Below are 257,084 nucleotides of genomic sequence, written 5' to 3'. Positions count from 1 at the left end.
AAAAAAACCCTTTGACAAATCACCGACATCCGACACCGCGTTTTTTATGAATTGTTTTTTTTTTATCGATCATCCACGTGGAAATACAGTAACATCTCGTGACGACTTTAACAATATTTTTTTTCGCTCGTAAGCAGAGAAATTATAATATTTCTCTGGTTTTAAATGCGAATCGTCGTAATTCAAAACATTGTTGTAATTCAAAATATCAACGATGATCTAATTTTAGCTCAATTTCGCTCTTTAGCTTGATTTTGATATTTAATTTCAATTTTAAAATTTAATTTTTATTTCAATATTATGTACGCTACTGCTGGTTAAAAAGTTAGCCCAAAATCGTCGTTGGTTTAGTCCGTAAGCACCATGAGACAACGCACTGCGCGACAGTCGCATGACGTAGAGCGACACCTTGCGTCAACGACACCTTGACTTTTCGACCAACTTTGACGCGAGGTGTCGTTTGCGACGTGACGCAAGTGTCGTTGAGTGGGGGTTGCCTTGCGACAATTATTATCATTCTTCATATCGTGACTTTGAAATAATATGTAGCCATAATTCTTCCTCGATCTTGCTCCGAGGCACCGAACGAACGATTGACAAAATTTACTGCGTAGTGTCGCATCGCTGTCGTTCAAGTGCGGTTTACCTAATGTTGTAGCACACTGTTGTGAAGTGTCGGATCGTTCGGTTGTCGTATAGTGCGGTCAGACCTTTAATGACCCAATAAATGCTGTGAAGCGACTTTGACTTTTCATTTGGATCCTCCACCCACTCCTACGGCGTAGGGGTGGGTGGCCTACGCAACAATATTTTGGGGTGAAAACACTCAATGGTATGGGACGTCATGTGTCCTTGTCTTCCCGCTGTGCACGTACAGAATGAATATGTTTGGGAGGTCGCACATGTATGCATATCCATATGGAACCGACAAGTTTCTCCTACATTCCTTCAAATATGGGATTCACCGTTATCGATCACTGTCAAGCAAGGATAAAATATCACCGAAAACATTCCAGGGGGTGATTTTTGGGACTGTATACCATGACTATGTGCTAGGGGTGCTGCGTTTTTTCGCATGTTTGAAAGTATCTAAAAAAAAAGCACGTACCACGTCCCTCTCAGTGTGTTTTCGCCCTTAGAATAAGGGCGAAATCACACTGCGGCACGTCGTGTGCTTGGCACCCCGCTGTGGGGGGTCTCCTACATTTCTTCAAGTATGGGATACATCGTTATCGATCACTGTCGAGCAAGGATACAATATTACCGAAAACACTCCAGAGGGTTGAATTTGGGACGGTGTGTGCTGGGCGTTTCATGAATATGTGTAAGACATTCCACATTTGTTTCGCATGTTTAAAACTATCTAAAAAAAACATGTGCCACGTTCATCGCTGTGTTTTCGCCCTAATTCGAATATAATAAAATCGTTCAAGAATAGATTCTTAAAACCATATAATTCACGGAGTTTCTTAATAAATAATACGCATAAAGGTCTATTCGTACTATCCAGCACTGCAAGGCAACAAACAGTCTGGCACAGCAGTGCAACAAAAAACTACTTTTATGCATATTATACAGCAGCGCACGTTCAGATAAGTTTTGGCCTAGTGCTAGGCAAAATTGGCTTACATACATATATAAAGTACAGAACGTGACGATACGGTGCAATATTGGTTGCGTCGTATCATAGGATCAATATTGCCACAATGTGACGTTTTAGAAAATATTCATATGCGCATGTACACTTTCATTAGTACGCGTGCACTCGCTTCTATGACGTCACGTCGTACGTTAATATTTCCACAATGGCTAAAGAAAACCAATGTTGCTTGATATGTTACGGTAACATGTACTGCTGTATAATATGAATAGATTTTGTCTACGCAATACTACGTGGAATACTTTTTGTACTGCTGTTTACGTGCAGTTGCCGGTCGTGCTGTGCTAGTACATATAAATAGACCTTTAACGTGAAAACCTGTTGTCTGCATTTGAAATGACTAGAGGTAGGATAGTCACAGTGCTATCCATTGTTCTGCAAACCTTTAACAATGCATTTACAACCTTTGAACAATACACGGCCCCCTCAGGCTCCGGTGACTAGAAATGACATACACAAATTAAAAAACAAAATAAAAATTAATACTTTGGATTTCCTGTGCCACCTTTCCCATCATTAACCGTAATAATCGCGAGAACTAAGAACATTTGTCCTAAGCAAAGGAAATTTGTAAGATTTATCTCAAATTAACGGTTTTCCCACGAAACTAGTTTAATTTCATACGGTTTTATTTGCACCTCTAAAATCTTTTTTACTTTATTATGTTTACGTTCGACTTTATTTTGTTTTATTATATATCTATTTGCTCAGTGACTTTGTATTCAATACGCAAGTGATAATTTTACTGGAAAATATTTGATTTTTACAAGGCTATTCTATGTTTTATTACTGAAATATCAATATCTAATTAATGTCCATTTCTAAACCAAAAATAATATAAAATGACTGAAAAACCAATACTGTTTTCAAAACTACAAAGTAGAATGCTTTTAACAAAGCATTCTACTTTGTAGTTTTATACAAAGTTTCGTTCTAGTAAAATTGATGTATATAAGACGCAGACACCAAGAGGAATGGGGCACGTGTTTTTCGTTTAGATAGATAATAACCACCTGGAATGTTTTCGGTGATATTTTATACCTGTATTGACATAGATTTGACAGTGATCGATAACGGTGATGTAGGAAAAGTAGGAGAAACTTCGAGATCGTAGGAATTAACAAAGACCTGAAGAAACGCCCTTCCCAACTGGAAACCACGAGCATGTACATGGCGTACGATTCAGTGTGTTTGCGGCTTAAATGTACTCACTTTATATGACATTAACCATTATTGGTCACTAATACAGTTCCAGTGTATACGTATTTGTTTCCTATGCATTTAAATCAGTGGCGGCTCGTCCTAATGGGCTGCCGGGCTGCAGCCCCTCCTATAAAATTCTAAGATATATGTTTAATAATACATTTAATATTTTATTTATTAATGATATTTTTTTTATTAGTTGGATGGACGAACTATTGGGGCCTTCGACAGAGTAAATATTACTTACAATATCACCCATATCCAAAAGGGTGATATTGTAAGTAATGTTGACCGTTTCGAAGACCCCACTAACTTGTATGGTGACAGATGAATTAAAATGTTGCTGTACTGGCTGTAAAGTGTTACAGCGCCGCGCTGAACGCTGCGCAGCCCGGAGTTTCGGAACGAGAAAGAGAAAGAGCTATTTGCAACTGCAGATAGCTCTTTCTCTTTCACTCACTCTGCCGTTTTGGGCTGGACAGTCGGCAGCCTTCGCCTGTTAAACGACATTCATCTGTCAGTTTGTTTAAGATTTCGCGCGCTTGATCTTACATTTGATTAGTTGAATCGCACGATCACAGCTTTATTCGTTTTCGTTACTCTTAATTGGTTGTGTACGAGCCCTCATCCAATCTTCGGTGAGTCGTTTTCATTTTGATAACAGCAAACTTTTTTCAAATCTGTTTAACTTTTTCTCGTAATTTTTATTTAAATATATTAAGATTTTTTTCTTTTAAAAATGGAAGAACAAAATAATTCAGTAAAATATTTACAAAATTTGCACTTTTCGCGACTAGAACTTACCGAAAAAGTCGCTATAAAAGCATTAGGCTGCCTCACGCCCAATTTAATTATTTCACAGTAGATCTTTTAGTTACTCGCGAAAATTTAATCCAGACATTTATAAAAAAATACAATTGGTTAACGAGATGTACAGAAAAAAACGCGTTATTTTGTTATCCGTGTCTTTTGTTTGGAGGCGAGTCGCCAGGCGAAGCATCTTGGACGAAAACAGGAGTTATTGACTTAAAACATTTAAACCATAAATTTAAAAACACGAGGGAAGTGTCGAACACTTAAAAAATGTGTGTAATCTCACGATTTTGGGAAGCTTGTCGGCGGGAAATAGATAAGCATAACGAAAACGTCAAAAAAAATCGGGATGTTTTATTTAAAATTATTGATTGCGTTAAATTTTGCGGTAAATTTGAAATGCCAATGAGGGGACACGATGAAACAGATAATTCAAAAAATCCAGGAGTTTTTCGGGGGCTTCTAGAATATTCACAAAATTTCGACGATTCTTTAAAAAAACATTTTCAAACTTCTGCGGTTTTTAAAGGGACATCAAAAACTATTCAAAATGAACTTTTAGATTGTATTTTGAACGTGTGTAGGGAAAAAATAAGTGCTGAAATAAAAAAAGCAACTTATCTAGCTGTTAATGTTTTTCGTTACGAATTAGGGGGTTAAGTTTTTGAAAGGTTTTGGGGTTTTTTTAATCCGCGTCGCGAAACCAGCAAGAACGAATTTTTTTTAGCAATCTTACTGGAGTACCAGCGTATTTTTCGAAATCTTCATCGCGTTTGGACGCACCCCTTTAATGGGTGGTGAATTTTGCTAGTTTTTTTTTCAATAATACTTATATCCACATGTACATAAGTGGTCGTACGCCAAAAATTGTGCTTATTTTGTCCTGTTATGACATGATAGAATAATTATGGTGACATTTTTTAGACATCTTTTCAGTGCAGCCCCGCCACTAAAAATTATCACGAGCCGCCACTGATTTAAATCCTTATAAATAGAATGCTTAAAATTGCCTTAGTGAGGTAAAATCAGTGTATGTATGAATTTCTAAAAACTTGTCAATGTACAAACACCCAGAATTTTTTTTTACATTTCTCTGCCAATACCATATTCCCAATGAATTGATTTCGAATTAATTTATATTTTTGAGTAGTACGGGCCTCCAGTGGATGTATATACATACATGTATCAAATAACTATGTATGTATGTATTACATATACGCGAGGTGAAAAAACAGACATGTTTTTGGGAAGAACAGATGAGCTCAATTCAAATTAAGTATAAAAATGAAATAAAGAAATATTTTTCAATTTTTTTTATTTTTTATTGTCATTCAATAGAATGAAATTGCAACAATTGTTTTTATTAACTTTCCAGGATAGGAAGGCTATTTTTTCTTTCGACATATTCGACCTTCAATGCAGATAATATTAATTCGATCGTTTAACAAATTGTAAACATTACAATGCTCGAAACGATCCTTATCCTTAAGGTATTTATTATCATTAATTTATACACAATTTTAATATTATTATCGTTAATTTATTACAATCGTACGCGTGCTTGCATTATTAGATTAGATTCGGTCGTTTTCCATATACGTATATCACAATTTACTGTAAAATCTGATTGGTTTAGCAAACTACATCTTTCAGCTTCTTAATATCCTCGAGCTCTGGCGTGAGCTGCGAAATGATCAGCTTTAGCAATAGCAACTTCAGGGGTATCCAACAAGAATTGACCGTCTGGTGTTAGAGCTACGGGGGCTGCTGTCGGTGCGTATCTGTAACTGAGGAGTTTGTATGATGGAGAAGAGTAGACGTAGCTGTAATTTGGAGCCACTGTGCGGTATACTGGTGCGCTGTATACTAATCTACCATAATTGTATGATTTTACTGAAGAAGTGGCTTTAGCTGCTTCGGCAGCATGTGCTTGCAGATGAGCGGCGCGAGCTGCGGCTACCTCAGCTGTATCTTGAATATATTGACCAGCATGAGCTGCAGAAGCGTATCTCGAAGCAGCTCCAGACCAACTGGATTGTGAGTTTGCCATGATAGAAGCCCGAGTAGCCAAGTGCTCAGCACGTGCTTGTTGGACTTCAAATGTGTCTTCGACGTAGCCATCAGCACCTATGTGAATGTCAGCTTCGGGTCCGACCCATTTTGGTTGAGCGTAAGCAATAGCTGATCCGGTATAAGCCACAGCTGGTCCAGTATATGCTACAGCTGGAGAAGTGTAAGCGACGTAAGAAGCAGCCGTTGAAGGAATACCATAAGCTACCACACCACCTTGGCTCGACTCGGATGCAGATTTGGCAACTTCAGCCAAATGAGCTGATTTAGCTTGAGCTACCTCAGGTGTGTCCAAAACGAATCCGTCACTCGAAACTTTAATATCGGCCGGTGCGTCGTCGACTTTGTATTGAATCAAAGGAGCTTGTTGAGCTACAATAGACACGGAATCACCTTGTTGAAATGAAGAATCATTGCTTTCATCGTAGGATTCGGTGTCGTCTCCTGCAGCAGCAGCTCTGGCAGCATCGCTATTGTATTGAGCGAAATGTTCGGCTTTAGCTTGAGCCACTTCGGGTGTATCCAAAACGTGTCCGTCAGCTGAAAGTTGGATGTTGGCGATTTCTACGGCTTTTGGTACGACGACTGGTGCGGCTTGGACGTAGTTGTATGCGGCATAACTAGGAGCAGAGTAGGCAATAGACTGTGATGCTTTAGCTGATTCAGCTGCAAAACGAGCTAAATGATCAGCTTTGGCTTGGGCTACTTCAGGGGTGTCCAAGACGTGTCCGTCAGAAGATACTTGAATATTGGCGATCTCCACAGCTTTGGCAACTGGAGTTACGTAATGAGCGGCGACGATTGGGGCTGAATTGTAAGACACATAGTTGGGAGCTGAGTAAGAGAAAGATTGGGATGATTTGGCCGATTCAGCTGCGAAACGAGCAAAGTGATCAGCTTTGGCTTGAGCTACTTCAGGTGTGTCCAAGACGTGTCCATCAGAAGAAACTTGAATGTTGGCGATTTCCACAGCCTTAGCAACTGGAGTTACGTAATGAGCGGCGACGATTGGGGCTGCATTGTAAGACACGTAGTTGGGAGCCGAGTAAGAGAAAGATTGGGATGATTTGGCCGATTCAGCTGCGAAACGAGCTAAATGATCAGCTCTGGCTTGAGCTACTTCAGGTGTGTCCAAAACATGACCGTCGCTAGACAATTGGATATTAGCAGGTTGGAAGTTGATTTGACTCTTGGCTGCGATCACTGGAGCAGCAACTTCTACAGAGTCAGCATCTTCGATGATGATACCTTCGGATTCGTCGTTTCCGGAAGCAGCAGCCCTAGCAGATTCTTGGGCTACTGTTGCCAAATGCTCAGCGCGAGCCTTCGCTACTTCTTCGGTGTCCAACACAAAACCATCAGAAGACAACTGAAATGAAATTTAATTGATTAATTTCTTCCCACTATATCAGGAATAATGAATATGGCGATTAAATTAATACCTGAATGTTTGCTGGTTCTACATTTTTGTAGGCGATTGGAACTGCTCCATAGGAATATCTTACACTGGGTCCAACAACCACCTAAAATTAGAATGTTTAGTTTAAGATTTGTCCGGAATCGCACATTTCTAAACATATTTAAGCAAATACCTTGGAAAACACCTTCAAGTGTATTTTGATTACTATCTCGCACACCTTTTGAAGGTTTTCGAGGTAATATTAAATCGCCTATTAAATTGTCAAGTTTTAACAAGTAGTAAAACGACAATCAACTTGATATGCAAACGATTACCAATCATACTTGAGTAATGTTTCAAAAAGAAAATGTGTTTAATTCACTTGATCAAAATCCCACATACTTAATAGAGCTATGATTGAATCCATGATGAAAGAAATAATGTTTTAAACTTCTTTTTATTGCTGAATACACTGGAATTGGAATCAAATATGCAATGATACAAAATGCGGAAGTTATGATTCATTAGCTGTCCATTCTTTATCATGAAATACAACAAGATCAAGTTGCCTCAAAATATCTAAATATAAGTGTGTGTTTTTGATTATAATTACAAGTCTGTAATTGTTTGTGCAATCGGTGATTTAATAACTGTCTGGTTTCAAAGGTAAGTTACTTTTTTCATAATAATACGCGGAAATGCAATTTAGTAATTGCACCTCTGCAATTTGAAATGCGATGTCTACGAATTCAATTTGCATTGATGGATTGATGGATTTCACACAATGCATTGGTAATTTGAGTAGGTACACATTACTCATAGTTTAATACCGAGAAGATATGCAGATAATCACACTGGATGTAATATGTTAAATTTATTTTCATTTAATCTGGTGTTGCAACGCATATTTTTCACTAGTAGTGGGCTGGTTGAATTTGAATTGTAAATCGAAGACGCAAAACGCAAAACTAGACGCCCAACTGCATAGGTCATGACGATTATTATTGCACAAATTACGCATAGAATGTTTGTTAAGATGACATGAAAGTGTTGCTTGCAAGTTTGTAGCGATCGAATTTTACAGATCATCGGCTATTGAGGTGTGGTTTTAACAGCGGTTTTCCTCTAATACGAAAATCATTGATTCCGTGCGTGCAGAACACGTCAATTTACATAACAAACACATTACATTAATCATCAGTTAGATTTTAGCGTGCGATGATTCATTTTTGTCTTAATAAATACACGATACGCCCAAACGTCTTGTTTATGACAACAGGTAAAATAATCGTATTAAGCACACGACCGTGACGTGACTGATGTAATTATATTTCATGATCAGGTTACAACACCAATAACAGACGCTAATGTACCAGAAACTCTGATGCATTTTATGACCCGCAAACTGAGTTGCCAAAAAAACGAACTAAGACAGACAGCAAAAATTGTTATTAACAAATCAATGTCGGAATCTGGTCAAAACCAGGGTCCGATAACATAAATATGATAGCTCAGACGAAAATCTGGAGATGCCCAAAACTTGATCTATTCAGATTATTTATTTATTTATTTATTTAATAGTTTTGGACCATTGTGGCATTACAGGAAGAACCTAATGCGCCACAATGGCCTACATTTGAAAAATATATAAAAACATGATATAAAAACAAGTAAACTGTAAATAAAGGAAAAAAGCAAAAGCAGAAAACATGGTAAAATAAAATTACAAAAAAAGTAACAAAAGGAAAATAATACATCATTCAGAGAGAAAAAAAAAATAACAAAAGTGTAAAAATTAAAAATAAAATCCATAAATCCCATTCTTTGTTTACACTGATCAAAATTAAAATAGTATATAAAAATGTACAAAAGAGAAAGAAAAAATAAAATAAAATAAAACAAAATATGAATAAAAAATAAAATCACAGCGAGGCCCAAATGGAAGAGAGTAGATTAAGATTCCACTCATTCATTACATTCAAATTAAGAAAGTAATGATGAGCGCAGGTTACCAGATAAATATGTTAAGATAATATCCGACAATCTACGCTCCCCAAGGTGGAAAATATCACATTCAGGGACAGCAGCAACGATTTCATTGAGAAGTCGAATAGCTCTTGGAATAGGAGCCATTCGAAAAAGAACTGTGCGAGCAGCAGGTACAACCATTAAATGATGATGTCTACCACGCACATAATTATTAGGGACATAAAGTCCCAACTGTTCCAGCAACAACGGGCATGACGTATTACCACGCAATAGCTGGAGAACGAAACGAATTAACGAGAAGTTTCTCCGAAGTTCAAGGGAATTATACCCAAGCATGCCCAAAAGGAAAGGAGTAGGATAGAGATATGGGTAGTACCCATACTCTTTCTTATAAAGAAAACGAAGAAATGCTTTTTGCACTTTTTCTATAATAAGAGAGTAGTTTGCTTCGTGCGGATTCCACACAATTGCATTATACTCTAGCTTACTTCTAACAAGCGAGTTGAAAAGCAAGCGAGAAGACAAGGGGTTGGAGAATAATCTAGCATATCTCAAGACAAATCCAAGTCGACGAAAGGAAACGTCAGCGATTGTCTTGATGTGGTTGTGAAAGGTGAATTGAGGATCAAAAGTGATACCCAAGTCGACCATTGATTCCACGCGCTTCAACAATACGGATCCAATGGAATATCCGTGACAATAGAGCGAATTCGCACGTCCATAACTCATAATAGCACATTTACTAGTATTCAGTTCAAGCCCTAAACTGGAACTGAACTCTAAAACAGCGTTAATATCAGCTTGAAGGAGAGAGGCTTGCCTCTCATCCTTAACAGCAAAGAATAGTTTAACGTCGTCAGCAAACAAGAGACATGAAGCATTGCGTAGTACTTTTGGGAGGTTATTAATGACTATTGTAAATAGTAAAGGGCCTAAGGTGGACCCCTGAGTTACACCAGATCGCGTAAAAAATGAAGGAGATTCATAAATACCATATCTAACAAATCTTTTGCTTCCTATCACTAAGATAAGAAGCAAAGAGTTTAAGAAGACGTGGAGAAAAGCCCACTTCAGCTAATCTGATCATAAGAGCAATGTATGTACCTTAAGGGCGAAAACACATTCAAATGAACGGCACGGCACGTCTTCTTGGCTTCCGATCGAGAAAGGACGTTCCCAGTTCATTGTTAATTCGTACGATCTTATTATTTCGACAAGTTTCTCCTACATTTCTTCAAATATGGGATTAGCCGTTATCAATCACTGTCAAGCTTATATCAATACAAGGAAAAAACACTCCAGAGGGTGATTTTTGGACTGCGTGCCTCAGTTTGTTTTGCATGCTAAAGAGTATGTAAAAAAAAAACACGTGCCACGTGCCTCTCTGTGTGATTTCTCCCTAAGAAAGTTTCCGAAAAAAGATTCTATCCGAATCATCGGGGGTTAAAAGACTTGCAATATAGCCCAGAAGGGGTAGAAGATACAGATGAGGTCATCATGTGAAAATCTGAAGCTAAAATCAGCAGAAGATTCAATTTCATTAATATTAGTGTAACTAGCGGATTTTTTTTTCGATATACCATTGCGACAAAAACAATTGGATTTTTATGCCAAAGTTAAGTAGATAAAAAAGGTTCGCATTTATATGTACTAATGAAACTGACTCAAGCTTTGGAAACCCTAAAATTAATTTATAATACACCCATATATACTAACTTGAAAAAACTGCATGCCATATATAATATTCCGTTTGTTACAGACATTATTAACAAACTAACCAGTAGATTCTATGACAGAATCACTAATAACCATACTAACAGACTTGTGAAGAGTCTCGGTGATTATAACAAAATGTCTATACCCTTCAGGTATAAACACAGATTACCTAAACACAATCTGCTTTAGGTCATCGACTTTAGACAGTCTTCAATTAATATTATGTATTAGATGTATTATGAGTATTTATAAGAATTGTAAATAGGTTTTTGAGGTTTTCCTATTATGCTGTACATTAATATTGGAATAATATAATACTATGATTACTAACCAAATTAAATTAAATTGTAAAATAGAAAATGATCAGTAGATCGGTAGCTATTAAAATAGATATAAGATGTATTGTGAACATAATTTCGTATTAATTAAAAGCATTTAAAAATCAAATCAAGCTACAGAAAACCTTAATACAACACGTGAAGTTGTAGAATCTTAGATTGAAAGTTTTCAACCCCAAATTGTAATACAAATATGTATACAATATACCCAATGATTTTGATCAATTTTAGGTCCAATCGCATTGAGATCACACTCATCGATGTACTCTCGTATCAAAGATCATTACTAATGATATAGTATATGAAGCGTCCTTGTCGCATAGCACACACCCTGTTGTCAATTATACCGCGTTTATTAAAAGAAATAACAGACATTATCCAAAGACCGGTTTTTTTTTTCACCGATGAATCCGATGTTGGACCAAAAACCGGTCCGATGTTCTGATTAAGTCACACTGCAGCCTTGAATTGTTTTTTCCTCCACCCTTGATATTGATTTAAATGCGTACTGATGATGATGTGCTTAGCACATGAAAAAAATTGGAATATATCAAAATCGACATTCTTGCACACAATAGTATTTTATTCAAATTACATCGGATTCCTATTATTGAGCATAGATTAAAAATATCCTTGAATGACATCATAGGAAGACTGACTTTCGACTGTTAAATGATTTGAGTATACTTACGGATGCTGAATGAGCCACGGGAAGAGCAGGTATAGCTTGCACATATCTCGCTTGATGGACCAACGAATGGACTACAGGGGTTTGGTAAGAGTAGCTGAAGCTTCCACCATCTTGGATGAAATTACCATGGCCGATGGATGGCTTTGCTATGGTTGCTCCCAAAACCGACACTAAAACAATCTGAAAATTGATAAATCTAATGTCAAAAGTGAATCAAATTGAATCAACTGCACTTTAAATTCTATTTTTATTTGCATTGTACAGTACATAGATATATCAGAGTGAGCAATAGGACTAGTTTTTTGCTCCACATTATCGACTTTTAAATTAACCTTTAGCGAAGTTGGGTGTGATTGATATATACAGCGTATATACATATAATATGTTAATAAATAAAATCAATATTGGACATAATACATCATATATAGGACTTTTATCTTGTGAAAGCAAGCGTTTGGCGAAAATAAAAAAGTATGTATTCGCATACGCACCCATGTGAAAATGGCCTTACGCTTGTTACATCTATGAATGTATTACATGAATGAAAATGAATGTTGTTTTTCATTAATTATAGACGGAAAAATTATTTATATAACTTACTCGTGAGAAATTCGCGTTACTCGTTTATTGTTGGATAGAAAACGGCGAATACAATATTATGGCAATTTTTATATGAAAAGTCTCACTAAGTCAGATTAAATAGGAATTTTTTTTATAGAAGACTTCATTTTCATGCTGGGCGTTTTGTTTATTTAGTAAATATTCTAAAATGAATTTCTTGTAATAATTGTATGAACTTCGAAAATTGTAACAAATAGTGGTGTATAAGAAAAATGATTTTCCCCAAATAAGCAGAAGATTTTAGTAGTATTCATAATTTGATACTCCCATATCGAGAGCTTTAAAAACGAATATATATTTTTGTATTGTTGATTTATTTTTGAATATTCTTATTAATATGTAAATTTAATTGATAGTAAAAATTATTTATTTTGAATTTTTCTAAAAGGAAATTTACTAAATATTTAATGGATTTTTAAAATTTTTGCATATTGTCATGAATTCATTTTAAAATGGATTAAATATTTACTAAAAAGTAAAAACTTACATTTTTTAGTATCAAAATTTAACGATTAATGATTTCAAATATCTTACTTATTATTGAACTTTATACAATGATATTTTAGTAATTATTTTATAATTTGAGCTCGAAGTCCAAAAATTCCATCAAAAATAAATAATGATTTAAAATATCACCATTTGGTAATATAGTATTTTTAACACAATAGAATAATAGGAAAATATATTAAATTACCAATTTTTTATAATAAATGTATTAAGAAACATATTGAATGTTATTATGAATTCATTTTAAAATAGAAAAAATATTAAAAAATAAAAGAGCCTTTCATTATTAACGATTTGAAATATCTTACTTATTATTGAACTTTATTCAATGTTACTTTAGCTATTAATTTATAATTAAGAGCTAAAAGTCCACAAATTCTATCAAAAATAAATAATGATTTAAAATATCACCATTTGGTAATATAGTATTTTTAACACAATAGAATAATAGGAAAACGTATTAAATTACCAATTTTTAATAATAAATGTATTAAGAAACATATTGAATATTATTATGAATTCATTTTAAAATAGAAAAAATATTAAAAAATAAAAAAACCTTTCATAATTAACGATTTGAAATATCTTACTTATTATTGAACTTTATTCAATGTTACTTTAGCTATTAATTTATAATTTGAGCTAAAAGTCCACAAAATTCATCAAAAATAAATAATGATTTAAAATATCAGCTTTTGGTAATATAGTATTTTTAGCACAATATAATAATAGGAAAATATATTAAATTGGCAATTTTAAATAATAAATATATAAAGTAAAATTTGTACTTTATTATATTATATGTACATATGTATGTATAATATTAATATATTATACACAAAAATAAGTGTTTAAATATTTGTGTAGTTTTTAAATATTTCACGAATAAACTTTTGAAAATTTAAAATATAACAATGGAAAATTGTGAAGAATTTTCTTTTGATCAATTTGAATTTTCTTTTGAATGATTTCCAATATAAAGTCAATAATTCAAACGCAATTATGTTATGAAAAATTCGGTATATGCAAGAAAAACTTTCCAAAAGAAAATGAAAGATAGTCTTTCTTCACAAGAAGCAACAGAATTTTCCGAAGAAGTAGTGAAAACTCTCACCATAAACTTCATCGTGAAAGAGATCTCAACCCGAGCTACTGGTGTAGGCGGTCTACCAGAACTCTCCGGGGATGATCCTCGCGAGACTGATGATCAGCGCTGATCACAGATGTTTATATATGCAGGGCCGTCCTCCGCCAACACCACCGGCCAAACGACAATGATCTTCAGTCGCTGAACAAATATTCTTCATTTTTTTCCGCAGAAAACTACTAGCAAGCAGGTGGTGTCAAGCTGGTGCCATTGGGTATATATCCCGAAGCTTCACTGCACCGTATAATCAACGTTTATAAAAACGAGCCTGTTCACACGTTGTATTAAAACCCAGGGCTATATTTGAGGACGATTAACATTACTTAAAAACGTCTGATGTGATCACACACGCTGTTTTATCGATAATAAGACTATTATGCTTGGTACTTTATTTTCACCTGTTTGGAATACAGACTTTCAGTATAATAAATGAGGATTATGGAATTGTTTGCTTTTTCATCCCACCTCTTCCTTTTAATCGCCTGAGTTGGGTTTTTGAATATTTACTGTGGTGAATCATGGTCGTTAAGGTTTCGCAAGCAAATTTTGTTTGTTAGCGTTTTTGACAGTTTTTAAGTAGGAGTCTTGAGTTTTACGCATTAATTTTATGTCCGTTGTTAAAATTATGTAACGATAAAATCATTTGTTCAAAGGGAAAAAATACAAGGCTAATTGTGGTATGGATAATATAAGATTTTTTTACTAAATATTGTGTATAAGATTTCAATTCAACTTCAGTATTAAATAACAGGTTACTCTTTTCTGAAATTGGTTTCTAGATTTAGAAATAAATTCATTGATTTCTCACGAAACTAAGGCAAATAAAAATGTATCTAACAATGTGAATTGGTGGTAATTTTATATGAAAATGACGATAAAGAAAGCATTAGAACATGATTCAATATAATAAACATGTGAAGAATTGATCAATTGCATTAGTCGGAATACGATTATGACTAGAGGTAGGACCGGAAGCGTGCCGTTTATTGTTCAATTGTTGTAAATGCTTTGTAAAAAAGGTTCGGCAAACCTTTAGCAATGCATTTACAACATTTGAACAATAAACGGCCCCCTCAGGGTCCGGGCTTTAATTATGACAAATTGTCAATATTGTAGCGTGGGAAAGAAGAGCCACACCGGTTAATTGCATTCGGGTATAATATGCCGCCTAAAAGTGCATTTGGAAGTGGACAAAGGAGACCCTCGGATTAGGCCGAGTGGCATCTCCCGCAAGTTCCCAGAATCCGTACAAAAGCGTGAGACTGTGCGTGCCTGAGACCATGAGATCATACGTGCCTAAACAATAGATAAACAAACGTATTGAGGAAGCTGTGGTGAGGAACCTGTCCTTTAAAAGGAGGTACTTAGGCCTTGTCAGATTATTCTGGAACGAGCGCTGGCTGCGCGTGAACCTCCTTAAGCCCTGACTGCACTATGCGACAACTGAACGATCCGACAGTTCACAACAGTACGCGACCAAATATTGTTTGTATGATGGTGCGTACGCACCAAGCCAACGAACGGCCCACAGGCCAACTTTTAAAACCAGTAGCGTACAAAATATCGAAATAAAAATTAAATTTAAAAATTGAAATAAAATATCAAAATTAAAACTATTATTATTATATTAAAATTAAATTCAAGTATCAAAATAAAATTATAATCATTATATTAAAATTAAAATTAAATATTGAAAGTTAAAACAGAACATGCACAATTTAAATAAATTTTCGAGATTGACCTAAAATTAGATCATCAACAATCACATACAGGTAATCCTCGACTTTTGTTTGTCGAAGATGTTTTGACTTACGAAGATACGCACTAAGATCGAAAAAAATCAAAGAATTATTATTTTTACTTCCCCGTAATGCGCAGTTACTGAGAATATATCATGTATTAGTATGGGTGATCCAACGATTTTTGCTAACCCGGGGTGTTGTCGGTCACATCAAACGGATTTTTTTTTTCTTCAATTGTTTCTCTCGTCGAAATAAATCAAGTAATTAAATCACTTCAGAGGTAAAATTTATCGGATAATGTGTGATTATTAATTTTATTTCGACGAAAGAAAAAAAACCCTTTGACAAATCACCGACATCCGACACCGCGTTTTTTATGAATTGTTTTTTTTTTATCGATCATCCACGTGGAAATACAGTAACATCTCGTGACGACTTTAACAATATTTTTTTTCGCTCGTAAGCAGAGAAATTATAATATTTCTCTGGTTTTAAATGCGAATCGTCGTAATTCAAAACATTGTTGTAATTCAAAATATCAACGATGATCTAATTTTAGCTCAATTTCGCTCTTTAGCTTGATTTTGATATTTAATTTCAATTTTAAAATTTAATTTTTATTTCAATATTATGTACGCTACTGCTGGTTAAAAAGTTAGCCCAAAATCGTCGTTGGTTTAGTCCGTAAGCACCATGAGACAACGCACTGCGCGACAGTCGCATGACGTAGAGCGACACCTTGCGTCAACGACACCTTGACTTTTCGACCAACTTTGACGCGAGGTGTCGTTTGCGACGTGACGCAAGTGTCGTTGAGTGGGGGTTGCCTTGCGACAATTATTATCATTCTTCATATCGTGACTTTGAAATAATATGTAGCCATAATTCTTCCTCGATCTTGCTCCGAGGCACCGAACGAACGATTGACAAAATTTACTGCGTAGTGTCGCATCGCTGTCGTTCAAGTGCGGTTTACCTAATGTTGTAGCACACTGTTGTGAAGTGTCGGATCGTTCGGTTGTCGTATAGTGCGGTCAGACCTTTAATGACCCAATAAATGCTGTGAAGCGACTTTGACTTTTCATTTGGATCCTCCACCCACTCCTACGGCGTAGGGGTGGGTGGCCTACGCAACAATATTTTGGGGTGAAAACACTCAATGGTATGGGACGTCATGTGTCCTTGTCTTCCCGCTGTGCACGTACAGAATGAATATGTTTGGGAGGTCGCACATGTATGCATATCCATATGGAACCGACAAGTTTCTCCTACATTCCTTCAAATATGGGATTCACCGTTATCGATCACTGTCAAGCAAGGATAAAATATCACCGAAAACATTCCAGGGGGTGATTTTTGGGACTGTATACCATGACTATGTGCTAGGGGTGCTGCGTTTTTTCGCATGTTTGAAAGTATCTAAAAAAAAAGCACGTACCACGTCCCTCTCAGTGTGTTTTCGCCCTTAGAATAAGGGCGAAATCACACTGCGGCACGTCGTGTGCTTGGCACCCCGCTGTGGGGGGTCTCCTACATTTCTTCAAGTATGGGATACATCGTTATCGATCACTGTCGAGCAAGGATACAATATTACCGAAAACACTCCAGAGGGTTGAATTTGGGACGGTGTGTGCTGGGCGTTTCATGAATATGTGTAAGACATTCCACATTTGTTTCGCATGTTTAAAACTATCTAAAAAAAACATGTGCCACGTTCATCGCTGTGTTTTCGCCCTAATTCGAATATAATAAAATCGTTCAAGAATAGATTCTTAAAACCATATAATTCACGGAGTTTCTTAATAAATAATACGCATAAAGGTCTATTCGTACTATCCAGCACTGCAAGGCAACAAACAGTCTGGCACAGCAGTGCAACAAAAAACTACTTTTATGCATATTATACAGCAGCGCACGTTCAGATAAGTTTTGGCCTAGTGCTAGGCAAAATTGGCTTACATACATATATAAAGTACAGAACGTGACGATACGGTGCAATATTGGTTGCGTCGTATCATAGGATCAATATTGCCACAATGTGACGTTTTAGAAAATATTCATATGCGCATGTACACTTTCATTAGTACGCGTGCACTCGCTTCTATGACGTCACGTCGTACGTTAATATTTCCACAATGGCTAAAGAAAACCAATGTTGCTTGATATGTTACGGTAACATGTACTGCTGTATAATATGAATAGATTTTGTCTACGCAATACTACGTGGAATACTTTTTGTACTGCTGTTTACGTGCAGTTGCCGGTCGTGCTGTGCTAGTACATATAAATAGACCTTTAACGTGAAAACCTGTTGTCTGCATTTGAAATGACTAGAGGTAGGATAGTCACAGTGCTATCCATTGTTCTGCAAACCTTTAACAATGCATTTACAACCTTTGAACAATACACGGCCCCCTCAGGCTCCGGTGACTAGAAATGACATACACAAATTAAAAAACAAAATAAAAATTAATACTTTGGATTTCCTGTGCCACCTTTCCCATCATTAACCGTAATAATCGCGAGAACTAAGAACATTTGTCCTAAGCAAAGGAAATTTGTAAGATTTATCTCAAATTAACGGTTTTCCCACGAAACTAGTTTAATTTCATACGGTTTTATTTGCACCTCTAAAATCTTTTTTACTTTATTATGTTTACGTTCGACTTTATTTTGTTTTATTATATATCTATTTGCTCAGTGACTTTGTATTCAATACGCAAGTGATAATTTTACTGGAAAATATTTGATTTTTACAAGGCTATTCTATGTTTTATTACTGAAATATCAATATCTAATTAATGTCCATTTCTAAACCAAAAATAATATAAAATGACTGAAAAACCAATACTGTTTTCAAAACTACAAAGTAGAATGCTTTTAACAAAGCATTCTACTTTGTAGTTTTATACAAAGTTTCGTTCTAGTAAAATTGATGTATATAAGACGCAGACACCAAGAGGAATGGGGCACGTGTTTTTCGTTTAGATAGATAATAACCACCTGGAATGTTTTCGGTGATATTTTATACCTGTATTGACATAGATTTGACAGTGATCGATAACGGTGATGTAGGAAAAGTAGGAGAAACTTCGAGATCGTAGGAATTAACAAAGACCTGAAGAAACGCCCTTCCCAACTGGAAACCACGAGCATGTACATGGCGTACGATTCAGTGTGTTTGCGGCTTAAATGTACTCACTTTATATGACATTAACCATTATTGGTCACTAATACAGTTCCAGTGTATACGTATTTGTTTCCTATGCATTTAAATCAGTGGCGGCTCGTCCTAATGGGCTGCCGGGCTGCAGCCCCTCCTATAAAATTCTAAGATATATGTTTAATAATACATTTAATATTTTATTTATTAATGATATTTTTTTTATTAGTTGGATGGACGAACTATTGGGGCCTTCGACAGAGTAAATATTACTTACAATATCACCCATATCCAAAAGGGTGATATTGTAAGTAATGTTGACCGTTTCGAAGACCCCACTAACTTGTATGGTGACAGATGAATTAAAATGTTGCTGTACTGGCTGTAAAGTGTTACAGCGCCGCGCTGAACGCTGCGCAGCCCGGAGTTTCGGAACGAGAAAGAGAAAGAGCTATTTGCAACTGCAGATAGCTCTTTCTCTTTCACTCACTCTGCCGTTTTGGGCTGGACAGTCGGCAGCCTTCGCCTGTTAAACGACATTCATCTGTCAGTTTGTTTAAGATTTCGCGCGCTTGATCTTACATTTGATTAGTTGAATCGCACGATCACAGCTTTATTCGTTTTCGTTACTCTTAATTGGTTGTGTACGAGCCCTCATCCAATCTTCGGTGAGTCGTTTTCATTTTGATAACAGCAAACTTTTTTCAAATCTGTTTAACTTTTTCTCGTAATTTTTATTTAAATATATTAAGATTTTTTTCTTTTAAAAATGGAAGAACAAAATAATTCAGTAAAATATTTACAAAATTTGCACTTTTCGCGACTAGAACTTACCGAAAAAGTCGCTATAAAAGCATTAGGCTGCCTCACGCCCAATTTAATTATTTCACAGTAGATCTTTTAGTTACTCGCGAAAATTTAATCCAGACATTTATAAAAAAATACAATTGGTTAACGAGATGTACAGAAAAAAACGCGTTATTTTGTTATCCGTGTCTTTTGTTTGGAGGCGAGTCGCCAGGCGAAGCATCTTGGACGAAAACAGGAGTTATTGACTTAAAACATTTAAACCATAAATTTAAAAACACGAGGGAAGTGTCGAACACTTAAAAAATGTGTGTAATCTCACGATTTTGGGAAGCTTGTCGGCGGGAAATAGATAAGCATAACGAAAACGTCAAAAAAAATCGGGATGTTTTATTTAAAATTATTGATTGCGTTAAATTTTGCGGTAAATTTGAAATGCCAATGAGGGGACACGATGAAACAGATAATTCAAAAAATCCAGGAGTTTTTCGGGGGCTTCTAGAATATTCACAAAATTTCGACGATTCTTTAAAAAAACATTTTCAAACTTCTGCGGTTTTTAAAGGGACATCAAAAACTATTCAAAATGAACTTTTAGATTGTATTTTGAACGTGTGTAGGGAAAAAATAAGTGCTGAAATAAAAAAAGCAACTTATCTAGCTGTTAATGTTTTTCGTTACGAATTAGGGGGTTAAGTTTTTGAAAGGTTTTGGGGTTTTTTTAATCCGCGTCGCGAAACCAGCAAGAACGAATTTTTTTTAGCAATCTTACTGGAGTACCAGCGTATTTTTCGAAATCTTCATCGCGTTTGGACGCACCCCTTTAATGGGTGGTGAATTTTGCTAGTTTTTTTTTCAATAATACTTATATCCACATGTACATAAGTGGTCGTACGCCAAAAATTGTGCTTATTTTGTCCTGTTATGACATGATAGAATAATTATGGTGACATTTTTTAGACATCTTTTCAGTGCAGCCCCGCCACTAAAAATTATCACGAGCCGCCACTGATTTAAATCCTTATAAATAGAATGCTTAAAATTGCCTTAGTGAGGTAAAATCAGTGTATGTATGAATTTCTAAAAACTTGTCAATGTACAAACACCCAGAATTTTTTTTTACATTTCTCTGCCAATACCATATTCCCAATGAATTGATTTCGAATTAATTTATATTTTTGAGTAGTACGGGCCTCCAGTGGATGTATATACATACATGTATCAAATAACTATGTATGTATGTATTACATATACGCGAGGTGAAAAAACAGACATGTTTTTGGGAAGAACAGATGAGCTCAATTCAAATTAAGTATAAAAATGAAATAAAGAAATATTTTTCAATTTTTTTTATTTTTTATTGTCATTCAATAGAATGAAATTGCAACAATTGTTTTTATTAACTTTCCAGGATAGGAAGGCTATTTTTTCTTTCGACATATTCGACCTTCAATGCAGATAATATTAATTCGATCGTTTAACAAATTGTAAACATTACAATGCTCGAAACGATCCTTATCCTTAAGGTATTTATTATCATTAATTTATACACAATTTTAATATTATTATCGTTAATTTATTACAATCGTACGCGTGCTTGCATTATTAGATTAGATTCGGTCGTTTTCCATATACGTATATCACAATTTACTGTAAAATCTGATTGGTTTAGCAAACTACATCTTTCAGCTTCTTAATATCCTCGAGCTCTGGCGTGAGCTGCGAAATGATCAGCTTTAGCAATAGCAACTTCAGGGGTATCCAACAAGAATTGACCGTCTGGTGTTAGAGCTACGGGGGCTGCTGTCGGTGCGTATCTGTAACTGAGGAGTTTGTATGATGGAGAAGAGTAGACGTAGCTGTAATTTGGAGCCACTGTGCGGTATACTGGTGCGCTGTATACTAATCTACCATAATTGTATGATTTTACTGAAGAAGTGGCTTTAGCTGCTTCGGCAGCATGTGCTTGCAGATGAGCGGCGCGAGCTGCGGCTACCTCAGCTGTATCTTGAATATATTGACCAGCATGAGCTGCAGAAGCGTATCTCGAAGCAGCTCCAGACCAACTGGATTGTGAGTTTGCCATGATAGAAGCCCGAGTAGCCAAGTGCTCAGCACGTGCTTGTTGGACTTCAAATGTGTCTTCGACGTAGCCATCAGCACCTATGTGAATGTCAGCTTCGGGTCCGACCCATTTTGGTTGAGCGTAAGCAATAGCTGATCCGGTATAAGCCACAGCTGGTCCAGTATATGCTACAGCTGGAGAAGTGTAAGCGACGTAAGAAGCAGCCGTTGAAGGAATACCATAAGCTACCACACCACCTTGGCTCGACTCGGATGCAGATTTGGCAACTTCAGCCAAATGAGCTGATTTAGCTTGAGCTACCTCAGGTGTGTCCAAAACGAATCCGTCACTCGAAACTTTAATATCGGCCGGTGCGTCGTCGACTTTGTATTGAATCAAAGGAGCTTGTTGAGCTACAATAGACACGGAATCACCTTGTTGAAATGAAGAATCATTGCTTTCATCGTAGGATTCGGTGTCGTCTCCTGCAGCAGCAGCTCTGGCAGCATCGCTATTGTATTGAGCGAAATGTTCGGCTTTAGCTTGAGCCACTTCGGGTGTATCCAAAACGTGTCCGTCAGCTGAAAGTTGGATGTTGGCGATTTCTACGGCTTTTGGTACGACGACTGGTGCGGCTTGGACGTAGTTGTATGCGGCATAACTAGGAGCAGAGTAGGCAATAGACTGTGATGCTTTAGCTGATTCAGCTGCAAAACGAGCTAAATGATCAGCTTTGGCTTGGGCTACTTCAGGGGTGTCCAAGACGTGTCCGTCAGAAGATACTTGAATATTGGCGATCTCCACAGCTTTGGCAACTGGAGTTACGTAATGAGCGGCGACGATTGGGGCTGAATTGTAAGACACATAGTTGGGAGCTGAGTAAGAGAAAGATTGGGATGATTTGGCCGATTCAGCTGCGAAACGAGCAAAGTGATCAGCTTTGGCTTGAGCTACTTCAGGTGTGTCCAAGACGTGTCCATCAGAAGAAACTTGAATGTTGGCGATTTCCACAGCCTTAGCAACTGGAGTTACGTAATGAGCGGCGACGATTGGGGCTGCATTGTAAGACACGTAGTTGGGAGCCGAGTAAGAGAAAGATTGGGATGATTTGGCCGATTCAGCTGCGAAACGAGCTAAATGATCAGCTCTGGCTTGAGCTACTTCAGGTGTGTCCAAAACATGACCGTCGCTAGACAATTGGATATTAGCAGGTTGGAAGTTGATTTGACTCTTGGCTGCGATCACTGGAGCAGCAACTTCTACAGAGTCAGCATCTTCGATGATGATACCTTCGGATTCGTCGTTTCCGGAAGCAGCAGCCCTAGCAGATTCTTGGGCTACTGTTGCCAAATGCTCAGCGCGAGCCTTCGCTACTTCTTCGGTGTCCAACACAAAACCATCAGAAGACAACTGAAATGAAATTTAATTGATTAATTTCTTCCCACTATATCAGGAATAATGAATATGGCGATTAAATTAATACCTGAATGTTTGCTGGTTCTACATTTTTGTAGGCGATTGGAACTGCTCCATAGGAATATCTTACACTGGGTCCAACAACCACCTAAAATTAGAATGTTTAGTTTAAGATTTGTCCGGAATCGCACATTTCTAAACATATTTAAGCAAATACCTTGGAAAACACCTTCAAGTGTATTTTGATTACTATCTCGCACACCTTTTGAAGGTTTTCGAGGTAATATTAAATCGCCTATTAAATTGTCAAGTTTTAACAAGTAGTAAAACGACAATCAACTTGATATGCAAACGATTACCAATCATACTTGAGTAATGTTTCAAAAAGAAAATGTGTTTAATTCACTTGATCAAAATCCCACATACTTAATAGAGCTATGATTGAATCCATGATGAAAGAAATAATGTTTTAAACTTCTTTTTATTGCTGAATACACTGGAATTGGAATCAAATATGCAATGATACAAAATGCGGAAGTTATGATTCATTAGCTGTCCATTCTTTATCATGAAATACAACAAGATCAAGTTGCCTCAAAATATCTAAATATAAGTGTGTGTTTTTGATTATAATTACAAGTCTGTAATTGTTTGTGCAATCGGTGATTTAATAACTGTCTGGTTTCAAAGGTAAGTTACTTTTTTCATAATAATACGCGGAAATGCAATTTAGTAATTGCACCTCTGCAATTTGAAATGCGATGTCTACGAATTCAATTTGCATTGATGGATTGATGGATTTCACACAATGCATTGGTAATTTGAGTAGGTACACATTACTCATAGTTTAATACCGAGAAGATATGCAGATAATCACACTGGATGTAATATGTTAAATTTATTTTCATTTAATCTGGTGTTGCAACGCATATTTTTCACTAGTAGTGGGCTGGTTGAATTTGAATTGTAAATCGAAGACGCAAAACGCAAAACTAGACGCCCAACTGCATAGGTCATGACGATTATTATTGCACAAATTACGCATAGAATGTTTGTTAAGATGACATGAAAGTGTTGCTTGCAAGTTTGTAGCGATCGAATTTTACAGATCATCGGCTATTGAGGTGTGGTTTTAACAGCGGTTTTCCTCTAATACGAAAATCATTGATTCCGTGCGTGCAGAACACGTCAATTTACATAACAAACACATTACATTAATCATCAGTTAGATTTTAGCGTGCGATGATTCATTTTTGTCTTAATAAATACACGATACGCCCAAACGTCTTGTTTATGACAACAGGTAAAATAATCGTATTAAGCACACGACCGTGACGTGACTGATGTAATTATATTTCATGATCAGGTTACAACACCAATAACAGACGCTAATGTACCAGAAACTCTGATGCATTTTATGACCCGCAAACTGAGTTGCCAAAAAAACGAACTAAGACAGACAGCAAAAATTGTTATTAACAAATCAATGTCGGAATCTGGTCAAAACCAGGGTCCGATAACATAAATATGATAGCTCAGACGAAAATCTGGAGATGCCCAAAACTTGATCTATTCAGATTATTTATTTATTTATTTATTTAATAGTTTTGGACCATTGTGGCATTACAGGAAGAACCTAATGCGCCACAATGGCCTACATTTGAAAAATATATAAAAACATGATATAAAAACAAGTAAACTGTAAATAAAGGAAAAAAGCAAAAGCAGAAAACATGGTAAAATAAAATTACAAAAAAAGTAACAAAAGGAAAATAATACATCATTCAGAGAGAAAAAAAAAATAACAAAAGTGTAAAAATTAAAAATAAAATCCATAAATCCCATTCTTTGTTTACACTGATCAAAATTAAAATAGTATATAAAAATGTACAAAAGAGAAAGAAAAAATAAAATAAAATAAAACAAAATATGAATAAAAAATAAAATCACAGCGAGGCCCAAATGGAAGAGAGTAGATTAAGATTCCACTCATTCATTACATTCAAATTAAGAAAGTAATGATGAGCGCAGGTTACCAGATAAATATGTTAAGATAATATCCGACAATCTACGCTCCCCAAGGTGGAAAATATCACATTCAGGGACAGCAGCAACGATTTCATTGAGAAGTCGAATAGCTCTTGGAATAGGAGCCATTCGAAAAAGAACTGTGCGAGCAGCAGGTACAACCATTAAATGATGATGTCTACCACGCACATAATTATTAGGGACATAAAGTCCCAACTGTTCCAGCAACAACGGGCATGACGTATTACCACGCAATAGCTGGAGAACGAAACGAATTAACGAGAAGTTTCTCCGAAGTTCAAGGGAATTATACCCAAGCATGCCCAAAAGGAAAGGAGTAGGATAGAGATATGGGTAGTACCCATACTCTTTCTTATAAAGAAAACGAAGAAATGCTTTTTGCACTTTTTCTATAATAAGAGAGTAGTTTGCTTCGTGCGGATTCCACACAATTGCATTATACTCTAGCTTACTTCTAACAAGCGAGTTGAAAAGCAAGCGAGAAGACAAGGGGTTGGAGAATAATCTAGCATATCTCAAGACAAATCCAAGTCGACGAAAGGAAACGTCAGCGATTGTCTTGATGTGGTTGTGAAAGGTGAATTGAGGATCAAAAGTGATACCCAAGTCGACCATTGATTCCACGCGCTTCAACAATACGGATCCAATGGAATATCCGTGACAATAGAGCGAATTCGCACGTCCATAACTCATAATAGCACATTTACTAGTATTCAGTTCAAGCCCTAAACTGGAACTGAACTCTAAAACAGCGTTAATATCAGCTTGAAGGAGAGAGGCTTGCCTCTCATCCTTAACAGCAAAGAATAGTTTAACGTCGTCAGCAAACAAGAGACATGAAGCATTGCGTAGTACTTTTGGGAGGTTATTAATGACTATTGTAAATAGTAAAGGGCCTAAGGTGGACCCCTGAGTTACACCAGATCGCGTAAAAAATGAAGGAGATTCATAAATACCATATCTAACAAATCTTTTGCTTCCTATCACTAAGATAAGAAGCAAAGAGTTTAAGAAGACGTGGAGAAAAGCCCACTTCAGCTAATCTGATCATAAGAGCAATGTATGTACCTTAAGGGCGAAAACACATTCAAATGAACGGCACGGCACGTCTTCTTGGCTTCCGATCGAGAAAGGACGTTCCCAGTTCATTGTTAATTCGTACGATCTTATTATTTCGACAAGTTTCTCCTACATTTCTTCAAATATGGGATTAGCCGTTATCAATCACTGTCAAGCTTATATCAATACAAGGAAAAAACACTCCAGAGGGTGATTTTTGGACTGCGTGCCTCAGTTTGTTTTGCATGCTAAAGAGTATGTAAAAAAAAAACACGTGCCACGTGCCTCTCTGTGTGATTTCTCCCTAAGAAAGTTTCCGAAAAAAGATTCTATCCGAATCATCGGGGGTTAAAAGACTTGCAATATAGCCCAGAAGGGGTAGAAGATACAGATGAGGTCATCATGTGAAAATCTGAAGCTAAAATCAGCAGAAGATTCAATTTCATTAATATTAGTGTAACTAGCGGATTTTTTTTTCGATATACCATTGCGACAAAAACAATTGGATTTTTATGCCAAAGTTAAGTAGATAAAAAAGGTTCGCATTTATATGTACTAATGAAACTGACTCAAGCTTTGGAAACCCTAAAATTAATTTATAATACACCCATATATACTAACTTGAAAAAACTGCATGCCATATATAATATTCCGTTTGTTACAGACATTATTAACAAACTAACCAGTAGATTCTATGACAGAATCACTAATAACCATACTAACAGACTTGTGAAGAGTCTCGGTGATTATAACAAAATGTCTATACCCTTCAGGTATAAACACAGATTACCTAAACACAATCTGCTTTAGGTCATCGACTTTAGACAGTCTTCAATTAATATTATGTATTAGATGTATTATGAGTATTTATAAGAATTGTAAATAGGTTTTTGAGGTTTTCCTATTATGCTGTACATTAATATTGGAATAATATAATACTATGATTACTAACCAAATTAAATTAAATTGTAAAATAGAAAATGATCAGTAGATCGGTAGCTATTAAAATAGATATAAGATGTATTGTGAACATAATTTCGTATTAATTAAAAGCATTTAAAAATCAAATCAAGCTACAGAAAACCTTAATACAACACGTGAAGTTGTAGAATCTTAGATTGAAAGTTTTCAACCCCAAATTGTAATACAAATATGTATACAATATACCCAATGATTTTGATCAATTTTAGGTCCAATCGCATTGAGATCACACTCATCGATGTACTCTCGTATCAAAGATCATTACTAATGATATAGTATATGAAGCGTCCTTGTCGCATAGCACACACCCTGTTGTCAATTATACCGCGTTTATTAAAAGAAATAACAGACATTATCCAAAGACCGGTTTTTTTTTTCACCGATGAATCCGATGTTGGACCAAAAACCGGTCCGATGTTCTGATTAAGTCACACTGCAGCCTTGAATTGTTTTTTCCTCCACCCTTGATATTGATTTAAATGCGTACTGATGATGATGTGCTTAGCACATGAAAAAAATTGGAATATATCAAAATCGACATTCTTGCACACAATAGTATTTTATTCAAATTACATCGGATTCCTATTATTGAGCATAGATTAAAAATATCCTTGAATGACATCATAGGAAGACTGACTTTCGACTGTTAAATGATTTGAGTATACTTACGGATGCTGAATGAGCCACGGGAAGAGCAGGTATAGCTTGCACATATCTCGCTTGATGGACCAACGAATGGACTACAGGGGTTTGGTAAGAGTAGCTGAAGCTTCCACCATCTTGGATGAAATTACCATGGCCGATGGATGGCTTTGCTATGGTTGCTCCCAAAACCGACACTAAAACAATCTGAAAATTGATAAATCTAATGTCAAAAGTGAATCAAATTGAATCAACTGCACTTTAAATTCTATTTTTATTTGCATTGTACAGTACATAGATATATCAGAGTGAGCAATAGGACTAGTTTTTTGCTCCACATTATCGACTTTTAAATTAACCTTTAGCGAAGTTGGGTGTGATTGATATATACAGCGTATATACATATAATATGTTAATAAATAAAATCAATATTGGACATAATACATCATATATAGGACTTTTATCTTGTGAAAGCAAGCGTTTGGCGAAAATAAAAAAGTATGTATTCGCATACGCACCCATGTGAAAATGGCCTTACGCTTGTTACATCTATGAATGTATTACATGAATGAAAATGAATGTTGTTTTTCATTAATTATAGACGGAAAAATTATTTATATAACTTACTCGTGAGAAATTCGCGTTACTCGTTTATTGTTGGATAGAAAACGGCGAATACAATATTATGGCAATTTTTATATGAAAAGTCTCACTAAGTCAGATTAAATAGGAATTTTTTTTATAGAAGACTTCATTTTCATGCTGGGCGTTTTGTTTATTTAGTAAATATTCTAAAATGAATTTCTTGTAATAATTGTATGAACTTCGAAAATTGTAACAAATAGTGGTGTATAAGAAAAATGATTTTCCCCAAATAAGCAGAAGATTTTAGTAGTATTCATAATTTGATACTCCCATATCGAGAGCTTTAAAAACGAATATATATTTTTGTATTGTTGATTTATTTTTGAATATTCTTATTAATATGTAAATTTAATTGATAGTAAAAATTATTTATTTTGAATTTTTCTAAAAGGAAATTTACTAAATATTTAATGGATTTTTAAAATTTTTGCATATTGTCATGAATTCATTTTAAAATGGATTAAATATTTACTAAAAAGTAAAAACTTACATTTTTTAGTATCAAAATTTAACGATTAATGATTTCAAATATCTTACTTATTATTGAACTTTATACAATGATATTTTAGTAATTATTTTATAATTTGAGCTCGAAGTCCAAAAATTCCATCAAAAATAAATAATGATTTAAAATATCACCATTTGGTAATATAGTATTTTTAACACAATAGAATAATAGGAAAATATATTAAATTACCAATTTTTTATAATAAATGTATTAAGAAACATATTGAATGTTATTATGAATTCATTTTAAAATAGAAAAAATATTAAAAAATAAAAGAGCCTTTCATTATTAACGATTTGAAATATCTTACTTATTATTGAACTTTATTCAATGTTACTTTAGCTATTAATTTATAATTAAGAGCTAAAAGTCCACAAATTCTATCAAAAATAAATAATGATTTAAAATATCACCATTTGGTAATATAGTATTTTTAACACAATAGAATAATAGGAAAACGTATTAAATTACCAATTTTTAATAATAAATGTATTAAGAAACATATTGAATATTATTATGAATTCATTTTAAAATAGAAAAAATATTAAAAAATAAAAAAACCTTTCATAATTAACGATTTGAAATATCTTACTTATTATTGAACTTTATTCAATGTTACTTTAGCTATTAATTTATAATTTGAGCTAAAAGTCCACAAAATTCATCAAAAATAAATAATGATTTAAAATATCAGCTTTTGGTAATATAGTATTTTTAGCACAATATAATAATAGGAAAATATATTAAATTGGCAATTTTAAATAATAAATATATAAAGTAAAATTTGTACTTTATTATATTATATGTACATATGTATGTATAATATTAATATATTATACACAAAAATAAGTGTTTAAATATTTGTGTAGTTTTTAAATATTTCACGAATAAACTTTTGAAAATTTAAAATATAACAATGGAAAATTGTGAAGAATTTTCTTTTGATCAATTTGAATTTTCTTTTGAATGATTTCCAATATAAAGTCAATAATTCAAACGCAATTATGTTATGAAAAATTCGGTATATGCAAGAAAAACTTTCCAAAAGAAAATGAAAGATAGTCTTTCTTCACAAGAAGCAACAGAATTTTCCGAAGAAGTAGTGAAAACTCTCACCATAAACTTCATCGTGAAAGAGATCTCAACCCGAGCTACTGGTGTAGGCGGTCTACCAGAACTCTCCGGGGATGATCCTCGCGAGACTGATGATCAGCGCTGATCACAGATGTTTATATATGCAGGGCCGTCCTCCGCCAACACCACCGGCCAAACGACAATGATCTTCAGTCGCTGAACAAATATTCTTCATTTTTTTCCGCAGAAAACTACTAGCAAGCAGGTGGTGTCAAGCTGGTGCCATTGGGTATATATCCCGAAGCTTCACTGCACCGTATAATCAACGTTTATAAAAACGAGCCTGTTCACACGTTGTATTAAAACCCAGGGCTATATTTGAGGACGATTAACATTACTTAAAAACGTCTGATGTGATCACACACGCTGTTTTATCGATAATAAGACTATTATGCTCGTGAAAATTACTACGTCCAATTGGGTAACTGATTCGTTGAAATTAATGCATTATAGGTATACAATTTTATCTTTGAAAAATTTAGTCTCACTATCGACTATTATTTGTTAGAGCTTTGTTTCACGTAGTATATATCTTTGATATATTTGACCTAATTTCTAATTTTCTCGTAAATCTTGCCGAATCTTGTTACATCCCCTAATTTTCGTCTAAAAATCAGAATTGAAAGGACTCGATCTTGTGAAAACTCATTTAAGTGGTTGAATTTCCTTCATATATAATTACATCAGCTTTTTCTGCCAAGAAAAAAGCCTGAAACATGAAACTACTTACATACATATTTTGGAAATAAATCATCCTCTCCTTTCATCATCTCTTTACTGAGCAAAGTTAGATCTTTCCGATATTAATAATTATATATACGAGTAATATATTAGAGAAAATCTACTACTGAAAACAGGTAATGTTAGATAAATGATCATTTCCTATCAACTTCTATGTAAAACGAAACTCGATATATTTGCACCTAAGAGAATATTACGTCAAAATCAATTTACAATGCTTTTCAGTTCCGTAGAAAGAACTAATAACTAGCCTATTAGTCGAACAGTAGTCGTACAATAAACTTAGCCACTGATATAGTGCGAAAACACACAGAGTGGTACGCGGTACGTCTTTTCTTTTAACTATTTATAACTTGCGAAAAAAATGCAGCACCCCTATCCCATATATGTACATTGATCGATAACCCATATTTGAAGAAATGTAGGACAAATTTATCTGATCTCGGTTGCATATGGATGTGCATACACGTGCGAGCTCCCAAATCTGCACTCTGCACGTGCAACTGCACCCGAATTCGGTTTGGGAAACCCTACTGTGAAACGGTCACAGCAACCAGTGGGACTCGAACGCGTGACCACTATTGTCAATGCATTATATGCTAGCCACTAGTTTATTCTGCTAGTTGTCTGTATATTTATTTATTATTATTAAATAGCAAATTGCTAATGAATTATTTCACAATAAAAAAAATTAAACTAAAACTAACAACTACATATTATATAACAATATAACGAAACTATAATTAGTAACCATAAAATAAAATAATATAATTCCAAACATAGCATTTTATTAAAATTACATATATAATTGCATCATCTTCCACAGAGGTATTCATTAACACCCCTCAAGAAAGCACCAATATTACTAGCACCTGTAATGCTCTCAGGAAAGCACCAATATTACTAGCACCTGTAATGCTCTCAGGAAAGGCATATTGAATATTTGAAAACCTCTGTGGAAAATGCAATTTTTGCTTTTTTAACTCTACCTAATTTATTCATATTTCTGGTTTTATAATTATGTATATATCTCTATTCCTAACTATATGATTATTAAAATATTTGGGTAATAGATTCTTATCTAGCTTATATATAAATTTAAAATGCTTAATTCAAGACTATTTCTAATATCCAACCATTTCAATTCATCTAACAGACTTCTAACATTCTTACGTTTCCTTACATTCAAAATTGCACGCATTGCTCTATTCTGCAATTTATCTATCAATTGCCTCTGTCGCTGTATTTTAATGACTCAAAATATAATTAAATAACTGCATATATAATCAAAATACTTGTATGTAATAATTAGCTTTAACGAAGTTTAGTTTATTTATCAATATGAAATATGAATCACATTTGACAAAAGATTTGCAGGTGCGAAGTTGAGAGATTTGTACTCCATAGGATCTATCAAAAACTCTAGTTATGATTTTGATTTTTAAATGCTTTTTATTATTACGAAATTATGTTCACAATACATCTTATATCTATTTTAATAGCTACTGATCTACTGATCATTTTCTATTTTACAATTTTATTTTATTTGGTCAGTAATCATAGTATCATATTATTCTAATGTTAATGTACAGCATAATAGGAAAAAGAGCTCAAAAACCTATTTACAATTCTTATAAATTCTCATAATACATCTAAGACATAATATTAATTAAAGACTGTCTAAAGTCGATGACCTAAAGCAGATTGTGTTTAGGTAATCTGTGTGTATACCTGAAGGGGATAGACATTTTGTTGTAATCACCGAGACTCTTCACAAGTGTGTTAGTACAATTACTCTAGTTACGATTTAAACAAAGCTTTACATACGTATATAAGTCAACGGTCTCCGTTGTGCTCACTTAATTTGTGCGAGCAGGATACAACAGGAACAAGAGGAACAGGCTTTTCCTCCCGTATTAAGGTGCGCGCGTAGAATACGGGAGGAAGAGCCTGTTCCTCTTGTTCCTGTTGTATCCTGCTCGCGCAAATTAAGTGAGTATGTACCGTTTACCATGCACCCTTTTTTTTGATCTTTCGATTTTCGATCTTTGCCTTCCGATATTTGCGTTTTCGGTAATTTCACATTCCGGCCCGTGAGGTAGACCCATAAGTCAATAGCCATTGTAATTATGTATATCTCTATTCCTAACTATATGATTATTAAAATATTTGGGTAATAGATTCTTATCTAGCTTACATATATACAAATTTTAAAGTGCTTAATATATATGTACATACATATGTTGAAAAGTAAAACGCTTTAATTGAATTTGCTATCCAATGAATTACATTTACGTTTCTTTTTTATTATTATTTATATTATATATAAATGATATTGTTAAGGTAATTAAGATGTGTAAAATACATTTGTTTGCAGATGATACATTGATATATATAATTGGAAAGAATGTTGATGTAATGTCTGAGATTTTAAATATAGAATTAAATTATGTGAATGACTGGTTGTGTGAAAATAAATTAAAGTTGAATGTGAATAAAACAAAAATGATGTGGTTGAATGGTAAAAATAAAAATATATTGAATGAAATTAGAATTGATGATAAGTTAATTGAAAAAGTTGAAAATATAAAATACTTAGGTGTATTCATAGATTCAGGACTAAATTTTAAAATGCACGCTGACTATATAATTAAAAAAATGGCTAGAAAAGTTGGTGTATTTTATTAGATTAAGAAATATTTTAAGTAAAAAAAGTAAAATTTTAGTGTTTAATTCAATTGTCTTGTGTGGTTTATTGTGCTCACATGTGGTTTATTGTGCCACTGTGCTTAATTTGTTTAGTGGCCAAGATTTAGAAAAAATGCAAAAAATACAGAATAAAGCTATGAGAGCTATTTTGAATGTGAGTAGAATTAAGAGTATTGGAAGTATGTTAGATGAATTAGGATGGATGAGTATTAGAATTAGTCTAAATATTAGTACATTGTCTTTTGTTTATAAGTTAGATCATAAGATATTACCTAAGTATTTTGATGATTATATAATAAGGAATAGAGATAAACATAGTTTTTATACTAGAAATAAGGACAAACTAGTTGTAAGTAGAGTAAGAAAGAATAAGACGGCTGGGGGTGTTTTTCACAGGGGTGTGCTCATGTATAATGCCCTCCCTGAGTGCGTCAGGTCTGCTAAAAACATGGATGCATTCCTGCGAGGTGCGAAGAGACACCTCTGTGAGGGACAGTACATATAAGTTAATTATAAATTTTAGAGTATAATAATTAAGATGTATTTTTAAATTAGCTTGATAGCTAAAATATATATAAATAAAATAATAACTGTTTTACCGACCCCCATACCAATAAAAACTTTAATTAATTCGGATTTAAGATCGATTTCAACACTTTATCAACAGGCAGAGTAATAATGTGTGTAATTTACTTTTCAGACACATCCAGCTCGTCGATCTCCATTAATTAGTGCACCGTGGTGCAGGCCGCAAAATGGAGTTGAACGCACGTGCAAGGACGCGGAGGCTGTACTCGTTCTTCCGTTGGCATTTATTTGCTGAGGAGGTGGCTCTGCCAGACCCAAGGAAAACCCACACGCACCTATTAGACCTCAGGTTAATTAGAGCCTTAGTGTATGTACATATGTATGTCGTACATCCTATAAATCATGGATCAATCATCCGGGAACTTTTCATTTTCCACTCTCCCTTTCTCTTTCTCTTTTGGATCTTTTTAGTTTTTTCAGTTGCTGTCGTTGGTTTCAAATGTTGGGTTTAAGATTTGTTTTGTTTTGGGCTTGTTCATATTTGTCGTAAATATCCCATTCACGCCTTGCGTAGCACGCGCCTACTATCTCATAAAGGGCAACCTTACGTGGTTCGCGATTTACTTACATATGTTAAACTATATATATATGTATATACAATATATTGTATTTTTGTATGTACGTAGTATACTAGCTGTACGTTAAGACTACACCCATTCGAGTACAGTCAATCTATGCAAAAGCAAATCTTTTTAGATCAAGTCAGCAATTCAACGTCATTGAAAGCTTCCAGAAACGATGTTTCAATATTCAATACGTTTTGTTTTATTTAATTATAACACTGTTCGACACGAAAAATGGTTCAGAGATGAGACATGACTTTTCTTATAGATCTACATATGCCCAGTAAACACGAATCTGATAATAAAAAATGGTGATTGGCTCGAGATTCGGAGATATGTGTTTTTTAAATCGCGCGGTTTTTCTATATTTGGTCGATGTCTCAAAATCTGTCAATTTCCTGTTCAAAATGAATATTGGAATCTATAGTCGGGTATTTTATCTTTCATTTGTAGTACTTTTCAGCTTTCAAATCTCTCTAAGTAGTCGTTCAGTTCAAATCAAAAGTTAAAAGTACGTATTTTCACTTGGGATTTTTTCCCACTGTTAATACTAATTTTTATTGAGTATTTTTTATTGAAACATGTTTATTAGGATAGTGTTCTGGCCACACTATTTTTTGTTTTCGTTTAAAAGGGTTAATTGGAAGTGTGCTGAATTTTAAATCGGTAAAATTGCGAGCTAAAAGCTCGTACTAGTATTTACTCGTATTTACACGAATCTGAATTGAATTAATATGGATAGTATTTTAAATTGTCTTTATATGAGAATTAAATAAAATTCCAGTTAGAAAAATCATATTTTGACTATTCTTGTGGATTAATAACAAAAATTCTATTGATAACTTGTTTTACCTCGATAAAATAAACCAATTTTTGTTATTTATCCACAAGAATAGTCGAAATATTATCGACTGTACATATTGACGTCGACTATGTGAAAAAAAACCTCTTAATAGTAATATTCGTAATTACGATTTTACCGACGCGAAAGTTTGAAGCGCCATTGTGTAGTCAAGGAAATGTGTTCGTTGGTAACCACGTTATCAGTTGGTTTATGACGACACGGCATAGAAGAGACGTTAGTTGAGTTAGTTAGCTCCAACCATCACTTGAAACGGGAACGGGAACGGGAATTGCATGCCTTATTCTGGCATTGCAACACATGCCGGGTTCAGTTAGTAATTATTATAAAACAAAATAAAAATACAAAAAAACGTTTTTTAAAAACATACCTCTTGTATAATTTGTATATAAAATTATTATTTTGAATAAAAACACCATTTTTTTTTTACCACCGCCATCTATGTATAAAATTTATGACTACCAACTGTCACCGAGATTAAAAATCTTCGGTCCCGAAATGCTTCCTATACGATATTTTATCTCTATCGTAATGGCGGAGGCTCCATTTGCTTATGTATATTGATGACCAAAATGAGCAATATGGCAAAGTATGAAAACGATCGGATAAGAGGCAAACTTTTTCCTGAATTGTAATCGTAAGTGAAACGTAAAGGAGGTATGTAAAAAGGGGGTTGGGTGCATCCGCTCTAAAATCGCCAGATAAACGAACGACAGATTAACAGAACGGCAGCTTTAAACGTAATTCTCGTTTTCTCGAATGATAGATTGCACATCAGATGACGAGTAACCTTTCAATATGCACAGATGCAATTATTAAAATGGTGATTATTAAAATTGAGTTGGATCTTTCAGGCGAGTTTAATAAGGCAAGATTCGGAACTTATCGAATCTTGCCTTATTAAACTCGCCTGAAAGATCCAACTCAATTTTAATAATTATCATTTTAATAATTGCATCTGTGCACATTGAAAGGTTACCCGTCATCTGATGTGCAATCTATCATTCGAGAAGACGAGAATTGCATTCAAAGCAGCCGTCCTTTAATCTGTCGTTCAATTTGTCTGGCGATTTTAGAGCGGATCCGTAAAAAGGAGGTATGTAAAAAATTGCAGTGCACTTTCTCTTGGCTGGATCGCCCCAAAAAAACCCTGTGTGCACCCATGGATGTATCAAACTTTAATTTCATATAACGGTATATAAAATACATACATGGAAATTAAAAACATTTCAACACTGTCATAATGCATTTAAAACCAATAAATTAAAAAGTTCAAACAACCTTCGCAATACCGCACCATACAAATGTATACAAAGCGGCAGTCAATTTAAAATGACACATTGCATTTAATTTGGCGAATAACATTTAGAGAAGTCGGGCGTTTCCCGTTGACGCTCGCGCTATCTCACCATGAAATTGTTATTCGAATTCCAAACGCGTAAATTCAAAAACTGGATCAACCAGTGGCATTTGCCGGACAAAATTAACGGCCCAAATGGCAGTCGAGCCGCCATTGTTAATGTCCGACGAAAGAATAGGCATTTTCCGATGACGGCAAGGTCGCAGAATGCACTCGAGACCTCTTTTTGCATTTTTATCCCCACCGAAGTACCAAACAAGTACTTAAGCATCCAACTATAGAAAGTCTGAAATGGCAGTCAGTAATAAAATATTTAGGAGTAACGTTCGATAAAAGAATGAAATGGCACCTCACATTGAGGAAGTGAAATGCAAGGCGATGCGGAGTATATCCTCAATATATCCAATATTTAATTGCCATAGTTCTTTATCAACTCAAAATAAAATAAAATTATATCGCGCGCTCATATTACCATTATTAACCTATGCTTCACCTGTATGGAATAACGCCTCGAATACTAACCTTTCCAAGCTCCAAGTAATACAAAATAAATCCCTAAAAATAATTTATAATACACCCATATATACAAAATTGAAAAAACTGCATGCCATATATAATATTCCGTTTGTTACAGACATTACTAACAAACTAACCAGTAGATTCTATGACAGAATCACTAATAACCATACTAACATACTTGGGAAGAGTATCGGTGATTACAACAAAATGTCTATACCCTTCAGGTATAACACACAGATTACCTAAACACAATCTGCTTTAGGTCATCCACTTTAGTGAGTCTTTAATTAATATTATGTATTAGATGTATTATGAGCATTTATAAGGATTTTAAATACGTTTTTGAGCTCTTTTTCCTATTATGCTGTAGATTAACATTAGAATAATATAATACTATGATTACTAACCAAATTAAATTAAATTGTAAAACAGAAAATAATCAGTAGATCTATTAAAATATATATAAGATGTATTGTGAACATAATTTCGTAATAATACAAAGCATTTAAAAATCAAAATCAAAGCACCCAACTATCGGATAGGACGCCGATATCGGATATCCCATCCGATTAAATTTTAGATCAACCCAACTGAAATCAGAAAGATATACCCTAGGTACATATTATACATATGTAGTATTTATTTTTGAATTACCTTGTAATTATACAGTATCGGGTTTTTTGTACTCGAGTTTTACCTTTGTGGTGCATCGACGTGTCTGCAACTCGTTCGTTAACGACATCAATCAGCTAGTGTCGGTATTGCCCTTTATACCTGGTGCAAAATTAATGCGTGTGGAAATAGTTTGGCGCCTTTTTTGCAATGTCGTTAATTATCCGCACTGTAATTTTCTTATTCATTAATTTTATTATCTGTCAATATTTCGAATTGTACAAATGCAAAATATTCAAATTTAGAATTAGAAGATGTCAATGGAGGAAGGAGCAAAACCACCCACTTTACCCATTGACTGGTTTAAAGGGTGTTTTTTTTAGAGGTTTAGAACTTTAAAATGAAATAAACGCATACAAATCGCTGTGATATTGAAATATAATATGCCATTAGTGCTTAAATATGATATATATCAGTGGCGTGCGCTGAAATTCTCTCTCTTTTTGTCGTACAGCCTTACTCAATGTGCACGGACAGGATACAAGAGGAACTGCCTGTTCCTTTTGTATCCTGCTGAATTTCGGCGTACGCCACTGGTATATATGTATATATAAATACCCCCCCGACACATACCACCGGCCCAAAGCCCCCTGGACATTGGATACAAATTGTTTAAAAATACTAATAAATAATTAATAATTAAAATAAAGTAATAAATAAGAATAAATTGAGTGTTAAATACAATATTTAATTTCAATTTATTGTAGTAAATAGAATAAAATATCAATTTAAAAGACCTTTAGTCACTAGTTAGCGTTTGCGTTCTGTGCTATTTACTGTGTAAATTTTAATAAAAGTATATATTATTGTTATATTATTATTATTATTATATTTTAAATATTTTTATACTATCCATGATGGAATTTGTAAAATTGAGAAAAAGAAAAATAAATTAAAAAACAATTGATTTTGGAGTTTTGTATATTTTAAATTATTATTATCGATTACTGATTTTTTATTATTGATTATTGATTATTTATAAAGAATCTGATATATATATTAATATCTGTATTGCTGAATCTGTATTTTTCTGGCTGAAATAAATTAGCATTGATAACGACTTGTTATTTACACGGAGGGTTAATGTCCAGATGGTTTTTGACCGGGGGTATGTGTTCGAGGGATATGTGTCCAGGAGGTAAAAGTGTCCTAGAACCCTTAAATATATCTGGAAGTCCAATTTCGATCACTTTTCCGGGCATCTGGGGCCGTATATTGGCAATAACGCGGCGAAGGCTTCCAAGTCGTCTATCGTCTCTGGTTTATCGGCGTAGACTATCCTCTAAGGTGTTAAAACATACGATCTTGGAGACCAATTCGAGACCGTAAAATGCACAGTAAGTTTCACGAACTGAACCACGATTTTCGAAATAAATTTGCACAACTTGCCTGTGAAATTGGCTGTCACCAGAAAAAGTGTTGAGAATTCAAAAAACAAACCTCTAAAATAACCTTTACATAGTTGGTTATTTTTCTACATTTTGATATCCTAAATAATTCTGTATTGATTGTGCTAAATTCTATATTTTGATTAACTTTATTACTAGTTTGTAGTGTTATGCTTAGGACTGGAATACTATACTAGAATAATATTAAAGAATGATACGTAAGAGAATCTCAATCAAAAATCATGGTTTACTGAATATATTAATATGTTCACAGTTTTTATTTTCAAATAAATTTAGTTTGTCATCAAAAATTGAGTTTATGATACCCGTATGATAATATTATTTAGATGTAAACAATAATTATGATTCAATTTATCAACATAACTTTCCGTACGCTCAGTATAGAATAATTTATTTAAAAGAGTATACATATGTACATACATATAATAAATAATGCAACACGCCATTCGTTCAAAAAATGAAGTCAGCGTATTAATTTATTAAATGAAAAATGGGTCAATAAGTACTCGCTTGGTAAAAAATGGACATCTGTTCATTTTATATGCGAAGTTTTTGGTACACAACATATGTTGAGTAAATGTAAATGTATAAACGTAAAATATATTTTTAAAAATGGTACTTTTTCAGTCATTTCACTTTTGAGAGCTAGAAGTATGTAGACTTAAAGTATAGTCATATTTTTAATTATATTCTAGAATAAGATTTTCACCGCTGATTACGAATTTAATTCATATATCAATTCCTTTCAAAAACCACCCGATGTTATATCAACGGGAACAACACTAGTATCTACATCTAATATATAATTTCAAAAGAGACTTTGTATGCAACTATGTAAGGTTTGGGTGGGAGCGTTGAAAACAAATCAAAGTTTCTATGACGATGATATCGATGTTGTTGAATATTATATTTTTTTCGACTCAAAGAAATTTAATAAAAAAACAAATTAATGTTTACTATTACATTAGCCATGTTTAAGCTGTTTATATTACAAATACCGAGTGAATCCGGGTAAAACCACAACAATATTATAATTATAATTATTTAAAGAAAACACTTTTCAAATAAAAATATACATATTTTTCGCCTATAAAGAAAATCCAGCAAACTTTCCTCTATTAATATACATATATGTAAGTACTATGTACATATTTCCAGCAGCATAGCCCGGTTGTTAAGCTTCTGCCTAACACAGAGAGGCACCGGGTTCGATCCCATGAGCTGACCTCGATTGAAAATAATTTTTCTGAGTATATCTGTAGGGCTGCTGGACAGACCTGGATATTTGTGACTCCAGGTCGATCGTTTCCTATCAAAGTTTGCCAATTTTCTCTAATTTCATTGCTGAAACGATTCCCGATTAAAAATAGGCTAAAATCCTTCCTACCTACTATGTCACCACTATTTGAGTATGATTAATGTACAATAAAATGTATGTTCAACTCATAAGTTTTCAGTGTCTCATTATTAGAGGTAGGATAGTCACAGTGCTATCCATTGTTCGGCAAACCTTTAACAATGCATTTACAACCTTTGAACAATACACGGCCCCCTCAGGCTCCGGTGACTACTCATTATTCAGCGACTTGTATAATAAAAAAATGCAGTATTGTTTGTAATTGGCCAAGAAGGCGCATTGGGGTTTATCTGTAAGGCCTTTCTGCTATAAAATGTAATAAAAATAAAATAAAAATAAAATGTATTGAATACCCTAAGGGCGCAGACACACAGAGCAGTACACGGTATGTGTTTTTTATATAGTCTTGCACATGTAAAAAAAAATCTAGCACGCCTGATCTATGTATGCTAAGGCACCCAAGTCAAAACCCACCAGTTAGAGTGATTTCGGTGATATATGACGTATATTTGACACTAATCGATAACTGTGATTCTCATATTTGAAGAAATATAGGAGAAAGTTGTCGAAATAATAAGATCGTAGGAATAAACAATAGTTTAATAGTTTAATAGTTAATAGTTTTGGACCATTGTGGCATTACAGGAAGAACCTAATGCGCCACAATGGCCTACATTTAAAAAATATATAAAAACATGATATAAAAACAAGTAAACTGTAAATAAAGGAAAAAAGCAAAAGCAGAAAACATGGTAAAATAAAATAAAAAAAATAAAAAAAAAGTAACAAAAGGAAAATAATACATCATTCAGAAAGAAAAAAAATATAACAAAAGTGTAAAAATTAAAAATAAAATCCATATATCCCATTCTTTGTTTACACTGAACAAAATTAAAATAGTATATAAAAATATATAAAGGAGAAAGAAAAAGTAAAATAAAATAAAACAAAATATAAATAAAAATAAAATCACAGCGAGGCCCAGATGGAAGAGAGTAGATTAAGATTCCACTCATTCATCACATTCAAATTAAGAAAGTAATGATGAGCGCAGGTTACCAGATAAATATGTTAAAATAATATCCGATAATCTACGCTCCCCAAGGTGGAAAATATCACATTCAGGGACAGCAGCAACGATTTCATTGAGAAGTCAAATAGCTCTTGGAATAGGAGCCATTCGAAAAAGAACTGTGCGAGCAGGAGGTACAACCATCAAATGATGATGTCTACCACGCACATAATTATTAGGGACATAAAGTCCCAACTGTTCCAGCAACAACGGGCATGACGTATTACCACGCAATAGCTGGAGAACGAAACGAATTAACGAGAAGTTTCTCCGAAGTTCAAGGGAATTATACCCAAGCATGCCCAAAAGGAAAGGAGTAGGATAGATATATGGGTAGTACCCATACTCTTTCTTATAAAGAAAACGAAGAAATGCTTTTTGCACTTTTTCTATAATAAGAGAGTAATGATATGATGAGGATAATGATATGAGGATAAGCCCATCACAGCTGGAGTCTACCTAGACATGGCGTGCCGTACGATTCAGCGTGTCTTTGCCTTTGCTTACCTAATCCCCTTATATCCTGCTCGCGCACACGTAAGTAAGGTTGTGCTACAAAATTAGAGAGATTTCCACGGCACACCACTGATATGCACATACATACATATATTTGAATATGTACGTGAATATACAATATATGTAGATTTAATCCTATGCATGTAGTGTCTCAGATCTACATTTTGATTACCCAAATTTAGACACTTGAGGTCGACTTGTAGCTACAAAATTGAAGCACCGCTAAATTCCGACCCGGAAAAACTATGGCGATTTTTCAAAATCGGTAGCTCGAATCCTTGAGAAAACACGCATCCGAAACATGCTCCAATATTGCAAGAATTTCGAAGCGAACTACATACATGCATATTTAAACCAATTCGCGATTAGCATTTAAAGAGCGTCCATAAATATAATTGCAATATAAAATCTTGTATGCCTATCGGTTGATATTTATAACCTAGATACGAACTCTCGCATCTCTGCGATATCCCACAGAGCATTGCAAAAGGGCGAAACAAAGATTTAAGCGCGAAATTAATTTTAATCTCGAGCATAATGAATTACAGAGTAGCATCGAGTGTTTAAACTTGCTTGGTGCACGTTTAAAGGATACCCCACAGTGATTGTACATATGTAAATTGAGTTTCTTGACAATAATGAATAGGGTAACTACTGTAGAAACTAACGACCGAATATATTTGTCAATTATTTTTTGTCGAATACTGGACTTATGATTTTGACGAAATTTCGCGTATCCCCTAATTTTTACCTAAAATTCTAATGACTTCATAGGTCTTGACTTTCTTGACATGAATTTCCCGATTCAACCCCTATGTAAATCAGCGCACCGTTATCTAGCTGTAAGAAACCAATTATTCAACTAATTAACCGATTATTACCAACCTCGTATAAATACCAGCCGTTTGGCTTAGTGATAGCGTATATATTTAGCATCACTGAGGTCATAGGTTCGTGTCCTCGCCACTGCTGGTTAGATTTGGGGGTTTTGTGACTCCAAATGAAACGGTTCCTGAAAATTGGTATTAAAAAAAAATCTAATCCTGTTGTCACAAAAAATCTGCCTGTGTATAATTTGTATTAATTATACACAGTAATCTGAAATCCATAGATGTCACTATGATTATTATTTCTGATTAATTGTTATATTCTATATATATTCTGATTGTATATGTATGTATTACTGTATTTCTGATTTCTGATTGTTTATGTATTTCATTAACGTACACCCGTCGCATTGGAGCAAATCTGTAATGGCGAGTGTGTATTGATTTGTGACAATAAAATAAAATAAATAAAATAAAATACATACACAATGTATTACATATGTATATAAATATATATTTCTTTAAGTTACTGGTTGGTTTGGTAAGTGATCATCAAATTCTTGCAGAATCAATTTTTAATGTTCAAAGCCAACTCAGGTACATTAGATGCCGCAATTTGTTATCTTTTCCTGTGGCACGTACCAGGAGCGTCGTTTCAGCTTTTCCCAGGGGGGGGGGCAAAATTTCATTTTCATCATTATAATTTTTTTTAATATTTATTTTTATTAATAAAATTAATAGTTAAATGATTTTAAAGGATAAACGACTTTAACAAATATCTTTCAAAGCAAGAGGGGGTAGGTGCCCCCCCCCCCTCAACGACTTCCCTGGCACATACCAATTCGATGGTTTCGTCGCCTGTTGCAAGGGGTATCAAATTATTCAACCAGATTTCTGTATACTAGGTTTTTTTTAATCTAAAATATGCTTATCCGGTAGAGGTATTGCATATTTCGTTTTTTTTTTATTATGTGTTATTTGTCTTATTATTAAAATAAATACATATGTATATTTGTCAATATTATCTCGAAGACTAGACCAACAATTTTGACGAAAATTTTCGTACCTCCCTTATTTATATGAATACGATTAAGGAATTGATTAGTGAGTGAAGCTCAGTCTTTGTGTAATGCTTTCAACTGAGTGGATCAATCCCTGGCCCGATGTTGGTGGTCAGACCTTGGATATGTGACTCCAGGTTGATCGTTTCCTATCAGAGTTTGCCAATTTATCTGATTTCGTTGAGGTTCCAGAATGCTGAAATATCGTGCCGTGAATACTGAAGAAGACACATATGTACGCATGCGAAGACACATAAGTAGACGGCTGGGCAAGTGTGCGGGGATGGAATTTGAAGGGGCAATGCGAATTGAACTCAAGGGCTAAAACCATTAGCGACAATAGCCTCGGGTGTGGTTCATGTATCGATTATTTTCCAAACCCCAAGTTAAAATAACAACGGGTACAATGCTATATAGCAAATATGTTACAAAAAGCTCAATATTTGAACTTATCCGTATATTTCTAAACCCAGAGTAATGAAATTAATTACTGGGGGACAATACTGTTTTTTCACTAAACTGATATTCATTGATACATGTTTTCTTAAGTCGATTCGAAACATAAATCTTCCTTAGTAGGATTTATTAATTGAATTTAAGGACAAGTAAAAAAAACCTTTCGGTATGTGAGTCCTCTTGCGTCGAACCTGTTTATAGTGTACAGTGAAATAAAAAAAAAAAAAGGAAACAAACCAGTCAACTACTTTTAATTGTATTCAGTACAACAATGCTCGTCTCATTTAAACACGCACGAAAAACTTTTTTTAGTCTTATAAAATCGTGCTTTCTAGCATGATATACATACATATGTATAATACATGTATATATGTAAATCAGATGCTGGTTAAAATGCGGATTGAAACTCATATCAAACTGCTCAAGTCCATTTTTATTTTGCAAAAGAATTATTTTTTAATGGACGCGTACTTGATTTCGAGTGTACATATGTTGTTGATTCACCATGAACTGTCATGTAGTCATGTAGTTAAAATAGTGGGTCTTGGAAAGGGTTTTTTACAACTGTCTCCACATGGACTTCTGGAGAGGAAACAATGCAAAGAATGCTTTGGCGGAGAGGCTGAATATTTAAAGGTACCAATTAAAGCCAGCAGAATAAACTAGTGGTTAGCATCAGTGGCGGCTCGTGAGAATTCATAGGGGGGGCTGCAGAGATTAATCGGGCTCTAGTAGCTCGTTGACCATACCGGTGATCAAATGCAAACAAAAATAGCATGCGTATGTACTATACTGGGAGGTCTGCAGCCCTGCAGCCCATGTGGACGGCAAAAATAGTGTTGCGTTGGGGTGGGTGGAGGATCCAAGTAAAAGGCCTTAGTCGTTTCACAGCATTTGTTGATGATTAAGTAGATACACGCACTGGCAGTGATCAGTCCAGAATGACATGATATCGCCTACGTACCGCCTTATAAAGGGTAGATCTCTCAGGACGTCTAATCTGTTTACCTATTGTATAGTCACGTATTCGGATATGTATTCCCACGACAATAGGTCTCCCCGTACCGATTCTGAGAAAGGACTAATAACGGTCATTGTTTAGCCTAAATGCACTTAGAGTCCAGATATAATCCTGGAAGTAAGTGCAAGCACTTAGTTAATCCGTTAACAGATATCCGTTGGTCCTAAGTGCAAGCACTTAGTTAATCCGTTAACAGATAACCCTTGAACGGTCACATAGTCTCTGGGATTCTATTCGCTTAATCCGCGGCGTACGTAACAATAGCATGCATTTGTATTATACTGGGAGATCTGCATATATATAATAGATGAGCCGCCACTAGTTAGCATATAATGCTTTGAACAGAGTGGTCACGGGTTCAAATCCCACTGGTTTCTGCTGGGCAGATCTTGGATTTGTGACTCCAGGTCGATTTTTTCGTATTAGAGTTTGCCAATTTATTTGATTTTCATTGGAACGGTTCCAAAATATTGGCATTCGTAACAATTTTCCAGCAATCTCGAATTACGCTGAATTCTATAAAATGCTGCAAATTTACAAATTTGACCATAACTGTCTCTGAGAATGTTAATTGATGGAACTACTTAAACATTTTTTTTTTATTACATTTTATACTAGGAAGACCTTACAGGTAAACCCCAATGCGTCATCCTGACCAATTACAAACACTGCAGCATTTTTATTACAAAAGTCGCTGAATTACGAGACACTGAAAACTCGCAAATTAACGAGACATCTATGAATTGTACATAAATTTTATTGTACATTAATTATACTCAAATAGTAGTGACATAGTTGGTGGGGTGGTTTTTAGCCAATTTAATCGGGAACCGTTTCAACAATGAAATCAGAAAAATTGGCAAACTCTGATATAAATCGACCTGGTGTCACAAATATCCAAGTCTGAACAGCAGCACTACAGATATTCTCATAAAATTATTTTCAATCGATTTCAGCTCATGGGATCGAACCCGGCACCTTTCGGTGCTGTGCAGAAGCTTAACAACCGAGCTATGCTGCTGGCTAATATTTTGACCAGTTGGAATGTAATTCACCATATGAATCGATTTACGTGGGTTTGATGGAATATATTACAACAGTCAAAATATATTATTACAACTGAAAATACACTTCAAATATAGGTTTTATCCTAAAATTCACCTTTATGTACATACATATATGTTTAAGTGGTTCGGTGATTATTCCGCACAAAGCGATTAACAGTAGTTAGTACCAGGTTAGAAGGTATATATTCCAACTAGTCAAAATTTGAAGATACACTAAAACGGTAAACGGATTATTTCGCACATAGAGATCGCGCACACGGCAAACATTGTCAAGAAAATTGCGAATACGGAATATCTGGCACTCAAGCTCTCGTTAGTATGATAGTTCATGCGGGTAACTCTCGATGTATGGAATTTTCGGCTGCCAGATGTTCCGTGAGTGATGTTTGCGAGATGGCCTTGTGCGGAATAATCACCGAACCACTTAAGCATATACATACAATTGATTTTTGGGATAAAAATTATATTTTTAGGATCTAATCCTCATCTCCACCACCATATACTAGTTGCTAGCAAATAAAATATATATTATATGTATGTAGGAACAAGTATCGAATTTCGAATACAACTCAGTGAAATATATGTCGACAGGATTCGAACATTAAAAATGCACTAAATCTGCAACTGCAAATGAGTGCACGGCTATTTTAGTGTTTCGCCTTTGCGAAATTTATTGGAGCGGTTCGCTGTTAATATTTTTATTTATTTATTATTACAAATTGACATTATTATTGTGCTAAATGCGGACGATCTTGAGAGGCGAACGCGTTGGCGCTTTACATTTATTTATTATATATGTATATATGTTATTTTTAATAATGTACATTTTGCGTATAAATTTACATACGAAACACATACACACTAAATTGTAACACATTTATCTATTAACGTAGACGTATCGAACACATAAATTAAAACGTCTCTTGAGGTATCTTTTTTTGCGTTTTAGAATTTGTCCGCCAATTTACTGACGAGACCGGTCTGTATATAATTATAATGTTTATATTTTACTGTTATAATAATCGCACTAATGCGCAGAGTGCATTCGTATGATACGAATTGCACAACTTGAATGATACCTACATATTTATTTATTTTATTCTAAACAGACCATTTCGGCATAACAGGAATTCCTAAAGCGCCACAATGGTCAAAAAATATAACACAAAAAAAACAAAATAACAATTAAACATAAATTAATACATAACGAAAATAATATACTCATCAATTATACATAAAAAAATACATTTGAACATAAACATAAATACATCCATACATAAACATAAAAAATAGCATTTAATAATAACAGATTAAGTAAAAAATATAGCATGAGGAATGCCTTGCACCTACAGCCAGTTCCAATAAATATGTAAGAAACAACTACAAATACAAAACATCCCTGTAAGACCCAAATGGAAGAGAGTTAATCAAAATTTCACTCATAAATCACAATCAATCATGAAAACAATGATGAGCGCAGACTACCAGATAAATGGGTTAGAGTAATTTCCGACAATTTACGCTCACTAAGGTGGAAAATATCACATTCAGTCTCGGCAGCAACGATTTCATTAAGAAGTCGAATAGCTCTTGGAATAGGAGCCATTCGAAAAAGGACTGTGCGGGCAGGAGGTACAGCTGGCAAATGATGATGTCTACCACGCACATAGTGATTAGGGACATAAAGTCCCAACTGCTCCAGCAATAACGGGTATGACGTATTACCACGTAAGAGCAGGAGAATGAAACGAATTAATGAGAAGTTTCTCCGAAGTTCAAGGGAATTATACCCAAGCATGCCCAAAAGGAAAGGAGTGGGGTAGAGATATGGGTAATAACCATATTCTTTCCTATATAGGAAACGAAGAAATGCTTTTTGCACTTTCTCAATCATCAGAGAGTAATTTGCTTCATGCGGATTCCACACAATCGCATTATACTCTAGCTATTTATAAATATTTTACTGTCTTAGGTTGTGCTTTGATGAAAACATCATCATCGAGATTATACAAAAAAATTATTAAAATAAAGATATTTATTTTATTAAAGTAATAACTAGCTAACTATGTATTCAAATGCAACTGTGCATAATGCATTCAATATTACGCCACAAAGAAAAGCGTTAAAATATATTTTATAAATTTCAGCCAGCAGCGTTGATTGGTTGTTTGCGTTAATGCTAACCACCGAAAGGTTGCCGGGTTCTATCCCGTGGGTTGACCTCAATCGAAAATAATTTATTCCGAGTATTATCTGTAAAGCTGCTGGTCAGACTTGGCTATTTGTGACTCCAACTTGATCGTTTCCTATCAGAGTTTGCCAATTTTTAGAAATGGTTCCACATCAATTGGAAAAAACCATACTATTTACCTGATTTCAAAAATTATCATCTATAAAATTTATATACATACATATGTAAGTACAAGTTTTATATCACAGATATCATTATGGGGCAAACCGATAACGACATCATGAAAAATACAAAATTGGGTCCATCGGCAATGCCGCCTTTCCCAAAGTATAAATAAACATTTCTCACAAAATATTGATGAAAACGAAAAGTTTAAAAGCCACAGTGTAAAAGTTGCACGACAAAATGTCTCTATGGTAAAAAATATAGAGTGAAAAAAGAAAAAGTTATAGAAGTTTAAATAATTAAAATCTGACATAGCGAGAGGGTGGCGAAAAGTGAAAAAACATTTCGAGAACCTTAATCCACACATTTCAAGAGGACATAGTTTTAGACATGAATTCTGATTTAATTTTAATTTTTATGAGTAATGTGAAATTGTTATTGACAGTGAAATTATAATGTCTATAATTTCACTGGCTCAAGCAGTGAGTACGGATGTAACAATATAATTACTAATTCACTTCTAAGTGTCAGTGATTTTTAACATTCGAACTCTAATGCACTATGCAATAGTGCACGTCGTACTACCAACCCTAACTTAACCTAACCTAATCTAACCTTAAATGAGTGTTGGCTGCTAAGATATTATGATGTGCTTGCTTCCGAAATCGAAACATATAGTGGACCATGAGAAGAGTGGGAATGGACAGGAGCGGGGTTGTGGAGAGGGCTTGTGAGGCATCGGAGTAGGGATGGAGAGGAATGGGGTTGTGACGTGGGGTGGTGCGATTCGTGTCGGCGACGCACTCACAATTATCTTAAAATAATAGCATTTGACTGTCATCCAACTGTCAAAAATTATAATTTCACTAATTAGCGCCAGTGAATATGCAATTTCCGTAGGAAAAATATAACTATACCCAGTGAAAATGTAATAAGATATGACTCCACTGAAAAGTCTGTGTAATTATAATTTCAGTGTGAAAATTTTTCACAAAAAATGTGAAAAATTGTCCAATTTTAACTTTTTTCCCAGTTTTAGCACCAAGTGATCAGTGGGTTCGATCCGCCATACTGCTGGTTAGATTTGGGGGTATTTGTGACTCCAAATCGATCGTTTCTTATCAGAGTTTGCCAATTTTATCTGATCATTGTTGAAACGGTTCCTCTAAATTGGCAAACAATTATCTTTGATGTTGTCACAAATCTTCTGCATTTATTGTGTGTATAATTTGTAAAAAATATGTACAAAATATAAATGCATAGATGTCTCAATGGATTAATTCTGTAATTAATTATTTAATTAATTGTTATTTCGTGTTCTTCAGCTTCTGGAAATACAGTGATTTATGTAATAATAAAATCCTGCATTGTTTATAATTAATTGTCCAGGAAAGCGCATTGGGGTATTCCTGTCAAGCCTTCTTGGTATATATGTATATATATATGATATATGTATATGTAAAAATAAAAATAAAAAAAAATTACACGATAATGACATTTCTTTATACGCGGATTACGAAAAATATCATCATTATTTTTAATGTTGAAACGGACATAAAAGTCAAAGAAAAATAAACGAGGTCGAAATACATAGCAAGGAAGACCACATTGGACGCATTTTAATTTAATATACATAAAATTCGCATGCCATAAAATAAAATTACTTTACAGAAACAACTACATATGTGCCTACATATTTAAACTTCAACATTTCACTTATGCGAGCCGCTTATATATCTATAATTATTATTATATATCGATCCATATGAACGTTGACGCGATTTGCTGTTGTGGAATCAATTTTCCAATAAAAATATACTGTCACTTCCACAGTTAGTAGGTCTTAACTTGGAACTTGGAACTCCAGAGTTACCACACTACTTCCGGTTGGAAAATCATGAATAAAATATAAGCTATTACAAAATAAGTAATGCATACATCATAAATTAAAAGCTCTATAATTACAGGTACATATCAGTAAATGAAGATATTATAAAACCATGTATTATATTAATGGCCGGTCTCGTTTATTTGCATAGCAAGTGCTTTTATGCGCCTCCATCAGTATCAAAGTGCACAAAAAAAAGACCACTTGTCATTTCATAGTAGTTTCATATTGGCGTATGTCAAAATTGAAAATATAAGGAACGATTCAAAAATCAAGTAAAAAAAATGGTTTAAACCAGTTCTAGAAATTGTACTAGGATCCATTGTGCACGAATAGGTCAAATTTGTTGTTCAAATTTTCATTATGTAATATTTGATTGAAAAAACTTATGTATGTAGTGTTTTTATATTGCACGAACATATCCACATTGTTGGAAATTGTTTTTACATCCAATTTGTAAATTTGGTCATTATGTGAAATGGGCAAAAAATTCTTAGTTCGTGAAAAGTGCAAGCCTACTTCTTTATTCATGAAACTGGCAAAATTATGCTTCAATTACACATACGTATATGAAATTGTTTTGTTTATTTTATGATTTTAGCAAAGTAAAAATCATCGCCTAAACATCGTCTATGTTCTTATTTCATACAATCGGAAAATATTTTGCAAATTAAAAAAAATGGAATAGATTTTATATACTCAAACGCCATTAAAAAAAAGTATACTATAATTAATCACATTAGCCGATTTCTATTAAGCACTCATTCCGATTATAAGATTTGAATGGTTTTTTTTTTATTATTTATTTATTTATTTTTTCATAGAATATGAACACTCGCCTTTTACTGATCGCTCTAAAGTGACGAGTGCACTTAAACAGATACAATACAATCAATCAATATACATAAGCATTTTTATACAATGCGAATTCATACAAACATCCCCAGTGACATCTATGGAAAATTTTTTGCAGCATTTAACAATCAAATTGGCGAACCTCAAAACGTTGAATAACTTGAGATTAGCAAGAGAAATAGGAAAGGAGATGCCAATTTTACAGGAATCGTTTCAATGAAAATCAGAAAAACTCTGATAAGAAACGATCGACCTGGAGTGACAAACCAAGGTCTGGCCAGCTGTGGGACTCTAGTGGGACTCAAACCCGTGACTACTCTGCTCGAAAGCATAATATGCTAACCACTAGTCCACGCCACTGGTTTTGAGTCAGTGATAGCAAAACATTAATAGATAGGGGAAGGAGAGGAAACGATCTATTAAAACATCTAGCAAATATCAAGAATATACATATATTTAAAGACCATATTTGTAATCCGTGGGTCTAAATCAATACATATGTATGTACATATGCAGTTGGGACTGTATGTCCTTAGTAATTATGTGCGTTGTAGATATCATCATTTGATAGTTGTACCTCCCGCCCGCACAGTACTTTATCGGATGGCTCCTATTTCAAGAGCTATCAGACTTCTTAATGAAATCGTTGCTACCGCGCCGGAATTTGATATTTTCTACCCCAGTGAGCGTATGTTATCAGAGATTATTTTAACCTATTTGTCTGATAGCCTGCGCTCATCATTATTTTCATAACTGGTTGTGATATCAGAGTGAATTTTGATCTACTCTCTTCTCTTTGGGCCTCATGGGGATGTTTTGTATTCACGGCTGGTTCTTGTATATACAATTATATTGATGCAAGACATTCCCAATTTTAACTACATATAAACATTTCCCGTTCCCGTTCCCGTTCCCATTTCTAGTGATGGTTGAAGCTCAACGACACGCCGTGTCGTCATAAACCAACTGGTAACGCGGTTACCAACAAACACATTTCCTTGACTACACAATGGCGCTTCATACTTTCGCGTCGGTAAAATCGTAATTACGAATATTATTATTAAGAGGTGTTTTTTTTTCACAGTAAGCTTCCCGGATATGCATACAACAAATCCTAAAAGCTCCATCGTAATCGGTTCAGTGGTTTAGGAGCCTATACGAGACAGACAGACATTCAATTTTATATATATGTAGATATGTATAAACATGTATTTTATTTCTGTATTATTCATATACTTTTTGTATATTCTCTGCTATATTTTAGATCATGGCATGGCGTATTAGGAATTTCATTGATACCACGATGGTATAAGCCTTAAATAAATATATACATATATAAACAAGTGTATAAAAAAACCCGTGAAAATTTCTCGTCCATAAGTATATATATATATATAATTTATAGGTATATATGTATGTATGTATTTGGAAAATTCACCTGTGTCTCGGTTCATCTAAATTTAACTCATGAGAACTCGCTCGCTCGAAACAGGATTCGATCGTCGAAGATAAGCGAAACAAAATTTCCCAATCCAGATCCAATAAATAAACATTCGCTCTGTCATGAAATGTGAACTGTGTGTACATGATACCGGTACGTGATTTTTTTCACTTAATTTTGTCATTGGAAATAAATCACTCGCCGTACGAGTGTTAGACAAAAGACGGTGGGCGACAAAATATGACCTAATAAATTTGTCATCCACAATTAATAATAAATAATCGCGTTTTTTCCCGTATTATTTGGTCGTTGACGACCTCGCGTGTCAGTTCCTCGTTTTCATTATATGTACATGTATAATGTGACAGTAGTCGACTCACCGGTCATGTCATTCTGCTAGTTGCTCCATTAAAATGATCAAATTTCGGTACTACGCTATCTTTGGCACGGAAAATTGATTAAAAACTGAAAATATGTGGATGTGCTCAACTGTGTGAGATATGAGACGTGAAGGCTTAGGGCCGGGCCGCACCGTGCGACTTGTGAGCGACTTGGTTAAGGGCGACCAGACTAATGCGTGCAGGTAGATGGCACATGCTACACCCGTCAACTTGTTTGTCGCACACATTTCCATACATTTTTTCGTGTCGCGCAACTAGTCGGCCGACAAAGTTGCACGGTGCGGCCCGGCCCTTACCCCTACTCCACGAAAAAGATGCGCATGCTAGGATCGTGTGCTGATTATCACTTTGCGCACCATTTCCAAAGAGTGGGGGTAGGCCTTCGTAAGTTGAATGATCTATCGGAGTTTGTATGTACTTACGATAGCTGTCACGACCCAATCCAAGCAGTTTTTCGTTAAATTCCAAATACTTTTACGAAGTGTTACATTAAATTACGAATACGGTTTATTAAGTAGATATAGATAAACATGTGTGTACATAAAGGGAAACATTCAATAAACGACAAAATATTTGAGCACCAACCGTCGTATGACGGGCTAACCACAAATATTGTAAAAATTGTACCGATCAGCAACCGCTGGCCCAAATTTATTTTTACAAACGACCACTTTTGATTAAAAGCCACATTGCACTTTTTATGCGATAATTTGCAAGTCGCATACTTGACGTGTGACTAATCGGAAACCGCATAATTTAAAACGCATTAAGCTGGGCGCCTTTAAACATATAACCTTTCCTCGGATGGTTAATCATAATCGTACTATTAATAAGATTTGTACCGCTGAATTGGATTTTCATTAAGGCTCCCACACACGATGAGACATGATAAGGCAGCGGAAGCTCATTAGGGCAATCTGCTTTTTGGGCTTTATGGCTATTGTTAACTTTGTAGAAAAACTTTTTTTTGTTCTCTTGAATTCAGCACTGTTGGAACGTGTATTGTTATTTGCCTTTGCCCTTATGACCATTCTCCCTCTAATCATGATCGTGATATTAATCTCAACTAGTATGTGACCGTTTCAATAACATGTGTCAAATATCAGCTTGCATTGTCATTGCATAATTGATTCAGATTTCAGATAAATGTATAACCACTTGTATCGATACATGCAGTGGGGTAGGGCTAAAGAAAGAAGTGCCGGAGCGCCGAACTGATATATCCCTCCCCCTCCCCCGTCAAAATATTTCGAATTGGCCAATACCCACATCTACATACATATACCAAGTATATACCAAGTATATGTATATACATATACCAAGTATATGTATATATCATACATATACCAAGTATATGTATGTAGATGTGGGTTGGAGAGGACGAGAAGCACAGTGTAATTTTGGCGAGGTTGTTTATTTAATATTGTAAATTGTACATGTAAATTGAGCGAAGTAGTGTAAAGCGAGTCTCTGGAGCTATCTGGATCGAGATAGGAACTCTGCTGAACGAGGGAAACATCTGGTGCATAGGGGTTGTCGTGACACGTACAAGGGTCGTCTTATACTACTGGATACATACCGACGAGAGGGGGGGGGGGAGCCGGGGTAAAGTTCCAGGACCCTGACTACCGAAGGGGCCCAGTTTCAGAAATCATACCTGTTTTATCATACTTTCTTATTCAATTATTTAAAAAAACAGAAACCAACGTATACGTATTTTTCTGATAGTTCTGATAGATCTTTCGCATATTAAAAATGTTTGTAAATTTTTTAGTTTGTCATGGGGCTCGAAATTAATTTTTCCCAGGGCCCGGGATTCCTTTCGGCGCCCCTAGTTACTGGTCCCAAATATAGTAGAGCACTTTAATTTCGTTCCTCTAAATACCGACAACTATTGAATTATAGTCGATATTTTTAGTCGATACCCTTCCATTGGAAATGAGATATAAACAAGAGTTAAATCAAAACTAAATGTGGGAATAATCGTCTATACTCTCCTACCAAAAAAGTATTAGTTTTTTTTTTAATTTGGAGCTATCACCAGACATTATATATATGTATATATATATATATATATATATATATATATATATATATATATATATATATATATATATATATATATATATATATATATATATATATATATATATATATATATATATATATATATATATATATATATATATATATATACATATATAATAGCGCTATTGATCTATAGTCAGAGATAGTTGGGAGCCATTAATCTATATCAGTGGTTCTTAACCGGGAGTGCGAGAAGGCATATCAGGGGGTGCGGAAGGCAATTCTAACAATATAAATTCAGTTTTGTGATATTTGACAACTATTTTAATATTCGATGACATCGGCTAATTTTTTTCGTGACGCTTGGGTAGCTATAAGTAAAATAATATAATTTATGACAGGATATCGCCTCAAGCTCTCTCCTCATTTCTCGCAAATAACAACGACAGTTTTCTCAGAATTTGCACACCGTCGTCTCCACTGGTATACTGTTTACAATTGTTTTTGCGACAGTAGTAGATATCAAAAAACTATAGATTGATAGATAGATTTTATTTATTTTTTATTATACAACATCAATTAATCAAGCACACTCGTCTAACAGATTGCTCCAAAGCGACAAGTGTGCTAAAAAGATTAAGAAAGGGTACATGAAATACAACTAAAATAAACAAATTAGATATACAAATATACAAATTAAATAAAGAAAAGATAATTAAATAAAATATGACATAGAAAAAAAAAGAATTCTTAATAAATTCATAATTACATAAACTAACTCAACCTTTCTAAATGCTCGCGACTTCCGTAACTTAGGAAGTGGTGCAGAGAATGAAGAGAGATGTGACAAATGTCAATGGCACCATCCAGTGAATTTAAGAAACGGAGACCACGAGGAATGGGAGAATAACTAAAAGCCATAGTTATAGCCAGAGGAGTGTGAAAAAGAGGACGATGGCGGGTCTATGTATATCACACTCTCCGGAGCATGAAGGCCCAACTCAGCCAGGATAGACGGACAGGAGATATAGCCTCTAAATATGGAAAACAAGAACTTGATGAGGGCAACACTCCTCCTGTGATCATGAGAAGTGTAGCCGACCATACCCATGATGAATTGTGAAGGAAATAAGTATGGGTAAATCCCATATTGCTCCTTATAAAGCAGTCTGAGAAATCGTCTTTGGATAAGTTCAAGTTTCATAGATAGAGATTTAGTGTAAGGATTCCAGATCATAGAGGCGTATTCCAGGATACTCCTAACTAGAGCATTGTACAGCAATCTCAAAACAGCGGGATTATGGTAGTGTCGAGAATTACGAAAGACAAACCCAAGCATTCGTGAGGCAGAGCAACACACAGAGTCGATATGATCAGATAAATTTAGTTCACTCTGGAATGCAACCCCAAGATCAACAGTAGAATCGATCCAGTTCAATAAAGAGCTACCAACAAGATATGGAAAGGTACGATCGGGGGTGGATCTGGATCTGGGGTAACACATAACCTTGCATAGATAGATAGCAAAAACCTTCTTGAGACTAGCATGTGTACACACACGAAAGTTCGATTGCAAACGTTATCTACCATTTTAAAACAGAAACAAACACATACTCAATTGTTCAATGATCAAAGTCCGAATAGGATATAATGATCATACAAACTTAAGAATTTTTCTCGCAAAACTTTGAAGTACATATTATTATTAATTTATACGTTCTTTCTAATTATTATTCACCGTAGTAAACCCTGCCATGTCAAAAAAAAGCCAATGGAAAGACGATTATGTTGGTTACGGATTCACTTGTACAGCGGAAAAATATGGTACACAACGACCTCAATGCATCTTATGTTCCAAGATGTTTTCAAAATCCAATCTTAAACCATCAAAGTTAGAACATTTCAACAATGTGCATGGTGGTGAAGGTGCAGGTCTGAACATCTCGAAGTCAAAGAAGGCTCGATTTGATGCCGGTGGTACAATCACAAAATTATGTGGCGCAACAATACAAAAGCCCTTGTTATAAGTGTCCTATCATAAGAAAAAAAATTCGGGTGTGACCAACCCATGACTTTATCTATGTATATGAGGAATATAAGAAGGTTACAAAACAAAATTCGATATTGAACTAATAACTATGATAGCGATACAAATTGAGCGCAAATATATGGAAACTTGCACAAGACAAAAGTTCTACTTCCGGTTGTCGGATTTTGTTCAAATTTTTTTTATTATTTAAAATCAGTATAATTATTATATACATTAAATATCAAGAGGATAAAAATAATTTAAAAGGTCAAAATAAAATAATGAAATATTGTTTTAAAAAAAAAATACTACTTCTGGTTTACGAATTCTGACCAAAACGTTATCAAATAAATTTTCAGCTTAATACGTTCAGGGGTGTGGACAGGATCCAGGCGACAAAATTTTTGACCTTTCTAAGAGGAGAAAATCCCACTTCCGGTTCATTAAATTTGGTGATTTTATTTTTTATTTTTACTTAAAATCACTATCTTTATTATACATAATAAATAGCACGACGCTTAAAATAATTTAAAAGGTCAAAATAAAATAATAAAATATTGTTTAAAAAAAAAATACTACTTCCGGTTTACGAATTCTGACCAAAACGTTACCAAATCTAAGTTAGTACATAAAGAATACAAATATAATTTTTCAGCTTAATACGTTTAGGGCTGTGGACAGGATCCAGGTGACAACATTTTTGACCTTTCTAAGAGGAGAAAATCCCACTTACGGTTTATTAAATTTAGTGATTTTTTTTTATTTTCATCACATTAATACAAAAATTATACTTGAATTTTTTTAAGTTTAAGGGGTCCAAAAAAATAGTGGAAGTTAAATCGAACAAAAGTAAACTGCCACTTCCGGTTGAGGTATGCTTACCAAATTTTATTCATAACTTTCTATTACGCTTAAACTTTTAGATATAAAATTTCAGTTCAATAAACCAAAAGGTTTCTGAGAAAAACATAAAAAACCTCGATTCTCTAGAGTAAAACTACTACTTCCGGTTCAGATAAAAATATTTAAAAAATATAAGGTTATAGATATTATTATTTCTATTACATGTAAAAAAAAATAATCCGATTCAGTTAGCGGTTTGAATCAACTTAAAAATTTGAAAAAAATTTTCGTCATGTCTATAAGAATTTCAGTGCTCGATACCAAGTTTTGGTTTGATAGGACTAAACGGTGTTCAAAAAATCCATAAAATACACAGACACACACACACATTTTTTCTAGATCATGAAAACGTGATCAGTAATCGATTCTGAGTTCGAATCAGTCAAAATCTCGAGTTCGAATTTTCGCATGATCACAAAACTTCATCTATTGTTACTATGTATATAGATAAAGTTCACTGAAAAGGTTAAGAACCACTGATCTATAGTCTTTCAGTCGTCATTCACCATCTTACAGACATTTTGCCCGATGGCAAAAACCAACCCGACCCTGGCCTTCCGGGTGACCAACCAACTGTTCGTCACAGTTGAACAGTAATCCACGGCCTGAACAAGTTTGCGTCTTGTGAGGGCTTCGTCTCATCGCTGCTCTTTGGAAAAGTCGATGAACGCTAGAAGGTTTTTGTCTGCTTTTTTTATCCCCAGTTTCGGCCAAAGAGCGCTAGTACATAGTTTTTGCAAAGGCCACATCTGAATTCGCAGGGCGGGTACGTCGTTTTTACTCGATTCTGCTCAGACAAAACTCGCTCGGACGCCATAGATGGTCAATAACAATCAAGATCGATTTAATATGTATAACACAAATTCAACACGTACAATTTTCTCACATGGGTCGACCTTGACTCGCCAAGAATCCAAGGCAAGTTATTTTTTCCATGATATGTTAGATATATCGAACTAGTTTAACCCGACCCAAAGTCCAATTCTCGATACTACCTGTATTATATTTTAAAAATCACATTGAATCGTAGGATTCGGAATATTAAAATATGGATCAATTTACATTTTCTCGGTCATCAATCAAAGAGAGAAACGCGAAGGTTATCTCAGAGTGAATTTGTAATAGTGTTATTTGGAGCAAAAAAGTTAAATGTGTGGTTGAAAAACCGGTATTATAAGGACAATGCCGTTGAATATACCTAATATTAAATTTAGTTCTAAAAACATCTCAGATTCATCGCAATATAAATTAGAATTGGGGTTTTTAACCCTACGATCAACAGATGAAACTTCAAGGACGCCTTGAACAAAAAATATATAATGTTTTATTTTGAAAAAAATATCCATATATCCCACCATTAAAAAGATCAGACGGCAACATTTTGAATACAAAATTAAAAATTACAATAAAATAATTTAAAAACATTTTTTATTACTACTATGTATTTGGTAATTGGATTATTAGTCACATTGCGATCGCCAAAGAGACAATTTTTGCCATGAAAATCGCGAATACGGAATATTTGGCACTTGTGTCAAATAAATCCACCAAACATCTATAAAATCGCCGCTTTTTTACACCCACGAAGAGCTTTTAGCGTGCTTATTTAACGGTCGATTTTTAAAAAAATACGCGCACAGTTGCATAGAAAATATCTTTCTCATGCCGATGATGATTTTTTTTTTTAAATTGGTCCAATTTCGGAGGAGAAAATTGGAGAGTACGAAACCTCGATTTTGTCGATTTAAAATATGTACGTATTATCTGGTCGAAGCGCAACTGTCGCATTTACTCAATATATACATATATTGATATATATTGTCGCATTCACTCAAAATATACATTCACTCAATATATATGTATATCGAAGAAAGGAACGGCAACAAAATTAAGGTTTCGGGTGTACAGCCCTCTTAAAGACAAACGGAACGTGTGAAATAAAACGCACAAAAACATACCAATAATATTTATTAGGCATCGTAAAATGTCCAGCATTGAAATTTTCTTTAAAAATACACTTAATTGTTAACAGAAACGTTTGATAACAACTTCGTTAACTAAATATAAACACACAATCAAAAAATCAACGTCATAAATGTAATAAAAAATAAATAAATTTAAATTAATATTACAGTACTGTGCTTTTAATGTACGTACATAGAATGAAATTTCAAAACTGGACTCTAAAACCGACCATTGCAATTTTTTCCTAGAGAAGTGTGAAACTACGTTCATTGTTAAGACACTTGATGGGTCATCCAAGGCCATAGTAACTCCATTGGATCTATCATAATACATAGTGTAAATTAAATAAACAAATCAAACAGACAAGAGGTATCAGCGTAAGAGAGAGAGAGAGAAATCGATTCGAGGAATCCCCGTTGCATTTAAACCGGCGGTTCACATTCATTACATGATTTGACATAGAATTTTCCAATTGAGAAGTCGTCAAAGTTGTGAAAATTAATGTTAAGAACAGGCAGATTAAATATGTGTTGCAACATTACCTACAATACCTACAAATGAAGTGCAAAACGAAAAAATAAAATGTATACGATAACCTCAAATTAATCCTATGCACATTTTGAATTTATACCACAGCCTATGTTAGTGGAAAAAATATTTTCTTATACACTGATAATAAATAAGTTTACTTAAAAGCATTAATAACATTTGAAATAACTATATAAATACATATAATACTACAACAATAATTATAACTAAACATACATTTTCCTGAATACATACATAATAAGAAACATCAATCTATAATATTAAATATTTAATACACTGCTTTTGCTCTCACGGTCATACGACAAGATTTGACGATAAACATTGTATAGCTTCTATGTATGTGACCTTATAAATATTCAAATACATTATAAGAACACTTAGGCTCCGATGAAATTAAAGGCTAACAGCAATTCTACCACGAATAATAGTATACTACAATTACGGAAACAATAAACAGAAAAATTTATAAGCTTAACGTTTCAACGTGTTTATTTGTCATAAGCTCTTTATTAGTGTTCGATATGTGTCTATATTAAAATGACAGTAATGCAAGCTTTATATATGTATGTATAATATTTGGCAAAAATAAACGCAACAGACCACATTTTGTTAAGTTTTAACAAATAAAATAACGTTCAAATTTTCATTAAAACTTACTGTATAAATAATCATTTAAACATTCAACAATTTTAATACTAATTTTATTTAAACAATCATAATATTGAAAATTTTATTTAGATTGAAATTTCTCGATACGTGCCAGATTGTATACTTTCTTATTCATTTATATATATTATTTTTTTAATAAAAAATAGTATCCGTCGATAGACTTTTAAGATCTTTTGCCATCTTACGACTACATACATATATATATATACATATATATATATATATATATATATATATATATATATATATATATATATATATATATATATATATATATATCTGTATTTTCTGAAATTATCTTACACATATAAAATGTCTCATATAAAAATATATAATACATAGTGTGAAACAATGTGTGTTGTGGAAATGTTGAAAAGTTGATCGTACAAAATATAAAATGTGGGTCTACGTTGCCGAGACAGAATGTTAAATTACAGAAAACACAAATATCGGAAGGCAAAGATCGAAAATCAAAAGATCTTAAGTCGAAAGATCAAAAAAAAATGGTGCATGGTAAACGGTACATAGTCACTTAATTTGCGCGAGCAGGATACAACAGGAACAAGAGGAACATGCTTTTCCTCAATAGACGGTATTCTGCGCGCGCACATTAATACGGGAGGAAAATCCTGTTCCTCTTATTCCTGTTGTATTCTGCGCGCGCACATTAATACGGGAGGAAAAGCCTGTTTCTCTTGTTCCTGCTGTATCTTGCTCGCGCAAATTAAGTGAGTATGTACCGTTTACCATGCACCATTTTTTTTTGATCTTTCGACTTAAGATCTTTCGATTTTCGATCTTTGCCTTCCGATATTTGCGTTTTCTGTAATTTAACATTCTGTCTCGTCACGGAGACCGATAAAATGTTTTAGAAACGTTAAATTATGATCAATTGCACAGTCAAATAACATAATTTAACAAATGACTATATATGTATAATCAATAGGAACAAAAAAAACTATTTAATCAATGAAAATTTAAACATTTTAAGAGTAAGGTGTCCGTGGATTCACGTTGATCATTTCAGTAGTGCTAAAAAACATTGAAAAATAAATATTTTTGTTAATTTAAAATATTTTTAAAGATATTAACAACATTGTCTTACCTCTTACTGCATTTTACATGAATGATAAGAAGCACAATTCCAAGAATTAAGCAAATGCAACCGACAACGATGTAAGCAATACCCAAGAAAGGATTTTTCCCACCGAGTAATGATGTAGTAGATATTATCATGGATTTTGTACCGGCAAAGGCCGTTACCGAATACGCTAAAAATTCAAACACGCATTAGTCTCCATATCAGTAATACGAGTAATAAATAATTACAGATAAGATTCACTCACAATACTTGACTTTAAGGCTATAGTCTCCAAACATTAATCCGTGGGCGAATCTCGAAGCAGCGTGATTTACACGTCGGTACAATTTTCTGAAGGTCGGCAGAGCAGCAGTTCTCATCCACACGATCAGATCCTCATTCTGAGATATATTAAAATGCGACAGTGAACAAATATTCGTATGAAAAGTTTCAATGCAAAAAGAATCGTACCTGAAAACCGTTGTTTTCTTCATCGTCAGGGTCCAATTGCCAAATGTACTTCTTCCACGACGTCGGTTTGCTGAAGTTTTTAAATGCTTAAAAATAAAATCGATTCAGTCAATCAACAAATAACAATTCTAACTCAATTCAAAGCATATTTCGATACCTTCTGTGAGATTTCCGGGTGGATTTTTGAATTTGAAATGCTTATCGGACGGCCAAGCAATTCCCGTTCGCAGCAATGGCACATTTACATTCAGCTTGTGGGAATATATTTCTAGCTCATCTGCAAAAACGAGCAATTTAACCAAAACACACTACATAAATTACAATACGAAAATATTACAGGTCCAAACCACTGAAGAGAGAATTGGCTATAGCACCACATGGAGCTATAGGCTTTCTTTCACTGGTAGTATTATTGGAGTCGTAAGCGAAAGGCTCACAATCGCTGGATGGAGTAAGAGACAGTTGTCCCAGCAATTGACTATCATCCCTGAAGCAAAACAATACAATCTATATTTAACTCTTTGCCCGTGGCAATAAATATAGCGAACAAGCCCTGTACGCGGCACCTTTTTCGCGAATTTGGCAATCGAGTTTTCGACCTTAAATACAGATTTTAATTAATTAATTAATTTTAAGTAACCAAAGATGTTAATTAACACATAAAGTATCATTTTAAACAATAAAATACATAATATATCTCGTAGTTTAGGCTTAATTGTCAAATAATCATTCTTCATACAATTGAGACGTATCGTCGCCATTGTTCAACAGACGTGACGTCACATAAACGAGGTTTCACTATGGTTCCACAAAAAACTAATTTTGACTGGTATATATTCATTTTAAGCAAATTGAATAGATGGCATTCAACTCTCAGTAATATATTCAACCAATTTTGAACCTTAAAACAGTTGAAATAGGCGCATATAAGGCTCAAAATCCCGTGCAAAGTTCAGAAATTCTATGGAAGACAGCCGCGCTACAGACTTGTCGCCCAAACCTTCCATAGAAGACGGCCGCGGGCAAACGGTTAAACATGCTCAAAATGTATTAAAAATCAATAGCAGATCATTTGCAATACCTCGACTTGACATAACGTCGATGGTTTTGGTAATAGTTAGAGAGCCCGTAGTAAATATACACGTCTCCTTTGAAGTCTTCAGACAAATTGAAATTTATAGTGCAATAGCAGTCAGCATTGGGAGTTTTCGTGATGATATCGGCGCACAATTCTTCCGTGTTGTCTTTTTTACAATATGTGTAATCAATGACATGCTCTTTCACCTGAAATTAAAACGTAATGTAGTCATATATGTGTGTCGATTTTATAATACATATGTATATGTATTGTATAAGTGCGCACCTCATCAGAGAAATACAACAAGCCAATTCCTACCGGAATGAAGGCTATGCCGATGATGAAAAACGTAGGCAAAACAGTGCCTGCAGTCAAAATCGGCTGCCATGCAGGTAAACGCTGTTGTTTAAAAGCGGAATCTAAAAATCAATAAATATATATGTATGTATATAAAAGGTCAATGTTATAAATTTTTAATAAATAGAAAAGCTTACGATAATGGTTACCGATACTCTACAGATACTAACTGGACTGAGGATGTAATATACTGTTACGTACACCGCCGAGTAAGTGCAATCGGATTAGGCCGAGTAACATCCCAGAGACTGTGTGACCGTTATAATTGGTTTCAAGGATTATCTCCAGACTAAGTGCAAGTAGGCTAAACAATGGCCACCGAATTGGTCCCTTCTCAGAAGTGACCGATAGCGTGGGAATACATATCCGGGTACATGCCTAAACAATAGGGAAGTAACCGGACGTCGAAGATGCCCTGAGCGACCTATCCATTATAAGGCGGTACTTTGGCGATATCAAGACATTCTGGACGGAGCACTGCCAGTGCGTGTATCTCCTTAATCACCAATAAATGCTGTGAAACGACTTTGGCCTTTTACTTGGATCCCCCACCCACCCCCACGCAACAATACTATAGGAAACGGAATATGTGAGTGAGAAGTATGACAAGATATATAGAGAGAGTGAAGGGATTGAAATGGCAACGTAACTAGAAGAATGGACGAAAGATTGACAAAAAAAGTGTTAAAATGCTACCCGAGAGAATGTAAAAGGATGAAATGTGATGCTGTAAAGAAGATTGGAGGAAATTAGAAAAATGTCCAGGGTGAGATAGATGAGAGTTGCGGAAAGGAGAAACGAATGGAAGGGTGTTGGAGAAGCCTCCATTCAGCGGTGGATGATGAATGGCTGTAAGTAGTCAACATTAGCGAGTTCGATCCCGTGCCAATCTTTAATACTGCTGTTTAGACTTGGATATTTGTGACTCCAAGTCGATCGTTTCCTATCAGAGTTTGCCGATTTATCCGATTTTCATTGAAACGGTTCCTCAAATTGGCAAAAAAATCATCCTACAAATATTTTAATATGATTTATGTACAGTATGTAAAAATTTATGTACAAGTCTTAATCCGTAGATGTTTCAATGGATTAATTGTTAATTTCAGCCTCTCGAAATACAGTGATATATATATAATAATGCTGCAATGTTTGTAATTAAATGTCTAGGAAGGCGCATTGAGGACTACCTGTCAGGCCTTCCTGGTATATATCTATGTATGTAAAAATTATGATGGTGGTGATGAGACATAAATGGAAATATAAATATGTCGGCAACCTTTTCTAATCTCTAGAGCGTTATCAATTTATCTGCTCAACCGGGTTGCTGGTGAAATTGACTGGTTTAATGAAAGCTGCGCTGAACTGGTTGAGTGGTTGTGGAGCAACGCTCGTTGTTGATTTTATCAAATATTTAATATATTCGAGTTTTTTTGTCTGTTTGTATACAAGATAATCTGTCATGTGATACATCATTGAAACTTCATCCACATATACATATATTATATATAAAAGATATATTACAAACTTTTAAATTTGCTCAAAATCTGATTAATATGAGCTTTTCAAATAAAGTGAAATTTAAGTGCCCGAACAAAGGATACGCTGGAGTTCTCACTGACCTGGGCGGGTGCATGCGTAAACATTGGAGTCGCCACGGTAGACTTTTAAGTGCCTTAACCTGGGTTCGGTAAGTCAATCTCAGGGGTTCGGTGGAGGTCAAGACACATACCCGAATCATATGATTCGGGTGCCAATTAAGAAGGGTTCGGTGAATGCGCATATGAAACTGGTAAGGGTCAGTACCTCCAACAAGGTTAAGAACCACTGGCCTAGACAATGGACACATTAATGGATCAGAGAAGCTAGATATGTTGTGCAACTTGTCCTATATAAGGAGGTACACACGGTATATCAGATTATTCTGGAGTGAGCGGTGGATCCATGTGGACCTCTTGAATCGTTGAATAAGTACTGTGAAACGACCTTTCAACTGGATCGTGAACCCACCCCTACGCTACAGTATTTACAGTTAACCGTATAGGGAACTCGAAATGTTTTATGAAATGTGAGTCCATGTATACCTGATGGCCTTTTGGATTTGAGGGTCGAATCGACCGCGTCGCCCGGAGACGACATCTCCAGCTGTTGCTCCGTCGCTACAGGATATCGGAGCACCGCAGACCACACTGGTCAACTGGTCGACTGGTCAGCTGGTCAGCTGGTCAGCTGGTCGATAAGTCAACGGGTCGATTTGATCTCAGAGTGACAGCAATTCGATCGGGCTGCACCCACTTCTGACATTCGCACTTGACAGCTCATGCAATACACGCTTGCCAACCTATTATTTACAATACCGATTTCAGGTAAGGGAAGTTATAATATGGGGTTCGGTGATTACTGGTCACAAAGTCACTAAAATCTCTATAACGGAACATCTGGCAGCCGAAAAGTCCATCGTACTAACGATAACTATCATACTAAAGAGAACTAGAGTGCCAAATTTATTTATTTATTTATTTTATTTTTACATATATACCAGGAAGGCCTTACAGGTAAATCCCAATGCGCCTTCCTGGCCAATTACAAATACAAATACAGCATTTTTATTATAAGTCGTTGAATTGCGAGACACTGAAAAAACTCGCAAATTAACGAGACATCTATGAATTGTACATAAATTTTTATTGTACATCAATCAAATTTTTCAAATAGTGGTGACATAGTAGGTAGGAAGGATTTTTAGCCAATTTTTTTTCCGGGAACCGTTTCAACAATGAAATCAGAGAAAATTGGCAAACTCTGATAGGAAACGATCAACCTGGAGTCACAAATCCAGGTCTGACCAACAGCATACTCTGAAAAATTAATTTTCATTCAGGGATAGAACCCGGCACCTTCTTGACGGTAAGCAGAAGCTTAACGTCCAAGCTATGCTGCTGGCTAAATATTGTGTATTCGCGATTTTCATGGCAAAATTTGCCTTTGTGACCACCGCAATGTGACGAATAATCCAATTACCATAATGTGGATTGGGGAAATATTACGGTATATTATAAGTCAATAAATAATAATACTATTACAGTTGTAGGCATAAAGTACAACTTAAATGATCTCATCAGGTCACTGCGACACATATCCAGGAAAGTCATTAACGCATGGCACACGCTCGCCTCGTAAAAAGGTCGACACGTGTCTTGGAAACAAAGGAAGAACACACTGAACCCATAAAAACCACGAACTACGTCCAGGCGTATGAACCCATAGAACCACGCTCGCAGCATAACTAGGTCCGCGCGAGTACCAAGAACAAAAGATGTGCACACGACACACTTCAACCCGAAACGTTTATAAAGCAACCTCCACCGGCAGAGTGAGCCTCTGGAGTTCATACAGATCATTTCTCCGAAGAAACCTCTTCGTACATACAATAACCATTGTACCAATTGAACGAAAATAAACGATCCTCTTTCAAACTCAACTGAATTCCCATAGGCCGGGAAACGGTCGAAGCCTATCACTCGTCCTATAACCTGGTGACCACCGACCACCTGTCCTATACAGTAGTAAGAAATATTATAATACTACAGTCGCTGCCACTTAGATTTAAAAATTAAAACTTATTGAGAATAGAAGAAGTCGGGTTTATAGACGAGGTGGATCCGCTAGGCTCGGTTGCCACTGGGAGCTAACCCGCTCATTGCCGTGATTCTCTGCTTTGTGCGAGTACTCGACTATTGCCGTGCCGTGAATAAACTCAACTTTTACCAGATGAAATGCTTCGACATATACTGCCTGGTTCGCATATAATTTCGGACGGTTGGGCAGCGTACGGAAATATTCCACATATTGCGAATGGAATATACATGCATTTGTAGGAATATAGCACGACTTGTGCTATTACGAATCAAAACCAGTGATCTCATCATCGATCCTGTACAAACATGCATAACTCAAGGGCAACGTCCCTTCGACCATTCCAGAAGAAAGAGTTCATCGCTCGGTCGTAAAACGAACGAAACCCAACAGTGATGTCATCGGGCAACCGCAACACATGCCTGAAAGACATAACACGTGGTAACGTAACTTAAATGAACGACGTCCTGGCGCTGACCCCACAGCTATAAAGCATGCGCCTCCAAAATAGGTCAATACGTGTCCTGGAAACGAAAACAAAGCATCAAGTTGAGTCCTCATGCTTTGCTATGAGGTAGTTACGCCATTGGTTCTCCTCAGTCAGTCAAGGGTTCCTATTCAAACCACGAGTCGATCGGTCAGCGACACACACAACCACGAGACTGTCGAGTTACCTATTATCGATTATCTTCGCACAGCACATCACACATACAATATATACTTCCTTTATCTACAACTGGCACGCAGTTTCCACACATACCAATCTCTATAAGGCTTACCTCCTTTCCTAGATGTGATAGGTAATTTGGGCTCGGTGATTATTCCGCAAAAAGCGATCTCGCGCACGTCACTAAAATATCGATCACGAACCATCTGGCACCCAAAAACTTCATCAATCGAAAGGAACCCATGCCGAATATTGGACTAACGAGATCTCGAGTGCCAGATATTCCATATTCGCGATTTTTGGGGCAATTCCAATTTGCGCAATATTCCGTTTACCAGGTAATTTGGGGTTTGGTGCAAACGATCGACAAGCGCCAGACAGACTGAACCACAGATTAACTGGATGGCTGCTTTAAACGCAATTCTCGACTTCACGAATGATAGATTGCACATCAGATGACGAGTAACCTTTCGATGTGCACAGATGCAATTATTAAAATGGTAATTATTAAAATTGATTTGGATCTTTCTGGCGAGTTTAATAAGGCAAAATTCGGAACTTAAGTATCAGAAGCACAGAACGTATACAGGGTAGGTATGTCGGGACTTCGGGTAGATTTCGCTTAGTGTAAGTGCGAGCAGTGCGCACGCATAAGGTACACGTGTCGTTAATCTGTGGTTCAGTCTGTCTGGCGCTTGTCGATCGTTTGCACCGCATAGGTAATTTGACATGCTTAAAAATCGATAAACGAAATTTAATTTGATTTGTGAGATATTCAATACATTCAAGATTAATATCTCCAGATACATACATACATATGTATGTATGTTCATTAAACAAAAAAATACACGATTTTTTGGAAAAGAGGTTTAGGCTTTCGAGGCTTTTAAGTTTTTCAGATAGAGGTCTGACCGCACTATGCGTCTGCGACACGAACGGCAGCGTGCGGCCAAATATTGTTTGTATGAAATTGTATGAGATATAACGCACTATGCGTCACGCGACAGAGTTGCCTTTTGTATCAACTTTGCCGTGTTGTGTCGTGCTGCAGCAGTCGACGGCCGTATAGTGCGGTCAGACCTTAACACTACAATTTAAGTTATTGGTCATTTGAATTTTTAAGTTAAAAATATAAAAAAAAGTTTGTGGCGTTACTGAGAACCTTTTGTTCCCTTGATGGTGATTTTATATACTGCTAATTGATAGTAATATATTATTTTTCCGTTGATTATTGTCAGTGTATTATTTTAACTTAAGTGACCAATAACTTCAGTATTTCTCCTATTCAGTCTAGATATGAAAAGTATGTCAAGGCCACGATTTCAGCCAATATCGTACCGTATATATATTTTTCTTGGTCAGATTTGACCAGAAATGAACCAGAAATGTTTCAAAATTGTATATTTAAATAAAGCCTTCGTAATAAAAAAACATGATGCATTATTTAAAAGCGAATTTATTCATTAAAATAGAAAAACAGTACAAAAAAATAAATATTTAACATTCCAATATCACATAGGGGAAATATTGAATTATTTTTATATAATATCAATAAGCTAACGAATATGAAAGTAATTATGTCTAGATATTTTATTATTAACCCATTGACACATTTTTGAATAAAAAATAAAAAAAAACATAAATCAGCTGAATATATCAGAATTACAAATACGAAACGAAAAACTGCATAAATACAAAATGGCCAATACATAAACACATCATTAATTGCATATTCGCAAACTTTCCAATATTTAAAAGCAATTTAAAGCGCAGACTCAATACACATGTCTTCACTCAGAATCAATACACGTCTACGCAGACTCAATGTCTTTTGAATTATGTATATACGGAGTACGGAGAGATTATATAAAATGAGGGATCTTATAAACTAAAGAAAAAAATAAAATAAAGCGTACATTTTTCAAATACACGAATATAATGACATATACTTTATAAGTGATTAAATGCGAACAAACATATTAACGGTGAATCAGCGTCGAGTTTGATATGATCGTAGTTGCAAGAAGATATGGCACTGAACTTTTACATATGTATATATATATTAATTTCTTTTAAACGAAAGGCTGAGAAAACTATCGCTTAAAGCATATTCAATCAGATCTTTTTAATACTCTATTACTTTTTCCACACCACTGGACTAAAGCAGAAAATTTATATGCACCATTTTCGTCAGACGTTACGCCGCTGAAGCACAGTTGAATGTGCAGTGAAAACAATAAATATTGATAAGTGTATTTTAAATTATAAATTTATTTTTAAATCGAATTTAAAATACATATAATACATGAATATATATATAAATAATAATAGTTTTCACACAAAATATGTACATACGTATATGTAGACTCATTCAATTTTATATTTGTTTTGGTTTAATTTAGAAAATCAGTTCGGTGAAAATGTGAATTACAAAGAAATAAAACAAAATATATATTTAATTCAATTTCATTCACATACAAATGCACTATAGAAGTTTTAGCTTCCGATGGTTTGAGAATTATGCCACGTGTGTGGTTCATAATCTCCATTGCGTCTTCATATATGAAATGAAGTATGTATAATTTTGTCAAAAATAATTAAATAAATATTGTGTAATCACTATTGTGATTTTTTTTTAAGCTTAAACAACAATGTAATAAAAGCTTTTGAAAGTATATTTGGACCCAGCGAGGATTAGGGCGAAATCACACAGAGAAGAACGGCACGTCGCGTGCTTGGCTCCCTGCTGTGGGGGGGTTCTCCTACATTTCTTCAAATATGGGATACACCGTTAATATACACCAAGGATAAATGCAAGGATACAATTTTACTGAAAAGGCTCTAGGAGGTGGTTTTGGGATGGTCTGTGCTGTGCTTGCCACATTTTTTTCGCATGTTTAATCGTTTGCCCGCGGCCGCCTTCTATGGAAGCTTTGGGCGACAAGTCTGTAGTGCGGCTGTCTTCCATAGAATTTCTGAACTTTGCACGGGATTTTGAGCCTTATATGCGCCTATTTCAACTGTTTTAAAGTTCAAAATTCGTTGAATATATTACTGAGAGTTGAATGCCATCTATTCAATTTGCTTAAAATGAATATATACCAGTCAAAAATTAGTTTTTTGTGGAACCATACTGAAACCTCGTTTATGTGACGTCACGTCTTCATACAATTATCAAGAATGATTATTTGACAATTAATCCAAAACTACGAGATATATTATGTATTTAATTGTTTAAAATAAAACGCGTACAGGGCTTGTTCGCTATATTTATTACCGTGGGCAAAAGGTTAAGTGTCTAAAGAAAAAACCATGTGCCATGTTCCTTGCTGTGTGTTTTCACCCTTATTCGATGTGTATATGTAATACAAATCGGCCAATCCTCAAAGTCTTATTTTTATATAATACATAAAGGAAAACAAAGATGGCTATATATTGTATATAGTTGCGGTTCATATATAAAAAGAATAGAGTAAACGTCAAATCGGTCTCAAATTTATTCGGATGCAGTCAACGCAATAACGGTAAAGTTGACATCAGTCGGATCTCTCTCCATAAACTCTTTGCAAACCCTAATCGAATCGTCGAGCACGGTGTCGGGCGAGCTGACACCGTGGTTGACGGGAAACCCTTTGCGTCCGTCCAACTCGTACAGGTGTCCGTCTTTGTGCACGAACGCCACGAAATGGTGGTAGACTGGATCGTCGGCGTTCGGCAATGCCGATTGACCTTCGATGGCCAGCTCTAGATGCGTGGAAACGACCCCGGCGCAATTCTCCAACAAGGATCCGCGGGCCACGGCATCCAGACCTTCGGCGTCTTGCAGGAACTTGCTCAGCCAACAACCATCTTGCAGTTGGATTTTGTCAGCGTTGTTCGCTATGCAGTGCAATAGGGCTACGGTGCCGCACGCATTATGAACCTGGAAAATAAAAATTCGAAATTTATATCAGTTCAAGTTTAAATCTAAATAATTCAAATTAAAAGAATAATGTTAGTGAGTGTGAACTCGACGGCAATATTGACATTGTATGACTTTGTCGTGTTTACGAGATAGGTACAAAAATAAATGGTGACTGTTCCTGTTGACTGAGAATAATTATTTGTTCTTTGAATGTCGGTTATGTTATAGATTTTCCCACTTGACAGTTTTTTGCCTTGAAATTTTGACCATAGAGATTATATAATCAGTTTGAACAGAGTGGTCAGGGGTTCAAATCCCATTGGTTTCTGCTGATATGTTACTCCAGATCGATCGTTTCCTATCAGGGTGTGCCAATTTATCTGATTTTCATTGAAACAGTTCCAACTAATTGGCAACATTACCCATTTTCTCGCAAAATCTCGAGTTTTCAGCAATCTCAAATTTCGCTGAATTGTATAAAATGCTGCAAATTTACAAATTTGACCATAGATGTCTGTGTGGATTGATATGTATTTATGTAATTTGTATAATACGAATAATATTTGTATCAAATGTACAATGTTTCTGGCCAGGAAGGCGCATTGGGGATATCTGTTAGGCTTTTTGGTATAAATTAACCCTTTGCACGCGGCCGTCTTCTATGGAAGCTTTGCGCGACAAGTATGTAGCGCGGCTGTCTTCCATAGAATTTATGAACTTTGCACGGGATTTTGAGCCTTATATGCGCCTATTTCAACTGTTTTAAGGTTCAAAATTGGTTGAATATATTACTGAGATTTGAATGCCATCTATTCAATTTGCTTAAAATGAATATGTACCAGTCAAAATTAGTTTTTTGTGGAACCATACTGAAACCTCATTATGTGACGTCACGTCTGTTGAACAATGGCGACGATACGTCTCAATTGTATGAAGAATGATTATTTGACAATTAAGCCAAAACTGCGAGATATATTATGTATTTTATTGTTTAAAATAATACTTTATGTGTTAATTAACATATTTGGTTACTTGAGTAAATATTAAAATCTGTATTTAAGGTCGAAAACTCGATTGCCAAATTGGTGAAAAAGGTGCCGCGTACAGGGCTTGTTCGCTATATTTATTGCCGTGGGCAAAGGGTTAAAAGATAAAATAAAATAAAACATTTTCTCTTATTTTATATTACTTATTTAGTATATCGAATCGAAAATAAATCAGATAAATAAATAAAATAAAACGAATAAATAAACAGAAAATAAATCAAATGAGAATTGTTATATGTTAGTAAAATAAGACGTTACATTTTTCAGTGATTTTTTTTCCTCGGTTGAGGGTTGAAATGAAGCCTGCTAAATATGTTGAGTACCATTATTCTATAAAAATGAGATTTTATTTTTCGAATACTTAATTATTTATTTTATCTTCAACAATCATACATACATACATACATCAAACAAACAATCATACATAGAGGGGAAAATAGAAGTCAAATAGTGACTCGGGAGAAAGAAGCTCGCTTGGCTCCGGAACATCAGGTCATGGATGGGATTCGGACTCGAAAAATTGAATCGGCTTGCCAATGACTGGGAGGAATTCGCATGGGTATAAATGATGTCTGCCCATGGTAGTCGCCTATGTCCGAACATGGATTCGGCATTAGAAGAAGAAGAACTATTCTTCATGTTATTTAGCTTGGCAAATAATGAAATTTGGATCTCAATTCCTGTCGGTTGATAGTCTTTGTTTTAAGACGAAGATATCATTTTTTCTCCAAATGTATTGGAGAAACTATACATATATATGAGAGGAGAAACTAAAGGTTATCCTTTAGTTTCATATAATATTTTAGAGGTAAAACCAAAGCAAGTTCCTATGTGTATGTACGTATTACCTTTAAAAAGTTTTAACTTCAAAAATTGTTACACTTATTGTAAAAAAAAAACTGCTGCAAGGTTTTCTAAGAAAAAAAAAATTGCTGAGCACTTCTGAAATAGGATACTACCAGTGGCGGCTCGTGGGAATTCATAGGAGGGGGGAGACTGCAGACATTAATAAGGCTGCAGTAGTTCGTTGACCATACCGGCGATCAAATGCAAACAAAAATAGCATACATTTGTACCAAACTGAGAGGGCTACAAACCCGCAGCCCATGTAGACGAGCCGCCACTGGATACTACTCTGTTAGCTTTGAATCGTACGTATTTCATAAATTGTGTAACAAATTATTGAAAATAATCTTAATTTCCAAAATAAATGGTTGCAAAAACCGACATTTTGTTCGCTAAAATTCAAAATGGACGCCAAAAATACGCATTAGCCTTAATTACTCAACATAATGCCAGAGTAATCGAATTCGAAAAATTTTCTTGGCGATCAATTGCAGCAACAATCAGCTTCAGACATAAGATGAAGATGAAATTTGTGACGAAGATGAAACATTTGAGATTATTTAATATATGGCTGGCGGAAAATTTGTAGCCGGGCGCGCGCGCAGAAAGGTTTGCCAACCACGAAAAAAAAAATTGACAAACGAAAATCGAACCATAAACCAAAGTTACTTTGTGCAACTTTGGTATTGTCGAAGCGTCGAAAAGAGAGACGACTTGTAGAATGAGTCGGCAGAATTTGGGGTGGTTGAAGGAATGAGGAATGAGGGATGAGGGATGGGGATGATAGCGTACCGTCTGCCTCATGTGGAAGACGTTGGGAGACACGTGCTGGGGATGGTCTTTGATGCGCTGGCTCTCCTGGCGTTTGTGGGTTTCGTAGCGCTCGGAGCAGGGGAAGAGCAGCAGCAGCGCGAGGACGGGCCGCGGCACCCACTCCAGAGGCTCCCCTTCCAGCCCCAACACGTCCACCGCTCGGCAGCCGCCCGCCACCCCTCCGCGCTCCAAGTACTTGTTCAGCACCTCCGGGTTCGCCTCCAGGGGCACCCACCCGCTGCTTCCCCCGCTTCCCCCGCTCATCTCTATCTCTTTTCTCTTTTCTCTTTCTACAACACTCGAACTCGAACTCGAACTCTCACTCGAACTCTCACTCTCACTCGACTGTCACCCGCCGACTCGCCCTCCAATATAACCTGCACTGGCAGACTGTGCCGGCCGGCAGCTGTCGTTCATCGATTCCGGCTCTTCGTCTTGTCCCTCTATCTGCCGTCACATGTGATATATACAATACACCTGTAAGCTTTCGTTTCCAACGATTTTCAAACGAAACGAGTGAAGGATACGATCGTTTCAATTTTTAAATCGGGTCTTTTGGAAATAAATCTTTTTCAATTTGGAGTTTGTCAGTCAACTCTTTGACAAAGGGGTATTGTCTGTTATTTTATTAGATTTAACGTTTAATGTAAGCATAATGTAAGCAATTCCAAATCGTATTTTACAAGTTTATTGAATGTGAAAGAAAATCAAAACAAACTAAATATTTTTGATCGATGTTTAGAGAAATTTGAACGAAAATTTAATGAAAACGTTACTGGATTGAGGTGACCATTTTTTTAAATTAAAAATTGGTCGAATTTTTGGGTGTGACCAGTTTTTTCATGACTAATTTTCAGGTGTGACCAGTTTTAGTGTGACGGGTGATCACGTGTGACCGATCTAGAGCGACCAATCCTGTGAATGGCTCACATATGACTAGTAAGTAAGTCAGTGGCGGCTTGTGCCAATTTTTAGTGGAGGGGCTGCACTGAAAAAACTTCATCAAAAAAATCTTAATTAATATATTTAAATAAAAATTACGAGAAAAAGTTAAACAGGAGTAAAAAAATAGGCTTTCAGAAGAATACAAGAGTTTGTTGTTATCAAAATAAAAACGACTCACTGGAGATTTGATGAAGGCTCGTACACAAACAATTAAGAGTAACGAAAACGTATAAAAGAAACGAATAAAGCTGTGATTGTGCGAGCCAACGAATCAACTGAAAGAATAAACGCGCAAAATCTTAAACAAAGTGACGGATGAATCGCGACAGTGCTGCCGATATGGCTTTTTCCGTGGCCAGGTCTGAAATAAACTCAGCCCAGAGGCAACGAACTGGCAGAGTGAGTGAAAGAGAAAGAGCTATCTGCAGTTGCAAATAGCTCTTTCTCTTTCTCGTTCCGAAACTCCGGGCTGCGTGGGTTTCAGGGCGGCGCTGTAACACTTCACAGCCAGTACAGCAACATTTTAATTCATCTGTCATCATACCAGTTAGTGGTGTCTTCGAGACAGTCAACATTACTTACAATATCACCCTTTTGGATACGGGTGATATTATAAGTAATATTTACTCTGTCGTAGGCCCCCAATAGTTCGTCCGTCCAACTAATAAAAATAATATCATTAATAAATAAAATATTTAATGTATTATTATACATATATTTTAGAATTTTATAGGAGAGGCTGCAGCCCGGCAGCCCATTAAGACGAGCCGCCACTGCTAGTAGTACGTTTACCGATTCTTTAGTCTTCGTTTCAAATAATTTAAGAATTCAGAAATATGTTTTTGGAAAAAAATCCTGGTTTTGAATTTTAAAATAATGGTCACCTCAATCCAGTAACGTTTTCATTAAATTTGCGTTCAAATTTCTCTAAACATCGATCAAAAATATTTAGTTTGTTTTGATTTTCTTTCACATTCAATAAAATTTTTGTCACAGAGTAAGACCAAAGTAAAGAGCAGGCATAATACTACAATTAAAATAAATAAGTGAAAGTCTATATTAAAATAAAATATATACATATTCCATAAATAAATTAATAATATTAACAGCTTACGTCAGCGTTACCCAACCTTTTTTGACTCGCGTACCACTTGGTAGTACATAGCGCTAAATTGTACCACCATATAAAAATAATTGCATTTCATGAAATTTTTTTTGCAAGTGTAATTATTATATATAGTATTTACATGGCAAGGAATGTGAAGACAGGATACACGCAATATGTAGATCTGTTTTGGTAAGAATTTTTTTTGTGGATTTGAGGAAAACGTATCGATTGCCAGATTTTCGATCATCGACTGTACATATTGACGTCAACGATGACTAATTAAGATAATTTTTATTAATTATTAGTTGTTTTACCCAGCTTCGCTCAGTATTTGTAATATAAACAGCTTTTACATGGCGAATCTAATAGTAAATATTCACTTGTTTTTTATTAAATTTATTTTAATCGAAAAAAATATAAAATTCAACCAATTGAATTGTCGTCATGGAAATTTTATTTTGTTTTCGAAGTTCCCAAACAAAGATACAAACTTACAAAGTCTCTTTCGAAATTATATATTAGATATAAAAAAATATTTATATTTTTATGATTGTAAATCATTCTTTCCTGCGGTAATTGGACTATTCGTCACATTGGGGTGGTCACAAAGACAATTATTGCCATGAAAATCGCGAATACACAATATTTGGCACTCAAGTTCTCGTTACTATGATAGTTATCGTTAGTATGATGGACTTTTCGGCTGCCAGATGTTCCGTTATAGAGATTTTAGTGATTTTGTGACGAGTAATTTGTGACCAGTAATCACCGAACCCTTTCCTGCACCAACCATCAACCACGTACCACCAAGTGGTACGCGTACCACAGGTTGGGAAACGCTGGCTTACGTATTTGGTATTCAAATTTCATTAATGTAAATATTTCAAAATATGAAACAAGAACTCCAAACTAACAAAAAATAAAAGTCAAATTCTACCGGCCGCTAAACGCACGAGCAATGTCGTATTACTTGACCAAAATGCAATGCGAAACTGAAACGAAGTGTAATTGGCCATCGCGGGTTGAGTGGGGAGTGAATGCGATAGCAGATACATTTTACGTAAGTCTGACGCTAGATCGTTTCGGTTATGGGAAGTGAAACCGTTTTATATTCAGGTGTTCGATAGAGTGTAGCCAAAGTGTATTTTTATCCACCGAAATGCAGCAGTATGGAAGAAGGGCGAGTTGCAGAGCGCGTTGCGAAGGCGACGGGCGCTGTCAGTTTGCGAGATGAAGAGGGCTCCTGCCGGCGGGGAGGGGAAGGGGGGGCTCGATCTGTTCTGACAGCGACAACATCCACACCCACGGCCACTGCCACGGGCTGTGCTGGGATCTGAAGAGTGGAAGTCAGGAAGTGCGGAAGAGCAGGAGAGCGGAAGAGCGGAAGAGACGCTGTCGAGAGGATGTCGGAGCGCAGCGGCAGCTTCGGCAGCGCAGGCGGCTCCGGCGGCTCAGCCACTCCTCAGCCGATAGTCAAGATCGGGCATTACACGCTGGGAGCCACCCTCGGCACGGGCACCTTCGGCAAGGTGAAGATCGGCGAGCACCAGCTCACCAAGCACAAGGTCGCCGTCAAGATCCTCAACCGACAGAAGATCAAGTCGCTCGACGTCGTCGGCAAGATCCGCCGCGAGATCCAAAACCTGAAGCTGTTCAGACACCCGCACATCATCAAGCTGTACCAGGTCATATCCACGCCCACCGACATATTCATGATCATGGAGTACGTGAGCGGCGGCGAGCTCTTCGACTACATCGTCAAGCACGGCAAGCTGCTCGAGCACGAGGCCCGACGCTTCTTCCAACAGATCATATCCGGCGTGGACTACTGCCACCGGCACATGATCGTGCACAGGGATCTCAAGCCCGAGAACCTGCTGCTCGATCACAACATGCACGTCAAGATTGCCGACTTCGGACTCTCCAACATGATGATGGACGGCGAGTTTTTGAGGACCTCTTGCGGATCGCCCAACTATGCCGCTCCCGAGGTATACTTTCAATCAAATAATTGACTTATATACAACGATTATGGTAAGACATATTATGTCTTACTGTAATCGTTGATTCATGATTATTATATAATGCTAGATGTTTAGTCCACAATACAACCACAAATTAGTGCTAAAACATAAAACCTATTTTGAAAATTATGATGAAATTTTAATTAAAACTTCTATTATGAAATTATAAACTCTCCATTATCATCATATATATATATATATATATATATATATATATATAATATCTCGTGCGGATCGAACACAGGGCCGACACATTTCTTTTAATTATTTTTTATTTAAAAACTTAACACCCATGCGATAAATAAATATGGTTGTCCAAAATAAAAATTATTTTATATGATTTTTTAAATACGTACAAAATTTCAATATAATTTTTTTTTATTACAATGCTTTTATATATGTTTCACTTCGCTAATGGTTCAGGTAATATTCTTACATTCTTCCGGTCGGTTTGAAACTTTGCCATTTTGCGCGGTTTGGTCACGGATAGAAATTTAAATCGCTTCCGATAGTTCGATGGTGAAAAATAATCGTAATAAACAGGTTTAAAAATGCAAAAATTTTGGAGACGATGGCGTTTAGTGGTCAGTAGCCTTATATGTTAGACTTTCCGCCACCCACTCGTTTTGTCAAATTTTAACGTACACACTATATCTTATAAAATTTGCATTGGGGCGAAATCACATGGGAAGGAAAGCGGCACATGGTTTTTTTTATTACATACCTCCTTTTAGCTTCACTTACGATTACAATTCAGTAAAAAATTTACCTCTTATCCAACCGTTTTCATACTATGCCATATTGCTCATTTTGGTCATCAATATACATAAGTAAATGTATCCTCCGTCATTACGATGGGGGGAAAAAAATCGTTTTAGACACGTATGAAATTTTAATTTCTGAAAAGTGCCTGACGTTTATCCAATTTTTAGTTTTAAACATAGATGGCGGTAGTAAAATAAATATACAAAATAATAATTTTATATACAAATTATAGAAGAGGTATGTTTTTAAAAAACTTTTTATACAAACGTGTATTATATGGTTTTAAGAATCTATTCTTGAGCGATTTTATTATATTTGAATTAGGGCGAAAACACAGCGATGAATGTTTTTTTGAGATAGTTTTAAAAAATGTGACATGCCTTGCACATATTCATGGCACGGCTAGCACACACCGTCCCAAAATTACCCCCTAGAGTGTTTTCAGTAAAATTTTATCCTTGCTTGATAATGGTGTATCCCATATTTGAAGAAATGTACAACCAAGTGCACGACGTGCCATCCTTCTCTGTGTGATTTCGCCCCTTATAGGCTCTCATTATCTCTCATATATATATATATATATATATATATATATATATATATATATATATATATATATATATATATATATATATATATATATATATATATATATATATATATATATATATATATATATATATATATATATATATATATATATATATATATATATATATATATATATATATATATATTTTTACTTCACTAATAGATGATTATGTTTTAGGTCATATCTGGAAAACTATATGCAGGTCCTGAAGTTGATATCTGGTCTTGCGGAGTCATTCTGTACGCGCTCTTGTGCGGGACGCTGCCGTTCGACGACGAACACGTCCCGACACTGTTTAGGAAAATAAAATCGGGAGTGTTTCCGATACCGGAATACTTGAACAAGAGCGTGGTCGGCATGCTCTGTCAGATGCTGCAGGTCGATCCGATGAAGCGGGCGTCGATCGAAGATATAAAGAAACACGAATGGTTCCAGAAAGACCTGTCCGAGTACCTCTTCCCGTCTCCGATTGAACAGGTGAATAGCAAAATTCGCATGGGTATAGACTGATTTAATTGCATCAATGAATAATGTTGTAGTTCCCGTTACAGGACAGTAGTATAATCGATACTAGTGCCATCCTAGAAGTTTGCGATAAGTTCGGCGTCAAGGAGAATGAAGTGCACTACTCGCTGCTGAGCGGAGATCCTCACGATCAGCTGGCCATAGCGTACCATTTGATCATCGATAATAAGAGGATCGCCGACGAAGCCGCCAAAGCCGAGTTGAAAGACTTCTACGGAGCTGGTGGATATCTCATCTCTATATGTTGTATAGGGTATTGTGTTAAATTTTTTGCTGTACGTTTCTTGTGTGTACTTTGCAGCGAGTCCACCTGCCGTTAGTTACAGTCCGATGGAAGCTGGACAGAAACCTCACCCGGAAAGAATTGCACCGCTTCGGGAGAAAGCGCCTCAAGGTCAACAGGTCACTCAAGGGGAAAAAACTCAAAAAGGCACTCCTGTCAAGAGGTTGTTATCTTTTATTACGTAGCTAATTATAAATGTGTGAAAGCTTTTTGAATGTGCTAAGCGAGCAGTTAGTGGAAGTGTCTAGTGTGTATGAGCAGAGTGTTTGTGTATTATCTAGTGTATATAGGGCACTTGCCCTTTGGACAGATTACACTGTTCGACACGAAAAATGGTTCGGAGACGAGATATGACTTTTATTATAGATCTATGCCCAGTAAACACGAATCTGGTAATAAAAAATGTCGATTTGCTCGAGATTCGGAGATATATGTGTTTTTTAAATCATGCGATTTTTCTATATCTTGGTGTTGTTCGGTCGATGTCTCAAAATCTGTCAATTTCCTGTCCAAAATGAATATTGTAATCTATAGTCGGGTATTTTATATTTCATTTGTAGTACTTTTCAGCTTTCAAATCTCTCTAAGTAGTCGTCCAGTACAAATCAAAAGTCAAAAGTACGTGTTTTCACTTGGGATTTTTTCCCACTGTTAATACTATTTTATATTGAGTATTTTCTATTGAAACATGTTTATTGGGATAGTGTTCTGGCCACACTATTTTTTGTTTTCGTTTAAAAGGGTTAATTGGAAGTGTGTTGAATTTTAAATCGGTAAAATTGCGAGATAAAAGCTCGTAGTAGTATTTACTCGTATTTACACGAATCTGAATTGAATTAATAGGGATAATATATTAAATTGTCTTTATATGAGAATTAAATAAAATTCCACTTAGAAAAATCATATTTCGACTATTCTTGTGGATTAATAACAATATTCATTTTGAACAGGAAGTTGACAGATTTTGAGACATCGGCCGTACAACACCAAGATATAGAAAAATCTCCGAATGTATCTCCGAATCTCGAACCAATCAACATTTTTTATTACCAGATTCGTGTTCACTGGGCGTAGATCTATAAGAAAAGTCATATCTCGTCTCTGAACTAAAAGAAAAGTCGTCATTTGTCGAACAGTGTTATTCTGTACATGATTTTTGCGAACACTGATCATTCCAGACAAATATTTTTAATATTATATTAAAAAAATATACCGTATATATGAGGGATTCGATTGTTCAACCTCCGAGTTTTATTTTATTTCAAAGAACATGTACACTCGCCTTTACAGATCGCTCCTAAGTGACGAGTACACTTAAACAGATACAATACAATCAATCACTCAATATACATAAGCATTTTATACAATGCGAATTCATACAAAGATCCACAGTGACATCTATGGAGAAATTTTTGCAGCATTTTATAATCAAATTGGCGAAATTCAAGACGCTGAATAATTTGAGATTAGCAAGAGAGATAGGAAAGGAAAATGCCAATTTTACAGGAACCGTTTCAATGAAAATCAGAAAAATTGACAAACTCTGATAAGAAACGATCGACCTGTAGTCACAAACCAAAGTCTAGCCAGCAGCGTTACTCTATTGGGACTTTAACCCGTGACCACTCTGCTCGAAAGCATAATATGCTAACCATTTGTCCACGCTGCTGGTTAGCATAGTTAATCAGTTATTAACACGATGGCGGCCGCTGACTCATATTTGTATCATGTTGGGTGCACAACGCTTAGTGGCCGCTGGTACATATGTATGCGACTGCGCGAACTGTTTCAGTCCTCTGATATATTTTTGTATCACGTTTGCGTCAATCGTTTGTGGCCGATGATACAATTTTGTATCACGTTTTCGTTTGATGAAAACGCGATACAAATATATATCAGCGGACAGAAAAATATATTCGCGCAGTCGTGAATCATATATGTATCAGCGGCCAGTAAGCGTTGTGCACCCAACATGATACAAATATGAGTCAGCAGCCGCCATAGTGCTAAGGGAATAATCAGTATCCGCAAAAATCATGTATGGAGAGGTCGCATCCGCGAAAATCTTTCTGCAAAGCTTGGAAACATCCTGTATGAAAAAATCCGAGTACCACCAGCAATATAGTTCAGTGGTTAGCGAGCGTAGAGGGATCATAGGTTCATTCCCTGGCCCGGTGTCGCTGGCCTAGAATGACCTTAGAAGTATGTCACTCCAGGTCGATCGGTTTCTATCAGAGTTTGCCGATTTATCTGATTTCATTGTTGAAACGGTTCCAGCAAATTGACAACCTATCCCTGTATATCGTAAATTCCATTTTCTAGCTTCTCTGACTACTCTGTAAAAATTTGCTATGTATCGAGAGTATATGCTAATAATTTTCAATTTGATTTTAAATATTGCTTCCCTAGTTAATAATAAGCTTATTAGTAGAGACGCGTATTTTGGGCATCTATTTTTGTCAATTTTTGCATTTTAGCGTTTTAGAGCATTAAAAATGTTCAATTTTAGCATCTATTTTTATGAAGAGTTTAATTTTAAACAATAAAAAATTTCGATGAATTTTAATAAAATTTATATACATATATACAATTTAAAGACATTTAAAAAATAATAGAAAAATTCAAAAATGTTTTGGAATTAAAATTTCAATGAAAAAAACATGAATATAAAAATACAAAGACAACAAAATATGAATATAAAAATATAATACCAATTAAAATTTATTAAAACTCAACATGGAGCATATTTCTAGATTATTTTTTGAGATTTATGCAACGATCGGTAACAATTATATTGTATTTAGTAAAATACCTTTCAGCATCCACACTTTTGTCTACTATTTACAGTAGTAGACAAAAGCCGTTGCTTGGTTTCGACATGAAAAACACCGTCTATGGTAAACTGCAAGCTCTGTTTTATCCCCTCAATTTTGTACTGTTTTATTCCCCACATAATAAATGGGCAAAGGGATAGCAAGACCCTTCTAAATTGTCTATTAATTATATAAATTTTATGCAAATTTCACTTTTGTTTGTTATTTTAGCATCTATTCGCATATTTTACGAATTTAGCTTCCATTCCGAATTGTAGCATCAATTAAGCATTAATAGCAAAATGCCCAAAATACGTGTCTCTACTTATTAGTGTCATAATCGAGCGAAAGATTCGCTTCAATGGTTTCTTATTTTGAATAATTTTTACCTTTCAGGGCAAAATGGCACTTAGGTATTAGATCGCAAAGCAAACCCAATGACATAATGCTTGAAGTTTATCGCGCTATGAAGGCTTTGGATTATGAGTGGAAAGTAATCAATCCATACCACGTCAGGTACGTCGAAGTTTTATATGTATTTCCTTGTATCATCATCATCATTTACAGCCATTCGCCATCCACTGCTGGATGAAGGCCTCTCCAACACGCTTCCACTCGTCTCTGTTTTGCGCAACATTCATCCATCTCACTCCACACATTTTCCTAATTTCGTTCACCCATCTTCCTTGCGGTCTTCCTTTTACCCTTTTGCATTCTCTCGGGTACCATTCAAGCACTTCTTTTGTCCACCTTTCGTCCATCCTCCTAGCTACGTGACCCGCCCATTGCCATTTCTCATCCACGTGTTCCGCATTCTGTCTTTCCTCGTTATGCCAAGCATACAGCGTTCCATGCTTCTTTGAGTGCATTGGATTTTATGTAGCATCTTGGCGTTCAGTGTCCAAGTTTCACATCCATACGTCATCACTGGCAAAACGCATTGATCAAAGATCTTTGTCTTCAGGCAGAGTGGCATTTTTGATTTAAAAACAGCATTCATGCGTCCAAATGCACTCCATCCTAATTTCATACGTCTCTTTATCTCTTCATCTTTACTACCACTCATGTCAATTATTTGACCTAAATATAAATAATTATTTACTACTTCTACTGGTTTCTCATCTAATGGGATGCTATCAGGCATGCAATAACTATTGAACATTAGTTTGGTCTTATCTACGTTAATTTTTAATCCTACTTTTCTACTTTCCCTGTCCAGCTGTGTTAGTCTATTAAGTAGGTCAGCTGAATCACGAGCTATTAAAACTATATCGTCTGCGAACCGAAGGTGACTCAAGAAGCGACCGTTGATGCTTACTCCGGCTGTGTCCCAATCCAAGTTCCTGAAAACTCCCTCAAGCGCCGCATTGAATAACTTGTGCGAGATTGTATCTCCTTGTCTTACTCCTTTTCCTATGCTAAATCTATCTGTACCTGAAAAAATTTTAACCGAAGCTGTGGCATTCTTATATATTGCAGCTAACAGCCCCACATAAATGAAATTGCTCTATTTTTTTTGTTTGCATTTCAATTTCAGAGTCAGAGACAAGAATAAATTCACCGATAAATTTGTCAAAATGTCGTTGCAACTGTATCAAGTGGATTACAAGTCGTATTTGCTCGACTTTAAATCGCTGACGGACGAAGAGTCGGAGGTGAGCAACGAGGATATGAGTCCCAGTCCAGCCGTCCCGCCCATCAATGACGTGTCCATTACGGAAACCAACGGACACCACACCATGGAATTCTTTGAAATGTGTGCCGCACTTATTATACAATTAGCGAGATAATTCTTTCTCCGCCCCCCCCCCCTCCTACTCCCCACCAGTGATTTTCTTGGAATTAAATAGTATTGAAAAAATATTAGTTCTACGATAATTTTATTTGAATTTTGTACAATGCTTATATTGCTCACACACGTGTTACGTATTAATCTTTGCATTATTCAAATTTAATAATAAGAGTTCGTTTGATGTTTTTTTTTTTTAATTATTGTTTAATTTAAATGTGTTTTTTTTTTATTCGATTGATGTTTGTGCCTTAAATTTTTACATTGATTCATATGTATGGTTTAGTTATGAAATCGATAATATAATTATAGTGTAATAGGAAGCAATCGTAAAACTTAAAGATTGCATTTTAGTGCGTATGAAATGTGATGTGAATTTATATATATGCCGAGTATTTTTTAGACGATTTTAATAAGCATCCGCCGTAAATTTTAATATTTATAGCACAAATTATATACGCCGCTTCAAATTCTAAATGCAGGAATTTTAAACGCGCTTTATTATATTATATAGTATAATATATTATACGAGCGCGGCGAATTCGATCGAAACATTCCAATTTATATAAAGCCTGCTTGTACTGATCGATAGTGCTCTGATTAGCATTATTTTACATCAAAATAATTATTATATTATTATCAAAGGCCACATTTTTCGCTACGTATATACATATTCAATCGATTTTAAGAATTATACGAACAAAAAAAATGTATAAATAATTAACCAATGAAATGTGAAGCAATTATAAGTATTACAATACGTATGTATATTGACGACGATGTATAGAAGTGTTCAAAATTAATCAATTGTTTGATGATTTTAAGGTATTTGTTATGTTTTTTTAGTTTATGATTGATTTCAAGGTGACGTATATTTATATTGTATTTAATTGAATATGATAATGACGTGTCACTTTAATTATTTGTACATATTTGAAGTGTATGTTACGCGATTAAAAATGATGTTTGAAAAATGATTGATGTTTATCTGTAGGCGCAAACCTTGTAATACATTGTGTTCCTCGAGATAAAAACAAGATTAGAAAAACAGAAACGATCACGTTTATGTACAATTATAACACATATACAAATATATATAAATACAACTGATGAATCATTCGTACAGTGGCGGCCAAAATAAAGCGACTTCTTGATGGGCCGACTCCGGCAACCAACTCTTATACTCTTCCAACAGATCTGCGGGAAAAAATACACATTAGAAAAATAAGTTGATGGTAAGTAAGTGATTTACATAAAGCAGGAAACATATGTACAACTAGGATCTTTCTTCCACTCGTCTAACAGTTGGCTTTTGCTGCAGACTTGTCTGAATACGAGCCCTCTGTACAGCGTCTCCGTCCTCGGCTGCAGCTTGGCCCAGCTCTTGATCATGGTGGTTGCCGGCGACAGTAAAGATTTAGTATAGTTCTTCAACTTCGCAATGACTTTTCCGTCCAAGAAGTACACGGCGAACCATCGATACACATCAGGATTCTTCGGAAAGTCGATTTCGACGATCGGCAGCAGCCAACCGCATCTTCCGAACGTTGCATTCACATGACACATCATCTTATCCTTGTTCTGATCATACCTCGGAGACGGATCAGCCAATGGATCTCCTATTGAAATACAACAATTTGTATTACCAAAATATACTTACTCTGAATATATACAATATAAAAAAATTTTGTATACCTAAATTACACAATTTAGGCACGTAAAGTGGAAGCCATTCCGGTTCTATCGCTGTAATTCCTCTCATAATCATTTTAACATCTTCACCTTCTCCGGCTTCATATATTTCTTGGTATACAACCCATTCCGGCAGTTGCTTTCTTAGTGCAGAAGCGGAATGGATGAAAATAGGCTCCTCCATTTCAGCACATCGGTATGCATATTTGTATTTTATTTTGTCTTGATCTGATATAATGTTTAAATTAAAATTAATATATACATACATATGTTACAGTCGAAGTGTATTTTCAGTTGAAATATATTCCAACTGGCGTTTTAGGTCATTCATATTCGAATACAATTCAACTAGTGAATCTCTACAACCACAAATACACTTTCAACAATGTGCGTCAGTTGTAATATAACAGTTGAGTTTTAACAGCTCTGATGTTTTTACGAATGCTTTAGAATTCAATAATGCATTAATATTTGCTAGGTATAACGAGTACCGTATTACGGTAACTCTAAGAATGTGTTCTAAACAAGAATGAGTGACGTATTCACGAAAACCTAACCTTTCCATCTCACCTGGTATCAACTTTCAGGTGTAGTATATTTTGACCAGTTGGAAAGTAATTCGCCATATGATTCAACTTATGTGAGTTAGACAGAATATATTCCAACTAGTCAAAATATATTAAAACCGAAAATACATATCAACTATAAAAGTAATTGGTATCAGGTTAGATGGAATATATGTATTCCGACTAGTCAAAATATATTACAAATGGAAGATACACTTCAACTGTAACCGATACATACTATGATCATTTTTACTACAAACATACTTTGTTTAAATTCATCCATGGAAATCTTCTTGGCGACACAATCGCCCAATCCGGTGAGTAGTATTTGTCGAAGAAGTTTAGCGAGTGGTCCCGGAGGCTTAGCTGGTGCTGGCAGCACCGATCCTCCCGATAATTGCCCTCGTAGCAGACGAATCTCTCGAAGCGCTCGCCATCGAACTCCTTGCGAAACGCACCAAGTCTCCATATCTTGGCCGGAGAGTGCAGCGTGTTCTAAAACCAAACACACGTGAAATGGAACTGTCGACGTATAATAATTTAATATAAATATCAGTACACTTTACCGGCAGCTCCTACGATGTTCAGTAGAGCGCCGGGATCGCCTAATAGCAGATCTTCACCGACAGCCATCCATTTCTTTTTCTTTGAAGTCAAAACCTTAACAGTAATAATAAACTTAGCATAATCTTCCATATCTAGATCGATCGTTATATATGTACTGTACTCACTTCTTGTACGCTAAGAGCTGCTACTATGCATATCATATATTCAAATAGATTATGCTGATGACTTAACGCCAACATTTTGCCGTAGCGTGGTAAGACAGGATAGTCTGCTATTGCTCGACCCAATGGTGTGACTTTTAAAAGCTGTAAATTAATTCAAAAGTCATTCAAGTTACATTTGTGCATATATTCAGTAAAACTGGTGGCCATCATGATAGGGAGATAAAACCAGACCTGTGTTAAGATGAAAACATGCTAAATCATTAACAGTTTAAACGATGCCTATAATTTAACCAACAATCTGCTGGAAGTTTGATTCTAATTTAACATGATTTTTATAAACCAAGTAATGGTAAGAACACACTCAAAAGTGCGGCACGGGACGCATAGGTGATCTCCAGCTGTGAGAGGTGTATCTTCACGATTATTTCGATAAGTTTTTCCTACATTTTTTTAAATATATAGGAATCACTATGGATACATGGATAAAATATCACCGAAAATACTCCAGTGGTGAGGTTTGCGAAGGAACGCGACGGTACAGATTTGGCCTACCAGCGTTTTTTTTTTGCGAGTGCAAAACTATTTAACAAAAAATGTGCCACGTATCTTTCTGTTCGTCTTTACTTAAGGCAAACCTACTCTATTAGTTGTTGGTTTACAAAATAGTATAAATACAACAATCTCCACGATGGACTTTAATAGGAAATTTGAAACAACCTTAGTAACAAAAGGTTAATGTATTTTACAATTTAAGTAGGTTTTTATACTATTGTAGGAATACATTGTATCAGCTGCACACTCAGACGAGTGACCTCTAGACACACACAGCCCTGCACTTGCAGGAAAACAAGCTTCACACGACTGCCAGACAACAACTTCTAGACACGCGTTAAGAGATCTAGAACGCGCGAAAGTATAAGAATAATATCACGCAGCTGCCCAGCGAACGACCCCTAGGCACTCACCCCATCGCGCGACCTCCGAACAATGACAGCATACAGCCATCTATCGAACTAAATAATGTATATAAATCAGCGCACTAGCCCCGGACGCCAGTGAGCTTCTGGAGTTCAGCCGGCCCCCTCCTCCGAAGTCGAGCTACTAGCTCCATAAAACTATACCGTATACTAAACAATAAACTTCCAGACCCAAACGAGTTTCCATAAGCCAGGACACTGGTCAACACACCTTCCTGCCTAAACTATCATGATGGCTTCACCTTATTCGTAAATTTAGAATAATGTAATCATTTAGAATTTAAACGATTCCTCTTGAAATGATATTATGCAATAGTACACGTACCTCAATTCGTGTATTATTTTTCTTATTATTTGGATTGGATACTTTTTCTAATGCTCCTAATATTTCCAACCTGGCTTCAGCCATTTTCAATTGAATGATATCCGGAGCCGACGGAAACGGAAAATTCACAACCTGAAATGTAAAACTGTATAGATTCGATCTTATATTCCGGGTTATTTAATTGAAATGACGAATACACACCTTATCGATGCCCATACACTTCATTTGCAGTATGAGATCGTCGACGGGTCTCGTTCTGATCTCCGGCTCCTTGTCTTTGGGCATGTCGTGTTGAAACACGGCACTCGAGTACAGTCTGTAACAGTGACCCGGAGCGATACGACCGGCTCGACCGGCCCTTTGTTGGGCACTCGCTTGAGACACCCACACTATTCGCATCGCACTAGCCCCGGTCACCCTTTCGTATACTCTTACTTTTTGTTTTCCGGAGTCGACAACGTATTTGACATTGGGAATAGTCAGTGAGGTTTCCGCCACGTTCGTCGCAACTACACACAATCTACAATCTTCTGGTGGGGTTTCGAAGACTTTGGCTTGCTCAGCCGGAGGCAGCATTGAATACAACGGAAGCACCCATAGAGGTCCAATATTGCCACTAGAAGATATTCCTGATGCTAGTGCCTCCCATTCTAGAAAGTAATTGGTTGTTTAGAATTTCAAATGCGATTTACATACATACAATATGGAAGAGTGAAGGCTAGCAAATAGAAAAACTAATATTTGTATCTACTTGACTAAGAAATGTGAGATTCACAGTTCTATTATCAAAAAAAGGACAGGTGCTGACCTAAAAAAATTTATTTTAGATCTTGATATGTCAGATTTAATCCAAGAAGGGAAAATGAGATATTTATTTATTTATTTTATTTTATTTATTTTATTTTACGGTCAAGAAAAAATTGACCATTTTACATGTTGGAAATAGAGAAAGAAAAAGAAAAAAAAAATTAAATGAAATATAAAAGAAAAATACACATACATTCATATACTACAAAATAAATTACATTATATTAAAAAAATGTTTAAATAAAATAGATTTCATGTTATATTTACTAACAATGAATAAATCGACCATGGACAATTCGTTTCCAACTCTGTGCAGTCTCAACATAGCTGAGTTCAATGAGTAATTAGTGGTAAACCTGGGCATATCAAAAAGATGGTTACATCTAATTGATCTACCCGGCACATGGAAGCACACTAAACTCACCAAGTCAGAGCATTTAATAGTGCCATTAAGAAGACCACACAGAACTGAAATATCGTTAATTTTCCTTCTGTCATATAATTTTAGCAAATTAAGTTTCCTATAAATAATAACGTTACTGACATAATGATTATGACTTTTAAAAAATTTAAATTTGATGAATCTAATGAACTTTATTTGCACTGACTCTATTATGTTAATTTGTTTCATTAGATAAGGAGACCAAATGGTAGAATTGTACTCTAATTGGTTTCTAACCAGAGTGGTGTATAAAATTTTAATCGTATTTACATTTTTGAAGTGAGTACTATTTCTTATTAAGAAACCAAGTGTTTTGGTGGCATTTTTTGTGATAAAATTTATATGAGAATTAAAAGTTAATTTGTCGTCAAAAATAACTCCTAGATCTTTAATTAGCGATGATGATGGTAATGATTCATTATTTATATGATAATTATAAATAATTTTGTTATTTGACCTACTGAACCTGACAACAGAACACTTCTTAATGTTTAAATATAATTTATTAAAATAACACCAATCGTTTAATGAGTTTATATTAGTTTGTAAAGTAGCACAATCGTTAGTGTCTTTTATACATTTAAATATTTTTAAATCGTCTGCAAATAAGAGCACTTTAACATCATTAAATATATTTATAATATCATTTATAAAAATATTGAATAGGACTGGTCCCATGTGAGATCCTTGGGGAACGCCACTAGTTGGATTAAAGGAGTAAGATTTAGAATGGCCGATTTTAACTAATAATGATCTATTGGACAAATAGCTCCGAAACCAGTTTAGTAATACACCGCTGATTCCGATACTGTTTAGTTTATATAATAAGATCTCAATATCAACTTTGTCAAATGCTTTACTGAAATCAGTGTAAATTGAGTCAACTTGCAATTTAACAGATAAGGCACTAGAAATAAAATTTTCATATAATAATAAATTGGATAAGGTAGATCTACCAGAAGTAAAACCATGTTGTTGTGGAATAATAATGTTATTAATGAAAGGAATAAATTCGTCTAATACTAAACTTTCAAAAAGTTTTGGAATAGTTGATAGTTGACAGATGGCTCTATAGTTCATTACATTATGTTTATCCCCATTTTTATGGAGAGGCATTAAATAGCCAGACTTCCAAGAATTGGGAAATATACCAGTGGAAATAGATTGATTAAAGAGATTAAAAAGAGGATAATTTAATACATTGGCACAATTCTTGATAAAAATTGGGGGTATGTTGTCAGGACCCGCAGATTTAGATATATCTAAGGCATTTATTTTGTTAATCAATTTTTGAATAGATATATTTATAGAATGTAAAGGTGAAATCAGGACATTATTATTTACAATGCTATAATTAGAATTATTGTTGTTGTTTTTGACATAGATCGATTTGAAAAAATCAGCAAAAAGATTGACTGAATCATTAGTATTGTCAACAAATTTACCGTTAAGTTGAATGTTTTCTGGTATATATGTTTTATTGTTGTTTATTTCTTTAGTAAATGACCAAAAATATTTGGAATTTGAATCAATGAATGATTCTGTTTTTTTAATATAAAGTTTAAAACATTTGGATATATGTAGTTTACACAAAGCTCTTAGTTTTTTGAATTCAATATATATGTGTGTAGAGTTATAAATTTTGAATAATTTGTGCACACTTTTTTTTTTATGTATTAGGTTTTTTAATTCGGGACTAAACCATTTTGGAAAAAAATGCAACTTATTTTTATATTGAGGAACATGGTTGTATATACAAGAGATTAATAATTCATTCAGCATAATGACTTTTGATTCAAAGTTAATGTTATCGTTTAAGAACGACCAATTAGTGACATTTAATTGGTTCATGATTTCGTTATAATCGGCTCTGTGAAAATCAAAAATATTTTGCTGAATTAAAGGTAGATTAGTAGATTTATTTAAAGTAATAATAATATCTAGGGGTGGATGATGGCCATCCACTGGAGATAGAACATCATGAGATTTCATAACGTTAGTGTTTTTGTAATTGGAAAAAACTAAATCTAAGACACGATCATTCAAGTTGGAAATAGTATTAAATTGTTTAAGACCTAAATTTAAAGATAAATTTATAATTTCTTGATGAATTGGAGAATTTTCATTCATTTCAAGGTTTTGCCAGTCCAAATTTGGTAGATTAAAATCACCAGTTATTAAGAATTTTGAATCAGGATATTTTAATCTGATTGTTTCAATATTATTTATAAAATTATTATATACACTAATGTTAGAAGATGGAGGGATGTAAACACAACCGAATATGCACTTTACATTGAAAATTTTGGTTGATATAAATATTTGTTCGATGGAATTGTTTGTGTTGATGATGACAGATGATGCATGAACTTTTTTAATAAGAATTGCCACGCCACCGCCTCGAGTCTTCGTACTGGTGTTTATGTTTCTATCATATCTATACATATTGTATGTATGAAAGTTTAGTTCGGAGTCATTTATAAGGTTGTTTAGCCACGTTTCTGTTAATAATATGATGTCATATGCGGAAGCAGCTATAGCATTTTTAAGGAATTGTATTTTAGATATAATGCTTCTGACATTTTGGTAATATATTGTTAGTTTTTTGTACTATTTTTATTTATTATTTTAGGCACTCCGTTAAAATATTTTATTATTAAGTCACTTTCACCTTTGTCTTTTCTGGTATTCATTTCGTTCCACAAATTGTTTATATGTAGTCTTTGCATGTACGTTAGGTCATTTTTTATTTTAATTCCTAGTTTGGGTCCTTTTCTAAGTAATGATATTGCTGTTTGCTGTACATCGAGTTTAACTTTTAGGGGCCTTGGCTTCGTACCTTGTTTTAATCCGATTCTATGAGCGGTGAATTTGTGGTTAGGTAGCTCTGCTTTTGACAATAAATTTGCGATTACATTATTGTCGTCATTATTACCTGTTTCAGTAATGTCAAATATGATGACATTGTTTTTTCTATTTTTTCTTTCTTCCATTTCACTAACAAGTTCCAATGTCGATTCAATCGTGGTGGGTGTATCTTTAGACATATACATTTTGGTAGCTGACAGCTCTCCTTCCAGCATTGCAATATTACAGGACATTTCGCCTACAGTTTGCGAGATATCAGAGGTGAAAGTCATCAATTTGGCCATTTGGTCCTTGCTAAATCTATTGACAGGGTCCATGAGGACTTGGACCATACTCTCTAATATTTTGGAGACGCTTTGCACGTACTTGGCCATTTTATATTTTATTTAGTAACAATGAAGAAGTAACAAAAACACACTTTGGCGACACGACCGAACGCGACAACGAACACAATATTACATATTATCTCAAGTGTAATCAACTATGTATACAGTAAAGGGAGTCCCTATATTTGGGTATTTATATTGAAAGATCTCAATTAAACTTGCATATTCCAAGAATTCCAGAAAAAAAGTAGTCACATGAACTAAGAAGAGGTTAGTAAAAAGAGTTTGGGTGAGTAATAGACTGATAGGATGACCTAGAAAGGAGTGATTACAGTTGAGCCATAGCACGAAAGCAACAGGACATGTTTGTACAAAGGATCCTAATAACGATGAGTCTGTAGAAATGCAATACAGCTTTTATGATTCCGAATCAAGACCGGTGATCTCATATATTTTCCCATAAAACGCAAGGCGCACGATTGCATCAACGAGTTCCTGTACGAGAATGCAGAGCCAACCTCGCCTGAAATTATCTTCGCTCACACAAGGGCAAAGACACAATTCGACTCATTGCATATTAACGATTGCGAGCCCGTAGGATCCACAGAAGCATGATTTCATGACTTGAACGCACATCGAGCAACCTTGAGGCATAGCTACCTACATGCCTGTAAGAACCAAAGAAGCATGATCTCATCATTCGACAACACATCAAGCTACACAAAGGATAGCCTCGAGTCCGTAGGAACTCCCAAAAGCATGATGACATCAATAAAACCAATAAATAAACCGGCATTGCAGACTAAGACGAGAGTTCAGCCAGCCCTTCTACCGAAGTCGGCAACTAGCCCTCTTCACTGTGAGTACTCTGTACTTGCAAAAGCTTGTATACTGAATAAAAATAAATAGCCCTCAATTGAATTTTTTGACCGGCCAAAACATAGCCTTCCATCCTTTACCCAGTTGTGGATATCGGTAAAGTTGTAGGATATGGCACTTACCATCTTCGTCTGCGCTGTCTTCTAAACCATCGGCGTCTTCGTATTCGTCTTCTAATAAGTTGTCTTTTGCTTCCTCGTCAGGTAAATCGTAGTCGTCCAAATCAAATTTAGGTAGGACAATACCTGTAGTTTTCTTTTTATTTTTCATGACTTTTTTCATATTTTTCAACTCATACATCATTTCTATCTCATCTTCTTCTTTTTTGCATTCGTTGTCTGAAGATGAGTTTTCAGCATCGGACAATATTACACAATCTTCTGACACATCATCAGAAATTGACTTCACTTCACCATTTTGTTTGGTGACAGGTTGAGTTTTTCGTTTTTTATTAGATTTTTTACTGTCCTCTTCCGTGATGCTTTCAGTTTTATTTTTTTTCTTATAAGGAAACGCCATTTTTAATTTTTTTACTAAAGTTTTCACCTAATTTTCACAAAAAAAAAAGAAAATATAATCAAATAAAATTAATAAATGAATATAATAAAAGCCCATCAAATATACATACCTCTTGTTGACCAGTCACGAAAATTAGAATACCTCCTTCAGGCAATTTGGTATGAATTTTGATAGTCTTCGAAAAGGCGGCCTTTAAATAGTCTTCTTCGGTTCTTTTATTAAAATGTATCGTGACGGGAAATTGTCTAGCTTCAATCTATGTACATACGAATAAGACTATTACTACATATCAGTTTTAATCAAAACGATTTACTACACCCAACTTACTTTCACTACAGGAGGTGGAGATTTAAACAATCTAGTGTTTTCTGTAAAATCTTCTATTCTCAAAGTAGCCGACATGACAATGAGCCGCAGAGGATCGCCTCTTTTACATCTTAACGGCACAATTCGAGAGAGAAGACCAATCAAAATGTCTGTGAAGACACTTCTCTCGTGAGCCTCATCAACAATTATCACAGAATACTTTGACAGAACAAAATCCGATTCAATTTCTTTTAATAAGACACCTAAAAATAATACAAACGTATAAACAATGCTATAAAACAAAGTGGATACAGCAATAGTATTAGGCCCTTTACTATTTACTAAAGTCATTAATAACCTCCCTAAAGTACTACGCAATGCTTCATATCTCTTGTTTGCAGACGACGTTAAATTATTCTTTGCTGTTAAGGATGAGAGGCAAGCCTCTCTCCTTCAAGCGGATATTAACGCTGTTTTAGAGTTCAGTTCCAGTTTAGGGCTTAAAATGAATATTATTAAATGTGCCATTATGAGTTATGGACGTGCGAATTCGCTCTATTGTCACGGATATTCCATTGGATCCGTGTTGTTGAAGCGTGTGGAATCTATGGTCGACTTGGGTATCACTTTTGATCCTCAATTCACCTTTCACAACCACATCAAGACAGTCGCTGACGTTTCCTTTCGTCGACTTGGATTCGTCTTGAGATATGCTAGGTTATTATCTAACCCCTTGTCTTCTCGCTTGCTTTTCAACTCGCTTGTTAGAAGTAAGCTAGAGTATAATGCGATTGTGTGGAATCCGCATGAAGCAAACTACTCTCTTATTATCGAAAAAGTTCAAAAAGCATTTCTTCGTTTTCTTTATAAGAAAGAGTATGGGTACTACCCATATCTCTATCCTACTCCTTTCCTTTTGGGTATGCTTGGGTATAATTCCCTTGAACTTCGGAGAAACTTTTCGTCAATTCGTTTCGTACTCCAGCTACTGCGTGGTAATACGTCATGCCCGTTGTTGCTGGAACAGTTGGGACTTTATGTACCTAATAATTATGTGCGTGGTAGATATCATCATTTGATGGTTGTACCTCCTGCTCGCACAGTTCTTTTTCGAATGGCTCCTATACCAAGAGCTATTCGACTTCTCAATGAAATCGTTGCTGCCGTCCCCGAATGCGATATTTTCCAACTTGGTGAGCGTAGATTATCAGATATTATTTTAACATATTTATCTGGTAACCTGCGCTCATCATTACTTTCTTAATTTGAATGTGATGTATGAGTGGAATCTTAATCTACTCTCTTCCATTTGGGCCTCGCAGGGATGTTTTGTATTTGAAGCTTGTTCTTATTTATCGGAACAGGCTGCATGTGCAAGACATTCCCTTATTTGTATTTTTTCTTATTTTAAATTTTAATTACTACAAAGTTTTTTATGATTGTGTTAAATGCTGTATTATTATTTTTTAATTTTTTGCTTTTGCTTTTTGTTGTATCTATTAATTTTTTATTTTATTTTTGTTTTCTCCCTCTCTTATATTATCTTATTTTATTATGTAGGCCATTGTGGCGCATTAGGTTCTTCCTGTAATGCCATAATGGTCAAAAAACGTTAAATAAATAAATAAATAAAATAAATAATTTACCATCAGTCATGAATTTTATTTTAGTATCCTCTGTAACGTTTCCTTCATATCGCATCAAATACGAAACTTCTTTCGTTGTCAACGACATTTCTACACCGACGCGTTTAGACATGGCTACGGCAGCGACTCTTCTCGGCTCCGTCACGCCGATCATCTTATTATTGCGAGTGTAGCCAGCCTCGTACAAAAATTGGGGTACTTGTGTAGTTTTTCCGCTACCTATAAAGATAAAGGACATGTTTTCAAATGCAATTTTAACGACTCGTACAAAAATCAAGTTGAAAATACCTGTCTCTCCGGCAATAAGAACTATTGCATTATCGTTAATACATTCCACAACTGTCTGTTCTTCGGCAAGTATGGGCAATTTAAGCCTCGTCACTTGTATTTTAGGATCTCGGATTACTTCCACGAATATCGTTTCTCTCGATGGCAGTTTAATTTGCATATCTTCAATAGGTGCTTTAGTCTGGGATTTTTGTACCTTTTTATTTTTTTTACGTTTTTTTTTTGATTTACTATTATTTATTGTATCCTTCAAATTTGATGGTTCACCGTCCAATATTTCTACTGTATTATCACCATTGTTCAACGTCACTTCCTCGACTGGTTCATTGACATCGTCAGAAGTATCCAACTTGAGTTCTATTTCAATACTATCGTTATCAACATCATCATCTAAAACTAAATCTTCGGAATCGCTCGACGATGAATGAAGATCTACGATATTAAGATCTTTTTTCGACTTCTTTTTATTACCAGGCTCTAACGATAAAAGGTATTTCCTCTTTTTGGCACCTAAACATCAAATTTATATATAACTTAAATGATTTTAATTAATTCAAATAAAAATACTACACTATTAATCATATGTACCAGAAAGGGTTTTTAATTTTACAACTTCGCCAGTTGCTTTCGATTCAGTTAGAGGTTCAATGTAACCTATATCTATTTGCTGTAAATTCTTCTTCAAACCTTTCGATTGTATGTCGGATATTGAAACCATTTGACTGAGTTCTTCGGGAGTGGCTTGAACCTTAGCCAAAGCCTCTAATAAAGATGCTCTCTGAAAATATTACGATGATTAAATGAGATATCAGATGCTTGAATAACTATGTACGACAAAATAGTTCATACGTTTTCTTTTTTCTTCTTTTTGTCAACAATCTTCTCAAATTTCTTTCGCTGCTGTTTTGATAAAATTCGTACGTGTTTGTCATTTTGCTTTTTAATTTTTGTAATTCTTTTGGAAGACGGTAGTACGAGAGCATTGCTGGCATCATCACCCCCATATTCTTTTGATGGTAAATCTACTAAAATCTAAATATATTGATAATTTCTCGTTAATAAAAATTCAACATCTTTGAAGGGCTATGTTCTACGATAGAATGTAACTATTTTTTTAAATAATAAGTAAGACTTACCTTTTGGGTCTCCCTATTGTCTATTTTAGTCTCAACAACTTGACGCGCTTTCCAATTAAATCCTTTTTTACCCATCTTGAATGTTACTATGGTGATTTTTTTTTTAAATTGATTGTATATAATCAAACATTAGTGATCTGTATAAAAAAATTAAAAAATCCGATAAAATTGAGTGTTTGATATTTTAATTTCACTAATTTATTGAAAAATAACCTTTATTCGGTACGAAATCAGTTCAGAAATGTCACACCAGACATACATTTGTAGGTTATAGCATGTTGACATGCTGATCATCAGTGCTGCCAGTGTAAATATTGATAACAGAAAATTGTCTCAATTAAAAAATAAAAATACTTTCCTAAGTTATTGACGTACGATGATATTTTTTCCTATCTATTAGTATAAGATGAAAAGCTTCCAAAAATTTCGTTTTAATTTATTTGGTCAATTTTCTCAGAATTCAAAAGTATTAAGGTCTGTTCATACCTAGTCGGCACGTACCGACTTCAGCAGGTATCCGGCCGTACGAAAAGTATTATTTGCTACATTTTGTATGGGTATGTTCATTTCAACCGTCACGTTTACGCCACGGCAGGCTTACAGCAATACCCGACATTCCCTGTTCATACCTTACGCGTACCACTTGGTGGTACGCGGTTGATGGTTGGTGGTACGCGAAAAAAAATCAGCAATGGCGGACATGCAGGAATGAATGATTTACAATCATAAAAATAGAAATATTTTTTATATCTAATATATAATTTCGAAAGAGACTTTTAAGTTTGTATCTTTGTTTGGGAACTTCGAAAACAAAATAAAATTTTCATGACGACAATTCAATTGGTTGAATATTATATTTTTTTCGATTCAAATCAATTTTATAAAACACAAATGAATATTTACTATTAGATTCGCTATGTTTAAGTTGTTTATATTACACATACTGAGCGAAGCCGGGTAAAACAACTAGTAATTAATAAAACATTATCTTAATTAGTTATGGGGGATGAACGAATGAGACGACTGGCATGTTAATGCACGTGTTTTATTTATGGCAGCTGAAGGCAGAGTGAGTAGCCGCTCTCCGAACCCAGCCGAGTTGGTCCCCACTCGCAGGAAGGTAACCAAACTCGACCATGTCGTATAGCGAGCCACCACATAGTCATCGTCAATATGTACAGTCGATGATCGAAAATCTGGCAATCGATACGTTTTCCTCAGATCCGGCATGGATTTTGAAGTGCATTTTTAAATTTACCGCGTTCACGCTTCAATAAATAAATAACTTGAATTTGACACTTGAAAACAGTTCTATAATAATCTTTAATTTTGCAGATAAAATTGAAAGTACATATGATTAGAAAATTAGAATTAGACAAGATAGTAGATAAATATATTAAACTTTGAGCATATTATAATTGTGACTCCGCAAATAACTTTTTTTCCACAAAATTTCTTACCAAAACAGATCTACATATTACGTGTATCCTGTCTTCTCATTCCTTTCCATGCAAATACTATATATAATAATTATACTTGCAAAAACAAATTTCATGAAAAACAATAATTTTTATATGGTGGTACAATTTAGCGTTATGTACTACCAAGTGGTACGTGAGTCAAAAAAGGTTGGGAAACGCTGCCTTACAGCAACATCCGTCAACGTATCGTATCCGTTTTTTTGGCCATCGTGGAAATATACACGCAAAATTACGTGCCATGAGTCTGCCGCTTTGCTGTTTTGGACCAATTATCGATAGTGACAGTTGAAAGCTGTCCAATCTTTCGACATGGTTTTGGCGCAAACATTTAAATTTTTTAAAATTTTTTTACGGAAATATTTAAAAATTTTTTGTCCATCATCCACAAGCTCCTTATACAGTGTCCAAAACTCCCCTTCGGTTTTTCTATTTTTTAACATGGGATGCACATCAAAACGCCTCCGTGCTTTTTCATTGCCTTCTTGAGCTTCTTCTTCCAACAACAACGCGATTATACATAATTTTTCGTTCGATAAACGCCGAAACATTTTTGCTGACTTGTATTCTGACGCGTAGCTACGAATGCACGTGTATGCATTCATATTGTAAGTACTCGACAATACGACGTAAGCAATATTGCGCCGTATCGTCATGGCCTGTAATGTATAAGTAAGCCGATTTTGCCTTGCACTCGGCCAAATTGCTGTGAACGTGACGTGACCGCGACGTGTAGGTAGATATGAATAGAAATGTAATAAAATGACATATTTGAAACGGAGTCGTGCAGTGCTGAAGCCGTGCAATGCTGTTAAGTATGAACAGACCTTTAAAAGTAAACCATGCATAACGCTCCCTCGAAAAAAATACATAATTGAAACATAATATGTACGTATGTACATACTATGTATGTATATACAAATCGATATTAAAAAACACGTCGAATTTTTCTTAAATTTTACATGTTTTATTAAAAAAAAAAAAAAAAAAACAGGCGAGAGGCGCCCCTTGTAACGTGACGTTCTCCCAGCCATCCCATCAGTTGGCAACAGTAGCCTGTGTTTGGGATGGCCACACTCAGGCCGAGAGTTTTTACCGCGAAAAGCAGGAGCGAACCGTCTCGTCAATTCTTATTTATCACCTTCAAGGGGCACAGACTTGCCCCCCCCCCCCCCCTATCTCTCCCGAGCTGTTTCCATCGTGAACGCGCCCAGAGATCCGTCATCTTGTTGAAGAATCGCGGGATAGTTGAGTTTATCATAACTCCCTCCCCGAGCTCCAACGAATTCGTCACCTGTATCTCCACGCAGCTTCCTACCCCCGTGCGGGTTAACTTTTCCGTGGTAGCCAAGCGCTCCGGAAAGCCCCTAAAAGCATTAGCCGCTGGAAGACAGACCAGGTGACCCGAGAGCCAGCTTCACAACAGCTGCGCTGCATCTATAGACGAGGAAGACTTCTGACCAGGAACTTCACGACAAATACAAGACATCCCAGGTCAGTCAATCTGTTCCCTTTGACCTCCACCGCAGAACGAACGCACCTGGAAGAACAAGAAACGTATCCCTGTACGCCAGTAACTCTCCCAGCGAGAGAGTTGTATTCCCGCGTAAAATACGTCTGTCACACCCTTATATTTAATTTAATTGTTGAAACGGTTCCTCGATTAAATTGGCTAAATACAATACTACCCACTATTTGAGTATGATTTATGTACAACAAAATATATGCACAAAATTCATAGATGCCTCGTTAATTTCGAGTTTTTCAGATTCTCGTAATTCAGCGACTTATGTTATAAAAATGCTGCATTGTTTGTAATTGGCCAGGAGGGCGCATTGGGGTTTACCTGTTAGGCCTTTCTGGTATATTTATGTTAACGTATATCTATGTAAAATAAATAAATTTGAGAAGAATGGAAAAATACTATCGGTATCATCGTGAGGAAGTAGCTAAAACGCGTCGAGTCCGATTAACGTTTTCGTTTTAATGTTTGAAATAAAAAAAGTATACAGTCACGCCGCAGAACTTGATCAAGCATATGCTTCTGTCAAGTAATTTATAACTGATTCAATGACGATAAATACATTTTAATTATTATAGAGCGTGATAATAATAAATAATTGAATTGTTTTCATTTATTACAGTGTTTTTGTGTGTGCGTGCACGCATAAACATACATACATGTATGTTTACTTGAGGTGTGCGTGCATTCGCACGGCACATTTCAGGTATTATTTCCTAACGCATGCGCGCTTTATGTGTTCATGCGTTTTTGTTTATTTTGTACTTGGTTATGTACAGTGTGGTTTTTTTTTATTAGAACAGTGATGTGCGGTTGTTCTTGTGCGATATTCAACCATCTCGTTCTCCGAGGAAGGGTCTCTTAAACTGTATTCGTTGGGGGGGGGGGGGGGGTAGTGGCTTCATGTTGAGGGCTTTAAGGGTCAAATTCCTTGACCTTTAAAGCGGACTTAGAATTTATTACATTAGCTTTTACTCCATTTTAATATGGATATGGGGTTACTTTGTTACCCCATATCCATATTATCCAATTACCATAGTGTGATTTTTTTGTATCGGTACTCGAAGGTTAAATATCTTACATACTTAAAATAGTATTGATAATAAAATCACTCTTTTGGGTGTGAATCAACTTTATTCAAATTATTGCCAGTACAGTTATTGATTTTGAAATGATACATCAAGTACTTATTAGTAATATAATTTCTGTTCATATACAGAGTTGCATTTTGTTTAATATAGAATGAGATTATGTGTCTAATGAGAGATATTTGAAATCTATGATTCTTCCCCGGTATGAGTATTTTGGTGTATTGTAAAACGGGATTTTCAGGCAAAAGATTTTACACAAATGTCACATTGATATGGTTTTTCCCCAGTTTGAGTTATTTTGTGTATCGTGAGGCCAGATGTTTGAGCAAACGATTTTAAAAAAATTTCACATTGGTATGGTTTTTCCCTAGTGAGTCGTTTTGTGTGTCGTGAGGCTGGATTTTTTAGCAAACGATTTTAAACAAATGTCACAATTATATGGTTTCATCCCAGTATGACTTTTAGTGTGTTCAACGAGACTATCTTTTCTAATGAATAATTTAAAACAAATGTCACATTGATATGGTTTTTCCCCAGTATGAATTTTTTTGTGTATCGTAAGTTGCCCTTTAAATGGGTATGATTTTATACAAATGTCACATTTGTGTGGTTTTAATCCAGTATGATTATTTATGTGTTGTACAAGGTAAAATTTACCAGTGAATGATTTTTCACAAATGTCACATTGGTATGGTTTTTCCCCGGTATGAGTTTTTTTATGTTTTGTAAGGACATGTTTGTTAGTAAAAGATTTTAAACAAATGTCACATTTGTTTGGGTTTACCCCAGTGTGAATTAATTTGTGTTCTTCAAATCGGGCTTTTTGAGCGAATGATTTTAAACAAATATCACATTGGTATGGTTTTAATCCAGTATGATTAGTTATGTGTTGTACAAGGTAAAATTTACCAGTGAATGATTTTTCACAAATGTCACATTGATATGGTTTTTCCCCAGTATGAGTTTTTTTATGTTTTGTAAGGACGTATTTGGTAGTAAACGATTTTAAACAAATGTCACATTTGTTTGGATTTACCCCAGAGTGAATTAATTTGTGTTCTTCAAATCGGGCTTTTTGAGCGAATGATTTTAAACAAATATCACATTGGTATGGGTTTTCCCCAGTGTGAATTCTTTTGTGTATAATAAGGCTGTATTTTAGTCCAAATGATTTTAAACAAATATCACATTGGTATGGTTTTTCCCCAGTATGACTTCTTTTGTGCACCATAAGGCTTGATATTCGAGTAAACGACTTCAAACAAATGTCACATTCGTTTGGTTTTAGCCCAGTGTGAGTTATTTTGTGTGCTTCAAGGTAAGATTTTTCAAGGAATAATTTAAAACAAATGTCACATTTGTGTGATTTTACCCCAGTATGCGTCTTAATGTGTTTCGTAAAATTATTTTTTCTAGTGAAAGCTTTGGAACAAATGTCACATTTATATAATTTTTTCACCATCTGATCATTTACAGAAGTGTTGTTTACGTTTGCTGGCGTATTAGCATCAGACTCGTTTTCCCATATTAAATCTTCAAGTAGAATTTCTTCTGGTTTGATATTTCCCGTTGAATGGATGCTTGGCTCAGAATCAGTTTGTTCTGAGGCACTCAATTCCCGTTCATGTATCACATTCTTATCTGCGGCATTGTAAACGTTCAGTGGCGAATGAGCATCACGATACTCATTTTCCCATATTGAGTCTTCCAATAGACCTTCTTCCGGTTTGATATTTAAACACGTGTTTAACTTTAATTTCGAAATTTCGTCACTTCGATGGCAAACTTTTCGAAAGCTGATGAGCAATTCCAGATTGTTGTTACAAGTAAGACATATCGTATCTGGCAATCTGTCGTCTTTCTTGACCTGAAAATGCGAAAGGTTTTGATGAAAATGAATTCAGATGGCAATATTACCTATATATGTATCAGTTTTAAAAACAGGTATGTATAGACAATCGCAACAGTTGAGGTGAACGACACCAGGAAATTAAGCACTGCCTTGAAAATATTACAATCCCATTCCCATTATCTGGAGGCAATATTTTAAAACACAATATTATATTAGAGGGGAAGTGTTACAATATTAACAGCAACCTACACGTATTCGTTTCATGGCTATTTAGAAATTTTCCATTGCAGTTACTTTAACCCTTTGCCCGCGGCAATAAATATAGCGAACAAGCCCTGTACGCGGCACCTTTTTCGCGAATTTGGCAATCGAGTTTTCGACCTTAAATACAGATTTTAATATTTACTCAAATAACCAGATATGTTAATTAACACATAAAGTATTATTTTAAACAATAAAATACACAATATATCTCGTAGTTTAGGCTTAATTGTCAAATAAACATTCTTCAAGCTTCATTGGAAGCTTTGGACGACAAGTCTGTAGCGCGGCTGTCTTCCATAAAATTTCTGAACTTTGCACGGGATTTTGAGCCTTATATGCGCCTATTTCAACTGTTTTAAGGTTCAAAATTGATTGAATATATTACTGAGAGTTGAATGCCATCTATTCAATTTGCTTAAAATGAATATATACCAGTCAAAATTAGTTTTTTGTGGAACCATACTGAAGCCTCGTTTATGTGACGTCACGTCTGTCGAACAATGGCGACGATACGTCTCAATTGTATGAAGAATGATTATTTGACAATTAAGCTTACACTACGAGATATATTATCTATTTTATTGTTTAAAATAATACTTTATGTGTTAATTAACATATCTGGTTACTTGAGTAAACATTAAAATCTGTATTTAAGGTCGAAAACTCGATCGCCAAATTCGCGAAAAAGGTGCCGCGTACAGGGCTTGTTCGCTATATTTATTGCTGCGGGCAAAGGGTTAAAGCTATTTGAAGCTTTAAAAACTTTATTAGAGTTTTCACTAATCAATTATAGAAATTCTAAATATTACCACTTCGATTGAAAATATATCTGATTTGAGGGGGGGGGTATCCCGGTTTGACTTGCATGAAATCTGACAACCCGAGGTAAACAACCTGCAGTTGACAGCAGGACGAAATGCGTTGCGCCAAATGTGAACGAGGGTTTCCATGGATGGAGACGAAGGTCTTGACTGAACCAGAAGACAAGCAAAGTCTGCACTGCATTGGAAACTCCATTAAGTCGACCGCGCGGAAAGATAAGTGACGACTGTTTGCAGAACAATTGATCAAGTCGTGAAGTTTGGTCTAAAGAACACACATTTTACAGCTATTGCTCAATACGGCTAACAAGATGGTAAACGGATTATTCCGCAAAAAGCGATCTCGCGCAAGTCACTAAAATCTCGATCACGGAACATTTGGCAAGAACCAACAAGATAAGCGTAAGTCAGATACGACAAGATAGCTGCGTAAGTCAGAGACGACATACCAACTTTTTTATTTTATTTTTTTGTTAAATGCATAGATACATAGATACGCCCTGACGCTCTAAGCCGATCACCCTGTTGGTGCATGCACACACAAAAGAAAGTACAGTGCGTGCACACTCTCTCTCGCATTGAGGTCTTCCTGTCAAGCCTTCCTGGTATATATCTATATAAAAAAATAAAAAATAATACATGCACACTTGTTATTCAATCGAACGCCACCTAAGCACACTTGAAATGTAAACAGATATAAAAAAAACCATGTGAAACGTAAAGGAGGTATGTAAAAATGAAAGATGACGACCTGCAGCTGACAGCAGGTAGTCATCATGCGTCTTGCCAGAAGTTGGCGAGCTTCTTCGCGGACGGAGACGAGCAAAGTCTGCACTGCATCTTCAATGCCGGCTCCAGCTCCATCTCCATCGAGTCGATTGAGCACTGTCAATTGAACGAGCGCTCAGTTCCTTCCTCGTGACATTCGGTCCAAAGATAGAGTCCTTCACAGACTTCAGACTTTCTGCTCACCGACAGCTCACTCATGGCTATTCGTTCGCAGATACTATGTATTGTTGAAGATAGCAGATTAAATGCATTCGAATTATTTCACGAAAAATTGTGTCTCAGCTGGAACACAAACAAAACACTAACATTTTTTATTTCAATATTTGGCAAACGATTTCTTTCGAAATCACTTATTTCGAAAAATTACTCCGGATATACACCATACATTATTAGTAGATAATATTAAGTATTTAGGCATTTATTTGGATTGTAAATTAAGTTTTAATGTGCACGCCAATTATATTATTAAAGTCCATTTAATAAAAAAATCCATTTGGTATTACTAAGAGCCTATTTTGCCCTTAATGGTGCTCTTATTCACTATTAACTAATAAGTTTATTTTTTATTTTTCATAATTACTATAATTTTCGATTTAATACGATGTGTGGCTGGTAAACGGACTACTAGTCATATGTGAACTAGTCACAGGACAACCGGTCGCTCTAGATCAGTCACACGTGATCGTTTTCTCGTGACCGATTTTAGGGTGTGACCAATTTTCTCGTGACCGGTTTTAGTGTGACGGGTGATCACGTGTGACCGATCTAGAGCGACCGGTTGTTCTGTTCACATTTGACTAGTAATCACCGAACCGTGTGGCTAATGATATGTGGCCTTAAAATGAGCTGTTATGGTTTAAAATTTGAATAAAAAAATAGAACTGTCAATGAACTGTCAAATGAATTGTGTACAGCAAAGTAAATTGTTTTTAGTGATATATCAGTATGGAAATGAAAATTGGTCATTTTCAAGTAAATAAAATGTGCAGAACTTGTCTGTCGGTAGAGGAACCTCTTTTAGATTTGTCTGGTCAATTGCAAATCAGCTTGGAAAAAAAATTATCAATTTGTGATATGTTGACATCAGTTTCTTATATACAGGTTAGAATTTATCTTTTTTTTTAATATATGTAGTAAAAAAAATTTTTTTTTCAATAAAAAAATATAATCTTTAGATTCAGTCTGGAGATGGCCTACCTGAAGAAATATGCCAAATGTGCTTAGAAATGGCAAACGTTGCATACAATTTTAAAATGCTATGCGAAAGATCCGACGCCATGTTGCGAAAGGTCGATCTTTCCCAGCAAAATTTGCAAGACAATTTAATACCCACACACACGTTGCCGATAGTCAAACCCGGTCTAGAAACAGAAGCCAAGCTCAAGAGCGTAACAAACATAAATAACAAAGTGAAAGATAAACTTTTGTCCGAAAACTTCAAAGAAGTGAAAGTCGACGTATTGATTCCATACAATGCATCGACCGACTTAAACTTATTCCACTTGTCGCCTAATAAATTCGTTAAAAATTTATCCGAGTTGGAAAACTTCATCGATATGGAATCCAGTACACACGACGACGTACTCGAAGCCTCCGTCAACGTTTTCAAGTGCGAAATTTGTTCCGAATCGTTCACACAGAAGACGACTCTCGACGAACATATCAAAACACACCACACGAACCGCAGTCGCAATTGCCACTACTGTGGAAAATCATTTTCACGTCTGTCAACCTTACAACTGCACTTGGCTAAGCACGCTGAATACAAAGCTCACCTTTGTCCGATATGCGGAGATCGATTTCACATGGCCAGTGGTCTCCGCCAGCATCTGAAATACCACCGTGGGATAAAACCACACGCGTGCGACTTATGCGACAAGAGATATTTCAGTCCTCACCTACTTAGAGAGCATGTGAGATGCGCCCATTCCAGCAACAGATACAATCACAAGTGTCCAATATGTGATAAAAAGTTCACGGCCAAGTCTACGCTGAAAATGCACATGAATACCCACACTGGAGAACGAGCTCACGCTTGTGAAACGTGCGGAAAGAGATATACTAGACGCACCTACTTGAGAGCGCATCTCAGGACACACACTGCCGAGCCTCCGCCTCGTATGTTTCAATGCTCCTACGAGGATTGCAGTCAGAGGTTCAACGCTAAGGTTGCTCTGGAAGTCCACATCAGGCGAGAGCATACGCACGAACGACCGTTCACATGCGAGCTCTGCGGAAAGTCGTTTCTTTCCTTGCCGGGATTGAACGATCATCGTCGGGCCCACACTGGAGAAAAACCGGAGAAGTGTTCGGTGTGCAGTAATCGATTCGTGAATAAGCAGTCGCTAAAGAAACATATGAGGATTCATACGGGTGAGCGGCCGTATCCGTGTCCCGATTGTGGGGAGTGTTTTCTGTCGAGCTCTCGTCGCAGTGAACATATTCAGACTAAGCATAGAGACAGGCAACACGAGTGTCCGGTTTGTCATAAAAAATTTCATCTCAGCCGAACTCTTAAAGGCCACATGCGTGTGCACACCGGAGAAAAACGACCACTGTCTAAAGCCATATCTCAAGCGTTAGCTGCAAGTATGAACATTACCTTGGATGCGAAACAAAACGTGCCAGAGCCAGGATTTGAAGTCATAGTGTAAATTGAATCTCTTGTTATACACCTATATGTTTGTGCATATGTAAATAAAACTAAACCATAACTTTGACTATTGCATTTCTTCTAAATGAGCAATATAACTTACTAGTGTTGTGCCCATTGATTTCAACGGGTAACTTCGGAATGGAATTGTTATACGAATTTAAATAAAGTTATCTAATATATAATTTCAAAAGAGACTTTTTAAGGTTTAATGTATGTAACTATGTAAGGTTTGGGTGGTAGAATCTGTGACGTGTTATCGATACAATATAATGTTCTATGGCGAATATATGGATATTGATGACGATTATTTTCTGTTCAGATTTCGATTCCGATTCATGTTTCAGTTCCGTATCCAGATTCCTTTTTCAGTTCTGGATCCCGATTTCTTTTTCAGTTTCGGATTCCGATTCCTTTTTCAGTTCCGGTTCCGAATTTATTTTTCAATTCCGGTTCTGGATTGTTTTTTCAGTTCCGGAACCCGATTTCTTTTCCAGTTTCGGATTCCGATTCCTTTTTCAGTTCCGGTTCCGGATTTCTTTTTCAATTCCGGTTCTGGATTGTTTTTTCAGTTCCGGAACCCGATTCCTTTTTTCAGTTCCGGATCCCGATTTATTTTTAATTCCGGATCAGGACTATTTTTTCAGTTCCGGTTCACTTATATGTATATAAAAAACCATTCATTGTGTGTGTAATTTCAAATTGGATGATGCTAAATTTTTTTTTCGATTCAAGTAAATTTAATAAAAAACAGATGAATAAATACCGAGCGAAGCCGGGTAAAACCACAAGTATATTATATATAAATATAGTGTAAGGTAATTTATCGTTCGCGGCTCGAAATGATGAATGAATGTGTGTGTGTGTGTATGTGTCACCCGTCGCTCGGCCTGTCGTTACATGACGCTCCACCCCCCCCTCCCTCACTTCCCCGCTACTACGCTTCCCCACTTCTTCTTGACCACTTCACATATATATTCGATATAATATGATACTATATACATAGGTATATATATTACTATTTAAATAGAAGAAAATATTTCATTTATTTTGCTCTCAAAAATATAATAAATACAAAATAATTCATATCACTGAATAATATTACATGTTTGTATAATAATAATATAATCACGTCACCACGGTGATGCGGTTGTCTTCGCCATTGGTCAACGGACTATGTTTGGTGATATAACTTTCTAGCACATCGGTATCTATGTCCCATATTTTGACATTCATTTTATTTTCCGATATTGCCTGAAAATTTGCAAATAATGTTTTCACCATAAAAAATTAACACACAATGTGAAAATGCATATAGCAACACTAACCGTAAATCCATCACCCCCGTCGACTAAAAACGACGTGGCTACCATCGTGTAATCACTCTCCATTTCGAGAGGAGAGTAACTAGGTACTAGACATTTTGCACAACGAATCAATACTTGGTCAACTCGTTGGCCTACCGGCTTGCTGACATTGTAAACAACGCGCAATCCTGCAAATTTTAATTATTAATAAAGGTATATCAGATATTGATAAATATATCTATAGTTTACCAAGGTTCGGTGATTATTCCGCAAAAACTTCTGGCAACTAAAAACTCCATCAATCGAAAGTCATCCACGCGAAATATTGTACTAACGAGAACTCGAGTGTCAGATGTTCCGTGATCGATATTTTAGTGACTTGCGCGAGTTCGCTTTTTGCGGAATAATCCGTTTACCACAGTTTACTATACCTGAAACTTGTAGCATGACATTGCTAGAAAACGGTTTTCCTGGTGATGTACTGTTCACTGAAAATTCTAACATTTGTAAAATATATTTCCCCTTCAGATCAAACGTGTTGATGGTGTTTGCAAACGGTTGTGAAATTATCAAGTCTTCGTAAGTGATAGCTGAAAGTTATGGTTTCATAAATTAATTTGGTAAAAACTTGTAGATATGCCGAACTTATAGTCATTCTCAAACATCTAGAATAATTCAATCATTCCAAACTATACATGTACATACATGCTTACAAATACAGTGAATAGTACATAGGTCATACAAACATTACTTTTTTTATAAAAAAATTATACTTTCACTTGCCATTACGGGTTGCCCCTGAGCGATACTTCTGGTATTAAACTTATTTATACATATGTAGATGATAAATTTGAAATCATATTCAAATAATTTGTTGATTTTTTTTTCATTATCTTATTTAATATTAGTGGCCTGTGTGCACAATTCTGCACTCGGTAAAATATCGCAATTCAGATCAACGGAATTAATAATTTAAAATTTTTTTGAAAAAAAATCTTTTTGTCGGCCGATCATGTGAACGAAGTGATATGCCGCGTCTCTTTCCACGATATACAATACCAAGTCGAGAAAGAGAGACAGAGCATGTTGACTACATTCATACACACTCGACACGCACGCATTTTTGCATTTTTGTACTACTGTATGATTATCAAGCCCCTGGGGTCCATCAGCGTTGCCGCCTTTCCCAAGTATTCTTAAATAAATAAGTAGTGGTGACATATTGGATAGGATCAGTGGCGTGCGGTGAAATTCTCTCTTTCTTTTTGTCGTAAAGCCTTATTTAATGTGCACGGGCAGGATACAAAAGGAACAACCTGTTCCTCCTGTATCCTGCTCGCGCACATTAAGTAAGGCTGTACGACAAAAAGAGTGGGAATTTTACCGCACGCCACTGGATAGGATGGTTTTTCCAATTTGTCGAGGAACCGTTTCAATAATAAAATCGCATAAATTGGCCAACTCCGATAGGAAAAGATCGACTTGGAGTTACAAATATCTAAGTCTGACTAGCAGCACTGCAGAAATACTTCCGAATAATTATTTCTAATCGGGGTCAACCCAGAGCTTGAACCCGGGCACCTCTCGGTGGGTAGTATTAACGCAACCACCAAGCTATACTGCTTTTAAAAATTAACAACAGGAAAAATGTTTTTAATAGACAATAACCAAGGACCAGTATGTATTAGTTTAGACCAAAACGTCTATGAAAATTCCTTATGAATAATAAAAAAGGGATGAATTTTCTTCATCAGGACTTGATATCTTGACCTTGAACCTCATTGGTTAATTGACCTTTCTAGTAATCCCAATATATTTCAATAATATTAACTTGTGAAACAAATCCTACCAAAAACAACGTCAAAGTTTATACTTCAAATGCTGACATTCTTACTATAAAAATCCAAACTAACATTGGAAGAGTTTCATAGATTAATTTAATAATAAAAATATATATTCGATTCCAATTGATCGTATTTACTTACTTCCATTGTTTATACTAGTTCTTATGCCACCTTGATTTATGATACCGACTGCAGCATAGGTCCAATAGCCATCTTCTGCAGCATCAGCCATCTATCAGTGTTGATTTTTTTTTCTATTACAATTAATTCAAATTTTAAATAAAAATATAATTTAAGCACATACATGTTCTACATAAGTGTCGACGACGAAATTTCCTAGGTTACATTCGGCATAAGAGCATTTAGATTTATCTAATAATACATTACTGGAACCGATCTTTTTTTTCCCAACAGAATCTACTATTTCTTGAAATGGTTTCATAATTTCAAGTATATGTTCATCTGCAAATTATTCAATAATGTATTAAATATTACAAATGGTCATTGCAACCTCGACATGTTTTAATATTGTACGTACCTTGTTTAATAGAATTTTCAAGATAAATAGGACTTCCGTTCCATTTCAATAATTTCCCTTGCGAGTCGAACGATAACGTTATGTTACCGAGATATTTTGTGAAAGCGGACGCTTGGACTATCAATACCTACAGTTTATTTCAATTTGGATCATATAAAAATACGTATACATATATATAATTATTTTTCAAAATAAAATTCATCTTTACCGTATTTGCTTGATTTTGTATTACAACAGGATATACATCAGCGGCTACCCCATTCGGGGGTGTGCCAGTGTATAATAAGGTGTGTGAATGTCCTCCCACAATAATGTCTATATTAGGTCCTGCATTTTGTGCAATTATTCTGAAAATTTAATTTAATAACTAGTTATGATGCGTCCTTATATAAATTATATTAGTGTAAAATGCTATCTGCACACCTATCTACATCTAAACCACAATGGGAAAGGACAATTATAATATTAACTCCTTGATTAGTAAGTTTTTCGGCTTCAGATCGGACAGCATCCGCTTCATTGGTAAATTTTAAATTTCCTGTTTTGGACAGCTCCTGTGAATTAAAGAGTACGTAATATAATAAGTAAAAGGTTCGTATTCAAGCACATTCAAACCCTTGAATGTGGGCATACAAATGAGCAAGATTTATTATAAAATGTTTAAGATTGGATACCACTTGATTTTACCTAATAATGATTAAAATATTACTATTAAATGAAAATGTTTAAAATAAAATAATCCGACTTCCCCCCTGGCTCTTGGCAATTTTTCTACAACTACGTAGTATATATATATATATATATATATATATATATATATATATATATATATATATATATATATATATATATATATATATATATATATATATATATATATATTATGTATATGTTTTGCCTAGAGATATTTAATAAAATAAATACACGCGAACAAGGCGCACAGCCAATCACAGTGAAGTGGTCCACGTGGACCAAAACCTTTGACCAATTAGAGCAACGACGATACATCTTGACCAATGGATGCATTTTGCTATTGCGACTTAATTTATGCGCAAACTTTTAACTTAGATTTTCGATTCCTGCTTCAATTCCGATTCCCGATCCCCGTTTCAGTTCCGATTCCCGATACCTGTTTCAGTTCCGAATCTCGATCCCTGTTTCAGTTCCGATTCTCGATTTCTGCTTAAGTTCCAATTCCGATTATTTATTATTATTGTAACTGTATTTGAAATCATGTATCAATTTGTTTCCGAAACCACCTAAAGGCACAACACTAGTATTTACAAAAATATATACATAGATGCTATATACATACATATGTATGTACATGCACGTACAAACGCATCAAAAGAAAATTATTCATATTATATATATTTTATTCATATTAATAGTTAATAAATCCTACTTGATTCGTTGTAAGATTTACCGCAATAATTATGATTGACTAGTTAGTTGTCAATGTATCTTGCGCGTCAAATAAAACCAAACAGGCCTAGTTTAAAAAAAATTAAGAACGTGTACCTAATTGCCTAGTGGGCTTTCTTTTTAAAAATTACCGTTAGCTTTAACCATGTCAATATTCGTATTCAAAGCTCAGGGCTTAGAGGTCAACCTTATTTTTCTTATTTGCTTTGTACTTGTGGGACATTGATTTTAAGTTTTGAACACTTACGTCGGTGTTTTGAGCTATGACACCTATGATTCCGATTTTTCTTCCGTTTCTTTCAATCACCATACTCTTGTTGTATAATCCTCGAATATCCGGTTCGAGATAATCGTCTATGTTGCTGACAACAGTCGGTACTTTCAAAGACGTCAAATACGGTACAATGCCACCGATGCCGTGGTCGAACTCGTGATTACCTATTGTCTAAAATCAGAGCGTGTCTGTAATACTCGATTAGCATAACAAAAGTCAAATTTACAAAGATAAAGCGTTAAAGGTGTTTTACGTGGGCGTCCAATGGTAGTAAGTTCATAAAGTGTTGCGTGACATTCCACCTGAGAATGTTGTACCAGAGTGTACCTTGGAAACTGTCACCGGCGTTCAAAACCACTGCATCGGGGTTTTGAGTCTTCAGCTGATTTATCATCGTGTAAAGTCTTGGAAACCCACCTATACAATTTGTTTCTCCCGGTATACATTTCGTAGAAGTGGGACTGGTCTCCTCGAATCTGTGAAACATGAATCAATTGGCCTTTTCAGTTATGTGATTAGATCTGTTGATAACACTAACAGCTAAAACAATTTAGATCTTATGTAGATCTGTCAATTTGGAAAACACATGGCGAATCAATATAATATATATTTATTTGGAATTGTATGGTTATTATCTTTGGATATATTTATTCATAATAATAATAACAATAAAATGATCAGTGTGACCTGACAGGTTGCCCCAAAGCGTTACACCAGTTTTACAAAACAAAAGAAAGAAAAAAACAATAAAAATTTCAATCATTCATCTCATTCAAATAGTCTCGTGTTGAGTCTCAAGAAACTAACCAGCTCATCAACAATTGAACAGGTCCAAATGCCCATCAATCACATTAAGGAACCGGATAGCGTTTACAAGAGACGAGTTATTGAAAGCAGACGTTTTCGCAGGAATAGGTTGGAAAAGTAAATGATGACTCAAAGCTCTACCGCATTCAGGCGCTTGAACCCTATCGAGAATCTCTGTGCCATAATGGGTTCTAAAATCAATGATAAGAAGCCCAGTAGCAAACGAGAATTGCATTCAAGTCTGGAAAATGTGTGGTATAACGAAATATCGGACGATTACCTAAAAAATCTGATAGAATCGATGCCTAGAAGAATAAAGGCAGTCTTAAAAAATAAAGGAGGCCCAACTAAATATTAAATTGTGTATTTTGTATAGCTATTGTAATTTTTAATATAATTTAAGTTAATTTTTTTAGATAAATGAATTAGTTTGGCAGAAAAAAATGTTTCATTGAACTATGAATTTTTTTCCCAAAATCACTAATTTACAAGAATGGTGATAATTTCAATATATATAATTATACTTAAGTTTGAATCACTTTAATATATCATAAATACATTGATTTCAATATTAATGTACAATAAATATATTAGAAAACATTTGTTTCTTCAGCACCGGGATTGCGGTGCTGGAAATTTCCGATCCCGGGATCCCGGTGCTAGCACCGGGATTTCAAATGTATAACAAAAAAAAGTTCAATTGCATGTTTTCATATTTCAAAAACGTTCAATTGCATTTTGCAAACTCTCCCGATGTTTCACGCAAAAAATACTCCCATATTGATGTACTATTTTTGAGAGTTTGGCTACATTCTACATGTTTGACGGATGTTTGTCAACTTTTATACATAACTTGGTAAAATTTCAGTTCAATAAATTAAATAATTTCTTAGAAACACACGAAAAACCTTGATTCTCTAAATTAAAAGTACTACTTTAGATTTAGGAAAAAATATTGGGGTATAATATTAATAATTTCTATTACATGTAAGAAATTTTCAAAATACACTGACTCACAATAAACATACAGACACTCACACAGAAACACAGACACACACACATTTCACACACACGTGGTCGATTCTGAGTTCAAATCAGTTAAAATATGCTTCAAATATCATTGCGGTTGAGCATAATATCTGCGACACAATACAGGCCGTTCATACCATTTCGTGGAAACGGCAACCCGGCGTCGAAACGGGTGGCAAACAAATGGACTATGACTTTCATTGCTCATCCCACCATTGTTCATTATATAATGTTGTTTTATGTTTTTTTCCATATTATTTTTGTAAAAATAATATTTTTAAAGAAATTTCTGCCAGCACCGTAATCCCGATATTCAGACTAGTTTCAGCACCGGGATTCACGGTACCAGAAAACACCGGTATCCCGGTGCCCGGTATTCCGGGATTGGAAGCCTTAATCAGTATTCAACAAAATATCGATTTTTTGGAGGTGAGCACCTTTTCGTGACCGCTTTCGATTCTTTGCAAGTTATGTATGAGTGTATTTATAATCAGCTAATTTATTTGTTTTTGTTCAAGAACAAGTTTGGTATTGGCAATTATTGCTAATGGTTTTGATTAGTAGTCTATTTTATATTTAATAAGTTCAAAATGGCTTGAAATAAAATGATATAATTCTTATTTGAAAGATTTAGATTGCTTTATGTTAGTGCACAGTGCGTGAGCGTGAATTTGTCGCGACAGTACGAAGAATCGCCTTCGCTTCACGCGCATTTAATTTTCTTAACCTTTTTTTTTTGAAAGCCGGTAGTGTAATTATGTAGTTTGCTGATTATTTTGCAATTGTCAAAACATTCTCAAGCCAAAATTTATAAATAATTGCTCGTTATTGTGACACCACAACTTGTAAATAACGCAACAGAAAAAGTATTGTGTCAGCATTCCAACTTTGTATAGGTATACGTAAATGTAAATGTTAATACTTTTCCATATTTATATAAGTAATGTGTGTATGCACTCTGGAGTGTGATTTTATTTATATAACTAGTGTGTGTGTGTACTCTGGAGTGTGGTTTTAAATTTATGAGATAATCTTTTCTGATAATATTATAATACGTAGTAATTTTTAGATTAATACGAGTGTGTTATTGTAAAATCTATTAAAATATTATCTAATAAGATTGACAAGTAAGTCAGTGTATATGTTACTGAAATGTATTTTCAGTTGTAATATATTCTAACTGGTGTTTAAGGTCATTCATATTCGGATACAATTCAACCAGGAAATTATATCTCTGCAAGCGCAAATACACTTTCAACAATGTGCGCCAGTTGTAATATAACAGTTGAGTTTTGACAGCTCTGATGCTAAACGAATGCTTCAGAATTCAATAATGCGTTAATATTTGCTAGGTTTTACGAATAAAGGTAACGAGTACTGTATTATGATAACTCTAATAACATTGTTCGAAACGAAAAATGGTTCAGAGACGAGATATGATTTTTCTTATAGATCTATGCCCAGTAAACACGAATCTGATATAACAAAATGTTGATTGGCTAGAGATTCGGAGATATGTATGTTTTTTAAATCGCGCGAATTTTCTATATCTTGGTGTTGATCGGTCGATGTCTCAAAATCTGTCAATTTTCTGTTCAAAATGTATATTGGAATCTATACGTATAATAGTCGTGTATTTTATCTTTCATTTGTAGTACTTTTCAGCTTTCAAATCTTTTTAAGTAGTCGACCAGTACAAATCAAAAGTCAAAAGTACGTGTTTTCACTTGGGATTTTTTTCCCACTGTTAATACTATTTTATATTGAGTATTTTCTATTGAAACATGTTTATTGGGATAGCATTCTGGCCATACTGTTTTTTGTTTTTGTTTAAAAGGGTTAATTGGAAGTGTGCTGAATTTTAAATCGGTAAAATTGCGAGCTAAAAGCTCGTACTAGTATTTACCTCCCCTTATACTCTTTTTTTTACTAACCTCCTATACGTTTCATATGGTTTTCGTGTATGCGGTCATTTTTAAGTATTTCAATTCAATTCTCTCCCAAACCGCTAACCGAATCAGATTGTAATAATTTTTTATGTAATGATTAGATTTCGTTTTTAAAAAAAAATGTTTGTTTAAAATTTCGTACTCAAAATATTTTTGTATTTCTATAATTTTAAATAAAAAAGTTGCATTCCCTATTCTTTCAATTACAGCCCGATCATTAAAACTAAAAGACTGTCAGTACCTGTTTTAGATTCATGCGTTTTCATTGGTGCATACTTTTGCCAATTCATATCTACTTCCATTATTAGATAAGACATAATCCATTATATGTTTATTATTTGACCTAAGCCACTACATATGTACCTCTATTTATTTATAAATGTTTTGTTTATAAATAAGCACATGTACATACATACATATGTATATCAATTTTCACGAATAACTACCATTAAGCAGTTGCATTATCTTATCACGTCAATATTTAAGTACATACCTCGATGATTAATAATTATTTTAATGTCGTTTTGCAACAGTTATGGAACATTAATGCAAAATTTATATATACAGTGTTCATTTTGCGTCAACAGTATTACAAATATAAATCAATCACATTTTAAAAGACACAATTTTTGAAAGATAATGAATTTATGAACAAAGAAATCCAACTCGCAGGTTTCTTTTTCTCATTTTTTTTTTAGTTAAAAGTACATATGAACAAATTTTAAATTAAAATTACACACATATGTTAATAGCTTTATGAATAGTTGTAGCTTCCCCATAACATCCTTTTGCTAAATTTTGAATTGTGGCGCTGTTGTCGAAAATTAACCATATTTTCGAATAAGCTAAGATACGAGTTAATATAAATCAGGTGAATGTTTTTTGTGTCTTCAAATTTGAACACAATGAAGTTAAGGTTGTGACCGTGTAACTCACCTGGCGTGAAAGTCATTGAAGTGTACAATGGCCAAATTGAATGGGTCTTCTTTTATGACACGAGCACTGGACCAGGACAGCAGAAATATGAGAAGATAAAAATGGTTTGCCATTGTAACATTGGCACGTCTACCGCCAACGATGGTCAACGACTGTTTGGTAATCGCGAGTTCTTGCACCAAGGCGAAATGCTAGACAGTGACAATTTGACACGCGTTTTACAAGTGCTACGACAAAAACGGAGATTCTCATTAGTTTGATAGCCAAAGATAATTTCATACATCGCCTACGTACGTACTATATACGTAGGCATAACTACTGATTTATCACTCATTTGATAACAGTACGATTGGCTTGAATATTGCTTGGGGCTGCTTGATATTTTCGATGTCTGAATGTTGACATAGTTGTGACCTTTTGGGACATGCGCCCTCACCAAAGAATTAAAAATCAATATTAAACGATTTTTGTGAAACCTCTTTTCAGCTGGTTGTTAAACATATGTTGTTTACTTTCACCTACCAAATACGCTATATGTATGTAGTACATATATCATCATCATCATTTACAGCCATTCGCCATCCACTGCTGGATGAAGGCCTCGCCAATACGCTTCCACTCGTCTCTGTTTTGCGCAACACTCATCCATCTCACCCCGCACATTTTCCTAATTTCGTTCACCCATCTTCCTTGCGGTCTTCCTTTTACCCTTTTGCATTCTCTCAGGTACCATTCAAGTACTTCTTTTGAACACCTTTCGTCCATCCTCCTAGCTACGTGACCCGCCCATTGCCATTTCAATCTCTTCACTCTATTCACTATGTCCACTACCCTTGTCATACTTCTCACCCACGCGTTCCGCTTTATGTCTTTCCTCGTTATGCCAAGCATACAGCGTTCCATACTTCTTTTAGTGCATTGGATTTTATATAGCATCTTGGCGTTCAGTGTCCAAGTTTCACATCCATACGTCATCACTGGCAAAACACATTGATCAAATATATTTTGCTTCAGGCAGAGTGGCATTTTTGATTTAAAAACAGCATTCATCCGTCCAATATACATATATAGTGAAAAATTCAGTGGCGTAGCGTGAATTCCTGGTGCCCCCCCGCAAAATATGTTAAGGCGCCCCCCCCCCCCCCATATATTCATATTATTTACTTACAGAAAAATAGCTTTCCAAATTAATAATTTATACCTTTTTTACGTATCGGTATATGTACCTATATATCGAAGTGCATTAATAGTTTGGACGACTAACAAGTAGTGCACAATCTGTTTAAAGTAACTGATGGTGAATTTTCAAAATATGTATAATAATGTATGTACATACATATAGTACAAATAGGTTGAAAAATAAGAGAAGTTTTTAAAAAAGTTATTTCAAAAAAATTACGGAACAAATTAAAAAATCTGTGAAAAAGGCGCGCTCTGTGGCGACCCCCAGGTCTCGGCGGCCGCATTGCGGGGTCTGCGGGCGCGGTAGCTACGCCACTGGAAAAATTAAAAATAACTTTTGATAGCATTATTGTACGCTGTCCACTGCTGGACGAAGGCCTCTCCAACATGCGCTCATACAATCAACTACTAAATAGCTCCATATATTTTCCTTACTTTTTTCTACTCATCTCTCGGGTACCATTTGAGCACTTTTTTCCATCCATTCTTCTAGCTAAATGACCTGCCAAATTCAATCTTCACTCAATCCACTACATCAGAGTTTGGTTTCATGCTTCTCCTCGTTATATTATTTTAAATATATATATTTAAAGCAGCCAGCAATATGGCTCGGTGGATGCGTTTATCTTTAGCACCGAGAAATTACGATCTCATGCTAATCTTTAATACTGCTGGTTAGACTTGGATATTTGTGAAGTCGATCGTTTCTTATCATAGTTTGCCAATTTATCTGATTTTCATTGTTGAAACGGTTCCTCAAATTGGAAAAAAACCATCCTACCTGTCACAAATATTGTCACAAATATCTGAATTTGATTTATGTATAATATTTAAAAAAAAATATGCACAAGTCTAAATCCGTAATTAATTAATTGTTAATTTCGCGTTCTTCAGCCTCTCAAAATACTATGATTTATGTAATAAAAAAATGCTGCAATGTTTGTAATTAATTGTCTAGGAAGGTGCATTGGGGTCTACCTGTAAGGCCTTCCTGGTATACATCTATGTAAAATAAAATAAAATAAAACAAAATATGCTCTCGATTAATGTCTGTGGAGTGGTTAATTAAGATGAATTAATAATAATTAATGATTAATGTCTGTGGAGTGGTTAAATTGAGCTCTCTGCATACATACATACTTAGGTTAAAGGCGTTTAACAAAGGACCATTATTCCTACTAAAGATTCAATATTTTCATAATGTAATATAGTGTCTATCCGCATGAAGGTGAATTACATGATAGTTAAATAAATATATTCATTTGAATAAATGGAAGGGACAATGTATAAATAAATTTTTGCTAAGTGTTTCAATGGCAATAAATTTTGACACACTTATTTTTCTGTCTGAGACACTTGATTTAAAACAAACTATTACCATTAGCACGCATTGGCATCCATCAACATACAATATGTACTTACATGCATGCGTAGATACATTTGTGTGTATATACATATATGTATATGTATTATTTATTTGTTCATCAGTTGTAGTGTCCTTGTATTCCGTGAGCTCGTTCCATAAAATGAGGGTTGATTTGTGCAAGAATTTAAATTGACTCTATCCACCGGTGACTCCCAACCTTTTATTTTTGTTCCGACTAACTCTTGTAGTATGAGTATTAACATTTCATGGAGTTTATCAGTGGTGAACACATGAGAAGGGGGGGGGGGGTTTACATCTCCCTTTTATATTATTTTCAGACAGTAAAGAAAATAATTAAATAAAAATTTATATTTGTAAGACCTAATAGAATTGAATTAATTTAATTTAAATGTATTTTTTTTTATTTTTGAGTGTTATTTGTGATATGAAATTTTTTAAAACATACCAACATTTACTCAATTTGATAATAAAAACAATTTTTTTTATTTGTTCTTTAATTTTAAAGAGGGCCCTCCAGAGAAATGTTTTATTAATAGAAGTGGCTTTAGGCGTCATATTGTTGTCAAGTGACGATTGTCCACAGACAATCCTAAATAATTGTAGCATCAGTCGTATTTGATGCTTGGTGCTCGACGTATGTCCGATAAAAACTTCTCTGTTTGTTTATATTACTCGCAAGATGGTTAAGCATCGGTAAAATTTGCACAATGCATTCAAAAACACACAATAAACAACATGGGATACATTTTTATAAGTAAATTGATCCGATCGTATTCCATGCGTTGTAGCGAATTTATAGAAACGTACCATGTAATATTGACAACAATTATTTATTCATAAGGGCCCTTCTATTATTATTATATTTCTCTGAGGCCCTACCATTGAATTCACCATTGATTCGGAGAAATCTGATAAGATACAAATATATTGTTCCTCCTTGATTTCAATAGTAAATACTTACAAATGATCTTTTTTACGACAAAATATTTTTTTTTGAACCATAAGCCAAGTCGTTTAAATGTTTCAATATCAAAAGCAAACTAATAATACCGAAAAACAGCCAACTTAAATGTTTTGCGTTTTATGTAGAATAAATGATAAGGCTGCTGACGGTGCATAGTTATTAGCTACTTGTACTCAAACTGTACTCTAATGCAAATTGACGGCAAAATAATAGATATGGCTATCAAGAGCACCATCGAGGTCACATAAGGTTCGCAATGTTATAATATTTTTAACATTAAAATCCAAATGGCAAATAACCTTAATACATCAATGTCTTCGTTACCAAATTTTTTCATAGCTATCCGTATTTTATTTTGTTTTATACATAAAACGTGCTTATTTTGAATAAAAAATTTTAATTCTATTTTAAGTTTTTGTCTTTCATAAAATTTCAAGAACTCGTTGAAATTTATTTATTGAAATTTATTTGAAATGAAATTTATTGTTTAAAAATTTAAGGGGAAGGGGGTGATGAAACCAATCTGCCTAGGGGTGCCATGGTAATTGGATTATTACGCACATCGCGATCGCCCAAAAGACAATTTTTGCCATGAAAATCGCGAATATTTGTCACCCGAGTTCTCGTTAGTATGATGGACTTTTCGGCTGCCAGATGTTCCATTTGATTCTAGTGACTTTTGGCAATAATTTTAATAACTATCAGCAATTTAGCAGTGGAATTACAAATAGAGTCGGTATTTAAATAATTAAAAAGTGAAACTGCAATTTGGCGAAAATACACAAAACGAGTTAATCATTTGAGGAGCGAAGAGACACCTCTGTGACGGACAGTACATATAAGCTAATTATAAATTTTAGAGTTAAGTAATTAAGATGTATTTTTTTAAATTAGCTTGATAGCTAAGATATATATATAAATAAATAAATTTGTCCCGAGAAATAGTTAGAGGTCGAGTTTTTTAATCCTTTTTTGATCCTTAACATTTGTGTCAATGAAAGAAAGAGTCGAGCAGTTGAACGAATATTCAAAGACGTGGCGTTATTTGTATTTTGTAAACAATCTACCGGAAAAAAAGAACTTACCAAATATGATGTCGATCTTCAAATTAAGCTCACCACGAATTCAAAATCTGGTATCATTAGTAATGATCTTTGATATGAACGTATTAGTTAAAAAGTCCATCTTTCAAATAAAAGGTAAAATTAATCCACCCATTTTATTAAATTTCATAAAACATCATTTACAAGAATTATATCCGAACATTTGGGTTGCTATGCGAATTTTAGCAAGTGGTGAACGTAGTTTTTCGAAACATAAATTAATTTAAACATATCCCTAGTCTACGGTGTCACAAAATAGACTTTCCAGTTTGGGAACTCAATCTATTGAAAATGATAGAAAATAATCGCTGAAAATCTTGATTTTTCAGCTTTAATTAAAGATTTTGTCGAAAAAATGGCTCGGAAAGTTCACTTCTGAAATATAATTTTATTTATTTTTAACTCCACCAGTGGGTTGGGAAACTTTGTTTAACCTCTTTTCTGCCGGTCTCAAGCCCGGAAAAAGGAGGATAGTAATCCATTTTTTAAATATTTTTTCTAGGGGCGTTAATAAAAATTGTGCGAGGGTGCCATAGGGTGTAAGACCGGCACTGTTGGACATTACTATGCTATTATATTTCATGCGATCAACGACTAAAATGTTCCATCTACAAAGCTCCATGGAGTTTTTTATAATCTTTGGGAACGCACGCAAATACTGATTTGAATACTTGAGACACCTGTTGATTGTATAGTTGAAACAAAATGTCAACAACGAAGCGTAATAATTGGGTTTTTAAGCGCGAGCCTTACTACTAAACAAGTGTCCATTTTTTCAGGGGAGTAATTTAAAATTATCCATTTTTAATTTATCAGTGTGTTTATATAATTAATGCCAAATTTTGATTTTAAGTTTTGTGTTATGGGTCGTTATTCTTGCTGTTACGTCCATGTTTTACGCCGGCTGTCACTCGCGATATTGTTTTGGCGGCTGAAATGACTTAAATAGTAGAAGTTATACAAATATCTGCTGTTTTAAGTGAAAGTGCACGGGTAATAGTATTTCATTTTTAAAGTTGACTTTCTCATCAGCCATATCATCAGCGCCGCTACATCATCAACAATTTTGAGGTTATACTCATGACTACCTACTTTGCATATAGCTTTATTTTGATTGTCCACATACAGTTTACATTCGATTTAAATCCATTTTAAAATAACAGATGGAAGCAGCCACACAACAATCCACACAAGGACATACGTTTTCTATAAGGTTAGACTTCAATGCGGATATCACCATAATTGTGAAGTTATTGAATGATTGAAATTTGTTTCATTGCAGCTGCAGCGATATTCCGGATTCGTTGTTCGATCATGATGCAGCGATCGAACACTTCGGCAAGTTTGGCCCGATCGCCAAGATCGTTCTGCAGCCTAAAAAGAAATCATGCATCATCATGTATGAAACGCGCGATGATGCCGATAAAGCCATATTGAACGCCGGCGCATACGATGGTTTTATGTTCGATGTCAAACTAATTAAAAAAAGGTATTAAAAATACGATTTGAGTGTGAATGGTGTACATATAAACTTTATTATTATTAATATTTAGTGTTTTGTTTGCGGATTAGACGTCCCAAGCCAGATGATGATCCTGAATGGTTGCCGGATCCCGACGTTGCCGCTGAGCTTGCGTCGATGGGGAGAAACCAAACCCAAGTTTCTCGTATCAACAGACAACAAAGTATTGTTTTATACAAATTTCGTATAATTCAATATTAACAACTTTATTTTGATCAAATGCTTATATTTTAATTCACAGAAATGGCTGTAGATCTACCTTCTCCGATTCGACCCGTTAAAAAGTCTCCCGTGAAGAGGCTCAACAGCAAAGTAATTGAACGGAAAAAAACAAAATCGATATCTAAATCTTCCACGTATGCATTGTTTATATTTAAATTTATGATTTTTAGATAACTTTTTGCCTAATTTAATTAGTTTTCATTTGTGGTATCATAAATGATGTATACTAGGGGTTCCAAAAAACCGCCTGAAAGAAAAAGCCAGTTTTCGGTTTTTGTACTAATAAAAAGTGGGTTGACGGCTTTCACCGATTTCAGAAAATTAAGGCTTTTTTAAGTTTTAAATTTGTTTATCAAAAAAAAAAAGTGTAAATATATATATATACATATATTCATATTATATTATGCAAAAAAATAATTGCTTATAAATTAAATTGAGTTATAAGCATTATGAACTTTCATAAGATTATTGTTGCGTAGGGGTGGGTGGAGGATCCAAGTAAAAGGCCAAAGTCGTGTCACAGCATTTATTGGTGATTAAGGAGATACACACACTGGCAGTGCTCCGTCCAGAATGTCTTGATATCGCCTAAGTACTGCCTTATAATGGATAGGTCGCTCAGGGCATCTTCGACGTCCGGTTACTTCCCTATTGTTTAGGCGTGTACCCGGATATGTATTCCCACGACACTCAGTCCCACGGTATCGGTCACTTCTGAGAAGGGACCAATTCGGTGGCCATTGTTTAGCCTACTTGCACTTAGTCTGGAGATAATCCTTGAAACCAATTATAACGGTCGCACAGTGTCAGGAATGCGCCTCGGCCTAATCCGATTGCACTTAACCGGTGGTTCTTTTTTGTATACTCTACATTATTATACATATATTATTATTACAAATAATAAAATTTGTATTATATATCACAGCTATAAAATGGCAGATCCTGAATACGCACAAATAATTAAATGATTTAAATTAGCTACTATCAAGAATATATTAAAAAAATAATTGTCTTACCCCGTAGAAAAACTCTAATCGTAGAATCGTGAATAAAAACACTGCTGAGATGAATTTGTGTTCGAAAACGTAATAAACTATGAAATATTTCCAAATTTCAAAGTTATTTTTATATATCTGCTTTAGCTTAAAACAGCAAAAGCTTGTCGAACCATTGGATTTTGGGAAACGAATTCATAACGATAACGGTTTCTATACTTTTATACCTGAACGCGCAAAAAATACAAATTATGAAAAACCCAATTTGCCGAAATTCTGAAAGGCCTTGTGTAGGTTATTGAAACTACTTTCAATAATAAATCATTACTAAATCTCAAAGCCACCGCTAAGTGCTGTACCTTTTTTTATTGTTCAAATAAATATACGCCTATTCATTAAAAAAGTTTGGATATACATATTTTTTTGATCTTTCATAGCAATTTGAAATTCATAATTGATTGTTATTAGGAAAAAAAACATTAATTAAAGAAAAGCCGGTTGATGGAGCCAAAAAAGCTGGTTTTCGGTTTTATGAAAAATGGTCAGAAAGCTGGTTTTTCGGTTTCCGTTTGAGCCGGCTTGGAAGCCCTAGATGTATACATATATATCATATACAAGTATCTATTGTATATGATATATACTCAAATGGTATCATAAATATATATTCTTCCCTTAAATTCCCCCTCGTATTGATCCATTTTGTTGTACCCTGTTTTCCTTTAAATTACACATATACATTGATTTTTGCTGGTTAGCTCTCGTTTATGAGATATACCCGGCGTTGCTCGGGAATATTGACTTATGGAGTGATTATATGTATGTTGTATAGTATTGTTGCGTAGGGGTGGGTGGAGGATCCAAGTAAAAGGCCAACAGTCGTGTCACAGCATTTATTGATGATTAAGGAGATACACGCACTGGCAGTGCTCAGTCCAGAATGACCTGATATCGCCTACGTACCGCCTTATAAAGGGTAGATCTCTCAGGACGTCTAATCTGTTTACCTGTTGTATAGTCACGCATTCGGATATGTATTTCCACGACATTGGGTCTCCCAGTACCGATTCTGAGAAAAGACTAATAACTGTCATTGTTTAGCCTAAATGCACTTAGAGTCCAGATATAATCCTGGAAGGTAAGTGCAAGCACTTAGTTAATCCGATAACAGATGTCCGTTGGTCTAAGTGCAAGCACTTAGTTAATCGATAACAGATAACCCCTGAACGGTCACATAGTCTCTGGGATTCTATTCGCTTAATCCGCGGCGTACGTAACAGTATTTATAAAAGAATTGTAAAATAAAAAAGTACGTTTGAAAAAGTACTGAAGTTGCTTGAACTTTTAGTCGATGGGAGATTAGTAAGTGTTGGTTGTAAGGGGGTGATTTAAACAATGAATACTTTGTAATCAAGTTAAATTACATGATAATTTGTCGGAAAAACGCATTTGAAATTATTCAATTGTTTTATTTTTATTTTTAATAAATAACTCTTTGTTCTGGTAATCTTTTTACAAGGCTTTTTTTACTTTATCTATGTACGTAGTAACAATAGATGAAGTTTTGTGATCATGCAAAAGTTCGAACTCGAGATTTTGATTGATTCGAACTCAGAATCAATCACTGATCACGTTTTCATGATCTAGAAAAAATGTGTGTGTGTCTGTGTATTTTGGGGATTTTTTTAACACCGTTAGTCCTATCGAATTGAAACTTAGTATTAGTCACTGAAATTATTTTCGACACAATGTAAATTTTTTTCAAATTTTTAAGTTGACCGGAAATGGTAACTCCCCTTATAGGTGTCCTCTTTTCTTTTTAAGTTTTTGAACTCAATTATCTCCCAAACCGCTAACTGAATCGGACTGATATTTTTTTACATATAATAGAAATTATAAATTTTATAACCTAATATTTTTTGAATATTTTTACCTGAACCGGAAGTAGTACTTCTACTCTAGTGAATCGAGGTTTTTTATGTATTTCTCAGAAACCTTTTGGTTTATTGAATTGAAATTTCATATCTAGAAGTTTAAGCTTAATACCAAGTTTTGTTTAAAATTTGGTAAGCATCCGTCAACCGGAAGTGGCAGTTTACTCTTGTTCGATTTTTTTTCGACTGCTTAAACATGTGTGCTCTTCACGAAAAAATTCAAGTATAATTCTTGTATCAATGTGATGAAAATAATAAAAAAATCATCAAATTTAATAAACCGGAAGTGGTATTTTTTCCTCTTAGAAAAGTCAAAAATTTTGTGATCACGATTCGTTCCACACCCCTGAACGTATCAAGCTGAATATTTATATTTTTATTCTTTATGTATTAACCTTTAGCTGATAAGGTTTTGGACAGAATTCGTAAACCGGACGTAGTATTTTTTTTTTTAAACAAGACTTAATTATTTTATTTTGACCTTTTAATTTATTTTTAGTTTCTTGATATTTAATGTGTATAATAATTAAATTGATTTTAAGTAATAAAAAAATTTCGAACAAAATCCGACAACCGGAAGTAGAACTTTTGTCTTGTGTAAGTTTCCCTACATTTGCGCTCAATTTGTATCGAAAATGCTCTCATAACCGGTATGTGTGAACGTGTATGTATGTTTAATTATCGAATTTTGTTTTGTGACCTTTTTATATTCCTCAATTACATAGATAAAGTCATAGGTTGGCCACATCCGAATTTTTTTGTCAGTCTTATTGCTATTATTGTTCAGTAATTTTTCTAATTCTTAGTAATCCACTAATCAAATCTTTTCTTCTTTGTTTTTAATTTTTATCATTGCCAAAATTCATTTTTAAAGATTTTTTGATGTCGATGTTATGTACATACATAGCATTATGGTTTATTTCTTTTTTATAAATGAATAAATATGCAAAAATATCTATTTATATATGTACTTGAACGTTGTCTTACTTTTAGAGCCTCGAAGTCTGCCATAAAGCCAATAAATAGTGATGAATTGATCTTGTTGATGAGCCGAGCTTGGATTACAATAGATGAGAAGTTGAAAGCGCTTGAAATACGAGATAAAATACTACGAGGTTGTTTGAAAACTCGACACGGAGCGATAAAAGGCTGTTGTCCAGACATGTGTCCGGAGAAAGAGCGACTGTTGAGACAATCACAAAGACAAGTATGAGGAAAATTTACTACTATTACTAAAAGCCTCTTCCGAAAATTTCCCACATCTTTCAGTGTCCAAGGAGGTCCACATCGGAAGCCCTAAGTCATAATTTCTAATGCCATAGTCTATTATTCTTCGAACTTTTTGGAAGAGGCCTTGGTTGTTTCTCACATCAAATTGTATCAATAGATTATATGTAATTTTAGATTCCTCCGTACGAGATGAGTTCCGACAACCAAGCAACGAATAGACTCGATCCGAAACGGGCTATAAAAGAATACAGCAGAAGTTCTGCAGATCAAGAAGAACCTTTACCGCACGAATTAAGACCTGTACCCGTGTTGCATGAAACGTTATTATATTTACTGAACTATATCGTCGATTTGTGCGAAGATCCGGAAGTGAGTCCAATCTTATTGCATTGACTGTTGTTTATTTGTTTAAATCTACATACTTGGTATATTATGTGATTGTAGGAGTCGTTGAGCGATTGGTTCCACTTTATGTGGGATCGTTTACGAGCAATTCGAAAGGATATAACGCAACAAGCCCTGTGTTGTGAAGGTATATTTCGTTCATACATATGTGAAATGTTTACAAATTAGTGTCGTTTCATTTTGTTTCTTTTTTATTTTAAGGTTCCATAGCTTTGGTTGAAATCTGTGCTCGGTTTCATGCACACTGCGCCGCTCGTATGATCGAAGAGCCGTCGTCATCCTTCGATCAACGCTTAAACACTGAGAATCTTCTGAAGTGCCTGCAGTCGTTGAAGTATATGTATAACGATCTCAGGAATCGAGGAGAGGCTGATGCTTGTGTCTGCGAGCCCGAGTTTAGAGGATACGTCATCTTGTTGAATTTGCACGATTCTAATTTCATGTGGGAAGTAAGTAGACGCTCGTGTGAAACGGTTTTTTATGCAGTGGTGTCATCAAATTGTTGCAGTGCTGGAAAAATATTGCATTTCAATCCGTTCAGCCCTTCTCTAATTACAATTTTTCATTACCACGGGCAGACATACAATATGATTTATTTATTTATTGTAAACAGACCATTGTGGCATAACAGGAATTCCTAAAGCGCCACAATGGTCAAAAAATATAACACAAAAAAAAAACAAAATAACAATTAAACATAAATTAATACACAACGAAAATAATATACTCATCAATTATACATAAAAAATACATTTGAACATAAACATAAATACATCCATACATAAACATAAAAAATAGCATTTAATAATAACAGATAAAGTAAAAATATCAAATAAAAAATATAGCATAAGGAATGCCTTGCACCTACAGCCAGTTTCAATAAATATGTAAGAAACAACTACAAATACAAAACATCCCTGTAAGGCCCAAATGGAAGAGAGTTAATCAAAATTTCACTCATAAATCACAATCAATCATGAAAGCAATGATGAGCGCAGACTACCAGATAAATGGGTTAGATATGTTTATATATGTACATATAAACATGTGCTTTATATATGTTTATTGTCTTATTTTTTAATACACAAGTATACCACAGTGTCTTCACAGGTCACTCCAATATGACACTGTGGCCAGAAAAATGTATAATGTACATATATAAAGATTGTGTATAATCATAGATATAGAATACATAGATATGCCTTTACATACAAATTTCGTTGGAGATCTTGTCGCCATTAACTGAGGGGTGCGGGGGGTTTAACTAGCGGGGAAGTGGTGAAAAAAAAGTTCGACGCAGCGGTCGGCAGTGGTCAGCAACCAGTTTATGTACATATGTATGTACTTTACTTAACTTTATTTTATTGGACACTCCGCGTGACAGTAAACCAAACTAATAAAGCCGTATTAAGAAAAAAATATTTAGCTATACACACTATATTAAACTACAAATGTATGTTACTATAATGAAACCATCATTAACTATTACAATATTTAAACATTAGTAACTTCCACAAGGATCAATTTTAAAGCTGACACTTTAATATCTAGTTCATTGTTTGTAGTTTTAAACTTAATGTCGATTTCTGAATTTCCTTCAGTGCCAACAAGATATACGTGTGCATTTAGAGACATCTGTGGCAGAGGTTGTCGACCGCTGTTCAATCACTGCATACAACACTACATACATCGCGCTGATATTTCATTATATGTTAAAATACTACTATAATTGAAGACATTATATATTAATTCTTATCTATGATATTTGATGCCATCCGCCTTTTAATGTTTTCTTGAGTAATTGTAACACAATTTCACTGAATACTTTGGGATTTTCGAAAAACGTCAATCGACCTTCCGACTTAGAAGCTAATTAGCTACTGAGAGAAAGTGTTCATGCACTTTACTTTCCTTTGGGTGTGCATGCACCAAAAGGGTGATCGGCTTAGAGCGTCAGGGCGTATCTATGTATGACTACAATTCTGAAAAAAATTTGCCCCTTATCCGATTGTTTTCATACTTTGTCATATTGCTCATTTTGGTCATCAATATAAGTAAATGTATCCTCGGCCATTACGATGGTGAAAAAATATCGTATTAGACGCGTTTGAAAATTCTCCTACGAATAAGTGCCTTACGTTTAAAAGTCCATTCATATTGTAGAGCACTTGCAAGGCGACAGCCTGGTACAGTAGTGCACGGAAAAGACTACTTATATTCATACTATACAGCAGCACACGTGCAGACAAGTTTTGATGACACTCCTGCATTGCAAATAAATCCTTCTGTTCCTGATCAGTTTTTTATCTAGCAAAGCTCGATCTTCCTCGACTACTCAATTTTTTACCGATGATGTGTAATCTGTCATTGGATCTCTCAAGATTCAGATCCCTTATTGAGGCCTAAGAATGTCATTTAACTTTAACTTCCATCACCAATAGTTCAAGGATATATCTTTGGACAACCAGCAGCATAGATCAGTGGTTAGCGTGTAATGCTTTCAACTGAGTTTTTGAATTTCAGCATCTCGAATTTGCTGATTTGTAAAATTCTGCAAAAAAATTGTCAAAATTTATACATAGATGTCTCTAAAATTGCTCTATAAATTGTTTATCGATATTTATAATTGGCCAGGAAGGCGCATTGAGCTTTCCTGATGAAATTCACTGAAATTAAATGGATCACAGCGCTATTTATGTTTATGTATTATCCAATGAATCAATCTTAATATTGGTTTTTTGTTTTGAACAGGTTCAACACTTGGATCCTTGTGTGCGATCCTCTCCTGAAGTTTCCTTCGCCATTAAAGTCTTCACGGCGCTCGATAATAACAATTACGTTAGATTCTTTAAATTGGTAAGAAGTACTACGTATCTAAACGCATGCATCCTCTTGAGGTATTTTAACGACGTGCGACTTCAAGCCGTCAAGCGAATGATCAAGGCTTCTCCTCGCGGTTCTTCATACTTCCCCGCTTACGAATTGTTAGACACGTTGGCGTTCGAAGATTTGAACAGCATGGGGTATTTTCTCAGTCATTACAACGTGCGCATCAACTACGCCGATCCGAACATGCCGATGGTTATGTTCGATCGGACCAGCTTCAGCAACAACAGTGAGCCGTACGGCCCGGAGCGGGCTATTAAATACGTCGAGGCGAAGAGGAAATGCAGTATTGGCGAGACGGTTTACGGAAAGGAGTTGGTTGAGGATACGTTCTCCGAGTACGACCCGCATTCCAGCTTCGATAAGAACAATTACTTCAAAAGAGAAGCTGTTTTGGCCGAAGATCAGGGACACACTCCGATCCCGGTGGTTTTAGCGATGGTTAAAAAGATTCTGAACAACACGACTATCGAAAAGAAGTCGTTTGAACCCAAGCCTCTTCCCATCACCACTAATGCTAACAATGATAAGAATTTTACGTTCGTTTTCGCCGAACCTAAAAAGGTCAATGATCCGCCAACTATACCGTCGCTTTTTGATTCGCAAACGAATAATACGGTATTCAGTGGCAATAACGTTTTCAAATCTGCCAATAATGACAATGCTGACCTTAGAAGCAGTCAAAATCCATTCAAGTCGTCTACTTCTGATTTTATATTCTCTAAGCCGGTTCTAACGGACACACCGAACCTTTCACAGTCAAACAGTACGTTTATTTCTAGCAGTATATTTGGAAACAGTGCTAATAGTGGCGTTCAAAATAAGGATAATATTTTTGCTTCGAAAAATGAGCAGAATATATTCAGCAGTAATTCAGCTCCGAAAACGTTCGAAAGTTCGTCGAAAAATATATTTACAAGACAGATTAATGCTGGAAATTATTTTGGTATAAGTGATGAAGTTAAGCCTAATAATAATATCTTCGGAAACACAATGGAAAGTCGGATGTATCCAACTGTCGATCAAACGAAAAAAATGATGGAGGACGAGAGGCAAAATGTTTTCAAGAATTTTTCTCCATCGGCACTGGTTATTCCATCGAATAAGTTCGTCGATGAGGAAAAGCAACGACTTCATAATCCTTTTTCTCCTTCGGCGAGACACGTGGAGGAAGAAAAAAAGAGATTAGCTGAAGAGAAACGATTGGAAGACATTAAAAGAGAATTACAGAAGCAAGAAGAACGCAAGAGGCAAATGGAAGAAGATTTGGCAAAGTTAGCGCGTAGAAAAGAATTGGAAAGAATTGAAGCTGAAAAGAAGAAAAAATTTGAAGAATTTGTCGAATCGCATTCCGCAGAGCTATCGTCTGAATTGATCGAAGAATCCACTAAGGAAACGTGCAAATACTTAATTCAAGAAGAAACGCAACGTTTGAATGATATAACAGCCGTCGCAGAGCTCACCGTCAAACACATGTGCCAAGAGATAATCGACGAGGAGTGTAAGGTAGACATAAGAAAGGAAGTGGATTTGCTTCAGATTCGGTCTCGCTTACGGGCCAGACGGGTTGTTATTAAGTGGAAAGCGCTCGTCGCCAGATCTCAAAAGCGTCGTTCACTCCTCATCAACACCCCCGTCTGGATACACTCCCAATCACCACCGATCGCATCGCCGAATCAATCAGACGTCCTGAAGCGGATGAGAGACTTCCATCACGGAAAGAATTGCACATTCAAACTGCCGACGAAATCCGCCGTCGCCAAGTTGGACGTGTTCGAAATCGTTAAAAAGTATCTGATGAAGAGGTGTCAAATGTTGGAGCAGAATCCATTCTCCGTCGACGTGTATTGGAAGGTCGTCGTAGATCTGCCGCTCGACGGCGAAACTACGGAATATTCAAATTTCTATCACGCGTGGACTAAGAACGCCTTCAGCAATTGTATTCAAAAGGCTGATGATAATTCCTTGCTATATCTGTCTGAAAACTATTGGTATAAAAAGTTTCTTGTATCGTTGTGTAGACTTTCAGACAACGTACAGTTGAAATCCATATCGGAAGCCAACGGATTGCTTTTTTACGGTGCTGTAAATCAAACTAACCTCGCATCTTTCAAAGAGAGAATCGATAGTACTATTAGAAGCAAAAACAAGTTCGATTCTGTACCGGTGGCTTTAATTTTAACACCGCAAACAACGGACTTGCGGGATTCAATTGAGAAGCATTTGATGCAGTTTGAATGTCGGAAACATATATCGGCGTATAAAATATACATAGCCGAAGACGTGACGGATGCTTTGCTCTCGGCGCACAGTATAAAGGCTTTGAAATGGTTAGCTTTGAATTGTCCGCCGAAGCCTCCGTTGGAAATGAACGAGCTGAAGTCTTTCTTGGACCAGTGTATTGGAAGTGAACTGTGGTATAGATTCAAATTAAGCTTAAACTCGTCGATCCGAGGCGCTTTCGAAAGCGTAGAAATAGTCATCAATTTATATAACGAAGCTGTGGATAGGACGCTTAAGATTGCTTGCAACGAGGAATTGAAACTGTATCCGACTTTTGCTGAAGAATTCAAACGGTACGTCACAAGCTCGATTCCGTATCCGAAAGACTATGAGCATTTCCCCGCCGAATGGAGTGGGAATATGAAGGTTTTAAAAGACGTGATAGCGTCTTTGAAAATGCCACAGTATTCCGGAAAATGGCCGCCATCTAATTGGCAGTCTTTTCAAGTGTCAATCAAAAGCTATATACATTTATTGAACTGGTATAAAGACTCTGAAAGAGTGTTCTTGAAAGTGTTAGCTATATTTTTAAACGTCGGTGGCGATGACCCTGACTGTTCCGGATTCAGCTGGCTCGACGTAATGCAGCTCCTTGTCGGCGAAAAGATCAAGCACACATTCAACAAGGTCGTCGTTTATAATAAATCCGAATTGGAACATTTCAGAACCACGCCGTGGTGGTATAAATCGGAGTGCACTAAAAACGTGTGCCCGTTTGTTGAAGAATTAGAAATGGATTTTCTAGAAAATACTATTCAAGATCTAGGAATCAACTCGTCGTCCAAGAAGCGGAAGCTCGACACGTCCGCCGATAGTATTCCTGATGAAGATTGGCTCTCGACGACTTTGGATCATATAGACAGATCCGTCAGTAATAACAGTTTCCGGAAGCGGATGCTCGAAGATCTCGAACGGTCGATTCAAGTCGAGAGTAAACGACAGGCCGAGATTGACGCCCTTTTAAAGACGGCTTTATAAATGAAAATCATCCTATGGTATGATTCTTATGTTGCATATTGGCACTTTTCAGTTACCAAAACACTCATTACGACGTAAATATACTGTTTTAATTACATATGCATTTGCATTAGTGAACTTTCGCCATCCTAAGGATAGAGTTGTAAGTTTCAAATGTGCCTTCATAAATAAAATGAATTGTAATGACCTTGTTTACTATGATAACGGCTTTGGTTATATATGTATGTCATTTTGTATACTAATTTGTCAATGGTTAATTTATTATTTTGTTTTATTGATTAATGTGTTTGTATTCTTATATAATTGTGTTGTAAAGGAAAAATAAAAATACATGTACATCAATTGAACATTATTTATTTGTTAACATATACATTTTTGGAAATCGTGCAAGAGACGAGACTACACAGAATCTTGCACTGAATGACCAATACAAATTTTCAAGTCAGCGGCCACGTTAAATTCGCTCGTACAACATCAACGAGAATGATCCATTGTCTACGTGGAGGAACCGTTTTTAAATAAGAAATAAAAAAATATATTTCAAAACGAACTAAAATTTATCTACATATCTGAAATGAAACAGAAAAAAAAAAAGAAAATAATTAGTACAAAAATAAAAGTTCCTCATTTTGCAGTACGATCGGCGATTTAGTACATACGGTTGGATTGTTTGCACTGTCTGAGGGCTTCATTGAAACCTTCGCACAGGGTCAGGTCTGATTGACCTTGAGCGCATGATATGAATTGCTTGATTTCCCAAGCGCAAGGGCCGGAAGGTTCGTGAGCTCCGGGTCCAGGTTGGTATTGAGACGCAGCAGGAGCTGGTGCTGCCTGTTGCGGTGCGTCGGAGCTTCCACCGCTGAACATTCCGGTGAGAGCACTTCCTGCAACGTGGCCCTGAAATTTTAAATAGTCGGTCAATTCAAATCTTTAAGGGATTGTTTTTATATTGAGCAGCGTTTAACTTACGACAGCCGATCCGATGGCTACGCCTCCAGCTGTAGCGGCCATTTGGGCCATCATGCTGGGTTGCTGGGGCTGCGCCACCATTGGGGTGGTGGGTGGTGCGGGGGCGCGTGCCGGAACCGATGGTGGAGGTGCAGCAGCCCTGGAAATTTGATAAATTTATGATGAAATAAAATTTAAGTCATGTAATCAGTTATTGCGATTTGTTTTCGTATGAGTGACTTGTTAGTCACGTTTTTGGCAACAATTCCAAGCTTCCGAGAAAATAAGGTCATGGGATTTTTCCCCTGTATTTTTTTTTGTATGTATTATCTATTTATGGTTCTTTGATGTATGGATGATTTGAATCTTATTATATTTCTAGTACAAAAATAATTGCATCAGATATCTATTCAATACAAATGTTATTTGATTGTGTGGATAGGTTTTGTATGGCATTGTATTTGAGATCAAAGTAAAAAAAAACAATTTTAAATGTAGAATCTGGTCTATGAATAAAACATTAATACGAAAATTACGATTCTTTGTAGTTTCAAGCAAACAAAATACATTTTCCTCATAGTAATTACTGCAATGTAATTGTGCTATTTGCAATTATATGTATATTTTTTTACAATTTTTTATTTATAAGAACCGCCATTTTATCACTGGTGACATCTATCGATTTTGATCAATACTAATTTTTTTTAGCTAAAACAGGAATCGTCTTTATCGACTTTTAACAATTTCATACAAATTTATGCCACTTTGAAAAATCATCTTGCAAAATAAACTCATATAATGTAGAAAAAATTGGGCAAACGTAATTTACATATTTCCAATTTATTATTCTAAGCTGTTAACAAAAACATGAGATTCGATAACATAATGATTTGCGTCAGAGCAACTACAACAATAATAGTTGTTCAATTGCGCGCACGTGATAGGTTATGACAGTTGCGTCATTTTTTTCAGCGCTGAACTTTAAGCCGATGCTTATTCTATAGAGCACAGCGAGGATGTTGCAGAATGGGTAATTGCAAATTTGACACGTTATAGGTTATGTATGACAAGTGACGTGTGAAGTCCAGTTCAGTCCAGTGTCAGTGCATACGTCATTACGAAGATGGCACTTCGCAGTCAAAATTGCTGAAAAGTTGTGACGTCACGGCGTGGCGCATTCGACGAGATTTGATTTAATTAGAGAAATTGATGAGACATTAACATACCTGCGGGGCGCTGGAGGGGGAGACATGGAGCGACCGCGACGAGGCATCTTGGCTGAGATTTAGCTGAGAGCGGACTCGACTCGACTCGACTCGACTCTGGACGACCACACTCGACGAGAACCGAAGAGCGATTGATTAGTGCGGTTACCTAACCACTCGATCAGACGAGACTTTCTCGAAACTACTCAGAAGCAGTGGTGCCAACTCACCACAGTAGCCAAGCTACGATGTGTCAATTTGCTAAATTAGCACTTTTCCGCTGAAATGTTTCCCTTCGATAATACGCAATTGGCATTCATACACGTATTCGTATGGATAATGACGCCGTTCTATGGATTAGTCGCATAAAAAGTTAATTGGACCGAGTGTGAGCACTCTCATACATTTCCATAGTGGCAATATTCTTTGGGAAGGGCAAAGGTTAAATTAACACGTGATCGTTACGTAAGCGTGTTGTTGTTTATGTGGATTCTACAGCGGTGTTTTTCAAACGGAGTACGCATACCCCCAGAGGTATTCAAGAGGTCGTGAAAATTTTGTGACCTTGCGCACTGATTTTGATTTTCATTTTTTTCCAAACACTGCATGGGGTAATTTTTAAATCTATTGATTTGTGTCAAAAAAAATAGTGAATGCGAAAAAAAAATGGAAATAGATAAACCAGGAGATGAATACAGTATCGACTCACCTGAAAAATGATTTATAATGCAGATTAATAGATTTCTGGCAAATTCCTGTCTCAATTAGATTCGAAGTATAAGAAAACGTTCTATGAAGATTTATTCTTTATCCTCAGTGGCGTGCCGTAAAATTCAGCCTGCCTTTGTCATACAGCCTTATTAGCGTATGCGCGAGAAGGATACAAGGAACTAGGTGACGTCATACCGAGTGCCTTTGTTTAATAAATCTTCATAGAATGTTTTCTTACGTTTCGACAAAAATAGGGCGATTTTCACCGCACGCCACTGATTATCCTGGTTCTAATTGTAGTGTGTACGTGTAGAGGGGTCTCTGAAATCGGAGTGAAAGTCGCAGCAGTAGTAGTAAGTCTAGTTTTTTGCTCTTGATCCGTGAGCCTGACAACTTTGAATGGAGCATTGACCAAAACTGATTATTCTGCAAAAAGCGATCTCGCGCACGTCCTTAAAATCTCGATCATGGAACATCTGACACCCTAAAACTCCATCAATCGAAATATTATACTAACGAGAATTCGAGTGCCAGATATTTCGTATTCGCGATTTTTGTAGCAACGATTGTCGTGCGTGCGATCGCAATTTGCGCAATTATCCGTTTACCAATATTTATACCCGTCGGGTACTCTCCGCACATAAATCATTGGTCGATGGGTCGCAAAACCTTATTGGTTGTTGTATACGGCTCGTTTATACGCTGAGACCTTTGTGGCGCGAACGCAATACCAGGTGATCAGCGCTAGTAAATCAGTGGTCAACGAGCACCAATCGCCTAATCTCTTTGTTACAGTATTTAGAATAATTTAAATGTATGAGATTCATAAGCGCAGGGTACTGGCATTTGGGATGTTATTTACAAAAAACAATATATATAAAAACGGACGCGATGTGTGTATGTGCCAAACCGTGGACACACAGCCAATAAGAGTCAAGTGGTCGAGCGTGGTGGCACACACACACATTCATTGATCATTTCGAACGGGTTGGACTGGTGAGCGTGTGATGCGCGCACTTTTTATTACGGTTAATATTACGTGCATTATGTAACTTAAGATATTATGTAAAATTACCTTACATTATATTTATATATACCATATAACTCTATTTTGATTCGTGTATCAATTCCTTTCCGAAACCACCCGTTTAAATCAACGGGCACAACACTAGTCTTCAGTGGCGTACGCTGAAATTCTCTCTCTTTTTACATACCTCCTTTATTGTCGTAGAGCCTTACTTAATGTGCACGAGCAGGATACCAGAGGAACAGGCTGTTCCTCTTGTATCCTGCTCGTGCACATTAAGTAAGGCTGTACGACAAAAAGAGAGAGAATTTCAGCGCACGCCACTGCTAGTCTTATATAAAGGGTAAAATTAAAAAAAAATGGGCTGCTTCGACTTAAATTTCGTCGTTCTCTCAACGATGTGAAAAATATATATTTATGTATAGGATATTGTGAGAATTAAAAACGCATTGTAAACTTTAAAATAATTTATTTCCGACACGTCATCCCTACAAAGTTCCAAAATCCAGTTCTAGTTGAAAAATGTGAAATAAATAGACGGTGAACTGATTTACAGACAGTATGATATAAAAACACATTTCAAGGAAATATATTTATCACGATGAAAATACATACGTATAATTTACACGATTATGATTAAATTAACCTTACGCTGATTATAATTATCTATTATATATATATATTATAAACTCGCAGTCGAAATCATTTGCACGAATGTGCGAAAAGATGTGAAACCGTGACGATGCAAATCAAATGAAAATGCGACAAGTGGGCGCTTTGAAAATATAAAATTCGCCTGCACATTCACATTTTCGACTGTTTATTTTTTATATTATTTCTAAATGCATACATCAATTTTTTTTAAATATACATCATGTATTTAACATTTATGATAGGAAAAAAGAACACATTAACAATCAATAACCAAACTGTTGCAGTCTCATAAATTCAATAGTTTTACTTTGGTCTTTTATTACGAAAACGTACTTTTTTTTTCTGTTTTTCATTGCGAAACAAGTCTCAAATTGGAAGGGGAGAAAATAAAACATTTCAACACCTCATTAAGAATAAGTAACACCCAAACACTTCTCAACTTATCGAGCCTACGCAGACCAATCACACATGTACAACGTTACCAAATTGCCAAATTGTACCCTTTCCACCAAAACATCTAACAAAATATTTTAATTAAAAACATGAGAATGTGTATGTGTGTCAGTGGCGGCTCGTGAGAATTCAAAGTGAGGGGGCTGCGGGATGAATGGGGCTGTAGTAGCTCGTTGACCATACCGGTGACCAAATGCAAGCAAAAATAGCATCCATATTTATCATACTGGGAGCCCATGTGAACGACAATAGTATAAATATATACTATACTGGGAGGGCTGCAGCCCGCAGCCTATATGGACGAGCCGCCACTGATGTGTGTGTGTATTTATGTAAGCACACATTTGAAATGTCTATCGATAAATAATTAAAATACGCCGTCTTAACACGTTCAACCCTGGCGTGTACCACCGGTGGCCACGCGGATAGTGCTATAGCAGACTATAATTTTACGGTTCCACTTCATTGAGCACCCCAACACTAAAATTCTAAAGATTTAGGGACAATTCATTATATAAAGTGATTTAATGCCGTCACGCGTAATTGGGTACCAATACGCGTGACAGTGCCGCCACATGGGCAAATGTATGAAATCATACGCCGGGCAGAATATGTTAAGACATATCTGAGCCTTTGTAATTACATATGTATACCTATAAGTTTTTAGTAATGAAGTTGAATTCAAACGCTTAATATTATACTAATATATGCTGGAATCGATACTGAATGCCTTAAATATGGCTAATGAAAAAATATTATTAGTCTGAAAGTAAAATAAATAAATAAAATAGTTCTATTTTGGAGCTTATTTGTAACAACTTAAGCTTTTTTTAATTAGTATTTGAACAATAAATGTATGTTGCATGAAATTCGCAAGCAAACTGTACGCAAAAGAACATAACCTAAAATAGTATGATGTATTTTAGGTTATGTTCTGATGTAATTCTTCATTATTGTGAAAATACATTTCACCAGAACAATAATCGTATGGTAATTAACAATTTACCAACTTCCATGGTTCAGAAGTGTAACATTTCATGTGTGGATGTGTGTGTGTGTGTATGTGTGTAAGTGTTTGTGCACTTAAATAATGAAATGTTTTGAAGTATTGATTAATTATATCACACTTTGTTGCTTTATAAAACCGAAGAACGCTTTCTGAAACCATCCCTCATTTCATTACATGCTACTTTTTACGTTTGTTAAAACAAATAACAAAGTAAAAACATCACACTAAAAGTCGATAAATAATTTCCTATGGGTTTTTGTTTATGTTTTGTTTTATGATTATAATTCATTGTGCTCGTCCGGAATAGTCGTCTCTTCGGCCTCCTTGGGCGTTTCAATGTTGGATGCCGGCTCTTCTCCATCGCCTGACGATTCGACCGGCGGGGGTTCAATCACTTCTTCGTCGACCTTTCCACTCCCTTCGGTAACATTCTCTTTAGGCACTGGTAGCTTCTTCGGTCTCCAAATCTTCAATTTATTCAACAAATACTTCACCTCTCTATCAACTTCGCTCATCTTCTCTGTCAACGACTTAACAGTCAGCTTGATATCTTCGTGTTTTTTGAGTTTATTTTGCTCGGCCACCATATCGGCGACCCATTTTTCAACATCGTCGATCGTCTTAGTCAAAACCTTTATTTCAACATCGGTGAATATGTCTTTATCTGGGTTCACATCTTTGGTGAAGTTTTTAGCAGTGCCTAAGAACGATTTGGAGTTGTTCAATATGTCTTTAAAGGCAGCTAGAGCTTCCGGTCTTTCATTATGTTCCCAATGCTTTGAATAGATTCCATTAGTCAACTTCTTCAAACTTGCAAGTTTATCTTCGTATTGTTTTGCCGTGGCGTCCGATCCGTCATCATATAACCATTCTGAAACGTCTGAGCAGGATTTGAGTATTTTTTCTATTTCTTCAACCTTACCGCAGTCTTTAAATTCCTTCATCTCTAACTTAGATTGTGTATCTATTACGAAAGCTTCCAAGCTGTTCAACGCCGTTTCTCTCCTAGTCCTTTCCTGATCGTGCTTATTCAACTTATCAAGCTTAGCCATTGAGACTTTGTACTGATTTTCAGATAAAATAGGAATGGATAATAAAGATTCGGTAATTCCAATCTTTTCTTTAAGATAAACAATCTTGGGTTTTAAGACTTTGGCCTCGCCGGATTCTGTAGAATTGCCTTTAGCAGTGCCGTTAGTTTCGACTTTGTCAGTAGGCGGTTCCGTTGCTTGCTCAGATTCGCCACTCTGTTGTTCACTTTCCGTTTCTTCACTATCCGAAGACTTTTCCTTTTTGGGTGTGTCTCCACCGAAGAGTTTACTAATGGTGCTGCCTAATTTAGCAAAAGAACTCTCTTCTTCATCTTCCTGTTGCTCTTCCGGCGACAACGTCTTCTCGGCGACCAGCTCCACGTTTATCAACTTCAACAAACCAGAATCGTCCATGACAAAGTGTGCTTTGATACCTTTAGATTCTACATTGGGTCCATCAGTTTTAGCAATTGCATCGGCGACTCCTGTCAAAGCCACTCTCGTAAGATTCAAAGAACCTAAATTCTTAATCTCTTCAGCCGGCAGATGGTCCAAATCAGCATAGTTAACATTGAACGAAAAGTCTGAAGCGTGCTTATTGAAAGTGATGACTTTCTTTTGAGGATAAGGATTCATCAGACCGAATAGAGTTCTTTTAACCTAAAAAACGAAATCAATTTAAGCAATTACATACACACACATTGCTTTAATTACTTAATGAACACGGTACATACTTGTCGGACTTGGCTGTCATTATCACGATCGAATTGCACTTGGATTGGCAAAACTATGGCATCTTTTATGATAAACTTTTTGACTTTGAAACCGATTGAAAGGTCTGCTGCCCTGTATGCTGCTCCCATCGCGGCGGCTTCATCAGCGTTTATATTCTTGCTCAAAACCATGTTGACTGCAGTTTGCAATATTTCCTGAACTTTCGGCACTCTCGTCGCTCCACCGACCAATATAACCTGACTGATGACGTCCATTGTCAAGCCGGCGTTCTTCAAAGCGGTGTTCACAGGATTCGGCACTCTCAATATTAAGTCTGCGCACATTTCTTCGAGCTCTTCTCGTTTTACCTGAAATATAATAAAATATATTAGTATATAGAACGAGGACGCGACAATTGGTGCAAGTCCAAAAGATTCAACGACAAAATGTACCCGAAAAATGTAAATGACAGGTGTTCTCAACCGTATCCAATATTTACTTATTTAAATTGAAAAATAATAATTTATAATTAACATTAAAAATTTAGGATTTTTGAACATTTTGTCGCTTGAACATTATTTCCATGGACATTTTGTCGCGGGTACAATTTGTCTGTGCACTAATTTTCGGGTTCATTTTGTCGTTGAACCTTTGGACTTACACCAATTGTCGTGTAACCATATAGAACAGATAAGCATCAATATATGAAGAAGGACACTTTTTTGATTTAATCATTACCTGGATGCGGAAATCTTGCTCGTCCAAGAGCCCTTCGATTTGGGCATAATGATCAGCATTTGCCGACAGAACAGTCTTAACTCTATTGGCTTCTTTCAGAAGTTTAGCCATAGCTCGTGGATTTTGCGTGACATCATTAGGGGTTTTCTTCATTTCGTTAAACTTCGCAGCCAAATGATCTCGAAGTCTCAAAGAAAACATCAAACCTCCCAAATTTCTAAAACAAACATAAAAAACATTAAAATAAACCGTACAACTCGTCAAATTAATCACCCATCAAAATAATAACCTATCATATCCGACACCGATGACCTGCAACTGAGGATGGCTTTCGACGAAGCCCCTCTCCTTAGTCTTGACGACTTTGTATTCAACGATGGAGACTTTAGTACTCTGGGCACCCATATCGTAAAACATGACGTAGTTGGCCGACTCGTTGATCTCTTTACTTCTAAATATGCCGTAGTTCAATGCGATGGCTGTGTGATCGTTGATGAGTTGGAGTACTCGGAGATCGGCCATCTGAGCAGCGTCGAGCATAGCGGCACGTTCGGCATAGTTGAAGTAGCTTGGAACAGTGATGACACACTCGGTGATAGGCTGACCTGGAGACGAGAAAATGGTAGCGGTAACATCACTGATACATTTAAACGAGGACTTTGAAGATATGTATGAATGTATGTAGTATACCGGTACTGGCTTGAGCGAATTCTTTGCCCTTGTGGAGCAGTTGGGCGATGAGTTCTTCAGGTGTGAATTTAGTGTTTTCATCGTGATTGAAAACAGGCATTCCCCGTTCGGGATCGGCAGTTATATCATAGTGAGGGAACAGTTTTCTGAAACAGTTTCAGTTGATGTATTGTTCAAAATATGTCTGATTTTATAGTAGATTTTGATACTTACATGAATTGTTGGACTATTGGGTTGTCAAATGACTTTCCGAGGAGATCTATTAAGTAGCTGTAGCTGTTTTTGGGGAACCGTACTCCGATCGAGTGAGCGTCTTCGCCGAATGTTCTCTCGCCGTCTCGGTATGCAATGGTGGCTGGTGTTTTCCTTTTAGATTCTTTGTTTAGAGCCATCTCCATCGGTACGCCTGGTGATACGATTCCAACTTTCATCCACTCGGAGCCGATATCCACAGACATGACGGCAGTGGAATACGTGCCCGGAACATATGTGGAGCACCATATCAATGTTACTATCCATAATATGTTTATCTTCATCATTTTGAAGCCTGAAATGAGAGTTATATTAGGATTAAAATGGGTAAACAACTGAAATTAATATCATATCAGTTTTTTTTTTAAATAAATTTTCATGTGTATATTTATGTATGTATCGAAAAAAAAACCAAAATTGAACTTAGAAAAAAGATTAAATTCCCAAGCGAAACCAATTTTAGATAACTTCATTTGGGTTTTTATGAGAAATAAAAAAATGATATCATATTCAATGCTGAAAAACAATCTGATTAATTAGATAACATTGAAAAGATTTTTTAAATATATAATAATAATGATAATAAAGAAGGTCAAATATTTTTATGAACATAGTGATCAAACATTATAAAAAAACCAAAAATTACTCGATCAGTATATTTAGTTATTATAACTAAATTTAGACATTAATTTAAGACTGATTTAAAAAAAATTGAATACACGCCTTTTAAAAATTCTTCCAAAAAATAACCAAAATTAAACATGGCTATGAATCAAAACCAAAAAAATATTCTACCTATATCTTTGATATGTTTCATTTGAATAACTATTACTATTTGTGCAATTGACCCAATGACCCAAAACCAAAAACATTTTTTAAAAATCCACAAAAACATGGATCAATGTGATTTCCATGTCTGGTTTGCATCATCAAAATATTTGTCACAAAACATACTGTAAACTTTGCACAATGTTCATTCTCAATATTTGTAGTAATTCAAGTTTCAATGCGGGCAAAAAAAAACCCGTATTTTAGGGTAACGTTATTAGGTTGGTTTATGGTCGTAGGGCAGGTTATGTTCAAGATGTTCAATATACCGTAAGTGACATGAAATAATGTTTCAACGAATAATGTGAATAGTGCGAAATGTACCGTTATGTGTGAAGTGTGATGGGGGCGCAGGGCGCAGGACGAGGGGCGGAGCGCTAGGGGGCGCAGAGGCGCTCTCGAGCCTCGACAGATGACAAGTGGAACCCCTCGGTCTGTGGTCTGAGGATTGAGAGACACGTCAGGCCATGTGGACATGAACACCGGTCACTGCGCAAACCACATGCTCCGCAACCGTGGTGCGTGAACGTTTATTTTTCACGAATAATATCTTATTGATTTGCTCCGATGACATGTCTTTTTTATTTCTACGTGGTCTCGAGATTATAAATCAGCAAGTTGATGATTGACATCAATTTATGCCTAATCTCTGAAAACTTCATGCGTTTAATATTTTTTCGAAGGTATATTATATTGAGTTTGTTTAAACTCCAACAAGCATATTTAATATGATTCATGGTCATATTTATTAATAAATGATCATAGAAGTAGAATGCATAGAATGGTCATTGTTAACAAAAGTATCCTCTAAAGTCATAAGAGAGACAAGAGAGAGAGAGACCAAGTTTAGCAAACAATGAACAAACTCTTTTATAGCAACATTTTTGGAGGCTGAGAGCGATTTCATCGGGGCAGAGGTTGTTCCGACTCACAAACCTTTCCAACTGGCCTTTCACTCAGACCTTTCACTCACGCGACAACTGGCTCACGACAGTTATTTTGACAAATATGTGGATTTCCAAAAGCATTTATTTAGTTCCAAAGGCTTGTTTTCGGTCAAATACTGATACCACCAGTATCGGTACTTCGGTAATGTCCGTGAGCCAGTTGTCGCGTGAGTGAAATTTCGTGCGCGTAACGCCGTTAAGTGAAAGCTCCGTGAGTCAGTTTTCGCGGAACCATATATTCTTGTTATGAATTTCTTCAGAATCGTGGCTCTTTTTCAGAATTTTTTCCCCTCTCGTCTGCCCCGGTGTCACGACAACTGGTTCACGGACCTTTCACTCAACTTTCAAGACCACTCTATACACGCTAAAATATGTACAGTGGTCATCCGTGGAAGAAAGACTAATAAAACGATTAATTTTGTGTAGCCTTTGAAATATTTCGTTGTTCTGGATTGTATTATATGATAATTAACATTTAGTTGGAAGTTTTTTTGTCATATTCTTTTCTAATGCTCAACGTATACTCGAAAAAAGTTTTTTTTAAGTGGTTTTTCTTTGCTTTTTTTGAGAAAACAGAATGAAAAGTGATAATGGTTAATGATTTTGATTGGGCCTATTTTATGATAATTTTAAGTCAGGTTATTTTATGTCAATAATTTGACTTAAACTCACTATATATTTTTTTATTTTCTTTCTATATTAATAAAATGAGTTCCAAATAATGAATCGAGTGTAATTATTTATGTTGTTGACTAAACTAAAGATAATAAGAATAGGATAATAATATAATAAAGATTATAAGAAACTAAATGTAATCAAACAACGATTTATGTAAATTTGAATAGTAACCGTTTGAGTATTTATTAGGTACGTCTGATGAAAAACTACCACAAGTCAGTATTATCAGATCGTCATTTCACAATTTAACGTTCATAGGCCGTTAATTTTACCACATCAAAGTAAGAATGTTGACGTATTTAAAGCTTCATAGATATTGAACGAGCTCTTAAGTTTCGACTGAAATTATATGTGACACAATCGTAAGGCTTCATTGAATTTATGGGGGAAAATGTTTCAATTAATAATTTGAATTTACACACTTTGAGAATCGAGGTTCCGGTGTGGCGACTCACTATTGGTTGGCGTGTCCCGCTTTGCAATCTGATTGGTCCACGGAACCGGCTGTCACACCCGCGAAACACACCACTTTCACCATGTAAACGAATCATTTCAGTTTATTGATATAATTTTAATTTAAAAATATATAAACAGCAACCCAATGAACAAACCAAAAATTTGTAAAAGTTTTCTTAATAATATATATATGACTGAATATTAAGAATAAAACTATTTTTAAAAAGTGATCATAGATGTCACTAAATTTTAGAGTACAGAATCGTTATTTTTAAATAAAATTCAATTTTTTTTTTACAAACCTCTTATGTTTCACTTACGATTACAATGCTGAAAAAATTTTGCCTCTTATCCGATCGTTTTCATACTTTGTTTAATTTTATCAAGTTTATTTTATTTGCCTACGCTTACGTAAAATTTGAGTCTTTTTTTCGTTCTGAATTATTATAATGCCATCAAACGATTTAAAAATGTCGCTGTTCACACGTGGGAAATGAAACTAAGTTAATTATTTTCTTAGTAATGCATGGATAGATGACTGAATATTAAGAATAAAACTGTTTTTAAAAAGTGATCATAGATGTCACTAAGTATTAGAGTACAGATTCGTTATTTGTAAATAAAATTCTATTGTTTTTTTTTATTTGATCAAGTTTCTTTTTATTTGCCTACGCTTATATAAAATTTGAGTCTGTTTTCGTTTTGAATTATTATAATGTAATCGAATGATTTTAAAATGTACGTAGGCAATGAAACTAAGTTAATTATTTTATAATTAATGCATGGATAGATGACTGAATATTAAGAATAAAACTGTTTTTAAAAAGTGATCATAGATGTCACTAAGTATTAGAGTACAGATTCGTTATTTGTAAATAAAATTCTATTGTTTTTTTTTTGTTTGATCAAGTTTCTTTTTATTTGCCTACGCTTACATAAAATTTGAGTCTGTTTTCGTTTTGAATTATTATAATGCCGTCGAACGATTTTAAAATGTACGTGGGCAATGAACTAAGTAAATTATTTTCTTATTAATGCATGGATATATGACTGAATATTAAGAATAAAATTATTTTTAAAAAGTGATCATAGATGTCACTATATATTAGAGTACAGATTCGTTATTTTTAAATAAAATTCAATTGTTTTTTTTTATTTGATCAAGTTTCTTTTTATTTGCCTACGTTTACGTAAAATATGAGTCTTTTATTTTTGTTACGAATTATTATATTGCCATCGAACGATTTAAAAATGTCGCTGTTCGTACGTAGACAATGAAACCAAGTTTAATATTCGATTTAGAACACAAACACAAAAGAAAAATTCAGTGAAAGTTATTAAATTTATACAGACGCTGTATAATTGCGATGTTACACGTAGCATGTTCTACAAGCGTTCACTTTCAACGGAAAATTTATTATTATCAAAAAAAAATATATATAAGCAAATATCTCGACTAGTTTACATACGTATCTTTATCGCTGCGGTATTTATTGTTTCCAGTCTTATACAGTTTGTTGACTTATCAGTTCAGCTCCGGGCGAATTTGACCCTTATCCTTAGCACAATCATCAAACGTGATTAAACAGAATCGTAAATATTCCAATCGCATTAAATGCGCACATGTGTATATGTATGTACGTGGATAGAAAGAAAATCAAAATTTTCTTCCAGAATGAAAGTGTTATAAAAATAAAAGGGGCAATCCCGAGTTTTTCGATACTGGAAATTATAATGAAAAAAAAAACGTAATTTCCCTGAAAGATTATATGAAAAAGCTTCGCGATCACGCAACGAGCCGACTAAATTACCTGAAGGATCTTGATACTGAGGCCGAATTAGGCACTCGCAACTATGAAATTTTAATTAATAAAAGTTAATTCTCCTTTTGTTTCTTATCGCACGACCGACACACAATAAAGTCGAGTTTATCTTCAGATAATTTCAGATAAATATATTCTCGGCCTCAGATCGCTCGTACATAATAATGACCGCGTAAAATTGATTGGCGATTGACCGGCCCAACAGTGGAATGACCCTGCAGTTTAACCCTCTAACGACGTTTCGTTCATTGTCATATATATACTTATATGCACATACAAAGCTTCTATAGCCCTTTGAATGCTGACCAACGTCGATTGGCGTTTTGCCAACAAGTCCATGGGCGTGAAAAACGCCGATTAGCGTTGTATTTGCTAAGCCTTTAAAGGTAGCATTGAACATGGGTCGTGTAAAGGTCTGTTCATACCTATCCAGCACGACCCGTATCCTGCAGGTGTCATGCAAGTGCGGATAGTATTCTTTGGTACATTATATGGACGTATTCATACTCCATTCGCGCATGCGCATTTACGCATTCATGCGCGTCCATATATAATGTACCAAAGAATACTATCCGCACTTGCATGACACCTGCAGGATACGGGTCGTGCTGGATAGGTATGAGCGGACCTTAATCCGTGTCAATGTTTATAAAGGCTGGTTTACGCCGGAATTTCTGAATTTATAACCATAGCAGAATTTCCCGATGGAAATCCTCAACTGCTGAGTATTTTACATTGTGGCTTGGCATTTAGATTGTGAGCATTACATTTTAACAACAATGAAGAAGATGCAACTAGTTTTGGAAAAATGCATTCATTAATAGACTTCTTTTATTAATTTTATATTGTTCCAAGATATATTAGAGAGTCTATAAACACACCTTTACAAAACTCGAAAAACTCGGCGGTAGTTATGTAGGATTTGTTTGGATTAGCTACAATTTTTTACATACCTCCTTTACGTTTCACTTACAATTACAATTCAGGTCAAAGTTTGCCTCTTATCCGATCGTTTTCATACTTTGCCTTATTGCTTATTTTGGTCATCAATGGATCCTCCGCCATTACGATGGTGCAAAAAAAACGTGTAAGACGCGTTTGAAATATGCCTGGTGAGATAGTCGTTGACGTTTATCCACCGTTTTTTTATTAGTTTTAAACATAGATGGCGGTAGTAAAATAAAATTATTGGTATTATTATTCAAAATAATAATTATACCTGCTTTCTATTGGATTTCTAAATAATTCTCGTTGGAAATGTTGGCAAAATTTTTACCGTGGCGGGCTTTCAACAGAAAAGACGTCAGCACTCAAAGGGTTAATACTGCTGGTTAGAATTGGATATTTGTGATCGTTTCTTATCAGAGTTTGCCAATTTATCTGATTTTAATTGTTGAAACGGTTCCTGAAAATTGGCAAAAATCATTCTATCTGCCGTCATATATATATCTGAATTTGATTTATGTACGATATGTAAAAAAATATGTACAAGTCTACATAAATCTATAGATGTTTCAATGGATTAATTAATTGTTAATTTGAAATACAGTGATTTATGAAATAAAAATGCTGCAATGTTTGTAATTAATTGTCTAGGAAGGCGCATTGGGTCTACCTATCAGGCCTTCATGGTATATGTTTATGTAAAATAAAATACGAAACTTGTTCGTAATTTTGTTTTGTAAATGTGTTTGTTGCGTGCGGCTTTGAGGGGCTTCGCACCCTGAAAGCTTGTATAAAATGTCTTGTTTGAAATGTCATGTGTTATACATATGAAGGAATAAAATAATACAAATAAGAGCAGGTACAATTATTTTATATATTTTTTATTTTTATCGATACAATTTCACAAATGGTCTTTGTTCATGGCGTTCACAATCATTGTCATCAATTAAAACAAATAATAATAGTAAAAAACCGTTTACATCATCAGTGTCATCGTATAATAATAAATAAACAGTGGATATCAAAAAAAAAAAAAAAAAATCATAATAAATCAACATCTGACCATACATATCACTTTTTTTAAGAAACAAAACTTTTTAAATTTAAAAAAAATCGGTAACCATATTCAAAAATTTGGTAATTATCTTTACAATAATAATAATAATAATGATAATAATAGTAATAATAATCGTTAACTAAAAAATAATAACACTATTTCTCACTCCTGATTCGTCGTCGTCATCGAATAACTAACTATATAAAACCTCTACTATTTTTTTTTTATTTTTGTTTGCAATGTACATGTTTTTTTGTAACTAGCAATAGTTTTAAATATTTTAAAAAATCTACATTTATACATCTTTATAAAACAACTGCTACTTTTTTTTTTAAATTTAATTTATTTTTATTTTAATAATATTTACAGGTTTTTTGTGTGAGTTTTTATTTACTTACAAGTTAGGTATAGTTGTTTTTTTTTCATATTTTTTTCAATTATTAAAAAACTCTCCAATCAATTTAAATTTCTTTCGTAACTTCATTCCACATGCGGAAGGTAATACATATGTATTATAAAGTATAAAATACCAATACAACGAGGTAAAAAAAGGCGATAAATTCATTTTTTAATTCTAATGAAACCTTTCAAAAAAAAAAAAATTATAATAAAAAATATTTTTAAAAATTTAGCTATTTTTTTTTTTTTTTGGAAGGAAATGTAAAATTTTCCCGCAAGTTTGACACGAAAAAAGAAATACAAGTACACAATGATCGTTTGATTGACCTTTGTCGGCAGGAAGTTCAAGTCACCGATGACTACATCATTTGTGCACCCACGCGCTCCTGACGGCCCAAGCAAGCTATGCCCAACGACCATAACCGCAGTTCACGTTAATCGTAAATTCAACTGGTTCGCTCTATAAACAGAGCCGCTTCCGATAGACGTTGTAAATAAGATCAAGTTTAGAATTGAGTGTCGACATCAGTCGAGATCGAAAAAAAAAGAAAAAGACACTCGAGTCGAGTTTAATTCGAAACAAACAAGCAATGAAAATAATTGAAACGTTTTAACCCCTTCGGCCAGTGTGCATATACAGGGTTGGCTACAATATGAATACGTTCTCACAATAAAGCCCCGGGTCCATTGAAAACGGACCGTTGTTGTATAAAGAAGGGGTTGATTAAAATATCCTCCGGTGCTGTGCACGTACACACGTGCAAATTCAATGTGGGCTAAAATAATCAAAAAAATAATAGATTTTTTTTGTAAAAATTGAAAGGTTTCATTTTTAATTACCAACAGCGCTTCAATGTAAATGAAAAAGTTGTGCTCAATCTCAAAAAATCAAAATGTGATAATACAATAATAATAACAAATGATAATGATGGGTCCCTGTTGAATTTCAAAGGCAATTATTAACAATTAATAATATAAATCGCAAAGGGCTCCAAAAATCATTTCTTCAGGCATTGTGATGTTTTTTTTTTTGTATATATTTCATCAAAGGCAAAAAGGCTCTATACAATATCATATATATAAAATTTGTGCTTTTTATGTAAAAAAGAAATCAATAGATACAAATAAAAATGGATTTATTTATTTACGTTTTGAATGAACTTTATAAAATAAATAAAAAAAATCTAATTTATTTCCAAAGCTATAAAAATCTATTTTGAATATATATATATATATATATATATATATATATTTTTTTTTTTCTGTAGAATTTTCAGATGATATATGTATGTATGTATGTAATAATGTTCTGTCAAATATTTTATTTATTTATATATTATATATTCATAGAACCTAGCTTTTCAACTATTTTATATAATATATATATATACAAAATTGACAATTAATTATATGTATATATATTATAGTTGGTATGTACTAATATATAATAACTTTCAATATAATTAACGTTACTTTTTTTTATAATATTAAAGTGAATTTAAATCTATTCATAATATATTTAACCTAACTTTGTGAATATTTAATTTAATATCACAGACATTGGCATAAGTCATAAATGAAAAATAATAAATGAAAACATTATAATAGTAATATATTGTTTAAATCAAAACAAATAATAGTAATTAAAAAAAAAGGACCAAATTAAATTATTCTAAACATGTATGTATATTCGTTTGGTACTGATTTTTATATTTAATATTATAACAAAAAAAAGCTGTTACTATATCCTTTTTCACGATTATTTATTGATAAATTAAAAAAATGATCACTATTATTTACTGTATATTTAAATTGAACGATGTTTTGTTTATTTATTTATTTAAATTGACTATTTTGTAGTAATATATGTAGTGTTGGTCCTTGGCTGCAATTTTTTTAATGAAAAATTCAATGTATAATTTTAATACTTATAGCATATAGCATATAGCCAAGATTTTATTTATGAACACACGTGATTTTTTTTTTTGAAAATGTAGATTAAGCAACAAAATAATATGCAAGAGTGTACTTTGACCCAATTTATTCGTAATAATTATTAACGTTTTTTGGCAAAATATAAGTACAAATGATCAAATTTAAAACAAATCAACAATAAAAAAATTCAAACTTTACGCAAAAGATTATATATGTATGTATATTAAACAAAAAAAAAATGACTAACTTCACAAAATTAAAAAAAAAATAGTGTTTCATTTATAATATGATATAAAAAATAATCAAAACCCAAAATTCGATCGACAGCTCACAGAAGCAGAGTTCAAATCTCAATAATAATATAATAATAATAATAATTTCCTATAAAATCCGCCTCTGTGAGTCGCGCGTCACAATTCGCAAGGATCGCATTGGGTTTTATTTTTACAAAATATATAAATTATAATAATTTAATAGTGGAATTAGGAATACATAAAGATAAAAATCTCCATACGTAAAACAGATCGTTCCCGTCAAATTTCGACGGGACACTTGTTGAGCAGCCACAGTTTCTGGCATACGTGGCGGTATTCCAGACGCTGCCGGACCTTAATTTTTGGACAATTTATGGTGCAATCGAAAGGATGAAGTCCAGCAGCGCGAAGCTGGAAGGTTGTTCTTAGGGATCAGACTACAAAATAGGGGGGGCAGTGTCTCTGGGGGCTCACGAGGCTGAGGGGGCGCGTGCTCCATGCAGCCACGGCCTGTGCAGGCGCCCTCATGTCTCCAAAGAAGCGAGGAGTCCATGGAAACCAGACGATTGCTGATCGCCCAAGATAGCCGCCTGGCCACAGCTGTCACTACTCAAATATCTCGTCCTCACATCACCGTCACTAACCAACTTGTCTCCTTTGCCACAATAGTACATCAAGTCCTCCCTGTCGCATACGTCCTTGTTGTCTTCCAGCCTGAGCGCGTCTAGTATGATTTCAAACTCAGATTTGCTCGCTCGTTTCTGCACAAACTTGTCATCTTCGACCTTCGGAGTCCTTTCGCTGTCCTGCTGCAGCAACGGTTCCAAATAGTCGCCCGAGGAGTCGTATTTGACCCGCTTGGCGACCGGTTCGCTGGGGAAGCTGTTCAGTGTTTGAAAGTCGGATTTGTTTTGGTTGAGATCCGTGTCGAGCTCCAGCATCTTGTCGAAGCCGTTCTCGAACTCTGCTGTCTTCATCTTCCTACTGTCTAATTCGGCGTTGTCGCTTATTTCAGGCATACTTCGAGCAGTTTTAGACTTTTTGCTCGATTCTTCGACTGGGTCGTCGTCTACCACGTTCAGCAGGACGTCGTCGTCGATGGAGGAGATCAATCTGGGGGTGGGCGGCATGTAGAATTGAGACAACACTTCGTGAACGTCACAGTCCTCTACTTCGTCGAAGGACCTTTTCCTCGAGCGACACCTAGAATTGACGCTACTGCTGTCCGATTTGCAAAAACTATAATCTATACTGTCCGAATTCTTAGAACTATTAACACTATAACTGTCGGCGCGATCGCCGAATGCCAAGTCTAGAGAGAGTTCATCCGTGAGCAGGGCAGGTGTAACACTCATGCACGGTTGACTCGATACGAAATTGTTCAAAACATCCTCGTTGCCACTCCTCAAAGGGTTTAGAGAATTCACAATGTCCATGTCCTCGGAGAGCATCTCGTGCTCTATGGAGGGCATGTTGGCATCGATGGCGCTCAACTCCTTGTCGATGGACTCCAAAGCCTTGTCCAACATTCTCTGCTTCTGTTCCGCATTCGGTGTTCCTCCTCGTCTGTTGCGACTCCTTGATTCGTCCTCGTCTCCACGGTTCGCGTTCATCATATGCTTCATCTGCTTTTCTCTCCGTACTTCATCCTGGAGCTTGTAATAGGTGTTGTTGATGCAGACGGATCGCCTCAAGTTTCGGTCGGGGTCCTTGATCTTCTCGAGCTTCTCCGTACATATCTGGATAACTTTCTTGCGCTCCTCTTTGGCGCGAAGTTTTGCCGAGATCATGGAAGGTTTAGGGCGGTTGCTCCTAGGAGGGAAGCTGCGGGATGGACCGAATATGTCATCGCTATCGGGTGGAGCCTCCACCGCCAAGGCGGAGGACTCCAGCGCCGTTGGGGGCGTCATGCCCGCGTCACAGGTCAAATTCTGGAAATAAAAGAAAAAAACCAAATTAAAATCGAGTAAGAAACCAAGAAACTTAAATTTAAACCAACTGCTGATTTGACCTCACAACTATCTAAAACGTAATCTAAGGTAGTTTCAAATATGGCACTAATGATAGTATCCACCATATGCCTCTTGACAATGTTGCTCTTTGAAATCGAACCATAAAGGAGAGAAACCCAAAACTATCAAATTAGGCGACTTAAGTCCCAAAACTATATGAGATGTACTAAAGTTTTTTTTAGACTTTGACTGCTGGATAAGTTAGGTTGATTTGATTTCACACCAAGCCAATTATTCGCTTCATAAATTTCTTGGCACACATTGCCCAGTAGCCGACAGTGAGCGCCCGCCATATGCTTGCACTTGCAAGCAATCAATAGCAAGTGCAATATTTTCACTAGAGTTTAATCTGCCCGATTCCCACGGACCAAAGTTTGATTAGGCAACACCTTTGGGCCCTCATGCTTCAGCAGTGTCGACTTTATTATCGTTTCGGTAGAGTAGTCGGCTTTACGCACCGTTGAAATTGGAAAGGACTTAGAAGTCCTAACTTGTATAGTAATTGTAATATGTTTCGAGAGTAAACATGGTGAGTTCGCTCCGTCTGTTTTTAAAAGCGTTCCAAGTAATAACATTCGAGTGAAAAGACGAACGAACGTCCACTGACCCACAAACCCAACGAAGAGCTGGATTTCGTCAAGTTTGGATTGATAATCATTTCGGGTTAATCACAAATTGAACGGTTTCGGATAGGGGTGGGGGAGGGGGGGGGGGGTAGGCTTCTTTCAAATAATCGTGTTGACTTTTAATTTGATACATTATTTGAGCAACCTTGCCGTAGGCCGTCGGCAAACTTTCTCTTCCACTCGAGCGAGCTCCGAGCAAGAGGCCCCTCATCCCGATTTTCGCTTTTTTTCCGAGACCTCGGGTCTTTGGACTTAATTGGGCGGGTGCGAGCACGACGCGCAGCGAGCAGATGAGCTCCGTTAGCATCCTGGGTACACACACACAGCTGTGAACCGGTAACGGGTTCTGGTTCTGAGACTTCCGCGAGACTTATGCCAAACTAGTATGGCGACTCGAGAGGAAATTCGGAACCGGCCGGCAAGGTGACCGACATACGGACAACGCAATGCACTCACAATGAACAATTTTCGTCTATGCGATTTCGCCTCCCAAGGTAAGTGTCGTGACGCGGTCGCATACTGGTGTGACGTCACGCGAGTTATTTTCGCGCGCTTTGGCGCACACAAAGTGAACCGTTCCGCGGTCTCGGACGAAGCGAAACGACGAAAAAGTGATCGTCGGTCGTACCGTCGGTTCGCAGGAACCGATCGAGGGTGCTTCCGAACCGAAACAATAATTTATAGCGACGGAAATCGATTAACCGTTTAGTGGTGCTGCGAGCTCCGAGCGGCGCGTCCAGCTCGGATCACCGTCTGCCGCTAACTGTCACGCCAAATGTTCGTTCATAGTGAAAATGGATCGTCGAAAACCTGATATGCCCTATATATGCATATATATAAACATATATATGTACTCTTTTTTTTTTTTTGTTTTGCATTATGTATGTATGTAGATAGGAATCGTATCGTTCGAACGGTACAGTACCAAGTATTTGCAGTGTGCTAATTTTTTGAATTAACGAGTGAAGCAGCTAGAGCGTGTCTTATTTCAGAGTGCTCGACAACTCCTAAAAATTCATATTTATATAAAAAAGTGATTCAAAACTTGTAGATCAAAAATATGAATTTCGAAATGCATTTATCATATAAAATATATACATACATAGTACTACAATTATGACACCTGGATGATCGAGTATATGCATAATAGAACATCGATTCCAAACCAGGGTACATGACAGGTGTTTTAAGGATACGCGAAAAAACATTGATTATTTTTGTATATATGTAGGTATTTTGCCAAACTTTGTATGGGGCAGATTTCTTTATTGTTGCTAATTTATAAAAATCGTTACAGAAGATTTGTCTATTGAGCTACTATAATGAAAATTTCAATAGTTATGAGCTCAGTAAGTGTAGTTAAAGGGGGGGGGGGGGGAGTTTTCGTATTTATTTTATCCAGCGGCATGGAATAGTGGTTAGTATATTATGCTTTCAAGCAGACTGGTCCCGGGTTCGAGTCCCACTAGAGTCCTGCTGCTGGCCAGACCTTGGTATACGACTCCAGGTTAATCGTTTCTTATCGGAGTTTGCCAATTTTTCTGATTTTCATTGAAACGGCTCCTGTAAAATTGGCATTTCCTTCCTATCTTTCTTGCAAATTTCAAGTAATTCAGCGTCTTGAAGTTCGCCAATTTGATTATAAACAGCTGCAAAATTTTCTCCATAGATGTCACTGGATGTTTGTATGAATTCGCGTTGTATAAAATGTTTATGTGTATTGATTTTAGTGCATCTGTTTAAGTGCACTCGTCGCTTTGGAGCGATCTGTAAATGCGAGTGTTCGCGTTCTATGAAATAAAAATTATATTACAACAAAAAAATGATACGGATGTTATAGTTTTTGGAAATGGTATGACAAAAGAGGTTGAGAACTGGCGATATGGAAGAAAAAAGTAGAATAGTAGATACATTGAAGGTGGGTTCTGCAAGTTTTGGTGTCCAAATTTTAAAGTCAGCAAACTGAGGGCAAAACAGTCAAACAAACAACAATTATAATAAAACGAATAGGCAAATAGTCAAGTCACCTTTCTAACGGCCGAAAAAGACATGGCGTCACATCGGTTTTTAGAGATTTTGGAGATACTTTCGGAAAGCGCGTAAACCGCTTTCCCATGAGATTATGCGACAGGTCAAGTTGAGCAATCTAAAAGTGCAGGAATGCGAGTTTAGAATCTGAAAAGTGCTACACTTGCGTTGACATTTCGCAAGAGGATATACGTATGTACGCGTTGAGTTTGGCGAAGGCCGACGAGAAAACGGTTCAACCGAAACTATTCAACCTTTTCGCTGCACCACGAGAGATAAAATGAACGGAAAACAATTAAAAAGTTCACGTGAACGATCGCAAGTGCTGCGTGCGGATTGAAGTTCACAAAAATTCAAATTATTCAAAGAAGATTCGATAGTCCATGGCCGTGCGCTTTTTTGCGTACTTTTTTTCGTGGCAAGTGATGACGAAAGTGTCAACGCGTCACTCATACTCTACTACTAGCGAAATACAGAATGTGAAAGTTTTTTTCTCTAAAAAAAAAAAATTGAACCAAATTATCAATGGTTTGTATTGACAAATTTAAATGAATTTAATATGTGCTCTTTTTAGTTGATTTTTTTTCGGTCGTGTCTGTTATGTGATCCATGGTGAAGCGAAGAGTCGGCCAGTTCGTTCAGTCACTTCGCTCGTCACTTTCACCCGGCGAGAGAGCAACAAAGCAAAACAAAAGAAACGGAGAGCAACGAGCGGTGCGACGATGTGACGACATTCTGACACCGAATTAGATAATTCCGTCATTGAAATTAGTTAATCGGGAAAAATGAGACGATGAAAACGAGCGCGACAAGGGACTGAAACGTGTACGAAAACTTTCAGGTGTGGGCAAACGTTTCGTTCGTCGTTACGACACTTTTCGATTTTCGATATGTGTACACGCGCGCGCACTCCCAGTAAAAGTACAATGCGAGAGAAAGTGTGGCGAAAATTCGACATTCAAATTTTGCAGCTCGTTGCAAAATAACTCACCCTAATAAAATGTGAGTTTTTCTTAACTATCGACCGTATCGCACATGCAAATTAGTGGAAGTGTAATTCAAAAGACAAAGAGAAAACGATTTTCACTATAACGCGATGACATTAAGTTAAGAAAAAAATGGTCGAGTGTAAAAAAATGCTCCGGTAATGCTAGAAGCTTTTTGTAGTTGACTTCAAACCATATTTCATAGTGGGGTGGGGGCTGCAGAAATGAATCGGGCTGTTGTTGCTCGTTGACCATACCGGTGATCAAATGCACACAAAAATGGCATACATATTTTTTATTTTTATTTTGTTTCAATCGAACATGTATGTACACTCTACTTTACAGATCGAGTGTACTAATACAATAATACAAGCATTTTATACAATACGAATTCCTAATTTTTTGTAGCATTTTATTATAGAAATTGAATAACTTGTGATTTGTAGGAGAGATTGGTAAAGAGATGACAATTTACAGGGACCGTTTCAATGAAAATCATAAAAAATGGCAAACTCCGAAAGGAAATGATCGACATGGAGTCACAAACCCAAGGTCTAGCCAACAGCTACTAGTGACCACTTCACTCGAAAGCATAATATGCTAACAACTAGTCCACGCTGCTGGTTGGTTATGTACTATACTGGGAGGTCTGCAGCCCGCAGTCCATATGGACGACAAAAATAGCATGCATATGTACTATAATGGGAGGGCTGCAGCTCCGCAGCCCTCATGGATGAGCTGCCATTGCTTCAGACTATACTATACTATACTATTTAGATACAGATTCAAATTAGATCCAACAACGAATATGGACAGTATTTAACCGGAACTCGCAGAACAAATCTGTCAGTCATGGCAAGCAGATTAAGATCTGTGCACACCAGGACGTTGTAAACAGTTAACGAAGGTCAAGAACAAGTCGACTAATTAACAAGTCAACGACTGAAATTTTCAACGAGCGATCGAACGAAGGTGAACCCTTTCGCCGCCGCCATTTTTAAATCGCACGACCCCCGAGTTTGGTGCTTATTTCGGTCACGAGAGCGCAATGTCTGACACTTGGGGGTGATCGGTGGTGTTGTAATGTGGATAGAGGATTCGTGTGGTGTCAACCGGTTCGCCGGGCCCCGAACCGGTTCGCCGATCGGTCGTCTGGAATTTCGCAGCAGCACGTGCGTCCCCCAGCAAGGACGACATGCACTCTATGGTAATGAGGACGACACTCCGACTGTTGAACTTTGGCTACGAAAAGGTTTGCGATCCCTACTATCGCAATACGACCTGCATCGATGGACTTTGGCTTTGCTGACACTAAAAAAAGTTGTGCATATAAATTAAGTCCATTAAACTGACATATTTTTTTTTATTCAATTCATTTTTTGTACTATTCAAATATAATCAATTCTCTTCTGAAGGGAATTTTTTAATATATACATGTCAACTATGTAGGTTTTTTAGTGTCAGAAATTTGAGCAGATTTAAAACTTCACTTTTTGAAATGTATTTATTGTATGTAAAGTGCTTTGAAAAGTACGCATTTGATCGCCTTCATATAAAACTGCATTATATGTAGAATACGTGAGTAAAAAGTTTATTCCTGAATGTAGCTTAGTTTGTTTTTTATTAGCCTCGCAAATCGGGGCGCTCTTTTTACTCCACCTTGTATATAAATATTTTTATTTATTTACATACATATTAGCCACAGTGACATTACAGAATATGCGTCACTGTGACCTGATATTATAAGCATAATACAAATACTATATATACATATATAAGAAAATTAGCGAGACTTCTATGTTATAGATAATAAATTTTTCAAATCAAATTCAAATAGTGGTGACATATGTAGTGGGTAGGATGGTTTTTACCAATTTGATGGAGGAATCGCTTCAACAATGAAATTGTCAAACTCTGATAGGAAACGATCGACTTGGAGTCACAAATATTTAAGTCTGACTAGCAGCATTAAAGATTATACTCAGATGACGGGATCGAACCCGGCGACCTCTCGGTGCTTAGTATCAACGCAACCACCGAACTATGCTGCTGGCATGTAGTAAGTATATTGAAAAAAAAATCCCCTATAGTCCATTTATTGTTTGAAGAGACTTAGAGGTAAAACGTACATGCTGTCTTTCAGTGCTTCTCGACCAATAGCATTTCGTATAGGCAATAGAACATTATACGTACGAAATGCTATTGGTCGAGATGGGGTGAAAAGCGATATATTTAGTAGTTATGGAAAAAAGATAATTGAATTGATTGAAATAGCAACGGGTGGGTCACGCAGCTAGAATAATGGACGCAAGAAGTGCTCGAATGGTACCCAAGAGAATCTAAAAGGGTGCAAGGAGGGGCCCAGAAGAAATGGATGGATGAGAATTGCCCAAAACCAAGTTGAATAGAAACGTGTTGGCAAGCCCGCCATCCAGCAGTGGACGGCGAATGGCTGTAAATGATGATTATGATGATACAAGCAATGACAAACGGCGAAAATACTCTTAAATAATGACAACGTAAGGCTAAAGTATTTTCTAAATATTTTAATAAACAATTAAATTATAAATTAATGCTTCTGACAATGATGCAAGAAGAGGAATAAATTCATAATATTGTATTAATTATGTGAGGATATTTACAATAATTAATACATCTTAAAATTATAATATATGTATATGTACGTATGTACTTTTAATGATTAATGATAATGGACAGATGTTCATAACAGAACAATCAAATATTATTTCAATCGACAATACATGTGTAGATGGATGTACATACAATCATATTCCGAATGTTTTATATTATTAATTAAAAACAAAATGGCGGCATGCTGACAATCAAAATGGCAGCTGGAAGACAGAGAAATAGTGAATCTGCAGTGATCTTTTAAACATACATAGATATTCGTATCAATCAAAATGTATCATGGGAAATATGATATTCAATTTCATGGGATACTTTCTGCAGTGCGCCGTGAGATGTCGCGTCGGTCGCGAAAGAAACGGTAAACATGTGCAGACGATAAACACGCCAGACCAGATCCAGAGAGGTGCAATGAACACAATGAGGCTTTTAGGGTTGTCGGCCCTATATGCCGCGGGGCTTTGAACCTTTCCGACCGTTTTACTACACGATAATTTCGACCTTCTAATTCATATGTTGCATACGACTCGGTGTATGAAATTAGGCTTCCAAATTATTAAATCGTGTATGTACGTATAATGAATTTTGCATCATATACACAGAGCCTACTTACTTAGTTGTAGAAACGCATACAAATCGTGTACGAAACTGGACGAGGAGCTTTTGGAAGATTGGGCAGGGCTGTGGAGGCGCTAATTAGTGAAGTAAAATATATAAGAGAGATAATGAGAGCCTATAATGCAAAATTTATAAGATATAGTGTGAAAAAGATAAAGTTATAGGCGTTTAAACAATTAAAATCTAACGAATGGGGGGCAGAAAGTCAAACATCTAAGGCTACAGGCTAGTGGCAAAGGGTTAAACGTGTTTGATACGATTATATTTTACCATCAAATTCGAATTTTTCGAAACGACTCCAAATCCGTCCAAAAAGACACGACTCCGCAGCCCTAGAATTGGGAGAAAGTATGGATAATAAACTGTTATTTTAATCTAGTTTTCGACCATAAATATATGTATGTATATTGTATTATTTATTCAAACCAAACATGTCAAGTATTTTTTCAAATATTGAATCACAACTGACGTATTTTGTTTACACAGACAATCACGTAATTCACGCTACTGGCATTTTTCGCATGACTTCTACAGCAGTCAACTGCGGGAAAGGGTAAGGGCGCAGACACAAACACAGACAGGCACGCGGCATGTGTTTTTTTTTCTTTTAGATAGTTTTGCACATGTAAAAAACGCTAGCACGCACAATCTATGTTATGGTGCCCAGGCCTAAAATCCTTGGTTTGACAGTAATCGATAACAGTGATTTCTATATTTGAAGAAATGTAGGATAAACCCCTGCGGTGTGAGACGGAGTTTTCACCACATGAGGTCGAGAACGCGCCCATGCGATTGAATTCAATGTGTTGTGCCTTATAATGGATATGTGCTAGAATTACATCCAAGAGGATGCACAGAAGATGTTAGTAATCGTTTACCTAAGTACAGGATACGTAGGATAGAAATGGAAAGTGTGTCCGCACTGAGAAGAACCAGTTTTTATTTTAAATCCATTAAAGGCGAAATAGCAATAGCAAATTTAATGCAAGAAATGAAGTATTTAAAACAACAAAGAAGACAAAGGATGATGAAGATCAAATGAGCCACTTTTGTTTTATAAAATACCTCATTGATTTAATTTTCCAAATGGAATTATTATAAGGTTGATTTTGAAGACTCATACTTATTAAAGTGGCTTGGGTAAAATAATAATAAATAAGCAGTTTTGTGCATTTTTCGAAGGAAGCATAGGGTATAAGGATGAAAGGTATGCAAGGCTTTCATTCAACAGTGGATGTTTGAAGACTAACACTAGATGAATCGAACTTTATGTGGGCAGATAGCGAACAATCATCCGATTCGACCTTCATAACGATTTTTAATGTACAAAGTGTGTTTTCTGCGATCGTTTCCTAATAATGGTCCGAGAGGGGGAGGGGTCGTTTCGCAAGAGGTGTGACGAACGGATATTGCAAGAATCTCTCGAACCCATTGTCTTTTTACATTGATACGTCATACTGGCTGTGCCGTTTACCTAAATCGTTTCAACTTGCACGAAACGCACTCGTTTCGTTTTGTAATTATGTATTTCTGTAATCAAGTATCGACTGTTCGAGGTGACGTCACACAACGTGTGACGTCGCGAACTTCGTATGGCGAAGCGAATAAAAATAACCGCATTATATAATATAGTTGTAGCTTAAAACGCACAACGTAATATAAATGTGTGATAAATGATGATAGAACTTGTCCGGCGAAGATGGAATTAAAAAAAAAAAGCGAACAATGTAAAGTGGTTCTTAGTAAGTAGACAAGGCTGCGACCTAGGATCCAATTCGACGCACTTGAAGGGCTAAACATTTTGTATATGCTCGTAGTTGGGTGTATTTTTAGTTTAGTATACCCGGCGTTGCCCAAGCATACCTCATAATAATCGATAAAGTCTTCGGTATAAAAATTTGGCTAAGATAGTTTTAGATTGCGGATATGACGAGGAAGCGACTCGACGCAATAGTCGAGATTGAATAACACTGAGCATAATTAAACAGGTCGATGTGAAACTTGGCCATTATAGCGAACTGGGTAAACGATTTAATATTCAAATACGATGCCATTGTTACTCTCCAACCGTCAAAATCCCGTATCAAATATGGAGTGGAGATCGCCACTGAATTATCCGTTTTTGATATGAAAGAAATCAGTACACATATTGGCTGTTTCCAACAAAGACCTGTACCAGGAGGGAGTTTATCCCTTTCGGTCAGAGATTGAGATTTTCGCAAATGGTAAAAAAGTAGCCACGAGAATTCACAAAAGGCGAAGATATTCCAGGCATTCGGGTGCGTATGTGCGTATACGTACACTCCAGATAAGCGTCAGCTCAAAGGTATCCCTCTCTCCCTTTTTTTCCACCCCCACCTCCTCACATCTTCCCAGTTCCCTTTTTTATTTTATTTTTTCGCGCTAAGGTCTTCCTCTCGACAATGAGAAAAAGATTCGTCCTCGGACTATACAATTCTTTATACGTTCCAAATGGAATGCTTCAAAAAAGCGTATCTATGTATGTACTTCCAATACGTGCAATTACCTGTGATTGTAACTATAATTGTCCAAATGTGATTCAAAATCATTTGAGAACGAGCGATATATGTATGTAGAATGAGGTGATGTTTTTCGTATAAATGCAATCGTTCTTTTTTTCAGCAGATGACCTGCTTTAAATGTCATTGTTGTAATTTTCGAGCAATAATGTCACTCAAGAAAGGTACCGTTTCGACGCGGCCGATCTGGGTTAGTCCGAATTCATCCGGAACAATTGTACATAATAATAATAGTAGTGGAAACACGTGTCGTACACTTAAGACCAATTCTGCTACATATATTTTTTTGTAAGATTAATTCGACGGTGTGCATACGGGAGAGACGCAACGCGACACGACATTCGGTTTGGAAGTGTCTCTATGTGTTTAGAAAGTCGCGTAATTAGACGTCATAAAAATGTCATCATCCACTGTAATAAACGAGACATTATCACGGCTATTAATATACAAAAAAATCGATGGAATCTATTGGAGAATCAGAGGTCAAAACGTATCCGGCATATATTATCTTATATAAATTACGTGAAGAGATCTAAGTAAAAGACGCAGCGGTTAGTGGTAGATGTAGTTTATTGTCGTTCCTTCGACGATCCAGCTCCGAATGAAGTACGAAACAGTTTCGCCGAATATTTATACACAGCGTGTACTCTCAGCGCAGACGGATCATTGGTCGATAGATCACGACACCTTATTGGTTGTTGAATACGGCGAGGCCTTTTTGGCGCGAACGCGAGATCAGGTGATCAGTGCTAATAAACTAGTGGTCGACGAGCACCAATTACGTTACGATACAAATAGTATAAATATGTTTCAGAAGTATTTTCCTCTTGCTTGTATATGTATTAAATTTAACCGGTACTTTAAATTGGTATTTACATTGAATTTATATATTAAAGGTGAGGATACATTTTAAATTTCATAACAAATTTTCTTTGAAATGCTAGGAAACTTTCAGTGGCATAAAATACAATCAGTGCAAAGTTGCAAAATTTTTTTTCTGGCTCATTAACGGATTGACCATAAAAGAGAGTGCAATCTAATGCGATAAATCAATGCAGAGGAGAGCAGGACAGTTTTATATCCGCACGCTCATAAAGTACCGACCTTTATTACTGACACCCACTTTATTTACCTCACTACATACATATATACGAGGAACGATGCATATATTAATAGCACCTTCAGGAAGAAGTCGGGATATACGCGGTATAGAGTATGTAAAAATAAAAAAATATATGGAAATGCGAGAGTAAATTTAATTGAAAAATCAATTAAAAAACCGGCTTTTTTACGACGTGCTACCATTACAATTATATTTTTATGGACTCTTAAGGGCAATAAGCCGGACCAGACAGCGTGAAATTATAAGCGGAACAAACGTTAGTTCAATTTCGCAATTTGGAACGTAATATGCCGAATAACGGTTCCGATTTGTATACATTATGATAATCGCATGTGTTCGTTGCTTGTGTTGAATAAGATTCGATCATGTTTTTGTAAATCATAAATACACACTCGGTTTTCGGCGATTAGCTTCAAAGGTGATGTAATGTGCTCGTTGCGCAATAATTCAGGAAATCCTTGATTTTTCGTATCCGTGTTTTTAAATTGACAGTACGACCCTGGAACGGGAGGAGGGTCCGATGCGACAGTTGGTTTGCGTGATGATGATGCGATATATTGCAACACAGATGTTGCAACGCATAAGGGCAACGTTTTGTATATTCAAAGAAAAAATCGAATAACTAGCAATACCGCATGTTATAAAGGGCGATGCGTGGGTTAAGGGAGAATATTCTAGGCCATAGGCGGTTTGATTGCATAAGAATGTATTAAAAATATTGGATTTAGTGTCAGAAATGGGATCGTTTCTATCGGGTACATATCAGTTTTGTGAAAGTATACAAAATCGTTGACTTGGCTCTATGGAAAACTCATCAATGCCGTCGACACGTCTAGCTTTATCTGTTTGTGTATACGGAACAGAACACTGTTCCGTTTATGCAAAGTGTAATAAGCTTCAATATTTGCAAAATAAATGCGGATTGTATAATACACATATTTGGTGTCAGAAGTGGGATTAAATCAAATTACATATGTATACGGAATCAACTGATGTCTGTTTGTTTGTATTTTCAATTTACGCCGTTTAACAGTTATATATATACTATGTAAGACGCTATACATAAACGTTCCTATCAGAATTTCGAAACATTTGATATAGATGTCCATAGAGTGATTCGCGAAAGCACCATATAGGTACCGAATGGGCAGATTAAGTATGGGGATGCGAAATTAAAGCATGCACTTGTACGAGTCATTTGTTTATGATTGTTTCATAACGTCACACGCGTGTCCTTCCCCCTTTGAGATGTATAAAAATATTGAGAGTGTAGGAAGAAGCTGTGGAAAAGCGAACGTAGGAGGGGAAAAAAGGTAGCTCTGAGGGAAGGAAAAAAAAAGAGAGAGGGAAGAGAGGCTTTTGTCTGACAAAGCCGACGTTGAGATTCAGGAGAGCGCCGACCGAAATGTCAGTGGCATCCGAAAAAGGACGAGGAGGATGAGGCGAGGTGGGAGCAGGACCCCGGGTGAAGAAAAAAAGGACGTACGTCTCTGTTTTACGGTTTGTTTCCCATTAAGATCTTGGGTGGTATTAAAGACGCCGACGAAAGTCTCGCAAAACGACCACTTTTGACCGGTGGACTGTACCAAACTACGCTTGCGGAATATATACATACATACATACATACATACATATAAGCCAACATCGGAAAAGATCATCATCGTCAATATGTATAACGTTCTAACAATGCCCGTGACGTCACAACCGGCTTGTGCCCTTCGAAAGTGTCGGTTTAATTTTAGCAAAAGAACAAACTAGTTCGTTTTGACTCGACTGAAATATGCGTATAATTATATTATATCAAATCCGACTTGAGAACTTTGTCAAGCTTTAAAGCAATGTACATATATAGCCACAGCGTAGTGCAATAGTAGAGCTATTTCATACCAGTAGAGAGGTCGTGGGTTCAAATCCTGGTCAAATACGTCGCTGGCGAGATCCTGTTGTTATTGAAACACAGATTGGCCGTTTTCTGTTAGAATTTAACACACTTCCATTCGTTTCTCCTTTCCACAACTCTCATCTATCTCAGCCCGCAAATTTCTCTAATTTCCTCCAATTTTCTTCGCAGCCTTCCTTTCACATTTCATCCTATTACATTCTCTCGGGTAATATTTTAACACTTCTTTTATCAATCTTTCGTTCATTCTTCTAGTTATGTGACCCACTTGTTGACATTTCAATCCCTTCACCATCTCAATATATCTTGTCATACTTCTCACCCACATATGCCGTTTCCTATCGTATAAGTCTAACGAGCAGTGTTAAATATGAGCACGGGATCGAACTCAGTGCTAAACTAGGTGCTAAACATAAACATAACCACCGAGCCATATTGCCGTGTGCTTTAAATATATATTTAAAATAAAATAACGACGAGAAGCAAACTCTGATGTAGTGGATTGAGTGAAGAGATTGAATTTGGCAGGACATTTACATAGCTAGAAGAATGGATGAAAAAAGTGCTCGAATGCTAGCTACCCAAGAGATGAGTAGAAAAAGTATGGAAAATATATGGAGCTATTTAGTAGATAATTGTATGGGCGCATGCGCCTTCGTCCAGCAGTGGACAGCGTATAATATATATATATATATATATATATATATATATATATATATATATATATATATATATATATATATATAAAATTGAATGTCTGTGTGTGTGTCTCGAATAGGAACCGAAGCCACTCAACTGATTACGATGGAACTTTCAGGATTTGTTGTATGCATGTCCGGGAAGATTACTATGAAAAAACCTCTTAATAATAATATTCGTAATTACGATTTTACTGACGCGAAAGTAAAGCTATCCCGCCTTCAACGCATCACGCCGCGTATGTGACAATAATCGCGCCACGCCTACCTCGCAATCGAATGTACTGACCATTCAGGGCTGTGCCACAAACACACAACGGATGGCCCACGTCAACAAATATATCTATACCTAGATATAAAATTCAATGTCTGTGGAACGGGAATTGCACGCGTTATTGTGGCATTGCAACGCATGCCGGGGTTCGGCTAGTAATGCTATTAAAAGTTATTTTAATTTGTTCGCTCTGTGGGTGTTCATCTGTTGCGTCCGTTGAAAACTATCATAGTATATATGTACGTGTGTGACGAGGCGTATACATATGTCTATTATACGTACGCAAACAGTGACCGAGCGTATGTTACGTCATCGTCGTCGTACGAATTTTACGACGTCACTGTCGTCGTCGTATGACGGCCCGTTTAGATAAGGCTCGTTTTGACCCTTCACACCTCTTCGCGCATGCGAATCGATCCGACTTTTCCGTGTGTATTGTATTGCATCCATTTTAGGGTCAAAACCGATCCACTTTTCTTTATTGCCTGCCGGATTGCGTATCAAAAACGCTTTGCTAATTTCAGACGAAAGGACTTTTTCATACGCATTCATATGAATTTTTCATACCAATGTTGATGTTTTTGGCCCATAACAGTCTTTTCTTCTTATTGGCCTCAGATAGTCAGGGATTTTGCAGACTTTGCAGCCTTTTAATCCACCTTCATTCAGCCTCCTTCTCACTGTCCTTGCTGAAATTTTCGGTGTATCAACTCCAGCAACTTCAGCAGCCAGCTCTGACGACGTCATTTTAGGGTTTTTTAACGATAAACTAACCAAATTGCGGTCTTCTTGAACTGTTGTAGCCCCTAAAGCGTTTTAGCGTACTTTGAACTGCTCCACGAGAACAATTCATTTTCTGGGCAATTTTTAATTGGCTCATGCCTTCAGAGTTCAATAACACAATATTTGCTCGTTGCTATTTTTCCAATTCGCGATTTTTAAATTTGATGATAAATGAAATAATTAAAAAAAATTTTTTGGTGAATAAACACAAATCGTCAAAAGTTACAACACGACAAACTACCACGACAGCTTTCGCTAGTATGATCCAAAGTACAGAAATGCTCTCTTTCATCCACATAAACAAAAAAAAAAAGGATTTTTACCGTTTCGTATTCTCGAAATATGTGTTACAGATACATGATTCTGATCCAAGCATTTGTAAAATGTGCTATTTCAAAAATATCAATAAAAAAGGGGGTGCTTCAGACTTGTATATGCATGTAGCTTTAATACACATAAAATTATTAACCAAGTTATATTCAAGTATAGGAATGAAGAGTCCATTTACGAGAATTGGTAAAAACACGCCCACTGAGAGTATATTGAACTTATACTGAGCATACAATGTTCCATATTGGACTTTGAGTTACATTTTGACATTTATGTATACCCAAGATTTGCATCCACACGTCATCGCCTTCGAAGTAGCATTTTCGATTTAAAATCAGCATCAATTCGCTCAAATGCACTCCATCTTAGTTTCGTTCGTCTCTTTGTCTCATCCTCTTTACTTCCGGTCATGGATGTAATATAATATAATATAAATTCACGTTTGGGGTTGTTTGATAAGCTACCCTTATACCCGGTTGGTTTTGAACTGTTTAACTTTGCACACGGAGATTATTACCGTCCCTGGGAACGTTGCGTAATTACGACCCGAGGGACCAAGGGTCACGCTGACGTAATTAACATGACGATAACCGGAAAAAGTGCGTATATTGTATGCGAAAATCCAGAAAAGTAACGTGCATGTAAATAAGTAAGAATTTTGTTCGCTTGTCATCACATGTGCGGTGTGTACGTGTGCCCGGGCACGCGTATACATAGTGCCCTATTGGACGAGGCAAGGTTAATTTCGAGATGGTTTCCATCTAATTGAACACCGTTCAGAAGTGGTTTGGGAATCGAATAAATTAATTTCCGCTGGCGTAAACGTGTCAAAAGTTAAAGCATTGTGGGAGTTGGTAGTGTCAGAAGTGGGATCACAAGGAAGCCAGATACATTTAGTTGAAAGAAGTATCGGAAGATTCAGATCTCATAGTCTATCGTCTGGATATATGGACGTATAAGTGCAGGACATATGTACATAGGTATATGTAAGTGCAGGAAATTTCACTACATAAGTATTAATATGCAGCATAAATCAATAGTTAGCATGTAATGCTTTCAATTGTATGGTTACGGGTTCTATCCCTGGTGTGTGCTGCTGGCCACACCTTGAGCATGTGACTCCAAGGTCAATTGTTTCCTATCAAAGATTGCCAAATTATTGGATTTCATTGAAAATGTTGGCAACCCTTTCCCATCTTTCTCGCAAAATTCGAGCTAGTCATCATCTCGATTCTCGCTCATTTGTATAAATGTTGCTAATTTGTCCAAAGATGTCTCTGTGGATGTTAATCGTTGTTTATATTTGCCTTGTATAATACTTATGTATAATATTTCGGTACAATGTTTGACCATTGATATCGTGTTTAAATAAAATAAATAATTATGTACCTTGTTTTATTTCATAGAAAATGAAATTGTCCAAAGCGACAAATGCATTTACATATATGTAGATACAATACAATCAATATTGTACATATATTTTTAAGTATTTTAAGAATTCATACAAAACATCTACAGTGATATAGATCTATGGAGAATTTTATAATCAAATTAGCGAACCTCAAGATGCTGAATAACTTGAGATTGGAAAGGAGATGCCAAGTTTTACAGGAACCGTTTTAATGAAATTGGCAAATTCTGATAGGAAACGATCGACTTGAAGTCACAAAACAAGGTCTGGCCTGCAGCGGGACTTTAGTGGGAACCTGTGACCACTCTGCTCGAAAGCATAATATGAAAACCACTAGTCATACGCCACTGGTTATATAGAATCTGTTAAGACAAGAGTATGCACGATTGATTAAATTAAAAAAAAATTGCATATAAAAAAAAATTACTCCTCATTTCAACCGCACGTAACACTCGTGACTGGAGGGCTTCCGTTTAGCACAATTGTGTTACCTCTTCATTAGAATTGTGGACGGGGAGGGGGGGGGGGGGGGGTGTTGCGTAAGTGCAATACTTCTATGGGATCTCAAAGCTGTTTAAATTCCGGGGATGATACATATATAGGCAGCAGCATAGCTCGGTCGTTAAGAGGGCTGTACACCCGAAACCTTAATTTTGTTACCGTTCCTTTCTTCGATATATATATTGAGTGTATGTATATATTGTGTGAATGCGACAATATATATCAATATATATATTGAGTGAATGCGACAGTTGCGCTTCGACCAGATAAAACGTATTTTAAATTGACAAAATTGAGGTTTCGTATTCTCCTATTTTCTCCTCCAAAACTGGACCAATTTTTAAAAAAATTTCATCATCGGTATGAGAAAGATACTTTCTGTGCATCTATCGGCGTATTTTTTTTTAAATCGACCGTTAAATAAACACGCTGGACTCGTTTCGTGGGTTTAAAAAAGAGGCGATTTTATAGATGTTTGGCGGCTCCTAGCTCCTATAAAAAATAATTAATCAAAAAAATAAAACGATAGATGCACCCCAATGGTGGATATCCATAGCATATTAAAAAATAATTTCTCTAGTGCTATAATTGAGGAAGGGAGAAGTATAGTACGTTTGTATGGACAAGCGCTGCTGTCCAGCCCTCTTAAGCTTCTGCCTAGCACCGAGAGGCGCCGAGTTCGATCCCATGAGCTGACCTTGATTGAAAAGAGTATATCTGTAGTGCTGTTGGCCAGACCTTGATATTTGGGTCGAACGTTTCCTATCGGAGTTTGCCAATTTTCTCTGATTTCATTATTGAAACGGTTCCCGGTTAAAAATTGGCTAAAAACCTTCCTACCTACTATGTCACCACTATTTGAGTACGATTAACGTACAATACAATTTATGTACAATTCATAGATGTCTCGTTAATATGTGAGTTTTCAGTGTCTCGTAATTCAGCGACTTGTATAATAAAAATGCTGTATTGTTTGTTATTGGTCAGGAAGGCGGATTGGGGTTTACCTGTAAAGGCCTTCCTAGTATAAAATGGGGGGGGGGGGGGGTTGCGTAGGTCCTTTTGGGATCTCAAAGCTGTTTAAATTCCAGGGCTGATATATTGGGGGCGTTTTAGTAAATATCAAGAAAAGTTGGGTGTGCAGTTATGGGTGATGATGAACAAGTCGGGTGAAATTCTCCACCTAGCTTGGAAGAATTGTAATTTGATACGTCAGAGTGTTTATGCATACTAATTGGGAGATAATGAAACGGTTAAGAGTGGAGAGGCAGGTGAGGTAGCACAGGTATGACATTGGGCGAGCAAACTTTCACATGTGCACACGAGAAGAGTGCGGGCAAACGTAATGGCGCACGGCATTGCGCACGCGCACCACCAAACCAACCAGCTGTGCAATCCGCTACACGTACGTACGTACGTACGTACATATGCTCAAGTATACCCACACGACTAGCGATCGCGATTGTGGCGACCTCAATATAAACACATACGAAAAGAAGATAACACGACTTATCGTCGTGTCGTCGCGATGACACCTGCAAACATTCTGACGACTACTCTTGTCCCAACTGTCGCAGCCAAGTCTTGGGACTTTCGTCCAGTTCCGTTCGCTACTTGTTTATGATTTTTTTGCTTGTTTTTTTTTTGTTTTGTTATTGTGTTGACGTAATGCGTAATTTTTTTTGTGTTATTTGCACTGTGAGAAAACTTACCTTTGTGTATGTAAGGATGCGAGGTATGCGCGTGTGGACTTTGGGTGCAATTTTTGAGGATCATTATTATGGATAATATTGATCAAATTACCTGAAACAATGAAAAAAAAATGTAATTTTTATATGAATAATATTGACATTTTATATGCATGAAATGTTTGAGTTACTAACTTTCATAAAATATACATATGTATATGTCGACTTAAACTAATAAATACATATATAATAATTTTAATGAATATTTATTATTTTATTTATTTATTTTTTATTTTATTAATTGAAAAATCAACAGACATAGATAAGTATAAAAAAACAAATAGTAAATAAATAATATATGTAACATCCGAGTCCAATAATAGATTTTTACAAAAATGAAAAAGATAAATATAAGGAAAACAAATTAAAAAGTAAAGAATAAAGGCATGACAAAATATGTAGAACATTGCATAATTAAACTATAGTATTAAAATATTTGGAAAAGGTTATAAAATAGAATATAAGAAGAAATTGAAATTTACAAATATTAAACAAATGAAAAAGGTAAATACAAAATAAACAAATGAAAAGGAAAAGAATGAAAGCTATAATATGATTAAATAGCACACTACATAACTAAACTAAAGTATAAAAATATTGGAAAAATAGAATTATATTTATTATATTGTTTTTATCATCATTCGTGAGAGAATTTTCATTTTATGACATTTTATTTTTATTTTAATACACATATACCTCAGTGTCTTCACAGGTTACTCCATTATGACACTATGGCCAGATTCATACATAAATAACACACATTTTATATAAACATATAAAATATATAAAAACACATTTAATTTTATATAACAAACATTCATATGCTACCAAAAAAATTTGAAGAAAAAAAAATAATAAAGAACTTACTATTATATATAATGAAAGGAAAAATATGGTATATAAACAACTAATGTAAACAAACAAGCTTTATCATTTCATATTGATAAATTCAACATATTCTTAGTTGTCTATTTGATTATGAACGTTATCTTGTTCGCTTTTGATAAACATTAGCACTGTTCTCATTATGTCTCTTAAAGATACTCTCCGGTGGTTTATCACAGATTTACATTGAAATAAATAACCAATCGAACTTTTAGAGCATTAGTAGGATATGCTATGTAATCTGTTATATTTTATACTAGTGTTTTTACCCGGCTTCGCTCGGTATTTGTAATATAAACCGATTAAACATGACCAATCTAATAGTAAACATTTTATTAAATTTATTTGAATAGTTTTATTTTATTTAAATTTATTTGAGTATTCATTTGTTCGTTTACGAACCAACAATATTTACACACAAAGTCTCTTTCGAAATTATACATTAGATGCACAAATTTTAGCCCTCGAATCCATTACAGTGCATTAACCGCTTGGTTACCCAGTGATGTCTGAGGGCGTTGAAACAAAGCGATACAGATACGTATCTACAACACTATTTTTTTTTTCATATCAAAAAATTCAACTCAAAAGCGTCTTCTCAGAACGACGAGGTTGAAAATTTTGTGGATACGAAGGTGAAAACGACAAGGACGACACTACTCGGGCGATCCGATGACCGAAAATAGACCTCGTCTAAAACGTGCACCGTTCACATTTTTCGCAACACAACAATGCAAGGTTGTTAAACGAATTTAAATATACTAATATCAGGCAAATTGATATGTTAATAATAAGTGGATATTCAATGTGAAACTTGGACACTGAACGCCAAGATGCAAAATAAAATCCAATGCACTCAAAGAAGTATGGAACGCTGTATGCTTGGCATAACGAGGAAAGACAGGAAGCGGAACACGTGGGTGAGAAATATGACAAGGGTAGTGGACATAGTGGATAGAGTGAAGAGATTGAAATGGCAATGGGCGGGTCACGTAGCTAGGAGGATGGACGAAAGGTGGACAAAAGAAGTGCTTGAATGGTACCCGAGAGAAGGCAAAAGAGTAAAAGGAAGACCGCAAGGAAGATGGGTGAACGAAATTAGGAAAATGTGCGGAATGAGATGGATGAGTGTTGCGCAAAACAGAGACGAGTGGAAGCGTGTTGGAGAGGCCTTCATCCAGCAGTGGATGGCGAATGGCTGTAAATGATGATTCGGAGTGTGTGTGTGTGTGTGTATGAGAGATAACGTGAGATAACACGCCTGTACCGGTATCGCTATCTCTCACACGCGTTCAACGGTTTAACATATGCATTCTTTTCGATGGTGATCAAGTAATATTATGTACAACGTTTAAACAGGCAATGTTTAAAATGGTGATTATTTTAACTTAGTTATCATCAATATTCATATCATTTATTTATTAGTTAAACATCAAAACAAACTTGAAAAATCTTTGCAAGTAGGTAAGTACTAAAGTTTGAGTTGAAGATTTAATTTAAACGAGCTAATCTTGTATATAATTTAATTTATCATTCCTCGGATATTAAATACACTCGGGTCTTTTTTTATGCGATAGATGCATTCCACGGAATACCGAAAAAAAATGTGCTAGTCATTAACAGACTTTAGGCTAAGCGCAGTTGCTTTTCGCACAAAAGATGGTTCATTATTGTTAATTTATTGTTTTTTGTACACAAATACAGCGGTCTATTATCATCTGCGAAAGCATCTTTAATCATTAAACCTTGTATTGGAGGGGGATATCGCTCAGGATAACGCCCAATCCTGGTTTGCGATTTTGTATAAAACAAGGCCGGTTAGGCTTACCTTCCACCTTCCTCAACACCGACACGGACAAAACATCCGATTTTGCACGTAGCATATGTGAAAAACTGAAATAACGGTGCAATGTTGTGGTAATAACGTCCGAAATTATAAGTTTTATTCATATTTTTGCATTAAATATAAACCGCATAAAAAGAGATCCGAGTGTATAAAGATTTTGCCGAAATTTTTCATATCTTCTATTCCTGGCATAAAAATCACAATAAAATGGACCTCAACTTTGGGAAAACTCATTTAGGGGGTGCAATTATCCAGTTCGACCTCTGTCGTCCAGATATTAAAACTTAAAAGCTTTCAAGTTAAAAATATGAGGCCACACAAGCAATTGTTGAAGCAGTCTTATAATACGTGCAGCAATAACACGTTTCAAATTACAACATAGTTTTAATACAACATCAACTGAATAGGACCGTTTCATTTGTATCGTTTCCAAGACGTTAATTTTATTTTATTATTATTTTTAAATACATATATTGTCTCCCCCCTCTTAACATATGTCTAGGGCGAAAATACAGCGATGCACGTGGTACGTGGTTTTTTTTTTAGATATTTTTAAACATGGAACGCCCAGCACGCTCCGCCCCAAAATGACCCTCTGAAGTGTTTTCGGTGAAATTGTATCCTTGCTTGACAGTGATCGATAACGGTGTATCCCATATTTGAAAAAATGTGGGAGACCACCCAAAGCGGGGAGCCATGCACACGGTGTGCCGTTCATCGCTGTGTGTTTTCGCCCTAACAGTTTGTTTCAGGGAGGTGTTATTGTTAGTAAAAAAAATGACTTGAATAGATACGAGTATTATTTCGCCACATCGACATCGTGTCCCATTTGATGGGATTATACATTTGTTGAGAATTTCTTGAAAAATTCGATTTGTTTATTATTTAGCATGTTGAAATAAAAACTTTGCAACCTGTTGCTTTTCAAATGCGTCCAATTTTTAGGTGGTCTTTTGTGGAATGCGTGTATTGCCGGTAACATAAGCCTACTGAAGTAGCCTGTGGACATGAGATCTCATCCATGGGAACCCATGGTGATCGGCGAGAGCCACGAGGTATGTGGCACGCGAGCCACATACGAAAACGAAAACGATGGATAGTGCACGCATCACTCTCTAATTTGGAAGAAGAGTCGACTGGTCGAACGAGAAAGTATGTATGTAAGTAGTGTATTCGTAGGGATTTCGTAAAGGCGAAAATTTATTTGAGTCGGCTTATCTTCCACGTCGACGGTAGATATTGTAGCTTTGAATACCTGTGTGACGTCATCGAAACAGGTAGGTACCGGTTCACGGATGTTCACCTCGTTCAATCTCTCGGAAGTCGGTGGAACGCTCGAAATTCCCCTGGATCCAATTCATGGAACTTCTCCATCAGTATGTATGTAAATTGGATACATATTCTGATGATATTTGTTTCACGAGAAGAAAATTGCACCTCAAGGTAATTTATTCGCTGTTTTGATTTTTGCGTCAGAGCACTAATATGAATCCTTTTTGTCATGTTGTGTTTCAGTTTTTTTTTATTTTTTATTTAGTAAAGTACGAATGGGGCTCGAAGTTCGTAATTTGATTCAAAATTATACGAGAAGGTTCGAGTTATCTTTTTTTTAAGATAAAATATCTTTACGTATGAAATTAATGAATTTCAAGGTTGAAACATAAAATAGCGTAATCGGTACATTAAAAAATTAACCAAAAAATATTATAATTAATATTTAAAATCAATATCAAGCAAACGAGTTGAATATCGAATTTTACGACTTTCAAATGTGTTTATTTTATATAACAGTTAGAGAGCCTTGTTTTTGAAAATCCATAAAACTTTTTCCTTAATAAACTGTATATATTTCATAAATTATATTACGAATGATTAAAATTAAATTAAATTTTTAAAATTTATGTAACACGAAAATGCTTGTTTCATAAAAGGCACATCCCAAGATAAAATTATATAAATTCAAAAGCTCAATGGTTCAAGATAGCGCAACACTTGAAAGAATCAAATCATCATTTGAAAGGCAATCGCGTTTGCACTAAATAGTATATATTCTGATAAGTGATAAGTTTTGACGTAATATTGATTAGATTAAGTACGTAAACAAATTCGAATACGATTATTCGAGTATATATGAGGAAAATGATGAAGTCGATGAGTCACAAAGGTATGACGATGGTGAGACGTAATGTAATATCTAATATGACTTGGATAGCTTTTGAAATTTTCATACGAAGGAACGAAGCGGTCATCCCGGCCCATTATGAGTGTGTCACATTCAGGAATGTCAGGATCGTTCTCTATCCATCCTTCACAAAAGGAATAACCGGCTCACTTCGCCCAGGAGGAGAAAAGAGAGCCGGCTGCTTACTACCGTGATGAATGGAAGGTCGACACCAGATTTATGGGTTCTCCAAATAAAATAAAGAAAGAGGATAAAAAAAGAATTGAATATCTTCCTATCTATGCGGTGCAACACCCCAGAAGAATGTCTACGAACAAGATCAAACAAATGTAAACGAAAAGTTTTGGGTCATACGAAATCGCATTAGTCGGTATTTGAAACCGTTTTAATTAGAGCGATCGATGGCCGAAAGGACACACTAGCGAAAAGTAAACCGATCAAGGGTCAAACGAGCGCGGGATCAAGGGCTTAGATACACACGGGGGTGCTTTTAGATATAGTTCTGGGGTTTGTCAATCAAACGAAACGCCGATGATGATATTCATACTCACTTACACGTGTGAGAAAAACGTAAAAATACGAGTGTTGCTTAGTTGAGAGCGTACACGTTTACGTACCAGAGGAGAAAGTTACCTAACACAGTTTGTTTCTCGCAACTTTTATATTGCTCTGATAAAAGATTTCGTCGGAGAAGTTTTCCAACGGAGAAAAAATTTTTGAATGCACTGAAATATGCGTTTGAAATTTTCAAAATAAATATAACAATATAAAGAAAAATACTATATTGCTGGGTACGTGTGTGTTGTAGCTCAAGTTCAAGTGAGACCGATGAACAAACAGCGGTAAATAGTCTTGTGAATATAAAAAAACTGAGTGTTAAATACGTCAATGGATTCCAATGCGTTTCTGCTTATTATTACAAGGTTTGTATTAGTTTCACTTCATCAATTGGTATGACAAACTTCCTACACTTTTCTGACCGCTTTGAAACTTTGCTATTTTGCGAGGTTTGGCCGCCCATAGAGATTTCAATTGGATCCGCCAAGTCAATGGTGAAATATAATCGTAATAAATACGTCCAAAAAAATCCAAAAATTTTGGAGAAGGTGACAGATCACCCACTGCCAAATAGTCTACAGCCTTGTTTGTTTGACTTTCCACCCCCCACTCGTTTTGTCAGATTTTAATTGTTTAAGCACCTATGACTTTATTATTTTCACACTATATCTTATAAAATTTGCATTAAAGGCTCTCACTATCTCTCATATATATTTTTTCTTAACTAATAGGCTATATAATGAATGGTAAAAATATGTTTATAAACAAATTATATGGCCGATGCTGTGTTCTATGGACAAGACGCGCGATTTTAGTTTGACGATTCACTTTCCGATTTCAGTTATCTGTGTTTTGGACTGGGAGCGTCTATTCCAAACTGCGATATTTTATTTTATGATCGGTGAGATATTTTGAATGAACATGTGCACTCCGACTGACGCAAATAGTGTTCTTTTCAGCATATTTAATTCATCATTATCATCATTTACGGCCATTCGCCATCCACTGCTGGATGAAGGCCTCACATTCGTCGACCTGCCAATTTCGAATGAAGCACGGATCAAAACCGCCGAGTATTTATACCCATCGGGTACTCTCTACATCGAGGGATCATTGGTCGATGGGTCGCGAGATCTTATTGGTTGTTGCATACGGCTCGTTTATACGCTGAGGCCTTTTTGGCGCGAACGCGAGATCAGGCGATTAATGATTGTAAATCAGCGGTCCGCGACCATCAATTATCTAATCTCCACGTTAAAATACCTTATTATGGTTTGAGGTTGACTAGGACATGTTTTAGGAATGAAAGCTTTATTGACTGTGCCAAAAAGCAGTCATAGAAGGATTCAGAAATTTTGATTTGAGGGCAAAAGTTTAAGATTTTTTTAGAATTGACGAATAAAAAAATTGTTTATCCATAAACCGATATTTTTTAAGGTACTACTGAGAAATTCTAAATTCTCAAGATCATAACAACATCGTTAAAGTGATAAAAAAGTCAATATTTCAAGAAAATTAAATCCCACATGCATACATACATACAGAGATCATTCCTTAGAATCGTTTGAATATGTGTGAATTTTTAAAAGTACTAAGAAAATAAGCATACATTATACAGAACATATGTAAATCGAACAGTGGCATCGTCGAAATCGTAAAATAATAGAAAAAACCCAAGTTCAAAACATCCGCATCGGCAAAAGGTTAACGGCAGGTACGATATATAAACGTACGAAACTAAACCGTGTAATTTGCGTGACCTGTCGCATAAAAACCGAGTCCACAGTTCAAACGTTGCCAATTTATACCCCCCCACAACGGGCACTTCTCATAACTCAAATGAATAGTATTTTTTTCTTTTGATTCGCTATAATAATGTAATAAAATTGAGGAGTTGTAGGTATGTTTGCACTTTGGTAACGGGTGAGCAAGGTTTCAGAAACAATGCAATGTATTGTTGTAATTAATGATCCTTTCGATTTTCGCGCCAAAAAAGGCTACGATGCTGTTTGCTCTATGATGAGTTACAAGAGTTTCTTGACGTTTCGTCATGGTCTTTCGCAAGGTAAAAGAGAACTTTGCGAGGCAAGTGTGAACCTACGCCGTTGGAGTTGTGTTGTTACCCAAGCCAAGGTTCTCCAGTCACGGAACACTTTCGGGGTTTGCATGCCCATAGTTACATAGAATAAAAACTGCTTCATTCGAATTATATTATAATGTATGCTAGTAAACTTTTCTTATATAAAAACATTCATACAAAAAGAACATTCAACGGAAAACTCTCATTGATCTCATCCCACACATTTTCCTAATTTCGTCTACCCTCACCCTTTTACATTCTCTCGGGTAACATTCTACCAATATTTTTGTCAACTTTTCGTCCATTGTTCTAGCTACTTGACCCGCCCATTGCCATTTCAATCTCTTCACTCATTCCACTATGTCCATTACCTTTGACATACTTCCATAATGAGATAAATCCTACTATTATTAATGATACCCAGTTAATCTCATTAATCTGATCGGGAAGGGAGTAAGTTAATTTAGGTTCAATTAAAAATATATATGTAATAATTATTATTTATCACATTAACTAGAACGGTGGTACCGTATTATTTCCCACAAGAACATTGCACACACGCGTGTTGTCTATGGTTTTCTATTGGGTTAATTCGAATTTTTATTGTTTATTAGATTTGTGTTTATTTTCAATTAATGCAGGATTGGTGGTGGGGGTTCTATGTGCGGGATTTTCGTATGAGAAATCCCCGTGTGGGCAATCTTCTTGTGAGGAATAATCTTAGAACTGATGTTACACCGTTGTTTAAATACTCTCCGTAAAAAATCAGGTGTTATAAGTGTTTTGTCGCAAGGCGACGTTGTTATGAATCCGTGTCGGTGTGAGGAAGGTGAAAAGTAAGCCCAACCGGCCTTGTTTTGTTCAAACTCGGGCCGCGGCCCAAACCAGGGAAGATTGGGCGTCCCTGAGCGATATTCCCCTCTTTTCTAAACTTTAATGACCAGGACATTCGAGCGCATCCCTAATTTTTCTTTAAAATAAGGAACGCATTCTTAATTTTTCTACGTTAGCCATTTTTTATGCGATATCCCGTGGAACGCGTCAATCACAAAAAAGCGACCTGAGTATACTTTGTTGCCGATTTGAACTGAATTACTTAAATGTTAAATTGTTTTCAAGTTTCTAAACAATCCTAGTCGTTATTTAATATGACATCTCATGTATTTAATATGACGTCGACATACAAGGATAATGGAAGTGAAGCATTGGGCCAAACCTATCATGTCATAGTGGCATAAATGTAACAAACTTCGTAAGAAAGTGCTGATTACTGAGTGTGTAAATTTATATTGAAAGTGCAAATACGGCATAATATAATATGAAGACAAGGAAAATGATGATAAAAAATAAACAGGAAAGAGTTTATACGGAAATTTCAATAATTTAATAAAGTACAAATAAAACGAAACAGAATTGATTGATAATGTATACAGAACAGTACTTGTATAACGACGTGCTGAAATTGTCAAAAAGAAAATAATCACATTTTAATATGCGCGTACATATTAATTGGTGTATGTGCAGCAGCGGCTTTTATAAAACCAACTTTCACAATGGGGTATTGATTTCTTTATATGTGTATTTTGCGCTAGAGACCTCGTTATAAACGCAACGGTGTCTGATAGCGGTTGCACAACATCTCAAGGCTGTCTTCTAAATACACATGTTCCGCGTGAATTGATATTAATATAAATAAAACCCAACGAACTATATATGTATGTACATTAGACAAAAAACCGGAACGAAAATTCTTCGTATGTACAAACAACGGGTCGGGAAGCTGGTTGGTTCGCTAACTGGACCGAATCCCAACAGGCGGGTTTAATTAAAGTTAACTTGTTACAGGCGCCAGTTAACACCGTACGTTAACATATATTAGCGGCTCCGACAAGCGAGATATATCCAGGGTGAAAATTTCCTCGAATTCAAAGCAGGCGTTAAAGGGTTGAGCCGAAACAGAAAAAAAAACCAAAACACATCTTAAAATACGATAAGTGTAGTTTTTCGGCATTCCGTGCGCGAGATGGGGATGCTTTAATTACGAACACGCAAACTTGGACTTTAGAGCCTTTAGGCTTAGGGCTTGTAATTGAACCACACCCAGACAGGTGTCGGTGTATTCATGAGAATGTAAAATTCATAAGTAGCATAAAATTGCTTCAAGTTCAAGACGATAAAGAGCCGCATGCGGCCCACGAACTCGATCAATGTGATCAACCAGCAGTGTTCAATAGTGGCGAGTGTTGTATTCTTTCGTGCAAGGTGTCACGGGTTCGATTCCCACTAGAGTCTCGTTGTTAGCCAGACCTTGGTTTGTCGAAGTCGATCGTTTCTTATCACAATTTGTCAACTTTTCTGATCTTCATTGAAACGGTTCCTGTAAAATTGGCTTTTCCTATCCAATTTTCTATTGCAAACGTGTTTTTTCGATTTACATATGTATGTATGTAATGTATTTAATGTATGTAAAATATAATTTCTCGAGTCTTAATCTGTTTAGCACACGCGCCGCTTTGGAGCAACCTCTTAGGCGAGTGTGCATGATTAATTGAAATAAAATAAAATGTATTAAAAAAATTGGATTCATTATATAGAGGGTGTATATTTTAACTGGATAGACATCGTGATATAAAATATGACCCAATTACATATTATAGATCTAATCCCAGACTTACATGTAAGCATCGCTCAACTGGCTGCTCATTTTTGCACGGTAAATGTATGTATATATGTAGGCGGTGAAAGTGCAAAAATTATATTGAATAAATATTATTTGCGTAAAAGTGTCGTCTTGACTTGTTGCAACTTGCAAGTACATATGTACTAGGTACGGCAAGTATTCTCTTACTATCCAAAAATGATGAATTTTAAACAAACTTTCTGTACTTTCACCACCTACTCACATTGACCGCGATGTAAACAATTAATCATACCTGTACTTGCCAAAATACATGAACAGCAGTCGAATTAGTACATCATTCGTAATTACAAGTCAACTTGAAGTGATAGCGATTTGAATTAAAAGCAAAAAGAACCAAAGACAAAATTGCCAAGTGAGTTGAGAGCAAAGCGAACTATGTAAGGGCAAGTTGAATTGAAGGCAAGTTAACTCAAAAGCAACACGAACTAAAGACAACGTAAAATCATCCTAAATCAAAGACAAGTTGACCAGCTTGAACTAAACGGTGAATTGAAGCAAAGATAACACGATTCAAAGGCAACCAAAAGTGTGTATCTATTTGACGAGATTGAACATATGAAGATTGCAGCACTTACAATTGCTTGACCTTGAAAAGCGCACGTTCCATCCCGAAGATTGAAAAGTCGCCATTTTGAATCCATGTTTGTAATGGAAAAGAATCGAGAGTGGAAGTTCCTAAATACTTGTGACACCACAGTATTTGGGATGTCCTCTCCGTCGATCACTAGAGACAGTGATCGTCTCGAAGTTCCCGGAGTCCGGGTCCGGTTTTCGTCCGATTTAATATATATTATAATAATCGGCCTGGCGATTATCGTGTCACCTTGACCCGGTTCGGCGAACGGCAAGTATGACGACACTTGTCGACTTCCACTAAACCGATTCTGTGGGCACAATAGCGAACAACTCACTTGTCTCATTCTGGGAATAGGAAAATTCCCGGAACGGTCTCTCCGGCTGAGCACGACCCCCAACTACTGGGAAAAGCTCGAGGAAAATTTCAACGGAACCGCCGTGAAAATCGAAACCATTTTTCACCTTTTTAGTGCGAAAATATGGCAATCTATCATTAGCGAACGCTGAAATGAGCTAATGTCGCCTGTTTGCTGAACTGATGACGTCACGCCAGTTCTGAGACTGACACATATATAATTTTCATAAGAAGATTCTTATTTTTTTTCTTGCCGAAGTCATTTTCGAATAATATGTGACAAAAAATGTGGATTTGAAATCCACACTCTTATAGGTTGAGCCTTGTCTATAGAATTTTTTTTAAATACCAATAGTATTCAGTCATCTAGGAAAAAAGACGTTAACCTTAAATTTGCGAGTTATGGAATTTGTTATCGAATGAAACGTCAAAATGATCGACTTAAACTTGAATATACTATTTACTAGGTACGCATTCATGTTTATGAAATGTTATTAAATATTATATTTCGTATCAACATCATTCACTCCACTGTTGGACGAAGGCCTCTCCAACACGCTTCTCTGTTTTGAGCAACTACCATCCATCTGATTCCATACAATGATCTGATTTCATCCACCCATTTCTTACATTCTTTCGGGTACAATTCGAGCCCTTCTTTCGTCCGTTCTTTGTTCTAGCTATATGACCCACCCCTTTCCAGTTAAACTCTCACTATTACATCACCCAACTTTATCATACTTCTAACCTACGTGTTCCGTTTTCTATCTCTTCTCACTATGCACAGCATACAGTGTTCCATGCTTATTTGAGTGCACTGGACCTTAGTATTCTGACGTTCAATGATACTTAAATAAATGCATGGATTTACTCCGGAGAGTGAAAGTTAAAATATATGGAGCTTTTTATGAAAATTTATTTAACATAATTTGGTGGTTAACTAAAACTGCAGATTTGCATAGCATAAAAGTAAATTATTTACAATATTAATGAATATTATTTAAACGTATTTTTTTTTAATAAAATATAACTTATTTTATAGCGTATGTTTGCGAAGTTAAAATAATTGTAATTATATATAATAGAGAAATAAACTAAATAATTAAAAAAAACCTCTCACCGAAACGTCACAGGCTAAGCGGAAGTTATCGAACTTTCCAAAACGGCCGATTGGTGTGGCCTTACTAAGCTAAAGCGTTTCGTTTCACATACGTTCTGGATTTATCCCCTTGTTTGTATACGCGGAATTCAGTTTTCTAACATAGAATGATGCATGTATGAATGATTAGATTGGCATGCATGAGTTGAAGAATGATCAAGTTTTCATCCCGTACATGTGACGCGCGAAAGATTAGTGCGTTGTGGCGCTCCTACGTCTCCTAACAACCAGATCCTACAAGTTGCAATTTTAAAGAGTGTTTACATATTATACTTATCGAACACATCAATCGATCGACCGGTTCCTTTCAGAATTGTATTAATTTGAAATGGAATAATCTCCGATCGTGGCAAATTGTTTCGCGGATCGGTTTACGATCTCCTCAAAGCGCATTATTATTGAATTGCATTTTTATGGCAGTTCATCCTCATCCCAGTGGGAGTGGGAGGTGGCATGGGAAGTTATTCAATCCGTTCAGTTCTTCGAGCGAACCGGTTTCCTCGCTTATTTCCGAACGTGCACACGCTCGCCGAGAGCTTACACAACACGAACATACACACATATTTTGGTTTACTTGCACATGTATAATAATGTAGATTATATACACAAACAACGGCGGAAAATCTGAAAAACCGAACATACGGTTGTGCCGCTCGATTTCGGTTCGAAATCTAACCAACGGCCAACCTTGACCCAACGAACTTACATACGAATGGTTTCAATGAAGACAGTTAGTTTTGATACATTCACTTTGAAGTAATTTATCGTCATAATCATTTGACAAGTTTCTGCAATGCGTCACTGTAGCTAAGTATCTACAAATTGCATATATTATAGCATTCGTATTCATATTGTAATGTGCATAAAATGTACGTCGACAATCAGCGAATGCAAACTTGCTGCATTGCGACAATAATGGGCTAATTTTGATTGGAACGGTCGGATAAAATCGACATACTTTTTTTATACGGATTGAGCAATTTTGCAGAAGGTCGATTATTTAAAAACGTTTCAAAATAACGTTGTTTAACTTAAATTTTCTTTATACCAATTTATAGTATTTTGCAGGGCTGTGGAGTCGCTTTTACCTTATGCTTCCAATCCGACTCCGAATTTTCTTAAAAAAAAATTGTATAAAACGGAGGAAGCAATCGGTTTTGGCCACAACACATCAACATGTGTGCAATTTATTTAAATTCATGTTTTTTATATAGAAATTATTAAATTTTAATTTATTAGTAAATTTGCTTCAATAAGTTTATATATTTTTTATATATATAAAGAGTTTTAGTTTATAATATAAAGAGACTCTTATTGACACATATAATAATATTAATTAAATAAAATAATAAAATCGGAGTCGGTTGGTTTTTACAAGGTTTTTATTAGTTTCACTTCATCGATTGGTCTGACAAACTTTCTACACTCTTCAGATTGCTTTGAAACTTTACAATTTTACGAGGTTTAGCCGCCGATAGAGATTTCAATTGGGTCCGCTAAGTCGATAGCGAAATATAATCGTTAATCGATTAAGAATCAAAAAATGTTGGAGAAGATGACAGCTCATCCACTATCAATAGCCAGTAGCCTTGTTTGTTTGACTTTTCGCCCCCCACTCGTTTTGTCAGATTTTAATTATTTAAACACCTATAACTTTACCATGTACACTATACATATGTACATTTCACACTATATCTTATAAATTTGCATTATAGCCTCTCATTATCTCTCATATATATTTTTTCTTCACTAATAGGTTATTTAAGACTGACTCTGCGACCTCGACTCTTACTCCAAAGCAAGCCCTTGTATTTTGTTAACATGTTAATAAAGTTTCGCGGTTTTTGTGAATAAACATATATTTTATTTGTATATACACATATATTTATATACAAATAAAGCTATTACACTCATACATATCAAATTTGATACATATAAAATGCACAATAGATAGGATTAAGAACACAAACACCCAATCAATCAACACAGTTCAGTTCAAAATGTGATTTGATTTATGCCGCGAATAATTCGCGGTCGAAAACACATCGCAGCAAAAGGCGACTTCCGTCTAATTGGCGACAATTAGGCAATGGAGCCGAAATGAAAAAATGTAAAAAAAGTGTCACCGCTCCGAACAGATGGATGTTCGCTGTTCATTAACAAAATTGGATCCGCTCAACCGTACGAAGCCGGGCATTGTCGAGTTTGGTTTGGTCGACGACGATGTAACAATTGATTTGTTTGCACAGCTTGGAAATGATATCGAACTTTCAATATCAAGGTGTATCCTCTGTATATGTACATATTTACATGCATCGGTGTACCTGCCGATCGGCGACAGTCTACTAATTAGCACAAGACTGCGAAATATGTATGTACATATGCTAATCGCGTGTGACGTGCGAGCGATCGAATTCCGCCGAAAAATAAGTGTCCAATGATTTTTTGATGACGGTGAGAGTCGACTTTGTGAAACGATTGGATGCATCCGCGCGTGCGGCGCTTCCGTGTGAATCTACCCCTGATAGATATCCTGAGATGATATTCTGTGATATCCTGAGATGAGACAAAAAGGAGGTATGTAAAAAACAATACAATTGACCGATCGGTCAAACATTTACTTATTATACTTAAGATATTTGATCAATATAACAGTATAGTGCCGGTTGATATTTCAAGGGGTGGTTTCAGAAAGGAACCCGAGGCTATTGTCACTGCGGTTTCAACGTACACAGTCCTTGCGGTCAATTCACATGGTGTCACCCTAATGGTTTCCTCGGGTTTCCGGAAACCTGTTGTTAAAAATCAAAAGTTTCCGGAAACCCGTTTTTTAATCTAAAAATTCATCTAATTTTTATCAAAAATTATACAAATCTTGAAAATTTAATGAACCTTCATGTAATACATAGTGTCTTGGACAAATAAAAATGTATATATGTACCTATATTTTTTTTTTTCAAAATAATTATTTTGAAATAAAAATTGGAAACCCTGTTGTTCCGAAATCGGGGTGACACAATGCATAAAGCCACAGCGTATAGCACTATTGCATACCAGTAGAGAGGTCGTGGGTTCAAGTCCCCGTCAAATTCGCTGCTGGCGATATCCTGTGGTTATTAAAACACAGCGCGACCGTCTTTTTTCCGATTTTTTTAGATTAGTTGTTGTGACTGTGTCAATAAATTAGTTTCACTTTCTTACAAATTCGAGCTATTAGCGTTTCAAATTTCTCATTTATTCCACTCATGCACGATAAGAAGAACGAATGATGAGGTTGGTAACATGTTGTGTGACGGACAGATCGTTGTGGCGCTTCGCCGAGTAAATAATGTTTCTACCGCCTGTCTCCTGACAACCAGATCCTACATAAATATGTTCACATATGTATAACTTATTATTACTAGTTTGATACATCAACTTCACTTATAAATATATTGAATTCAAAAGTACGGTCAAGGTCGAATGGTGTCCAAAAAAAGATAAACAATGAAAATTAAAAGTTTACTTGTATGCAAACATACATGTGTCGAAAATGATAACACAAAGAAGCGTCTGCGATCTTGACCCGAATGCGGTCGAAAATTTTCGCGATGAGTTAGCCTCGAATTGATGATGCATCGCAAAAAAAAACCAATACGTTTCCGATCGAAAGGTTAATGAGAAAAATTTCTATGTGCAATTTTTTTATATAGTGTATTATGAAGAGGAAACGACACTATACATACATATATCAGGTCACTCGAACAAGTTCTGCTATCAAAACTTCCAATAATAATATTTGGTTCAAGGAAAATCGCGTTCGTTTACATCTGAGAAAGATTGCGACGGCAAGGTCGTCGCAAAATTTCGATACTACGTTTCAAATATGCCGCAATAGCCGTGATTTAAATAAAAGCGTAACACAATGCGTGAAATTGCTCATTTCGTGAAATAGGCAAAAAAGCGCTCAGTCCATTAACGGCGCAACCCCTTTGCTTTTTTCATGAAGTTGTTAACATTGCACGAAATGAGCAATTTTATGCATACGTATAATAATTGAGCGATGATTTTTGCGCGAAGGAGGAGAAAAGGTAATTTATCATCGAGAAAATCGCACGACGTGCTCATTCGCCATTGCGAATCTCATTTAAGTAGGCGCTGTGCGGAAAACTAAGGTCACTTCCGGAAAATGCGGAAGTCGTTTCGCAACATCCACCTAGATTGACAATATTACGCCGAAATTTATATGTAATTTTCCGACTGGATGCACTCGCGTGTGTACATGTAATATGACATCGTGTAATTTTATGTAACCAAGTGTAAAAATTAAATGTCGTCATTTTCTATAATGTACCTCAGAAGTGTGCAAATCAAAATTAGCACCTTGTTTATAATGTGACACAGTTTTTTTAAAAACTAGGCTTTTCTATGTTTTCTATATAAATATATAAATCTCGTAAAATATTGCAGATCGGTCTCTTCGAGGAACAGACAAAATCAGAGAGTTGTAAACAAACTCCGACTGTCAGACACGAATGTCAACAATAAAGTCTCGGCCATAAGACGAATAATCGAATTACATATAATATAAACATTTTAACATTCATTATAAAACCTATTAGTGAAGTGAAAATATATATGAGAGATAATGAGAGCTTATAATGCAAATTTTATAAGATAAAGTGTGAAAAAGATAAAGTTATAGGCGTTTAAACAATTAAAATATGACAAAATGAGAGGGTGGCGGAAAGTCAAACATGTAAGGTTACTTTGACATGTTTGAAAATGCTTGCATTTTTACATACTTTTATACTTCACTTACGATTACAATTCAGGAAAAAATTTGCCTCTTATCCGATCGTTTTCATACTTTGCCATATTGCTCATTTTGGTCATCAATATAAGTAAATGTATCATTTGCCATTACGATGGAGAAAAAATATCGTTTTAGACGCGTTTGAAATTTGAATTTCTGAAAAGTGCCTGACGTTTATCCAGTTTTTAGTTTTAAACATACATAGATGGCGCTAGTAAAATAAAATTATTGATATTTTTATTCAAAATAATAATTAAACGTGTCTATTACGATTATTTATCAGAATCCATTTAAATTTCCATCGTTGACCAAACCGCGCAAAATGGCAAACGATCGGAAGGCTGTAGGAATAGATATTGAATCTTAAGCGAAGTGAAACATAGAAAAGTCTAGTAAAAATGGTTCGTATGGAATTTGGGCCTTACGAAAATGCATACATATTAATTGAGAATGCAAACCTTGAATTCTCGGAACACATGTATTGACATTGGCCCTATTTGAACGCAAAGTTGAACGCTCGGTCCACTATTTAAGGCTATCCCAATGACAATACGCGTTATATATTGTATATAAATATTTATAAAACCCGGGCACGGGGTTGCACAGTCGTCGCACTAATAAATAATAAGACATACACCCTTTTAAAACCCGCCCGCGAAACCTTACAAGTGATCCCAAGAGTTAAACGACGGCTTACGGTTCAACATTGGATGTATGTATGAGGTTGCGGGACGAGCGAGATGGACGAACCGGGCGAACGTTCGAAGATAAACAAAGAAGTCGAGTACTGATTGGCGAGGCGCTCGGACAAAACGTTCGTAGAGATGTGCGCGATGAATTGTGTACGCGAGTTGAACCAAATCGATTATAGTCCATTCGCGTCTTGCGAAAATCGTATATAAATAAATTAAATAAAAATGTAAATTGCGCAATCGACTCCATAATAAGTTAAGTTATGCATTGGAGGTGTTTTTCATTTAATTATTTATACTTTCAAAGATGTAAGAGATAGTTTGAACACATAATACCACGCAATGGTATATACATACATATTCTTACTACAAATGTATAGGTACAAAAGGCGTATTTTACGTATTAACAATTCCACATAAAGAAAATTACTGTTTGTGCAACGAAGGAAAATGAAAGTGCACGTCATAAAAAAAAAATGTTTGTGTTAAATATTTAAATATTTATTTAATTTTTGCATGTTTATTTTTAGGCATCAAATTGACTTGTGTCTATTTACACATGATTTTTATTAGCTTCTCTCTGTTAGTTTCATGAAACTTCTGACCGTTAAAAAATGTGATTTGATTTTGAACCATTTCCACTTCTTCAGGTCGCTTTGATATCCTACAGACATATGGGGTTAGGTAACATTGAAGAATCCGCATCGAGATGGCTAGAAAAGCATTTGTTAAAATGAAGGCGACGCTTACAAACAAGCATTTTAATCTTCATACGCGGTTGAGATTCGCGAAGAGCTACGTCTGGACAGTATTACTACACGGATGTGAGACGTGGACTCTGAAAACCAAGATGATCAGCCGCATTGAAGCTTTTGAGATGTGGATCTATAGGCGTATGCTGAAGATTCCGTGGACCAAAAAGATATCAAACGAAGCTGTCCTCGGCATGATGGAGAGATGCAGGGAACTTGTTTCTGTCATCAAGCGGAGAAAGATGGAGTACCTCGGACACATGATACGGGGTCTAAAATACGAATTTCTCCGTTTGATAACCATGGGGAAAATAGAAGGAAAAAAAATGGATTGGCAGGAAAAAGTTATCTTGGCTTCGAAACATGCGCATGTGGACCGATATGAGCGCCGAAGAGCTGAAGACCGATGCGGATATATTCAAATAATCGACGAGGTGGTCGCCAACGTCCGGATGCGGACAAGGCATTAACAAGAAGAAGAACATTGAAGTAAACTAATGTTCCAGTCAAAAATTTGTGATCTGATTTTGAATCACTTTAGATTGCTTCGATATTAAATACATTTACATAAATACTTCGAAATAAAATTCGATATAAAACAAATATTTTATATTATGCAAATATTCACATATATTTTTGATGCCTATAATTTATCTGTTTCAACAAAACGCCATGATTAGTCCGTATAAAGGGTGTTAAGAATCAAAATTCAAATAAATTAGAGCGTAAAGTAAAAACCCGGATATTTTTGCATATTTTAAAACTCGTCCGAACGGAAATTCAAGGCTTCAAAAAGAGGACACGTACGGATAAAAAAGGACGTATGTATGTTAACCCTAGTGTATACATACGTACATATATACATAAGAGCAAAGATAATTTACATATACATTTTTGAGCGCGGTTCAGAGTGGCAAATGACTGAATAATACGCAAGCTACCGTGTTGTAGAGTCGGTTCGAGAGCTTAATGACACTGAAATTCAGGTAAATAGGTGCGCGAGGCAAGCTCTTATGATCTATATAATTTAATTAACAGTTGATAATAAACTCCGAGTACGCTCAGAGCTGAACTGAAATAGTGGCCGTCTGCAAATTGCGCGTACCACTATACTTAGTATGCATCAAATTTAACGTTTTAGATTATATGTAGTTGGGTTACGGCTTGGGTTTTATACAGTGCTCGTATTGTTGGTAATGAAATTAGCTCACGCTTGATAGTACAACGAGACACGTGCAACATGTCAATGTGTGTAAAGCGTTCTTCAGAAGACACTGATTTTGACACGATGAATATTTTATGCCAACGAATGGTTTAAGCATTAATAGGCGTTACGTTTACGAAGGCCCACTCTTACTTCATGAAAAATATGCGCATGACAGGATTGCATACTGCGCGTTGCTTTTGCGCACCCTTTCCGAAGAGTGGGGGTGGGCCTTCGTAAATCTTAACAGCATTTTAAAACCTGCACGAAAAGATTGATTTTTTAATGACATGAAAGAATTGACTGCGTAGAATTAGAATTGAAAAAAAAAACGTATTGTCTCAAAGCAGTAATCATCATATTAGAGTGCGTTGGTACTTGTTAAAAGCATTTTTCTTGTATTGAAAAAATTTTCAAGTACTTTTTACATATAAACGATTATGATATGCTGAAGAATTGGTAGGCAAATTTTATGAAAAAAAAATAAATCCGTCAGTAGAGTGGTTACAAAGCACACAATAGAAACGCTCTAATGAAAGTATGTAGCGTCTATTTGTGAACGACATGTTTGAAAGTCCACAAAGCGATCCAGTGGCCGTTATCGTTCGTGAAACAAAAAACTGAATGAATACCCTCTAATCGTCCAAATTGACACGGCGTTCTTACGGTGTAAATATCCCGTTATTAACTGGATTCGGGCGCTCGAATTTGAATCAATCTCGCAAAGAATCGAACGTCGAATGCGAGAGGGCACGATGAATGTATCCCCATGCGAAAAGGGCTCGAGAATTAGGGGTGCAAGTCTGAAATATATAGAGGGGGGATCAACGCGGGGCCACGCCCCGAATTCGCAAAAAGTACGGTCAAGATACACATTCAGGTGGAAAACAGGTAAAAATGGCACTGGTTGGGTGTGCTAGCGCGCGTGTCGTTGGTTTGCCGTTAATTTTTTTACCGTTGCCGGTGAGCGCACCGCATTTTTTTCCGTTTCCATACGAAGTGAAAGCGAAAACACGGACGAGCTAGCTTCAGTGCCAGAACCGTGATCGCCGTTTGTCGCTGGAGACAACGCTCCAAATTCCTGACGAAAACCTAAAAATAACTCTTTGGCTGCCAATCGACGATATAACGCAGTTTGGCTTGAGACTGACTTGACTCAAGCGCGTCTTTGATGACCCGAGTCTAATCATTAATGGTTTTCCTATGAAATTAACAACAGTGACCCCTTTTTGCAACCACGACTAGCCGCCCTCTAGGCATCAACAGTGGCACATCTCAAGATCAATTAGAACGAAGCAAGTTGTGACTCCATCGACGGGACAGGGGAGGCAGGGTTCGTGATAACGGCGCTATAAATTGATTGATGTTTTGTCAAGAACGAATTGTAAAAGTGGCGAGTCATCGTTGGATATTCGTTTGCGACATCGCATCTAACTAAACAGTGTTTGTTACAAATTTTTCTTAACGAATAAATTGAACTCAAGAATCGGCGGGAGGGAGTGTAATTTGAGTGTGTGATGAATTTCTCAACACCATTGTGTACAGATAAGCACAAAATCGAATTCGGCGAATGCAAATATATACTGGAAATGATTTTGAATCTAAATTGAAAATCAACGTTTAAATATGTACGAATATTTCGACAGCTTCTTAGAACCACGTCAGAACAAGCAGAAACGGTAAAGAAAAGCATATTGTTACAAGATTCAAATGTATGCAACGGCTTGAAGTAAAAGTGTTGATAATATTTTGCTTGGATTTGTAATTTTACCGCAACCGCTCGAATGACAAACAATAGGCAATATCGTTTTTATCATTTTAGAACAAAACAAACATCTTCATATGATATTCCGAACAAACATGTCAATCGAAGAAGCAAAACTCACTTCAAACATATATTATACCGCTGTGACGAATTGGGGTAACGTGTCAGGTCACAGCGGTCTTTAATTATTGTTATTATTATTATTTTTGTAATTGTAATAATTGTAATAAATAAATAAACTAATTTAAAATGCCTTTTTTTTAGTATTCAAATGCTTATAATCAATAGTAACTAGTGATTATTCATATCATCATCATTTTAATTTGTATCTGTATGTGCAATATTACAAAAAAAAATTAACGTAGATAATTGTGATTGGCGCTAGTCGACCACTGGTTTACTGGCGCTGATCACCTGTTCTAACGTTCGCGCCAAAAAGGCCTAAGCGAATAAACGAGCCGTAGACAACGACCAATTAGGTTTCGCGACCCATCGACCAATGATCGGAACAACAATAGACTAAATCTACCGCTACTTCACTTCGATATCAGAAACCTTTCTACATGTACACGCTACACTGTTACTTAGAAAATGTCACAACTTAGTTCACTGTTTAATCAGGAAAATCCAAAAATAATGTAACTGGAATCGAAATTTTTTATTTAATGATTACGAATGCGTCATCGTTGCAAGTAAGATCTGTGTGTCGACCAATGATATTTGTGCTGAGGGTACACGCTGTATATAAATATTCGGCGTATTAGTTCCGTGCTTTATTCGGAGCTAGATCGACGACGGAACAATAAACTAAATACTACTGCATCTTTCATTCCGGTATCGGAAACCCCTCTACACGTATACGCTACACTATTATTTAGAAAGTGTTACTGTTTAATAAGAAAAATCAAAAAAATAATTTAATTGGAATCGAAAAATGTATTCGATTATTGTATTTGGATGGTTATTAAAACCCAGAAGCCTAGAGTTAGAGTTTGCCAATATATCTAACTTTTTTGTTGTGACGGTTCCAATAAAATCGGCATCCGATAGTTTCTAGCAAATTCGTCTAGTCCGAATTTGTTGATTGTTGCATATATTTGTATATGCTTGCGGTTTGTAAAAATAAATATCCGTATACCTACATTGTATAACGTGTTTGGGCGAGTGCAAAATAGAGTAACACTTATACTAATATGTATGGTAAACATAAAAATTAAATAATTAAAAAAAAATCTATATAATAATAATATTTAAAAATCAATTAAATGCCACAGTTATCTACATAGGGGGAATTTAGTATACGCGAGCATTATAGTGCGTCCGAATGAAACGCGACAAACTCTAATATTATTTTGTCAACAAATACGAGCGTAAAATCATCCTGTCGCAACGGTCGCCGCCGTTGATTGGTTCTAATGACATTTTTATGGCTATACCTACGGTCGTGGTATGCGGCCGACTCTTATCGACAAATAAAATAAATGCTATAATATAACGTACTGAAGTACATACGCGTACGCCGAAATATCGAACGTGTGTGTGTCGACGAGGTGACATGTGCGACCCATTTAGTTCACTCGTATGCGTTCAAGTGCATACGTACGCGCATTCTTCAACGCTTACACAGATAACGAATTTGAAATCATTTGATTACTCGAACGTGCATTTAAAACCAACTATGCACTTTACAGCGTAGCCAGTTGAGGGATTCGATTTAATCAATAAATATCTCGATGATCTGGATGAAAAGCAATACTGATCTTTTCAAAGTTTACTGTTATATGTGACAAAACTCGTTGAGAGGATTCTATACAAAATCATAATCTATTTTTACTTTCTATTCATTTCGGTCTAGAATTCAAACGAAATGAAAACTTCACTGCATATTATGTAAGTAACAAAATTATCATAGCGAAGCGAATAAAGACCTAAAAAAGCGTGATCAGGGATCAATATTGTGCAGGATTAACTTTCTAGTTTAGAAGAATTAGGTTGGCATACGTGAAGAATGGTTGAGTTGTCATCTTCTACATGTGACGCTTAACGAACGAGCAGATCGTTGTGGCGCTCCGCCGAGTAAACAATGTTTTAAACTCTTATTGTATGTCTCGTTCTACGACGAAAGGGTCTCTCAGACTGTATTCGTCGGGGGGGGGGGGGGGGGGGTGGCCTCATGTAGAGGGCTTTATTGGTTGACTTCTTTGACCTAAGTGGGCTTATATTTTGTCTCCCAACAACAATAATTTCGTGACTTTATTTTGACGAATCGTCACCAAAGAAGTTTACACTTCGATGTGGGTATGTATGATTTTTTTTTTAAATAGAGACACCTTCCGTTCTCGAGATATATTCGGACGCTCGCATAGGCAATGAACTCGGATTTGACCTCTCGGGTCCGCTTTTCATTTTCGGTCGGCCTTCTATTTAACGAACGAGAGTAATGTCGACCTCAATGTTGAAAAATACTTATAAACAATTGTACTTTTGTGTGTCGTTTTTATCTAGGCGGTAGGGGGGGGGGGGCATCGATCGCGAAGTCACAACAATTTTTCTTTCGACGAAATAATAATAATGGGTCGGCGAAAAAAGGCTACGACGGGGAGGTAGGAGGGATAGAGGTAGAGAGGGAGTGATGGGGAACACGAAATGAATTCGTTAATGGGGCCCCATCAATCATCTCCTACATACCGCACCAACACTCGTGTGTTTGTACTCTTTTTCACGCGAATGTTTAAACCGAATCATCAATTTTTAAATGCTAAACCCTCCCCCACCCCCTCGTCACACGCATACTTAACAATTAATCAATTCTACTTTCGAACGCTGCGGTGTGCCGGTGATTAATTCACCGTTCAAGTAAGTCAACAATATGCAATATCGTAGTCATTACACTGTTCGACAGATGACGACTTTTTTTTGGTTCAGAGACGAGATACAGCACACTTCAAATTAACCCTCTTAAACGAAAACAAAAAATAGTGTGGCCAGAACACTATCCTAATAAACATGTTTCAATAGAAAATACTCAATATAACATAGTATTAATGGTGGGAAAAAAATCCCAAGTGAAAATACGTAATTTTGACTTTTGATTTGAACTGGATGACTACTTAGAGAGATTTGAAAGCTGAAAAGTACTAAAAATGAAAGATAATATACCTGACTATAGATTCCAATATTTATTTTGAACAGAAAATTGACAGATTTTGAGACATCGACCGAACAACACCAAGATATAGAAAAATCGCGCGATTTAAAAAACACATATCTCCGAATCTCGAGCCAATCAAAATTTTTTATTACCAGATTCGTGTTAACTGGGCATAGATCTATAAGCAAAGTCATATCTCGTCTCTGAACCATTTTTCGTGTTTCGACAGTGTTATCGTCACAGGAGCGGAGCGATAACGTTGAAAGAGTGTGCGACACTTTGCTTGAACTGGAATTGGTGTGTAATTTTCGACCGGAAGTTGCGTATTATAATCCCGGAATAGAATGGGAATTCGCGACCGAACGTGTGTGATAAGTCTATTCATAATCGGTGACCGCACTTCTGTCACTTTGTCACATTTGAATCATTTCGTTCGTGGTAATTTTGTTTGTATTTATAATGCATATGATGCATTCGACGCTAAATATATCTGCACACGTACATATTTAAATAATGTGATATCTATGTTGTAATAGCGGAAATGTTTGATAAGCAAAAACATTAAATGTACTTCATGAACACACGAAGTACTAGCTGAACTGCCCGGCGTTCCTCAAACAGAAGGTTTTACTAGTTTCGTGTAATGTTCCAGCGTTGCCAATATGCTAGACGTCACATCAAAGCAATGCAATATACCGATAGTAAAGAAGTTTTACTTAAAAAATCATTATCTAAGTAGTGAGCATTGTTTATGGATTTTGAATTTTGATGAAAACTTCTCCAACACATGCTTCTCTGTTTTGGGCAACTCCCCATCCATCCACACATTTTTCCAAAATCATCCATCCATCTCCCCCGAGGTCTTCTTTGCACCCGCATACATTCTTTTGGATACCATTCCATAACTTCTTTCGTCTATCTATCGATCGTTCTTCTATGTAATCATGATGATTCATCATTTACTGCTGGCTGAAGGCATATCCAACACGTTTAAATTTGTCTGTGTTTTGAGCAACTCTCATCCATCTGATACTACCGATTTTTTTACAAGGTTTTTATTAGTTTCACTTCATTAATTGGTCATAAACTTCCTACACTCTTCTTTCTGATCGCTTTGAAACTTTGCCATTGTGTGAGGTTTGGCCGCCGATATAGATTTCAAGTCGATGGTGAAATATAATCGTAATAAACACGTTTATGTTTTTATAATGATTTATATAATCATACTTTCAGTTTTAATACACGTGTATAATATATATCAAAGTAAATTTAAATATAATAAAATTAATTGACAAATGCAGGAGAATGTAATACGTAGGTACATATGGTTATAATAACAATACTTCCGTATTTACAGCCAGTTTATGTTTATTTTATTCGTTATGCGGTTCGTTTTAATATTCCTAACTATTATCACAAACTAAATTGTTAATAATGAAATAATAAATAGAGATATTGCGAGCAATGGGAGCGTTTTACGTACAGCTCAGATTACAGCTCAGGTACTTTAACTCGGAAAAATCTCGCCGCATAGGTACAAACCTGTCAAATTTAATAACGAAAATAAAGAAAGCACAGAAACGTCATTATATGTACATCTATGTTATCAATTTTTATTTCCAATTTCATCAGAGACGAGTGAAAGTCGCCGCGTCAAACCGCAAATCCAATTCAAATCCAACGTACATACACATATCAAATGTAATAATTTTTTACTACACACAGAATCGTACTGAAATTATTTTAATTTATTCTAAACGCGTCGACGTTTCAATGTCGACGAAAAGAATGTTTGAAAATCGTTCACATTTGAACAACAAAGCCGAAAAATACCCGTCTCGAATGCGCTCATTGTCAGAGAAGAAGTTTACGCGTGTTTTGTTATACATTACATTGTAATATAACCGCGAGTTTTTCCGGATTTTGAACGAAAATATTATGCATAAGTCAGTATTAATAAATAAATTTCGACTAAACATACATACATAGATATTAATATATGGAATAAAATGCGACGCAATATAAGCACAGCGTTGCGTAAACAAGCGACGCGGCGCATTGAAACATTACACAAGCGAACAATTAAAACGAAGTTTTTCCGATTGAAAAATCGGTACATCGATCAGGAAATCGCTTTTCTCGAGAAGACGAAGAAGAAGGTCGCACACACGAGTTTAGAGTGTGATCAAATAAGGCTCAATGCCGTCCACGTGCGAGTACGCGTGCTCTCGTGTAGATAGTGGAGAGACGAGGCCGGTCGTTTACCTGTGTGTGTGTGTGTTTGTATGCCAGGTGAAAAATTGCCTAATTTCATGGCGGCAAAAATCCTTCGGGCGAGGTCGATCGACGGATTTATGTGCGCTGAGAGGACTTTTCATCCCTCTCACGGTGTTTTTCCTTATTGGAAAAACAAATTTCCCCCGACGGCCGGAGAGCTATCAAGGTTTTAACCCGTTGTTGAGCGCATTTTACAAGTCGGTGAAGGTTACGAAAGTAGTACGTCCCCGTTTGCTCGTTTGCTCACAACGATCTTATCGATAATACATACATATACATATTTAGTAGTGCTGTTGGTCAGACCTGGATATTTGTGACTCTAGGTCGAACGAAACAATTACTCCTCATTTCAACCGCACGTAACACCCGTGACTGGAGGGCTTCTGTTTAGCACAATTGTGGTACCTCTTTGTTAGAATTGTGGACGGGGAGGGGGGGGGGGGGGTGTTGCGTAAGTGCAATACTTCTATGGGATCTCAAAGCTGTTTAAATTCCGGGGATGATATACATATAGCCAGCAGCATAGCTCGGTCGTTAAGCTTCTGCCTAGCACCGAGAGGCGCCGGGTTCGATCCCATGAGCTGACCTCGATTGAAAAGAAGAATATATCTGTAGTGCTGCTGGTCAGACCTTGATATTTGGGTCGAACGTTACCTATCGAGTTTTCTCTGATTTCATTATTGAAACGGTTCCCGGTTAAAAATTGGCTAAAAACCTTCCTACCTACTATGTCACCACTATTTGAGTACGATTAACGTACAATACAATTTATGTACAATTCATAGATGTCTCGTTAATTTGCGAGTTTTCAGTGTCTCGTAATTCGGCGACTTGTATAATAAAAATGCTGCATTGTTTGTAATTGGCCAGGAAGGCGGATTGGGGTTTACCTGTAAGGCCTTCCTAGTATAAAATGTAATAAAATAAATATATTATGTATATATGTATACATATGTATATAATACACTTATTTTCGTTTTGAAATGTATTTGCATACCTTTGTCGTTGCGATTCTTTCTTTGTTTTCCAGTGCTTAGTAATTAATAATCGTCATGAAAAACGTCCAAGTATGTACGCCATTTTTTTCATGTAATATAATACACTTTCGAATTTAATCTATTATATTATTTCATTTACATACATACGACGTATCAACACATGAGGTTTTATCGTCGACTTTTTGACTGATTTTATCTGGTATTTATCCCTGATCAAGTTGCCATATTGTAAATAGGTTTTTGAGCTCTGTTTCCTATTATGCTGCACATTAACATTATAATAATACAAAATAAATCCCTAAAAATAATTTATAATACACTTGAAAAAACTGCATGCCATAAATAATATTCCGTTGAGTCACATATGTACATTACTAACAAACTAACCAGTAGATTCAGAATCACAAATAACCATACTAACACACTAAAGAGTTTCGGTGATTACAAAAAAAAATATACATAGTTTTGATTCTACATGCTATATAAAATGTTTAATTGCGTATTTAGCACTTATTATGTATATAAAAATATTGGTAATTAGTAGTGTAATTTATTTGAAATTCTACCAATCGAGGAACGTTATCTTACGCCTTAAGACATTTGATATAAATAATACAAAGTAAAGAAAAGATAATATTTTTAGAGACGAACAATACAGAAAAGATATCAATATCTGAATTGAATGTATCATATTATAAAAGTCAGATACAGATAGATAGAAAAAAATAATATAAAAATAGCTTGTTAGCTATTTCAAGACGTACATACATTTTTGATCGAGAACAAATCTTATGAATCCGATAACAATTATCCATTTAAAATATACTATTCCATGAAACAAGGCTTAAACAAACAATTACAATCTAAAATGCATTTCAAAGTAAGAAATCGATACAAAGGTGTTGTACTTTGCGAGAGAGGAACACGCTCAGTATCCGAACTGGCAAGAAAAAACGAGAATGTTGCAAAACAGATTTCAAGTCCAAAATTATTCACCCTCTCCCCTATTCCGGGTAATATCTACGCGTCCCTCAGCACAGGGCTACACCCTCCCACCGCCAACAGCCACCCCCGAAACCACCCCTCTCTCGCCGGCCGGGTAAACTAATGAGTTAAAATATTAAGCGTCGTTACCGAGCATAATACATATTTATTATCGGCGAGAATGTTTTCGATATTACTACTTTTCGCCAGTGCAGTAGCGTCCTCAAATTATCTCACCGTAGTCAGATTTGGAGTGTAAATCGAGCACGCTTTTCCGCACGTAACGGTGAAAAGCAAAACGAAGAAGCGAAGAAAAAACATACACATTTCCGAGGAAATTGAACGCTCACGTCTCCGGATTTTATTACGGTTTTAGTTCGGAAACCGAGTTGTGCGTGTGCGCATGCGCGACAGCTCACCTAACTGTACAATCTCCGTAATTCTGTGCTCCATATACGACAGAGCTGTCAAAGCTGGAGCCGCGGACCGCATAGGGATCACGAAAAATATGCAAAGCGCAATTTTCTAAAAATTTACAATTTTATAGCTGCTACGGTACAAATACCATAGGCAAGACAATCATTAAATGTGGGCAAGTTCACAAGCACCTTTATTATAAATCAGAACCCTGTACAAATACTAGAATAGCCTTTAATGCTAAACATTTCTGCCAGGCGTTGCTCGAGCGAATGAAATTTGTAAAAAAAATAGCATGACAATATAAAAAAATTCTAATTTTCAATGACCGTTACTGTACATCCAGCGGAATAGCTCGGTGGTTGCATTATTGCTTACCACCGAGAGGTTCCCGGGTTCAAATCCTGGATTGACCTCGATCGAAGAGAATTTATTCGTGGTTTTTCTGCAGTGCTACTGGTCAGACTTGAATATTTGTAACTCCAAGTCGATCTTTTCCCATCATTGCTGAAACGGTTCCTTATCAAATTGAAAAAAAACCATACTGCCGACTTAGCATGAAACTTACGTAAAATATACCAATTCTATCCGTAAACTTTGATCATGAGTATGGCAAAGTGCTCAATCTGCCCTAGCGAGAGGGGGGCGAAAAGGGAAAAAACGATAAGAACAGTGTGGACAAATGGGACAGTGTGGACGATAGACGTCACCGTGAACGTAGATGCAGTATTTTCAAACGTGTCTATTACGATTATTTTAACCATGGTAATGGCGGACGTCATTTCCACTTATATTGATGACTAAACCGAGCAAAATGGCAAAGTTTGAAAACGATCGGATAAGAACCCAAACTTCGTCAGACGACAAAATCGATTCTGAACTAAGAAGAGGTTAGTAAAAAAAATATCAAATCGGCATGATAGGGAGAGGTAGGGAACTTGTTTCTGTCATCAAGCGGAGAAAGATGGAGTACTTCGGACACATGATACGGCGTCCAAAATACGAATTTCTCGGTTTGATAACCATGGGGAAAATATAAGGTAAAAAATGGATTGGCAGGAAAATGTTGTCTTGGCTTCGAAACATGCACACGTGGACCGATATGAGCGCCGACGACCTGTTCCGAGCCGCTGAAGACCGAGCAAAATGGCAAAGTTTGAAAACGATCGGATAAGAACCCAAACTTCGTCAGATGACAAAATTGAAAATATATACATACATATATAGACTTCTCTCATATATACAAAAATATGTACATACATACATAGAGTGAATGAAAGTATACGTGTACTTTTAAATATGAGACTGGTATCCACTACTGTCAACACGGTTTTTTATACCTATACACTCGCAAAACTATTTAAAATAAACCTTGTAATAATAAACGCCGTTTATTTGTGCCCTAAATGTTTCGACAATAATCTAGCACTCTCTGAAGCGCCGTGTGATGATTTTAAAAGTATGAAAAAGAAAATTACAACAAACGAAAACAATCGTTGGCGGTTATCTTTGACTTTTTCGAACAATTTCCGTTATCTGTGGCGATTAAAACTTTTACAACATTCAAACAAAAAGCGTAAACTTGTAACACTTTCGATTTGATATGTCGCACGAGGTTAACGTTTTTGCCGACGACGGATGATTTCGTCAATAATGTTCGTCTCTCTCTCTCTCTCTCTCAACCCACTTGCATAATGGATAAATATCGCAAAATATGAATATAAATCTGTAGAGGTGTTACGTGCTGCAATGGACCGTTCGCCGGTGTAACTGAGCCACAGGGGATAAATTTCGCGTCCGATCCGTTATCTGCATAATTGGGCTCTTTTGTCGCGTTAAATCGCTTCGCTTTTTTTTATTAAACAGAAAAAAAAACATATGGTTGATACAGTGTGGTAGTTGCATCAAATCGCTCAACTTTTTTTTTGTTCCGAGGGTAAAATTACTTGTAAAATATAATAAAGCGTTGAAAAAATAAAATGCATTCAACAAAAGGTCGTTATAAAGCAAGTGAGTGTTAATACGCATCACCATATGTTAGTGTTTATAAAACGGGGTTGAATAAAATCAAATGACTTTAAATAGAAATTATCCTAGGTAGAGTATATCAGTAGAGAGGTCGTGGGTTCAAATCCCGGCCAAATACGCTGCTGACGAAACCAACATGCTTTCGAGAGGAGTGGTCACGGTTCGATTCCCACTATAAGCTGTTGGCCAGACCTTGAATTGTGACTCGAGGTCGATCGTTTCCTTTAAGCCATTTTTTCTGATTTTTTTTTGGAACGGTTCCTGTAAATTGGCATCTCTTTTCAAACATTTATCCATATATGTCACTGTGGATGATGTTTGTATGAATTCGCATTGTATAAAATGCTTGTATTAATTGTATTGTTATTTGTATTATTACACTCGTCACTTTGAAGTGTACATGTTCGATTGAAATAAAAATTAAATTAAATTAATTAAAACACAGACCGACCTAGTCTCCTGCTAGAATTTTCCGATTTTTCTAGTTTAATTAATGTGACGGATACAATAAATCAATATAATCCCCTTCAATTTGTCGTAAATTTGTTGTATATCAAAATTTTTGTTGATTGTCCATAGATGTCTCTAGTGTTTTCTACGGATTGAAAAATATGTATGTATGTATGTCCATTTTTGAATTTTTACGGATTTTAAAGTTTATAGATGCTGGAATTCAGGTTCTTCCTTTCAATGTAATTTATGTAGTATACATAAAATGAAAAACCTGAATTATTCCAACATCTACAGACTTAAAATTCGATATAAATTAAAACAATGGGAATAATATCTGTGCACTGAGCCATCGATATGATGTATGTATGCATGTACATATGTAATAAAAAAAAAATAACATAATTTTCAAAAAGTATGCGACTCACTATCAGGTTATAAAAATAATAAATAATGTTGTAATATAAGAATGAACTTGTCCAATACGATAACGGTGAAAAACGTAGATAAGTGGACCGTATAGTTGAAATCGTAAATCACGAATGCGTACGTTGATTTGTTTTCCCGAGGAAAGCGGCAAGGGAAAAAACCGAATCTTTCCCCTCCAGTTTTTCTACGATTGCTCTTCTTTCATACGGGTTTATTATATGCCATTAATTCAAGTCAGATCAAGTCCGCACGAACAATTGATTTTTCTAATCAAATCTGAAACCGGCAAAACGCACCGAACCCCCCCCCCCCCCCCACGCATCCGATACACATCCGGTTTTGGACGGTTTTCTCGAATCGTTGCGAAAATCGAGCGGTCGATTCATAAAACTCCGGTGCTACGTTTTCACCTGCAATCACTTTCGACGCGAATGTGAAAGTTTTTTTTTCCACGGCGGGCAAGATTCTCGTTCAATTTGCATCCATCTATTTATCTGGGGCCGCGGGCGTTATATTTTTCAGAGCTGGGCTGAAACCGTGTCGTTAAACGGCAGGCCCGTTAACGGACAATCTATGGGCGCGTTTAACGACCCTTCCGCCGCGCCGTGGAAACGCCTCTGATTCAGATTGCGTTTTAAATTCATTACGGCATACTAATTTACCACGAACGCGTAGCTAGCAGGTGTCAACAACCATATTAGGTCAGCGAAAGAAAGAGATATCAATGTGAAAAAATCAAAAATCGACTCTAAGCAGGGACGCATCGAGTAAAACATCATATTTGGTGTCAGAAGTGGGATCATCTTAAATGGCAATTTAAAAAACAAGTTCCAAGGACATATTGATATTAGAAGAGTGTCCAATTCGAAAGATCTATCAGACTGTATTCGCTGGGGAGTGGTGGCCTAATGTTGAGGGCTTTAAGGGTCGAATTCTTTGACTTTTAAAACGGGTTTTGATTGGTGTTTAGCTTATTATGAGGCATTATTATGCTTAATTATGAGGCAAACAAAAGCCACACCATACGATGCTTTATATTTTCGGTTTTAGTGAAGAAAATTGTTTTCTTGATAAAAATGTAGATGATATGTTATATGTATGTATGTATATGCAGTTGATATTTACTTTTATTTTATTTTAAAATCATGTGGAGGGAGGGATTGTATCGGATTATTAAATGAACAATCGATTAATTCATTAAAATATTATCTAATCAAGATATGCACTCATTTTTACGCATTTATGTTCATTCAATACAAAACAATCATTGTTGAATCAAGCATATTTAAAAAAAAAAGGTAAATAAGGAGTTCGACAAAAGCACACAAACATTTTCTTAATTATAAAAAGCAGCGACCCTGTACAATTGAAATATCACCGAGGTCGCAACGACACTTTGACTTTTCCGAGCGGAACATCAAACTGTGGCACGCGCGAGGAGAGGGAGAGGGTGGGTAGGTGGGTGGGTGGGAGGGGTGACGGAATACGAATGGGCACGCGCGCGCGTACTTGTGCCCCACTATAATTGAAGAAAGTGTCATCATCAAACTGTTGCTGTTGTTGTTCGTTGTTGTTGTAGTGTGGTAGATAGCTGCTGCTTCTGCTGCTTCATGACACATTTTCCCTGTCCAAGGTTAATGGTTTATTTTCGTGCTCGAAACTTGTATACTCACACGCGCTTGCAAATACGTATACGTTTCGATAGCGGAAAAATCTACTCATTATGACACATACATATATACACATATACGTATTGAAATGCTAAATGATTAAAATCGCGCAAGAAAAATGCGCACACAGAGAATATCGCACACCGCAAAGCGTTTGCAAATTAAATGGGCGCATTTTTCAGTGTGCGCTTCTATCGTGTGCGGTTTCATCGCAGAACCGTGCGTAATGTGTATTGCGATGATCGAAACGGTCAGGGACCGGTTCGAAATTCGCACAAGTGGCGAACCGGTGCGACCGGAAACGGAGTTAGCTTTCCGGGAAGGGTTGAATCTTCTGTCGGGCGCATTACGCACGAATAAAGTTTTCACAGCGGAATAATAAAAAAGGTCAAAGGCAATTTCCTGACCAATTTCTAATATAAAGAAAAGCGTTCCGCTCAATGCCGGACGGAACGCTTAACATTCTAGTTAGATAAGTCAGAATTTAATTGAATAATAAATTCATCTTTAGACTGGCCATAAAGTGTGACCTCTGTGCCATCATGCTATATAATTGTATATATGTATATAAATATGTGGCAAGTGAATTTACTGTATGTTTGTAATACACCTGATTTGATTTTCAATTCTGTTACAGGCAATGATAAAGTTATAGGCGTTTAAACAATTAAAATCTGATAAAAAGAGTGGGGGGCGAAAAGTCAAACAAACAAAGCTACTGGCTATTGGCAATGGATGAGCTGTCACCGTCTCCAAAATTTTTGGATTCTTAAACGTGTTTGTTACGATTATATTTCACCATCGACTTTGCGGAACCAATTGAAATCTCTATCGGCGGCCAAACCTCGCAAAATGGCAAACTTTCAAAGCGATCGGAAGAATGTAGGAAGTTTGTCAGACCAATTGGCGAAGTGAAACTAATAAAAATAGACAAAGATGCACAACCATTTTGACAGGTGGACCAATTTTTTTTTTTAATAGTTAAGTGTTGAAAATTAATGATATTCAGACAGAGCCGGATTTAGATGAAAAAAGAATCTAGGTTATTCCATTTGTGAGGCGCCTCTTAAGCTTGGAAAAACAATAATTCTAGAACTTTTTATGGGAGGACTTAGAATTTTGAAAATATAATACGTATTCTCCTTTTTGACTTGTTAAATAACAACTTAAGAAAAGGCATGAGCCGCAGGCCAAATTTTTTTTTGTTATTATATTATTTACATATCAAAATCGATTTGAACACTTTTCGGTTGCGCCGCAGGCAACATTTATTAAATTAAGTTAATTATTTGATAAAATATGGATTTCAATGTAGAATATCCAGTGAGTATAGAATCGTTATTGAATTTTGACATATGTATGTACATCCATATGTAGATATTTTTCATATTCAATGAAACACTTGCTGGTGAAATCAATCATTTTATGCGACTCATGGGCCGCGAGTTGTGCATCACTGTGATAGATAAAAGTTAATTAAATTTAAAAGTAATGTATTATGATTTGTGAATTGTTTCAAATATTCCAATTTATTACACACGAAATGAAAATACGGCATTTGAAACAATGAAATATTTTAAGCATCAAAATAAAATAAATCAAGGTCACCTTGATAAGCAATAGGTACTTTTTTTAAATTATTATTTTATTAAATTATTTATGGATCATGATATTGCAGAATTGACCTAAATCGTGTTTATTATTACATCCTATACAAAGTAAAAAAAATGTATTTTACACTTAAAATACATTTTTACGATATTTTTACATAAAATACGTCAAACATCAATATACAATGCCAACAATGTTCAAAGAGAGCAAAAAAGATTATTCTACGGAATTAACAATAGCGAAACCATCTGCCCAAATGTCTATCCGGTGTATACTCATTACAGATTAACTTTAGTAAATTTCAAGATCAAACTTGATACGTTTCTTTGTAAAAGGGATATGATATGTCATCATTTTTTCATCATACCATAATTGACTTCAAATTTCAAAGAATTTACCATCAGAACAAAGGGATCAAAGCTCACTTACAAGATCAAAGGGCTTACGTAGGTATGTGATCTTGAAATTCGCTTCAGCTATTATTATTACATCATCATCATCCTGTGCGTATATATCCTGACAATTATTATTCCAAATCGTTTCAGCAAACGTCACATTAGCGGTTAATTCCGTCATAGTAATTGCATCATCGCCGTACAATTCTATGTATTTATTATCATGCATACGTCGAAATGGCTTATCAACACACACGTTGGAAAATCCCAAACAAATACGATTAATTTTCCAACTTTTCGATTAGTTGACGACGTCTGACACTTTTGCGATGTTTGAGTTGTCCGTTCGAGTGAAATGACAACCCTGACCCATATTGATTAATTGTGACGTCTCGGGGTGTGTGTGTGTGTGTGATTGAATCAAATTGAAATACTCGGGAGATTTACGCGTCACTTTTCAGCTGCGGGTTCGAGTTTTCCGGAAAATGCACGACAACAACAACAAAAGAAAATCCGCGCGGCCCACGCTCCACGTACGCACAACGGGGAAAAACCTCGAGCGGTTCGGTTTAATCGAGTTTTTATTAAACTTGCGGAAAATGTGCATATTAAATGGAAGTAGTTCGATTTGATTCGGGTTTAATTGTGAAACGTTTTGAAAAGTTTTGCTTTTAGCACGAACGCGGTACGGTTTTGTGAAGAGAGCGTTGTCGCAACATAGTCTTCGATATGTGGGTCAAATTTGTTTTATTATCGTTTAGGAACGCCGATCGTGAAACGCATATTATATGTATTATATTAAATTATATATATTATACAATTAGAAAAGTTTGAAAATTTACAAAACACACATACATATATTATTATATGTACTTCACAGTTCACCATACACTGAGTGTGATTATTTCGGCGTTGAAAACTTCTTCACTGAAATGATGATTCACTTTTTTTTTTAATCACACATTTATATTTTCAGTTAACAGTCCGAAAAGTCACTTTTTATTAACGTTTTAAATCACATTTTTTTTTGTAATGGTCTGAAATTAAATAGTTTTTTTTTTTCCGAATTTGACGAAATTCATCAAAATGCGTCAAATTCAACGAGAACGTTACACATGTGAAGGATTGCAATTTTATGCAAATTTTAAACGTGAGATATTAATTAAAAGTCACACTTTTTTGTCATTTTAAACAATAAAAATCAACACGCAATGTATTATATATTTTATAAAATATTATTACTTTTTAATTAGATAAATTTAAATATAATATGATTTAATAAGTTCAATATGTAATAAGTTTGTGCGCGTATTTTGCTCAAGATGAATTGAAATCTAATTGGAATGATGCATAAATCTTATCGGAAAGTGAGAAAAGTGTGCGGAAAGTACGCATACGTGTGTGCGTGTGTGTGTGTTTGTGCGTGAGCGGAAAAACCACCGGGGGAAGTTTTTCGCGCCAAATTTCCGGCCGCGAATAACGCATCGCGTTAATTGTTAATTAAAAATTTGAATTTAAGTTCGATTGTTTTTTTTTTTTCACTTCACTCGTGTGCAGAGGCGAGGATGGGAGAGGGTGAGGGGGGGTGGGGTGGGGGTGAGGGGTTGAGTAAATAGGACGAAGGGAATAGATTTACCTGAGACGTGGAAGAGGGTCGTCGCGATGTTGGCACAATGATGTTGATGTTGATGATGATGTTGTGGTAATCCGTTAATAGTTGAGAGGCGTGTTTATTCCCATGTGAGTCGCAACAACAGAAAACAACACAAAGCGCGAAGCAAGCACAACAAATAATAGGCGAGTCGAGTCGCGAGTCGCGAGACGCGAGTGTCAGTGGGTGTCAGTTGGCGGACGAGCGGCCGTAACGAATAGGTGTGTCGCGGCCGGTGTTCGGCGCGCTACTGCCGCTGCCAGCCGCCACTACCGACGCTCACTCACTCTCACGCACACGCACCTCCCCCCCTGCCCTCCCCCGCCCGCGCCTCCCCTCCCCCGCCCTGCCCTGCCCCTTTCGCCCGGCTCCTCTCCCCCGCTACCTCGCCGCGCGCCCCTCCCCGCGCCCGCCTCGCGCGGCTCCCCCCCCGCCACAGACACGGCCCGCGCCCCTCGCCCTACGCCCGTCCCCGTCCCCTGCCCCCGCCGTCGCGCGCGTCCCCTTCCCCTCTCCGTGGCAGCGCCTCGCGCCGCTAATTAGCGCGTGCGGACGTCGGACGCCCCCAAGACGCGCGCTTTTCGACCATTGTCGTCGATCGCCATCGTAAACGTAAACACCTGACGACTCCCTTTCTTTTACCCATCCCCTTTCCCCATTCTACTTTTCGGCCGCTTCGCTTCCAACTATCTTCCATCGTCGTCATTTACAGTCATTCACCATCTAGGATAATCGGACGCATCGAAGCTTTTGAGATGTGGGGATCTAAATTTATTTATTTATTTTATTCTAAACAGACCATTGTGGCTTAACAGGAATTCCTAAAGCGCCACAATGGTCAAAAAATATAACACAAAAAAAACAAAATAACAATTAAACATAAATTAATACATAACGAAAATAATATACTCATCAATTATACATAAAAAAATACATTTGACATTTAATAATAACAGATAAAGTAAAAATATCAAATAAAAAATATAACATAAGGAATGCCTTGCACCTACAGCCAGTTTCAATAAATATGTAAGAAACAACTACAAATACAAAACATCCCTGTAAGGCCCAAATGGAAGAGAGTTAATCAAAATTTCACTCATAAATCACAATCAATCATGAAAACAATGATGAGCGCAGACTACCAGATAAATGGGTTAGAGTAATTTCCGACAATTTACGCTCACTAAGGTGGAAAATATCACATCCAGTCTCGGCAGCAACGATTTCATTAAGAAGTCGAATAGCTCTTGGAATAGGAGCCATTCGAAAAAGGACTGTGCGGGCAGGAGGTACAGCCAGCAAATGATGATGTCTACCACGCACATAGTGATTAGGGACATAAAGTCCCAACTGCTCCAGCAACAACGGGCATGACGTATTACCACGTAAGAGCAGGAGAACGAAACGAATTAATGAGAAGTTTCTCCGAAGTTCAAGGGAATTATACCCAAGCATGCCCAAAAGGAAAGGAGTGGGGTAGAGATATGGGTAATACCCATATTCTTTCCTATATAGGAAACGAAGAAATGCTTTTTGCACTTTCTCAATCATCAGAGAGTAATTTGCTTCATGCGGATTCCACACAATCGCATTATACTCTAGCTTATAACATATAATTACAGGCGTATGCTGAAGATCCTGTTGACCAAAATAAATATGATTTTGCGAAAAATGATCACAATTTTTGTTTCACTTTCCGTTGCTTACGAGTTTGTTACATTCAAAATACATACATAAACAAATTAAAAAAAAGGATTTCACAAGAATCAGGTTTTCAAAACAAAATTTAAACTGAAACGTATTTTAATATAAGCTCGAACTTAAATTTTTCAGTTTACATATGATTCAAGAACATTACATTGCATTGCGGGAGAACTCGCCGACAGATTTCATGCAACTATTTTTTAATATTATTCATATTTTTAAAAATCCTAAAACTCTAAAGGGTTGCTATAATTCTTAAACTTTCCGCGAAATCCTGAATCATGCGTAAATTCTTGCCAATTTATTTGATTTTTATTTTTATATGCTTTTTATTATTACGAAATTATGTTCACAATATATCTTATATCTATTTTAATAGCTAATGATCTACTGATCATTTTCTATTTTACAATTTTAATTTAATTTGGTTAGTAATTATAGTATTATATTATTCTAATGTTAATGTACAGCATAATAGGAAAAAGAGCTCATAAACCTATTTACAATTCTTATAAATGCTCTTAATACATCTATGTAATACATAATATTAATTAAAGACTGTCTTAAGTCGATGACCTGAAGAAGATTGTGTTTAGGTAATCTTTGTATAAACCTGAAGGGTATAGACATTTTGTTGTAATCACCGAGACTCTTCACAAGTGTTTTAGTATGGTTATTAGTGATTCTGTAATAGACTCCACTGGTTAGTAATTTCTGTAACAAACGGAATATTATATATGGCATGCAGTTTTTTCAAGTAAGTATATATGGGTGTTTTATAAATTATTTTTAGCATGGTGCATACCATGGACATTCGACTGATCGATATTGATATTTTATATTATTCCACATAAAAATACATATATTTCTTTAATGCTAAATGTTTATTATTTTTCGATCCGCACATTCTTTGTGTCCATGTGAAATCGTACCTGTTATATCATACTTTCTTATTGAATTATTTCAAAAAATTGTACCACCATATAAAAACATGTTTTTTAAAAACTAAACTCTTCTATATTTTGTTTATATAATTAAGACAATATATAAAAAACCCAATTAAGAACTTACCAATTCCCTCCGTAAAGTTTGATCATGAGTATGGCAAAGTGCTCAATCTGCATTAGCGAGAGGGGTGCGAAAAGGGAAAAAAACAATCAGAACAGTGTGGACAAATGGGACAGTGTGGACGATAGACGTGAAGGAAGATGTAGTATTTTCAAACGTGTCTATTACGATTATTTTTCACCATAGTAATGGCGGACGTCATTTCCACCTAGCCCGACTACACCACTGAAGGGGGTCCACCTTACCCCTTTGAATGCTGACCAACGCCAATCGTCGTTTTTCCAACAAGTCCATCAGCCTGAAATACACCGATCGGCGTTGTATTTTGAGTACGTAAAGAATATACAAGAATACTACCCGCCAACCCTTTCCAGGTAGCATTGAAAAAAAATGCATTGAACATGGGTCGTGTAATCCGTGTCAATGTTTATAAAGACTGGTTTACACCGGAATTTCTGAATTTATAACGCATGTACGTTATTGTTATGATGGAATGTGCTATAAATCGTATCATTACTCGGAATTTATGAAGATTTTTATTTGTTTTGAAATTGAAGATGCTGATTTTCCAACACTGCGCTATGAATCTCTTTCTGTTGCGTTTTTGCGCTTAGTTTATTTGCATAAGGTGTAAATCTAGGAATTGGTGTATTTTTGTATCTTTTTACTTTATCCTTTTTGTACTTTCCCCGCTCCTTCTTCTGTTTCTTTTCTGTTGCTTCCTCTTCTTCATTGCGGTGTTTTTTACTTCTCCTTTTCGTCTTCGTCCGCTTCTCCTATCGGCGTTGGTCAGCATTCAAAGGGTTAAGTGACCGATATGTTTCTAGAAATATTTACACATATAACAGTTGGGCTGAAAAGTTCATAGGCTAGCATAGAAAAAATCTTTTTTTTGTTAGAATTTGATTTTATTATTCAATATAGTTGCCTTCGAGGGCGATACAACGATTATAGCGGTCATACAATTTTTCGATACCATTTTTATAGTACGATTTGTCTTTAGCCTCAAAATAGGCTTCAGTTTCGGCGATTACCTCTTCATCGGCGCAAAATTTCTGTCCAGCGAGCACCCTCTTGAGGTATGAGAACAGGAAAAAGTCGCTGGGGGCCAGATCTGGAGAATACGGTGGATGCAGAAGCAATTCGAAGCCCAATTCATGCAATTTTGCCATCGTTTTCATTGATTTGTGACACGGTGCATTGTCTTGATGAAACAGCACTTTCTTCTTCTTCAAATGGGGCCGTTTTTCCGCGATTTCGTCCTTCAAACGCTCCAATAACGCTACGTAATAGTCGCTGTTTATGGTTTTTCCCTTTTTAAGATAGTCGATGAATATTATACCATGCGCATCCCAAAATACTGATGCCATAACCTTGCCAGCCGACTTTTGCGTCTTTCCACGCTTTGGAGTCACTTCATCACGTGCAGTCCACTCGGCTGACTGTCGATTGGACTCCGGTGTGAAATGATGGAGCCATGTTTCATCCATTGTCACATATCGACGCAAAAATTCGGGTTTATTACAATTGAACAGCTCCAAACACTGCTCAGAATCATCAATTCGTTGTTGTTTTTGGTCGATTGTGAGCTCGCGCGGCACCCACTTTGAACAGAGCTTTCGCATACCCAAATATTCATTCACGATATGTCCAACACGTTCCTTTGATATCTTTAGGGTCTCAGCTATCTCAATCAATTTGACTTTACGGTTATCCAAAATTATTTTGTGGACTTTTTTGATGTTTTCGTCGGTAACAGCCTCTTTGGGGCGTCCACTGCGTGCATCGTCCTCGGTTCTCATTTCGCCTCGTTTAAACTTAGCAAACCACTTCTCAACGGTTGATTTTCCTGGTGCAAGGTCCGAATAATGTTTATCAAGCCAAACCTTGGCTTCAATAGTATTTTTTTTCGCCGAAAAACAATGCTTTATTAACACACGAAATTCCTTTTTATCCATTTTTTCAAACTAATAAAAGTTGCTTCACTCAAAATGCTATAACTCACAAACTAATGGTACGACAGCTGTCAAATTTATACACGTGTCTTTTTAAGGTTAGTGCTAACTAAAAATCATATGGATTTAATACTAGTAGCGCTATCTATGTGTCAGCCTACGAACTTTTCAGCCCACCTAATACGTATAAAAGAAAAGCGGAAAAAAGGAGAATTAAAAAACACCGCAAAGAAGAAGATGAAGCAACAGAAGAGAAAAAGAAGAACGAGCGGGGAAAGTAAAAAGATAAAAAAAAATACACCAATTCCTAGATTGACACCTTATGCAAATAAACTAAGCGCAAAAATGCAACATAGAAAGAGATTCATATAGAAGTGTTGGAAAATCAGCATCTTAAATTTCAAAACAAATAAAAATCTTCATAAATTCCGAGTACTGATATGATTTATAGCACATTCCATAACAATAACGTGCATACATATATACAGCACCTAATTACTTGTATGCCACGAGCATCTATCGCACGCGTGATTTTAAAAGCTTAAATTAAATAAGAGACGTAGAGTGAGGAAAATGGGGGGGCAGGGGGGGAGAGGAGACTGGGGTCTCTATTTAGTTTCGACACACAGCATATTTGTCATGTTATCGATAATATGCCATTACCATAGATTGTGTCGCTAAATAAACACAACCGATATCTGGGCGCGCTATCACGTTGTATTCAATATACATACGTACATACAACGTTCAAATCGTGCCGTTTCAGTGCGAAATTAACATGAAATCTGCGATAAAACTTTCATTGTTATCGATTCTAATAATAATATTATATTAGTGATTGAATGTGAATATCTGCCAGTATTTATTTTTGGGAAAAGTTCGTAATTGATTTCAATACAATCCGAAGCGGAAAGTTTCCAAGACGGTGCTATATGTACTTACTTATCCTACATGTTTGTGGAATACCACTAGGACTGTTTTGTATTTTAAGTTGTATAACCAGAAATCTGCAGCCAGGACTATTTTCAGCACAAGCAATGGTTCACTATTGTCAACCATGTTTTTTTTGCTCTCTTGCTTTATACGGTAATGGAGAGTCTATTGTTATTTGACGAGCATCTCTCCTGATGAGTAGTATTCGGCGGTTGATGGATGCTTTTCAAATAGCAATAGACCACTCCATTAGTGTTCAAAGCAAAAGAGAAAAAAGCGACTAAATAATGGATACTTATTAGTAGAGGTAGGACCGGAAACATACCGTTCTTTGTTTATTGTTAATTTTTATGACGAACCTTTTTTTTGCACTCTAACTTTATAAATAGACCCAAAACGCCCTGATTCCTGGAAAAAGCACGCTTCCGGTCCTACCCCTACTCATTAGTTATAGTCATTAATGTTTGCGGAAGGACAGGTGCCTCACTTTGAGGCCATTCTCAGGATGAGAGCGGCCTCTCTACGTCTTCGTATATTTTTTTCTTCTAATTGTCTTCTTGCTGCTGCATCTTCTCATTTGCATTCTTCACTATATGTTTGATGGATGGAGCTACTCCACCGACTGCATTAAATGGACATTGAATTGATTGATTGTTCTTATTATTATTATTTATTATTATTCTCATTTTTTGTGGATGTGGATGGATGTTTTTCGCACAAAAGTGGTTCACTATTGTTAATTTCTTAGAACAACCTTGTTTTTTTGTTCTCTTGCTTTGAACATTAATGGAGCGGTCTATTGTTATTTGAAAAGCATCCTTCCAACGCCGATCATTCAATATTTGATTATGACATTAACTTAGAGTCCTTTGCCCTTTTTATAAAGTGTGTGTAATATTTAAAATGGTTGTGGTTATTTCCTCGTAACAGCTGATGTATAACGTAACAACCGGTTGACGCGGTCATAAATGGTGACGCATTCATTAAAGAAGTTGCGTATTTTTTATTTTTATTTTAGGCTCTACTTGTTCGCGTTTTGATAAACAGCTGATTTTATTGATAATTCTAGCGATAAGAATTTTTTATTACTTTATCTATAAACGTAGTAACAATAGATGAAGTTTTGTGATCATCAGAAAATTCGAACTTGAGATTTTGACTGATTCGAACTCAGAATTGATCACAGATCCGTTTTCATGATCTATAAAAAATGTGTGTCGGTGTATTTTGGGATTTTTTTGAATACCGTTAGTCCTATCGAACTGAAATTCTTATCGATATGACGTAAATTTTTAAGCTGACCGGAAATGGTACCTACTCTTATAGGTGTCCTCTCTTTTTTCAGTTTTTGAATTCAATTATCTCCCAAACCGCTAACTGAATACGACTGAATTTTTTTACATGTAATAGAAATTATAAATTTTATACCCTAATATTTTTAGTACATTCACTCTAGAGAATCGAGGTTTTTATTTTTTTCTCAGAAACCTTTTGGTTTATTGAACTGAAATTTCATATCTAAAATTTTATGCTTAAGACCAAGCTATGTATAAAATTTGGTAAGCATCCCTCAACCGGTAGTGGCAGTTTACTCTTGTTCGATTTTTTATTCATTATTTTTTTCAAACCCTTAAACATGTGTGCTCTTCTCGAAAATATTCAATTATAATTATTGTATCAATGTGATGAAAATAAAAATAAATCATGAAATTTAATTAACCGGAAGTGGGATTTTTTCCTCTTAGAAAGGTTAAAAATGTTGTGGCCACTATTCTGTCCACACCCTTGAACGAATCAAGCTAAATTTTTGTGTGCGAAACAAAATTTTTTAGTTGACCAAAAATGGTGCCTTCCCTTATCGGTGTCCTATTTTATTTTGTTAGAAATTGTATGGCGATTTAGTAACATTGAGTTATCGTACCTGGAGCATACATAGTAGGTGTTATTGTGACGAATGTCTAACACTAGGGCCGAGTTGGGTCAAGCAGAGCGTGCTGAAAATTCAGTCATCAACTCGTTCCAATCTTATTTTAGCAACGCACACTCAAGAAGACGGACAGACTGCTATTTTTACAATCACTTTACACGAATCGTTTGCTTTTTTTTACCCTAGTTACTTTATTTTTTATCTCTCTTTTCGGCGGAAAGCTTTAAAACGCGGATTACGCGGATTTTCTCTCATACAAAATTCATTTCCACGAATGGAAAATGCTGCTGCTGCTTGGAAAATTAACTTTGCCCAAAAACGAAATTGTCCGTTGGTATGTAAGTAAGTATGTATGATACACATATCCAGATATAAGTATTATATAGGTATTATACACATATATGTATGTATGTATGTGCGAAGGGCATTAACGAATGCCGGAAAGTTATTATCATTCATGATTAATTGATACGGGCGTAAACTTTTTGAGACTTGTTTTATCAGGAATTCAATTTGAATAAGTGTACGCTTATATTAAATTCATATTTAAATTGAGTTGGAAAAAATCTGATATTATTACAGATGTTAATAAAGACAATTTAACTAAGAAAATCAATCTTTATGAATTGATTAATCGTTTTAATGAGAGTCGAAAGTACATTAAAAACAGAAAGTTGTAACAGAGACTGTTTTTGAAGGGAATATTCGTCCTGTGGAGATTACTGTAAAATGGATTTAGATTCAGGGCCGGCTCAAAGTTGCACCAGACTAGGCACGTGTCTAGGGCGTAATAGACAAAGGGCGCTGCGAGGTGCCCCCATTTTTCTCCTTTAGATTATTAAATTGAAAAAATAAAAATAAAAAATTTCACCGTCTTTGAACGTATAATAAACTCTATATTCAACTTAATTTTTCTACTCGAAGTAATAATACTGACTGTAAAATATTAAAATTTACGAGGAATGCAGGAAGTTGACTGTCAAATATCAACGACGAATAAAACTTGTAAAACAGCGAAGTGTCGTCGGTACAAATGGTAATTTGGAATTGTATTATATAAAATACCGCTGAAACATACGTATGTATATATACATGGGTATATATCAAGGATGGATTTGCTTCACAAAATTAAATATCTTAACCAATCATATTCAAAAGAAGAAATGTCATTTTATAAAATATCTAGGTCCAAAGGATCATAGTGGGCCGGGGCATGCTGGGCGTCCCATTAATCGCTGGCACGGCACTGAATGGCACGCATAATTTTTTTTGCATGTTTAAAAGTATCTAAAAAAACCACGTGCCACATTCACCGCTGTGTGATTTCGCCCTTAACGTTGTACAAGTGAAACTATGTAATAAAAACCTTGTAAAAAAATGCTACTTTCTACCAGGCGTGCACTGAGACATAAGAGTTTCATCGCAAGGCGCGCACAGAGACAATCGGAGACACACGAGATTTTTACTCTTGTATTTCATTGCGCTTGGATGTAACTTTACAAGGATGCAAATGTGTTTTTAATTAAATAAAACATGCATGAATGGATGTTGAAAATATGAAGCGATAAATTAAATCTGCTGTCATTTTATGGGATCAAATATGCACAAATGCGTAGAACTGGAAGTACAATGTAAGTCAGCGAGCAGTTATCCAGCTACTAGGCAAGCAAAGTGTGGGTGGACACTAGATGCCTATAAATGGGCACTACCCAACACCACCACCATTATTTTATATTATATAAGACCGAATTAAAATGGCTCTTAATTAATTTGTTGAAAACAAACAGCTTAATCATCCGCGACGGCGTCGTTCGTCATGCAGAATATTCTCGGCCAGGCAATTTAAATAAATGGGCTCAAGTCGCGAATAGAAAACGAAAATTTTAACCGATCTGCTTGTAATACCTGCTTGACATTCGATCTGGTCAGAATTAGCAGGTAAAAGGCTTTTTTTTGACAATATCACTATTATGCAGTGTTTACTTTGGAATGTTTGCTTATACCTACTATACAGTGTGTAACAATTTTTAATGGAAAATTTTCGTTTGCACTTGCAAATTTATTTTTATAGAATTTTAAATTTACCATTGACTTGGAATGCAGTGTTATTGCACGGTAGATTTATGCAGCCGTTTTGTATCTTAGAATTATCTACTGAAACCGCAACGATTTGTCTTCTATTTTTTTTTTATATACCTATATGTAATTGTATCCAAGCGGTTGACGGCTAATGTTAATAAAGTCATACATATATACATTTTGCTTTATACAAAACAAAAAAAATATTTATTTACATGATATTGATAAAAGGATGATATGAGGAATTTTCTCGTGAAGAGCACACATATTTAAAGAGTCGAAAAAAAATATATTAGAAGAAAAAGCAAAAAGAGAAAACTGCCATTTACGGTTGATAGATCTACACTAAATTTAGTAAATTTCTAAATATGAAACTGAAACTTACAATATGATATTTCAGTTCAATAAGCCAAACGGTTTTGGAGAAAAAAAACCTTGTAAATATAGAAGAGCCTTGTAAAAAAACCTCGATTCTCCACAGTAAAAATACTACTTCAAGTTGAAGTAAAAATATTTAAAATATACTAATACATATATGAAATTTATCACACTTATTTTATGACATGTAAAAAAATTTCAGCCCAATTTGTCGACCGACTTGGGAGATAATTTAATTCAAAACACTGGGAACGCGATCAGTGATCGATTCTGAGTTCAAACAATAGGCGAAGTGAAAGGGTTATAGCATTGCAGAAATTGCAAACATTGTAGCATTTTTTATTACATAAATCGCTGAATTTCGATATGCCGAAAAACATGAAATTAACTATTAATTAATGAATTAATCCATAGAAACATCTATGGGTTTAGTTTTAAATCGCTGAATTTCGGGATGCTGAAGAATACGAAATTAACTATTAATTAATTAATGAATCCATAGAGACATCTATGGATTTAGACTTGTACATAGATTTTTACATATTGTACATATTTTACATATTGAACCGTTTCATCAATGAAATCAGATAAATTGGAAATCTCTGATAAGAAACGATCGATTTGGAGTCACGAATATCCAAGTCTGACCAGCAGCATTAAAGATTAGCACGGGATCGAATCCTGTAACCTCTAGGTGCTAAACATAAACGCAATACTGCTGGCTATTTACAGCCATTCTCCATCCAACGCTGGATGGAGGCTTCTCCAACACCCTTCCATTCATTTCTCCTTTCCACAACTCTCATCAATCTCACCAAATTTCTAATTTCCTCTAATCTTTGCAGTCTTCCTTTCACATTTCATCCTTTTGCATTCTCTCGGGTAGCATTTTAACACTTATTTTGTCAATCTTTCGTCCATTCTTCTAGTTACGTGACCCGCCTGTTGCCGTTTCAATCCCTTCACTCTCTCTATATATCTTGTCATACTTCTCACCCACATATCCCGTTTCCTATCATATAAGTCTGACCAGCAGCATTAAAGGTTAGCACGGGATCGAATCCTGTAACCTCTCGGTGCTTAACATAAATCCAACCACCGAGCCATACTGCTGGCTTTGAATTTGTTTTAATTGAATTGTTGATATTTTTAAATTTTAGGGTACCAGTCTAATCGCACTAGTCCAATGCTTTCAACATATCTTATGATTTCAATGTACATGAATCATTTTGGTGGCATTCGAACTTTCAGGTAATATACAGATGCATTTATTATTGCTGTATACATAACCGACGAGCGATAATACATGTAATCACACAAAAACAATATTTGTACGATGCGTAATCTGTGATACATACATACGTATAAGAAGAATTAAAAGTGCATAATATTGACGACGAAAGAATGCGAGGAGAAAGCAAACGAACACACACACATAAGTCACCGAAACCCTTCGAACGGGCGATAAGTGAAACTGGTTTCGTGCTTTTCAAATGTTCGATAATCTTATTTACGACAAACTTCAACATTAAAAATTGAATTCGCAAATAAAATAAAGCGAAAACAGCCGTGTGGATTTTGATTCGGCCGAGTGCACGTTGACGCGCAGCATCGCTTGATTGAGTGACGTCACAGACGGAATAATAGCAACTGCCGAGCAATCAAGTAGTAGAAAACATTCAATATCAATACCATAATGTAACATTGTAAACAAAAATAATATTGCTCTTCGATGTGCGTATCAGATAAGAGTGTTTCGTTTTGTTTGTTTGTTGCCGGTGACGTCACGTGCCCAGTGACAAGTACAGCTGCACGGCTTTGTCCATTTGAATTATAAAACAATCATACATCGATTCTGATTTTATTCGTGTGAAATAATGTACATATTCCGGATGGTTTAACGAGTTGTTGTAATTAGTGAGATGCCATTAGCAGTGAGTAATGACGGAGAAGAAACTTCGGGATGTGCGTTAATAATTCAATGTTCAATTCGATCGGGTTGCATGTTGCTTTAAGGTTAAGTGTGCAGTTTAATGACGAAGATAATAAAATCTCAATTCAAGACGTGTTTTACGAATAGGAATAAATCTCGCCAGTAAATAAAGGTTGAAAATCTCTGATACACACGAACAAAACCCACAAATGTATGATCGTTTGATTTGTATTGCGTATCTGGTGTCGGTTATTGTTGTTTTTGATGTGACGTGTATTTGGAAAGTGTTCATATTCATTTTAGCTACTAAATGGAAGATTACATCACGGAATTGACTCCTACGTTCAAAGTTCGTGATATGCTCTGTTGAAAAATACAAGTTAAAGTTATTTTGCAATGAAATAACAATTAATTCCGAATATGTACTCGCTGGTCCGTGCTAAGGCTGTTTTTGTGATGAAATGTTGTTTTTATTTGATTTCAAATAAAATAGCAGAACAGTACTAATAATGCGATGATAGCAAATTTTAACCCAGATAGAAATACATAAGTTGATTGTAACTTTTTTTAGATGAACGATGATATTTTTAGATTTGATCATAATTGAAGTATTTGCATACAAACTTATGTAGATAAGAAATTGTGTCTAGTGCGGAAGTTTATATTTACAGGAACTATAGCTGAGTAATATGTATTCTCAATTATAATCGAACTGATCTGGCATGAGACTAATGCTGTGGCCAATTACATTTCGTTTCAGTTTGCATTTCATTTTGGTCAAGAAATACAACATTTTTCGTGTCGGTAGAATTTGACTTTTATTTTTTGTTAGTTTTGAGTGTTTCGTATTTAGAAATATTTTCATTAATACAATTTTAATATAAAATACGTAATTTGTTGATATTATTGATTTTTAAATGCTTTTTATTATTACTAAATTATGTTCACAATACATCTTATATCTATTTTAATAGCTACTGATCTACTGATCATTTTCTATTTTACAATTTTAATTTAATTTTGTTAGTAATCATAGTATTATATTATTCTAATGTTAATGTACAGCATAATAGGAAAACTAGCTCAAAAACCTATTTACAATTCTTGTTTATATTATTAATTTGTTTATGGAATATGTATATACAGGGCCGCCGATAGGAATCCCGGGCCCTGGAAAAACAATTCCATACCCTATGGCAAACCAAAAAAATATATATTATATAATAGATGTATTTTTAATATGCGAAAAATCTATTAGAACTATTAGAAAAATACCTATATGTTAAATGCTATAGGTACGATTTTACGGTAATTGGATTATTAGTCACATCACGATCGCCCAAAAGACAATTTTTGCCATGAAAATCGCGAATACGGAATATTTGGCACTCGACTTCTCGTTAGTATGAAAGTTATCGTTAGTATGATGGAATTTTCAACTGCCAGATGTTCCGTTATAAAGATTTTAGTGACTTTTGGGCGAACGCTTTGTGACCAAAAATCACTGAACCCGATTTCACATGCAAACAAAGAATGCGTGGAACGAAAAATTATAAATATTTAGCACTAAAGAAATATACATATGTATGTATTTTTATGTAGAATAACATAAAATATCAATATCAATCAGTCGAACGTCCCAACACGGGGCCCCTCAAGTAGTACGGGCCCTAGAACTTTAACCCCAGCTTCTCCCCCCTCTTGGCGACCCTGCATATATATGTATATACGTACATATGTTATACTAGCCGAATCCGGCATGCGTTGCAATGCCACAATAACGCGTACAATTCCCGTTCCCGTTTTCGTTCCCGTCCCACAGACATATGTAGATACATTTGTTGGCGTGGGCCATCCGCTGTGTGTTTGTGATACAGCCCTGAATGGTCAGTACATTCGAGTGCGAGGTAGGCGTGGCGCGATTATTGTCACACTCGCGGCGTGATGCGTTGAAGGCGGGATAGCTTTACTTTCGCATAAGTAAAAATGGTAATTACGAATATTATTATTAAGATGTTTTTTCCTGTTTTTTTTACAGTAATTTTCCCGGACATACATACAACAAATCCTGAAAGTTCCATCGTAATCGGCTCAGTGGTTTAGTAGTCTATTCGAGACACACACGCAGACATTCAATTTTATATACATGTATAGATAGATTAATGGATATTTATGTTACTTAGACGATAAAATTAATTGTCAACGTCATGTTATGGACAGTACAACTTACAGTAATATTATAAAGACCGTGCATTGAGTTATATTGTAATAATATTAAATAAGAAATAATTAAAAAATATAAAGAAATTATTTTACTGTTTTTTAATGTTACAACACAGTGCACGAACGCGACAGCATGCTCGGTTCTCGCAATTCTCACGCTATATTAGATCGACTATAATATGAATTTTAAAAGCATCCAAATCACAGAACTAGAATGTTTCAATACATTTAATTAGTACAACAACAGATTACGACGTACATAAATAGAATAGTATTGCAAGAGTCAACAAGGCTTATTCCCAGCAGAGTACTCCATTTAAAAAGTCATGAAATCGAAATTGAAGATACCACGACGATACTTTCACAATAGCAACGGCGCAGTTGAAAATTATGTATACTCACGTCATGGGGTTAGCAACGTCGCGATTTCAAAACCCAGTATTCAAATTGAATTTAGCTCAAAACTTAGACCGCCGACATTCTCAAAGGTGATTTTGCTCAAATTGGGAAACTGTTATATTCGCCGGGCCATTGTTGATTGTTTTTGCCTGCCGGATTATCGATGGCATCTCTTCGTCCATGACAACGAAGACTGGGGTGTGTGGGGGGGGGGGGGGGGGCGCATGGGTAGTAAATAGTTATATTGTGAGGTAGCAAACCTCTCCCCCTCCCCTTAACTATACTTTGACGACTCAAAGCCGATATACGTACAATCTAATCTTAGCAACAAACCGGGTCGTTCGTTAACCGGTGGGGTACCCACTCGTTCGGTTCACAGTACAAAGCGTCCACACACACGCATCTCGTACTTGTGTCCTTGAGTACTTGGGTACAGCCCAGTGGTGTCACCCTAATGGTTTTCATGGGTTTCCGGAAACCCGTTATTTAATCTAAAAATTCATATAAAATTTTTTTCAAAAATTATACAAATCTTTAAAATTTAATGAACTTTCATGTAATACTAGCCTTGGACGAACAAAAAAATGTATATATGTACATACATATCTAATATATAATATAATTTCGAAAAAGACTTTGTAATTATGTAAGTATGTGATGTTGGTTGGTAACATCGAAAACAAATCAAAGTTTCTATGACGAGTCTATATATATATTTTTCGATTCAAATAAATTTAATACAAAATACAAATGAATATTTACTATTAGATTCGTCGTGTTTAAGCTGTTTATATTACAAATACTGAGCGAAGCCGGGTAAAACAACTAGTATACAATTTTTTTTTCATTGAAAAAGAAATTGGAAACCCTTTGTTCCAAAATTGGGGTGACACCACTGAGTACTTCGAGAATTTGTTTAAAAATGTGACGCAGGCGATACTTTTTAAATGGTTAAAGAATGTTAAAGGGTGCAAGGAAGGCCACAAGGTTGGTTGGATGAAATTAGAAAAATCAAGACAAAATCAGATAGCTGAGAACAAAGATCGACTAACTGGTTCGGCAGAGAGACGTTAAAAAGTTACCGTATAGCATGCATATTGAATTATCAACATTATAATATAAACATTTTAACATTCATTATATAACCTATTACTGAAGTAAAAATATATATGAGAGATAATGAGAGTCTATAATGAAAATTTTATAAGATAAAGTGTGAAAAAAATAGTTATGGGTGTTTAAACAATTAAAATCTGACAAAACGAGTGGGGGGCGGAAAGTCAAACAAACAAGACTACTGGCTATCGGCAAAGGGTTAGCTATCACCGTCTCTAAAATGTTTGGATTTTTAAACGTTTTAAGAATGTAGGAAGTTTGACAGACCAATTGGCGAAGTGAAACTAATAAAAACCTTGTAAAAAATAGACAAAGATGCAAACACTACTGCCACCTTTGTGATGCACAACCATTTTGATAGGTGGATTTTTTTGTTTTCAAGTGTTGAAAAATAATGATATTCAGACAGAGCCGGATTTAGGTGAAGATTGTAGGAAGATTGTCACATCAATTGATGAAGTGAAACTAATAAAAAAAAAAATAGAAGAACGGACGATAGTGGACGAAAGAAGTGCTCGAATGGTATCCAAAAGAATGTAAGCGGGTGCAATGAAGGGCACATGGGAGATGGATTGATGAAATTAGAAAAATGCGTGGTATAAGATGGACGGTGGTTGCCTAAAACAGAGACGAATGAAAGCGTATTAGAGAGGTTTTCATCCACCAGGGGATGGCGAATGGCTGTAGATGATGATTATAATAATACATAGGTAGTTGATACACTGTTGTGAACGTAATTGTAATTCTTTTTATATAAAAAAATAGTACAGAAAAAATGCGCCGCTTAAAAAAATGCATTAATTAAAAACATTCAATCTTTTTTGGATTAATTAAATTAAATACATATTTTTTAGATTTGTTTTGTATGAACAGTAAAACGTTTCAAAGCTGAAACTCCAAATATCGTGAAAACTTTTCGTTACTTACAAGTTTGTTACTTTCAAAATACATACATAAACAAATTAAAAAAAGGATTTCACAGGAATCAGGTTTTCAAAACAAAATTTAAACTGAAACGTATTTTAATATAATGATATGCTCAAACCTCGAACTTAAACTTTTCAGTATACATATGAGCTATCAAGTCTCTAGAACATTTCATTGCACGACCATTTCATCGCGGGACAACTCGCCGACAGATTTCATGCAACTATTTTTATTTGATTTTTAAATGCTTTTTATTATTACGAAATTATGTTCACAATACATCTTATATCTATTTTAATAGCTACTGATCTACTGATCATTTTCTATTTTACAATTTTAATTTAATTTGGTTAGTAATCACAGTATTATATTATTCTAATGTTAATCTAAAGCATAATAGGAAAAAGAGCTCAAAAACCTATTTACAATCCTTATAAATGTTCATAATACATCTAATACATAATATTTATTAAAGACTCTCTAAAGTCGATGACCTAAAGCAGATTGTGTTTAGGTAATCTGTGTTTAATTATTTTTATAAAAGTTGCCTAAAGCACTAAGGGGTTGCAATCACTCTTAAATTTTACGTAAAATCCTGAATCATGCGTAAATTCTTGTCAATTTATTTGGAAATACAGACGCACATACTAAATCGGTTCGGTGATTATTCCGCAAAAACCGATCTTGCGCACGTCACTTAAATCTCGATCACGGGACATCTGGCACCCAAAAACTCCATCAATTGAAAGTATCCCACGCGAAATATTATACTAACGGAAACTCGAGTGCCAGATATTCCACATTCGGGATTTTTGTGGCAACGATTGTCGTGCGCGCCATCGCAATTTACGCAATAATCCGTTTACCACTAATTTTGTAAATTAAAAATTCCAGTTCTATAGAGTTTTTTACTATGTCAGTTGATCGAGTTCTTTTTAACTATTACTATTTCAGTCTCACATAAGTTCTGAAAATGGCTAACAGGATTGTATTGCAGAAATTATTGTGGTCCATTAATGAATCCGTCCCACCTGGTATGGTCCCGGCGTCCCGCCTGCCCTACCCGCCCCTCCCCGAATACACACATATCTCTATCCCAACTATCCGCTACCCATGTTGAAGTACATATTTCATTATTATGAGGCAGCCTCCCCCCGTTTAATCACGGACCAGATAATGGTTGTATAATCAACACACGCATACCGTCTATTCAATTTCATTACGTGTATTAGTCACCCCCGGCCAGTAATCGAGAGGTCACGGAGCTGGGAAACGGTACAGGGGGAGGGGTTGGGTGGGTTTCGGAGGTTTCACAGATCCTCGTCAACCCTGGCTGAAAGTGGCCTCGCACACAAAAGATCCTTTAAATTAATAATATTCAATGTTGCTTCTCGATTTGACTCATTTTGGGTTGGTTTACGTATATTTGATATGTGGATGGGAAAAGTCATAACTTGGCTATAGTAAAAATCATTGTACCAGTTATGGCTAATTTTCCCCCAAGATATATATTACACTTGATATTGGAATTCTTTTTTTCTCAAAATCTTCTGACTATTTCTAATATCTTTTCTCACTTACCCCATTTCTCCCGTGTTCTCTGTTTTCTTTTTCTATATGTGGCACATTGTACATATTTCTCATATTTTATACGTGGCACATTCAAGTAACGCAATATTGTCCTGCAAAAGTTCGACCTCATTTTGTTTTTTACTGCTTATTTATTTTGTTATTTTCTTCGTCACTGATTGATGATCTTTTATCATTGGTATCTTTTTCATTTATTTATGTACTTATGTATCTCTTACTGCGCATCGAATTGCTTTTATATTATGTTTTACCTCATTTTTCATTTTTCATATGTAATGTATGTAGTTTCATAGTAAAAAGCTGATGGGACGATCCAAAAGAGGGTGAGTTCGATATACATATTACATACATTGTTCTTTTGAAATGACCTAGCTATATAGAATACTCAATCTTGAATAAGAGAAAGAAGACCAATATATTTTAAAAACATATTCTTTTGTCTTTTTTTCTTTTACTAGGTGGTTTTTGAAAAAACATTTGTATTTTCACATCTTTACATAAAGTCCAATGCACTCAAAGAAGTATGAAACGAAAGTTTGCTTGGCATAACGAGGAAAGATAGGAATCCGTGTGTGAGAAGCATTAAAAGGGTAGTGGATACAGAGGAGAGAGTGAAGAGATTGAAATGGTAATGGTAGCTAGAAAAATGGACGAAAGGTCGATAAAAGAAGTGCTAGAATGGTACCCGAGAGAATGTAAAAGGGTAAAAGGAAGACCGCAAGTAAGATGGGTAGACGGAATTAGGAAGTGTGAGATGAGATGGATGAGAGTTGCGCAGAACAGAGACAATTGGAGAGGTCTTCTTCCAACAGCAGATGGTGAATGGCTGTAAATGATGATGATGATATAATATATATACAAATCCGTGCTCTACTAATACGAATTTTTTGCTCGTAAATTTACAGATTTAAAATTCAGCACACATCCAATTAACCCTTTTAAACGAAAACAAAAAATAGTGTGGCCAGAACACTATCCTAATAAACATGATTCAATAGAAAATACTCAATATAATATAGTATTAACTCAATATAATATAGTATTAACTCAATATAATATAGTATGAAAATACATAATTTTGACTTTTGATTTGAACTGGACGACTACTTAGAGAGATTTGAAAACTGAAAAGTACTACAAATGAAAGATAAAATACCCGACTATAGATTCCAATATTCATTTTGAACAGGAAATTAACAGATTTTGAGAAATCGACCGAACAACACCAAGATATAGAAAAATCGCGCGATTTAAAAAACACATATACATATCTCCGAATCTCGAGCCAATCAACACTTTTTATTACCAGATCTATAAGAAAAGTTATATCTCGTCTCTGAACCATTTTTCGTGTCAAACAGTGTTATCAGCTGTTAAAATTAATCTAATATATCAGATTATTTTAATTTAACAGATTTTGTACTAAGTATGTTGAGCTTGACAAATTCATTCAAGTGTCCTTCTTTTTTGTTTATCTTATTTTATTGTTTCCGTTCACGTGTTTTCATATTTGGTATACGATTTGAATTCGCATTTTGTACTTCATATTGTGGATATATCACTATTGTCGAACGTGGAAATAAATAAATACATAGATATATTTGCGATTGCTCGAAATGTATGTTTGTTCATATGTAGATATGAAAACTAAAAATATGGTTGTATCTAAACAAAGTTTTATTAAACGTTTATAAATATGATAACGTGTTGAATACGACCTGGTGTCGATTTTGTACATATTATTATAGCCACATGGAAATGAGCAAATTGAGTAATACCTTTTTACAACAATGAAAATGCTTCAATAGACCTCACCTTGTCTACGCTCCATCGGTTCTGCTGAGAACTTTAGAAAATCTGACCCACCTGCCGATACCTGAATATACCAAGCACTCAGGTAAGGTAAGTAAGATTATTTTGAAAAACACTGACGTGGATTATATCCGTGGAACGTCATGTCGTACAGTTTTCATTGAGCGTAGACGTAATATATCCGCGTTCGGGTTAACTGTAAACGGCTTCGAGCGAAACGAAGACACGGCAGGTAAACTGAAGAATGCCTGTCGATTTTGAACGGGAAAAAAATGGTATTCGAATCCGAAAGGACTCGGTGTCGATTCTTTAGGTCTGTGCGAATTTTAGCACCGATAAATGTGTAATGTGTAGTAATTATTGTCGTCGTTTGTTCGGTTTTTGTTCCGCGGCAGTTCACCTTCTGTCGGACGACCTTGTTGCTTCCCAGCAAACTGCTTACGACGACTGTTTATTATTGCTAGAGAAACGTCACTGTTCTTGTTTTTGCTGCCATATCAAAACCAGCTGATTTGGTTCGCCACAAGTGCGAAGGTTGCATCGATTATACATATATATACTTACTGTATTATATGTTGTATTGTGCTGGTCGTCGTACCGATTGTGACACTTTTGCAATGCACGTCGAACGATGCTCACAATCGGATGGTTTCGCTTTCTCGAAAAATTTAATAAATTGTTTTGGAGTGTGTCGGAGATTATACGTTTTGAAATGACGGATGGGGAACGTGATAGGAAGACGTTTCTGTGGGCGCCATAAGCGGATATTATTCTATCAAGGTTAGTGTTTCGCTGGTGTAACGCTTACTTTTACCCTATGAATTCGTTGCTGGTTTGAAATAATCAAACGATCATTGTTGAGCTGCGAGTCAGGTGTAGTCTGAATGTAGTATATAAAAAAAATATGGCAGTAGAAATAGGTGTGTACGTAGTGTCTGGCAAAAATTAATGTACATATGATTAGGAGCTACATACATATATCTAAGCGTTTGGTATCCAAAAGAATGACATTTCGATTTTAAAATAATTTCCGCCAACTTTTATTTAAAAGTCATCTTTTATATTCAAGTTCAAATTGGTCCAATCTATATATGTATATATAAAATTGAATGTCTGTGTGTATCTCGAATAGACTCCTAAACCACTGAACCGATTACGATGGAACTTTCAGGATTTATTGTATGCATATCCGGGAAGATTATTGTGAAAAAAAACCTATTAATAATAATATTCGTAATTTTACTGGCGCGAAAGTAAAGCTATCCCGCCTTCAACGCATCACGCCGCGTATGTGACAATAATCGCGCCACGCCTACCTCGCACTCGAATGTACTGACCATTCAGGGCTGTACCACAAACACACAGCGGATGGCCCACGTCAACAAATATATCTATGTCTGTGGAACGGGAATTGCACGCGTTATTGTGGCATTGCAACGCATGCCGGGTTCAGCTAGTATGAAATATATAAATTTGTATATATGGAATATATTTTTAGAAAATAAGTTACTGCACGAGCAATGGATTGCGTTTTTTTGATGGAGATAGATTTCAGAACTGCTTAAAAATTGTATTTCGCTGGACAAATCAACGAAACTGAACGGATGTACATATGTATCACATATCAATTGCATGGAAATATCTGTTTTAGCAAGCTTTTTACGAGCTTCACTCTGTTAGTTCAGTGATATTTCTGCCCGTCAAAAATTTGTGATCTGATTTTGAACCACTTCCACTCTTCAGGTCGCTTTGCTTTGATATCTTACCGACTCGTGGAGATCAGCTAACATTGAAGTAAGCTAGATAATTGTAATAATAATTAAAATTTACATCGGGATCTTGTGTAGATAGAAGTGATGGCAGCTAGCTATCCATACGCGGCTTTCTACCACCCTTTTGCAACTCAATTAAACAGTGGTAAACGCTACATTTTTTTCACTTTCATCTCATATAAATGAAATGTCGTAAGCTTTTATATTTCCTTATATTCCTTTTTTACAAGCCTTTATACTATGTGTCACTTCGCAACATATTGAGCTGAAATCCCTAGTCTTCAAATCGTTTTGAAACTTTGCGACTTTGCGTGGTTTGGTCAACGATGGATATTTCAATCGATTTTTATAGTTCGATGGTGAAAAATAATCGTAAATAAGCGAAAATTTTGATCACGGTGACGTTTAATAGATAGTTGCCGTATTTGTTTGGCTTTCCGCAATTCACTAATATTATCAGGATATAGCAGTATACAAGGGGACTCCGACAGAGTAAAACTATGGTATAAAATTAGATTAAAGTTGATGCTACAATATTCAATAAGGTTTAATAGCAAGCAAAGCGAAACACATGGATGAGTACTTCTGGCGAAGGTTGTAAACATAGAACAGTTGAAGTATGTAGTAATTGGTAAGAAGCACGACGCGAACGGGAGTTTGTAGAACGAGACAAAAAATCGTACATACAAGAAAGAACTTCAGCTTATTGAATTGTTGAGTCTATGGATATTCCACAAAGTAGCAAAGAATTGAAGAGGGCTTGGTCTAGTAGAGGTTAGTGCATGATTATTTAGTGTTTTCTTTGCAAAAAATAGTATATATGTTACAGTCGAAGTGTATTTTAAGTTGTAATATATCCTGTGGGGTTTTAGGTAATTCATATTCGAATACAATTCAACTAGTATATTATATCTCTACAAGCGCAAATACACTTTCAACAATGTGCGCCAGTTGTAATATAATAGTTGAGTTGTGACAGCTCTATAAGACTATACTGACTATAAATAACTGCATTAGTACATATTTATGTTACAGTCGAAGTGTATTTTCAGTTGTAATATATTCCAACTGGCGTTTTAGGATTCATATTTGAATACAATTCAACGAGTAAGTCTACAAGTGCAAATACACTTTCAACAATGTGCGCCAGTTGTATGTAATATAACAGTTGTTTTTTGACAGATCTGGTGTTTTACGAATGCTTCAGAAATCAACAATGCGTTAATATTTGCTAGGTTTTGCGAATCAATATAATGAGTATCATATTATGATAACTCTAAGAATGTATTCAAAACAAAAGTGTGACTTTCCAATTCAATTTACTAATCGAGTGACGTTTTCACGAAAACCTAACCTCTCCATCTACCCTGGTACCAAATTATAGTTGAACTGTATTTTTAGTTGTAATATATTTTGACCAGTTGGAATGCAATTCGCCATATGAATCAATTTACGTGGGTTAGACGGAATATAATCCGTCTAGTCAAAATACATATATTACAACTGAAAATACACTTCAACTTCATACATACATATATCGGTAGTTGGTACCAGGTATATATTCCATTTCGTCAAAATATATTACGACTGTATACACGAGATGAAGTCCATATTTGTATTTTGTCAATGACGCGAAAAAATCGCGACTTCGTGGTTCAGTGCATGCGCACTCGACCGAGGCCCAGACGTTTTACGACCATAAATGCGTGCCCGACGGGTTCATAATTTTTTTATTCGACATATGGTATCCAGACATTTTGTATTTACAAGTATAAAGTAAAACCTTTTCAAAAATAGTACTCATTGAAATATCAACGAGCAACACCCAAGTAAAAACGAAGAAAACGGCCATCAAATGTAATTTTGTTTCGGTTTCAGAGTACATACATAACTACAATGTATGTACATTTATGTAAATATGCATACATATTGCTTGCATGCATGCAAGTAAGATAGATGGCTCACCTTTGTCATAAACTACTCCGCTACTCTTATATATTATTTTTTATTTTCTCTGGAATTGAGTATTGTTCACAATGTCAACTTTCGAGAGTGGTTATATTATTGGTCATATATTGACATGGTTGAATTTATGTGATTGAATTACGATACTTTCGAGAATACGTATATTTATTTATTTATTTAAATATTAGCCACACTGACATCACAGAATACTCTTAACGCATCACTGTGACCTGACATTTTATACATAATATAAGCATAATACAAATACTATATAGTACATACATATAAGAAAATATGCGAGATATCTACGTTATAGATAATACATTTTTGAAATTATATTCAAATATTTTATTTTTTACATAGATATATACCAGGAAGGCTTGGCAGGAAGGCCCCAATGCGCCTTGGACAATTAATTACAAACAATGCAGCATTTTATTGTTACATAAATCACTGTATTGCCAGAAGCTGAAGAACACGAAATAACAATTAATTACATAATTAATCCATTAGGACATGTAAGGATTTAGATTTTGTACATAATTTTTGCAAATTATACACACAATAAATACCGAAGATTTGTGACAACAGGAAAGATGATTTTTTGCCAATTTTGAGGAACCGTTTCAACAATGATCAGATAAAATTGGCAGACTCTGATAAGAAACGATCGATTTGGAATCACAAATACCTCCAAATCTAACCAGCAGTATGGCGGATCGAACCCACTGATCACTTGGTGCTAAACATACACGCTACCATTAAGCTATACTGCTGGTTAATAGTGGTGACATAGTGGGTTGGATGGTTTTTGCCAATTTAAACCGCTTCAACAATGAAACCAGATAAATTGACAAACTCTGATCGACTTACAGTCACAAATATCCTAATGTGACCAGCAGCATTAAATATTATACTCGGAATAATTATTTTCAATCGCGTTCAGTTCACGGTATCGAACCTGGCGACCTCTCGATGCTTAATATCAACGCAACCATCGAGCCACGCTGCTGTTTATATGCTGGTACATACATACATATATTAAACTTGGCGGAGATTCATTAGAATATGTACATTGACTGTTGCTTAATGTTAAAGACACGCTTTGACATTTTATAAAAAAAGATTCACGAATTTAATGTAATACATGCGTGGGTAGAATCTGGTTTGCAGAATTACATACATGATGTTTTAATCGAATTTTATTTAAAAAAATATCGAATGCTATTTTGTGGATTTCGGTCACTCCAATGATTTTGTTAGAAAACATTAACTTTTGAACTTTGAAATTAAATTTTATTGCATTGATTAAAATTTAAAAAAAAGTACAAGAATTGGATTTATACAGCTATTAAAAATAATGTTTCGTTTGACATACTTACTTACAGATTATCTTGTATTCTAACGTTAAATTCTATCGGTTAGTGTTTGCCGTTTAAATTGGTATATAAAACATTATTTAATCTAAGTTTGTACCAGTGGCGTGCGCTGAAATTCTCTCTCTTTTTGTCGTACAGCCTTACTCAATGTGCACGAACAGGATACAAGAGGAACAGCCTGTTCCTCTTGTATCCTGCTCGTGCACATTAAGTAAGGCTGTACGACAAAAACAGAGAGAATTTCAGCGCACGCCACTGGTTTGTACGTACATACATATATATTATATAATCCGATTTCCGTGATTTTTTTTCAGCTTAGAAACAGTTTCTTGTAAACAAAGAACACAACTTTCCGCATGATTGCACAAAGTCCAAGATATGAATAATTAATTATGATTATTTATTTATTTATTTTATTCCCTCACCATTCTCGGATTGCTTTGTGGCACAATTTCAAATTCAGTTTTTGGCCGAGTGAGGCGAGGGGGAGGGTGGAAAATTATAACCTGACAAAGTTTTCCGACTTTTGTAAAGTTATTACGGCGAGAATTGGAGTTGAAATTCGGGTTTATTGTTTTAATTTTACTTATTCGAAGAACCGGTTACGGTCACACACAAACAAAACGAGAACAAAAATTATGTATAGTATAAATAAAATTAAAAAAAAAACAGCAAAAAGAAAATCCTACATACATAAGTACCTACATATGAACGGAGCTCAAAACGACACAGTTCAAAAGCACACGTAAATACGTACTCGAATAATTTATGCAAATTTTGTACAATTCGAGTTTCCCCTTTGAAAACACTTAACAAGTTAATTAGCCGCTTTAAAACGCACCATTGCAGTCCCAGGATATTTTCAAAACTAGCATTTAAACCAGAAGATCTCAACAGAGGAGCACGGACTTTTTGTAATTCCGTAATTAGTAAAAAAATCTTTATTACAACTGTATTTAAACTGCTGACCTAACCAAGTAAGAACTCAATAGCTATGTATGTCTCCAGTTAGTCATTTTCGTCTTCAACGTTCGCTTTCAATTTTCAATTCAACATTCAATATTAATTGTATGCGTGACGCATGCAATCAACCGTTCACATTTGTTCAATATCGTTGACTGAAAATTGACATCATATACATATATTCATACAATAATATAACCGAAGACAATTATTTTTTTTCACTTCTTCGGGAGTCATATAATATTTTGTTCCCAAAAATTTTAAATGGTCATTTTTTTTTTACTTTTTATCGTAATTTTTATCCTTGCAGTCCCATAGTACCGAAAAATGTCGACAATCTTCTATAAAATTTATTGTTTCCTTCGATTTGAGTGTGTGATGTGAAATGCGCACGAAAAGTTGCAAGAAGAGTGCGTGCGTTTTCCGTGCAATCTGTCCAAATAAGTCCGTTCAACTCCAACGGCGCAGACACACTAGATCGTACGGAGCACGTGGTTTTTTACATACCTCCTTTAGGTTTCACATGGCTTTTGTGTCAGTGGTCATTTTTATTTAGATAGTTTTGCAATTAAAAAAAACGCCAGCACGCCAGATAAAATCGAGGCCAAAATCACCCCCTAGAGTGATTTCGGTGATGTATTTTCCTTTTACTGACATAGATTTGACAGTGATCGAAAACGGTGATTCCCGTATTTGAAGAAATTTAGGAGAAACTTATCGAAATATTATGATCATACGAATTAATAATGATCTGAAGGAGCACGCTTCTCAGCTGGAAGCCACGAAGACGTATATGGTATATAATTCAGTGTGTTTTCGACCTAAAGCGCATGCCTTCACGCATGCAGTACGTCCAACAAGCGCATGTTTCTCGAGTTGAGCGAAAAATTAACAAGTAGAGACATAGCTATTGATTGAAGAACGAAATCTTGAGTTCAATTAAATTCCTAGATAAATCTGTGGTTTCTTGATAAGTTACATAATGGGTATGTAAAGCTATATATGTTTTAATTCCGTTTAGAACAATATACGCATCAATTAGATGTCCGATATGACATGCCTTGTCAAACACAATTCCATAGTAGAATTTTCTTCATTATCGTCATCATCTACAGCCACTCACCATCTACTACTGGATAAAGGCCTCACCAACACGCTTCCACTCGCCTCTGTTTTGCGCAATTCTCATTCATCTCACCCCGCACATTTTCCTTGTTTCGCCTACCCATCTTCCTTGCGGTCTTTCCTTTTACCCTTTTGCATTCTCTCGGGTACCATTCTAGCACTTCTTTTGTCCATTCTAGCACTACCCATGTCATACTTCTTAACCACGTATTCCGCTTCCTGTCCGTCTTCGTTATGTCGAGCATACATCGCTGCATACTTCTTTAAGTGCATTGAACTATTCAACATAAATATGTAAATAAAAAAAATTATGTGTCGCATATATTATTACTTTATTTTTTATTATTTTGAAATGCTTTGATCATTTTGTATTTTACAATTTTAATTTAATTTTGTAAGTAATCATAGTATTATATTATTCTAATGTTAATGTACAGCATAATAGGAAAAAGAGCTCAAAAACCTATTTACAATTCTATTTATTACTTTATCTACGTCTTTCTAATTCTACAGCAACCTTACATATTACACATGTTTCATTATACATACATACATAAATAGTTTTCATTGTAAAAGGACGACAAAATGTTATGAATCTATGATTTAAACGGTTCTATACAGTAGGCGTCAAACGTTAGGCCAGAATTTCGCAGAAACGCAGATTCTTGCACATTTACGGTATACATATAATCCTTGATTATTAAGTTTTGATCATTAAATTTGACGATCAGAAGCTGAGGCGACTCATAAATTCGTTTTGCGTGCATTTCACTGGCGCTTGAAGCTTTTCCTTGCGATTCGGAGATTTTAATGGGAAAGAGGGTGGCTAATTCATTTCATTACAAGCCCGTCCCTAATTATCGTTAATTTAGGTCCTGTGAATTTCGCGGTGCGAATTTTTCACTCGGAAATACATAAAATGAAAATTTATCCAATTTCAAAACTCTGTTTGTTGCATTTTTAATAATAGCACTCGTAACGGCACAAAAAAACACGTTGATTTCGATCGAATTGACCAGTGTGAATAACGGGATGCTTCGCCAAGTTTAACGCACCCAAGCAAGCAACACGATTGAAGTTAAACAAAAAGATTCAATTAACATTGGAATTGGTCACATAAAAAGGTTTATTTCAATATATGCAATTATCAAATGGACGTCAAGTGTTTTATTTCGAAAGTCGTCGTTGAATATGTGAACCGGTTCATTATATGTATGTAGTTTCCAACTAAAGCTATAAAATGTTTTCAATTGGGATCGGAGCCCTAAATCAAAGGGCTCTTATTAAAACAACACGGGATGCTTCGCTAAGCGTACAGCGCAAGGACTACATAAAAAGGTTTATTTAAATCATGCAATTATTAAATGGACGTGAATTGTTTTATTGCTATGCTAACCACTTCGTTATATGTCGATTCCTACTAAGACTATAAGGGCGAAAACACACTGAGTGGTATGTGGGACTTTTAAACATGCGAAAAACATGATACACAGTCCCAAAAATCACCCCCTGGAGTGTTTCGGTGATATTTTATCCTTGCTTGACAGTGATCGACAACGGTGCCCATATTTGAAGAAATGTAGGAGAAATATATTCACTCTGCACGTGCAAATACACCCGAATCCGGTTTGGGGAACACCCACTGTCACAAGGACGTGACGTTCTGTACTATTCAGTGTGTTTTCGCCCTAAATGGTTTCGAATGGGATCTGAGCCCTGGATTGAAGGGCTTCCATAAACAATAGAATGTGTAAGTCGGCTATACAATTCCATAGTTTTAAATATAGAACTACCAAATTTGGTACATTATCTAATGCCCTGATAACTAAGGATTGCATTACTGGTTTCCTAGTTTATCGACTTACCGGTAAATCGCCAAAATTTCGCCATCGGTAATGTCCTGTAGCTTGGATAATGTATCGGATATTATTTTATCGCGAATTAAGTACATATAGTGGCATATTATTGCATTAAAAATCAATACAAATGGCGTCTTGTGGATTAGTTAGTCTGGAGTTTATTTATTTTCTGTATTAAACGTCCCAAATGATAAAGGATTTTGAGCGGCATAAATGGAAGGTATGCAAGGCAGTAAATTAAATATATTTCTGTTTAGATATACATACATATGTATAGTATGTAGTTTTTCGATTCCCGGGACTTGAGATACAATATCTTATTAAAAATAAATAAAATGTACGATATAATTTATAAATTTTGATTTGGATTATTTTTTTAGAAATTCCCGGGTTGTCTCTACACAGAATGCCCTATTATGTACATAGGTCTTGAAGTTTTGTGGTCATAACATGGTAATAGTAACAAATTTTAATTGTAAGTTATAGCGAAATTCGAAATTGCCTGGAGTCACAAATTTAAGGTCTGGCCAGCAGAAACTAGTGGGATTTTAACCCGTGACCACTCTTTTCAAAGCATTATACATATACTAACCACTAGTTTATTTTACTGGTATGAAATTTGACGGTACATTGCATCCCTACATCTAAGTTTTCCCTACATCTATCTTGGTTCAAAAACGTCTATTAATATTTATAATCATTTAAAGACAATTATTTTACTTTATTGTTATAGTAATTCATGTTTTTTTATCGTCAAAATTTATCGTCTCAAAGCGATTCAAAGAAGCGCTAAATAAATATTATTGTAAGAAAGTTTCGGAACAGAAAAGCATACAATACAAGTTTTTGATGTGTTTGTATTAACTTATTATTATACACGTGCACCGTTGAATAGCTTTATTAGATTGACTTTTAACAATTATGTAATTTAGTTCAAGCCTGAAAAAATCTGAAACGGCCCCAGCTTTCGTACTATTTTTAACCCTTTAATTGAACGTAAAATTGGGACGATTTTCAGCCGCGACACTTTATAAAAATAGAATTTTAAAAGCCATCGATAGGCCTTCGAAACGAGCGATAGGGATAGGAGTGACAACATTTCGAACCACCCCTCGCAGTTTCGCATCGCCGATTCGGCGAGAAATGCGAGAAATCTCGTCTCATCGAGCACGAAATCAAATTAATACGAAAGCGAAGAGTTTTCGCGATCGAATTTCGCAATTTTGTATTAATTCGAAAAATTCTATCCGGTCAAAAGTCGCGAAAATTCCGCGCGTTTTTAGCTTTCGGCGATACATATCTCACACATGTGTCGATTTCTCCCCCACTTCCACTTCTCCCTCGATTTCTTTTTCTTGTTTCGTAATTGGTGTGTATCATGGTGCACAAATGCGTACACAAAGCCACTAGTTTTGCATAACAATTTACAGAAATTAAATTTCCTTGAGTAAATAAGGAGGGGTAAAGAGGGGTGAGGAAATGAGAAGAGAGGGATAAGGGTGAGACGATGAGGCCTTACTTAATCATTAGACTTTGGCTACTCCTCCAGGCAATTTAAAATAGCAAATAGACCTTTCTACTAGTATTCAAAGCAAAAAAAGCTTATAAAAATATGTTTATTCTAAGAATTGAACAATAGTGCCTAAGTCTATTAAAATTTTCGTGAACTGTTTCAGCGTTTCAAATTCTCGTTACTTAAAATCAATTTTCAATATCGTCTGAAAACTTACCATTTCACTTAAAAATAGCATATTTATAAATAGCATATACATATATGTATATATATAAAATTTCGTGCATATATGTACTATATACATACATATATGTATGAATACTACAGATTCTTTATGTGCTTTAAAAAATGTCCAAAAATTTAATTTTTAAATATAATATATAACGTTCAAACCGAAATGACAAAAACCGTACACGAAAGAAGTTCACACTGAAAATTCCGCACGCTGAAAAATGCGCATATAGAAATGTTCCAAATTGGATTGTTTAATCTTGAATCCCTGAACCGATAATTTTCAACACAGGATCGCTTAGATTTTGTTGACTATCATTATTGACTTTTGACCCAATATACGGTTATTTCGTCTGTGCAATTTTATATGTGTGGATTTTTTGAATGCCATTTTATTCCAATACATATTATATAACCCTTTTTCAATTCCGCGACACATTCAATTCATCTCTATTTTGTTTCAACGCTTTTCTCATGGCTACTTATGTATGTATGTATGTATTTTCAACATTCGCGTGTTGACGGGAACGATACCTGATCATTATATTACAGAATTAGCATAAAAGGGTCGGCTTATCTCGGATTAGATACACCTGTATATTGTATTTTTATAGGTATTCACTTTAGTTGTCATTATTTTCGAACCAAAATAGGTTCTTATACCAGGTAGTTAAAACTTTTAAGCCGTAAAAATATTGTGAAACGTGAACTTTCGTCACGGTGAGCTTGCAACACATTGTTTGTACCTGAAATAACTTGTCGATACTTGAGAAGAGACTTATCTTTTCGCATTTTAGCACTTCACTAGGCTGCGGAGTTGATAAAACAAATCAGGTTCCGTTTCCAGATTGGACTAGTTCAGCCCTGATTATTCAAATATCGTATAAAAGTAATAATGAAAATCATCTCGAAATAATATATTCGATCATTTATTTTTCATCAAACAAGTTTTCCATAAGTATAAATGTATGTATAATGTATCGTATGACAAGGGTAGTGGATATAGTGATGAGAACGAAGATATTGAAATGGCAATGGGCGGGTCACGCATCTAGAAGAATGGACGAAAGATGGACAAAATAAGTGCAGGAATGGAACCCGAGAGAATGTAAAATGGTTAAAGGAAGACCGCAAGGAAGATGGGTAGATGAAATTAGAAAAATGTGTGGGGTGAGATGAATGAGAGTGTAGCGTAAAACGGAGACGAGCAGAAGCATTTTGGAGAGACCTTCATCCTACAGCGGATGTTGAATGACTGTAAATGATCCTGATTTTGATATACATATTAAAAAAAATGCACTAGAAATTTTCATCTTCGTATTTCTGATCCGTAATTACAACTGAAATGGGTCTCAACTTTGGGAAAAATTATTTAGGGGTTTAAATTTCAAACCATATGATGAGAAATTAAGGGTTTAAATTTAAAAACGCTGGCATGTCTAGTCTATACCGTCGCGATTCGCCTCAAAACTCACCGCTTGGACTGTTTTCAGTGATATTTCAAAATTGTATTAACATAGGTTTGGCAGTGATCGATAGCGGTGATACCCATATTTAAAGAAATGTAGGAGAAATTTTTCAAAATAATAAGATCATACGAATTTACAATACTATAAAGACACGTCTATCACAGTTGGAGTCTACCTAGGCGTGTCATGAAAATTATCTTCCAAAACTCACCCCCTGGGGTGTTTTCGGTGACATTTCATCCTTGTATTGACATATGTAAGTTGGATAGTGATCGTTAACGGAAATACCCATATTTGAAGAAATGTAGGAGAAATTTGTCAAAATTTTTATTTTATTTTATATCAATTAGTAATGCAAAAGATTGCTCCAAAGCGACGAGTGTGCTTTGGGCCCACGTAACTGAGGAAGCGGTGCAACGAATGAAAAGAGATGTGACAAATGTCAATGGCACCATCCAGTGAATTTAACAAACGGAGGCCCTATATATTTGGAGGAATAAAACCTCCAAATATAGAAAACAAGAACTTGATGAGGGCAACATTCCTCCTGTGTTCAAGATAAATGTAGCCGACCATATGCATGAAAAAAAAAAGGAAATAAATATGAGTGAATCTCATATTGCTCCTTATAAAGAAGCAATATTGGATTTATGGGACTTATAAATAATAATATCGTACAAATTTACAAATATTAGAGTTATAAAGACAAGCCTATTACAGTATAAAGCAACCATGCCGTACTTTTGAGTGTGTTCTTACCATTATGTGAGTATTTCATTTATTTACTTAACATACTTGGGGGGAGGCGGCAAAGCCGATAAACTCGAGGGGTTTGATTTATACATATATGTATATGTAAATTAAATGAGAAAAAAAGTAAAATACATTCAAAATGACAATATTAAAATAAAAATAAGAGAGAAAAAAAACAGAAATATGATATTGGGAAAGAAGAATTACAGAAATCCTTCAAGTTTAAGAAATACATCAAGCTTATTCTTAAAAATATTAAGGTTATCAGAAATTACAATATTATTGGGAAGACTATTCCAAACTGAAACCACTTTATTTGAAAAGAAGGAATCTCTGATCAATTTATTAGATTTTTTTCTTTTTGGAGTTTAAGCGAGTGACCTCTGAGGTGAGCGTTTTCGTTGAATGTACATATGATTAGATTGGACATATGACATTTATAATGATTATTTAGTATTTTAAAGACTTCGCCTCTTATTCTTCTCGTCTCCAGTGATTCATTCTTTTCAATCTTTCAGTGAATTAAGTTCAGAAGGAATCTTTGTAATTGTCCTTTGTACCCTTTCGATACATATAAAATATTATATATTTTAAAATGAAGATTCCACATGCTAAAAGCATATTCCAGTTTAGGTCTGATAAAAGTTTTGTATATTTTTGGTAATATAGTTGAATTCAGAAAATTGAATACACGTTTTATTACATACAAAAGTGAGTAACATTTGTTCACAATATGGTTCATATGAGAGGACCATTTTAGGTCGCAAGTGGTGATGATACCTAGGTCTAATTGATGTTGGAAGTAATTGATGAAATGGCTGTTTATTTTGTAGGAAAGACTTGGGTTATTTTTGCCTAGGTGTAGTACAGAGCATTTCTTAACATTTAAAGTTAGAAGCCAAGTTAGAGTATGATGCAAGATGTTTGGCTTACTAGGGTGTGTATGAGTAGAGTGCAAGTCACACTAACGCTCATATGAAGCTCATTATTTCAAATATTTTAAATAAATGGGAGTATATGAGCGTTCTAAGAGTATTGTACAAATAAGTCCCGATGGAAAGAGAATTTGAGACAATGTTGTATTAAAAATATAGAGGACACATGGCGTGTAAAATTTATTTCGTACTGCAACATCGGTGGGCGTTGAAAACTAGACGCATCATCCGAGGGGTGAGAAGTAAGGCCAGTGCCCCGGGGCGGCGATCGACCAAGGGGCGCCGATAGTAGCAGTCAAACCCGAGTGCTAGGGTTCACCAATAAAAGTGTATTCAACTTCAAAACGTTTTGCGACCGCCGTAAAAAAGAGCAATAAATCAAAAAAAGGGGAGGGGAACCGAATAAAAGTTTATGTTTATAAATATTTGTCGAATTTTGATGTTCGCTCATTATTTTAATTATACACTGTGAATTCGAGTTGACGCCATTCCGTGCTCACTCTCTCTCACTATGTGTGCACAGTAAAATCGATACTGTTATTTCGAAATGACTGATGTTCTTTTTTTAATGACGTAGATAATTACCCGTGAGTATAGCGCGGCTGATTTTACAAAAATAATCATTTTTAATTAAATCGGAGTGGGATTTGAAGGGGTTTGTAATTTTATAATATGTGTAAACTGTCTGTTAGAGTTTTCGGTTTGTTTTATTGTTCCGTTCAGCAGTCGCACACTGGCTTATTGTGTGTTTAAGTTTTAATACCACTTCGATTTACGATTCGATTGATTGTAATATCGCGTAAATGGAATTTGCGAGTGGTGAATTTTGGCACTCGCGAGTAAAATGTAATATGTGCTTTTAGTTTCTGGACGATTTATGACGAAAAAGAGATGTTTATCTCGTGAAATTCAATTTATTATATAGCAGACGTCTACAATTTATTTCATTGTATTTTAGATCCTTTGGTCATACTCTTTATAAAAATTATTATTTATTCGTACCCGTTGAAAATTTTCGATTTCACCACATTTTTGAGAAACAGAAATATGTATAATGTTTAAAAGCTACTTTTTTATTTATTTTGTAGCATTATTTATTTATACATATAAGGCCGCAAGGACCATTACACCATAATACAATAGAACAGAAATAAAAAACAAAATTAATATAGGAATACAAAAATAGGAGTTTAAAACAATGAAGATAGATACCCGAAGTGAATAAATAAATGAAATGAAAACAATAAAATACAATATATTTAGCCTTTGTACATATTAGAGAAATGATAATGTAGCAATTTTTAAATTATGTTTACTAATATTAAATAGATCAAATTGCCTTAAGTCATTTCGCAGTTTATGAAGTCTGGGTAACGTTGAATTATGCGGTATAAATATAAAGCTAAAAGTTTTCTTTTTACTTCGTTTTTTTGTAGTCATAGTTAATGACATTATTGATTTATTTTAAATTTTAAAACATTTACATGGATAGTGTCCTTAATAAAATATTTTTTATTTTTGTATAAAATATTATTTCTAACTATAAAATGCGCTGAGAGAAGAAGAGCAGTAGTCCGAGAAATGTATAGTAGTTGTATGTTGTTTAGCAACCATTTTACTCGTATTCTCAAACTCCTTGAATAAAATTCTAGTATCGTTACCAATTGAGACCTACTGAACACGAATAAATTATTAAAATTTATCTTATAGATAGCATTTTCTAGATATAAGTGCGATAAAATTGCGCACTGAGGGGGAATGACGCTTCTCACAATCGCTTTTCGTACGTCGGTTGATTAGACTATTTTTATTTCTTATTTAAAGTCATTTTTAGCTCGTTATAAATAATAGGAATACTATTTATATAAATGTTTTACAATTAAAAAAAATAAAGTGAATACTTGAATGAAGTAAAATGGCATATTTTTTCACATTTCGCTGATTTGAGTTATTTACAGCCTTATACTCAAGGCCTCTCCAATACTCTTCCATTAATCTCTGTTTCGGGCCACTCTCATCCATCTCATCCTACACGTTTTTTTTAAATTGCATCCTACTATCTCCTTTGTAGCCTACCCGTTTACATTCTTTTGGGTACCATTCGAGCACTTTTTGCGTCCATCAATCGTTCGTTTTTCCACTCACGTAAGGACGCGATCACACAGCGAGGGAGCGGTATGCTGTACGCGGGATATTTTTTTTTTAGATAGTTTTAAACACACAAAAAAAACACGCTTATACCGCGTATGATACGCCGTATCTTGCGGGATCGTGCGTTTCGTTGAAATTCTATAGAATTGTTTATACTAACTTGACGGTGATATATGTATACCAATTCGTCGACTCTCGGACGACGCTTGGCAGTGATCGATAACGGTGTATGCCATATTTGCAAAAAAATATAGCAGAACTTGTCGGAATAATAAGATTATAGAAAATACAAATTACATTAAGGATTTCAACCTTTTATTGTTTAATTATTCAGTTTTAAACTTAATTAGTAAACAATTAACAAAAGTAGACAAACAAGTGTCCAAAAATAGACAAACGAATCTCATTGCCATTTTAGTCTCTCTACTGTCACCATTACATAAACCACCTTTATCATACCTCTAACACACGTATTCCGTTTTACATCTCTCCTCGTTATGCCAAGCATACTGCGTTACATACTTCGTTGACTGCACTGGATCCTTACAGTATTGTGGCGTGATAATTAAAATGAAACTAATAAAAACCTTGTAATGAAAGACGATTCTCTATTGATTACTCTTAAAAACTCTTAATTTTGATTATATGAAAAATTATATGATAAAAAACTAGACGAAATTACTCTTCATCCCTATTTCTGGACTAAAAATTGCAATGACATGTACATACATATATATCGCAGGGGTACCGAACCAGTCAATCGCGATATTTTGACCTGAAAACATCTGAAACACAATTGAAGTATTCGTCGTGTGTGTGTGTGATGTGTCAGATAAATTGACAACAAATCGATGTCTTGTATTAGCTTTGTCTATTCGTCTAAATTCACATGTTTTGAAATGAACATTATAAAATCAGTAAATGAAATTCTTTGATCGATGAAGACCTTGATCAATGTTTACGATTTTCTTTTTTGTCGTATAATCCTGACTTTGAAAACATTGCCAAATCTGGACAGTGTCAACGATCTCACAATTTAAATTTAAACGAGTATTATTTATCAGTCATATTTTGTATCTACATATGTATTTTTTTACAATGTTTTTATTAGTTTCACTTTTTCATTTCACATTGTCATAGAAACTTTGCCATTTTGCGAGGTTTGGTCTCCGATAGAGATTTCAATTGTTGATAGTGAAATTTAATCATCATAAACATGTTTGAAAATTCGAAAATCGACGAGACGATGACAGATAACCCATTGTCAATAGCCAGTAGCCTTGTTTGTTTGACTTTCCACCCCTTCCACTCATTTTGTCAGATTATAATTGTTTAAACGCCTATAATTTTATCTTTTTCACACCATATCATAATAAAATTTGCATTATAGGTTCTCATTATCATTCATATATATTTTTATAACAAAAAAGAAGGACATTTAATGAATTTTTCAAGCTCAACATATATACTTAGTACAAAATCTGTCAAATTAAAATCATGTGATACATTAGACTCATTTTAACAGTAAAAAAACAATAGCATTATAATAATAGGAGATAAAGTACAAATATCAAATAATAAAAATACAAAGTATGGAATGTCTTGCATCTACAGCTAGCACCAATATGTATGTATGTAAGAACCAGTCGCAAATACATAACATCTCTGCAAGGCCCAAATGGAAGAGAGAAATTCAAAACTACACTCATACATTACATTAAATTATAAATATAATGATGAGCGCAGGCTACCAGCCAAAGAAGTTAAAATAATCTCCGATAACCTACGCTGACTGAGGTGGAAAATATCACATTCAGGCTCAGCAGCAACTATTTCATTGAGAAGTCGGATAGCTCTTGGAATAGGAGCCATTCGATAAAGAACTGTGCGAGCAGAAGGTACAAATATCAAATGATGATGTCTACCACGCACATAAAGTTCATAAAGTCCCAACTATTCCACCAACGACGGGCATGACGTATTACCATGTAGAAGCTGGAGAACAAAAAGAATTAATGAGAAGTTCAAGGGAATTAATTATACCCAAGCATGCCCAAAAGGAAAGGAGTAGGGCAGAGATATGGGTAATACCCATACTCTTTTTGCACTTTCTCAATCATATATATTATATCATCATTATCATTTACAGCCATTCACCATCCGCTATTAGACGAAGGCCTCTCCAACACGCTTCCACTCGTCTCTGTTTTGCGCAACACTCATCCATCTCACCCCACACTTCCTAATTACGTCTACCCATCTTCCTTGCGGTCTTCCTTTTGCCCATGATTTTTACTAGCCTCTTATTGTTGAAACTTTTTTGATCGGAGCATGGAGCGGAGCACGAAGCAAAATATTGATACCGGAGCGGAGCAGTTGCAAAAATAGTCCGCTCCAATTCACTGCTTTAAGAGGGCTGTACACCCGAAACCTTAATTTTGTTACCGTTCCTTTCTTCGAGATATATTTTGAGTGTATGTATATATTGAGTGAATGCGACAATATATATCAATATATATATTGAGTGAATGCGACAGTTGCGCTTCGACCAGATAAAACGTGTTTTAAATTGACAAAATCGAGGTTTCGTATTCTACTATTTTCTCCTCTAAAACTGGACCAATTTTTAAAAAAAATTCATCATCGGTATGAGAAAGATATTTTCTGTGCATCTATCGGCGTAGTTTTTTTTAAATCGACCGTTAAATAACCACGCTAGACTCTTTTCGTGGGTGTAAAAAAGAGGCGATTTTATAGATGTTTGGCGGCTTCTAGCTCCTATAAAAAATAGTTCATCAAAAAAATAAAACGATAGATGCACCCCAATGGTGGATATCCATAGCATTGTAAAAAATAATTTCTCTAGTGCCATAATTGAGCTAGGGAGAAGTATAGTACGTTTGTATGGACAAGGCGCTGCTGTCCAGCCCTCTTAATACTCCAAAGAAATATTTGGAAATGGCAATATTTCTTCTCGAAGATAGTGAGTCAAAGCCTAGCATCATACCTTGTAAAAAGGCAGTGGGAAATAAATAGGGGCAATATTTATATTTCCTTATACATATGTACGTGCATGACAATTAACAATTTCACAAATCAATATATGCATCCATCGTCGAATACATACAATTTAAGTCGCGTTATACAAACGAGCCGGTGATGAAGTCGAAAACAATCAGAAATATTTTGATACTCGACCGAATCCATTGTGTTAAATGGGCGCATTACTACATATCAAAGAGATAAGGCCAATACCTGGGAACGAACCGACCGAACGTATCGCTGTCTCGCTCTGACGGCCGACAAAGTGACCGGCAAGAGCGAGACGGAGATAGTCAAAGTGGCGCACGGTGGGTCTACACGACATACACAGCGTATTATAAATTCATTCGACCGCATCGCGTGTCGTTGGAAAATGTGCGCCCGAAAGCATTACGTATATACATATTTATGTATATTTTTTAAGTATTTGGAACAATCTGAGACCGAATTGTGTATGTGTTATATGTATGATGCATTTTCGATGTCGGGTTGCGATTTTATTTGTATGCGAGTGCTCGGCGCGGTGATCGAACAGGGTCGATTGATGGTCAGGGTCGTGCTGACCGAGTGGCGTTGTAACCGACTGGTCGAGGCGCCGTTTATTGAAGGGCGCTAATTACATATGTATATGTGCATATAAATCTTTCCAATTAGCATGTGTTGTTAAGGAAATGTGTGATTTTAGGTTTGATTTTTGGGTCTAGCAGGTGAGTGTAGAATTTGTTTACATTTGTTGATTAAATTTAGTCTAGGCGTTTTTAAACAGTGGTTTACGGACCCACGGAAGGATTTCAACTGGTTTCTACAAATTGGACAAATTTCCGGGGCCTGTGCTTAATGGAAATCTTATGGATTGCCCATTTTTACTAACCTCTTCTTACTTTCACTTACGATCACTAGTCAAGAAAAATTTTGGCTCTTATCCGATCGTTGTCATACTTTGCCATTTTGCTCGGTTTGGTCATCAGTATAAGTGGAAGTGTCATCCGCCATTATGATGGTGAAGAATATCGTATCAGACACGTTTGCGTGTCTTTAGCCTCTTCTTATTAATATAAATATAATATTTCAGATAATTTTTATGTATTTTCATTATAGCGAAGATGAGAGAGTACAAATTTCTAGAGCCATGCTATTTCAAAGGCCCCGAATCTAGAGAAAATTGCAGATACATATACATATATATATATTTTTTTTTCGATTTCTTTTACTAAAAAATTAGCTCTCTTTAAACAATTTTGACTGTGGCGCAACTCAATGGCGTTTAGATTGTTTTGATTTCAACATTGAAAAAATACGCACATTAAGGATAATAAACAAAAATTAGCTGCATGCATTGTCTTCCATAACTATTTTATGAGTCGAAAAAAAGGAATATTTTACTTCTAATCAAAATTCTAAAATAAACCCCCTCCCATTAAAATGGTGCAGAATTATTGTTTTCCCACAGATGGCCTTGTTGGTGATCAATTATTGAAAAAAATACTTTTTCGAAACTAACATTTAAACCAAATGATCAATAAATCCACAGATGGTCTTGATCAGTAATTGAAAAAAAAATGATATGAACTGTATTAAAAGTGCTGATATTACGAAAGATGAACTCATTGATCATATAACAAAAAGTTTAAGTGATAAGTCAATCTATCTATCTAGAATTATATAAAGTGTTTATTCTGTATAAAACATAAAATATAAAATATCTATGTATGTATATGTATGTCAAATTGTACGGCACACCGACAATGCCGCGCAGGACAAAAGTTAATTCCTATATAGATATTATATTTTATATCCAATACAAATTAAAACATACTCATAATAAGACATCAGAGTCATAGCTGACGAAATTCAAAAACCTGTTTTCGAATTTTAAAAATTTTGCGGATTTAAAAATTGACAAACCTAGTAAATTTCACTTGATGAGCAGTCCTGCAAAATCAAAAAGAATTTCTGTTTTTAACTTAATGTATTTACATACATACATATGCATTTAAAAATACGAATATTTTCAACTTTGCATGTGTAATATGTTCCACCTGGCCATAGTGGCGCATTTGGGTCACCTGTAACTGTCACTGTAGTTTAATTTATAATTCAAAATAAATAAAATAAACTCAGAATCGATTAGATGTACGATATGATATGCGTGCCTTGTCAATTACAACACTGTTTAATGTTCTCATTAAAAATAAACATCAACAGTTTACAATGTAAACAGTTTATACTTACATGCCTTTAAAAAATGAAATATTGTAAATTAAATTTCAACTTTATTCTGAGAAGGGGTCCGTGACTTGTAGAACTTTCATAGAAGAATTTCATCATAGATATAAATACATATATTATTTCACATATTATCGGCGGTATTTATGCCATCTCTTGTACACTTATCACCACGATCATTATCATTATCAATTATATAACTACTTTTGAACGAAGACCTCGCAAATTCTTCCATTATTCTCAACTACCACAACTGACACGTGACCTTGCTCTTGGTTTCTGATCACCTAAAACTTTCATATTTAATTTTGCCCACTATTTATACAAAAAATTATCATTTTAAAATCAATTTTATAATATGCGTATCTGTATTGACTGGTAGCTCACTTCTGCGGAAAAAAATAACAGTAAAAATAACGCTCAAGGCTAATTTTGTCTGTCTATATACAAACAGCACTCTTTTCAAGCTTCAAGCTTATTTATAGTTAAAAAACGTAGAAAATGTAGTGGATTGAAATATTGTATCTAAATTTTAGCTAAATTAGAACATTATTTAAGAATCCCGTGCTGTTTAATTTAATTTAGAAATGTTGACGGGACAATTAAACTGCGACACTGCAAGACCCGGCACAGCAGTGCACGGAAAAGACCACTTATATTCATACTATACAGCAGCGCACGTTCAGACTTATTTTGGCCGATTGCAAGGCAAATTCAACTTACATATACATATATAACAAAGTGTAACGATACGGCGCAATATTGCTTTCGTCGTATCGTCAAGTCAATATTGTCACAATATGACATTTTCTAAAATAAACATGCGAACTTTCGTTAGTACGCGTGTACTCGCTACTATGACGTCACGTCGTGCGTGAATATTTCCACAAGAAAACTG

General features: G+C 35.4%; 14 protein-coding genes across 17 annotated transcripts; 3 read left to right on the top strand and 11 right to left on the bottom strand.

Annotated features, from left to right (window-relative positions):
• Positions 1–4,866: 4,866 nt before the first annotated feature.
• Positions 4,867–14,372, bottom strand: LOC143913918 (uncharacterized). The gene is made up of 4 exons (XM_077433975.1): positions 14,122–14,372; positions 11,880–12,059; positions 7,189–7,269; positions 4,867–7,115 (listed from the first exon to the last, which is right to left on the bottom strand). Exons 1-4 carry the CDS (start codon positions 14,131–14,133, stop codon positions 5,334–5,336), a joined length of 2,055 nt encoding a protein of 684 aa, XP_077290101.1. The 5' UTR covers positions 14,134–14,372; the 3' UTR covers positions 4,867–5,333.
• Positions 14,373–21,092: 6,720 nt separating this feature from the next.
• LOC143913914 (uncharacterized) lies at positions 21,093–30,598 on the bottom strand. The gene is made up of 4 exons (XM_077433972.1): positions 30,348–30,598; positions 28,106–28,285; positions 23,415–23,495; positions 21,093–23,341 (listed from the first exon to the last, which is right to left on the bottom strand). Exons 1-4 carry the CDS (start codon positions 30,357–30,359, stop codon positions 21,560–21,562), a joined length of 2,055 nt encoding a protein of 684 aa, XP_077290098.1. The 5' UTR covers positions 30,360–30,598; the 3' UTR covers positions 21,093–21,559.
• Positions 30,599–63,014: 32,416 nt separating this feature from the next.
• On the bottom strand, positions 63,015–67,562 carry Cdc50 (cell cycle control protein 50A). Its single transcript, XM_077432959.1, has 9 exons — positions 67,318–67,562; positions 65,165–65,298; positions 64,883–65,085; positions 64,149–64,288; positions 63,959–64,078; positions 63,802–63,887; positions 63,596–63,731; positions 63,355–63,520; positions 63,015–63,281 (listed from the first exon to the last, which is right to left on the bottom strand). Exons 1-9 carry the CDS (start codon positions 67,370–67,372, stop codon positions 63,236–63,238), a joined length of 1,086 nt encoding a protein of 361 aa, XP_077289085.1. The 5' UTR covers positions 67,373–67,562; the 3' UTR covers positions 63,015–63,235.
• Positions 67,563–71,926: 4,364 nt separating this feature from the next.
• Positions 71,927–77,453, bottom strand: Uch (Ubiquitin carboxyl-terminal hydrolase). The gene is made up of 3 exons (XM_077432319.1): positions 77,269–77,453; positions 76,125–77,142; positions 71,927–73,458 (listed from the first exon to the last, which is right to left on the bottom strand). The coding sequence occupies exons 2-3, from the start codon at positions 76,407–76,409 to the stop codon at positions 73,033–73,035; spliced, it is 711 nt and encodes a 236-aa protein (XP_077288445.1). The 5' UTR covers positions 76,410–77,142; positions 77,269–77,453; the 3' UTR covers positions 71,927–73,032.
• A 1,927-nt stretch (positions 77,454–79,380) lies between these two features.
• AMPKalpha (AMP-activated protein kinase alpha subunit) lies at positions 79,381–87,958 on the top strand. 2 transcript variants are annotated; one of them, XM_077433902.1, is made up of 6 exons: positions 79,381–80,189; positions 81,757–82,056; positions 82,131–82,326; positions 82,406–82,550; positions 85,597–85,716; positions 86,738–87,958. In XM_077433902.1, the coding sequence occupies exons 1-6, from the start codon at positions 79,602–79,604 to the stop codon at positions 86,988–86,990; spliced, it is 1,602 nt and encodes a 533-aa protein (XP_077290028.1). In that variant the 5' UTR covers positions 79,381–79,601; the 3' UTR covers positions 86,991–87,958. The 2 variants fall into 2 exon arrangements, with proteins under 2 accessions (XP_077290028.1, XP_077290027.1); XM_077433901.1 differs by having other exon boundaries at positions 82,119–82,326.
• Positions 87,761–100,832, bottom strand: kz (putative ATP-dependent RNA helicase kurz). Its single transcript, XM_077433900.1, has 17 exons — positions 100,711–100,832; positions 100,498–100,634; positions 100,211–100,393; positions 99,950–100,139; positions 99,362–99,871; positions 99,074–99,292; positions 97,449–97,690; positions 97,231–97,377; positions 96,725–97,148; positions 91,482–91,930; positions 91,281–91,412; positions 89,979–90,119; positions 89,814–89,907; positions 89,512–89,742; positions 88,685–88,909; positions 88,264–88,608; positions 87,761–88,186 (listed from the first exon to the last, which is right to left on the bottom strand). Exons 2-17 carry the CDS (start codon positions 100,570–100,572, stop codon positions 88,104–88,106), a joined length of 3,690 nt encoding a protein of 1,229 aa, XP_077290026.1. The 5' UTR covers positions 100,573–100,634; positions 100,711–100,832; the 3' UTR covers positions 87,761–88,103.
• A 3,783-nt stretch (positions 100,833–104,615) lies between these two features.
• On the bottom strand, positions 104,616–107,786 carry LOC143913768 (uncharacterized). The gene is made up of 2 exons (XM_077433755.1): positions 107,599–107,786; positions 104,616–106,455 (listed from the first exon to the last, which is right to left on the bottom strand). The coding sequence occupies exons 1-2, from the start codon at positions 107,719–107,721 to the stop codon at positions 104,956–104,958; spliced, it is 1,623 nt and encodes a 540-aa protein (XP_077289881.1). The 5' UTR covers positions 107,722–107,786; the 3' UTR covers positions 104,616–104,955.
• Positions 107,787–108,940: 1,154 nt separating this feature from the next.
• LOC143912894 (uncharacterized) lies at positions 108,941–111,276 on the top strand. Its single transcript, XM_077432342.1, has 2 exons — positions 108,941–109,415; positions 109,490–111,276. The coding sequence occupies exons 1-2, from the start codon at positions 109,260–109,262 to the stop codon at positions 110,966–110,968; spliced, it is 1,635 nt and encodes a 544-aa protein (XP_077288468.1). The 5' UTR covers positions 108,941–109,259; the 3' UTR covers positions 110,969–111,276.
• Positions 111,277–111,991: 715 nt separating this feature from the next.
• On the bottom strand, positions 111,992–121,383 carry LOC143913920 (apyrase). The gene is made up of 11 exons (XM_077433978.1): positions 121,077–121,383; positions 116,609–116,831; positions 116,329–116,526; positions 115,080–115,210; positions 114,865–115,003; positions 114,657–114,783; positions 114,423–114,580; positions 114,260–114,350; positions 112,706–112,864; positions 112,296–112,462; positions 111,992–112,221 (listed from the first exon to the last, which is right to left on the bottom strand). The coding sequence occupies exons 1-11, from the start codon at positions 121,187–121,189 to the stop codon at positions 112,096–112,098; spliced, it is 1,632 nt and encodes a 543-aa protein (XP_077290104.1). The 5' UTR covers positions 121,190–121,383; the 3' UTR covers positions 111,992–112,095.
• Positions 121,384–126,584: 5,201 nt separating this feature from the next.
• Positions 126,585–138,503, top strand: xmas (RRM_XMAS2 and SAC3_GANP domain-containing protein xmas). The gene is made up of 10 exons (XM_077433752.1): positions 126,585–126,783; positions 126,876–126,925; positions 126,995–127,201; positions 127,285–127,397; positions 127,476–127,590; positions 131,376–131,589; positions 131,787–131,981; positions 132,057–132,144; positions 132,219–132,466; positions 134,769–138,503. The coding sequence occupies exons 2-10, from the start codon at positions 126,876–126,878 to the stop codon at positions 138,162–138,164; spliced, it is 4,626 nt and encodes a 1,541-aa protein (XP_077289878.1). The 5' UTR covers positions 126,585–126,783; the 3' UTR covers positions 138,165–138,503.
• Positions 138,500–141,240, bottom strand: Chchd2 (Coiled-coil-helix-coiled-coil-helix domain containing 2). Of its 2 annotated transcripts, none has more exons than XM_077433756.1 (4): positions 140,339–141,240; positions 139,134–139,272; positions 138,824–139,061; positions 138,500–138,733 (listed from the first exon to the last, which is right to left on the bottom strand). In XM_077433756.1, exons 1-4 carry the CDS (start codon positions 140,383–140,385, stop codon positions 138,726–138,728), a joined length of 432 nt encoding a protein of 143 aa, XP_077289882.1. In that variant the 5' UTR covers positions 140,386–141,240; the 3' UTR covers positions 138,500–138,725. The 2 variants fall into 2 exon arrangements, with proteins under 2 accessions (XP_077289882.1, XP_077289883.1); XM_077433757.1 differs by having other exon boundaries at positions 138,504–138,733; positions 139,134–139,268; positions 140,338–140,502.
• A 1,268-nt stretch (positions 141,241–142,508) lies between these two features.
• On the bottom strand, positions 142,509–148,949 carry Grp170 (hypoxia up-regulated Grp170 co-chaperone protein). The gene is made up of 7 exons (XM_077433754.1): positions 148,749–148,949; positions 147,558–147,891; positions 147,345–147,490; positions 146,944–147,259; positions 146,655–146,871; positions 145,937–146,284; positions 142,509–145,862 (listed from the first exon to the last, which is right to left on the bottom strand). Exons 2-7 carry the CDS (start codon positions 147,881–147,883, stop codon positions 144,450–144,452), a joined length of 2,766 nt encoding a protein of 921 aa, XP_077289880.1. The 5' UTR covers positions 147,884–147,891; positions 148,749–148,949; the 3' UTR covers positions 142,509–144,449.
• On the bottom strand, positions 147,975–148,924 carry LOC143913771 (uncharacterized). Its single transcript, XM_077433758.1, has 2 exons — positions 148,358–148,924; positions 147,975–148,292 (listed from the first exon to the last, which is right to left on the bottom strand). The coding sequence occupies exon 1, from the start codon at positions 148,899–148,901 to the stop codon at positions 148,593–148,595; it is 309 nt and encodes a 102-aa protein (XP_077289884.1). The 5' UTR covers positions 148,902–148,924; the 3' UTR covers positions 147,975–148,292; positions 148,358–148,592.
• A 7,767-nt stretch (positions 148,950–156,716) lies between the features above and the next one.
• On the bottom strand, positions 156,717–215,047 carry LOC143913765 (uncharacterized). 2 transcript variants are annotated; one of them, XM_077433751.1, is made up of 2 exons: positions 214,742–215,035; positions 156,717–158,849 (listed from the first exon to the last, which is right to left on the bottom strand). In XM_077433751.1, exon 2 carries the CDS (start codon positions 158,826–158,828, stop codon positions 157,443–157,445), a length of 1,386 nt encoding a protein of 461 aa, XP_077289877.1. In that variant the 5' UTR covers positions 158,829–158,849; positions 214,742–215,035; the 3' UTR covers positions 156,717–157,442. The 2 variants fall into 2 exon arrangements, 1 of the variants encoding a protein (XP_077289877.1); XR_013260766.1 differs by lacking the exon at positions 156,717–158,849 and adding an exon at positions 176,657–177,200 and having other exon boundaries at positions 214,742–215,047.
• Between the last annotated feature and the right edge of the window lie 42,037 nt (positions 215,048–257,084).

Source organism: Arctopsyche grandis, chromosome 6 (assembly GCF_051622035.1).
Source record: "Arctopsyche grandis isolate Sample6627 chromosome 6, ASM5162203v2, whole genome shotgun sequence".
NCBI lineage: Eukaryota > Metazoa > Arthropoda > Insecta > Trichoptera > Hydropsychidae > Arctopsyche > Arctopsyche grandis.
The sequence above is the reverse complement of the archived record's forward strand: the minus strand, read 5'-3'. Positions and strand labels throughout refer to the sequence as shown.

Bases quoted from the DNA above. Each gene is read 5' to 3' on its own strand.
- LOC143913768 (XM_077433755.1), bottom strand. From the start codon at position 107,721: ATGGAGTTTCCAATGCAGTGCAGACTTTGCTTGTCTTCTGGTTCAGTC. The intron at 106,456-107,598 runs GTTGTTTACCTC...TCGCATTTTCAG, and splicing joins CGTCCTGCTGTCAACTGCAG to GTCAAGAAAGACGACAGATT.
- xmas (XM_077433752.1), top strand. From the start codon at position 126,876: ATGGAAGCAGCCACACAACAATCCACACAAGGACATACGTTTTCTATA. The intron at 126,926-126,994 runs GTTAGACTTCAA...GTTTCATTGCAG, and splicing joins GGACATACGTTTTCTATAAG to CTGCAGCGATATTCCGGATT. The intron at 132,145-132,218 runs GTATATTTCGTT...TTTTATTTTAAG, and splicing joins ACAAGCCCTGTGTTGTGAAG to GTTCCATAGCTTTGGTTGAA.
- Cdc50 (XM_077432959.1), bottom strand. From the start codon at position 67,372: ATGTCGTCTCCGGGCGACGCGGTCGATTCGACCCTCAAATCCAAAAGG. The intron at 63,521-63,595 runs GTGAGTGAATCT...TTGAATTTTTAG, and splicing joins TAGCCTTAAAGTCAAGTATT to CGTATTCGGTAACGGCCTTT. The intron at 63,282-63,354 runs GTAAGACAATGT...AATGTTTTTTAG, and splicing joins CATGTAAAATGCAGTAAGAG to CACTACTGAAATGATCAACG.
- LOC143913771 (XM_077433758.1), bottom strand. From the start codon at position 148,901: ATGTCCACATGGCCTGACGTGTCTCTCAATCCTCAGACCACAGACCGA.
- Grp170 (XM_077433754.1), bottom strand. From the start codon at position 147,883: ATGATGAAGATAAACATATTATGGATAGTAACATTGATATGGTGCTCC. The intron at 147,260-147,344 runs GTATACTACATA...TCTCGTCTCCAG, and splicing joins ATTCGCTCAAGCCAGTACCG to GTCAGCCTATCACCGAGTGT. The intron at 145,863-145,936 runs GTATGTACCGTG...TTCGTTTTTTAG, and splicing joins ATGACAGCCAAGTCCGACAA to GTTAAAAGAACTCTATTCGG.
- LOC143912894 (XM_077432342.1), top strand. From the start codon at position 109,260: ATGGAAATGAAAATTGGTCATTTTCAAGTAAATAAAATGTGCAGAACT. The intron at 109,416-109,489 runs GTTAGAATTTAT...TATAATCTTTAG, and splicing joins CATCAGTTTCTTATATACAG to ATTCAGTCTGGAGATGGCCT.
- LOC143913914 (XM_077433972.1), bottom strand. The intron at 23,496-28,105 runs GTAAGTATACTC...TTCTAATTTTAG, and splicing joins CCGTGGCTCATTCAGCATCC to GTGGTTGTTGGACCCAGTGT. The intron at 23,342-23,414 runs GTATTAATTTAA...ATTTCATTTCAG, and splicing joins TAGAACCAGCAAACATTCAG to TTGTCTTCTGATGGTTTTGT.
- LOC143913918 (XM_077433975.1), bottom strand. The intron at 7,270-11,879 runs GTAAGTATACTC...TTCTAATTTTAG, and splicing joins CCGTGGCTCATTCAGCATCC to GTGGTTGTTGGACCCAGTGT. The intron at 7,116-7,188 runs GTATTAATTTAA...ATTTCATTTCAG, and splicing joins TAGAACCAGCAAACATTCAG to TTGTCTTCTGATGGTTTTGT.
- LOC143913765 (XM_077433751.1), bottom strand. From the start codon at position 158,828: ATGACGCCCCCAACGGCGCTGGAGTCCTCCGCCTTGGCGGTGGAGGCT.
- Chchd2 (XM_077433756.1), bottom strand. From the start codon at position 140,385: ATGCCTCGTCGCGGTCGCTCCATGTCTCCCCCTCCAGCGCCCCGCAG. The intron at 139,273-140,338 runs GTATGTTAATGT...TCAAATTTCCAG, and splicing joins CCCCCTCCAGCGCCCCGCAG to GGCTGCTGCACCTCCACCAT. The intron at 139,062-139,133 runs GTAAGTTAAACG...TTAAAATTTCAG, and splicing joins TAGCCATCGGATCGGCTGTC to GGCCACGTTGCAGGAAGTGC.
- LOC143913920 (XM_077433978.1), bottom strand. From the start codon at position 121,189: ATGGCAAACCATTTTTATCTTCTCATATTTCTGCTGTCCTGGTCCAGT. The intron at 116,832-121,076 runs GTGAGTTACACG...CATGTTTCACAG, and splicing joins TTCAATGACTTTCACGCCAG to ATTCGAGGAGACCAGTCCCA. The intron at 115,004-115,079 runs GTGTGCAGATAG...TTAAATTTTCAG, and splicing joins TGTGGTTTAGATGTAGATAG to AATAATTGCACAAAATGCAG.
- Uch (XM_077432319.1), bottom strand. From the start codon at position 76,409: ATGAGCGGGGGAAGCGGGGGAAGCAGCGGGTGGGTGCCCCTGGAGGCG. The intron at 73,459-76,124 runs GTACGCTATCAT...TTTATTTTCCAG, and splicing joins TCTTCCACATGAGGCAGACG to GTTCATAATGCGTGCGGCAC.
- kz (XM_077433900.1), bottom strand. From the start codon at position 100,572: ATGGGTAAAAAAGGATTTAATTGGAAAGCGCGTCAAGTTGTTGAGACT. The intron at 99,293-99,361 runs GTATTTTCAACT...TTATCTTTATAG, and splicing joins TCTTATTGCCGGAGAGACAG to GTAGCGGAAAAACTACACAA. The intron at 97,378-97,448 runs GTAAGTTGGGTG...GTATGTACATAG, and splicing joins CTCCACCTCCTGTAGTGAAA to ATTGAAGCTAGACAATTTCC.
- AMPKalpha (XM_077433901.1), top strand. From the start codon at position 79,602: ATGTCGGAGCGCAGCGGCAGCTTCGGCAGCGCAGGCGGCTCCGGCGGC. The intron at 82,327-82,405 runs GTGGATATCTCA...TGTACTTTGCAG, and splicing joins GAAAGACTTCTACGGAGCTG to CGAGTCCACCTGCCGTTAGT. The intron at 85,717-86,737 runs GTACGTCGAAGT...TTTCAATTTCAG, and splicing joins ATCAATCCATACCACGTCAG to AGTCAGAGACAAGAATAAAT.